This window comes from Schistocerca gregaria, chromosome 4, assembly GCF_023897955.1.
Source record: "Schistocerca gregaria isolate iqSchGreg1 chromosome 4, iqSchGreg1.2, whole genome shotgun sequence".
Classification (NCBI taxonomy): Eukaryota; Metazoa; Arthropoda; class Insecta; order Orthoptera; family Acrididae; genus Schistocerca; species Schistocerca gregaria.
The window spans coordinates 205,164,880-205,453,237 of NC_064923.1; the positions used below are offsets into that span (position 1 = coordinate 205,164,880).

At 39.9% G+C, this 288,358-nt stretch overlaps 1 protein-coding gene across 3 annotated transcripts; it reads left to right on the plus strand.

Moving 5' to 3' along the window:
• The first annotated feature begins 18,326 nt into the window (after nucleotides 1-18,326).
• Nucleotides 18,327-185,173, plus strand: LOC126365775 (RUN and FYVE domain-containing protein 2). Of its 3 annotated transcripts, XM_050008301.1 has the most exons (12): nucleotides 18,477-18,565; nucleotides 22,406-22,493; nucleotides 23,459-23,637; nucleotides 52,901-53,010; nucleotides 85,181-85,388; nucleotides 91,220-91,383; nucleotides 99,138-99,438; nucleotides 116,745-116,885; nucleotides 134,109-134,206; nucleotides 136,908-137,124; nucleotides 170,417-170,656; nucleotides 182,256-185,173. In XM_050008301.1, the coding sequence occupies exons 2-12, from the start codon at nucleotides 22,457-22,459 to the stop codon at nucleotides 182,394-182,396; spliced, it is 1,836 nt and encodes a 611-aa protein (XP_049864258.1). In that variant the 5' UTR covers nucleotides 18,477-18,565; nucleotides 22,406-22,456; the 3' UTR covers nucleotides 182,397-185,173. The 3 variants fall into 3 exon arrangements, with proteins under 3 accessions (XP_049864256.1, XP_049864258.1, XP_049864257.1); XM_050008299.1 differs by lacking the exon at nucleotides 22,406-22,493 and having other exon boundaries at nucleotides 18,327-18,565; XM_050008300.1 differs by lacking the exons at nucleotides 18,477-18,565; nucleotides 22,406-22,493 and adding an exon at nucleotides 22,511-23,088.
• The last annotated feature ends 103,185 nt before the right edge of the window (nucleotides 185,174-288,358 follow it).

Consider the following 288,358-nt stretch of genomic DNA (forward strand, 5'->3'; position numbering starts at 1 on the left):
ACTGTGGGAAAATGTATGTAGGCCAGACTATTCGGATGGTACAGGAGAGATGCACTGAACGTAGAAGCCACACAGACAACGAATAACCCTCAAAGTGCATTTTGTCAGAACACTACAGCTCTCGCGGACTTGCCTTTAATTACTCGTACAATGGCAACAAGTTGTTGCAACAGTCCAACACCTTCTGGGAATGTACTATGAAAGAGACTGTACCGTTGTAGAGATCCGACAAAACTAACTAATAAAGACAGTGACTTTCAGTTAAGCAAAGACTAGGACCGAGCCCTGAGCATGATGTGAGTACAAGGGCAGTCTATGTAGAAATCTGCTCTCGGCAACCAGGGATGTGGCGCAGTGGTTAGCGCACTGGACTCGCATTCGGGAGGACGACGGTTCAAACATCCGTCCGCCATCCTGATTTAGGTTTTCCGTGACTTCTCTATATCGCTTCAGACAAACGCCGGGATGGTTCCTTTGAAAGGGCACGACCGACTTCCTTCCCCCTCCTTCTCGTCCGAGCTTGTGCTCCGTCTCTAATGACTTCACTGTCGACGGGACGTTAAACACTAATCTCCTCCTCTTCCCCTTGCTCGCATCGTGGCAAATGAAGAAAGCGGAAAATACATTGCTGCCTGGTGCCTGCCGCGGCGTGACTGAAGACCGTAGATGGAGCCACGTCACGCCTCCCCTACCACCAGACCAGGCTCGTGTCCAGAGCCGGCTTGCTGGATACTGTAGGCAGGGGAAGGGCATATAAATGCAGTTCCCAGCAGGAAACAATTAGTAGCGGTGCTTCCCAGAAGATAATCGCTCTGTTATAGTCACGAATGAGCTGTGATTTGCATTGCATTCCTGCCGCTAGCGAGACGGAGAGCGGAGAAGTACGCTGTGGGGAAGCGAAGGGCACGGTGGATCTTCGAGCCTACTCTGTCGGCGGCTATATCTGGCCCCACACCTACAATGGAGCAGCACAGGCACCCGGCCACCGAAACGGACCTTGAAATGAGGCAGAGACGGCGTTATGCGGACGCAGTTTCTGCCGTGGAAGCGAATAACGTGACGGATCGCCGATCGGCAGAGCTTACTCTGTCGGCAGGCCCATCATACTCGTCATCATCTACAACTGACCGGCCTTCGACTGCGGACCAAGACAAGGATACTACTGGAGGACCGGAAAGTCTCGGCTGTGGGAAGCAGTGGTTCGGTGGATCGTAATGAGGCAGAGTGTGCTCTACCGGCAGCCTCATTCTGCCTGCCATCTACAACTGATCGACACTACAATGTACGGAGATCGCGGGCGCGAAAAGCGGACCCAGACTTAACTGCGCACGCACGCGACCCGCGAAATCGTATACTCTTAGTCGACGTGTACCACGCTTCTGTGCACGGCATGGCAATTGGCGTCCACCTCTACCACCAAGAGGGAGTCACAGAGACGCAGAAATCATCGTAGCCGCCTGGAAGACGCAGCCACCGGCCGCCGCTTAGATGCAGCTGCGCAGAAGACGCCTGCCTCGTGGGTTGCCGCGGAGCCAGGGGCAGCAACCCGAAAAGCAGTAGCGGGCGAGCCGCGTCTCAGGCAGCAGTTCCTGCTGTTTAAGGATGGTAACCGTAGAACAGCCACGAACTGTTGCTTACCCTGTGTGCCAGATCATTTATGTATACAGTATAGCAAATAACAGCGGTCCTACCACACTTCCCTGGTTCACTTTTAAAGCCACCCTTGTATCTGATGAACAAAACATACTGCCTTTTGTTACTCAGAAAGTCTTCGAGCCGCTCATCTAATCCGTACACCTGTGCCTCCTTTAGGAGTTATCAGTGTTGCAGCGTATCAAATCCTTTACAGGAATCTGTTGCTATGGAATCCGCTTCTGTGGAATTGTTTATAGTGCCAGTAACATAGAGGGCAAATACAATGCTTTTCTTAACAAATTTCTCCTGCTCTTTGAGAGTTGCTTTCAATTATATCGTTCTAAGCGTGGTATTGGCAGTAAAAGGCGGCCTGGGTGGCTGACTAATGGGATAAGAATATCATGTAGAACAAAGCGAAATTATATCAAAATGTTAGAAGTAGTCACAATAAAGGTACAGTAGCCCATCACAAACAGTATTGTAAGGTGATTAAAATGTTATTAGGAAGGCAAAGAATATATGCTGAAAAAATAGAATAGCTAATTCACTATACGGTCAGTTGTGAAGGAAGTGTCTGGTCTGCAGCACATGATCGACGATGTAAAGTCAGTTCGTAGTAAAAAAAAAATCTGTTACTGATGAGACAGATATATGTACAGCATTTAACAATCATTTTCTGACCATTTATTGTGAATTAAATAACAACTTATTTTCTACAGGAATCATATAACTGTCTTGGAAAATGCCTTTCCATGACTGATGTCTGAAATACTCCTCTGTGACACTGACAAGGGGAAGATTGAGTCAGTAATCAAATCACTGAAGACTGAGGACTCTCATGAGTATGATAGAATGCTTAGCAGAATTTTAAAATATTGTGCTGCACATTTTAGCCCTGTACTTAACCATATTTGTAATTTTTGCTTTAAGAATGATCTGTTTCCTGGACGATTAAAGTACTCAGTAGTAAAGCCGCTTTATAAAAAGGGCGAAAGGGATAATCTAGATAATTTTAGACCTATTTCTATTCCATCAGTGTTTGCTAAAGTTATTGAAAAGGCTGTGTATGTGAGGATAATTGATCATTTTGTATCACATAATTTGCTATCAAATGTACCATTCGGCTTTAGAAGTCATTGAACAATTGAAAATGCTATATTTTCTTTTCTTTGTGAGGCACTGGATGGATTAAATAAAAGTTTCGAATGCTAGGCATGTTTTTGATTTAACTAATGCATTTGATTGTACTGATGACAAAATATTGCTCCAGCAGTTCCACCATTAGGAATGCAGGGAGTAGCTCACAATTGGTTCACCTCTTACTTTAACTACAGACAGCAAAAGGTCGTTATTCACAGTGATGAGTATGACTGTGATGTGGGATCTGAGTGGGGTCCAGTCAAGTGGGAGATATCCCAGGGATCAGTGTTGGGGCCACTCCTGCTTCTTATTTATATGAATAATGTGCCCTTTGGTATTACATCTACATCTACATCCATACTCCGCAAGCCACCTGACGGTGTGTGGCGGAGGGTAATTCTATACGAAATTCTAAAATATTTCTGTTTGCTGATAACACTAGCTTGGTAGTAAAGCATGTTGTGTGCAACATTGGCACTGAGCAGTTCATGACATAAGTTTATGGCTTGTAGAAAATAAACTAACCCTAAATCACAATAAGACTCAATTTTTACAGTTTCTAACACACAATTCAACAAAACCCAACGTTTTAAAGTTCACCGAATCAGCAAATGATTAGTGAAACTGAACAGTTCAAATTTCTAGGTGTTGAGATAGATAGTAATCTGTTGCGGAAAGCCCACGTTCAGGATCTTAGTCAAAGACTTAATTATGTCATTTTCACTATTCGAACTGTATCTGAAGTAAGTGATCTCTCGACACGAAAATTAGTCTACTTTGCTTATTTTCATTCGCCTATTTCGTATAGCATTATATTTTGGGGTAACTCATCCCATTCTAAAAGGATATTTTTGGTTCAGAAACGGGCAGTTTGGGCAACAGATTGTGTAAGTTCACGAACCTCTTGTCGACCCCTGTTCACTATTCTGGGTATTTTGGCATTGGTCTCTCAATATATACATATTCTTTACTGTCGTTTCTTGTTGACAATATCAGATTATTCCCACGAATTAGCAGCTTTCACTCAGTTAATACTTGCAAAAATCCAATATGCTTTTGGATTGCACTTCCTTAACTCTTGTGCACAAAGATGTGTAGTATACTGCTGCATCCGTTTTCAATAAGTTACCACAAGAATTCAGAAATCTTAGCAGTAATCCATGCGCTTTCAGATTTAAACTGAAGAGTTTCCTCATGGGTCACTCCTTCTATTCTGTTGAGGAGGTCCTTGAAAACTGAAGTCGATGCTTCTGTTACATTGTTCGTTGCTTTTACTTAAACTTATAGCTTGACTTTTTGGGTTTATAAAGATTTTATTTTTATCTGTTATTACTTTTATATTGTAATTTCGTGTACTGACACATTCCATGACCTTGGATATTTTCTCCTCAATTTGGTCCTGTGGAACTAGACGTGTAAATAATAATTTAAAAAATACAGGACATTTATCTGCATCAAATATCCGAAACACCTCTTCTCCTGTGGTTTTTGTAGTTTAATTTCTAAATATGTCATTTGTTCCAGCAGACGACAAAACATACTCATTGTGCATTACATTCTAAGTCCAGATGAGAGGATGAGTTGGCCTATTTCAGCTACGGGAGCACCAAGCTTAATAAATGATGTTGCTTTTCCACCTACTGTTTCATTGATCTGAGCAGCAATCCCACGACCATGTCAGTCAGCAAATACAAAACACTTTCTGTTATTTTTTCGTGTTTTAGAGCATTTGGGTTGTATATTGCTATGAATTTAAGAAGAACTGGTAGGTAGCTATGAATCTTCGTTAAGAACTGGAGCATCGTATTTTTGATGTGACCCTTTTTGTTGCAAATTTGGAATTCATGGTATCACTGAACACATTCTGTTTCCTTTTTTCCCACCACTGATACTTGATGTTGCCTCTAATCAGAGCTATTTTAGAGTTTAGTACTGGTATAGTTCATTCTGCCTGCCGAATTTATATAACAGTTTCCAGGCTTTCCATACGAAGTGTGCAATTTGGACTGTTGCAGCTCTTCATATTTCTTTTTCCAACTTTTGCGTCTCATCAGCTAATATAGTAATAAATTCATCTTTGATATTTGCATTGAGTTGTAGGCTGAACGTTTCAGACACGGCCACATTTCTTTTATTAGGGTCTGCTTTTGCACTAGTAACGCGGTAAACTGCCTTATATTTCATACACATGATGTCATTGATACCTGTTCTTTTGCAGTAGCAATCGTTTGTGCCTCTCTCTACGCATTGAACATTTTCTGTAAACAATGATGAGGCAATTTTTCGCAAAAGCTTTTTTTTCTTGTCTGGATCTGTTTTACATTTTTCAGTCACTTCGTTAATGATAAAACACTAAAGGCATTTTCGATAGTCAGTCACAGTCGTGGTTTTGCAAAGGTGGCGCGTTTCGAAACTGTTACTAGAACTGTAACTAAGAATATCGCTGTCTACATTCAAACTAGGCTACATAGTGATTGTGTCTCAAAGATTAGTCAATTCTTTCTGTAGTAGATTCAATTTCTATTCATAAACACTGATTTTCATCAAGGAACTGCTCAAATAATAGCGATAGTTCACATTCGTAACATCAGATATTTTAATTTCGCTGTTTTCGTCACGTTTTCACTACAACATTCGATGCACTTCCTGTGTACGAGTGTACTTACTAATTTTCCTTCACCGAAGGATCCACTATTTCGCAACGAAAATGGTTAACACTGTGCATAGCACACAGAAAATACCATTGTTAACTATTTTGTCACACTTTTGACATTTTTCACAAGTTATAGACGATATTTTATGTGAGTCCACAAAACGTAAGCTGGATTTTCACCAATTTCCACAAGTTTCTGTCAAAATTCTTAGGAGCTGTTTTCAATATGATGTCAAATGAGATTATTGGGACAGCCATTGGTGTTTGGCGTTCGGGTTACTGGATTAGAAATGGGCCAAGAATTCAAGAAGGAGAAGAGAAAGCATAAATTTGGGATCTGGATGTCGGTTTTTCCGCAGAAATAACACAGGAGCATCAAACGCACTTATAAACAACGTGCCAAGTTTAAAGAAAAGTCCATTCGAGAACCACTTTCTAATAACAAACGCAAATTTCGAGTACTTGTTGAGCTGCACACTCACATTAGAACTGTAGTACTTGCCCGACTGAAACTGCAAGTGACAATTTGATGTTAGGCATCTGGCCGCTACCCGTCATCTCTACAACATATATTACATTCCTAAAAGTACAGTTTCGAAGTTCTTATACGTTGCTTTGTATGATCAACCTTGAAGGCTGATTTGAAAGCTAGTACATTCTCTGCTGCACCCAACATTAGTTACTTAAGACGAAATATTGAAGCCATTCCTCTATAAGTGCACTGAAAGACGCTGTAATGTAATTGGTAATAGGATATACACATTTTTTTTAAATTAAAAGCTATAGTCGAGTTGCAGTTATATTGCCACCGAAAACCTTGTTGAATCGTTTCCATAAGTGACCTTCGGCTGATTAAAACTTAAAATGTGAACTGGAACCTCATTAATCAGAATGGTGATAGGAGATCAGTTCAAACTGGTAACTGATATAGACATATCCTTTATTTAAAACGTTGTAAATGATTACGTGAAGTTAGTGCTGAAATTAAAAGGCTGTTAATATTCAGCATTTAAAGAATTAAGTGAAGTGCTTTGAAACTACAAATCATCTTTCTAATGCCGGCGGCTCGTGATCTTGCGGTAGCGTTCTCGCTTCCGCGCACGGGGTCCCGGGTTCGGTTCCCGGCTGGGTCAGATCTCTGCCTCGAGATGACTGGGTGTTGTGTGTCTTTCATCATCATTTCATCGTCATGCACTCGCAAGTCGCCGTAGTGCCGTTAAAGAACTTGTGGAGCGGCGGCCAAACCGCCCCGCGAGGGGTCTCCCGGCCACCAATGCCATACGCTCATTATTATTATCTTTCTACTTAAAAATGCTTCCATACTCACACACAGTTTTTTTCCTTGCATCAGATTATAGAAGTATCACACGTTTTCGCCACATAAATGAACCATTTTGTGTTCATAATTGCAATGGCAAAATCTTTAATTACCAGCAACCTTGATTGCAAAAAGGTGATTCCTGTTAAAAAATGCACTATGTTGTCGTGGATCTAGACACCTATCCTTTAGAATAAAAGAAGACACATCACGTTGCTGGTACTCACTACATAGAATGAAATTCTGTGGGACATCATTTTTCTGTTATTGTTGCTGTTTGTTCACTGTAAATCACCCAGGTAAAATGATCAATTTTTTTTCATTGATGAAGTGCAATAAAAATTTATTTTCATCCAACTTTCACAAACTATCTCACTTGTATTTTAAATAAAATGTGGGATTTTTAGATACTTAAAACAAAGTGGCATATATTTAATTACATTTTATTTTGTTTACAACACTATATGTGCAACTCAATTTTCAAAAATCCATCTTTCTGGGTGGCATAGAGACCTGCAGACGCACCGCTGTTATAATATTTGAAGACTTTGCAGTGATCACTTATGTACGCACTTGAATACTTATTTTAGCTTTTGCAGTAAATAAGTCATAACTATGGACGTGTTCCCACATACGATCCACAACTTCAAGCAGTGCCTAAGCTCAGATTTGCAGCACTTGTTTTTGTGTTTCAATTAAGAAAATCGCCCCTCGTACAGTTTGTGATGACATCGATAGATATTGCGTCATCACCGTTCCAAGTGTGAACGTTATTGCAGTCTCAAATGCTGTCTTTGTCTATGTTGTTGTCTAGGGCGAATGGACAAATGAAGATATTGTAATAATGAGTGTGTATACTTGAAGGTAATAAATGTATGCTTTGTATTACTCACCATATTCCATCTGGCAGGGTATTAATAAAAATACGCATGCCACTGCGTAACCTCAACGCTAAATGCAGAGACGATTTCTTTTGAATGTTAAAATCGGACAGTATTCACCTACCTTCGAGTTGCTTACCAGCAAAGATCAGTCATTTTAGTCTGTCGGAATATCTTCTTTGTCCCGGATCTTCGCCCTCACATTCTCGACGGTGTCTGAGACTTCTGCCTCCGGTGTAATGGTCTTCCCAGTGTCTTCACAAAAATTTTCATCCCTCCTCTAAGCTCGAGTACGAGGTGAAGAACTGTTTCCTTTTGAATACTATAGTCTGACAATGGACAACCGTCCTCCAATAATATTAGGGGAAAGTAACAACGGACCCCATAATGGTGATCCAAGTTGAACAGTTTTCACAATGCCACATTTTGTTTCCGAGTTCATTGTGTTATGAACAATGGAACGATCAACACACACACCTAGTGAAAACACAAAGATGAAACAAGAGGGGCTTTCACCCGCAGTGAGCTTTGCTTACAGCCGCCATCTTTTCCTTTGACGAACAATAATCAGCATTTAGAAAGTTACTCGACCAGGATCAGCAACGTAACACATCCTGTATTCCGTCTCACCAAACCAAAGCTGTGTTTCCCACAAGTGGAAGCTATCTGTCAATGACATGGTAATAGTGATGATTCAGACAAATCTACAATGACAGTGTCTTAATTGGTTTCATGTGTGATCGAGCAAATTGACCGTGCACTGCAAGGCAAGTCTTTATATATTTTTTGGTGGTTCAGTTCCTTGCGATTCAATTCCTCTCCTATGTATCTCATAGTACAGTTCCTCTTTCCTCAGGTATGCCAGATCCCTCACGATTTCCATGGTTGTTCTGAAACAGTATACTGTGGAACAATGCTGTATATTGGTATGTGTCATTCTGCACCACCCAAGTGTTTGGCTGTCACCTCGTGTTATACGTCTCCGCTTCCCACACAAGCCGCCTGGAAGTTATTTCTGGACTTTCTCCACTAGGTAACCAGCAGTAATGATGATGCCTTATGAGGCAACAAATCGTCATTTGACTATAAGTAACTCAAAGGAGTCGTGATCTTAAACGCAGGTGTGGCTTGATGATGCTCATGCCTGGCTGTGTTGAATGCCATCATTAACACGGCAGTGATCCCTCAGTGACTTGTCCCATAGACGTTAGTCTTTATTGTGATACGCAATTAGAGCAGAGCATGAACTGCAGTTAACTCTCTGTGCACAGAATGAGTTCCTGTAATGAGGCGTGGTATTAAATGTCTTATGACAAGGGCCTCCCATCAGGTAGACCGTTCGTCGGGAGCAAGTCTTTCGAAATGACGCCACTTCGGCGACTTGCGCGTCGATGGGGATGAAATAATGGTGATGAGGACAACACAACACCCAGTCCCTGAGTAGAGAAAATCTCCGATCCAGCAGGGAATCGAACCCGGGCCCTGAGGATTGACATTCTGTTGTGCTGACCACTTTGCTACTGGGGGCGGGCATGAGATGTGGTTGTATTGTGATTAATGCCTAACCTAACACAAAAGTTGCTAAATGCAAGAGAGGTAAAACAAGTAACCTCATCCACAGCTAGTGATTGGGGTGGACCACACATGGCAGGTAACACCTGCAAGGTTGTAATAACAGCTTGGGTGGCGGCCACCTTTGTGTGATACAACTAGGTATACCTTGAAAATGTGTCAGCATAGACCATGATGTATGCATTCTCATCTTTAGTTCTCAACAGGGGTCCCAAAAATTCAATTTAAATGCGATCTAGCACTCTTTCCGCCGGTTTAGATGCCAGGAATCTCACCATGGTACTCTGTGCCGGTTTACTTTCAGCACACCACATGCATACTGCTATCCTATTTTCGATGTCGGCGTCCGTATTTCTCCTTATGAAATCTAACCGCGTCTTATTCCAGGTCTTACACACGCTAAGTGTCCACCAACAGGTGACTCAAGATAGTAACCAAAATATATGATATCAGGTCTTGAGGGAAAACAATCTTAAGTTTCTTGTCGAACTGAGCTTTGCAAACAGAGGATACCTTGCTCACGAAATATGGTTTAACCATAACCCCTCTCTCTCCAGTTTCGTTATTGATAACTGATACTCCTTAAGTCCTTTAAATAACTGTGAAGTATCCGTCAATATTAAATTAATGGGGTTTGCTTCCTGCCTTCAGTGAATATCTCAGGTTTGAGCATTCTGCTGAGGATATCTGCTTTGACACTGTCCTGGCCTTGGATGTTCAAGACTTGAAAATTGAAAGCTAAAATATGAACAGCGCAGCGGGCTAAGCTGCCTGTCTTACGTGGGCGTCCCCAAATCTGGCTGAACGCTTGTTAACCTCACATACCAGATCATTTTCTCTAGATTATTAAGTGCCCTAGAAGCATAAATGATAGAGTGTCTGCCTTCATCACTTCACTGCACCAGTTCCACGCATTGAGGCATCAGTTTGCAGTGAAACTGCTTGTCCAAGTCGGGCAACATAAACATCAGCACGGTGCTTAGTTCTTGCTCCAATGATAGAAAAGTTACGTTTTGTGCTCCCCCCCTCCTCCCCCCACCCACCCAGCACACACACACACAGGAATTGCACCTTTTCTTTCTCAACTCCTTCATCAAAGCTGCCTTATGAACAAATCTCAGAATGAATTTTAGAACCATATTCGTCATGCCAATTAACCTGGTGATACCCTTACTACTTTAAGGATGTGTGAGGTCCAATATGGTTGCAGCCTGTCCGTATCTATAGTGATTACTTCGAGTGAGGCAACATGCCCTAAAAACTACATGGTGAGACAATCTGTCTTCATCTTATCCATCTTCATCGTCAATACAGCCTTTCGCAACTGTGAAAATACTGTATGCAAATCCCTTAGGTGCTCCTCTACGTTTTGACTGTACATAACTAAGTCGTCTAAATAATTGTATATGTAAGCGAACTTCATGTCATATATGTGGTCTATTAGTGTGGACAGCATAGCAGCTCCTGTAGGCAATCAGAATGGCACTCTATTAAATTAGTAAATATTCCCGTCTGTAACAAATGGCATCAGATGTATAGACCTGTCGTCCACGGGTACTTGATTGTATGCTTGGTTCATATCCAGAGTAGTGGATACCCTGTACCCTCTAAACCAACCAAAACTAATGTGCAGATCGGGTGAAGGTGCCGAACAGATCACGATTTTCCAATTTAAGTCTCTGTAACTCAACACCAGCCTACTTTTCCCATTAAGCTTTGGCGCCATGGAGATAGGCGCTGTATAAGGTGACGTGGAACGATAGATTACTTTCTTTCTTTCTTTGAATATCATCTATTAATTATTTTAGCGCCTTCATACTTGGGGGTGACAATCTACATGGTGGTTTGTGCACAGAAACATGAAATGTTTTACTAGATTCGTCACATCCAGTTGGTGGTATGCGCATTAGGGAATTCTTGACAAGTGAACATCATATTCTGTTTTACTTCCCCTTGCAAGAGTGCAAATGGATCACCTTGCGTTGTGGTTCACTATCGACATGAGCTATGTTTTATTTTCTACCATTAGTTTCTACATGTCTTTGGATGCCCTTGTGGCTGAAAATTCTATGGGATAGTCTGGCCTAAACGTGAAGTAAAACTTATTCTGGCCCAATCAGAATAAGTCCCACCTTCCCAAATCAGAACCTAACAAACACAGAACTACAAGTCCTGTTATTATTCTGGCCTTGAATTTTCACATGAATGGACGTATTCAGATCTTCATTAGTGCAAGTCCCACCACTTCCTTACTTGTACTATTCGCTGCCACATATCTTTCAGGATCTCTTAATAGTTGTGATCATTTGCAATGCATTTTATTCTCTGTAAACCATTTCTGATCTAAGGTCGTTATTGTGCTCCACGAATACAATAATGCTCACACTGGTTCCTCATTTACAGAGTAACGCATGAAGGTTAATTTATTTTTCTCCTTTGAGTAAAGGCTCAAACCAGGGGGGACTCTATTCTCTTTACTATACTCCATCCCTACACTGTCATTCGTATTTACTTGGTGCCAAACAATTAATTGAAGTGAACTTATCATCTTCCTCCTCTCCACACAATCCCAGTAACGTACTAACTGATCTGTTTTTCCTTTTACCCTCACTGACTGAACAATTAATTTATTACTGCAGTTAGTCACTGTGTGCCCTTCTTGTCCACATCGAAAACATCGCACTTGCCTTTTAAAGTTATTATACTACCATATTTTCCTTGTGTTTCATCTGTTTAAGCAATTGCTTGTGTCTGTCACACCACACTATAAAGTTTTGTGGCGCTGTAGCAAAGACTACACTGTGCCTGTCTTCTGGTTTTCTTCCACCTAAGCTGTTTCACCTCCTCCTCAGTATACAGCAAACATAGCGCTCTGGCCATTCTCTGCACCCTGTTTACGTAAGTATTTATTTTTTCCTTCGACCTTTGTTCATATCCATATCGTGGGTATACTAGCTCTCGGTCTGCTCTCGGTGGTACAATGTTATTGCAGATTACAGCCCTCATTTGAATGCGATCTTGTTTTTTTCTCGATTGCCTCTGTATCCACGCAGACAATGTTCCCCGTACTGCAATCGCTTAAATTCACAACACCTGTTCCCCTGGAATTCCCGTCACTCGTACCTGGTCTTGGATGTTCAGTAGGACATCTAAAAATTCAACAATATCCTCCACCGATTCACCTAACGTCGCTCCACACTACTATATACTCTTTCGAGGGATTTGACAGCTTTGTATACGTACTATTTTGCCCCCTCTGTCTAGAATCTAACGCCTCTGATGACATACCTTTCTTTCCTATCGGATTTGATCCTGTCGTTTTCCTCAACGAGTTTCGAATTTCCGCTATTTGCCATTGAAGTTCCTGAATGTCACCTCTAGCCACGTCTGCCATATCTGCTATTTTAGTAACATAAAGATCTAACCGAGTTTGCAATCTCCTAATTTGACTGGAAGTGAGACTGCATTCAAGAAACAGTTTCATACTAACCTGAATTACATTAAATGAGAAGTGAACAGCGGCGACAGCCAATATCATCTCTTCATCTTTTAGAGGGCGTCAGGTGACAGGTTTCATTGCCTTAATTGTTGTACTACTTCTTCTACAGATTCTCTTCTGCATATCTCTCAGGTAGGTGAGATCCATCACAATAGTCGTGGTTGGCTCAAACGGCTCTAAGCACTATGGGACTAAACATCTGAGATCATCAGCCCCTAGAACTTAGAACTACTTAAACATAACTAACCTAAGGACATCACACACATGCATGCCCGAGGCAGGATTCAAATCTGGGACCGTACCGGTCGTGCGGTTCCAGACTGAAGCCCCTAGAACCGCTCGGCCACACCGGCCGGCTAGCCGTGGTTGTTTTGAAACAGTACACAGCAGACCAGTACTATATTCTAGTATGTATCGCTGTGCAGCACCCTACCAGATGATTTCGATCTGCTTCCAGCTATGTACCACATAAATGTGTGGAGTGAGGGTTGGGTGGATAACGTGCAGATTAACACTTCGATACATTTATTAAAACCAAGGTATTTGAAATATACATTACATTATTGACCACAACTAACATAACATAGTCTCTTTGTTGATCAAAGCTCGCTGATTCACGAAAGGAACTCTTTAAAAATAATTAAAGCCTTTAATCAATAAATCTAAACCAAACAGCCCCACAACATAACTGATTTAAAATAGAGGAGCAGTGCAGCTGAAGGCTGTACTGAATGTTAAGAAAAGGTTAAAAAACACAAGTGTTTACAATAGGTTAATAATAATAAACCATGAATGATGAAGATTAATTCAAGATGTAGTCAATTAATTGTCACTGAATTTAATAGCGCCGTATTTCAACTGGTATTTTACTGAATAGCCAAAACAGATATTTAACACAAATTATAGACCAGAATTATTCAAAAGTATAAAAGGGAGTAAGCAGCCACACACACCAATTAAACTTACCTGTGGCAGTATAGAAATTGATTCCACAGCATAATGCCAATTCACAAATGTTCGAGGACAGAAGCTCCACTCAGGCAGTGATTTACTTCAACAATACAACAACTACCATTCATTGAAATTCAGCCTCACAGCAATCAAAATGACGTATGACGCGGTACGTAGAGAAAGAGAAATTAAGCAAGAAAAACGTGTCAATTCAGTCAGGGTTTCTGTTTTCAATAAGGAACTGGAAAGTGCTATGCAGAAGTTGCAACATCAGTGCCACAAAAATGTTCTGCATGAGCAACAAAGTAGGAATCTGAATATGAAAAGTCACTTCAGCAGCTGATGACAGCCTTTTCTAGGGCAGAAAGTGTTCCCTGCGCTCACTGACTTTGTTTTGGTGGGTAAAAGACGTTGTCACTCCACACAACATCATATTAGGACTACAGTGATACAACCTGTTCCTGTAGAATTCTGCTGGCTACCACAGGACAATTTTCTTGCCGCACAAGCAGACTTTGTCAAGGTGCTAATAGAAGGTACTATAACTAGATCCAGCAGCTCTTGGACTTTGCTGCTCCATATCATATGAAAGAAACTGATTTTGGTGTTTACGTGCAAATTAGATTTAAAAGCCTGCAGTACTTCCAATAGATTTCTTGTACCTAACATAGCAGTGATGCGGTGAGTGCCTGTTTTCTCAGTGTAACTGATGGCACAAAGGCATTTTCACAAATTCTGACGACCACTGTGAATATGCACAAGAAAGGTCTCGACGCCCTTTGGTTTGTTTGAGGTTCCATCTTTGTTTGCTATTTGGTCTCAGAAATGCAGCGCAAATGTGGCATCACTCTCGAAGTGTTCAGAGGGCTATCATTTATGTTACATTAGAGACATTTTAATGTTCTCTGAGAGAAAGCAGAAAGATATAGAAAACTTGTGAATGCTATTTGAACGTCTGGATGAGTAAGGCATTCTAATCAATAGAGACAAATATTCAAATGCACAGAAGACCAGTAGTCAGTTGCAGAAACTGTAATTTACTGCATATTGTATACTCTGACATGGCTATGCCTATGGTAATATACTGATGATGACTTCGTCATACTCAAAATCTAGATCTGCGATAAATTACAGATTCTGCGACTGACTGCTGCCCTTCTGCATATCTGAATATTCAATGATCGCTGTACACCATCGGTATCCAATGGATACCAATCTAGTTACGAGACAAATGTATCATTGCAAAGAAGGAAATGCACTTTTAGGGTCATGCAGTCTAAAATGCAGGCATTTATCCCCTCCATGAGAGGGTGGAAGCTACACAGCACATGCAATTACCTCCTACATTCAAAGGACTAAGCAGGTTAACAGGAATGCTAAACTACTATCAGTGGCATTTACTTCACTTGGCTATGGTACAAGACCTACTCAACAAATGGCTAAATGGGAAAAACAAACATGGCACTAAGAAATTACCGTGGACCCCAGAAGCTGAGGCAGCCCTTCATGTTTTAAAAATGGCACTGTATAAAGCTACGTTACTGGTTCAACCTACTGTGGTTGCTCTCTTAACACTGATAGTAGATGCTAGCCAGATGGCATTCAACAGCATCTTGCAGCAATACATGATAGGCAAATGGTAACTACTTTCACTCTTCTCTAAAAACTTATCCGAGCAACAACTGAAGTGGACTATGATCGACAGAATCACTCACCATCTATCTGGCACAAGCATTTCAGATCTTCCATTGAAAGTCAGCACTTCCGATATTTATGTACCAAAAACCATGGACGATGATGTTTCAGTAAGTGACAGACTTCAGCTCACCCCACTAATGCGGTCAGGTTGAGTTTATAGCGAAAAGACAATGTTGTATCACACTGCCATTCCTGCAGTAGTGCTAGCTTGAGTGCTATTAATTGGGCTGCCGTGTCCACAAAACAGAAGACGATGCTTTCCTCAAAAATCGTGGTTCTACAACTTTGCATCTTGCATGCATGCAACTTCATGGCAAACACGGAATGCAATATGACACAACTGAAGACGATCACAGCTGTTCAACCCTGAAATCTGACGGAGTTAATTTTTTTATGACTAGCACAACCTTGCTCGTTCTGGTACCAGATCCTCTGGTTGGTAGCTAGGAATGTGGTTTGGCCACACATCCAGAGAGATTGTCATGCCTGGGAACATGCATGCAGGGGTTTCCAATGCAGTAGCCAGACTAATGCAACATTCGCCAACACTCTTGTAGAGGTTGTAGTATTATTGCCTTACTGTAGTCAATACTGCCGCCTTTTAACAATAATTGACTTTTCATGAGGTATTCAGAAGCAGAACCCATTCCCGATTTTTCTACTGAACTGGTGGCCAGGGCTCCAGTGCACTTGTGGTTTGCAAAGCTTGGCGTAACACAGACGATTGCTACAGAGAGGGGGCGACAGCTTGAAGGGCACTTACTTGAAGAGTTGCTCCAGCTCTGTGTCAGCACATGCATCCACACTGCTAGCTACCATGCCACTAGCAACACGATGGCAAAGTGAATGCATTGCACTTTAAAGGCAGCTTGAAGATGTCATGAGTTATCATGGTTTGATACCTCGTTGCTAGCACTTCTGGCGCTACATAAGGCAATTACAGAAGATATACACTGTTTGTCCACAGAGGTGGTACATCAGGAGCAGCTATGGATGCCCAGGGCCTCATTACACCTACATTCCTATCGTCATCATCATCATCATCATCATCATCATCAGAGTTTTCTACAAATTTTGTACAACATGCGACATCTCAGGCTGTTCAGTCTGGTTATGCATGGCGAGCATGTAAGAACTTGCAAAGCTGTCAGTCAGTTCATGTGGCTGAAACATGATTCTATCCAGACACTGCCATCACCCCCATTCTACAGGCCCATCAGCGCAATTTCTACCAGAGGAAACATTCTTCACTGTCAAGAATGGCAAGTGGGACACCGTATCGATCAAATGGTTCATGTCTGCGCATATCTGTACAGACTCTGTTCTCATCCCCATACTGCAGGCCCACCAGCGCAATTTATACCAGAGGAAACAGATTCCTCATTGGCAAGAATGGCAAGTGGGACATTGTATTAATCAAATGTCTGAAGTCTGCACATACAGATGATGCAAAGGCCACATCCTTCTAATCCTTCACCAGTTTTAACAAGCTCTGGTTGGTAGGCTAGTGAGGTGCATGTTCCCACAGTGAAAGGGGCTCATTTTTTTGCGAAGAGGGTTCCTCATTAAGATGCTAACCTAGTTCAGCAGATTGAGCATTCTTGCCAATGGCTAGCTGCTTGCTCGGTCGACGTAAGAGTATATGTGGAGGTGATGGCAAACTGGCTTCATCACAACTGTCTCAATGCACTGTTGATACAAATCACCATGAAAGGGCTTAGCTGTGTACCACCCATGTGGCCAGTAACAACATAGCTGGTCACCTGCCCCAGAAAAAGTCCACAGGAAGGAAAGAATAAAGTGAGGTAGGAATCTCACAGCTTTGGAATGACATGACTTTCCACTCCTCAAAAAAGGATGGGGCTGCTGTGGTGGGAGCGACAGATATCGTGATGTCACTAGTGCCAGTGTGAATATTATCACAATTTTGTGTTGTTATCTATGGCGCAAGGGTGCATCATGATATTTTAATGGTGAGTGTGTGCATTTGACTGCAATATAATTGTCTTTTTATAATTCCCTGTGTTCTGCATTATAATTGGGGAAACTAATAACCACTCCCATAAATTCAATAATAATACAATTGTTACTAACAGTCACTATGTATACATTTTAAGCACTACGAAATACACGCACAGCTAAATTATTGACATGAAAACCAAAACATTGGGATGGTGGTTCGAAGTTTAGCCACGAGATGGCAGTCGAAAGACGTTTTTCGGTGGTGAGTGAAAGAAGTGGTATGACAAAGTTACGCAATTTTAACTTTTGTGGCATAGTTAAAAATATCATAGTTCTCAAGTGGCGCCACAGATATTTGGGTGTTTCTACATGCTATTTCGGTGTTGCCACAGGCGGCCAAGTGGCGCCACGTCTGTTGTATATGCAGCTGCTCAAGAATTATTAGTGATATGGTATTTGTCGTCCAAGGAACTGAGTACTAGTACTGCCATTCCCCTTCATCACTACTACCTACCGAAATGATATTTTGGAAAATTTTAACTCTTCCATTGCTAGTTTGAAATCAATCTGTGTGTTCTTTGTTACTAATTTGCATCTGATCTCGTTGTTGGACCCACAGTCGTTTAGTTTAGACAGATTGCCATGGTTCCCCTGTCACTTCGTCTGAAGACACAAAGCAATGGTGCTGTAGGAAATATCAAGACGGTTGCTTTCAGCCTTTAAACATTTCCCGAATCCCGTCGCTCATTTGGCTGTTTGACATTAATCTCTCCGATGAATGACGCGAATTTTCAAGAACTTTCTGTCTTAAAACGAAATGACATGAGGAAGGCCAGGGAGTGATAAGTCAAAGAAATGTAAAAAATTGCGTCTCATTGCAGCTGTATTAGTACTTAAATGTAATGAAAGCATTAACAAACTTAAACTGTAAAACATCTGTTTTTTTTTTCTTGTTTGCTGTGCCGGAATTTTTTTGACAGGCACTCTCCGGAGGATAATATACTTTGATGTCAAGCAACTTTAGGATCTCTGACGCTCCAGCTGGTTGACATGTAAACATTTTAGTTTAAATATGGCGAATACCTGTGGTGAAGGTTTTCCAACATCTCCAACAGAAAAATCAAGAAATGAATCCGTTAACTCGTCGGAAGGAAAAAGTTTGTCTCGTTCGTCCTCAATATCTTCTATAAGAGATGAAAAATGGCCCATACTTGTAGTAGCAAGAGGAAGGCCAAGCAGTGATAAGTCAAAGAAACGTAAGAGTTTAATTCCATTACACCTTGCCGCAATTTTAAATGAATGGTAGCATTTTGAATGAACGATCATATGATTTGCATTCAATATTCTCCTAAATATGCTGATATCAGCGAAACATTTTGAACACGGATTCCAAGTAGGCCTCGTCAAAATTTGAGGAATAACTTTATTTTCGTGGAACACTGGAAAACTGATTTGTGACTTACCTATAATGTTATAACAAAACCCGTTAGTGTCATAAAATCTCTCCAGTGCTTAATGAATATGAATGTTATTCTTGAAGTGTTAAGCGTTAGGCCTAGTAAAAGGACTACTTATGACCGACTGTCTTTGTCATATTTGATTGTGACAGTCTCTGTTCCTGAACCCCCCTTTTTCATGGTGAAAGAATGCTCAAGGTAGAGAGATGCCTTGTACATCAAGAGTTGAACTGAGTGACAAATTTTGAGCATCTCAACATGCCTTGATGTACAATAAAACAGTAACTTGAGGTTTTGTTTCACACCACGAATAATTTCGCAGTGATCATATTTTTTCTGCCACCTTGTCGAAAATAGATTAAACTAGAGTTTAGGTTTTGTTTCCAATGTTGTGACGTGAGATGGCCCCTGCCTATATCATCAGGAAAAGTGGTTGTAGGCCTACTTTTTTTAAATGTAGTGCAGAAATCTATTTTGTACTATATTGTTGATGGAGTGGTTCTTTATGTTTCATAGATTAAATTGATTGACTAGTTCAACAACAACTGAATACAATCGTGCTTCTACTCTTTGTGTCTCAGATAGTTGAAGATCAATATTATCTACATTCACACCCTGGAAACGTACGTGTGTGTGTGTGTGTGTGTGTGTGTGTGTGTTTTGTTTTACAGCATCAAAGTGTACTCTTTACTTCATTAGCCGCACTAGTCCATATGCCCTTTCTGTTTGATTAGTGGACAGCAGCTGTTGTCTCGTCCCTTCCTAGAAATCTAGATTGCAGTAATGTGCTAATGAGTAGTGTAGTGCAAGGTGTAGGTTATGGTGGAAGGTGACAATGTGGTTTCAAGTTGCCAACATCAATGAATATTAATGTGTAATAATGGTTGTGGTAACAGTTTTATCTATAGTAGCCCAGTGGCTATGTCCATGCCACATGAAGTGCACTTTCCACTGCAAAAACTAAAATGTCATGGCAAATTAATGAAAGCTGTATTACATAACATGTAAACCTCTGAGTATTTTGTTGAACATTTTGTACATACATCATACATAAACAGCAAAAAATTTAAGGTCGGCCACTACACAACTCTTACCATCTCGTCCATTGTTCATCCAGTAAACAAACAATTAGCATACTGCTAATTACCACCACCAATTCAATAGCTCAGCCCCAAAATAAACCATATATTTGTAATATATAAATGCAGACTTAGAGTTTCATGTGCCTTACTCATTTGTATTAAAGTAATGCAATTTACGCAGAGAGTTGAAATCAATTCTCAAGCGAAAATTTCACATATTGTTTTTTTTACTGGTCTGAAACACTCTCTCCAAACATGTTATTTAACCCTTGAACATTTATATGTATTACAATAAACATTTTGTTAGCTACAAGTTAAGTTCATGTGAAGAATTATGGTTAAAGCACTTTGAACAAAATGCTTAAATATCTGCAGCATCCTACCTGGAAAAATGGGTTGGAAATCGGAAAATATTTTCTCTTCAGTCTGCGTGTCATATTTGATGTGTAACTGAAGTAATCACATTACACTACTCACGCATTTGCTGGGTAGTTTCTGTGTAGCCTGTGCATATGCACAATGTACAAAATCCACAAACCAAATATAAAAAAGTAAAGTCTTCAAATATGAATAGAAATGCAGTACATAACTAAAATAATGGCGAAAATTAAGACTGATGGTGACAAGAAACATTAACCAGATATGTTGCTTTCTAAATGAGGGGCTCTGATTGTCTTCAGGATGTAAGAAGTGAGGAAGAAGGATGTTTACAATATTATGCAAGTTGAAATGAGACACAAACACACAGTTCTTATTTAAATAGGTACCAGGTAATGCTGTGCAAGACTTACGGTTGATGTTCCTGAAACCATAAAAATATTGAGCTAACAAGTGAGAAAACAGAAATGAAATACTGTCAAAAAAGAGGGTACTTATAATTTAAGAAATAAAATAGTGAAATGAAAATAAAACAAGTTGTATTATAAATAAGAGAATAAGTGGAAAAATAATGCAGATACTGACAGTAAAATTAAATGTTTTACATGGAAGGGTAGTAACATCATAACAAAGTGACAATGTGGAGTGAAATTGAGAACGTCACAATGGTGTGGCAAAAGAAAAATATTGCATGTTGAAATCTGTTAATGATGACAGTTGAAACATTTTAGGAAGCAGCTTTCACTTGTAGAAATATGAAATGCAGTTAGTGAGAGCAAAGTATTGTTGACTAGTATTACCGTTCTTGTTGAACTTGTGGAATCTCTCAGTACGCTTCATCAGTACCACTCTACTGAAAACTGTAAACTTGCAGAGTAATATATGGATATGCTTTCTGATAAAATATGTCAGTAACAATCAGATCAATCATGGAACTGTCTTGGATAATAAGGAATCGTGTGGTTCAATTTACCTATTATTGGTGGTCATGAAGTTAAAAACTGAGGAATAGTAAGTCTTACACACACACACACACACACACACACACACACACACACACACACACACACACACACACACACACTCACACTCACACTCACACACTCACTCACTCTGCAAGCCACCACCATATTGTGCATGGTACAGCATCCCTTGCACAACACTACTGGTCACTCCCATTCCTATTCCACTCACAAATGGAGCAAGGGAAAAACAGTTGTCGATATGCCTCCATATCGCCCCTAATTTCTCTTATTTTGTCTTCATGGTAATGAACACATTTGGCATTAGAATCATTCCACAATCAGCTGCAGATGCTGCTTCTCTAAATGTTCTCTGTAATGTTTGGTGAAAAGAATGTCATCTTCCTTCTAGGAATCCCTATTAAATTTAAATGGTGGATGTAATTGTTAGTTTACAAATAAAATACCAAGAACTTGTTTGGGGTTGATGCTTTGTTAATTGACAGTGCTGCTTGAAAGAGGATGAACTTGATGGAAATGCTTGTCCAGCTAGATGGATATACTGACTAATTTACTGCAGCAGAGTGGAAGATGTATCGTAGCAGCTTCTGAATGACAATCTTCTGTTATAAGGTGAGGAATGTAAGAAAAGTTTGCTTGTGCAGCATTCCTCACTGTCACAAAGCCAAAGAAACATCACGTGATATTTTAATGCATCATATTAATGATTTTCACTTGATGTGTATATCGCAGTTTCCATTTGCACATTTGACAATGGCTTTCTCAGCCTGTGTTAACCTGTTGACCAGTTTCTAATATTTAGAAAATCTGATAGGCATAGGCTGCTATGAAAACAATGGTAAGTACGTAGTGGGAGGTAATCCTTAAATGTAAAGTTAAGGAAAAATATAGAGAAATTCAGTTTTAGTAAAATACTATTTTCAGATATTAATGTTGTTGTAAAAATATGATTAGGGCCCTATAAGGTTGTGTGCATGCTTCATGTAAGATGATTTTAGTTGTTTGTTTTGTATGATAGCTCCAAATATGTGTGATAGTTTTGCCTTTCCCTTCCAGTTTGCCTGACTATAATTTGGTTTTAAACATTTGTATCTCTGTATTTCAGAAACTTGATTTTATATGAGGTGTAATTGTCTGCTTTGGCATGCAATAAAATATTTATTTACTTTTTGTTTGGCTTATTTTTTCCTTTTAAGGAAGAAGACCTGCAGATTAATCTGAAAGGAACAATCCAAATTAAAATTAAAATGATTAGCCTCTGGAATTCAGCACGAACATCTGCTTGTAAGCATTGTGTATTGATCCACTTCCTCAGTGCCATCTGGAGGGGGAAGCTAACTGTGCCAGAAAATCAATAGCTACACTGTGTGCATTCTGGGAGTTTGCCAGAGTGAGGAATTGTGACTCACGTAAAGCTGTGTGGTATTCCACATGTTCCTCTTGAATTTGTAAACTGACATGTGACATAACATTGTCTGTAATCCAATTTTTATTAACCACATCTGTGCCCTGATCAGATTACATATGTAGCCATTTTATGTCTGTCAGTTATGAAAACTGGAAATTTGTAGCTATTGCACAGTAGTGTAGTCTAGTGATTCATGTAGTGATGTGTGTAATGTGATGCACACTGTTATGGTAGGTAAGGGTGCTTCATACATAATTAGCATTCTCCAGTGAACGGGTGGGAGTGCTTACTGTGCAATCATGATAGACCAGGACATGGCTGGTGCCCAGGACACCATCTACCTTTGCAACTTTCGTGTTTCTGTGGATGGCGAGTGGCTGTGCCTCAAAGAGCTTCAGGATGTTGAATTCAGCGTTCCTGATTCTTCCCAACCATCTACTCCTTCTCCTGATGGTCCTTTACCTCTCCTAGGTATGTGTACCTCTGTGTAATATTTCCACTATCTTTGTGATGTGATTAACCCTTTAATAACTGTTTGTGTGTAACTGTTCATGGACATGTTTGTCATTCTCTGTGATTTTATTGTGTTAGTTCAGTCCTACTACTCCTTTATTACTAACAAAAGTTGCTTCCTCAGTTATCCTCAGTAGTTTGTTGCATTAAATTTGCAACTGTATTAGTTATATTGATATTAATTATGCTGTTGCCAAGAATAAATGTTCATGGACAGTGTCAACTATCTGTCAGTCATTTTCATAATACTCAGTTGTTTTGCTTAAGAATTCCTAATTTATCACTTCAGAGTCGAGGAATGGCTTTCCATTTTCTTGTCCTTTTACAGCACGAGATCCTGTTATGATTGAAAGAAGCAACTTGTTGAACATATCAAAACTAATTGTGAAAGAATTGATTGAAACATCACTTAAATATGGAAGAATGCTTGACTCTGATCATATGCCTCTTCAACACTTTTTCATTGTGTTAGAACATGTATTAAGGCATGGGCTGAAGCCAAAGAAGGTAAGGTACTATATTTCTGCAGGAAAAATCGCAATTGCAGTTACAAAATGAAAAAAAATAATATTTCAGTATTTCATGCACCACATGAATTAGTTCATTGCATCAGTTGCCATAATATTGCTTTGAAATTATTTGTTTTTATTTAACTAACACTGATGTTTATTACATGAATAGCAGTATGACGTGATACCTAATACAGCTGGTTGTTATGATGGTGGACGATGGGAGAGTTTTTTATTTTATTTTGAAATATCATTGATTTCCATTCCGTGAAGATATATGTATTCTGCTACACACAAATCATTGTAACAAATACTTGACATGGCCATTTTTCATAGCATTTATATAGATTTGCGGAACCAAAAGCCTAGAGCAGGGCACTGCCATTACTTCATTGTTTAGCAGAGTAATGTTCATTGCGAGGTGTGGTGTCATTACCTAATGAGGTAACAATGAGGAAGCATATATGCTTCAGCCTGACAAGAATAATAGTGCATAATGCCCAGTGTAGTTGGAAAACAGTGAGTGTAATCACAAATGTTGACAAGTTAATCGCTGTAACCGCAGCTATTGAAAGGCATGATGTTAGGAAGAACTCAGCTAGTAGTCTCTCTTTGCCATTTGTTTGGGTCACTTTTCCTTTGCCCTGCACCAGGCTACCCTGCCATCCCAATGATACAGTAAAATTTTAAAGAATTGAGTTTTTCTTCTTTACCTTACACTCACCGTAGTATTGACAATATTCTCTGAATAGTAAATTTTGACTAGGAGTGGTGGGTACGCCTATGATCTTTCAGTGTTGTTGCACTTGATGACACAGCTTTAGGCTGCAAAACCGGTTGCGTTTATTAAACAACAATTTTGCCAGCTGTTTACAGAGTTCTTCCTACCATCATGACATACTACTTGAACTGTTTTGTAACTGTAGCTGAGCTTCTTGTTGTATCATCACATTCGTAGGCTTCACTGACTCAAAATCCAACTGTCACTCTGTAATTGATCCTAGGCCACAGGCTATGCTACATATCTGTCCATCACCACTCTCTCCATTCCAGACAAGTTGTAAAAATAAAGGCAAAGCCGTGATAGGGAAAATTTAAAGGTATCACAAATAGAATCACAGAAGATAAAATAGTTACAGTTTATGCACTCAGCTACCATTATTAGCCTAAAACTATCTACCTCCTGAAAGTGAAACATTGCCAACTTGAGTGTATTCGAGGGAAAGTGCTCAGGCCCTGCAACTCCCAATGTTGGATTTAGATAAAACTAAGTAATTTATCTGAATTTCTGACCCAAAGAACACAGAGAACTTCCAGAGACATTTTCTATAAGGCAGGATCTGAAATCTGCTTTTAATTTCTTTCCATTCGTCAATAATTGATTATACCATATTTCTGTTAAGGGCTTTTCTAAGAAAGAACTGTGACCCAAGTGAACTGTGTAACATACCTAACTCTTTTGGCAGTGCTCATGATCTTGAGTAGTCATGTATAAAATGGGATCAATATGTTAGCCACTCTTTCCTTCCTGACCTTATCAACAGTGTCATTATAGATACAGAAATCACATCATCTTAGTGGCGATGCTTAGGAAAGCTTTGAGAGTACCGCTGGTAAAAGCAGATAAGCAACTGTTAGCAACCTACGTAGACAGTGAGTAGACACCATTTAGGTCAACTAAGATGGACACAGAGGAATTATGGGCAAATCTTAAAATGATTGTAAATCACAGTCCGGAGAAGTATTGTACTGAGTACATGGATCAAGGACAGAAAAGACATACTGTGGTTTAATAACAAACTTCAAAAATTGCTGCTGAAGCAGAGATTGTTGCACTCTTGGGTCAAAAAAGAACATGGGAATGTGAACAGGTGGAAGTTAGTAGAGATTCATGTGCCTGTTAAAAAATTGATGCACAAAGTATCGCTGTCCACTGCCGTACTATAGGGAAGGATCTTTCTGAAAATCTGAGAAAATTCTGATCCTGTGTAAAGCCACTGAGTGAGTCGAAAGTTTCTATCCAATCACTCATCGATCAGTCTGGTGTTTCAATAGAATCAGCAAAAGGAAAGCTGAAGGTCTAATTTTGTGTTTTAAAAAAATCATTCTTGCAGAAAGATCATACAGATGTGCTGTTGTTTGACTATCACACAGACTCATGTATGGAGGGCATATAGACAGGCATTTCTGGCACTATGAAGTAACTGAAAGAGATAAAAACAGATAAGTCACCAGGTCTAGATGGAATCCAGTTTGATTTTACTAAGAGTAGTCTACTGCATTGGCCCCTAACTTAGCTTGCATTTACAGCAAATCTCCCACCCACCACTGAATCCAAGTGACTGGAAGCAGCACAGGTGACTCTGTATAGAAGGATAAAAGAACACTCATGCAAAATTACAGATCCATATCCATAACAATCAGAATGCTGCAAGATTCTTGAACCTATTCTAAGTTCAAATGTAATAAATTTCCTTGTGACAGAAAAATGCCTATCCAAGAATCAACATAATTTAGAAAGCATTGTACATGTAAAAACTCCACTTGCCCTTTCTTCACATGACACCCTATGAACAACAACAGGCTGATTTCTAGAAAGCTTTTAGCACAGTACATCATTGTAGACTGTTAATTATGGTTCGAGGAGACAGAATTCATTCCAAGGCATGTGAGAAGCTCGAAGACTTCTTAAGCGATAGAACCCAGTATGTTATCCTTGACGACGAGTTTTTATTAAAGACAGGGGTAAGGGTATCATTAGGAGTGCCCCAAAAAATGTGATAGGACCACTCATATTCTTGATGTATGTAAATGATCTGATGGACAAGATATGAGCAGTGAAGGCTCATACAGATGCATAAACCATTTACCATTCAGTGGATTAAAGAGTATGTATCAAGATATTCATAATAATAGTGATTTTGATTTTGTTGTCACATGTGAAATATCTTTTAAGAACAACTTCTCGTTATATGTTTCTGGAACCATGTCAACATAATTATCATATACATTTATGTGACTCGTGCTGTGATCATTTATTTATCAAAAAAGCTTCCAATTAGAAACTAATTTTTGTAGTACAGATTAAATTAAATGAAGTACTGACAGTTGTTATGTTACAACATGTATGTTCATTACTTCATGTTACATTAATTTACCTGATTTCTCAAGAGAAAAAGTACCTCCACATCTTATTTGCATGCAGCTCTCTCTTAACATACTTTAAATGTCGACTCTTTTCTTTTTAATTTCCTGTTAACCAAAAACGTGCATAAATGCCCCTGTTTCCTTGCCCATCATTATTTGCCCAAAACTATCCTCCTCAGATAAAATGAAGCTCATCTTTCATTTGTATATTGTAGATACAGGCAGGGCAATTTTTCATAAATGACAATGCAAAATACAGATTTCAGCAACACAATACAACACTGACAGGTTTTATGAAATACCAAATGTCTGTTAATTAGTTTCTCAAAAATTAAAGCATGTTACTGTAAAGTCCAGATTCCCAGCTTTTTTATGGTAGGTGTCAGCACTTCCAAAACTACTGATATAGCTCACTCAAAATCTGCCATTACATGTTGTTTTGATAATTTCAAATATTCGTTATTTTTTGTTAATACGGTTTCCAGAAAAACTAAATACACCACTATAATCAGGCTATTGCAAATTATCACCTGAATTATAAATGTGTGTGGAATATGGTATGTATAACATTTTGACAGATTTGGGTATACACAACATACATGATATGGGTAACTAGACTCAAAATGAAAAATGAAGAAAAGAAAAAAAAATATTAATAGGCGTGCATTAATAGCGGGTGGGATAGTCTAGCTTGCTTTGTTTCAGGCTGTGTGTAAACTTAGAATAACAATTCATTTCTCGTGTAAATAACATGGTTCTAGAAGTGACATCATATGAAAATAGCCCCACATGAATTAAATCCATTCCTGTAATAGCTTTAGTCACTGATGTCACATTTCCCAACACTTTTGCACAGAAAATCCTACCAAAAATGATGCATTTTTGAGAGATCTTTAATGTGGTGCTTTAATTCAACTACATATATTCGTATTACACAGGAAATTGGAAAACACCACTGTGACCATCTAAATCTGTTAGTTTTGTGCTGCACACAAACTTCACAGGTATCACACATGACAAGCATCACACAGTCAATCATGCTACACAAGATGGTGTGCTAGTTTATGCAAAATTACTTTGTGTTCGCAAGCTAAGATTGAGATTACCAACTTTCGACTTAACCTAGGCCTGGGGATACATTGCTCTATAAAACTATTACCTAAGTTCAAAATGAAAGACTTTGAATATGGCTTCATTATTGTGGTAAAAGGCGTTTTTTTATGAAATCAGCAAGCCTTAGAGGAACATAGACAAATACTTCAGGCAGAGATGAAGGAAACATTGAAACATGCTGGGTTGAACCTTCAAACTAGACTAACAACTCTATGGCCACAGGTGATGCAAGTCTGCATTCACAGTTGTTTCAATCATAGATTGATAATGATGAAGTCATTATTATGAATCATTTCACTATTTAGTGTCAAAACAACTATCCATGTCAACAATAAATGTGGACATTGTCAAGTGTCTGATGTTTAGCTAAAGACAGTTTGTCATGCCTCAGATGAGTTTTATTAAAAAAATAAAAAAAAACTTGCAACAGTTCATGGTTGCAGAAATATTTTTAATTGATTTGATTTAAAGAATTTAACATAAATGATTGTTTTTTTTTTAAATAATGTAGAAAAAAGGTTATCTGTGGTGCCAGTAAATATATTGTAGTGGATATGTACATTACATAACACTGAAAAACAATGAAATAAGACAGACATAGGGTACTCAAAACTAAGCTTTCAGAAATTAATACTAAAATAGGGAAAAAACCACTGACATTGGCAAAAAATAATGTAGAGATTGGAACAAAATAGAAAAAGAAACAAAACATGGCCATAAAATAGAATGATTTTTTTCTTGTCCCTGCTTGTAGATCCTTGTTAATTGAGACAGGACCGAGGCTACATTGTCAACATCATGTATTTCACAGTGTGGACAATACCATCAAATCTTATCTTGAGATTGAGTCGTAAGGTAACTTGTAGCTGGTACTGTTCACCTAATAAAATTCATATTAAAGGGCAAGTTAACTTTTTTAAAAAATTCTAGCAAAACTTCAGACAGCAAATCTAAACATACATTTTCTTACCAATGACACTACAGTTACCTGTAATTTCTTCTGCATATTATTTACAGCAATTTTCTCATATTTGTTCATGGATGCACATTAGCATGGTCAGTACTTAACTGGACAAACAAAGATTCCAAGACTTACCAAGCGGGAAAGCGCCGGCAGACAGGCACATGAACAAACACACACACAGAATTACTAGCTTTCGCAACCGATGGTTGCTTCTTCAGGAAGGAGAGGGAAAGACGAAAGGATGTGGGTTTTAAGGGAGAGGGTAAGGAGTCATTCCAATCCCAGGAGCGGAAAGACTTCCCTTAGGGGAAAAAAAGGACAGGTGTACACTCGCTCAGACACACACACACACACACACACACACACACACACACACACACACACACACACACACTCATATATCCATCCGCACATGTCTGTGTATGTGCGGATGGATATATGTGTGTGTGTGTGTGTGTGTGTGTGTGTGTGTGTGTGTGTGTGTGTGTGTGTGTGGGAGCGTACACCTGTCCTTTTTTTCCCCTAAGGGAAGTCTTTCCGCTCCCGGGATTGGAATGACTCCTTACCCTCTCCCTTAAAACCCACATCCTTTCATTTTTCCCTCTCCCTCCCTCTTTCCTGACGAAGCAACTGCCAGTTGCGAAAGCTCGTAATTCTGTGTGTGTGTTTGTGTGTTTTGTTCATGTGCCTGTCTGCCGGCGCTTTCCCGCTTGGTAAGTCTTGGAATCTTTGTTTTTAATATATTTTTCCCATGTGGAAGTTTCTTTCTGTTTTATTTACATCGTCATTAATTTGAACCCAACAATTACGTTTGTTATTGTCTCTGTTGCATTTCGAAATCTTCTCTATCGTCTTACTTTCTCTTTTCGTTTGTACAAGAAGTTCCACTTTGTATTCATCTTCCATTTTTCCGTAATCTACCATACATTTTATCCTGCCTAATTATACTCAATAATACGTAATTTACTTCCAAACCATAACCTAAAATTTTCAACGCTTTCAACATAACCGCTGCCATAAAATCCATTGTTCCAAGTTTACAAACATTTCGTGTAAACTCGTGAATACTATTTCACAGCTTCAGTTCCTTTCACCCATTACACAACCATCTCAGTTTTTTTTTTTTTTTTTTTTTTCCAACAACTTTCATTTTATTTCCATTCCCGTTTTTCCCACAAAACCGATTATTTTTTAGCAGCTTCCCACAGGTTTACACGTTATTATTTCTTCATCAAACAATTGTTAGCCTCATTATCATAACCTGCCAGTACATAACCAGTCCTTTGAATACATTTACACACATATTCTTCGAGATTTTATTCGAAAATTTTTTTCGTATTTTTTTTTTTCGCAAATTATTTTTTCGAAACTTTTTTCGAAAAAATTTTTTTGTCCAAATTTTCTTGAATTTCTCGAAATTTTCTTGAATTTCCCCACCCTTTAACGTGATCTGGAGACAACATAACTACCCAACCTTTGCACCCATTGTTGTTCACCAACCTAAGTTCAGCACATGATCAACATAGCTCATCTCAAACCAACACTCTTTCGACTTTTTTCACACCTTTATCTCTCCCTATATAAATCTCTCTTTACTTTCACTTTAACCTCATATTACCCTTTCCACCTACCAATACCATGTCAACCTCACAACATCCCTACAACGACCCCATTAAATTTTATTTACATTCCCTCCGCAAACATGCCTTCACCCTAGCCAGATTACGCTCCCATATTTTATTTACTCAGGCTTGTCTGACATTTGGCATTACTAGGGATATGTGCGTGTGTGTGTGCGTGTGTGTGTGTGTGTGTGTGTGTGTGTGTGTGTGTGTGTGTGTGTGTGTGCGAGTGTACACCTGTCCTTTTTTTCCCCTAAGGGAAGTCTTTCCGCTCCCGGGATTGGAATGACTCCTTACCCTCTCCCTTAAAACCCACATCCTTTCATTTTTCCCTCTCCCTCCCTCTTTCCTGACGAAGCAACTGCCAGTTGCGAAAGCTCGTAATTCTGTGTGTGTGTGTTTGTGTGTTTTGTTCATGTGCCTGTCTGCCGGCGCTTTCCCGCTTGGTAAGTCTTGGAATCTTTGTTTTTAATATATTTTTCCCATGTGGAAGTTTCTTTCTGTTATATATATATATATATATATATATATATATATATATATATATATAGAGAGAGAGAGAGAGAGAGAGAGAGAGAGAGAGAGAGAGAGAGAGAGAGTGTTGTTTACAGTACTGTGACCTTCTGGGGTGGGGCTGGATTGTTTTTTGAAATTTAGACTTTATCAAACATTATTTTAAAGTTTTTCTGCGCATTTTTGAAATGCCAATACAATATTTATATTGGAAAAATATAAAGGTCTATCATAGCACGTCCCAAAATGCGTGGTTCTGATTTTTATCGTCAGAGGTACTGTACGGAGAGGATGGGTACTGTCACAAGTCAAGCACTGTGTATTTTTGCTCCCTGGCTGGTACCCTCAGTGTCAGAAGTACCTTGAAATTTGAAAAACATTTTTATAAGTTTTATGTGTGATTTGAAAGGCTTGACAAATAAGTTTTGAAACTCAAAATCATTTTGATTTCCTCAAAATGTGCTAGTACTGATGTGTATGATTGAGGTTTACACTACACAGATAGAGACTTGCTATTTTGTTTGGTTGTGAATGTTTTTTCTTTGTGTGTTATATACTTGGTCATTTAATGTAGAAATTCTGCCATTTATTTTGCAATTGCCCTTACCATTTCAGATATTTTCATTTGTTCTGCATTTTGCACTGTAAGTTGGGAGTCTGATATTCATACCTTTTTGAGTTTCAAATTTTTGTGCCATACATATTTATTCATCTTAAGGGCTGTCATGAGTCTATTTTATGGAAATGCATAAAGTAAACGAACACAGATTTGGATGTTTATTGTTTAAGGCTGTCTGTGGCTGTACTGAACGTGATTCATATTATGGAAGCATATTATCATCAAGAAGGATTTTTAAGTTTCACAGTTTTAATTATTTTTCGTTTGCTATCCATTTTGGTTCTGGCATTTTTTTCCTCAATATGACCTTATGTAAAACCATGAAGCATATCAAAGCCCCCTGTTGAATCACTTCTGGACATTTCTGACGTGGCAGTAGGATACAATAAAAGGAAAGCTCGCATTTAGAACATCATTCAAGCAGGAAGGTCATACAGACAGGACTATCACGGACTCCTGTATGGAGGACCTTAGCATTGACAAGCAAATGAAAGGGTTGAAAACAGATAAGTTGACATGTCTGAATGGAATCCCAATGCTATTTTACAGAAAGTACTTCTTAGCATTGGCTCCCTTACTTAGCTTGCATTCATTGCAAGTGTCTTACCTAGTGGAAAGCCACAAGTGACTGGGAAAAAGTGAAGTGACTCCAGAATTTAAGAAGGATGAAAGAATCGGCACAAAAAATTATGGACCAGTATGCTGAATGTTGGTTTTGCTGTAGAATTCTTAAGCTTATTCTAAGTTTGAGCATAATAAATTTCCTAGAGGCAGAAAAGCTTCTGTCTGAAAAACAATACGGATTTAGAAAGCATCACTCATGGGAAACTCAACTTGCCTTTTTGTGGCATGATATACTGCAAACCGTGAATGAAGGGCCATGGGGGGATGAGATATTCCTAGATTTCTGGATAGCAATTGGCTCAGAGGCCCAGTGCTGGCTGTTACCGAAGGTCCAAGCATATAGGCTAGGTTCTCAGATATGAGAATGTCTTGAAGACTTTTAAAGTGTTATAGCGTGTTATGTTGTCATCAGAGATAATGGTATTATTAGAAGTGCCACTGGTAAGTATGATAGAACCACTCTTGTTATCTGTATGCATAAAAAATCTGACAGGTATGGGAGCAACAAACTGTGACTGTTTGCCGATGAAGCTGTAGTGAATGGGAAAGTGTTAGTGTTGGGTGGCTGTAGCAGGATATAGAATGACTGAGGCAAAATTTCTCTTTGGCTGGTAAATGACAGCTTGCTGTATACTGCAAATGTGGAAAAATATGAGCTAATGCCGATTAGTAGGAAAAACTATCTTGTGATGTTCTAATACAGTATCAGTGGTGTGCTGCTTGAAACTATCATGTTGGCTAAATATCGAGGCAAAACATTGCAGAGTGGTAGGAAATGGTATGAGCACACAAGGTCGGTTGTGAGGAAGGCGACTGGTTGATTTTAGTTTATTGGGAGGAAAGTTTAGCTTCTCTATAAAGGGGACTGTTTATAGAGCATATGTGTGACCCATACTTGAACAATGTTCTAGTGTTTCGTGTCCCCTCCCGGTCGGATTAAAGGAAGATTTGTTACTGGTAGGTTTGATCAACACTAGAGTATTATGGAAATGCTGTGAGAATGTGCATGGGAATCCCGGAGAAAGAAAACATTCTTTTTTTGAAACATTATCAAGAAAGTTTAGAGTACTATCATTTGCAACTGACTGCTGCCTAGAGATCAGAAACAGAGTGATTAAAACTTTAATGTTCAGATTACGTAAGTCACAAATCAAGACGATGCTGTTAAATCAGTGCTAATGAGCTTTGGTTCTCACAGAAGCTCTGCAAATATGAGGAGTCTGAGAACTGTGCCGCTGTGATCGCTTCATGATCATTGACTAGTTGGCTCTTACTGAAGTGTGCAGGAGTGTACGGGTAGTCATTACTTACTACTTGTACAGAAGATAAACACACACTCTTCCTGCTGTAAAGTAGCACTGACAAGGCAGAATGACAGATTGTAATGATTAGATGACCTTCAACGAAGCTGTGGAGGGTGTAAGATGAAAATTAATTTATGCAAAGTACAAAATTGCAAATGTGTTCAGTAAGAGAAGGGGTGATACCTGAAATAAGTTCCATGCTTCAGATGAAAAATGTACACATTCTGTCCAGTGCAAACAAAGTGTTTGTATTCTTGTTCATTCCACCCACACTATGAGAAAACATATGTGTTGCACTATTTCTGTATTTATTTGGTCCTGAGAACAGGTGTTTATGAGGTAACAGCTAGTTGTTTAGGTTATCATTCATTTCTATAGTGTATTTTAATAATTAATCACAATTGAGGGACTGCACTTTGTTCTCATGTCAAATTTTCTGGTACTGTCATTGCAGACTCAGTATCCTCGAAAGGATGTATATGTCAACGTACTTCTTAGAAATTCTCTAAACAGATATTAAATATGAAAATAAATTTACAGCAGTCCCCCAAAAAAATTTTGTCTTTATAAACGCATTTACAAACAGAATGATATTCACTCTAACTAATCAATCAGGCACATAGAGACTGAGTGTTCAGAGGTGATGTCACATGATTCGCTGATGAGTTTAATAGTAGTATGTGGAGATCATTTCTGATCTCTACTGCAGAACAATTTTACTGCCACTAACATACATAATACATAACGACCACAGAGACAAAAATAGACAAATTAAGGCTTGAACAGGGGCATATAAATACAGTAGTCATTTATCTCGAGAGAGAGAGAGAGAGAGAGAGAGAGAGAGAGAGAGAGAGAGAGAGAGAGTGAGTGTGTACTGAATGCCTGGCCAATACATACCTTCAGCAGTCAAAAAACAAATAAGTATGTAAAGTACTGCTGACAGGCACACATGAAAATAGAAACAACTATACAACTATCATAACAACCATAATGACTATTTTTCCCTTGGGGAGGAAAAAGAGACAAAATTAAAAAGCAGGGGCACTTCAGTGAGGCCCCAAATTTAGGGTGATACCTGTTATGAGAACTAAGAAGAGAAAAACATAGAGAGACATCAGCCACAACAGATGGGTCCACCTCAGCCTAGGGTCTAATATATTAAAAACAAAGATTCCAAGACTTACCAAGGGGGAAAGCGCCGGCAGACAGGCACAATGAACAAAACACACACACAGAATTACTAGCTTTCGCAACCGATGGTTGCTACTTCAGGAAGGAGAGGAAAGACGAAAGGATGTGGGTTTTAAGGGAGAGGGTAAGGAGTCATTCCAATCGCGGGAGTGGAAAGACTTCCCTTAGGGGGAAAAAAAGGACAGGTGTACACTCGCTCGCACACACACACACATATCCATCCGCACATACACAGACACAAGCAGACATATTTAAAGGCAAAGAGTAAGGGCAGAGATGTCAGTCAAGGCGGAAGTATTGCTGGATAAAATTACTTCCAAACAATATGGTGACAGATAATTTTTTCACAACTAACAATTTCACCGGCCAGAAAAAAACAGGAATCGACAGGCTCACTCGTACCTTACCTACCAAAGGCATTCTCTGCCCATTAGCAACGACATTTCTGGGGGAAGATCTAAGAGAGGACAACTTTCGCAAATGTGGAAACTCGAGGTGCCAGTCATAATCAAATAAATAAAACTTCTGGAATTAGGCACACCGGAAACTTTCTTTACACACACACACACACACACACACACACACACACACACACACACACACCTATCCGCACATACACAGACACAAGCAGACATATTTAAAGGCAAAGAGTAAGGGCAGAGATGTCTGTTCAGGCGGAAGTACAGAGGCAAAGAAGTTGTTGAAAGACAGGTGAGGTATGAGCGGCGGCAACTTGAAATTAGCGGAGGTTGGGGCCTGGCGGATATCGAGAAGAGAGGATATACTGAAGGGCGAGTTCCCATCTCCGGAGTTCGGATAGGTTGGTGTTGGTGGGAAGTATCCAGATAACTCGGATGGCGTAACACTGTGCCAAGATGTGCTAACCGTGCACCAAGGCATGTTTAGCCACAGGGTGATCCTCATTACCAACAAACACTGTCTGCCTGTGTCCATTCATGCGAATGGACAGTTTGTTGCTGGTCATTCCCACATAGAGAGCGTCACAGTGCAGGCAAGTCAGTTGGTAAATTGTGGGTGCTTTCACACGTGGCTCTCCCTTTGATCGTGTACACCTTCCGGGTTACAGGACTGGAGTAGGTGGTGGTGGGAGGGTGCATAGGACAGGTTTTACACCGGGGGAAGTTGCAAGGGTAGGAGCCAGAGGGTAGGGAAGGTGGTTTGGGGATTTCATAGGGATGAACCAAGAGGTTACGAAGGTTAGGTGGACGGCGAAAAGACACTCTTGGTGGAGTGGGGAGGATTTCATGAAGGATGGATCTCATTTCGGGGTAGGATTTTAGGAAGTCGTATCCCTGCTGGAGAGCCACATTCAAGCTCTGATCCAGTCCCGGGAAGTATTCTGTCACAAGTGGGGCACTTCAGCACATCTTGGCACAGTGTTACACCGTCCGAGTTATCTGGATACTTCCCACCAACACCAACCTATCCGAACTCCGGAGATGGGAACTCACCCTTCAGTATATCCTCTCTTCTCGATATCCGCCAGGCCCCAACCTCCGCTAATTTCAAGTTGCTGCTGCTCATACCTCACCTGTCTTTCAACAACTTCTTTGCCTCTGTACTTCCGCCTTGACTGACATCTCTGCCCTTACTCTTTGCCTTTAAATATGTCTGCTTGTGTCTGTGTATGTGCGGATGGATATGTGTGTGTGTGTGCGCGCGAGTGTACACCTGTCCTTTTTTTTTCCCCTAAGGGAAGACTTTCTGCTCCCGGGATTGGAATGACTCCTTACCCTCTCCTTTAAAACCCACATCCTTTCGTCTTTCCCTCTCCTTCCTGAAGAAGCAACCATCGATTGCGAAAGCTAGTAATTCTGTGTGTGTGTTTGTGTGTTTTGTTCATTGTGCCTGTCTGCCGGTGCTTTCCCGCTTGGTAAGTCTTGGAATCTTTGTTTTTTATATTTTTTTCCCATGTGGAAGTTTCTTTCTATTTTATTTACATCAGCCTAGAGTCTGAGTGACTTACCTCTACATTGTAACCTTTTCTGACCTATCCCTCTGTCTTCCCTTAGGGAGGAACTAACGTTTCCAAAAGCAATACTTTCTGATAAAGTATGTTATAAACTATTTGTCAGCATTATTATTTTCTCCCAAGGTAAATGTTTGCAGGTAGCTGTTGTATTTTTCGCAAAACATCTTAAATTGTGAATTTTTGCTGTAGGATTAAAACAAGTTTTTAATATATTTTGTGACTGTGTGGCAGACATTACATCAAACAGCATGCCAGGATCAAAACTTAGAATTATCACTATTGCTTGCAGTAAGGAACACTCAGCAGTGAATAGTGGTATAGAAAAAGTTGATATGGGTACCAGGAGATAATTCCCCCATACTGCTGATATTTCATTTTGATAGCCTTGGACTGACATGTTATTTTAGAATAATGCTGTATAATAATTTCCCTCATGTTCAACTTTGCTTGCATTTGTAAGTGGGTGATTTAACAATGAGAGGAAAAGGTTAGATTACTACTCAGTTTAAGGATGACACTTAAACTTGCAGACAAGCACAGTAAGCCATTCTGAGTTGCTGGGGATAGCAGTCGTGTGCATTAAGGTGTGCTTGCTTGTGGGCCATTCCGTGCCAAGTGGTCTAATATCGAGAAATGTTTTCCCACATGACCATCATGGATTTTGATGAAATTTTGTATGAACATCCACACATGTTCTCAATGAACACTGGTATAGCTTCAGTTTCAGAAATTCAATACTTGCAGAGATATAGTCACTTGTTTGAAACCATAGCACAGCTTCCAATAGTGCATCCTTGAATTTTCAGCAACTTTGAGATGAGATATCTCTAAGTATTTGCATGAAAGAAACAGAACTTGGCCATCTTATACAACTTTTAGAGCTCTTTAAAGTAAAATATTAAGAAAAGGATTTCTGAGCAATTTTCATATAGATAATTTGAAGCAAAGTTGGGCATTAAAATAGCTGTTTAAAAAAAATGCTAACTTTAGTTTTTTATATTTCCAAAAGTAATTGTGGGATGTACATGAAACTTTGCACACCATAACTCGCCAGCACAAGGTCTTAGAATAAAAAATTTCATTCTCCTATTGCTTACCATTATTTCACAAATCTTGGGTGAAGTTGATGATTTTTCAAAAAGTGCTAAAAATGGGTGTTTTTAGTCAAATTTTTCAAAAAAAGTGTTTTCTCCGAACTCTTTTGAACTATGGTCATTAGAAAGAGCATATTCTAAACTATCTAGAGAAGTGGATTTGGTTTTGCAATGCAAGCATATAAGGCCCTAAAAAGTAACATCATCAAAGAGGCGCACTGGAAGTTTGAACACATTTTTCTGGCACTCAAATTATACGTGAACCTTTTATTATGCCTAATAAATGTTTATTAGTGCCATGAATAATTGAAATAAGATGATCTGGCAAATAGGCAATGAGACTGTCAGAAAAAAATGAAAACTACGACAAGTAGCCCTTCTGCTTTTATCGTAAGTGTTCATCTGCATATAACTCTTCTCATTTGTGTAAAAAAAAGAAGAGATCATAAAGAATACAATGAAGAATATCTTTATATTTTTTGTACTTCTCAAAATTGTAAATATTTACAAGTGGAAAATGAAGACCTATTTTTTTGGATTCAATTGTATAAAACATTTTTCCAAAAAAGAATTGGTTTGCTTGAATCATGCATCAAGTGATGTAAATTTTTCAACCAATATTACTGAGATTGTAATACCTAGGTGTTGTAACCTGTGAATTTTTGTCTTAAAGTTATTAGGGAAACGTGTGAAATTGGTTGGTTAAACATCTAAGAGTTTTAATTTTGTATTTAACCACACTTAAATGTAGCCTACTACCTTGGTAAGTATATAACCACTAGTTTCTCTGAGAAAATTCTCAATATCACTGTTTATAGAAAATATAATGCCAACAATTACTTTAACAGATTGTTTCATTATTGTGAGCCTTGTTTGAACAATCAGAATTTCAGTGGTGTGTTTACAGCATAGTGATTGGGTTCTCTTGACTGAGTGTGGCTTGTTAAGTGATTCGTAAGACCATCAAAGTTTGTAATTTAATTTACAAAAAATGTTTTGATTGTGTCTTTTATAGCATATATCTCTTATTAGATTTTTTCATTGGTACTATACATCGTGTATAATTTCATTCAGTTGCAATTTATCTGAAATTGAAGCATTTATCTGAAATTTAAGCAGATTATAATTTTCACTTAGAGGCCAAATACATTATTTAGTTACTGATTAGTGATGGATGCAGAAGGGACAGCATACCTTCCTGCTCAGTTGGGCAAGGAGATAGTGGAACAAAGTGTCATGTCACTTTCTTTGCGAAAACAGATGCTTTAAAATGGTTTTCGGATTTTAGTGATGAGAAAAAAAGAGTTGTTGGTCTGACGTTCTGAAGCAAACTGGGACAATACCTCTCAAGTTTGCCTACACCATGAAGCCCTGTTATTGACACAATATGAGAGGTTAAAAAAATATATATATGCTTCAATCCCTTTGGGAAGGTGAATTATAATGTTAAGGCAGGAGTTCGCACTCTTGATACTGAGACAGCTAATAAGGCTTCTGATATGTGGAAGAAGTAGCTTGTTAATAACATTAAGCCAGGTCAGAAAATTTGTCCAGCTTGCAGGACTACCTTAAATAAACACTAAGACGAAGCTTTATCAGCCTCATCATCACATTCTGATGAGGACTTTACACCAAAAGAATAATTAAATAGTAGCTTATTGTCTATCGGTATTTCACCCCAGAAGAGAACAGTAAGCTACAGAGATAAACCCCAATATGTGAAGAAGAAAATTCAAAAGGCTCAAAATGTGATAAAAACAGAATTGTAAATGCAATTGGAGTAAACCGACAAATTGAAGATGCTAGTGAAATTAAGGAATGTGGAAACTGTGCCGACTAAGCACATTTACTGACTGAACTGAAAACGAAGATGCAGAATGCAATTCATAAAGAACAGATGCAAATTTTAACCTTGGCACCTGGTTGGACAGTCAGACAAACAGCAGCTCAGTTCGGCGTGTCCGAAAGAATGGTGAAGAATGCTCAGAAGCTTAAGGCAGAGAAGGGCATTCTGGCACTTCCCGAAATTAGGCAAAGCAGGAAATTACCAGCAGAAGTTCCTAGTAGAGAGCAAAATTTTTTTGAAGATGATGAGAATAGTAGGGTGTGCCCTGGAAAAAAAGATAGTTTTGAGTTAGAATTTTGATAGAAAGACATACATGCAGAAAAGATTGTTACATTGCAATTTACGGGAAATGTACGTTATCTATAAGAATATAAATTGTCCAGAAATAAGGTTCTCAAAGTTTTGTGAACTTAGACCCAAATGGTGTGTAACTGTAGGATCAGCTGGAATGCTTGCAGTTTACATCTTTGTAATTCACCAAAATGTTAAGATTATGCTTAGTGGAGCTGGTATACGTGAAAATTATAAGGAGATTCTCAGCAAGGCAGTTTGCAGTTTGAACTCTAAACAGTGCATGCTACATCACTGTGAAAGGTGTCCTGGGCATGAAGCTATAGCATCTGCATTGCCAGCTATTCCCTAGATCATGAGCCACAGGAAGTTATTGTGTTTAAGCAATGGATACATACCTATCGGGCCATACTGGATATGAAGCAAATAGTAGTGGATGAATTTATTGAAGATGTAAAAAATAAAATATGGAGTCTGTCATGCCATCATTACATTGCCAAGCATCAAAACTTGCATCTTAAAGGCCTTAAATGTCATCTGAAAGACGAAGAGCTTGTTGTCCTAATGGATTTTGCAGAAAATTATTCTTTTATCATTCAGGATGCTGTGCAAGGCTTCCACTGGGACAATAGTCAAGCAACAATTCATCCATTTGTTATCTACTTTCGTCAAATGAGAAAGTAGAATCTTTAAGATTTTGCATTATCAGTGACTGATTGTGGCATGACACTATTACAGTTCACGTTTTTATCAAGGATCTCATCAAATATATAAAAGCACGGTTTGCACAGATATCCCACATTCATTATTTCAGTGATGGCTCCAGTGCTCAATATAAAAATTTCAAGAATTTCCTAAATTTGTGCTATCATAAGAGTGATTTTGGAATGACAGCCGAATGGAATTTTTTTGCTATTAGTCACGGGAATTCACCTTGTGATGGGATTGGAGGTACAACAAAGCGGTTAGCAGCAAGAGCAAGCTTGCAATGGCCACTTAATGGACAAATTCTTACTCCCCTAGATCTGTTTCACTTCTGCTCTGAAAACATCAATGGAATTAAATTTGTTTTCGTCTGTGAAGATAAAATTGAAAAAAAATATTGTGTCACAAGAAGATAGGTTTTAACTTGGACAAACTGTAGCAGGCACTAGAGAAAATTCAGGTCAGCAGAGTTTCAAATGAGTGTTCATCTGTTCTAGCTAAAATGGGTCACAGTAATGAAGGAGGCATATTAATGTCTGCTCTCCAACCAGGACAATATGTTGCATGCATCTATGAAAACGTGTGGTGGACTGGGAATATCTGTGAGACCTCCACAGAGCAAAGGGATGCATTAATAAACTTTATGCACCCACATGGCCCAGCAAATTCATTTTATTGGCCACCAAGAGGTGACAAGTGCTGGGTTACGGAACACCACATTATTGCAGTTATTCCAGCTCCATCATTAAATTCATCTGGCCGGCAGTACACCATTCCTGTTGCTATTCATCAGAAAATTAATGTAGCATATCAAAAATTGAAATAGGTTAGAGGAAGCAATCTAAGGAACCCAAGAGTGCCTTCTAATTTTACACAGGGCACTTAAGTAATTTTACTATCATGCTTGGGAACCTGGGTAAAGAAACCCTTATCAGGCTTGGGATCCTGTGGTAAAGAAACCCACCCGGGGCTGTTGCTAAGCTATTGGGCGTGGCCCCTATGGCATTGGGAATGCTGGTTTTCTCAGGTGAAATGAAACTAGTAATGGTTAAGCCACCATGGACCATAGCAAATCATTTACACACTTCTTTTCCATCAGTAAGCTGGTGTTGTTTATTAAACAGGCAACTAATAATTAGATGATTATGCAAATAAATTTTATGATTTACATTCATTCTTAACAATAATTGTCAGTGAGTGAGAGAGAGAGAGAGAGAGAGAGAGAGAGAGAGAGAGAGAGAGAGAGAGAGAGAGGAGGGGGGGGTGACAATTAAGAAATAACATTGTCTCTATTTTTATTCTTTTGCTATTCGGACTTAAGCTAGGTCCTATTCATCAAGACTTCTTATTTCACTTATCCCAGACATTAATAAACATGTATAAGGCAAAATAAAAGATTTCAGGTATAATTTGAGTGCCAGGAAAATGTGTTCAAACTTCCAATACGCCTCTTTGATGATGCTACTTATTAGGGCCTTATATGCTAGATATGAAGCCCACACCTACTACAGTAGTAAAAGTTTATATGCCAACTAGCTCTGCAGATGACGAAGAAGTTGAAGAAATGTATGATGAAATAAAAGAAACTATTCAGATAGTGAAGGGAGATGAAAATTTAATAGTCATAGGTGACTGGAATTCAGCAGTAGGAAAAGGGAGGGAAGGAAACGTAGTAGGTGAATATGGATTGGGAGTAAGAAATGAAAGATGAAGCTGCCTGGTAGAATTTTGCACAGAGCACAATTTAATCATAGCTAACACTTGGTTCAAGAATCATGAAAGAAGGTTGTATACATGGAAGAAGCCTGGAGATACCGACAGGTTTCAGATAGATTATATAATGGTAAGACAGAGATTTAGGAACCAGGTTTTAAATTGTAAGACATTTCCAGGGGCAGATGTGGATTCTGACCACAATCTATTGGTTATGACCAGTAGGTTAAAACTGAAGAAACTGCAAAAAGGTGGGAATTTGAGGACATGGGATCTGGATAAGCTGATAGAACCAGGGGTTGTACAGAGTTTCAGGGAGAGCATAAGGGAACAATTGACAGGAATGGGGGAAAGAAATATAGAACAAGAATGGGTATGGAGTGTAGCCATGTATGGTAGTGAAACATGGACGATAAATAGTTTGGACAAGAAGAGAATAGAAGCTTTCGAAATGTGGTGCTACAGAAGAATGCTGAAGATTAGATGGGTAGATCACGTAACTAATGAGGAAGTAATGCTAACTAAAGTTAGCATTTTTTTTTAAACAGCTATTTTTTCGCCCAACTTTGCTTCAAATTATCTATATGAAAATTGCTCAGAAATCATTTTATTGATATTTTACTTTAAAGAGCTCTAAAAGTTGTGTAAGATGGCCAACTTTTGTTTCTTTCATGCAAATACTTTGAGATTTCTCTTCTCAAAGTTGCTGAAAATTCAAGGACGCCCTATAGAAAGCTGTGCTATGGTCTTAAACAAGTGACTGTGTCTCCGAAAGTATTGAATTTCTGAAACTTAAGCTTTACCAGTGTTCATTGAGAACATGTGCTAATGTTCATACAAAACTTCATCAAAAACCATGAGGGTCATGTGGGAGCTCCTAGACCATTTGGCATGGAATGACCCTAGTGTGAGCGAATGTGTTTGTGTTTCCTTTTCTGAAGAAGACTTTGGCCAAATGCTAATGTGTAACAGTCTTTCTTGTGCCTTTCTGCATCTCAACATGTCATCTTTATGGTGTGTATTAATCTATTATTTTCCTTTCATTGTTGACATTCCAGTCTGGAGTTCCATTGTTTGATTTTAAGCAGGATTTTTTTTTATAACTGTCTTTATTCTATCTGAATGTAAAATGTAGAATAATTTGAAATACAGGATGTTATAGATTTAAAAATAATCAAGGATCCTTTGGGAGCTGTGACTTGGTGGCTTTGTTACTTATGTAATCTTACCAAAACACTATTGGAAAATGTGATAATTATTATGTGTAATACTGCAAGACTGACTCATGCATGAGATCCACTTAAATGTTACCATTGGTGGTGAAATGTTAAATGCTCAGAATAGAAACAAAAGCCTAGTATCACAATAGCAGCAGAATCAATTTAGCAAGAAAAGTATGATTTTAGAAGAATAAGGAATAATAATATAAAGATACATTTAAATTTAACACAACAGGGAATTAACTGTTAACGTTTCCCAGATTACGAAGGTTATTTCGGAACTTCACAGGCCTTCAATATTATCTGCAGTCTTGTTAGTGACAGCTTTCCAATGTTTTGGCAAATTCTGAATTCCGGATAGGGCACCTTCATTGTTGCGCTGTCTGCTTCCTCGGGTCACCTCTCTGGAAGTTTCACCAATCATATTTTCATTCATTACCTCCCAAAACATCATTAACAATAATCTAAGAGATGTACTCTGTTGCAGTTGATGCCTTCCACTGCTTGAGTTGCCCTCAGTGCACACCCGACCTTCACAAAAGCAAGCAGACCACCATGATGCTGGGCTATGATCCAATACACTATTTCCATACACCTCTCTCTAAGCCCGCTGTCTAAGCATTGTAAAATTCTGTTGGGTTCTTTACATTTAGGGATCCGATTTTGATGTAGAAATGTAATCTGACTTGATTCGGTTTCAGCTTCCAGTTTGAAACTGAATTATTCATGGCACAGCCACGTGAACCAGCAAATGCATATACGACATCATGCCTAAAGGCTCATTCACAACAGACATGAATTTCAACTTGATCATGACACCGTAATGGCCACGCATGTGCAGTGTACAGGACTTTTGAAACGACCCATGCATAAGAATTATTTAAAGGTGATAAAAAAAGATCCTTCTTATTAATAGTAAAAAGACAGGTAACTTAATGCTTAAGAATAGGTGAAGGGTTGGATGAAGTGTGTGACTTTCAAAACCAGGCCTCACTTTTTGTTTTAAAGTGTTTTCAGTATTAAAAGCTCTATATCTAAATGTACAGAATATCATTTATACCTCAAAAATTTGCACTGTATGCCTGCTTTCTGAATATACACTCCTGGAAATGGAAAAAAAGAACACATTGACACCGGTGTGTCAGACCCACCATACTAGCTCGACACTGCGAGAGGGCTGTACAAGCAAAGATCACACGCACGGCACTGCGGACACACCAGGAACCGCAGTGTTGGCCATCGAATGGCGCTAGCTGCGCAGCATTTGTGCACCGCCGCCGTCAATGTCAGCCAGTTTGCCGTGGCATATGGAGCTCCATCGCAGTCTTTAACACTGGTAGCATGCCGCGACAGTGTGGACGTGAGCCGTATGTGCAGTTGACGGACTTCGAGCGAGGGCGTATAGTGGGCATGCGGGAGGCCGGGTGGACGTACCGCCGAATTGCTCAACACGTGGGATGTGAGGTCTCCACAGTACATCCATGTTGTCGCCAGTGGTCGGCAGAAGGTGCACGTGCCCGTTGACCTGGGACCGGACCGCAGCGATGCACGGATGCACGCCAAGACCGTAGGATCCTACGCAGTGCCGTAGGGGACCGCACCGCCACTTCCCAGCAAATTAGGGACACTGTTGCTCCTGGGGTATCAGCGAGGACCATTCGCAACCGTCTCCATGAAGCTGGGCTACGCTCCCGAACACCGTTAGGCCGTCTTCCGCTCACGCCCCAACATCTTGCAGCCCGCCTCCAGTGGTGTCGCGACAGGCGTGAATGGAGGGACAAATGGAGACGTGTCGTCTTCAGCGATGAGAGTCACTTCTGCCTTGGTGCCAATGATGGTTGTATGCGTGTTTGGTGCCGTGCAGGTGAACGCCACAATCAGGACTGCATACGACCGAGGCACATAGGGCCAACACCCGGCATCATGGTGTGGGGAGCGATCTCCTACACTGGCCGTACACCTCTGGTGATCGTCGAGGGGACACTGAATAGTGCACAGTACATCCAAACCGTCATCGAACCCATCGTTCTACCATTCCTAGACCGGCAAGGGAACTTGCTGTTCCAACAGGACAATGCACGTCCGCATGTATCCCGTGCCACCCAACGTGCTCTAGAAGGTGTAAGTCAACTACCCTGGCCAGCAAGATCTCCGGATCTGTCCCCCATTGAGCATGTTTGGGACTGGATGAAGCGTCGTCTCACGCGGTCTGCACGTCCAGCACGAACGCTGGTCCAACTGAGGCGCCAGGTGGAAATGGCATGGCAAGCCATTCCACAATACTACATCCAGCATCTCTACGATCGTCTCCATGGGAGAATAGCAGCCTGCATTGCTGCGAAAGGTGGATATACACTGTACTAGTGCCGACATTGTGCATGCTCTGTTGCCTGTGTCTATGTGCCTGTGGTTCTGTCAGTGTGATCATGTGATGTATCTGACCCCAGGAATGTGTCAATTATGTTTCCCCTTCCTGGGACAATGAATTCACGGTGTTCTTATTTCAATTTCCAGGAGTGTAGAAATTAATGTTTCGAGTGTTCTTATAACTGCGCGGTAGAGAACTTATAAATTTTGTTTAATGAAATTATACAATAATAGCTGCAAAATATGGACTATGATGTAAATAACTTGACTTCACATCTCAAAATCAAGAAAGTATACTGGTAAACTGTTTTTGTCACACTACCAAGAGGTGTCAAGGTGAAGTTGACTCAAATAAGAAGCTGTAGTGTGGGTTAAATGGAACAAAGTAGTACCCAACTTCAATGAAAGTCAGCACCATCAAATTGTACTGTAAAAAAGTTCAATTTAAATTGTAAATTTTGGTCCACAAGTTAAAAAACACAGCAGCAACATTGCTCTAATTTATCATTAGATTCATCACAACTTGACTGCTTTTAGTCACAGAAGTGTAAGTTCCTTTTGAATTTTGCTTCTTAAGTGGAACATCTCTGAATGGTAGTTGACTGTGTGGCATCACACTATCTTCCTATGTTTATTTTTGGTTCAATACTTTGCAAGCCCCCCCATGAACCATGGACCTTGCCGTTGGTGGGGAGGCTTGCGTGCCTCAGCGATACAGATGGCCGTACCGTAGGTGCAACCACAACGGAGGGGTATCTGTTGAGAGGCCAGACAAACATGTGGTTCCTGAAGAGGGGCAGCAGCCTTTTCAGTAGTTGCAGGGGCAACAGTATGGATGATTGACTGATCTGGCCTTGCAACATTAACCAAAACGGCCTTGCTGTGCTGGTACTGCGAACGGCTGAAAGCAAGGGGAAACTACAGCCGTAATTTCTCCCGAGGACATGCAGCTTTACTGTATGATTAAATGATGATGGCGTCCTCTTGGGTAAAATATTCCGGAGGTCAAATAGTCCCCCATTCGGATCTCCGGGCGGGGACTACTCAAGAGGATGTCATTATCAGGAGAAAAAAAACTGGCATTCTACAGATCGGAGCGTGGAATGTCAGATCCCTTAATCTGGCAGGTAGGTTAGAAAATTTAAAAAGGGAAATGGATAGGTTAAAGTTAGATATACTGGGAATTAGTGAAGTTCGGTGGCAGGAGGAACAAGACTTCTGGTCAGGTGACTACAGGGTTATAAACACAAAATCAAATAGGGGTAATGCAGGAGTAGGTTTAATAATGAATAGGAAAATAGGAATGCGGGTAAGCTACTACAAACAGCATAGTGAACGCATTATTGTGGCCAAGATAGATACGAAGCCCACACCTACTACAGTAGTACAAGTTTATATGCCAACTAGCTCTGCAGATGACGAAGAAATTGAAGAAATGTACGATGAAATAAAAAAATTTATTCAGATAGTGAAGGGAGACGAAAATTTAATATTAATGGGTGACTGGAATTCGAGTGTAGGAAAAGGGAGAGAAGGAAACATAGTAGGTGAATATGGATTGGGGCTAAGAAATGAAAGAGGAAGACGCCTAGTAGAATTTTGCACAGAGCACAATTTAATCATAGCTAACACTTGGTTTAAGAATTATGAAAGAAGGTTGTATACATGGAAGAACCCGAGAGATACTAAAAGGTATCAGATAGATTATATAATGGTAAGACAGAGATTTAGGAACCAGGTTTTAAGTTGTAAGACATTTCCAGGGGCAGATGTGGACTCTGACCACAATCTATTGGTTATGACCTGTAGATTAAAACTGAAGAAACTGCAAAAATGTGGGAAATTAAGGAGATGGGACCTGGATAAACTGAAAGAACCAGAGGTTGTACAAAGTTTCAGGGAGCGCATAAGGGAACAATTGACAGGAATGGGGGAAAGAAATACAGTAGAAGAAGAATGGGTAGCTCTGAGGGATGTAGTAGTGAAGGCAGCAGAGGATAAAGTAGGTACAAAGACGAGGGCTGCTAGAAATCCTTGGGTAACAGAAGAAATATTGGATTTAATTGATGAAAGGAGAAAATATAAAAATGCAGTAAATGAAGCAGGCAAAAAGGAATACAAACGTCTCAAAAATGAGATCGACAGGAAGTGCAAAATGGCTAAACAGCGATGGATAGAGACAAATGTAAGGATGTAGAAGCTTATCTCACTAGGGGTAAGATAGATACTGCCTACAGGAAAATTAGAGAGACCTTTGGAGAGAAGAGAACCACGTGTATGAATATCAAGAGCTCAGATGGCAACCCAGTTCTAAGCAAAGAAGAGAAGGCAGAAAGGTGGAAGGAGTATATAGAAGGTTTATACAAGGGCGATGTACTTGAGGACAATATTATGGAAATGGAAGAGGATGTAGATGAAGACGAAATGGGAGATACGATACTGCGTGAAGAGTTTGACAGAGCACTGAAAGACCTGAGTCGAATCAAGGCCCCCGGCGTAGACAACATTGCATTAGAACTACTGACGGCCTTGGGAGAGCCAGTCATGACAAAACTCTACCAGCTGGTGAGCAAAATGTATGAGACAGGCGAAATACCCTCAGACTTCAAGAAGAATATAATAATTCCAATCCCAAAGAAAGCAGGTGCTGACAGATGTGAAAATTACTGAACTATCAGTTTAATAAGTCACAGCTGCAAAATACTAACGCGAATTCTTTACAGACGAATGGAAAAACTGGTAGATGCGGACCTTGGGGAGGATCAGTTTGGATTTCGTAGAAATGTTGGAACACGTGAGGCAATACTGACCTTAAGACTAATCTTAGAAGAAAGATTAAGAAAAGGCAAACCTACGTTTCTAGCATTTGTAGACTTAGAGAAAGCTTTTGACAATGTTGACTGGAATACTCTTTTTCAGATTCTAAAGGTGGCAGGGGTAAAATACAGGGAGAGAAAGACTATTTACAATTTGTACAGAAACCAGATGGCAGTCATAAGAATCGAGGGGCATAAAAGGGAAGCAGTGGTTGGGAAAGGAGTGAGACAGGGTTGTAGCCTCTCCCCGATGTTATTCAATCTGTATATTGAGCAAGCTGTAAAGGAAACAAAAGAAAAATTCGGAGTAGGTATTAAAATTCATGGAGAAGAAGTAAAAACCTTGAGGTTCGCCGATGACATTGTAATTCTGTCAGAGACGGCAAAGGACTTGGAAGAGCAGTTGAACGGAATGGACAGTGTCTTGAAAGGAGGATATAAGATGAACATCAACAAAAGCAAAACGAGGATAATGGAATGTAGTCAAATTAAATCAGGTGATGCTGAGGGAATTAGAGTAGGAAATGAGGCACTTAAAGTAGTAAAGGAGTTTTGCTATTTAGGAAGTAAAATAACTGATGATGGTCGAAGTAGAGAGGATATAAAATGTAGACTGGCAATGGCAAGGAAAGCGTTTCTGAAGAAGAGAAATTTGTTAACATCGAATATAGATTTATGTATCAGGAAGTCGTTTCTGAAAGTATTTGTTTGGAGTGTAGCCATGTATGGAAGTGAAACATGAACGATAACTAGTCTGGACAAGAAGAGAATAGAAGCTTTCGAAATGTGGTGCTACAGAAGAATACTGAAGATAAGGTGGATAGATCACGTAACTAATGAGGAGGTATTGAATAGGATTGGGGAGAAGAGAAGTTTGTGGCACTACTTGACTAGAAGAAGGGATCGGTTGGTAGGACATGTTGTGAGGCATCAAGGGATCACAAATTTAGCATTGGAGGGCAGCGTGGAGGGTAAAAATCGTAGAGGGAGACCGAGAGATGAGTACACTAAGCAGATTCAGAAGGATGTAGGTTGCAGTAGGTACTGGGAGATGAAGCAGCTTGCACAGGATAGAGTAGCATGGAGAGCTGCATCAAACCAGTCTCAGGACTGAAGACAACAACAACAACAACAACAACTTTGCAAGCAATATTATATTTCCAAGCTTAGCATATGAAAATCACAGCCAAATAAGTGTTACTCTAATATTCAATAGTGTTGTGCATGCTGCTTCATCACACTTCAGAGTTAGGATTTCATAATCATCAGATTATTGTTCACCTGTTAAAGGGGAACAGCTAGAGGTTAAATTTTATGTATATCAAATTAACTGCCAGTTATCCTGTAATTTAATACTTAGTATTCAGTGATAAAAGGATGCAATTGAACTATTTGATGCTCCAACTCTAGAATCGGCTTCCACTAATACAAAATGAACATATATTGATACATCACTAGATAATGATAACACAAAGATGCAGGAAAATCCACTTTAATCAGTCAAAATTTCATTTAAAAGTGCATTGTAATGCAGGACGAGGTAACTGATAATTAACACACTTTGCATACTAACCAGAAAATTTATGAGAACTGCATTGTTTGTTATCTGTGTTAGTGCCTCAAAATTTCATTAATACAATACATTTTTACAGTAAATTGCTGCTGAAGAACATTATTCAACTAGTGTATTTGGTAATAAATAGGTTTCTGGAACATTAAAAAAAATATATAAGAAAACATTGAGAGTTAATTTAATCAATATTGCATTTTTGGATTAATAATGACAGAAAATATGAGAAAACTGCTTGATTCACAACAATAAACTTTAGTTTATGTAATATTTACATTATTTCACATTGGTAAGTGTGCTGACGACATTTAATGTTCAAAAGTTAATTTGAGTTAAGTTTTCCCCCTTCAAAAATAAAATAAGAAGAAGAAAGTCACATGAAGTCAAATTATGAATAACACATCAGATCACATTTTGATTCTTCACAAACATTTTTCCAAGTCCCAGTCGATAACCTCCCCCCCATTCTATAATCTTCTTTATCCAGATCTAACCACTCCTTATGAATCCACTGTTTCTCAGTTTTAATATAGTTATTTTCCCCGACTTACAGTTGTTTTAGCCTGTTTTCTAGTTAAGCTGTGACTCCAGATCCTTTTTTAAGCATCCATTCTTTCAGTTTATGCACCGTTATATTTCTTGAAAGCTCTGCTCCCTTGACCATTACCTTCCCCCCCCCCCCCCCCCCCCCCTTTTTATACTCTCTCTGTCTCCAACTTTATTAAACTATTCACATCACCTGACCTCTCACTGGTTTTTCCAAAACTCTTTCATTATTGTCACAATTTTGCTCCATGTTGCAATATCATAGATAATCAAACATTACTATATTCTATGTTCAAAGCCAGGTTCATATCATGGACTAACAGCTCCAATCATCTAGTTCTATGGAACAGTCACCATGTATCAGAATATTTGGTATTTAATGAAAAAAGGATTCAGTTTGGACTATGTGAGCCTCCAACTCAAAACCAACTTCTGCAAATTCAAAATGAGTAATTGTTCATACAATCACTAGATAATGATAACTCAGAACTGTACAACATAGTCTCCATGAATTAGTGTAAATTGTGTTTAAAAGCTTCCCAAAATTTACCCATTATAATGCGTGCCAAGATAAATGATAACTGACAAACGTCACAAACTACCTAGAAAATTTATGAGGCACCACATTTTTGTTTGCTGTAGTATTGCTCCGAAATATAATCTCCGAAATATAATTGTATTGTTACTTTACAGTATATTGGCGGTCAAGAAATACAAAATTTTTGTGATTTACAAAATCCATTATATCAACACTGCTCAATATATATATTTGTTAATGAGTACAGTTGTGAAAAATGGAAAAAAAATGAGAAAACTTTCATGGTTTATTTAATCAACACTGGTTTTTTTTTGTGTTTATGAGTTGTCGCAGAAACTAAGGGAAAACTGCTGCTTGATTGTCATCCACAAAAATTTACTTTTGCACATTAAATGCTGTCAGGACATTTATCAGTGTGAAACAACATCAAAATTTGTAAATGAACATTTATTGTTGATGACAATAAGGCAGTTTTGTCTGTGATTATTTACTTACAGAAGGATTTTATTTTGGGCGCATAACATTAAATGGGCAACTATGTCAAAAAATACTACGACTTTCTTGAAAGTGTTATAAATCGTATTGTGCATGTGCTACCCAAACAGTGTATACACAGTGTATCTGCATCATGGTTTTGTTAGAGATGTACAATGTTTTATTATTGAGATTTGATTTTAAAAGTTCCATCCCTGCCACAAACAGTATGATTTGTGTCATTAGCAGAACATGTTTCAAAAGTGTGTCTTTTGGTCTGTGATTTTCTGAAGCAGTTGGATCGAAGAGTAGAAGTCTCTTTTTTCATAAAAAGAACTATATAGGCCTATGTCATTATTTTCCTAGAGAGACGTAAGAGTACCACCTATATGACCGTGTCAGGATGCCATTTTTCTTCTCTCCTGTGTGAAAGACTAAAACTTGAAGATAGTATTTGTATTTTGTCACTTACAGTTCAAGGGATTATATGATTTCCTTCATATCCTGCAAACTGTTAATGTTGAGATCAATTGCCCTTCAAGAAGTTGCCATGTCAGGTATGGAATTGAACTGAATAAAATCTCTCTTTAATTTGAAAGTTTTCTGCATGTTTAGAGTCATTTTCTTTGGTTGTAATTTTTTTTCCCAAAGTCTGCAGTATGAGTGTGATTATTGGATCATGATCTTTTTATGATTTGAGTGAAAGGCCTGAGCTCTGCTTACATAACGGTCTTGGTTATGAAGACATTTTGAGTGAAACTGAAACATATGAAGAAGAGTAGGTTAAATTGTTGAATGTTTCTCAGTATGTGTGTTGTGCCTGCAGGAGTCAGTTGGAAGAGTATGTGTGATTAGTGTTCTACTCTGACAGTTAGACACAGTTTATCACAAAGTATAGGAAGTTACTGATTTATTTTCTCTTAGAATAGAAAAATCTGCTTAAAACTTCATTTTGACACTCTGTTTCTATCAGTGATAAATTCCGCAGGGCCTCCTTGGACCAAAGAAAGAGCTCTGGGATGTTTTGCAGTGCGTTGAAAAATATACTGTGGAAGCACAGGATATTACATCAAGCGTACGAGATCTTCCTACTGTTAGGTAAGGCATGATGCTTGCATTGACATGAAAAGCCAGCAACAATTAGTATACTGGCAGATTAAATGACAAATTACTGCTGTTATGTTACTTAGTTTTCCTTAGAGATTCCAACAAAGATAGCACATGGAGTGAGTGAGTGAGTGAGTGAGTGAGTGAGTGTGTGTGTGTGTGTGTGTGTGTGTGTGTGTGTGTGTGAGAGAGAGAGAGAGAGAGAGGCAGGGGGGAGCACGCACATCGTTGTGGTACATCATTGTGAGTTTTGACCTGTAAATGATTAATTGTGTACTGTCCGGTAATTATTGTGCATCACTTTTTATTTTAAGGAAAAGACTTTCAATTAATACATTTTAAGCATCTGAAAGAGATGTTATGCCACAGAAAATTTTCATGGAATGTTGAAAGAGCTAGCTGGAAATTATATTTAAGCACTTTCAGTGTTAAATGCTGACAGATGGCAGTAAATATCGGTATTGACAACCTATTTTATTACATCTGCTGATTTTCTATTGCAAATGGTTGTCAGTCAGGTTGCAAATAGTGATCACTTGAACTGCATTCACATGTGAAGCATGTAGTGGATAGAAGATTAGAAGTGTTAACCTGTAAAACAATACCAACAAATTATTTTCTGTTTACTTATGTCCACTGAGCTGTGATATTTTGGAAATGGCAAAATTTTTCATGTGGAATATTACTAAGCCATTTTATTTGTAATCATCATTTTGATCTGTTACACCATTTTTAAGCGATAGTTCACTACAAAGTGTGTCGGTGCATAATTATTCCTTTTAAGAGGACACTATACTCATGTCAACTGTGCTTATGTAGTCCATATGCCTAATAAAATAGGAATTTTTGTCATTTATATGAAAGTATGTAGGTCTTCATGTAATAATTACTGTCGAATTTATGTCACCTGCATACTTAATTTTCACTGTCTGTCCACCAGAAGTATCGGACGACATGAATTTGGTAGTATTTATTAAAAGAAGTACTACATTCTTTCATATAAATGCCAGAGACTTGTGCCTTATTATGCATATGAAATACGTAAAGATTGTTCACATGAAGGCTGTGTTATCTTAAAGAGAATGATTGTGCATTGATGTACATAAAGCCAGTTCATACTTACATAAAATATTCAGATATCAATAGAAAATTAGTGTTAGAGAGTATTTGTTTGTTTGCATGCACACACACGTAGCTACAGATAGACCAGCATTGTAAAATCAATGCACTTTTGTACAGTCCATTTTCAGTCATATTTTGCTCTTGGAAGTGGATACGTACAGCAACAATGAATATGTAAATTGCATGGAAAAGTCTATGATCCTGTGTTGATAACAGAGCCGTCACACAGGTTGGCCGTGGAAGATCAAACTTCACAAGTACTTGTAAAAGGATTATAGTACTTCCATGTAGTCTGCAGCACCCAGAGAAAAAGTTATCTGCATCCTCTTCCTATTCTACAAGAGCAGAAAGGTGTCTTCACAATGTGCAGCCTGTAAAGATTCTTGTCTTTGTGTCTTGTTGGTTCCTCCCCCTATGTAGGACATCTTGGTATTTCATACTTGGGATTGCAGTCCAGGTGGTAAGCTCCTGGACAGTAGCTTCTTTGGCTAAGCAGTTAACAGCTTCACTGCCAGTGATTCCACAGTGCGAGTTCACCTAAGTAAAATTAACAAAATAAACAATTTCATAACTGATAATTTTGTAGACAACTGACTATTCAGTCTAGTTATCTTAAAGGGGATAAAGAGTCACTGATTAGGAAAGATAGAGGGGGCATCATCTGTGAGCAGAAACAAACTGATCACAGTTTCACAACAAGTTCTGTGGTCATGATGCTTGTCACTGCAGGTATTTTGAGTAGACAGTTGAGGAATTAACATCTTAAGATGTCTTAATTTATATATTGATATGATAGCTTCACAGTGGTGGCTTGTCTAGTGGACCATACTCACTTCTTTTTATTTAAATATATCTGCAACAGTGTGTGTGTGTGTGTGTGTGTGTGTGTGTGTGTGTGTGTGTGTGTGTGTGTGTGTTTGTGTGTGTCCAAAATTTTCTTATAAACCTTGGTATGAGTTATTTATGTGAAAACCCCTGAGTAAATAGCCATACCCAAACATGTTTTACTTGATCATATCAGGAACCCATAACACATTCTTAATGAAAAGAAATATGTATTCTACATTATAAATCAATATTTGTATATTTATGTGATAATGATTGTGGTAAAGGTTGTCTGCAAAAATGAAGTTAAATCTACATCTACCTCTACACCTACACACACACCCGTACTTTGCAAACAACTGTGAAGTGTGTGGAGGAGGATACTTCACATTATACCATATATTGTTTTTTCCGTTCGATTCACATGTGTAGCATGGGACGCATGCTAAGTGGCTTTTGCAGATTAGTTGGTGTCTGTCTTCAGGTTTTTGTCAGGCTATGTTTTTCAGAATTTCTGTGACAATCTGTCATAACAGAGAAACCTGTACCAATTCACATTGTCCTTTTTTTATCCTGTGCTAGTCTTATTTAGTATGGTTCCTACATACACCAGAAAAATTCTAAGATGCATTATACATGGGTATTGTGAGCAGTCTCCGTTGTAGACTGACTGCATGTTCCCAGTATCCTACTTATAATCCAAAGTCTGTCGCTTGGTTGATCTATGACTGATCCTCTGTGAGCATTATACACTCCTGGAAATTGAAGTAAGAACACCGTGAATTCATTGTCCCAGGAAGGGGAAACTTTATTGACACATTCCTGGGGTCAGATACATCACATGATCACACTGACAGAACCACAGGCACATAGACACAGGCAACAGAGCATGCACAATGTCGGCACTAGTACAGTGTATATCCACCTTTCGCAGCAATGCAGGCTGCTATTCTCCCATGGAGACGATCGTAGAGATGCTGGATGTAGTCCTGTGGAACGGCTTGCCATGCCATTTCCACCTGGCGCCTCAGTTGGACCAGCGATCGTGCTGGATGTGCAGACCGCGTGAGATGACGCTTCATCCAGTCCCAAACATGCTCAATGGGGGACAGATCCGGAGATCTTGCTGGCCAGGGTAGTTGACTTACACCTTCTAGAGCACGTTGGGTGGCACGGGATACATGCGGACGTGCATTGTCCTGTTGGAACAGCAAGTTCCCTTGCCGGTCTAGGAATGGTAGAACGATGGGTTCGATGACTGTTTGGATGTACCGTGCACTATTCAGTGTCCCCTCGACGATCACCAGAGGTGTACGGCCAGTGTAGGAGATCGCTCCCCACACCATGATGCCGGGTGTTAGCCCTGTGTGCCTCGGTCGCATGCAGTCCTGATTGTGGCGCTCACCTGCACGGCACCAAACACGCATACGACCATCATTGGCACCAAGGCAGAAGCGACTCTCATCGCTGAAGACGACACGTCTCCATTCGTCCCTCCATTCACGCCTGTCGCGACACCACTGGAGGCGGGCTGCACGATGTTGGGGCGTGAGCGGAAGACGGCCTAACGATGTGCGGGACCGTAGCCCAGCTTCATGGAGACGGTTGCGAATGGTCCTCGCCGATACCCCAGGAGCAACAGTGTCCCTAATTTGCTGGGAAGTGGCGGTGCGGTCCCCTACGGCACTGCGTAGGATCCTACGGTCTTGGCGTGCATCCGTGCGTCGCTGCGGTCCGGTCCCAGGTCGACGGGCACGTGCACCTTCCGCTGACCACTGGCGACAACATCGATGTACTGTGGAGACCTCATGCCCCATGTGTTGAGCAATTCGGCGGTACGTCCACCCGGCCTCCTGCATGCCCACTATACGCCCTCGCTCAAAGTCCGTCAACTGCACATACGGTTCACGTCCACGCTGTCGCGGCATGCTACCAGTGTTAAAGACTGCGATGGAGCTCCGTATGCCACGGCAAACTGGCTGACACTGACGGCGGCGGTGCACAAATGCTGCGCAGCTAGCGCCATTCGCCGGCCAACACCGCGGTTCCTGGTGTGTCCGCTGTGCCGTGCGTGTGATCATTGCTTGTACAGCCCTCTCGCAGTGTCCGGAGTAAGTATGGTGGGTCTGACACACCGGTGTCAATGTGTTCTTTTTTCCATTTCCAGGAGTGTATTTCATGTCCCCACAAACTGTGTTGTCCAAATATTTGTATGAACTGACTAATTTCAAATGAGACTCACTGATATTTTCAAAGGATTCTATGTTTTTGTGTTTTCTGAACTTCACAATTTTAGGTATCTGAATATTTAAGGCAGCGTTTGTGCAGCTTTTTTCAGGTAGTGCTTAATTATAATAACTGCAGCATCTGCAGCCATGTGTAGTTTCTATTGATATTGTCTGTTAAGTCATTAATTTACAGTGCTGGTCATTAAAATAAAAACCCCAGACAGGACAGAAAATATGAAATTACTGTGCCTGTCCAATATACAGTATATTTCTGATTGTTTGAGATGATGTGTGGGAGAAGATGCATGAAAACCAAAAAAACTGAATAATCGAGATATTTTCAAACGTGGATTCTTTGTATGAAAGTTTATCCATGTTCTGTTCATAGGAACTGTAAGCCCATTTATTTCTTAAAATAGTCTGTGATGTTGGTTTGCTTCTGAGAGAAGTTGACTGAATACCACACTGGCTCCTGTAATCTAGAATTGTATCAAAAATTACTGACAAGGTCACTGTCTTCTTTGCTGCTTTCACATTCACTGTCCCCTCTTGAGTTTTGTTGTGAAGTAGCAATCACAATATCGGTGTCATTCATGCACTTGAAGCCAGATTCACATGCATTGGATCATCAGCCACCCATTTAAGTTTTCTTCATTGACATTTTCAAAACCATTTAAACCTGTTGCCAAATTTATTGTTTGTGCTCTCATAATTTGTTCGTCACTAAAACCTTGAAAAGGTCTTTCTTTTATATCTGGAAGAATTTCTCTTGATGATCGAAGCACTGTATGTTTCTTGACCTACCAGGCATCAGAAATGCTCTGTATGGTGCCTGGAATTGTTAACTTCTCCGAAGACACCATCAAATCATTATCATGAACTAGCATTCTCCATAGACCAGCATGGTACTGCTGTTTTAGTGACGCACTTATATCTCGGTCCATTGGCTGTATAACAGCAGTTACATTGGGAGGTAAGAACTTAGTTACAATGAAACCACCATCAGATACAAGAATCCTCTCATCAGTTTGTGAAGGGTTGTTATAAAGCAATAGACCAAAGTTGTGTGGCAACCCTTTCTCTTCTAGAAATCACTGAACTTGTACAAAATATGTATGGAATCAGTTTTTGAAAATTTCACTATCAATCCATGCTTGTTTTTTGATGTAATATGCACATGGATATCCTTAGTTGTGCTGTCTTTGAATGCTCTTCTTCTTCTTCTTCTTTTTTTTTCCCTTCCCCCCCCCCTTTTTTTTTTTTTTTTTTTTTTTTTTTTTTTTTTTTTTTTTTTTTTTTTCCTTCCAGTCACTAGTAGTTTCACTTTGCAGTTTCCAGAAGTATTAGCGATGCTCAAAATTTCAATGCATTCTTTAACAACTTACATTGAGGAGCATGAGCATCACTGTTAAAAGCAAAGGTTCTGATTAGCAAACATTTACAATATGTACCACTTCTGTCTGCATTATCAATTTGGTTCTGGAGTGAAAGTCTCTTCTTCGACAAATTTCTCGGAACTCTCCCCAGAAGAAATTGCCAGCCAAAACATTTGAACTAAGCCACTCTCCTTGCACACTAAGTTTCCAAGCAGTTGTTTGAACCTGATTATCCATCCAGATGGGGCATTAAATTCTCCCTCTAATCCTAGAGCTTCTTGAAAAAATTTAGCTTTTTGGCACATATTGCACCAGAAACAGTGACACCTTCTGCTCGATTTTGGCTAACAACTGCAAAAGAGCAGCTTCTAATTCATCAAATGTAGATCTCTTCCTGCTTTTTCATGCAGATGATCCAGAACTACAATCACTTTTCCTTATAGAATCCAGTATTTTCTGCCTATTGTTTTTATTGCCCTGAACAGTCTGACTTCCAGTACTATAACCAGCACTTAGTTTTGCAGTTTCTGTCTATTCAAGTCTTTCATTTAATTCTAATTTTTATTGTTATGTCAACATGTTTCTTTTGTTTATCGATCATCTTTTTTAAAATTTCTTGTAACTTGCTCCAATGACACTTACTCATGAAATAACATCAGGAAACTCAGTTTGTTTTCGATTTACACAGAGCAGGTTGGCCAGTAATAATGGAAATGGTATTGTGTTGTCACACAACAGTTGTTTAAACAGTGGAAAAGGCACATATTGTCTGTTCTTTTTCTTCTTTTTTTTAGATGCAACAATAATCTACAAATCAGATAATCTCCACATGAGTACTCGAGGCAGTGGGAAGGATAGCATATATGAAATTTTACTTATTGTGCATTTATAGCATAGTAGAAAGAATACATGATTAGATTTGTAGGTAATTTGTGAGTATGCAGAGTGCCAAATTTAGCACATGTAGCAGCCACTTGGGTGGCAACAGTGAGTCTAACCCAGCTGAGCATCAAGTTGAACTGAGTGTGGATACCAGTTATGGGCACATCATTCCATACTGCTTCAGCTAAATGCCACCCGAGTTCATAAGTTGTGGTGGCTTGCAGACAGGAGTGTGACAGTCTGTTGGCAAGTCGTAACTAGTTTTTTTTTTCTTTGTCTTTTTTTCATTAGGTTACAGCTATGAAGAACGTGCAGGGCAGGGAAACAGTTGAACATCATCTGTGTCCAAGTATGTCAGTACAGCATTTGGAAACCTGCAATCTTATGTTACTGTGTTAAAAAAAAATGGTCATGGAGACCTCAAAGATAGGTCACAGCCACCTACCTTATCACATTGCTATTCAAATTGGCAGTCCTGGTTCCATTAGGACCGTGGCTAAGGAAAATGTGTCATGGATTATGTTCACAAAACCACTATATTTTTGCAATGTAGTCTCCCCTTGAACTGATACACATCAGAAATAATTTATTTAAAGGTGTTTTGAAACAGTCACTGTAGTTCCTATTTTGGAATTGCATTTAGTACTGCAGTAAAATTTTCTTGGATGCCCTTAATTGCATCATAATGATGTCCTTTCATTGCTAAATTCATTTGGGAACAAGCAGAAGTCGGCAGGGGTCAAATGCAATGAATACAGTGAATGTTTGAGACCTTTGTTCTGTTTGTTGGCCAAAATTTTGCACACAATCTTCATTTTCTGGGCTGTTGTGTTGTTATGGAGAGTGAGCAGGAACCTGCCTCTCAGTATTTGAGTTAAATTTAATGAATTTCCAATCACAAACATGAAACCTGATGTCGCCTCAGTGTTCCAGTGCCATTTTATGACGAGTGTCAAGATACAAACTATTACATTCGCGACCAGTATGCTTGGTGCAGTGATGTGCTTTGATCTTCCACATGAGTGTTATTGAAACTGCAAGGATCATGGCAACACAACCCACCAAGAGGTAGCATTGCAGCTTGGAATTTAACACAAGCAATCCTAATGGAACTGGGACACAGTATGTATGTGAAAAAGATGTGATTGTGTTGTGTATGTAATGGCACTCCATACCATCATTCTGTGTGTGTGGCTAGTATGGTGGTGATGAATGTAATATGTCAACTCAATACGTGGATATGTCCATTGTGACGCTGTATGCAGCAGTGAAACTACTGTGTCTGGTGGGTCATTGGATACGACTCTGTGGGAGTGTGTTTCTTTGCTGCCATGTCAAGAAAAGCAACAACACTGTTTGCTGTGTTGATGGTCCACACTCTTCCAGACATTGTTGCATGGTTTGTGTGGATACTTGCCTCACTGTAAACAAATCCACTTCTTGACTCAAGGTATGTGAAGTGGCTTTAGAATCCTGAATGACGTGGCAAACAACGTGTTTCTCATATGGCGTGCTAGTCGGTGGAATCACAGAGATTCTGCACGGCATTGAGTGTAGCCCTCTTCAACTCATGGATTCCATATTTCCTTGACATCTGTTCCTGACCCAAACAAGCAGTGATAAACTGCAGTCTAAATAGTCCTCGATCCTGCCACTATCAAATTTTGACAGTTGCTGGCAGATGTTTCCCTTTCTTATATGATGCTTCTTATATGATAAGTTTTCACAGACAACCAACATTCAAATGTAATTCCTGAATGAGAAACATATTGCATAATCTTTGCATACAGGGTTATTAAAAATGATTGAAGCGATTTCACAGCTCTACAATAACTTTATTATTTGAGATATTTTCATAATGCTTTGCACACACATACAAAAACTCAAAAAGTTTTTTTAGACATTCACAAATGTTCGATATGTGCCCCTTTAGTGATTCAGCAGACTTCGAGCCGATAATCAAGTTCCTCCCACAGTCAGCGTAGCATGTCCCCATCAATGAGTTCGAAAGCATCGTTGATGCGAGCTCGCAGTTGTGACACATTTCTTGGTAGAGGAGGTTTAAACACTGAATCTTTCACCTAACCCCACAGAAATAATTCGCACGGGGCTTAAGTCGGGAGAGTGTGGAGGCCGTGACATGAATTGCTGACCATGATCTCCACCACGACCGATCCATCGGTTTTCCAATCTCCTGTTTAAGAAATGCTGAACATCATGATGGAAGTGAAGTGGAGCACCATCCTGTTGAAAGATGAAGTCGGCGCTGTCGGTCTCCAGTTGTGACATGAGCCAATTTTCCAGCTTTTCCAGATATACCTGTCCGGTAATGTTTTTTTCGCTGAAGAAAAAGGGGCTGTAAACTTCAAACCGTGAGATTGCACAAAACACGTTAACTTTTGGTGAATTGCGAATTTGCTGCACGAATGCGTGAGGATTCTCTACCTCCCAGATTCGCACATTGTGTCTGCTTACTTTACCGTTAAGAAAAAATGTTGCTTCATCACTGAAAACAAGTTTCGCACTGAATGCATTCTCTTCCATGAGCTGTTGCAACCGCGCCGAAAATTCAAAGCATTTGACTTTGTCATCGGGTGTCAGGGCTTGTAGCAATTGTAAATGGTAAGGCTTCTGCTTTAGCCTTTTCCGTAAGATTTTCCGAACCATCGGCTGTGGTACGTTTAGCTCCCTGCTTGCTTTATTCGTCGACTTCTGTGGGCTACGCATGAAACTTGTCCGCACGCGTTCAACCGTTTCTTCGCTCACTGCAGGCCGACCCTATGATTTCCCCTTACAGAGGCATCCAGAAGCTTTAAACTGCGCATACCACGACCGAATGGAGTTAGCAGTTGGTGGATCTTTGTTGAACTTCGTCCTGAAGTGTCGTTGCACTGTTATGACTGACTAACGTGAGTGCATTTCAAGCACGACATACGCTTTCTCGGCTCCTGTCGCCATTTTGTCTCACTGCGCTTTCGAGCGCTCTGGTGGCAGAAACCTGAAGTGCGGCTTCAGCTGAACAAAACTTTGAGTTTTTGTATGTATCTGTAGTGTGTCGTGACCATATGTCAATGAAAGGAGCTACAGTGAATTTATGAAATCGCTTCAATCATTTGTAATAGCCCTGTACATACAGACTATAGGTGGCATCAGTAGTACTTTCTTTCTGTGGTTGTGCTGAGATGCTGACCACTTGCATTTCCAACCATTGTACTCTTCTTGCCAATTTGAAATTTGTTGCATGCTACCCTTGTGTGTTGCAGTGTTAATGATAAGTAATGTACAGCTTAAAAAGAAAGGGTTACAGCAGACTTCCCAGGGGTATCTATACAATGATTTACGAACTTTCAAAATGTTGGAGATCTCTTCAGTGCCTATCCTGTGTGGTCTATTTACTATTGTTGAGCTGACATTAGTGGCGGTTTGACTGTCATTGCAGGTGCAGTTTTTGTACACAAGCTTACGCCTGTATTGTCACATTTATGGTAAAAATGGTTTTAAAATTCAGATAAGTGTCTGAAACTAGTCACCATCAACAAATAAAGGAAGAATGCAACTTACATGAAACTACAAACACTTATTTCACTTATTTCACTTATAAAGCTGTTTATTAGTCTCTATCCAAAATAACAAGCTGCGTCCTCCATGTTCAGAAATGCCCAATCAAACCACAAATTTTGTTACATTCTCCATAAAATTTTATGTAATTTAAAAATATTAGTGTGTGCCAAGTCAAATGCTTGTTGTATGTTACAAAATACTTTAACTACCTTAAATGCCTTGATGCATATCCTTCAGGATATCATGTGAGAAAACTGCGGGTGGGCTTTTTCAAGGCTGATGTTTTCAGAATCCATACTGGCTGGCATGGAGAATTTCATTCTATGTCTTACTTTGTCTGAATTCTGAATGTGTTCTAAGAGTCTGCAACATATGTATGTCATTGATACTGGATGGTTGTTTAGGTGATCACATATGATGTCCTCCTAGTAAATGGGTGTTACTTGTTCTTTCTTCTAGTTAATAAGCACTGTTTTCTGTTTGAGGGAGTGAAAGTGTATAAAAGTTGAAGGGTAGGTGAACTCAGCTACAAATTCAGTGCAGTACCTGACCTGGCTTTGGGACCTCCCCCAATTTTAGCAGTTTGAGGTGTTTCTGAACTCCAGTGACACTGATGTGCCAGACTGTTGTAACTGATATTACTGTGACATACTCTGTTTTTTAGCTACTGTTTTGTCCATGGGTGTTTCCGTGGAAGACATATATTGAATCCACTAGATATTTTCAATGGATGTGTAACAGCTCATATGTTGCCATGTTTGTTGCACTCATACTAAATTCCAGGACAACTTGGATTGTTTTGTGTCTGTAGATAAATTCACCCCACAATGTTTTGTATTTTGATAAGATGTTGTCAGTCCAGATACAGATCTTGCCTGATATCCCACAAAAATTGGAGATGAAGAAAATGGAAACAGTGTGCCATAGCAGAATTCTAAAAATTAAGTGATCAGATAATATATGAATTGAACAGGCCCAAAATATATTTAAAAAGAAACAATTCTTAACGGAAGCTTTTGTTAAGGCACACAGAAATATTGTATACATTCAACAGCCTAAATTGCATAAATATTTCTTAATTCAAAACAACCAGTTTTGACAGAAAATACCATTATCTTCAGGTCTGTACCAAAGTGCATATTTTAACCTTGTGCCAAGTTGTCATGTGGATAAAAATCAGCATGCTATAAAAGGTTTTTTATAACTAAAATATTTAAAAACATAAAGCACATTGTGGAAACTGCCCTGTGTGTGTGTGTGTGTGTGTGTGTGTGTGTGTGTGTGTGTGTGTGTGTGTGTCACAAATGCTTGTACATCACAAAAAAGAGTGTACAGTGCCACATATCTTTACATAAGCTGGACGTATTCAAAGCAGTGAAAAATCCAGTTTAAACAGTGTGCAACATACAATTGACAGGTAGTATTGCAAAAATAACGTTTGTATACCATGTTACAGAACTAGATAGCTCGTACATTGTTACCATCTAAGAGACCATAAATTCACATTTAAAATTAAGTACTTCAGTGAGTGGCCTTGAAGAATAGTAACAATTAAAAAACTGCACTTAATTTACATCTGAAACACAATTTTAATTTTCAGAACCCTCTATACCATTCTTATTACTGCATACATGACAGGAAAATTAGGATATTTACTCTGCAATAGTTAACTTTGCTGTTGTTGGACATGCAAGCTGCAAATGCAACAGGTGCACAAGTGCTTAGGTCCATTGCGCTATGGGGAAAGGTGAGGGAGAGGGAGAGAGGAATTGGGAACACGTACCCTGGACATGACAAAGTAGAAATTATAATGTGCAGGTTCAGTAGACACAATCTGACATACAAAGTATGTACAAATCTTCCCATGTAGATTACTGAAGCCTTGAGGTATAATTATTCATGGACAATGGTGTATGTTGTTGTTGTTGTTGTTGTTGTTGTTGTTGTTGTTGTCTTCAGTCCTGAGACTGGTTTGATGCAGCTCTCCATGCTACTCTATCCTGTGCAAACTTCATCTCCCAGTACCTACTGCAACCTACATCCTTCTGAATCCGCTTAGTGTATTCATCTCTTGGTCTCCCTCTATGATTTTTACCCTCCACACTGCCCTCCAATACTAAATTGGTGATCCCTTGATGCCTCAGAACATGTCGTACCAACCGATCCCTTCTTCTGGTCAAGTTGTGCCGCAAACTTCTCTTCTCCCCAATCCTGTTCAATACTTCCTCATTAGTTATGTGATCTACCCATCTAATCTTCAGCATTCTTCTGTAGCACCACATTTCGAAAGCTTCTATTCTCTTCTTGTCCGAACTATTTATCATCCATGTTTCACTACCATACATGGCTACACTCCATACAAATGCTTTCAGAAATGACTTCCTGACACTTGAAGAGAAATTTGTTAACATCGAGTATAGATTTATTTATCAGGAAGTCGTTTCTGAAAGTATTTGTATGGAGTGTAGCCATGTATGGAAGTGAAACATGGACGATAACTAGTTTCAACAAGAAGAGAATAGAAGCTTTCGAAATGTAGTGCTACAGAAGAATGCTGAAGATACGGTGGATAGATCACATAACTAATGAGGAGGTATTGAATGGGATCGGGGAGAAGAGGAGTGTGTGGCACAACTTGACTGGAAGAAGGGATTGGTTGGTAGGACATGTTTTGAGGCATCAAGGGATCACAAATTTAGCATTGGAGGACAGCGTGGAGGATAAAAATTGTAGAGGGAGAGCAAGAGATGAATACACTATGCAGATTCAGAAGGATGTAGGTTGCAGTAGGTACTGGGAGATGAAGAAGCTTGCACAGGACAGAGTAGCATGGAGAGCTGCATCAAACCAATCTCAGGACTGAATACCACAACAACAGCAACACCATTATATAATCTGTCTGGTACCTTTTAGTATCTCTCGGGTTCTTCCATGTATACAACCTTCTTTCATAATTCTTAAACCAAGTGTTAGCTATGATTAAGTTATGCTCTGTGCAAAATTCTACCAGGCAGCTTTCTAGTTCATTTCTTACCCCCAATCCATATTCACCTACTATATTCCCTTCTCTTCCTTTTTCTACACTCGAATTCCAGTCACCGATGACTATTAAATTTTCGTCTTCCTTCACTATCTGAATAATTTCTTTTATTTCATCATACATTTCTTCAATTTCTTCATCATCTGCAGAGCTAGTTGGCATATAAACTTGTACTACTGTAGTAGGTGTGGGCTTCGTATGTATCTTGGCCACAAAAATGCGTTCACTATACTGTTTGTCGTAGCTTACCCGCATTCCTATTTTCCTATTCATTATTAAACCTACTCCTGATTTACACCTAATTGATTTTGTGTTTATAACCCTGTAGTCACCTGACCAGATGTCTTGTTCCTCCTGCCACTGAACTTCACTAATTCCCACTATATCTAACTTTAACCTATCCATTTCCCTTTTTAAATTTTCTAACCTACCTGCCTGATTAAGAATCAGACATTCCACACTCCGATCCGTAGAATGCCGGTTTTCTTTCTCCTGATAACGACATCCTCTTGAGTAGTCGCCGCCCAGAGATCCGAATGGGGGACTATTATACCTCTGGAATATTTTACCCAAGAGGACGCCATCATCATTTAATCATACAGTAAAGGTGCATGCCCTCGGGAAAAATTACGGCCGTAGTTTCCCCTTGCTTTCAGCCGTTCGCAGTACCAGCACAGCAAGGCTGTTTTGGTTATTGTTACAAGGCCAGATCAGTCAATCATCCAGACTGTTGCCCTTGCAACTACTGAAAAGGCTGCTGCCCCTCTTCAGGAACTATACGTTTGTATGGCCTCTCAACAGATACCCTTCCGTTGTGGTTGTACCTACGGTACGGCTATCTGTATCGCTGAGGCACGCAAGCCTCCCCACCAACGGCAAGGTCCATGGTTCATGGGGGGGATAGTGTTGAATACAGATATTACATAGTGAGCATGGTGAGATTAGAAAGAATCAGAGTTCAAGTGTGCCCTTTAGTTGGACAGAGTTTTACATCAGACAACTTGCTACAGATATGTGCAAGTCATACTCTGCTATGTAGCGGTGTGCATACATAGGTTTTGTTGTACAACAACTTAGGAAAGTGCATAGATTTATATCACAGAGTGTGTGACCAATCACAGCAAAGATGTGTAGTGCATATTATTTATGTTGTGAAGGCAGTAACCTGTCTGTCTCAAATAAACAAATATTTGTGCGATCTATGATGTTGAACATTTTCAGCAAGTAAAACAGATTACGCTGTTGATATTGTCTAAATGAGAAAATCCAAGGAATATTGAGGACTGGAAATAGTAGTAGTAGAGGGGAATGTCTGTAGGGAAAAGGAGGACTAGAATATGTAAAACACATTATCAAGGACATTGGGTATATCAAGTATCTAGTTATGAGAAGTATAAATTAGGATGATTGCATCTAATCATTCAAGAGACTTCCAGTTTAAAATATTAATGAAAGTTTTAGCAATTGTTAATGCATTGCTCACTGAAATGTTTTTTATAGTCAGGAAAGCATAAGCATTGGCCTAATTTGGTGTGTGTGTGTGGGGGGGGGGGGCGGAAGGGGGGGGGGGGGCACGTGCTGTCCACATCATGCTGAAGATTTGCTTTGTTGTGCTTGATGATTTTTACTGATTTTCCATTCATCTATCATCAGTTTTGACATGTGTACAGTTAAAAATTTTGCATTAAAAGTAGTCTACATTTATATTTTACATAAAAAATAAATTTTTATTTTAGGATACCCCATTATTATAGAATTATTCTCTTTCCTAAACACAGCTGCTGTTTAATACATTCTGTACATACTTGTCAGAGAAATTATATGGTAGGTCCCTCACTGCCAGAGGTAATTTATTATACAGCTTTATGCCCATATTTTTAACATTATTTTGGGACTTGACTTAGTCCGGTATTCTATACGTGTATATTATTTCTGTTCCTTGTTCCATAATTTTTAATTTTTGATACAACTTCTGTAAGTTAGTCTCTTCTCTGACTGCCTTAAAAAGAAAAAAAATATTTAATTTAATTTTATCCATATTTTGCAGCTTCAAATGTGATTGTACTCAATACACTCAAGGTATGAATTAAAAAAAAGCCTTCAGTCAAAATTTTTCGTCTTTTATTCAGTACATGATGTATTTCGGACCCTGTGGGTCCATCTTCAGGTGTAATTCATCTTAATACATGATTTAAATGATAAATGGAAAATCTCATATAAAGATGTGAAACAAATACTAACAAAGAGATAGAGGGGCTGGCCAGTACTTACCTCAGCTCAGTACAGCCGATAGATACACAAAACAGAACAGAAAATTTAACAGAAAATGTACGTATCCTAGCTTTCGGAACTTTGTTCCTTCGTCAGGGAGTAGAGAGGGGGAAAAAGAGGAAGAAGGGAAAGTGGACTCGGTTACTCACAACTCAGGTTATGAAGGAACAGGGGAAAGGTAAACAGGGAGGTAGCAAAAATGGAGGCATGGGTCTCAGAGGGAAGCCAAAGATATTCTACTGTAAGTACTGTGCCAGCTTCAAACCAAAGAGGATGCATACAGAAGTAAAGAGGTATATAATATAAAGATAAATACAACTATGTGGGATGAAAAGATGCGTGAATGGCTAAAGAGGAAAGGGAAAGAGGAGAAGACTGAAGAGTAAATGGGAGTGAGGGTTGTTGACATAGGTTCAGTCCAGGGGGATGGCCAGATGAAAGGATGTGTTGGAGTGCAAGTTCCCATCTCTGCAGTTCCGAGGGACAGGTGTTGGGTGGGAGGAGTCAAATGGCATGTACGGTGTAGCAGGTTCCTAGGTCCCTAGAATTATGCTGGAGGGCATGCTCTGCTACTGGGAATTGGACATTTCCTAGGCGGACAGTTCATCTGTGCCCGTTGATGCGTTCAGCCAGTTTAGTTGTCATTATACCAATTTAAAAGGCTGTGTAGTGCAGGCATGTCAGCTGATAAATGACATGTGTTGTTTCACATGTGGCCCTGCCTTGAATTGTGTGTGTGTCTTACCAGTAGGGGTGCTGGAGTAGGTGGTTGTGAGGGGATGCATGGGGCAGGTTTTGCAGCAGGGTCATTTACAGGGGTATGAACTGCTGGGTAGAAAAGGTGGTCTGGGAATATTGTAGGGTTTGACATGGATGTTGCGGATTTTAGGGAGGCGATGAAAGGCAACTCTGGGTGGTGTGGGGAGAATATTGTCAAGGGATGATCTCATTTCAGGGCTTGACTTGAGAAAGTCATATCCCTAACGGAGTAATTTGTTGAGTATTCGAGGCTAGGATAATATTGGGTGACAAGGGGGATGCTTCTGTGTGGCCTGGGGGTAGGAACATTGTTGTTGGACAGGGAGGAATGTATTGCTCGGGAGATCTGTTTGTGGACAAGGTCTGCAGGATAGTTGCGGGAGAGAAAAGCACTGGTCAGGTTATTGGTGTAATTGTTGAGGGATTCGTCACTGGAGCAGATACGTTTGGCATGAATACCTAGGCTTTAGGGAAGGGAGCATTTGATGTGGAATGGATGACAGATCTCAAAGTGAAGGTACTGTTGTTTGTTTGTGGGTTTGATGTGGACAGAGGTGTGGATGTGAGCTTCAACAAGATGGTCAACATCCAGGAAGGTGGCTTGGGTTTTGGAGAAGGACCAGGGGAAATTAAGATTCGAAAAGGAGTTGAGGCTATGGAGGAAATTAAGGAGTGTTTCTTCACCATGAGTCCAGACCACAAAGATGTCATCTATAAACCTATACCAGGCCAGGGGAAGCAGTAAGACGGAAAACTAGGATACATAAATTTTCTGTTCTGTTTTGTGTATCTATCAGCTGTACTGAGCTGAGGTATGTACGGGCCAGCCCCTCTATCTCTTTATTAATACAGGATTTATTTGTTCTCTTGAATGAGATGAAATGCATATTCCTGTCACAAAAAATTGTGACTGAAGGTGTTTTTTAATGAGACACTGTTCAGCCTGCCCGTAATTGTTCTCACTACAGTCCCCGCCCCCCCCCCCCCCCCCCCTCCTCCATTGCACCTCCCCGCTGCCACCACCGCCACCACACAAACACTTTTTGAATGAGAAGAATTGTACAGAAATTGATTGTAGTGTTTTCTTTGTGGACAAATAAAATCATTTGTCAGATAAATTCACTATGAAAACTTATGTCCTAAATCCTATGTAAAATTTAAGTGTGATTTTCTTGATAATTGTATCAGAACTGATGCATGTGCTGCGGTATACTGTGTGTTTTTGAACGTTGGCTGTTTCATGGTATAGTGTTGTAATCTACATTTGGGCTTTACAATTAGTATCTTCTTTTAGAAAATCTTACACTCTAATTGTATTACAGATCTGTGCAAATAAAATAAATTCAAGATTTTTCAGAAGTTAAGTGTGTCACGCATAACACATTTTATAGTATAAATAGGTGTTTTGTGAGTTACAGATGTCATTCTACGTATTTCAGCAGTGATAACTTGTTTGGAAACTGTTTCTCCTTACTCACAGTGTGGCTATTTCATGTAACTAGTGTGTTAGCCCTCCATTTTTCCACTAATTGACCATTAAGGAAGTGCGTGATTGTGATGTAAACATATCTCTTACAAAGATGACTTATGACACTTATGATGACTAACATATTGTGCTACATTTAATTTTCACTTTCAACATCAATATACAGGGTGTATCAAAAAGAAGATTTGGCATGGCTACATTTCTGAAACTAATAAACATGTACCATAAACGCTAAGCATGGAGAAAAATGTAGTCCTCCATCTTACCAAGAATAAAATTACAGAACTCCACACAATGTTGTTTGGCACGTTCACAAAGAGCTTGCAGTAGCTGAATTTTGTATGGTTTTATGTGTAAATGTAGATGCAACCCATGCCAGACGGACATTGGGGGCATGTTGAGCTGTCGAGCTACTCGGCAAACAGGTTTCTGCAGACTTCTTGTGAAACTGCAGCAGATGCAGTCAACTTCTGTGTCAGATACTCAGGGATGGTCCGGCGATTCATCTTTACACGAACAACCTGTTTCTTGACATTGTTCTTGACATCGTCTAATGCTCTGTGCTTAGGAGGATCCACACCATACTTATTATGAAAGTCATGCTGAACAGTTATTACTGACCCACACTGTGCAAAACGTAGAACACAAAATGCTTTCTGTGGTCCTGACACCATTTTTACCAGAACAGAAGTAGGTGCACACTGCTGCCACCTAGCGGGAATCGTGTAAAACTCGAGAGTTTGATCTTTCCAACAGTATGTTGTTCATACACACATTCAAATAACACAATGGTTCTGATTTTTTTTAAAAATTGGATTGTTCTTTTTGATACACCCTGTATATTGTTGGTAGATGTCATAAATTGCTGCTGCTGTGTTCAAGTTTGTTATGTGACTTCGTTAGTGACCACAACTTTGAATTTGAGTCTCAAATTTGCTTCAGGAAAATAGTAATTTTTTTCCACCTTGTTTTGCCCTTCTCCTAACAGAGAGCACTTTGTTGTGTCTGTCACTTCAGTTGTAAAGGTAACTTGTAATCACTGTACCATAACTCATTGAGAAATTAAAATATAATCAACAAGCCTTGTTTCAAGTTAGTTTTTCTGTAAAATATTGCATCAGCCACAATGCAGTCCCACTATAAATACTGTTCTCCAGCAGAGAATGAGTTAGTTGGTGCTCATAAGCAGCTGGATATCTCACAGATTGCTGTGAAGCAATTGGAATCTGCTGCAAGCAGGGGCCCTTGGGGGGCTACTGAGAGAAATGTATCAGAGATAGCAAAGGTACCTCAAATACTGTTGTGTACTGTGGATACTGTCTCCTCTACAAGAAGTACAGAACCTATCACCACTCATGCAGTTGACTGTGTGTGTCATGTAAGTGTTAGGGCTATATCCACTATACAGGGAAGCAGGTACAAAGAACAACCCAGGGTATTGCATCCATCACCCTAACCAAAAAGTTTGAGTTGTTATCTATCAGGGAATTGGAAACAGAACCACAGAGACACATACCACCTATTGGGAAGCCTGCGATCTCATGTTGGATGGAAGCAAATGCAAAAGGCTAGTTCATGTTTATTGTTGGCAGTTTGAATGTAAGGTGAATAATGATACCCCTTGGGGAAATGGCAGCAAGGATGGGAAGGATCACATTGTGCAGTCAGTGTGTATGTCTAGAAGTATCATACAAAATGTTAAAAGAGCGGTTCCGGCAGCCATTGAAGGAATAGGGTCAACCAACTGCAGGTTGTGGTGCATCTTAGAAAACACAATGTATGTTGTCAATGCTCTAAGGTCATACCTGAACAGAAGGCTGAGGAAACCAGGCTTGCTCAAAGAAATTCAGTGAGGTTCATAATTTTGTCCCAGAACTGATTGTGCATCCATGTTTTTGTGTGCTCGCATAGTTTTTTAAATTCATCATGCTTTTTTGTATTTGATGGGTGTAATCATACATTTTAGTAATATGTACATTTTTGCAGTATGTAGTATGTTTTGGATGGATGGTGACCATTGATCACAGCTCATTAGCCACCCAGCATCCCAGGCAGCTCACATTTTTTTGGTGAGTTCATACTTGGTCACCATGTGACCCCTTCCCTTGCAGCATTACTTCCCTTTCCGTGCAGCAAGTCTCTTCTTCTACTAGTCTTTTTCCCCTCTCTGCTTTTTCACTGAATGGCCTTGGTGCTGATTGTGCTTGGGTTTGGATTGTGTTTTTGGACATTTGTTTTCTTCCCTTTCGGCATTCTACAGCTTTTCGTTTTTGACTATATGGTCCCCATTTTACAGAAGTGCAGAACATGTGGGGAAGGTCACCGTACATGCTATATATTCTGCCTTGTGCACCTTTTTTCTGTGCACCCTTCTTTTCTTGCAAAGGTACTATGTCCGAAACCTGGCATGGTAGCTACTCTGTTGTTAGGGAGGGCATCAAGCATTTGCATGGTGGTAGCCCCTGGTCAAGCAGGGATGATCACACTGTTGGTACCTGAGTTGAAAACTCTTCACAAATGGCAAGGAGTATTATCTGTGGCATGGCTGGAACATTGAGACTCTTGACAGCAGTTTACTTGAAGGATAACCATTGCTGTGGCTGATTGGTACCCATGGAGAGAGCTCTCATTCGGAGTGTGTGGCACTGCGGTTCGAGACTCTCAGATGAAGAAAATTAAAACTTCTGCTGATGGCCGCATGGCCCCAGCAGTCTCTTCTCAATGTAGGATTTATTACAATGTGGAGAGATATGCTCCCCAAAATGTTTCCTACATTAGCTACACCATAGGAGGAATGTAGGGCTCAGAGACAAGGAAAGATGTACTCCTACCAGTACTTAGTTTGTTCTAGGATTGACAGGGCCTCCTTTTTGTCTGCAAAATCACTTTTCTTCATTGAACGACTCGAGAACAGGTTTGGAGAATTAGCAACAATTTCAAAAGTGAAAAGTGGCTCCATTCTGATTAAAATGGCCTCCCTTGCTCAGTTGTGGGTGCCGCTTGCCTGTGAAATCTGGGTGACGTTCCTGTCATTATAACTCCCCATAACTGTCTCAAGATGGTACAGGGGTATCATTTTTACCTCAGTTTCCTTTCAGAGACACAGCAAGTTCCATGTGTGTGCTAATTTGGAGCAGTGAGGTGTTCATTGTGTCTGCCATGTGCAGGATTGATCCTGGACCGTTCACCTTGGCCTTCGAAGTATAACATCCCAGCTCCTCGACACCAATTTATAACATTTCAGCTCCTCAACACCAAATTAAAACGTTGCATTAGGAGGTGTCTGCTTCGTGCAAAAGGTCTTGAGTTCATATTGACGACAACAAGCAATTCTTCATTACAGATGTTTATTTACAAAACAGCACTGACAGACTTCACAGACTCAACAACTGACTCTCAGAGCTAACCGCACTGCATATCCGAACTGGCAACTGACAACTCCTAGGTGTATTAATATCTTTCCAAACAATGAGAGTCTTTGACACTGTTTTGTTTACAATACGATAGCAATTCACGACTTAAAACTAAATTAGACATTACAGAATTTTAGTACAGATTAAAGTAAGTAAAAGGATCAGTACATATAAATTCTTACAAGCATGATTTCCAAATAGATTTTATAACATTTTTCTACCAGCTTCTGGATAACCTTCACCAGATTTGTACCGATGTTTCCAGAAATATCTTGATATTTGATTCTGGATATTTCTTGAGTGATTTAGAACAACTATTTATATGTAAAATGATTTAAATAGTGTTTCAAAACGTAAATAAATCTTTTTAGCAATATTTCTTGATACAAATCGTCTTTCGAAATTAGGTTATGAAACAGTTTTCACAAGTTTTCGTATTTTTGCGATCATAATATAGAATTTCTCCATAGAAAGTTCCAGAAGTGTGCATTAAACGTTCATTTACAGACTTTCTCTTTAGCTGGTGAGTTTTTAAAAGTATCTTGTCCATGTTATACGAAATAATTTAGCTCAAAACTGATAATTTATACAATTAATCAGAGCTACAGCAAACAGTGAGTCTTTCTTTTATAAAATGAAATATAATTACAAAATTGAATGAAAATAGGTTACTAACACTAATATATATTTACATTAATTCTATTTTTGTTCTTTCTGTGCAAAATGTCCTAATATTGACACAGTACAATATTTAAACATCACCAAAGTTTCCCTTTACATTTTGCATATCTGTATCGACATCCCCTAAAAATCTACAGTATCGAATACTTCAATATGTCCCAATATGTCCTGTAATCTTACAGAAGGAACCTTATTGCCTGAAAAGGTCAAGAAGATGGCATAGGTATGCAATGTGAAGCCGCAAGGTCTGTCTGTAGGAATTGCGGATGTCTGGTGCTCACACATGCCCATCAGCCTTTGCTGGTGAAGTGCCAGCTACTAGCAAGTCGCATGTTTAGCATTCTCTGTTTGGTTTCATAGTTCAGTTAGGTTAGTAAAAACAAGATGGATATGATGTGTGCATGCTGTGTGTGGAGGCAGGAGGAGCTGGCCGCATTTCACAAACAGTGGAGAAACTCGTGCATCATTTGGGATGTCTCAGGTGTCACTTATTTTGACCACAGGCTCTGCTGTTGAGGCATCTTCCAGTGTACTTGTGGAGGATCTGGGCTCACTGCAGGGTGAGTGGCAGGTTTTTCTGGGGTCATGTTGCTTGAGGTGGGGAGTCACTATGGAGACTGGGTAGTATGGCCTCACCAACTCGCTCTGAGTGTGCAGGTGGCCACTCCGTCAGCAGGATCTGGGCAGGCACATAATGGGAGGGGTTTACTTACTGGAAGCGCTAATGTTGCGCCCATTAAGGGAGCCACTTATTGAAATAATGCCCAGGTCTGGAAATAATTCCAGTGCGCACTCAGTGTGCCTGCATTGGAGAGGGCGGGGTGGGCAGGAGTGGCTCACTCGAGATGGGGAGGTGGCTCTGCCTGCTGCTGTCAAGGGTGCCGGATACAGTAGTCTGTAAGTTGTTGCTCATGTTCTGAGGCCATCTTCAGTTCCTATGGGAGCCTGGCAAAAATGGAGAAGACTTATGGCTTCGCTCGCAGGGTGCATCATCATACTCAGAGTCAATCTTAGTCAGAGGCTTCATCAATTCTGTGATGATCATGCCTGCACATTTCTGGGCTTTTGTTAAGGGAAAACTGTCAAATTATTTGTAATGAAGTTCTTGAACTCACTGCCCTCCAGGAAAGTTTCCGCACACAAATTATTCTCTGAACCAAGAGGCGACTGAAATGCAAAGTAGAAAGCTCCAAAATATTTAACGAGGTGTGGGACATACGCAAAAAAGACAGATTAGATGTCATAGAAGGAAGTGTGTTCACTGTTGTCACCAAAAAAGTTGTCTGTATCGAGGTAGAAATTGAGTCTGAATGTGAAGTTGCCTGGACTGATTTCCATCATAATAGCTGGAGGAGGCTCATTCAAAGGAAGTCTATGCTCCGTAGCATTGAAATACCCATGTCATTCAGTATTAGTTGGAGGTGACTTCGATCTAGCAAGTGTGCCTATGGATTCACTGCAGATGCTGCAGACAGACAATCATGTTTAGTACCTTTGAATACTTTTTCTGAAAACTGCCTTGAACAGCTAGTTAGACAACCCACACACAATGGAAATATTTTAGACCTCGTAGCTACGAACAGGCCTCACCTGATTGACAGTGTAATTAAAGAGAAAGGAATTAGTGAATGTATCATCATAGTGATTGTGGTTACTAAAGTTAATAAGCCTTCAGGAAGGCTAGGAGAGTATTTGTGCCAGAAAAATCAGATAAGCATTTAATCAGTTGTTAGCATCCCACCTACAATGAATGGACATCATTCAGCTCCAGTATGACAGGCACAGAGAAATTATAGGCAAAGTTTAAACTGATTGTAAATCACACTCTGGATATTTATGTGCCAAGTTCGTGGATTAAGCATGGAAAAGACCTTCTGTAGCTTAATAATCAAATTTGGAGAATTCTGAGGAAATAAAGTTGTTCTGCTATTGGTTCAAAAAAGAATTTACAAGCATTGACAGGCAAAAGTGAGTAGAAAGTCATGCATCCTTATAACAATGTGCAAAGCATACAATTACTTTCACCATCATACCTTAGCAGAAGAACTTGTCAAGAACTGTAGAAAATTCTGGTCCTATGTGAAATCACTAAGCATGTCAAAAGCTTCAATCAAGGCACTCATCGACCTGTCAAGAGTGGCAATAGAAGACAGCAAAAGGAAAGTTGGAGTTTTAAATTTCACATTTAGGAAATTCATACAAACCATCATTTGACTGTCGCACAGAGCTTGTATGAAGGACATAGTAATAGACATTCCTGGCATAGAGGTGTAACTTGCAACTGAAAGAGTTGAAAACAACTAAGTCACCAAGTCCAGATGTAAACCCAATTCAGTTTTACAAAGAGTACTTTGCAACATTGGCTCCTTACTTAGCTTGCATTTTATTGCGAATCTCTTGCCCAGTGCAAAGGCCCAAGTAAGTGGAAAAAAGTGCAGGTGTCTCATTTAAATAAGAATGGATCTGCATAATTAAAGACCAATAACCTTAAAATAGTTTTGCTGCAGAATACTTGAACAGAAGCTGAGTTTGAATATAATAAAGTTCCTTGAGACAGAAAAGCTTATTTAACAAATCAACACAGATTTAGAAAGAATTACTCTTGCAAAACTCGGCTTACCATTTCCTCACATGATATTCTACAAACCATCAGTGGAGAGCAACAGGCTAGATTCCATATTTCTAGATTTATGGATAGCATTTGTGCCCCACAGCAGACTGCCAACAAAGGTCTGAGCATACAGATTATATTCCCAGGTGGAAGTGTGTCTCAATGACCTTTTAAGTAATAGCCCCATTACACTGTTCTTTATGATGAGTGTTCATGAGAGACAAAGTTATTGTCAGGAGAGACTGCTCTCATTATCTGTACATAAATGATCTGATGGACAAAGTGAGCAGCAATTTATGGCCGTTCGATGATGAAGCTGTGGTGTATGGGAAGGTTTTGTCGAGTGACTGTAGGAGGATATGAGATGATTTAGAAACAGTTTCTAATTTGTATGATGATTGTCAGTTTGCTCCAGATACAGAAAAAAATGTGAATTAATACAGATTAGTAGAAAAACAGTCCTGTTATGTTTCAATACAGCGTTAGTTGTGTGGTGCTCGACACAGTCACATCAATTAAACATCTGGGCATAACATTGCAAAGAAATAGGAAATGGAATGAGTATATCAGATTGGTAGTATAGAAAGTACACAATCAGCTTCATTTTATGAGGCTTATAGATAGTAATTTTTCCCTCACTCTATTATTAGCAAGTGGAACAGGAAAGGAATTGACTAGTAGTAGTGCATGGTACTCTCAGCCATACACCATACAGTGTTTTGTGGAGTATGTATGTACATTTAGATGTACACTCACATTTCATTTAGCTCTTGGGAGGAGCATGTAGAGGAACTGTAGCTGAAATTTAGAATAATTGTTGACCAAGCATTAGCTTTACATGGTAGCCAGAAACAGTCTGAAAAGCATTTAATGGTGTTGCAGGGCAGGTTGTGCTGGGGAATAATTGTTAAGAAAAAAATTTGATATGTTTCACCATTTACAAGTTAATTGGTATGGAGTTAGCCAATCATGCTGTTACATATTGAAGCTGCCGGCCAGAGACGGTTACTGTCCATTGTTCTCATTGCATTGATGATGGCATGCTCAGCCTGTGGCTCATGTTTGATCCTTACACCAACTCATGTCCAATTTTTGTATCTCTCTTTTGCTCAGCTTTAGGAAACCAAACAAAGAACTTGTTTAGTGACACCATCTGTGACGGGGCACTTGAATTTGCATGTGCGATGGACCATTTGTCTAACTTCAATGCTAATGATCTTTGAAGTGGTGCAACATATTTTTTCTTAAGAGTTATTTCCCAACACAACATACCGTGCAACACCCTTACAAGCTTTTCAGATTATTTCTGACAACCTAATTGTACAATTTATGATCGGAGTAGCCTCTAAGGGTATACAGTCTCCATGAAGAAACAGGAACAACTGCATGACCGGTGTGAAACGAAGCGCAGGGGTATACAGACACAAATGCTAAATTCAGTGTATTTTGCTGTAAAGAGGGCATACATAGCGTGAAGCCTTCAGTGACTACTTTATCAAAAACCCATATAAATTCCGTTTGTGTGTAAAGGCTGGTAGTGGCACGGAAGTTAGTGTCCAGTGAGTCATGGGCAACATGGGAACTGAAACTGAGAGAAGCAAAATAAAAGCTGGAATGTTGAACTCTATTTTCAAATGTTCCTCTATAAAGGAAAATCCAGGAGTACTGCCCCAGTTTCTCACATCACTGTGAAAGGTGAGAAATACAGATATTAGTGTCATTAGAGTTAAGAAACAGTGATATTCACTAAAATTGAACGAAGCGCCTGGGCTAACTGGAATCACAACCAGATTCTATGCAGAATCTGCTGCCAAGTTAACCCCTTCTTTAACAATAATTTGCGATATGTCACTCAGACAAATAATTGTACTCATTAGATGGTGGAAAGCTGAGGTCATACCTATTTACAAGATGAACAGCACAAGTGATCCAGAAAACTACCATACAATCTGTTGCAGGATTTTAGTACATATTCTCAAACAGGATGAAGTATCTTGAACAGAATGATCACCTGCTTGCAGACTAGCATGGATTCTAAAAATGTCAGTCATGGGAAACCAAGCTTATTCTTTTCTCTCAAGAAATCCTAAAAGCCATGGCGCAGGGCTGTGAGATAGGTACAGTTTTTTTGAATTCCAAAAAGCATTTGACTTATTATTGATCATATTAATTGAAATTTGTGATGAGAAACATGATTCGTTTCGACAGAGAACACAGCATGTTGCCCTGGATAGTGAGTCACTTCATGCACACCCCAGGGAACTGTTTTGGGACCTTTGCTGTGTATTAATGACCTGCAAACAGTGTTAATAGTAAACGAATACTCACATCTTGATAAAACTTGATAGTGGTGCAGAGGTTGGGAGTTTGCTTGAAATGTTCAGAAATATAACATTGCACACTTCACAAAGCAGAAAGATGGGGTATCCTGTGACTAAAACATCAGTGAGTCACAATTGGACTGAGCTATCTTCCACAAATACTTGAGCACATCATAGGTAAAGCAGGACAGATGTTAGTTCATTTACACAGTGTGTCCAGCGAAGGGGTTCCTTGGAAACTAAGATCGATAGATGAGTGCAACAAACAGTATGGGTATATTGTGAAAGCTGTAAGAATTTAAACAGAAGTTCAAAAATAGTTAAAAAAGCTGCTAACAGATGGCACAATAATTTGTAGTACCTATAAACAGCGTTTCACATCTCAAAGTGAGCAGTTCCACTGTTGAAATGTGAAAGGAGGTTAGTGTAATAATGCATTCCATTGAACTACATGTTTTTTCTGGTACTGGAATACCACAGTCCTACTAAGGCAACAATGTACAATTTTCACATACGATTTAATGTACCAAAAAGACCCAATGAAAAACAAAAGGAAAAGAAAAAAAAAAACTTGCAAACACTTGCTAAATACCGAGGGACAGGTAGAACAGCTGATGATCTAGTGAGGGATGTTAGCTCCAGTCATAGTGTAGTTATTTTCAAATTATTCAGCAAAATCCAAGTAAATCCACCTGAAGAAGAGTTGCAGCAGAGACTGGCTTGAAGCATTCCAGCACACAGAAAACACTGGACAGATCCTACATATGTTATCATTTGAAATCCAAAATCACAAGGCCATATCTGTATGAGCTGCACTGATGTTGCGACTGGAGTTTCACAACAAATGATGATGAAGGATTTGATGTTGGCTGCATCTAATTCACAGATATTGTACACTTCTACTGATTGGAGTTGTGACTAAATGCAACTGGCAATTTTGGGTTTACAAAAATCCCCATTTGTGTAAAGCAAAGCCACTGTATTCTCGCAAAGTTACCGTTTGGACTGCAGTATGTATTGGAGGCATTATGACCCTTTTTTCATAGAGGGAACGATCACTAGTGAATGTTAAGTTGTAATTTTGGAACAATTTGTCACTGCACAGCTACTGTTGGAAGATTAATCAGGCACTGAGTGGTTCATGCAAGATGGGGCCAGACTACATTGCACCAGACAGGTGTTCCACTTTTCTGATGAATACTTCAAGAATGGGGTTATTGTGTTGGTTTATAGCAAATTTACTGGCACAGGGATGGAGTGGCCTCCACATTTTCCCTATCTGACCATCTTGTGACTACTTCTTTTGGGACACATTAAGAGACACTATCTACTAAAACTGTCCCATCATGCTGGACTAGTTTGAATTAGCAATCTTGGTGGTATTTGAATCCATTTCTGTTGAGATACTACAGAATATGATGGCAAATTTCATTGTTCATATGTGCTACCTAGGTACTGTGAGTGGTGGACATTTTGAAAAAATAGTGATGCAAGTGCAAAGACTGCTTGCAGAGGACGAATTTAAATATGCTTGCTTATTCTGTAAGAGCTGCATAGTATATTGCACCATCTGTTAGCAACTTTTCGAGCTATTTCAAAACCTCTGTTTAAATTATGTCTAAAATTGTTAAGGTTTTCACAATAAACATATCTTTTGTGCACTCATGTGGATCTAGGTTTTCAAGATATTTAATTTTTAAATCAGGTGCTCCTTTGCTGGACACCCTATAGAATTCTGGTAAAATGTTATCAGCTACAAAGGATCTTTAGAAACACTCATGCAACCCATTTTAGAATATTGCTTGAGTGTGTGGGACCTACAACAGACAGGGCTGTAAGGGATATTGAATGCCTATAAAGAAGGGCAGCATGTATGGTCACATGTTTGTTTGACCTATGGTAGGGCATCACAGAGATGCTAAAAATCTTGAGCTGATGGACTCTTGAAGACAGTCACCAAATATCCTGTCACACTAATGTAACTCACACACACATGACCACAGTCTCTGGTAGCTGAAGCCAGACTATGAGCAGTAGCAGCAGTGAATTACGGGAGAGGCTGAGGCTGGGAGGGGGAGGTATATCTGGGTGGGGGTGGGGGGGAGGGGGGGGGGGGGGAGTTAACAGCAGAAATATTGTGACAATAGGGCTGCAATCCCAAAACGTCATAGAATATTCAGTACGGGGGGGAAAACTTCAAGAATCACAAAAGTTCAATGAGTAATTTAATAACAAGGCTTCCATTCCAATAGCTGCAATTGATGTAGATGACAGATAATTATGTTGAATAATGTTTATTCAAGAAAGGACATCTCAAATAAATGGGAAGTGATTCTGAAGTTTTCAGTTAAAATACAGACAGAAAATATCAAATGCAGTAAAATTACATTGAGAGCATTACGGGAATAATAACAAAATCCCCAAACGAAACAGTCATCAAAGGTTTGTGAAAACTATGTTCCTTTTGTAATCACAGTACACAAATCATTCACTATCTAAAAATAATTCAAAGTTCAACATGATGACTCACAAATTGACACATGCGATACAAGGAACAGTAATTCTTACCCTGTCTATGCACAATTCTGTATTACAAGCGGAAAAAGTTAAGCGTTCTACTCTGGAGTACACTCAGACCTTTCAAATTATGAAGTCCATTCAGAAGTATGATAGTGGCCGTTCAGCGTCCAGATTCAATCACACCCATGATCAAATCACGTACATCACTGCAGGCAGATCTCCCTTCTTCAAGAACTCTACATACAGTCCTTGATCGCTCCCTTGTGTTCTTCCCTCGAAAAGTCCCAGTCCCCACTTGACTCCCTTAGTATTCCACTACTGTCTTTTTCCTTTGGCTGAAGGCCATCCCCACCAAAAATACATCCTTCTAACATGCTACAGACATGATTTGATTCATCTCAACCTCTTTCCTACACTAAACTAATATATCACAACATTTAAATAAAGAAGTGTTACAAACATTTGGTCATACTCAGAACATTCACAGTAAATAGAAATACAGATTTGTCCATAAATAAGTAAGCCAGTATTCTTGCGCAAGTGTGCTCATGTTAAATGACAACAAATTGTTGTTCATGCCTTCTTGACAGAAAAGTCGTTCAGTTCTCATTTCAGTTGTGATGTCTGCTAACACATGCAATGGCCTACTTTTAAATTAACAGTTTTTAATAGCATTCGCAGTGAACATTTAAATAAAGTTACGTGCAAAGTAGTAAGCTATTCATTAATAACTACAAAAGTCTGACAAAATATGAGGTATTCACGCTGTATTCATTTGTTGTGTAATAGAGATGGATACAATCTTCAAATGTTTGCATAATGAAACAAAAATAAAAGGCATCATAAATAAATAAATAAGAGAGATACAAATAGGTAGCTTTCAGGTATGACAGCTATAGTGCAGAGTTATTATCTGAGGTAAAATTTGTTAAAATCTCATCAAATGATTAAAAGTTGTTAATTCAGAGTGTCAGTGTGAAAATGTTTATTCGCTCTGTAGTTTTAAAGATAATGAAATACTGTTGTGTCAGTGGATGCACCACATTTTTCTGGGATTACAAAGTATTCAGTTTTGCATTAATATTTGATGTGAATTATTGTCAAATCAAAAGATCTCTAACTTAGCCATCTTTAAGATTGCCTTATGCTCCACCATTTCTTAGAGCATCTTGTGCACAAAGACCACATGAGTAATTGGCATCCAAATTCCTAGCTTAGGGATTTTACCAATTTCTGGCGATGCTCCAAGTCTTTGAACCTGAACTTGCTTATACTGGTCAACTAGCCATAAGCCAAACTGCCACAAAGCTTCCTGATACCTGGCCCTATTAGCGTTCAGTTGTACATCTAATTCAGCTTACCTCATACCGATACCGGGCAGCTGAGTACCTTGCCTAAATAAGCGTAATGTAACAACAACTACTACTAATTGAATTTTTTCTTGCTTTCTTCTTTTAATCTCTTCATTCTCTGACTGTGTTCCTGTTTCCTTTACTTTATCCATAATTTCCCTATTTTCTTCCTTTCTTTTATTTAAGAATTTGTGTTCATAATTTTGTTTCTCAATGTATCTCTTTCAGTTATCATTTTCTGACAGGTTCCTGTTTGTTGAAGATATTCTTCTATTTCTTGAAACCAATTGGTTGTTGTAACAGATCTGTTTGTACATCAAAGATCATCTTTGTGAGTGGTGTTCATTCTGTGTGTGTGTGTGTGTGTGTGTGTGTGTGACGTCTAATGCTCAGATTGAGGCCATTTCTGATGTGTAGGCTGCTTCTGTTAGAGCAACAGTATTGAAGTCAGTTTGTATGCTTTCTGAAGTTTTTCTGGACGTTCTATGTTCAATGCCGTGTTTGGTCATCCTATTTATGTATATTCCCTTAGATATTTGAATTTTTCCACTTTGTTAATCTTTATGTTGTATTCATGGCTTGTGTGTTATTGTTCTTTCTTTCCATGTATTGCATTATGATATGTTTTGGCAGACACTTCATGTAATTGTTCTTATGTCATTGCTGAGTATTGCCAGGTCATCTGCAAATGCCAGGCATTTTATTATTGCCTTGTTTGCATGTGTTTATGAGTATTTCCATTTACTTTTCTTTCCATTGTTTGATAATTTTGTCCAAGAATGTGTTGAATAAAAGCAGTGTGAGAGACAGTTCCCTGTCTGATCCCGGTATATATCTCGAATGTTTCTGCATTTTACCCCATACATTTTATTTTGGAAGTGATGTCTGTTAGTTTTGGTGCCAATTCTATATTCTTCTTGTGTATCAAAGATAGCCTTCCTGTCTACAGAGCCATAGGCCCTCTTAAAGTCCACAAATTCACAAATGTGACTACTGTGTTGTTCAACGCTTTGACCTTCAAAAATGTTCGCAGATTTCAAATCTGTTTAATAAAGTTATTTTCTTCATAAATACATAAATTACTGGACATAATACTATTTAAGTGTTAGCCATTGGTGTCCTCTGACCTTTGAACTGGTTTACCCACACACTTATTGGGGGAGCTACAGTTTAGTGTGGGTATTAAACCATGGTGAACCTTGACATATTTCACTTTAACAGTCATAGCCATAAGTGAAAAAAGTGATGTGTGACAGACTTAAATCCTAGGAGTGACCAACAGGGGTTGAACCTGTGACCTTTTAATTTGTAGCCTCATGATTTACCACTGAGCTGCAAAGACAAGAGATCACCACAATCAGGTACATTGGTAATGGCTGTGACCTGATGTTTCATACTTACTTTTATTATTAATGCTCTGTGACATTTAGCTGTTGTAAAAAACTATTTTGGTTTTAGCCAGGCTGCTGTGTTCCAGGTTTTTAATTTTTATAGATGTGACAACCTGCCATAGAGTTCAAGAGTAGTAACTGAGATAATCTAGTGTGATATCTTGATTAAAATAAATTTAAATGAAAATTTAATGTTTAACTTTTGCTAAGTGTGCATGTTTGTTTTTCCTTCAGCCTCTTCATGTACTTACAGCTATTACCAGTCACACATTTCATTCAACACAACATCTAACAAAAAAATAAATCCCCTCATTCATTTCAGGACGCATATGGGAAGAGCTCGTGCTTGGCTGCGATTAGCCTTAATGCAGAAGAAACTTGCAGATTATTTGAAAATTCTCATAGACCACAAAGATGATCTGCTGTCTGAGTATTTTGAGCCTGATGCTTTGATGATGAGTGAAGAAGCCATTGTTATTATTGGACTGCTTGTGGGGCTGAATGTTATAGACTGCAATTTATGCGTGAAGGTAAAAATGCTCTGATTTCTGTTTCCATTACTTATGGAATATTTTGTGTTATGATGATGAGACTGTGTGTGAAATGTATGCGGAAATAGATACTTCATTACCACAAAGAAAACCAAATAGAGATATTTAACAGTGTAAGCAAGTATGTGGAGAAAAGAATTTCATTATATTATAAGCAGTTGAAAATAATTTCATTATATTATAAGCAGTTGCTGGGGTAGATGAAGGTGGGTGGCATAGTACATTGAGATACCACACAAGAAACGTTTGTGATGGTAGGTACCAGGTGGAGAACCTGCCCCATCTGAATGGGGCCCGATAATGTGTGGTGTGCCTCAAGGCTCCGTTTTGGGCCCACTGCTTTTCCTCATCTTTATTAATGATCCTTCTCTTTGTTCTGAGACAAACAACAAATTTACCCTGTTTGCCGATGCTACCACAATTCTAATTGACGATTTGATTGATCATGATCTTGAACAAACTACAAATACTGTTTTTAATGACATCTTAAATTGGTTCTCCTCAAAAGGTCTCTCACTCAATGCAGATAAAACTCATTATATAAGGGTCCATACATCACAAAGAATCCCGATGAAATTAACATAAAATGTAGAGATCAACCAATACAGAAAGTTGAAGATACAAAATTCCTGGGTGCTTACATAGACAGTAAATGTAATTGGTCAGTTCACATTCTTCACCTATGTAAAAAACGTAGCCCGGCAACATTTGCGTTACGGGTAATTTCTTCAGTGGCTGAAGTTGACACTATTAAGGTTGCCTGCTTTGGCTACTTCCACTCATTGATGTCGTATGCTATCATATTCTAGGGGAACCAACCACTTGCAAAAAAAGTTTTCACCATCCAAAAAAAGCAGTCAGAATAATGTGTGGGGTCCATCAAAGACACTCTTGCAGGCACTTGTTTCGGAAGATAGGTATCCTAACAACTGCCTCACAGTATACTTTGTGTGCAAAAATTATTCCATCTACCAAGACAACAGTAAATTCCATGGTTATAACACCAGAAACAAAAACAATCTACATTTTGAAATGAAATGTCTCACTCTGGTACAAAAAGGAGTTTACTACTCCAGCATTAAGCTGTTCAATGCTCTACCACTACATATCAAATGTGTTCATACAGAACTGCCAAAATTTAAACAAGTTCTCAAAGATTACCTGACAGAGAAATCTTATTATACTGTGGACGAATATCTGAAAGAAAATTTATACCATCACTAAACTTATTGTGTCTAGACGTAGTTCAATTGATTTTATTGTGCATTTGGGCATTAGCACACATTTTGTAACAACAGATTGGCTGTACATGTATTTACTCTTGTAGGCCTAATATCTGATTTAACTTTGTGCTCTTATCTTTAATCTTTATTTGAAACTCCTTTTTCTGTTATATGGTTGTTATGTTATCTAGCTGACATTGTATCTGTTACTGTATTTATAGTATGTCTTTCTTAAACTTTGTACAATTTGCCATAGAATTGCCCTTGTATTTATTGTAAGTTTAAATCGAAACCTGTACAATTTGACACGTTTCATATCCTTGTGATTGACTCACTAACTGGATCTATGGAACAATAAATAAGTAAATAAATGGACATCTGTTGCAAACCAGTCATACAGGCCATGAGAATTATGTCCCCTGGAGTAGCAGTGCTACCCCTATGATAGATGTGCACATAAGTAAGTGTGCATGAGCAGAAGTTGTCGGCTGCAAATTGTATGTTGGTCCAAGTTTTTCTGGGGAGGTCTTGCAGAATGTTAGTTGTGTCCTCAAGTCTTTGAGTGATATAGAAACAGTGGCTGATAGAGAGACAGTGGTTAGTCTTTAGTAGAAACTGAGCAGTGAATAGAATTATCATATATGGACAGAGGCCACCTGCCTAAAGATTTAAACTGAATACTCTTAGGTTAGAACTGTTCTTCGACTAGTGCCTCAAGACAGAATAAAGTTTTCTTCCTACTTTAGTTCAGAGAACATTATCTAGTTTGTGTTCGTGGAACTGTAGTCAGCACATGACAGATAGACAAATCTGCTTTCTGCAATTGCTGTAATGAGTGTTAGCAAAGTTGAGTCATATATTTTACTATTCACTGGTCTGTGTTACTTTCATTGTGTGGGTGGTGCCCTAGAACTCACGTATCCATACTACTGGCAGTAAGATTTTCATAAAAGTGAGCACCCCCAGTTCACAACAGCGAAGGCATAGGAAAAGATGCACAAGGCCAGGAGGGGGTGGCAGGGAAGTGAGAGGCAGATCATCTCCAGATAATACAGCAGCTGCACAACAAAGTGTAAGAAGTTTGGAGGGTAGAGCATATAAGGTGTAAAGAGAGGGTGGAGGGAGGAGAGGGGAGGAAAGAAAGATGGATGAGAGTACAAGAGAGTGTGGAAAAAATGGAGGGAAGGAGGGGAGGGAGGGAGAGAGAGAGAGAGAGAGAGAGAGAGAGAGAGAGAGAGAGAGAGAGAGAGACTGAGACTGAGACTGCATGGGTTTTCTACTCTCTCCACTCTCACAATCTCAAACCTGTGTGAACCGGTTTCCTACTACCTCATCTTAGCTCTTCCCTTCAGTCATCTGCCCCATACCTCTTCTACTTCCAGACCATGTACTGTCTTCTCCCACCTCTCTCTCTCCCCGCAGGCTTTGTGGGTATTCTCTCCCTCGCCCACTCCCCCGCCCGCTATTTCCCTCACCCTTTCTCCACCCACCCTCTCCACCCACCCTCTCCAGCCCACTCTCCCCCGTATCCCCCTCCCCCGTATCCCCCTCCCCCATATCCCCCTCCCCCGTATCCCCCTCCCCCGTATCCCCCTCCCTTATATCCCGCTCCCCCGTCTCCCTCTCCCCTTTCTCCGTCTCCCCTTTCTCCCTCTCCCCATTTCTCCCTCCACCTCTCAACCTCCCATGCTCTCCTTCCCCACCGTCCCCTCTCCTTCCCCACGGCCCCCTCTCCTTCCCCACGGCCCCATCTCCTTCCCTCGCATTCGGGAGGACGACGGTTCAATCCCGCGTCCGGCCATCCTGATTTAGGTTTTCCGTGATTTCCCTAGATCACTTAAGGGAAATGCTGGGATGGTTCCTTAGAAAGGGCACGGCCGATTTCCTTCCCCATCCTTCCCTAATCCGAGCTTGTGCTCCGTCTCTAAAAGACCTTGTTGTCGACGGGACGTTAAACAGTAATCTCCTCCTCCCCATCTCCTTCCCCACGTCCCCCTCTCCTTCCCCACGTCCCCCCCTCTCCTTCCCCACGGCCCCCCCTCTCCTTCCCCACGGCCCCCCTCTCCTTCCCTACGGCCTTCCTCCCTCTCCCCATCTCTCACCCCAACCCTCTCACACCTCCCCTATTTCTCTCAACCCTATCTCTCACCCCTTCCCCGCTCTCTCTCACCTCTTCCTCGCTCTCCCACCCTATCCCCCCCTTTCCTTTCCCTCCCCCCTAACTCCCTCTTCATTAACAGGGGCATGCGGAGTTTCCCTGCAATTTGAGGCACCATGTCATGGATTGTGCAGCCCTCCCACTGGAGGTTCAAGTCCTCCTTCGAACATGGGTGTGTGTGTTGTTCTTAGCATAAGTTTGTTTAAGTAGTGTATGAGCCTAGGGACCAACAACCTCAGCATTTTGGGTCCATTAGGAACACACACACACACACACACACACACACACACACACACACACGCGCGCACACACACACACGCACACGCACACGCACACACACACACACACACACACACATTCTCATTATCGCCTTCCTTTCCTTTTGTCCCATCCCCTGCATTTCTTCCTCTCTCTCTCTCTCTCTCTCTCTCTCTCTCCCCCTCTCTCCCCCTATATTCTCTACCCTTTGAACTGTTTTTATCTTGTGCAGCCACTGAGTCATCTGGCTATAGATCTGCCTCACACTGCTGTGCTACCCCCCTTGTGTCGTGCATGCGTCCTTCCCTATCCAGTGTATTCTTACCAGGAAAAGAGTAAGAGCTTGAATTACTTGTTTATCAGTCCTCTACTGATTTCTTTTCCCTTTTTTAACTAATTTTTCCATCCTGGAATTTCCATAATTGTTATTCATTATATTACAAAGTGTTTTAAGTAATGTAGAATTCACAATGAACAGGGAAGAATGGAGATAGTTTTAAATGAAGCACAGACGACTATTGGTAGGGATATGTGAGTGCAAATATGGCTGGCTGACCAGGATATGCTCCAGTTTCACATATAAGACTACAGGTGCACTGTGTGCTGCTGGTAACTTGTCAGTGAAAAGGTTAAAGCTACAGTTTAAACTAACAAATTTGAGGCACACTGTTAACTGCAGACAGAAGATTGTGCCACTAAATTAGAGTGGATATCAGATTCTCTGTTTATTCTGTAGACCCATAGTGAAAAGTGAAGAAGTGGAATGTGGCGTACAAACAAAAATGTGTACTACATGTTTACAAATGAACTGATGTGCTATTGTTTCTTCCATAGGTATAAAAGACTGTAGAATATGTGAAATATTTAAACACGTCCATAGTAATGTGCCTAAGATGATCCTTAGGCAATTGTAGTACAGCATTGTCAGAAGAAAATGATTTACAGTACTAATTTACACAGATCTCATTTATCCACTGCAGCATACCAATCCCAAAAATAACCACATAACTGATGAAGTAGTAGGCATAGAAACACAATAATTTTCATTAATATTCACTTTCAAAACTTTTGAAAGGAAAAAAATATTGAGGTTTTCATAATGAACCTTTATAGTTCTTGTGCGATTCATTGGTGGAATCTTCCTGTAAATGCCACATTTTATTGATGTGTTTTTTTCAAGTGTTGTGTTCTGATTTCTGCACTTTTGTCCAATAATGAGAAATAATTATTGTTTTTCATTCTGCTCTCCATTATTGTGACATTTATTTCTTTTACTATGTCAAACAATGGAAAATCCAGGATGGAATGTGACAGTATTATGAAAAGGAAAGCTGCTACTCACCATATGGTGAAACTGCTGAGTTGCAGATAGGCACAACAAAAAGACTATCACAATTAAAGCTTTTGGCCATTAAGGCCTACATCAACAATAGATAAGTTGTTTGTGTGAGTTGTGTTTGCAGGAGTGTGTGTGTGTGTGTGTGTGTGTGTGTGTGTGTGTGTGTGTGTGTTGTTGACAAATGCCTTAATGGCCAAAAGCTTTAATTGAGAGAGTATTTTTGTTGTGCCTATCTGTGACTCAGCAACTCTGCTATATGGTGAGTAGGAACTTTCCTTTTCATAATATCTTTTTACTGTTTGCTACACTTGTCAGTTCAGTTTTGCAAACTTGGAACATTCAGTGTTTGGTTCATGTATAAATGCAGTGAAGTCATAAAGTAAGCAATTGTATGTCAGACTCTGCCTGATTATGTGGTTCTTATCTATTGATACAATTTTTTTTGCTAAAGCTAATTTTTCAAGTTTCAAGTCAGGGTTGTGTCAGTTGCATAATGATTATTGTGATTGTAGAATGTTAATGTCACTATGTTTCAGTTTAATAATGGTTTCTTCTGGTCTCATGGTGGACATGAGTTTTGAATTTTCGTCTGTAAACAGTTAAAGCATGATCTGAAACTCATGACTGATAAACTTCAAACATATTTAGAACACTTGTATTTCATGAACAAAATTCCTTTTACATTTCATACAGTTTTTTTCCCACAATGCACTGTCAGACTCTTGAATTATTGTGAGCATTATCATGCACTGCATCACAGATTTTATTTTGGAGAAAGAGATACATAGAAAATGATTGTTTTCAAATTTTACTTTTTTGTTTCATTTTACAGGAAGAGGATTTAGATTGTCAGCAAGGTGTGATAGATTTTTCATTGTATCTGCGTTCCTCAAATCACACACCTGAGGGTTCTCCAGAAGATGAGCTGGACCAAGACAACATGACTACAGTTCTCGATCAGAAAAATTACATAGAAGAGCTTAATAGGCATCTTAAGTAAGTATAATTGAGACAGCAGTGCCATGGTAACTGTAGAACTGTTCTCTCTCTCTCTCTCTCTCTCTCTCTCTCTCTCTCTCTCTCTCTCTCTCTCTCTCTCTGTGTGTGTGTGTGTGTGTGTGTGTGTGTGTGTGTGTGGGAGGGGGGGGGGGGGGGGGTTAGCTCCAGTTTTTCTGTCAGCCTGTTAAGAAGACTGAATGAGTGAGTGAAGATCACGAGACAAAGTAATTATCATACCATTTATAAATAATTTTTTAAAATCAGAAAGATTTATGAAAATATACATCCCTATTGCATGTCTTAATGTATATTTCACACTTCTCTGTTGAAGATAGGGTCCTGGGGTATGGTGAAGATGGCTGCGGGGAAGAGGGCATATGGGAATGAAGGGTGTGCTGCAAAGACAACTTTCATCTGTCTAATTGAGAGAAGCTGATGTTGAGAGGAAGGATCCAGATGGCACGAATTGTGAACCAGCCTTGTGCTTTTGTCTTCAGTTTAGTGGTGGCCATTCATTAGAGTTGACATCCCATTGGTGGTCATGCCCACGTAAAATGCTGTGCAGACTTTCCACAAAGCTGGTATATAACTGGACTGCTTTCACAAATAGCCCGGCCTCCAATCAAGTAGAATAAACCTGTGACTGCTGGAGTTAGATGTGCTAGATGGGTGTATCAGACAGGTCTTGCACCTGTATCTTCCACAGGGTTTGGAAGTAGGTGTGGCATCAAGTCTGATACATCCACTCAACACATCATATTCCAGTCCTGTCACAGCCTTATCTTACTCCAACAGAGGCACGGCCACCTGTGAGCTCAGTCATGTCATATACCAGCTCTGCTGCAATTTCTACCCATTGTTTTACGTGGTCATAATCATCAGTTAAATGTCCATTCAAATGACTGACCCCTGCTAAATTGTGGCCAAGAAGAGCTAATTACCCAGTGTCAGAATGCACTACTAAACACATTTACTTTAAGTGACTGTTTAAGTGGCTGCTTTGCAGCCCATGCTATGTGGACTGTTCCTTCCAACAGTGGACTGTTCCTTTCAACAGCATCATCTCTGAACTAGATAGTTATCTTTCCAACACATCCTTCATCCCCATAATACTCCTGGCCCCAATATCTGCTAGCCCCCTACTCCGCATCCACCTCCATCCTGCCCCAGGACCCTAAATTCACACATTTTGCACTCATACCTTCTTCCTTGCAGTCTCCCCATCCTCTGTTGTTGACCCTCTCAGTCTGCTCTTCCACATTGTCATGTTCATTGTCATTGTGTGCTGCATGAACGCATTGGTACCAGTGCCCATATCGCATTTCTGTACCATCCACCTGCTAACTTCCCCTCAAGTATTCCTATCTTGTGCAGTTGCTGCTGATCTCCTCCCAGCCCTCAACTACCCTTCCCCAACCTTCCCTCTTGTTTTGCACCTACTTTTTTCCCTCACCCCAAATGAGCTGCAAATCTCCTTTTCTGAAATACTATATTCAGCCAGTTTATTGTATCTTCAGAAGTCTGTGTGTATTTGACATTTACTACTAAATTATTTATATTCCACCACAACTTTCCAATACTGTACTTTGACAATCCTTTGACATCCATGATAACATTCTGTCATACTACAGCTAATAGCTACCTGATATTTGATGGGACATCTAGTGTAATTGAACCTGAAATCTACTTTCCCAAATTATGATAATGGCTCAAATGTATAAAAGTCCATTGCCAAATGTGTGCATACATTAATTTCATACCAGTTTTAAAAAAAGAGGATTTATACAAAGTTATTTTTTTGTTTCTTTTGCAATAATGAATTGATAGAAGGATGGACTTCATATATTGATAAAGTTTGAATATATTGTTGAAGGTAAGTATGAGACTTTCTTATAAAAGAAGTAAGTCACTGAATAATTTTGTAGAGTTATGCAAAATGGAGAAACAGGGTATGATAAATTTGATAAAAAGCTGAAAATGATAATGTTATGTGAGAGGAAGATATAGAAATCTACTAGCAACTGGTGAGAAGTTACCATTGTGTGGCATTCAAAATTAATATGCATTATCAACATTTGTGGATTTGATTATGCACTGTAAAATGAAACAGAGTTAAATGTTATCCTATTTCTACAATGTTGAGTGGTATTCCCCATGTTAGAGAAGTTTGGGAATCTATAGAAAACTGTAAATGAAACACTTGTCTGTGTTGTAGAAGAAGGGAAAGCATGTTAGACAGAGCCATGGGATGCCACGAATAGAAATGTGTGTGTTGGATTCAGTTTGTTAGCAAGAAGATAAGTAAGGCTTTTAATGGAGGGCTGGGTGAGAATTGAAGGACTGTAAGGGGATAGCTAAGAAAACCCAGAAGATGTAAAACTGCTTCTCTGTTTGAATTATTAAAACTTATATCAAAACCATTTTTAGCATCATTTTCTTCCATTAAAATTGGAGATACTACATTTATTTATGCAGAGAAAATTATTGGTTTCATTTCTTCATATCAGTTGAGAATGAAACCTCTGTTTAGGCAGAATCAAACAATGGAAAATCCAGGATGGAATAACAACAGTATTATGAAAATTACATGTAGAGAAGATACTGAGTTGCAGACAAGAAAAGTTTCCCAATCAATATCCAGAGCCCAGTCCCAGATACTGTTCCTGTGTTGTTGCCTAGCTCATGGAAGGTCCCCCCCCCCCCCCCCCCCCAAATGGTCTGACCATCAAATTAACCATCCCTGGCTGCAACTCCTCCCCTCACAATTACCTCTATTTGTTCAAATTCTGTCAGTCCATAGTCCTCACCAACTTAGTTCTGTAAAACCATGTAAATCAGGCTCAAACCTTCTTGTATTACTTCACCTCTGTCCTTAATATTCTTCTGCTCTGCTATCCGAAATTCCTGTATCCCTCTCCCATGTTGAAACTTTTGCCCTCCAGCAACTAGAGTAGTATGCATAATGCCACCCCAAAAAACTGTCCAACCTGTTCATAATCTACTCCCATCTTGGACTACCACTACTCATCACCTCTACAAGAACCTCCATCAAACCTCCCCTGTGTCCCTTTACCGCTGAAAAACCCTACCTTGCACTACATATAGCACACCCTCAGAAGCTCCCACCACCAAACAAAATACAGAACCTAAACAGACTCGAAACAGAGTCATGAACCTGTCCTTCAAAATCCTCAGTCCCACGGAAGTATCAGTCATTTCCAGAGGCCATGAGTTTTTTCCCACTCCCAAATCCAATGATGCTGGACTAGTTAAAGACCTTCTCTCCTTTTTCCCAGCCCCTACAGTGGGAACACTTTCTTGTTACTAACCCTACCAACGAGATTCAATCAAAAGCCAAAACTGAACCCTGTCTGACTCATTTCACTCCTCCATCCAACTGTGATCTAGCCCTTCTCCCTCATCCACCCTAGTGCCCTCCAAATCACCCGCTGTTAACATTCCAGAATTTCCTTACCTCGAACCTTGCCTCACATCATTCCCCAAAACCCTCAACAAGGAAACCAGCTTCCCATCTGCAAAAGAACAGCATGTCACCACTTAAAAACTGAACTTGACCTCATATTCTGACCTGGCAACAATAGCTCCACCACTGTGGATATGAACTGCAAGGATTACCTGGAGGAGAGACTTGGCCTGCTGTCACATTTGTCCATCTACAAATCCTGCCACATTGACCCCATCTCAGTAACTCACAATTACTTCTACTTTGAAGGCTTCACCTACAAACAGATCTGTGGTACAACTATGGACATTCCCATGTCGCCATCCGACACCCTATCCACATTGCTTTCTCTGATTTGCAGCATGTGGTCCTTCTCAATTGAACAAGCCATGTTTCTCAGTGTTGACTTCTGTCTCAAGGATGATTACATCAGCACCTCCATCCACATCAAACCTACCAACCACCAACAATACCTCCATTTCGACACCTGACACCTATTCCACCCCAAGAAGTTCCTACCTTACAGCTTAGCAACCATGATCGTTGCATCTGTAGTGATGAGCAGTTCCTCATCAAATATACCAAGGGTCTCACTGAGGCCTTCACACTCCAAAATGACCCCCCTACCCTCAACCTTTTTCAGAAACATATCTCCTCTGCCTTCTCTCTCCAGTCACCTACCACCTACCACCTTCCACATATTCACTGTCTACTGGAGTAACTGAATCACAGTCTCTGCCAAAGCTTCAACTACCTCTCAGTGTGCACTGAAATAAGGAATATGCTACCCATATTATCCTATCCACCCCTCTCATAGTGGTACAGTGGTATCCAGCCCCCCCTCCCCTACCCCCCCCCCCCCCCCACCCACCACACTGAATCTAAGTATTATCCTTGTCCTTACTTCTTGATCCCTTCTCCCAACCCCTTGTCTCATGGCTCATATCCCTGAAATACACCTTGATGCAAGACCTGCCTCACCCATCCTCCCGTGACCACCTACTCCAGTTGTCTCAGGCATCTCCTACCCCATCAAAGGCAGGGCTATATGTGATAGCAGCTATGTAATCTACAAACTAAGCTGCATCCTCTGTGCTGATTCGTACATGAGAATGACAACTAATAAGGTGTCCATTTTCATGAATGACTGCTGCCAAATTGTGGCCTAGAGACAGCTGGACCACACTGTTCTTACACAAACCAATATGCTTCACTTCAATGGCTGTGTCATCTGGATCCTTCCCACCAACACCAGATTGTATGTGTTACACAGGTGGGAAATCTTCCTACAACGTATCCTTTGCTCCTGAACCCCCATGGCTTAAGATCTGTGCTAGTCCCTGTCCTACAAACACATATCACATTTTCTGCTCCCCCTCCAGCAGTGCCGCGTGGGTTAGGCGCACGGTTTGAGGTGCCTTGAAATGGTCTGTGTGGCTCCCTGGGTCAGAGGTTCGAGTCCTCCCTCTGGTGTGTGTGTGTGTGTGTGTGTGTGTGTGTGTGTGTGTGTGTGTGTTGCCCTTAGAATAAGTTAGTTTAAGTTTGGTTAAGTAGTGTGTAGGTTTAGGGACTGATGACCTCAGCAGTTTGGCCCCATAAGACCTTACCACAAATTTCCAATTTTATTCCAGCTGTACAAATGCCTTGTATTCCACCAATGCACATATTAGTCTTTTTCACTTCCCTATGTCTCCCCTCTTCCTTTTCTGCTCTCCTTTGCCCTCCCTCCCTCCCTCCCAGCACAGTCATCTCACTTTGTACCTATCAGCCCCAACCCCCCATCGTTCTTGCCGCTGCCGCCGCCACCACAACCACAACCACAACCACCACCACCACCACCACAACCACCACCACCACCACCACCACCACCACCACCACCACCCAAGATTGCTGTTCATGTCAGATACAATTGCAGCCCTCACTTGGGCCACAGCATAGGGAGACTGTGTATGTGGGTTTTCTTTGTATGTTTATTATTTCTGGAGCAGGATTTTTTGTCTGAAAGCTTAAATATGTAGCAGTGTTTTCATTGTGCCCATCAGTGACTCTACACCGCTTGTTTAGGTGATAAATAACAAGATAATATGATTGTCACTATCCTTTGACAAATTTTTTGTGTGTTTTGTAAATTAATTAATTTATTGTTAGAGGTGAAGGCACATGTCTAGGTCTTCTTTGTCTTGTCACTCTGTCCCCCATCAGCACAGGGTCTGTATGGTTATGAAAGGATTTGCTATTGTGTTCTAAGGGGTGGCTGGATGCACTTCTTGTTGTTAATTTGTTACCCTCTGGAAGGGAATATGTATGCCGTAACTTACCTTAAGACTTATCTTAGAAGAAAGATTAAGGAAAAGCAAACCTATGTTTCTAGCATTTGTAGACTTAGAGATAGCTTTTGACAATGTACACTGGAATACTCTCTTTCAAATTCTAAAGGTGGTAGGGGTAAAATACAGGGAGTGAAGGCTATTTACAATTTGTACAGAAACCAGATGGCAGTTATAAGAGTCGAGGGGCATGAAAGGGAGGCAGTGGTTGGGAAGGAAGTGAGACAAGGGTTGTAGCCTCTCCCCAATGTTATTCAATCTGTGTATTGAGCAAGCAGTAAAGGAAACAAAAGGCAAATTTGGGGTAGATATTAAAATCCATGGAGAAGAAATAAAAACTTTGAGGTTCGCCGATGACATTGTAATTCTATCAGAGACAGCAAAGGACTTGGAAGAGCAGTTGAATGGAATGGACAGTGTCTTGAAAGGAGGATATAAGATGAACATCCACAAAAGCAAAATGAGGATAATGGAATGTGGTCGAATTAAGTTGGGTGATGCTGAGGGAATTAGATTAGGAAATGAGACACTTAAGGTAGTTAAGGAGTTTTGCTATTTGGGGAGCAAAATAACTGATGATGGTCGAAGTAGAGAGGATATAAAATGTAGACTGGAAATGGCAAGGAAAGCGTTTCTGAAGAAGAGAAATTTGTTAACATCGAGTATTGATTTAAGTGTCAGGAAGTCGTTTCTGAAAGTATTTGTATGGAGTGTAGCCATGTATGAAAGTGAAGCATGGACGATAATTAGTTTGGACAAGAAGAGAATAGAAGCTTTCGAAATGTGGTGCTACAGAAGAATGCTGAAGATTAGATGGGTAGATCACATAACTAATAATGAAGTACTGAATAGAATTGGGGAGAAGAGGAGTATGTGGCACAACTTGACAAAAAGATGGGACTGGTTAGTAGGACATGTTCTGATGCATCAAGGGATCACAAATTTAGCATTGGAGGACAGCGTGGCGGGTAGGAATCGTAGAGGGAGACCAAGAGATGAATACACTAAGCAGATTCAGAAGGATGTGGGTTGCAGTAAGTACTGGGAGATGAAGAAGCTTGCACAGGATAGGGTAGCATGGAGAGCTGCATCAAACCAGTCTCAGGACTGAAGACAACAACAACAACTACTACTACTACTACTACTACTACTACTACTACTACTACTTTGTGTGTGTAGGTTTATTCATATGAAAGTGAGGAAAAGTTTTTAAATGTTTGTGAATCATATAATTGAGGTGTGACTTAGTTATCAGCCCAATATTCACCTAGTGAGTTGTAAACAGCCTAAAAACTTCGTCCAGGCTGGCCAGCGTACTGACCTGGGCTATCCGGGCAGATAGTGTTGTTGCACATGTGTTTAATATTGCAGCCCGGTAAGAAAAGTAATAAAAGTTGAAAAATGGCATTTTTTGTTTGTCCCAGAAAAACACATGTGAACTGCCCCAGCATGCCCAAAAATTATAATGGAATTTACTGCCAAAAATTCTTACTTGAAATGTAAAGGAAGCTTATACTATTTCATTCAGTTTAAGTCGCATGGAATTAATTCAAGTATTGTCCGCTCCCGGTAGCTGAGTGGTCAGTGTGACAGAATGTCAATTCTAAGGGCACGGGTTTGATTCCCAGCTGGGTCGGAGATTTATTTTTATTTATAATTCAAGTATTGCATTTTTGAGTTGTCACCATCCCTGCTAGGATGTGATACAATTGCACGTATATCATGTAGTACAGTGCATTGAGGACCTCTATTATTTCAGTGACTGATATGATGATTGAATAAACTTAAGCTGTTTGTTCAGGGACTCTGTATTTTTCTAGACTTTCAGGGGGAATTTAGCTTCATGTACTCATAACAGATTTCGGTTGTTGAAATAGTATTTTGCTTGCAGTACATATAAATATATGATAGTTTCTCATAAAGCTGAAGCTGAACTACACTGATAGTCTTTCACATTACAGTGCCACAGTAACAAATCTTCAGGCAAAAGTTGAAGCATTAACAACAACAAATGCATTGATGAAGGAAGATCTTGCTATTGCAAAAAACAACCTCTTAACGCTTTATGAGGAAAATGAAAATCTCAAGAAAGAGCTTGGACTTGATTCCAACTCGGAGCGAATGGACGAAGGAGGAGGAGAACAAAATCTGCCAGCTCAAAATAAGAAGACCGAACAGTCAGCAGAAGTGGAAGATCTGAAACAGCAACTGGAAAATGAGAGAAAATTGAGGCAGGAGGCTGAAAAGGAACTGAATTTACAGGTAATCTTACTGTACCTTCTTATTCTATCCCATTTTGCTGGCTGTGAGTAATGAATTATTAAATGTTAAGTGCCTTCTCCTTCACCTATCCAGTTGGTGTACAAATTTGACTATGGCAAATTTCCTTATTCTTTTTCTTTTCATGTAAACAAATTCTTGTCATTGGCCTGTTGTCATACATCTACAATTCCTATAAAAGAGTTTATCAGTCTCAGACCACTGTTTCGTATATTGTATAAGAATATGCAGCTGTCAGTAATGTCAAACTTGTTTGAATAGTACTCATTTCTAATCATTAGTACTTGTAATTTGATCAGACTGCCATATGACAACACAGTGTTCATGTCCAAGCGTTAAGCACAATGGAGAAATAAACCATATTTCCTTAAAAGTGTGTGAAGTACTCACATCTCATTGCGTCATTAATGTGGACAGTGGGGAGCATTTTTACCATGAAGAAAGTCATATTCAACTACTGCAGAATGTAACTTGTTATGTTTATAAGTTCATGACTTAAATCTGTAACAAGATGGCTTTTATCATCTGCAAACAAAACAGCTTTAGACCTGTTTACTACTTCTAAATGCAAGTTATTGATGTGTAATAAGGAAAAAATATGTCATTGTGTGGGACTCAGTAAACAATGCATGTTACATTTGCCTATTTGTATTTGAATACTTCAGCAAGCAACAAACTGGGAGTGGTAAGCTACCAGACCACAAAAAAAAATGTAGCACTTCTCCCAGATAAGATAAATTTATTTAAAACGGTGTGAAATTTAATAATCTCAAATGAATATGCGGAAATGAGCAACAAATACTTAGTATTTTAAATTTGAGAAATTTTCGGTTCAGATGTGACAGCATGACCTAGCTTGGAGCTTCTGTCTCAAAATAATGTCAGTGAAGTGCAATGTGAATTCATGCATTGCTAAAATTGTTAAAATATGCAGAAAAGAATTTCAATTAACATGTGTTACAGTAAAAAAGGAAAACCAGATTAAGCACCGCTAAACATTTAGTTAACACGTCAGTTAACACCTTCAACCACAGCAGACCAGAACAGTCTATGAGCATCCACTTTGCCTTTGAATTCTGTAGACAGCAAATAGCTGAACAAAATCCCAGAATGTGTGTCACAGAATGTAAGCAGTGCACTTCCAGTTGTGTAAATTGTTCAAGAATCAGAAGAGGAGGGTGTTATCGGAAGTTTTCAGTTAGATTACATCATGGTCAGGCAGATATTCTGAAATCAGGTATTGGATTGTAAGGCATACCCAGTAGCAGGTATACACTCAGATCACAATGCAGTAGTTATGAAGAGTAGGCTGAAGTTTAATAGTAAGGAAGAATCAATATGTAAAGAAGTGTGATGCGCAAGTACTAAGGAAGGACGAGATACACTTGGAGTTCTCTAAGGCTATAGATGCAACAATAATAAATAGCTCAATAGGCAGTATAGTTGAAGAGGACTGGAAATCTCTAAAAAGGGAAATCACAGAAGTTGGAAAGAAAACCATAGGTACAAAGAAGGTAACTATGAAGAAATGATGGGTAACAGAAGAAATACTTCAGCTGATCAATGGGAAGAAGGAAGTACAAAAACGTTCAGGGAAATTCAGGATTACAGAAATACGATAGTCTGAGGAATGAAATAATGAGGAAGTGCTACGAATCTAAGATAAAATGGCTGCATGAAAAATGTGAAGAAATCAAAAAAGAAATTATAGTCAGAAGGACTGACTCAGCATATAGGAAAGTCAAAACAACCTTCAGTGTAGTTAAAAAGCAAGGGTGGTTACATAGTAATATAAGAGTGCAATGGAAATTTCACGTTAAATGCAGAGGAGAGAGCGGGTGGGTGCAAAGAGTACATTGGAGGCCTCTATGTGGGGGAAGACTGTCTGATGTGACAGAAGAAGAAACAGGATATGATTTAGAAGAGATGGGGTATCCACTATAAGTGTCAGAATTTAAGAGAGCTTTGGAGGACTTAAGATCAAATAAGGCAGAAGGGATAGATAATATTCCATTAGAATTTCTAACATCATTGAGGAAAGTGGCAACAAACTGACTATTCAAGTTGGTGTCTATAATGTAGTCTGGTGACATACCATCTGACTTTCAAAAAAATATCATTCACACAATTCTTAAGACTGCAAGTGTAGGTAACTGTGAAAATTATCACACAATCAGCTTACCACCTCAGGCATCCAAGTTGTTGACAAGAATAATACACAGAAGAATAGAAAAGAAAGTTGAGGATGTGTTGGATGACGATCAGTTTGGCTTTAGGAAAGGGAGAGGAACCAGAGAGGCAATTCTGATGTTGCAGTTGATAGAGGAAGCAAGACTAAAGAAAAATCAAGACATGTTCATAGGATTTTTCGACCTGGAAGAACGTTCGACAATGTAAAATGGTGCAAGATGTTCGAAATTCTGAGAAAAACAGGGGTAAACTCTAGGGAGAGATGGGTAACATACATACAACATGTACAAGAGCCAGGAGGAAATAATAAAAATGGATGACCAAGAACGAAATGCTGAGATTAAAAATGGTGTAAGATAGGGATGTAGTCTTTTGCCTCTACTTTTCAGTCTGTACATTGAAGAAGCAATAATGGAAATGAAAGAAAGATTCAGGAGTGAAATTAAAATTCGAGGTGAAAGGATATCAATGATACAATTTGCTGTTGACATCACTATCCTGAGTGAAAGTGAAGAAGAACTGCATGATCTGCTGAAGGGAATGAACAGTCTAATGAGTGCAGAGTATGGATTTGAGAGTAAATCGAAGAAAGACTAAACTAATGAGAAGTGGCAGAATGAGAACAGTGTGAAACTTGATATCGGGATTGATGGTCATGAAGTAGATGAAATAAAGGAACTCTACTACCTAGGCAGCAAAATAACCAATGCTGGATGGAGCAAGGATCACATAAAAAGCAGACTAGCACTAGCAAAAAGGACATTTGTGGCCAAGACAAGTCTACTAGTATCAAACATAGGCCTTAATTTGAGAAAGAAATTTCTGAGAATGTATGTTATGAGTACAGCAATGTATGGCAGTGAAATATGGACTTTGGGAAAACCGGAACAGAAGAGAATAGCAGCATTTGAGACGTGGTGCTACAGATGAATGTTGAAAATTAAGTGGACTGATAAGGTAAGGAATGAGCAGGTTCTGCACAGAATCGGAGAGGACAGGAATATGTGGAAAACACTGACAAGTAGAAGGGATAGGATGATAGGACATCTGCCAAGACATCAGGGAATATCTTCCATGGTACTAGAGGGAGCTGGAGAGGGCAAAAACTGCAGAGAAAGACAGAGATTGGAATACATCTAGCAAATATTTGGTGATGTAGGTTGCAAGTGCTTCTCTGAGTTGAAGAGGTTAGCACAGGGAGGAACTCATGGCAGACCGCATCAAACCAGTCGGAACACTGTTGACTTGAGAGAGAGAGAGAGAGAGAGAGAGAGAGAGAGAGAGAGAGGAACACATCATAAGATACAGTGAAGAACAGGTTGCATGTAGCACAGAGCACATTCACTGAAGACGGTAATACAGGTTACAGAATAGGCCGAGCACTCGTTCGCGATTGCTTAAACAATAGTGTTTCTTTAGTGGCTCACCAGGGTACACCACAGGGCCAACCCAGGTGGCCTCTATAAGCAGGCTTGGTAAAGGCACATCACTCCTCCTTTCTTGGGAGGACATGAAAACACTAACAAAACAAAAACGAAAAAACACTGTTTGACCAGACCTTGAAGGCCCAATGGTGCCAACAGGCTGCCCTGTTACCTTCAGCCCCTAGACATCACCGGAAGCAGATCAGGGAGAGACATGTGGTTAGCACACTGCTCTCCTGCCCCCCCCCCCTTTTTTTTTTTTTTTTTGCCGGTACTTCTCAGTCAAGTAGCTCCTCAGTTGGCCTCTCAAGGGCTGAGAGCACCCTACTTGCAACAGCACTTAGGAGACCCGGACGGTGACCCATCCGAGTGATAGGCATGCTCGACAGTGCATAATTTTGCTGGGAACTGGTGTTGACACTGTAGCAAGACCCTAGGTACAGAAAAAATGTAGGGTACAGAAAAATTCGTGGTACAGAAAAATTCGTGGTACAGAAAAATTCGTGGTACAGAAAAATTCGTGGTACAGAAAAAAGCATGATACAGAAAAAAACAGTGACACCAAAAAAGCACTGGTACCATGAAAAAAGGCACTGATTGCACAAGCCACTGAGATTATGAGTCACAGAAAACACCAATGATGACACTGATTTCCATTTCATCATCTGATGATGGCAGCTGCAGCACCATGTGGCAGTCAGTCAGTGGCGAGTAGGGATGGAAGTGATGAGGGGCGGCTGGATGGCCTATCCTCCTTAGTGTGAGAGGCTGTAGACAGGACCAGGGACAACATCTCCATTGTGACATTGTTGTCGAGGTCAGTGACTGGCACCGGTAGCATCAGTGGGGACATTGAAAATGACAGGTACGCAGGACCCAGTAACAGAGGTGGCAGTGGCTGTGGCATCTGGTGCAACAGCGGCTGCACAGGCGGTGACAGTTGAGGAATGAGGGTGGAGACAGGAACCCTAAGTGGCGATCTCCCGGAAGTGACCTCCGCAGTGGCGTGAACCAGACTGTCTCTGACTCAGGAACAGTGATCGACAGTGGTGGGAGCAGGTGAGGCAGTGGGACCTCCAGAACAGACCCCACTGTGCATGGCCCTAGCTGGTCAAAGTGACACGAAGTTCACTCAACAGGAATGCAGACAACACACAGTTGCTGGCCCCAGTGACCCCCGATGATGACAGGAACCCACTTCGACTGGCGGCTGAAACCATAAGCCCAGACAGGTACTCCTGGCCAGAACTGTTACACAGCTAGCGGCAGATATGGCTTCAGGTGCAGCAGGTGAAGGAGGGTCCATGGTTGGCGTCCATGTGGCAGCTCTGCCAGGCTCTTGTCCCTCATTGGATTGAAATGGTACGAACACAAAAAACAGTCTAAAGCAGATTTCAGAGGACCTGCTAGATACATAGTTCTGAATCTGAGTCTTAAACATCTGAACCATATGTATGGCCTCACTATTAGATTGACGATAAAACAGTGGAGCTATGAGATGTTGAACACCAATAACCTGACAAAGAGAGGCAAATTTTCAAGAAACAAACTGGGGGCCATTATCAGTAACCATAGTATCCCTCAATTGCAAAAATATTAGACAGGACTACGATAATGGCCACCGCAGTCTTGGATGGACAACGTGCCAGTAGGCAAATTTGGACTAGGTGTCCACTACATTGAGCCAATACTGGTTTAAGAAGGGACCAGCAAAATCAACATGTAGATGCTCCCACAGGTGCTGTGGCATTGCCAAGGGGAAAAGAAAAGGTGCCTGTGGGGGCCACCTATTGCTGAATACAGTGAGTGCAAGTGGCACTAAGCTATGTAATGTCCCCATCTGTGCTGACCAATACGCATGCCGGCGGGCCAAAGCTGTGGTGCGAGAAGTCTCCCAGTGCCCGACATGCAGAAGCCACAGTACATTACGATGTAAAGAAGTGAGATTCATAACCCATAGAACAGTGTCCTCCGAAGCCAACAAAATAACCCCCTCAAACAAAGAAAGGTGGTGCTGGAGGGAGAAGTAACTATGCAATGGATCCGTGGCATGGTGTGAGTTTTTCCAGCTAACTGTGCTACACGAAAGAGAGGACTCGATGAAATACAGGATTCATAGCAACGGCCAATGCTATCATGGCACTAATCATGGTAAGACTGTTGGCCACACTCCGATTCCCAATATTCAAAGAAACAAAGCAACTCGTCCTGATCGAACACTGGGTCTGTTATGATCAGAGGGCGACGGCTGCTAATGAATCTGATAATAACAATGTGAGGAGAAGGAGCCCATTGCTGCAAGTGATGCACTGCCTCGTTCAGCGCGGAAGCCAAAGGGTTAAAAAGAGCAAACAATGGCTTGTGATCCAGGATTAAATGGAAATTGGAACCATATATGAAGATGTGAAATTTCTTGAGGTCAAACGCAATTGCTAAAGCCTCCTTTTAACTCTGAGAATACTGCTGCTGAGTGGGAGTTAGTCTTAGAAGCAAAACACTGGGTCATTCAAATCTGTCCACATTTTTGTGCACCAACACTGCACCAAGGCTGTGCTGAGAGGCATCTGTAGCCAGCACAAGACGCTGACCCTGCTGTAGAGTGGCCAGACATGGGACAGACTGATGCTTAGATTTAGGCAAGCCAAACATTCAGTCACAAGCAGGGGACCAGAAAAAGGCACATTTTCATGCAGAAGCACATGCAGGTGCTGAGCAGTGGTGGATGCATGCGGTAGAAACTTATTGTAGTATGCAGTTTTACCTAGAAATAACTGCAGTTCCTTAACAGAGGTCGGCTTTGGCAAAGCTGCAATAGAGTCAATATGGTGATGCAACAGCTTGGACAGCTGACAAAATTGAAATTTGACAAGATTGCACTTGAGACCTGCAGACTGCAAAAGAGAAAATAATAATCAGAGATTTCTAAGGTGGTCTTTGGTAGAATAACCTGAAACAATGATATCATCAAGGTAACTGAGGCACTCAGACACAGAGGCTGTTCTAAAAATAGCAGCAAAATTGCAGGTGCACTAGTGGCACCAGAAGGCAAGCATTGGTATTGGTATAGGCTAAAAGGTGTATTGACAATGAGAAGGCACCTAGTGACCTCATCCAAGAGGCACTGGAGGTACTCTTCTGACATAATAATTTTGTGAGCAAGTTATCAGTCTAGGGCAAAGATTATGTATGTATCTATCACAGACAGTGCATTAATCATAACACTGAAGTCACCGCAGAGACAATGCTTATTCGTTTGCTTCTAAACCATGACGATTAATATTGAACAATGTCAGATGGTCTAATGTGGCCTTGACGGAGTCACACTACACGACAGCCACCTGTCACACCAGAAAAAACTGAGAGCCAGCGGACTCTCTTATGGCACTGTGGGCCTGAAAACCAGTAGCACAACCAAGCCCAGGCAAAACAGAGACAAAAGGTCAGAGCAGAGGGACACCAGTTGCTGATCCTGAACTTTATCTGACGCTAAATTTACCTCATCAGCAAAGGAGAAACTGAAAGTGTTAAACACATCTAACTCAGTTAGGTCTGTGTTAGGGGAATACACCTGGCCTCTGATAGGGAAGTCTGTGAACATGCTTTACAGATGTTTTGAACATTGTCCAGTCCTTTGAAGTATCTAGGGCAGCAGAAAATCAGATAGAAGCCTGATAAGAAGTAGCCACCATTATTCCTCCTCTTCCTCTTCCTCCTCCTCCTCCTCCTCCTCCTCCTCCTCCTCAGCCACCGTTGGTTAGTTCACATGGGAAGATGACATCGAGGCTATGCAACTGCAGTCTCCATGCCCCATGGTGCAGCACCATGCTAAGCAGCAGCAGCAGCAGCAGGAGCAGCAGCAGCAGCCACAGCTCCTCCCTGTCATGCCCGTATTGTCTTGTTCAACATGAGTGGGCTGTGTGCCCAAAGCTTTGGCTGACATGCAACAATTGGAAGAAAAGAGAAGGATGCATTGAATCAGTGTACAACTCTCAACCTCCTTCACTGGACATGAACATTGATGTGAATAGTGTTTGCCAAGTGATGGTAGCCCCAGCCAAACTCTACATTGAAGTATGAGTTACAGACAAGATGTAAAAAATGCAGTTGGAGACAGGGGCAGCCATTGACTTTGTTACATTCCCAAACCTTTGTAGATCTTGGATCACCAACATTGTCCCTGTCTGTTGTTGGCTGGTGGGTTGCAAAAAACATCAAAAACCCATCCTGTGACAGTTTTCTACTTTTGCGGTGTATAAAGCAGTTGTTTAACCTTTGACCTTTCCATTAGTGGATGATGCCAACACTGGAAAGACACAGCTTGAGGAAGACATATTGAAGACATATAATCTGTATCTCCAGGACATGGGCTCTGTAATTAAAAAAAGTGTCTTGATGATCTCTCCATTAGAAAAAATTCTGGATTACCGTATTTACTCAAATCTAAGCTGCACTCGAATCTAAGCCACATCTGAAAAATGAGACTCGAAATCGAGGAAAAAAAATTCACGAATCTAAGCCGCACCTGAAATTTGAGACTCGAAATTCAAGGGAAGAGAAAAGTTTTAGGCCGCATCTCCAAATCGAAACAAAGTTGGTCTATTGTAATATGAGACACAATTTAGGTCGAATGAATGACGATTCAGCTACAGTAGTTTGGTTCGAGTCGTAAGCTTAGCAGTTAAGCTTTACCAGGTAGCCGTTGCTGTGCGTCAGGCGCTCCGTCCGTATTTATACGGGTACCCTTCCTTTTTCACGTGCTTCGTCTGGTTTGAATTGATTGCTTATTTTTCTTTGATCTCATAAGCGCCGTTTTCTTTGTTATAGGTGTTAACATCACTCTAAGCTGAAAATGCATTACTGTACTGTGTCGTGCATTGTTTGTCACATTCTGTTAGCGAGTGTTTACGGCCTGTCGCCGCTTGCGGCATGGCTAGCTTTTTTGCATGCTACCATCGCACAAAAAAAAAGAAAAGTCGTCTTATTAGCCTAACAATGGCAAGAGACTGGTATTTGTTGTTAATTACACTGCTGCTTTCTTTGATAATGATCAACAAGAATCAAATAACAAATTGCATATGATAGAAGATGTTCTGAACGAGAGTTAGGCGAAAATGTTTCTCCGATTGAAAATCTTTGCAGCCGCTTGTTTAGTACATCAAATTCTGCACAGAAATTAGTCATCTTAGAATTAAAAATCTAAGTCAGTTGCCGTGCTTCATTTCTGACTGTATCACTATTAGGCATAAGAATAATACTAATATACACATGACACAATACGTATATTCTTCCGCGTTTGCTGTTGTCTAACTCTAGTTTCGTAGTTTATTAGGCAGACAGGATTTAAATGAGATAGCAGCAAACACGAAAGAATACATGGCAAAATGTTGATATTTGTATTATTCGTATGGTGAAGAGAATACTGCATGTGATTCACATTTCATCAGGTTCCTATTAGCAACCATCTCTTCTCACAGGTAGGAAAAAATTCAGAAAGTAGAGTTGGCCATATTGACAAACATCCCAAACAGTCTTGCGTGTCGGATTTTTGTAGTACATTGAAATTCTGCTACATTCGAAGATGAACAGTACGGAACTTGTATTTACTTCGTTGGATAATGTATGAAAATGCAGTGGTTGAAACTCGGTGCGGAGGAAAAAAGTTCGTCTTCCATCTTTTTTTAAAAAAATTTTTAAAGTTAGTAGCGGTGGCACCCACCAACGTTTTCCAGAACTTCCGCTTGCTTTGCACTCGATTCTAAGCCGCAGGCGGTTTTTTGGATTACAAAAACCGGAAAAAAAGTGCGGCTTAGATTCGAGTAAATACGGTAGTCCTTCATTCAGATCTTTGGGAACGCCCTGCCAAAGGAGAGGTGACCATAAGAAAAACCAGTGAGAGGGTAACATTCTATGAGTTGGTGTTTGGGATATCAGAAGTTTGAAAAAAATAAAAGAATGGAAGTTCAAATACCCAGGCTACATATGGTGGAGATGAGTGAAGTAAGATGGAGAGAAGATGCAGATTTCTGGTCAGACAAAATAGGGTAATAGCTACATCAGCAGAAAACTTTGTAACTAAAGTGGGGGGGGGGGGGGGGGGGGAATTACTTTAAATGACACAGTAGTAGGATTATTCCTATGAGAATTGGCAGGAAACCAACAACAATAACAATAATTCAAGTATACATGCTGACGTATGCAGAATTCGAAGACAGAGAAAATGTATATGAGGGTATTGAATATGTAATTCAGTATGCAAAGATGATGAAATCTGATGATCATGGAGAATTGGATTGCTGTAGTAGGGAAGCATTAGAAGACTGGTTTGTGGGAGAATTTGAGCTTGGCAGTAGGAATGACAGAGGAGAAAGACTAATTGAGATCTGCAGTAAACTTGAGTTGATAAAGGCAAATACACTGTTAAAAAATTAAAAGAGGAGAAGTTTTACTTGTAAAACGCCTGGAGACACTGGAAGATAACAGCTGGATTGAGTCATGGACAGAAAGAGATGCCAAAATCAGACATTGAATTGTAAGGCATACCAAGAAAAACAATTTAGTAGTGATTAAGAGCACACTAAAGCTTAAGAGAATCATCTGGAAGAATTGGTGTGGAAAGAAATGGGAAAGTTGTATAATGCTGTAGACACTGTTACAATTAATACCACAGTTGACAGTTCAGTTGAAAAGGAATTGTCATCTCTTAAAAGGGCAGTCATAGAAGCTGGTCAGACAAATTAGGCACAAGGGGGGCAGTGAAGGGAAATCTTGGGTAGCAGAAGAAATATTTGAATATTTCAATTGATCACAAATGAAAAAAGTACAGAAATATTGAGGAAAAGATAAGAATATAGGAATGTAAATCACATATGAATGAAATAAATCAGGCAGTGCAGTGTTAGGGGAAATTAAAAGCTAAGTTAAAAGTGTGAGAGAAATTCCAGTGTTAAACGCAAAGGAAACAGTAAATAGACAAATAGAGCACATTGAAGGTCCTTGCTTGGGAGAACAACAGTCTTGTGGTGTGATAAAAGAAGAATTGGGAGTTGACATGAAATAGTAGGTGATCTGCTAACACAATTGAACAGACTATAGAAGGCTTGCAGTCAAATAAAGCGGAAGACAAAGGCAGTCAAATAAAGTGGAAGACAAAGGTAACGTTCCTTCAGAATTTCTGAAATCATTGGTGAAAGAAGCAACAAAAAGTCTATTCAAGTTAGTGTGCACAATAAATGAAACTGGAAACATACCATTTGACTTTCAGAAAAATTTCATCCATCCAGTCCCAAAGATAGCAAGAGCAGATAAGTGCAAAAACTGCCGTACAATCAGCTCATGCATCAAAGTTGATGACAGGAATAACATACAGAAGAATGGAAAAGAAAATTGAGGATTTGTTAGATTGCATTAGCGTGGCTTTACGAATGGTAAATGCACCTGAGAGGTAGTTATGGCAAGGCACTTCATAATGAATAGGGAAAGATGGGTAATACACAGTATTTAGAAGAAGGAAGCAACAAGAATGGAGACCAACAACGAAGTACTCTGATCATAAATCATGTAAGACAGTGATGCAGCCTGTTTTCCCTACTATTTAGTCTGTAAATGGAAGAATCAATGATGAAAATAAAAGTTAGGTTCAGGAGTAACATTAAAGTTGTGGGTGAGATAATATTAACGATAAGACTGCTGATGACATACTTACCCTCAGTGAAGGTGAAGAAGAATTACAGGATTTGTTGAATGAAATGAACAGTCTACTCAGCATGGAGTACTGACTTATAGATAATTGAAAAAATATGAATTTAATGAGATGTAACTGAAATGAATCAGTGAGAAACTTAAGATAAAAAGTGGCAAACATGAAGGAAGTGAAGTAAAGGAATTCTACTATTTGGAATGAAACTAATGTTTGGTGCATGAAGCAAGGAAGTTCAAATGGTTCTGAGCACTATGGGACTTAACATCTGAGGTCATCAGTCCCCTAGAACTTAGAACTACTTAAAGCTAACTAACCTAAGGACAGCACACACATCCATGCCCTAGGCAGGATTCAAACCTGTGACTGTAGCAGTCCAGACAGAATCGCCTAGAACTGCTCGGCCACCAGCGGCCGGCTAGCAAGGAAGTCAAAAATCAAATTAGCACAGGCATAGAAACCATATCTGGCCAACAGAAGTCTACTAGTACCAAATGTAAGTTCTAATTTGAGGAAGAAATTTGTAAGAATGTGTGTCTGGGGCCCAGTATTGTATGGAAGTGAATCATGGATGGAGAGGGGAGGGGTATGAAGAGTACTTAAGTGTTTGAGATGTGGTGCGATAGAAGGATGCTGGAAATTAGGTTGACTGTTAAGATAATAAATGAGGAAGGTCTCAGAATTGGTGTTGGTAGAAATATGTGGAAAACTTTGACAAGAAGTAGTGATGGGATGTTAGAATGTGTGGTAAGACGTCAGGGAATACTTTCCATGGTATAGGAGGCGCTGTGGAAGATGAAAATTGTAGAGAAAGACCATGATGAGAATATATCTAACAAATAATTGAGGACATTTGATGTAAGTGCTACTCTGAGATGAAGATATTGGTATGGTAGAGGAAATCGTGACAAGCCACATTAAACCAGTCAGATGACTGATGGAGAAAAAGTGGCCTCAAGATACTTTTGTATACTGTTGCACTCCAGTATATTACCTCGTAGTATCATATGTGGGCAGTAGTTTGCATTTCTCAGATGGAATGCTGCAACTTCATTGGGTTTGGTTTCAGCATTCATGTTATGAAATACATACATACTGCTCCTGCATCATTATTTCTTCTGCCTCTGACAATCTGATCTGTTTATCCACAAGACGGATGTTATGGAAATTCTAAATTTGTAACATGAATTTTGTGGCAAGACGTGGGTATATACTTTGAATAGTGTAAGAGAGAGGACTGAATCTTGCTGAAGTTTGTGAAATTTACCCTGAATGTGGTTGAAACAACCTCTGAACTGTCGGCTAGTCATCATATTGCCCAATAAGGAGTGATCTTAATGCAGGGAACTTCCTCGATCAATTTTGAGAAGGTACCTGTCTTCAGTCACAATTGTATGCTGTGGACAGATAAAGTAAGACACCAGCATATCAATTTTTCCCCTTTTTTCTTAGTGCTAGTTTCCAAATAGGCAGTTAAGAAGAGGACTTCATCATTGCAGTCACAACTGGGCTAGACTCTAGCTTGTTCTGCTGGGATGATCACTTCTGTTTCCAGTGCTGTTGTGCTGTTCTTTTTAGGATTAGCATTTAGGTAAGTTACATGGGACAGCATGTCATTGGTCTATAGCTTCATAGAATATCTGAGTCTTTCCTTGATTTCGGCAGTACAATGAGTTGGGTCGTATTGAAAACTAATGAAACAGACAGTGCTGCTCAATTGCTACACATTTATGGGAATTGGACGTACAGGGTGTCCCATTTATCTTGACCACCTAAATAACTGTCTATTCAGATGGAAATTACAAAATGTTTCAAACAAATGTTCTTTAGCCATCTGGGGGACATCAATCAGCATGATTGCCTTTGTTGCAGCTTTTTTTTTTTTTTTTTACAAAGATATGAACAGCAATATGACTTTTTTAAATGGCACCCTGTATTTTTTATTTGGTACTTCATTTCCTCTCCCAAGATTTGCTCAAAAATGTATCACAGTGTACCATTCACTGAAACACAATGTTATTAAGTACATAACACAACATTTACGATGACACTCCCAGGGCTTGGTGCAGGTACTCAGAGTAATGGAACACATCCACATGCTGACATTGACAGAGGACAAATGTAAGCATAAGTAGAATGCACACCTGTCATTCCGTCAACCATCGTCAGTTGAAGAGTTGCGTGAGTAGATTGTACACCAGTGAAGAGAAGGTAGAAATGCTACTCATCTATGAGGAATGTAAGTTAGCAGAACAGTAATTACAATACTGTTCTCTTATGTACGGGTACATTTAGTACAGTAGTTTAGACCATTTAAATACTGTTGTGTACAGTAGGGATACAGTAAAGACTGTCCTTCCTACAAACTGCATTGACATAATGTTTCTTTTTTTGTTCTTGTTGTAGGTAGGCAAAATGCCACACAGGTAGCGGAACTGTATAGAGAGTGATATACTGTCAGAACCCACCTTCCCAACAGATGTTCTCTTGTCTTGTTGCGACGCTTCAGGAAACGGAAAGTTTCAACCCACGACAATGCAGTCGTCGTAGCACTCGCACAGACGAAGCTGCCGAAGTTACTGTTCTTGCTTCCATTGCCATAAATTCACATGTGAGCCACACGACAGCTTGAACATGAGATTGGCATTCCTAAACTCGGTGTACATTGCATTCTTCCACATCACTGGTTCCATCCTTACCATATACACCTACATCAAGAACTGCATGGGAATGATTTCCAGAATTGTGTAGAGTTCAGTCACTCGGCACAATGTTCTATTTACCAATGAATGTTCCTTCTCAAAGGACAGGTAAATATGGGGAACATCAATTATTGGTCCAGCAACTACCCACAATGGCTTAGACAGGAGGAACATCAGTGTCAGTGGAGAGTTAACGTCTGGTGTGGGGTGCTTCGTACTACAGTTATTGGTCCTTATTTCATAAATGGTAGTCTAAACAGCACAGCATAAGCCAACTTCCTCAGAGAAATTCTTCCTCCTCTTCCTGCCGCTAAGAACCAGAATGCTTATGTGGTATCAACACAATGGATGTCCAGCATATAATGCCTTGCGTGCACGTCGTGTTCTGAACCGAAGGTATCCTTCCAGATGGATTGGTCAAGGAGGAACAGTTATTTGGCCTCCTGATTTAAATCCTGTAGATTAATTCTTTGGGGATGCATTAAAGACATTGTCTATCATGATGTTCCAACAACTGCAGAGGACATGAAGAAAAGTATCATGCTTGCCCGCAATTCTCTTCGGTAGGCAACATTGGAAGCAGTAAATAATTCTTTCATTCAATGAGTGCATCTGTTTATCAGTGTTCAGGGTCACCACATTGAGCACCTTTGAATGTTATACTCCTGGGTAATGGTACAGGGGAGTCAGTCAATTTTGTGTTGTGTTTTTACTTGGTTTTCGTTTGTTTTCTAACAACTCCAGCAAGTGGATGAGTTTGTGATACCGGAATCAAAGTCAGTGTTGTGTTATGTAATTAATAACGTTGTGTTTCAGTGAATGGTACACTGTGATACATTTTTGAATAGGTCTTTAGAAGCAGAAATGAATTACCAGATAAAAAATACAGGATGCCATTTCGGAAAGTCATACTGGTCAAGATAAATGGGACATCCTGTATATTCTAATCTGCTTCCTTTCTTTGTCCATCTCCTCCTCCTCCTCCTCCTCCTCCTCCTCCTCCCCCTCCCCCTCCCCCCCTGATCCGTCACTTCCTCCCCCCTTTCTCCACTTCCTCCTCTCTCCCTCTCTCCCCTCTCTCCCTCTCTCCCCTCTCTCCCTCTCCTCTCTCCCCTCTCCCCTCTCCCCACCTCCTTCTCCCTGCTCTGCTAAGTCTGTATGTCTTCCCCCTTCTCCCTCTCATTGTTCATTTCCTCCACTCTCTCTGTCAGTGTCTTCCCTCTTCCCTCTCTCTGACCTCAAGCCTTTTTTTCTTTTTTCACTGCCAACATAATCTTAAAAAGAGTGGGTAAATTGGTTGGGATCATTCATATACACTACACAGGGTATGAGAGACCTCTCCTGCAGCTGGGTCTGTGAGGATAATAACATTTCGCATAGTTTTTGTCTGCAATGAGTAGGATTACAAAGTCTGAGACAATTCACATTCTGTAGTAGTATTTTAATCATAAGCCAATGAGCCAGAATTACAACTTTTCTGTTTTCTGTTAAAAGTAACTGTGAGGGAGAAAACAAAATAGCACATAGTTGTGTATACAATTTTTGTTTAACTTTATTTGAGGGTGGTTTGAAAAGTTCTTGGAATGGAATAAAAAAAAATATTTACATCACTGAAACTTTTTTATTTTTCAATGTAGTCTCATTGTAGAGTAATGCGCGTGATCCAAAGATGTTCCAGTGCCCTGATCCCATCATGAAACGAGTTTCCTCCATGCCTACAAAATAGTTTTCAACTCCGGCTACCACCAATTCTTCGTTTGAAATGAATCTTCATCGACCAAGAAAAATTTTCAGTTTTGAGAAGAGGTGGAAGTCTGACGGAGCCATATCAGGTGAATAAGGCGGGTGTGGCAACGTTTCATACCTTAGTTTGTATAATTTTGCCATGGCGACGGTACATTTGTGCAGGTGCATGTCTTGCAGATAATTTTTTCATTTCTGATTCTTCAGTTAAAATGTGGTATACCCTGCCAGATGATATCTGACAAGCATGAACAATTTCACACACTTTCATTCAGCGATCCTTTGTGACCATTTTGTGCATATTTGGAGTGATTTCTGGAGTAGTGTCACACGTTGGCTGACCACTGTGCGGATCTTCATCTAAGCTCTCCTGACCAAACTTAAATTCATTTGTCCACTTGACAACAGTTGAATATGAAGGAGCAGAGCTCCCCAGTGCATTCTGGAAATCGGCATGAATGTCCTTTGCCTTCATACTTTTCTTTACGAAGTACTTAATCACTTGCTTGTGTGAATCTGTGTGTTGCCTAATGTAGAAGAAGGCCTTTTGGCCAAAAGCTCACTTGTTCCGTAGTCTTTTTGTTGTGACTGACTATGACTCAGCATGTCCACTAATGGTGAATAGCAATCTATCCTTTTTCATAACATTGTGAATGTTTATTAAAATATTGTGTAAAAATTTAAAGTAAACTGGTTAAGAAAGTCACGAGATTTTTGCTAACATCATGTCCTTTTCATATAGCCTGCATTATAAGCAGTATAAATTTAAAAAATGTTGCCTATGACTATCCCAACATTTATTAGAGTATCATGTAAAAATTTGAAGTAAATTGGTCAAAAACTTTTATAGAGACTTTTGGAAACAATTTTAGATGATGACTCGTCTCTATATCATTGTATAGATGGGTGACAGCATATTTTATTACAACATGCATCAGAGAAATGAAGCAAATGAACAGGCCCATAGTGACAGGTCCACAGTATTTGAGTTTTTCCAAGAACATCCCTCTGAAGCTTGCAGCCTTTCAACTTCAGATGTTGTCTGAGATGTTTTCCACTTTAAGACATGTGAATGCCTGGGAATATAGGTCATACTGCTGAGTTCAGCTTGTGCAGTTCCTTTTCTATCTTTGTACTGAATTTGTTATCCGCCGTTGTTCTGGAAGTTGGAAATGTGGTTCCCTGTAGATAATATTGTCACTTGCTCATTCAGTGGTTTTGACAAAGATGGCAGTTCCTAAATGGGAGACCACACGGTCTTGCTGGAATGTGTAAAGCTCATACTCTTGGACGGTTTCTATTCATTTATCTTTGATGGTTGATTTCAGAAGTACTGAGGTGTTTCAAAGCTTTTTTTCCCAAATTCAGCAGCTCATCTACTTGTCTCATTCTAACTTGGTATGTAGTCTTACTGCTGCTCTAATTAGGTTGCAAAACATCTCTGGCATAATTCATTTCATATTAACAGCATCCTTGGATATTCAGAATTCCTTCCATATTTAGGTCAATGATTGCTCATGTTTATCTTTCCAGATAAGCTTGAAAGCTGAAATGGAAGTTGCAATGAAGCTTCTAGAAAAAGATATACATGAGAAGCAGGATACTATAGTTTCTCTACGCAGGCAGCTGGATGATATTAAACTTATTAACCTAGAAATGTATAAGAAGTTGCAGGTAAGATTTTATAAACTGAATTTACTGATCATTAATCATTTTAATGATATAAATGTCTACATAGCTACAAAATTTGAAATTTTTGTGATGCATTGGATAATTAACATGGAGTTACTGTATGTATTATACAGGGTGAGGCAGCTAAGTCATAACACCCCCGGTATCTCCCCAACCATTATAGATACAAAGATGCCATTTGGACAGTGAATTGCAGGCACAGGGGCCACTTGAATACATTACATTTCATGTTTGTGCTATTTTTTATTACAGATATATGAGGCCATCTTTGTTTTTTTTATATGGAAGCCTATGTTAAATTTTAGCGTAATGTGATAGGCTTAAAAAAGACAGTTTCAAATATGTGTATATCATAATATTTAGGCAAATAGTTTTGAGGCACTGATATGTTCTTGTATTGTGTTTGGCCTTCGAAGCGGCATTGTCTAATGTGACCTTAACTGTTGTGTAGAGTACATGGTAAATGTCACGAGACCATTCTTAGACAAACACGCCCATTTACCTGACAGTAGTAATACATACTGCGTTATTTTGTGCAAAAATTAACTGATGATGTCGCGCAAATATTATTCAGTTATTTAAAAACTGTGATACCAAAATAGTAGATAGCATACAGTATTAAAATACTACAAGAAGTTAATACATTTTAAGTAACAGAAATACAAATGTAAATGAGAAGGCCCTTATTGGTCCCATTTATTTCATACATAGTTGTTTTTTATTTGAAAATATTTACTATTGATGTAATGAGAGGTGAAACGGGTGAATCTATGCCAGTGCAATAAGCATAGAACACTCCTGACTTGTACCACATTCCACGAAACAGTGGGGTTGTTATGCGCCAATGTTAGAATGCCCTCTTCATGTACCTCGCCAGTTGCAGTTTTCTGCCGTGTCCTCTGTATGGCATTCCATGATCAAGGTTCAAGTAGTTTCATGCTAATACGTGCAAGAAGCTTGCGCATAGGATGCTCACAATCAGGAGATATCTCTCCATATCGCTTTATTGCTCTAACAGCATTTCTTCTGCTTTCACCATACACTAGAAGTATATCTAACTTTTCTTCGTTGGTGTACATGTTTGATCCAAGAACCTATGATGGAAGTACGATGTCTCATTACCCCAGCAGCACATTTATACCCTTCTCTCCAACTACCTCATGCGTCACCTTGTGGCGTTATTGAGAAGCAGGAAACTGCCTTCCCTGTTAAGTTCCTCAGTAATCAACAGGAAAGGTCGCATTGGACAAAGCCGCTTTGAAGGACGAACATGATATGATAACATATCTGTATCTCAAAAACTATTCGCCTAAATATTATGATATACATATATTCGAAACCATCTTTTTAAGCCCATCGTGTTACTCTAAAATTTAACATAGGGTCCCATTAAAAAAAACCAAAGATGGCCTCATATATCTATAATAAAAAATAACACAAACATGAAATGTGATGTATTCAGGTAGCCCCTGTCCCTGCAATTCACTGTCCAAACAGCATCTTTGTATATATTACGGTTGGGGAGATACAAGGGGTGTTATGACTTAGCTGCCTCACCCTGTATATAGATACAATAAATACAAATTTTTCAAGTGTTACAGCATATCTTCTTCCTTGAATTTCAAGTTTACTCGTATCAACTACACTGTGTGTTGTTAAAGTTGTCTGTGTTTTGATGCTCATTAATGCTATAAGAAATTCGGGAAATGTTTCTTTGAAAGAAGCACTTTCCTTTTTTTTCTGTGAGATTCATGACTTTAGTCATAGTTGTATATTATTATTATTATTGTTATTATTATTTTGTTCCAGCACTAACTTTTTATTTTGTGTTAACTAAACAAGACACTTTTTTGCTTTGTTCAATAAAGCTTGTTGTTTTTTTAATTGCATGCCCTATGTTTCGGGTTGTGAGCCTTTTTCCAATACGCATCTGATTCCAAAGATGGCAACCGAGCAGAGATAAGTGCATATAAATGTTGTATTCTTTCTTTCTTTGTCAACTGTACTTCATTCACTACTCCATTAATTGAGTCTCTTTGTAGTAAAGCCTTCATACTCAGTATCTCCTTCTCACTGTCATTGTTTATATATATATCTCTCTCTCCCACTGTCTCCTTTTTCTCCCATTGTCACTGTTTCCTATCTCTTTTCCCACCAACAAAGCTTTCAATCCTTTCTCTTGCTCTCCCTTACCACTGTCTCCTCTGCCACTTTCTCTCTCTCTCTCTCTCTCTCTCTCTCTCTCTCTCTCTCTCTCTCTCTCGCTCTCTCTCTCTCTCTCTCTCTCTCTCTCTATCATACTGCCATTGTGTTTCTCTCATTTTTCTTTCTCCCATTGCCATTCTCTCTTTCGCTTGTAGTATACTGTCTTTCTCATCAATCACATTGCCTGTTCTCCACACATCCTGTCGGCTAGTTTGCTCAGGGTTTTGACCCTTAGCCCAGGAAACTGTAACCTGTAGGTATGAGGGAGGGGGAGAAAGTGGGTAAAGATTTCATGTTAAAGTTTGCCATGAGGGTGGCATCTGATGCCTCAAGCCTGCGTATGCCCTCCACTCATTTCTCTTTTACATTTACACTGTCTCCTTTCCCTTTTGTTCCCACCACTGTTATCTCTCTCTCTCTCTCTCTCTCTCTCTCTCTCTCTCTCTCTCTCTCTGCCTCTGCTTTACTGCCACTCTCTGTCACTGATCATCAGCACTTCCTCTCTCTTTGGCTTCCAGTGCTATTGCATTCATTTGTCTTTCACTGCCACTTCCCATCTTCCACCATCAGTCTCCCCTCTCTTTCTCTCCCAGTGCTACTGTCTCATCTCTCTTGTGCCACCACTGTCTCTCTGCTACTCTTTCATCACAAAAATGCACAAATATGTTTGCATGCCAAAATTTTTGGTGAGCAATGTTGAATGAGGATTGAAGCAGCTGGTTCCCCACTTTTCTGTCAGGTTCTTTTAAAGAGGATTGTATTCTCCTAATTTGTCAACAGGAGTGTTTTTCAGGTACTTCCCTTATTTTCTCTGTTACATCAAGGTGTGCTGCTTATATAAAATTAATCCTGTAGGTCAGTAAAGTTTTGACATTTTACTTATATACTTTGACACATTTACCACTTTAACCATGTTAACAACAAATTAGTATGCATAATATAAGGTTAACACAAAGTAATCTCCAATCCAATGCAAGTCCACTTTACACTATTTTACAGCTATACCTCAGTATGCCATAAAATGTGGTGTTTGGTTTGAATGTACAAAGAATGACCTATGACAAAATAATTTTGTTAAGTGCTTACACCATCTAGTGGTGCCATCAAGTAATTTTCAAGACATGAGAACTACAGGTGTTGTGAAGTGCCCATTATACAGAAACAGTGTGACATAAAGATTTATTGTGAAAAAATAGTGATTAACAACATATTTTGTGACCTTTGAATCCTTGCAATGACCACAGATCCCTTGTCATATGTTCACTAACTCAGTTAAAACTAAATTTACATGTCAGATGAGATATTAAGTGCATATTTTAGATGCATGAATATGGTAACTCGGTGGTCTTGGCAATGGATGATGATATCAAGGTCTCATAGATCATCATCTTAAGAACATTTGGTGAAAAATTTGACAATCTAGCAAGAAAAGAAATTATATAAGTGGCCATCCTCACAATTTGTGGGCCATCCTCACGATTTGTTCTTTTTGTTACCAAAAATTGTGGTATATCATGGTTTCTTCAGGAACTGCCCTTGAACAAATGGACCTTCTGTAAGGCACCTTTCATATCCCCACCAGTGCACATCATAATAGGGCAGATGAGCCGGTGTGGTTAGCACAAGGGGGATGTGGAAACCTGCCATGAAGGGTGCACGCATGACATAGTATGTGCAGGGCTGGCAAAAGTTTTTACCTGCTGACTGGCCAAGTGCTTACGCAGAGTTTGATCACCGGGGCCTAATCTAGTGTATCATCCTGTTCAGCCTGTGTGTTGCACTGAGTGCGTAGCTGTTAGCTGTCAGCATCAGCTGTGTGCTTAGTTCTTCACATGCTAATCTTTGTGTGTGTTTAGACTCTCTTCTTCCCATAGATTGCCTCACACAGGGTATTAGTTTCCCTCTCACAGTGTTCTGTTTCCTGGCTTTCATTGAGCCTCCGTTGGCTCCTAAAGTGTCCATACCGACCATATAGTGAACTGGCAATGTCACACATGTGTAGACTCTAAACTACCTGAGGGTCATCTGAGAGCACACTTAATGCAAAAGAACCAACCAATTTTCTCAAGTTGCATGGGCTGGAGGAAGTGTGTAACATTTAAATTTTGACCCTGTACTGCAGAATAGCTACAGTATGCCCAATCTTCTGATAGGCATATAAGTGGACACTAAGCCAGGGGCTATCCAAAACATGTGACCCCTTATCTATGTGATCAATAAAAACCAAGATATGCCCCCTCCTGAAAAATTGCTTTTTAATACGTGGCTTTTCGAAACAATTGGTATTGTGCACTGTAATGCATGGACTGATGAATATCATGAAGTATACAGTACAGATGACAAAGTGCCAAAATAGTCAACAGAGATAATTTTTATAGTTTAACAGTTTGGAAGTAACAGACTAAGAAATTGACATGTGTTTATCTTTTCTTGGTAACCACCTTTGGAGTCAGCTGTGTATTGCAAGGAGGGCTTACAATCTGAAAACTAGGTCATACAAAAACAATAAAGTTTTGTGAAACAAAGCAAAAAATTGTTTGTTTAGTCAGTATACAAAAGAGAATATCTCACAAAGAACCCATAGTTGAATAAATTAAAATTATTTATTAGTTTTGTTATATGTTGCTTATTTAATGTCAGCTGGATAATTGAATTATTATTTTTGCTTAGCTGCGTTACAGCTGCATTTACTACTCAAAATTACTTTCTTCAAATTATTAGAAATGTGTAGTGGTTGCAATCATTTGGTATGTTGCTCTTAGATGCATGCCTTTAAGTTTCAACATTATGCATCTCCTTTGTGTTGATACTGTCAAATAATGTTTTACTTTGTATTTTAAATATTCAGTTTGCATGTGTTTTGAATCACAAGTTTGTTGAAAACTTACATCTCAAAGGAAGTGAAGTTTTTGAGTTCCAGAAATGTTATTTGAAAAAGTGATATTGTGATATAAGTAAATTAAGACTTGACAGAATCTTGCAACAGAATGTTCCTGAAAATAATTTAATTTGCAGAATTATAAACATATGTTACAACAAAAGAAATGTATGTTGTTTCCATAAACTGCCCAATAGTTCCTTTATTATTGTAAAATTACCTTTTCTGCATTTTACACATTTACTATTTGAGAAAGTGCAAATGCACAGTAATTCATCTCAAAAATCCAGACAACAAAAGAAACAAGAGAAACAGGAAGTGTTCATTAGATATGATTGATTTTTGCAACTGCAGAAAATGACAATCTCCAGACCAGAACTACAACATAACTGGCGAAGGTTTGTATTTTGTGAGCAAGAGCCCTATAGATTGTGATATCAAATGAAAGGGACGTAGGTTGTTTGTAGCAGTGCGTCTCAGGGTGCCACTGTCCTTGTTCATGGCCAGTTGCTAAATTAATCGTGTCAGAAGCATCGTACATAAAATCAGAATGATTAACACATACATATCAAGTATATAACAAATACAAAAAGAGTATAAAAGTATACAGATAAATAAGCAGGGTCAAGTAGTTTTTTATTTTATGAAGTCTTGGACCAGAACCTGGCCACGTCCAGCGCTTCCGGGGTGGCATTCATCAAATCCTTCATGGTGCAGGTGCTTGGGCACAGCAAACTCTGCGTGAGGTGGGTGGTGGTTTGAGTGTGTCCACAGTCACACAGTGCCGGTTCATTTGAGAGGCTCATTAGCGCATATTCTCTTTGGATCGTGTGACACCAGAGCACAGCTTATTAAGAGATTTCCATGTCGTCCAGCCTTCCATATGGCCGGGAGGGAGTTCTTCGTTTGGGACTAACCATTCCCCAAGGTGTGCGTTTTCTTCTCGCCACATTGCCAGCCTCATTTGCTGTGGTGTCCTGACAATGTTTTCTGATGTCTACAGGAAGATTTTCCTGGATTTTAGTCGACAGCAGGCAGGCTGGTGTTTGCACAGTGGGTGGGCAGGTGAAGTCAACGCCTTTATCTTTTCCTTCCTGGCTGCTACTTTCCTTCTAATATCTGGTGGGGCAACGCCTGCCAGGCAGTAAAATTTATCAGTCGGAGTTGGTCTCAGACAGCCTGTGATGATGCGGCAGGATTCATTAAGTGGTATGTCCACTTGCTTTGCGTGGGTAGAATTGTACCACACTGGGCATGCATACTCAGCTGTTTAATGCCACAAAGCAAGAGCTGTGGTTCTCACTATTCCAAGCTGTGCCCCCCATGTAGTGCCCTTTAGTTCGTGTACAATGTTGTTTCTCGCGACTACTTTGTGTTTAGTGTTCATGCAGTGCTTTTTATAGGTGAGTGCTCTATCCAAGGTGACACCTAAGTATTTTGGTGTTTCGCAATGTTCTGCGGGCACTACTCCTCATTTAAGTTGGTCTTCTTGCAGATTGTCTGTTCTTTAGGTGGAAGGCGCAGGTTTGGGTTTTCCCTGGGTTGGGTTTGAGATGGTTCCCCTTATAGTAGGTGGCAAGCTGTTCGAGGGCTTCTGACAGATTCTGTTCAACAGTTCCAAAGCTGTCTGCTGAAGCAGTAACGACGCAATCATCTGCATATATGAAGCTTTTGGTGCCTTGGGGGAGGGGCTGGTCATTAGTATATATAATAAAAAGTGTTGGGGCCAGTACGCTTCCTTGGGGGAGGACATTTTTCTGTATCCTCCACCAGCTTCTCTGTCCCTGAAAATCCACAAAGAATCTTCGATTCTGGAGTAGGTTTCCAGGCAGTAAGGTTAGTCTGTAGTCCCTACTCATTGCGTATATTTTCCCCAGGAGCAGCCAGTGGTAGACTGTGTCATAGGCTGCTGATAGGTCTAGGAAGACAGTCCCCAGTGATCTTCTTGTTCTCAAACCCATCCTGTATGTGTTGCGTTAATTTTAGCACCTGTGATGTGCAGCATTTGCCCTGTCTGAAGCCTGCTTGTTGTGGGATCAGGAGGGGCTCGATGGTGTCCATGATTCTGTGGTGTATCATCCTTTCCAAAACCTTGTACATATGGCATAGCAGAGGATTGGCCTGTAGTTTTTGGGATTGTCACGTTCTTTGCCTGGTTTTAGGATGGCAATGACTCGCGATTTTCTCCAGATTTTTGGAATTTTGCAGGATGTTATGCAGTTGTTCATTATATCGACTAGCCATTTCCTTATTACAGGTCCAAAATGCTTTATTTGCTCGACACATATATCATCAAGGCCGGCTGCTCTCCGCATTTTGCACTTAGTGATCACCTTCTCCAGCTCCAAGGTAAAGGGCTTGGATAGTTCTTCGGTCTCCTGAGGGGGGTTTCGTTCTGTGCCCCTCTTTTTTGTCTTTAGGTTGTCGTATCTTGTGGTTTCCCATTTGTGAGAAGCTGGTGTGCAATTTGGTCTGCTGTGACGTTTGCATGTAGATTTGGTTTGGTGGGGTCATTGGCTAGGTGTTTTAGGAGTTTCCGGACCTTTTGACTATCTCTGCCAAAATTAGTTTCCTCCATCAGTTTGGTCCATTACTCTCTTCTCATTTATGATTTCCGGGAGGTAATAACTCTTCCTTTGGTGAGGGTTTCTTCACTGAAGAGGTTTCTTCCGAAGAGCATTTGATACTCTTCCAGTAGGGCTACTGTTTCCTGGGTGAGTCTGGTGTGTAACTTGTTCTGAATCCCCTTGGAATAGATGCCCAGGAGCAGGATTTGACGGTGTCCACGAAACTGTCATAGTTCTCTGGATCTGGGCTGTATGTCTGGACTCTCTCTTCTAGTATTCTGGTGAATTTGGGCCAGTCTGCCTTCCTGAAATTATATCTCCTTCTGAACTTACTCTTCATGGTATAACTATTGGCAACATTTGGCACATTATTGGGCGATGTTGTGTCTTTGGGATGGGGGTGCAGATTGACTTAAAGCAGTGTTGTGCTATTTCTTCGCTGACGAATAGGAGATCTGGATTGTATCTGCGGTGTCATCTACCGCTGTTGAAAGATCTGGGAAGTTTGCTGTTGTTGATAAGTGCCAGGTGGTTTGACTTGGCCCACGCCAGAATGGCTTCACCGTTTTTGTCTTCTTGTGCATATCCCCATACGTGACTGTGGCTGTTGAAATCGCCGATAATGAAAACCGTTTCCTGTTTACCGATTTTTACTGGTGGTTCAAAGTGGAAGCCTGCATTTGGGGTCTTATACAGTGAGGTCACCGTGTATTCGCCAAATTATACCGTGATAATCTCGATATCTCTCTCCTCAGTGTGATCCGCCATCCTCACTTGGAGGTCCGGTTTGGTGAACACGGCACTCCCGTATTGCGTGTGCGGTCTTTCTGCTACAAGTTTCATTCCTGGGACCTTGAGGCGTCGGTGTTGGATGTCCTTATGTGTTTCTTGCAAGCAGAATACGTCACATTTGGTTTATTGACAAAGCTCACTCAGCAATTGTTTTTTGCAAGACGAAAGACCTTCTATGTTCACAGAGATGATCGTCAAAGCAGGTTTTAATAAGAGATGTTATGTCTCTCTACTATTATGCTTCTGGTGTGAGAGAATCTGCTGGCTTAGAGCTGTTGCCTAGGGGATGCCCGAATGTGTTATTAATGACACATCCTTCATGGAGGCTTCTCTCATGTCCCCCAGTTGCTAATGATTGATGATTATTCATTGAGTGAACAAAAGATGCACAAAAACTTTCTTTGGTTAAGAAAAGAAAGCCTTGTCCACTCAGCAAAATGTGCTTAGTCATGGTTTTATTGTCGCATAGTGTCAGGAATTTGCTAGAGGATGTATGTGTCTTTGTTCTTGATCATTTCTCTAAAGGGAACAGTTGCCATTGATAAGTACTACATCCAAGATTTTTGTGAGAGTACAGTTACCATTCAAGGTACCAAACCTGCAGCTGTACATTGCATTAATCCAGAATACTTTCTGAAATATGATATTTATCATTACATTGTCTAATAACAAGGGTGTTTCAGAAAAAAACTGTAAACATTTCATAAGGCAGTTGTATGTACAATTTTGTATTTAAAATTTTATATAAAAGTGAACACAAGTTTCACTGGATGTGGAGTATTGCTGCTTGAAGTTGGTGCACAGCTATTATGCAATTCTTGGTTCTTAGACATGTGTATAAGTTGGACACAATTACTAGTATCCAGTCAGATTTGGAGTCTGGATCAAAAGAGCTTACAATTTCAAGCTAGCTGACTATGCTATCACAAATACTTAAAACTATGGTGCACATTTTTACACATGCTCAATACACAAATTTGCTGTTTTGTTTAGCAATTTTGTAATGGAAATATTTATGTAAAATATTGTAGCTGCTGTTTTAATTGAAAAGTGCAAGGTTGAAATGTGCTTACTTGCTTCTGGAACAAAATTTGGATGAAAAATGCATTTAATTTTCTTCGCCAAAAAGTAATTCTACATCAAGCACGCAAGAAATATCCACATCTGACTTTCCACATAAAAAAGTCAGTCTGGCTGATAACTGTTAAAATCACCAACAAGCCCAACAGCTACTGGCAGGCACTCATTGCTTGAAGTTTTTTTATGGTTAATTACAAAAACTGATATTTTTTACTGATGAAGCAAATTTCAGTCTGGCAGCATCACCACAAACTCAGTCACATTCAGGAGATAAGACAGAAGTGAGGGTAACAATTTATTAAACAATAGAAGCATTGAATCATTAGTAGGATGTTTCTTGGAGCGCTGTCTTCAGCGTTCTCTTGACCGTCTTTATTCCTGGAGTGTCGCCAATGGCTTCCGTTTTTCTGCCGAGAAAACAGTCTGTATTAACTTCTGGCGCTACAAAGAGTTTCTCCCACCGTCCTTACGACTCGGCCCCGTTGCTCTCCCATTCATGGAGACACCAAAATTTTTAGGTCTTACATTTGACAGGAAACTTAGTTGGTCTCCACATGTATCATATTTGGCTGCCCGTTGTACCCGTTCTCTAAATGTCGTCCGTGTTCTCAGTGGCACGTCGTGGGGAGCGGATCGAACCGTCCTACTTCACCTATATTGGTCGATCGTCCGCTCCAAGCTGGATTATGGGTGCTTTGTATACTCCTCTGCACGGCTGTCCATCTTACGCCGCCTCAACTCCATACAACATCGGGGTTTACGTCTTGCGATCGGAGCGTTTTATACTAGTCCCTTCGAGAGTCTTCATGCTGAAGCCGGTGAATTGCCACTCACCTACCGGCGCGATATACTGCTTTGTCGTTACACCTGTCGACTACTGTCAATGCCCGATCACCCATCGTATCGTTCCTTTTTTGACGACTCTCTCGACCGTCAATACGGGTTGTATGTCTCTGCCCTGCTACCCCTTGGAGTTCGGTTTCGTCGCCTCCTTCAACACCTTGATTATTCACTCCCTGCAACCTTTAGAGTGGGCGAGAGCCACATGCCACCTTGGCTCCAGGCTCAGGTTCGCGTTCACCTTGACCTCCGCTCGCTTCCAAAGGAGGTTACCCCCGGTTCGGTATACCACTCCCGTTTTGTCGAACTTCGTTCGAAGTTCATTAATACGACCTTCATTTATACAGATGGCTCTAAGACCAATGACGGGGTCGGGTGTTCTTTTATTGTCAGGGCACAATGTTTCAAATACCGGCTACATGGCCATTGTTCGGTCTTCACAGCTGAGCTCTTTGCCCTCTACCAGGCAGTTCTTTACGTCTGCCGCCACCGACATTCTTCTTATGTCATCTGCTCCTATTCTCTGAGCGCCATCCAGAGCCTCAATGATCCGTATCCAGTTCACCCTTTCATGCACCGGATCCAACGCTCTCTTCAGCAGCTGGTGGACGACGGGTCTCCAGTTAGCTTTATGTGGGTTCCTGGCCATGTCGGTATCCCTGGGAACGAAGCTGCAGATGCCGCGACCAAGGCGGCGGTCCTCCAGCTTCGGACGGCTTCTTGTTGTGTCCCTTCATCAGATTGTAGCACGGTCATTTGTCGGCACATTTTATCGCTGTGGCATGCCGATTGGGCTGCACTTAGTGACAACAAGCTTCGGGTCTTGAAACCTCTTCCCGCAGCTTGGACGTCCTCCTCACGTCCTTCTCGGCGGGAGGAGGTCGTTTAGGCCCGGCTACGAATTGGACACTGCCAGTTCAGCCATCGCCATCTGCTGACGGCAGCGCCGGCGCCATTCTGTCCATGTGGGCAATTGCTGACGGTCCGCCACATTTTAATGTCCTGTCCGGATTTTACTACACTGCGTCTTGATCTTGGCCTGTCATGTACTCTGGATGCCATTTTAGCGGATGACCCAGGAGCTGCTGCTTGCGTTCTTCGTTTTATCAACTTGACACACCTGTGTAAGGACGTTTGATTATGCTGTAGTTTTTTAATCCTATGCCTGTTAATACGTCTTTTATAGTGTTGTCCCTTTTAGCTGCTGTTTTAACCTTGTGCCTCGCGGTACATTCATAAATTGGTCAGGGCGCTAATGACCATTGTAGTTATGCGCCCTAAAATGTCAAAAGAAAAAAAAGAGGAATGGACATGTCTGAGAAGGCCAATCACAGACATTGGAAAGAAATACATAGGTACAAAGAAGGTAACTGCAAAGAAACCATGGGTAACAAGAAATACTTCAGCTGATTGATGAAAGAAGGAAGTACAAATATGTTCAGAGAAATTCAGGAGTATAGAAACATGTGTCTCGTAGGAATGAAGTAAATAGGAAGTGCAAGGAAGCTAAGGTGAATTGGCTCCAGAGAAACTGTGAAGAAATAGAAATGTTTGTTGGGAGGACTGACTCAGTGTACAGAAAAGTCAAAACAAACTTCAGTGAAATTAAAAGCAAGGGTAGTAATAGTAAGAGTGCAATGGGAATTCCACTGTTACATGCAGATGAGAGAGCAGATAGGTGGAAAGAGTAAATTGCAGGCCTCTTTGTGGAGGAACATTTCTCTGATGTGATAGAAGAAGAAACAGGAATTGATGTAAAAAAGATGAGGGATTCAGTATTAGAATCAGAATTTAATAAAGCTTTGGTGGACTTGAGATCAAATAAGGCAGAAGGGATAGATAAAATTCCATCAGAATTTCTAACATCATTGGGGGAAGTGGCAACAATATGACTCTTCACAGTGGTGTGTAGAATGTATGAATCTGCTGATATACCAACTGACTTTCGGAAAAACAACATCCACACAATTCCAGAGTTTGCAAAAGCGAACAAGTGTGAGAATTATCACACAATCAACTTAACAGCTCATGCATCCAAGTTACTGACAAGAATAATGTACAGAAGAACAGGCTTTAGGAAAGGCAAAGGCATCAGAGAGGCAGTTTGATTTTGGAGTTGATAATGGAGATAAGACTCAAGAAAAATCAAGACACATTCATAGGATTCGTCAGCCTGGAAAAAGTGGTCGACAATGCAAAATGGAAATTTTAAATTTCACAATGTAAAATGGTGCAAGATGTTTGAAAGTTTGAGACAAATAGGGGTAAGCTAAAGGGGAAGACAGGTAATATACAGTATTTACAAGAACCAAAAGGGAACAATAAGATCGCGAGACGAAGCACGAGGTACTTGGATTTAAAAAATGTGTGAGACAGGCATGTAGTCTTTCACCATTAATGTTCAGTCTATACATTGAAAATTATGGAAATAAAAAGAAAGGTTCAAGACGAAAGGATATTTATGATAAGATTCATTGATGACTTTAATAACTCCAGTGAATGTGAAGAAGAATTACAGGATCTGCTGAATGGAATGAACATTCTAACGTGCACAGAATATTGAGAGCAAATCAAAAGAAAGGTGAAAGTAATGAGAAGTAGCAGATATAAGAACAGTGAGAAACTTGACATCAGGGTTGGTGATCACAAATTAGATCAAGTTAGGAATACTGCCACCTAGGCAGCAAGGTAACCCATGATAGTTGGAGCAAGGAGGACATAAAAAGCAGACTATTAGTGCCAAATGGTTATTCCTGGCTGAGGGGAGTCTACTAGTTTCAAATATTGGCCTTAATTTGAGGAAGAAATTTCTGAGAATGTCCAATTGGGACAAAGTGGATGTGGAAAAAATCAGAAAAGAAGAGAATCGAAGCATTCGAGATGTGGTGTTGCAGAACAGTGTTGCAAATTAGGTCGACTGATAAAATAAAGAATGAGGAGGCCCCCTGGAGAATCATCAAGGAAAGGGATGTGTGGAAAACACTGACAAGAATAAGTGACAGGATGTTAGGACATCACGGAATAACTTCCATGGTACTAGAGGGGGCTGTAGAGAGTAGAAGTTCTAGAGGAAGAATGAGATTCAAATACGTCCATCAAATAATTGAGGATGTAGGTTGCAAGTACTATTCTGAGGAAAAGATATTGACACAGGCGAGGAATCCGTGGCAAGCCTCATCAAACCAGTCAGAAGACTGGGGACTCAGAAGGATGGGAGAAAAAGTAGAGACCACAGTCATTATTGCTGATGTGACATTCAGAACTGCCACATAATTTTTGACAGACAAGGAACAACTAAAAAAAAGTGTTTTAGTCTGTAACTGTGTAGTACATTCTCATTAATTACCAAATACAGAGCAGTTGTCTTGGGAACCTGCACATACTGTATCTTGTTAGGTTGCTGACCAGGTTTGGGCTGCTGTTGTGACACACAGGAGAATACCATGAGTATTGTATCTTCATTATGCTGGTTCCCTCCTTGGGTCAGGGTTATGTGAACATTTTCTGTGGCTGGAAGTTTCAATTTAATAGCAATAAAATTTCCAAACGTTGGAGAAAGGTGATATATTGTAAGATTTAAGAAAATAGATATCTTATGTGTTTACTGTCACTTTTTCATATCTGATTTTTTATCACATATTCCACTCTGCCACACTGAGTGAGGTGATGGAATGGTTACCACACTGGACTTGAATTCGGGAGGATGACAGTTCAATCCCACACCCGGCCATCCTGCTTTAGGTTTTCTGTGATTTCCCTAAATCAATCCAGGTAAATACCGGGCCGGGATGGTTCCTTTGAAAGGGCACGGCTGACTTCCTTCGCCATCCTTCTCTAATCCGATGAGACCGATGACCTCGCTGTTTGGTCTCTTCGCCCAAACAATCCAATGTATTCTGCCACAGTCATTCATTTATCAGACACATGTGCCTCTGCTTCCTGTTAATATTCTCAGATTATAGACGGCGATAGTCATGTATCATAGCTTGATGTTGCGTTGCTTTATTCAGGTATCACTGACATTTGCTTTACATTGCATCTCCTAATTTACAACATTATCAGAAGTTAAATGGAGCAATTATTCTCAAGTGCAGATACTAAATGTACAATTGTTTAATTTGTTTTGTTATCAGGCTGGTTACAATAGTGGAAGGTAAGATGATGTGCCTTTTACTATTCTGTCAACTGTTAATGTTTATGCACTTACCCATTGCATGGTGGAAAAATGTTTGCATTCCCCTCTTGTTTTTCTGCCTGTTTTACCTGTACTATATTTTACAGTTTCTTTATCTGCCTGTATTACGTGTTATTTCATCTTACAATTTCTTATGTTATTTTCAAAATGTTGAGAATTACCTATCAATCCACAGCTTGTCATATTTTCCATTCCCTGTAAATAAATTGAAAAATAATTAACATTTTCAGGCTTTGGAAATTGTGGGCATGTACCCTCATTCTGATTACACAATAATTCATAAGAAAGCATGTGTACCCCTCCCCTCCTCCCTCCTACTCATACATATACACAGACACAGGCAAAACAAAAGAATGATTCTACACGCAAGCAGTGAGGTACCTTTCTATCTTTTTTGTGTTCTTTATGGAAATATTGCATTTAACAGTTTGTTTATGATTCCATGTACAGAATATAATCCACTATTCTTTGAGTACTACGAGTAATAATAATTCCTTTAAATTCCAGTTGTAGAAATAAATAATATCTTTTCTTCCATTAGCATGAAAATAAAATTTGACTCTTAGTGTACTGTTATAACCTTAAAGCATTTGTTCAGCAGATGTAGCCCATTCCAGCAGTTACAAATTAACTAACAAATCATGACTGTAGACTACATATGTTGAATAGAAAGGGTAAGAAATTTGTAGGGCAGAAGTGTGTTTGTATATACACAGCTAACGCCCCCCCCCCCCCCACCCCCCGCTCTCTCTCTCTCTCTCTCTCTCTCTCTCTCTCTCTCTCACACACACACACACACACACACACACACACACACTTAGTACAAAAGTTAGCAAAGTTTTCTTTTGTGTTTGTGTGCCTTTGCTGGCTCAATACTTAAAGGAATTTACGAACTGGTTAGAGGCAAAAGACACCGACCTCAATCAAGCAATAGACGAGAAGGTGCACATATATTAGGTGAGTTGATACCTTTACTCCCCACTAGGCTTTTCCACCATCATATTAACAATGTTTTTGAAATAGAATGTAGCTGCAATAAATTCTTGCTCAGTGATTTCACTGTTTCCTTATGGACAAAGGCCAGTGGATTCACGGTTCACTGCTCAGCAGTAATGACTTGTCAGGTGTGATTAGAATACAGTCACTCTTTGCATGGTTTGTAACTTGCGTAGTGAATGGAAGGATGTATGTTCCTGATTGCACCTCCCTGTCCACTATTTGCATGGACACACACACACACACACACACACACACACACACACACACACACACACACACACACTTAGTACAAAAGTTAGCAAAGTTTTCTTTTGTGTTTGTGTGCCTTTGCTGGCTCAATACTTAAAGGAATTTACGAACTGGTTAGAGGCAAAAGACACCGACCTCAATCAAGCAATAGACGAGAAGGTGCACATATATTAGGTGAGTTGATACCTTTACTCCCCACTAGGCTTTTCCACCATCATATTAACAATGTTTTTGAAATAGAATGTAGCTGCAATAAATTCTTGCTCAGTGATTTCACTGTTTCCTTATGGACAAAGGCCAGTGGATTCACGGTTCACTGCTCAGCAGTAATGACTTGTCAGGTGTGATTAGAATACAGTCACTCTTTGCATGGTTTGTAACTTGCGTAGTGAATGGAAGGATGTATGTTCCTGATTGCACCTCCCTGTCCACTATTTGCATGGACACACACACACACACACACACACACACACACACACACACACACACTACCCATTTTATAACTTTGTTTGCTGTATGCTTAAACAGGCAAGATTGTTGTTATGTCATCATGTAGTTGGAGGTAGATGTTAAAAAAGAAACTCTTGCTGATAAGATTTTTGGCAGATGAAGGCACTTTAAATTGCACACTGTGTGAATTAACTGCGTTGAGCGTTCCATCTCAGTTGTGATGAAATGGAAAAGGAAGTAGATTTCTGTACATCCTATATGAATGACAGCTTTCTGGAAAAGAAAAAAAAAAGAAGTTTGTAGAGGCACATTTTTTCGCTCCTTTTGGGTTGTAGCTTGTATGTTAAATATTTTTTTTTAACTTGTTTGCTATAACTGTCAAAATTATTTCAGAATTCAGTGTTGTTGGCATGATACACTTAAATTTGATTTTACTGTGTTTTCAAAATCAGTGTTATTAGCAAGTTAGATCACCTGTTTGCTGGCCTTTTTAATTGATTATATTGACTACTTACTAAATTGTAACAGTAACTATATTAATACAGGCCAATTCCTTCGAAATACTTGCAAAAAATCTTATTACTCAGGTCATTTTACATTGTTATCCATTCACGTTTTAGGAATGTGAGCAGGAGTTGACTGAGAAGGGTGAGATGGTGACACGTCTTCAGGCTAAGACAAGCCAGATTGGGCAAATCCTAAACAACTTGGAGAAATACAACCATTTATTGAAGGATGCTGAAAGGGGGGCACATTCATCAAGGGGAAACCAGCAAAAACAGACAACTCCTCCCAAAAAATAACTTTTATAGACTCTGTTTGCAGTAGCAAAATATTGTCTAAATTTAACATGAACACTGTAATTTCTTGTTTTATTTATACTTCAGTGCAATTTCACTGTGTTGTTAATATTGTTTATTGAGCTATCAATCTGTGTTGTTGCATTGCAGGAGTGTGAAAGCTCACTTAAACACAAAACTGAACTAAAGAACAAGTTGGAAGCAAAGAACGTAGCCATGTCTGAAACAATACAAACGATGGAGGAAAAGTAGGTACTATTTCAGTCTTAATCTGGCTGTGGGTTCTTAGTAAGTGGCAAGCTCTGATATGCTGTAATGGGTCTGGAGTCAGAGAAATTACATAGAGCAGTTTTTACAGAATTCAGAGAGTAAAACTGTTTGTGTTAGCTTACTGGTCAGATTCTCAAGCAGTCCACCAAATTTTCATTGAGCAGCATTGCAATGTCTTTATCTTCCAAGAAAAAAATTGTTTCTAAATGTTCCTATTTTTTTGTGGTGATAGATGATAGTAATTTTTGTATAACTGGTTTTTTTGTTGGTGTAAGCTCTGAAAGCATAAAGAATGTGGAATAACTTCTGTGACAGACAATACATACATCATATTTATAGTTTATATACATAACTCATTAGTTACAAGGCAATAATTGATACATCAAATGAGATTTTTAATGAGACTGGTGTATAGCAAATGTGAGCATTTTAAACAAACTTACCTCCCATAAGATGTATCAACTGATACTACATTAAGATGCTGTAGAAGCATATTGAAAGTTGTGTATTATTCATTGGATGAACTGTATTTGAAGTTAAATGCTGTACTCCAAGTTATTGTCTTTCACAGAAGTAGTTGAAACATACAAATGATAAGATAGTCATTACTTCTGAATTTTAAACATCCTATAAGGTTGCTGTTGACATTGCTGATGGCATGTATTTACTTAGATTCATTATTTTTAACCTGCATGTAAACATTATTAAAAGGAAATTGATTTGAACTGCGAGTTATCCAACAATGATAACTGTCAGTTTTGAAAATCCAAAATTTGGTTTGGTTAAATACTGAAAGTGAATTAGATTTATGTGAATAAAATACTAAAGTCACATCAAACCAACCATATGAAGTCAGTTTATAACCTGGTAATATTACCTGGATATTAATAACTGTTGGAAAACTATTAACAAACATGCACAAAGGAAATGTCTGGTGTTTGTTCTAGTAGGTCATAAAGACAATGTACTGCAACTGTTAGATGAGAATTCGTATTCAGTGTATGGATGATTGTTATGAAACAGAAGGAGAAGGCAATGGAAAGCTTGAACATACTTTGTACTTGTAATTTTGCTTGTGTATATAAAAGGAAAAATTTTAACACATGTCAACAACAGCCTCATATATTACTATGACTGCACATGCCTTAAAACTCTTCTCAGAGGCAGATTTAAGTGAGTCTGTTGAAAGTAATGACTTTCTTTTATATTACCATCCCAAGGTCATTTATTGTGTGCTTGATTCATTACTCTCGGATTATGTAACATGACCCATAAAAAACACTGCTTGCCCTCTCTTAATGGCTGTACACTGAGCAAAAGCATCCACAAATGCGTATGTGATTACAAATAAAATTATTTTCATAAATGTGTGCAAAAAATATATTTTTGAACTGTGTTGTTGTGACACAATTTTAAACAATTGACTGAACTCCACTGCTTGCAGAAATAACTTTTATATGCTTTTCTCAACAATTCTAAAGCTTCCCATCTTTCCTGTGTGGGAGCACTGTTCGCATTAATAGCATAATAACTCTATAATTGAACAACCTTAATTTATTAAAACTTACTTTTTGGTTTTGAGAGAAAAAAGTAAAATTCCACACTGTTGTTTTACAAAAATGATTTTGTCTTTTATAAATTGTTTCTGCTGTCATAAGTTCATTATGTACATCTTGTCATTGCACTGATTGACATTCATGCATTAATTAATCAAGGCGAGAAAAATTTTATCACCATTGTGTGACACACACACACACACACACACACACACACACACACACATTCATTCTATTTGAATACTCCATTTGCTCTGGCCAGTTTTAAAATAACTAATATCTGTTCTTACCAATATCGTGCTACTTTGGTATTTATAGTTTTAAGTTATTTTAGTTCTGCACATTATTTCTGTACACATGAATAAACAGTTACTTTGTGCTACTAATATATTTTGTAGTATTCAAAAGATCTATTTTAAAAGCTTTAAATAGTTAAGTCTGTTGTTTGTTTCTCTGTTGTAATATTTGTTAACTGAAAATGGACACAGGGAGGGACAAAGGCTGTGTTAAAAAGCATTAATTATCATAGCCAGAACTTTTTCTTGTCTGTAATTGTGCAGATGATCTGCATTGTAAAAGTGAGAAATTTAGAGATCAACTTGATTAAATTCTGTTGGATATGTTGGCAAACCTTCATCACAGGTGCCACAAAGTAAATTGACAGTTGTAACATTTTGTGTATACAGTGTCAAGTGACATTGACTGACTGATGTTTGCATGTTTGTTTTTGCACTATAATGTGTGAAATTAATAAATTTAAAAAAAATCATTATCTACAATAGAAAGAATATGCTTAAGCTTGTAAAATTAATGAGGAATAAAATATTTATTCACAACAAACTTTGACTTGAAGTTATTGAACAATATATTGCATGAAAATATTTTTCCTCTGCAGTTATATGCCTGTTTTTATTATTCCCCGTTTGATTTGTGGTTTATCTGTTTTGATGGTTTGCCATTATCACACTGCAAAGTATGCTTTTATTACCTGCACCACCTGTTTGTTTCTGAATTTCATTTTTTATTACTTGGGAGTAATTTTTTATTTTATTTTGAGAACCCTGTTCCTAATTTATCCTGTGTCATGCCCCTATTCCAAAATGGCTTTATTGGCTTATGACAGCATGAAGAGGACTGAACAAGAGAAAAACAGTGCTGAAGAATCCCTGCGTAAACTGGGACAGCAGCTAATGGAGAAGGATGTTAAGACAATGAGTGTTGAAGGAGATCTAAAAATTGAAAGGGAATGGCGAACATCTCTTCAAGAAACTATGGTTAAGGACAGAGATAAGATCTCACAATTGAATCAGGAACTTGCACAGCTGAGAGCTGTTGCTTCTGTAAGTATTAACTACATTTCTCACTTCACTCTTCTTCTTCTTCTTTTTTTTTTTTTTTTTTTTTTTTATACTTATTAGTATTTCAGCTGAGAGTTTCGGTTCTCATTTCTATGGTTTCGCGTATTATCTTGAGGTTTCCTTTTAAAGCAAAGAGACTGGTAATCTTATGGTTGAATACCACCAATTTACAAACAATAACAATCTCGTAGAATAATTTGTTTTTCATTTTTGTTGTAGATTTTATTTTTTCTTACCAAAAAGTTTCAAATAATGGTGTAAAATTTTAAATTCATTCAAAGTGCACAGATAGATGAATGTTTCTGAGTTGTTTTTATTAGATCAATCTTTCTATTTAGCATGATAGTAAATCCAGTTCTCATTTCTTTTCAAGTAATCTTGTGAAAACCCTAGTAATTACAACTGTAACTTAAAAACTTGTTGTATGATGACAAAATGAAAAGGGCAAGTTGTTGCTCATCACATAGAGGAAGTGTGACAGCTACACATTTAAGCTTTTGAACAAATAAAGCCTGTCACCCATATTTCTGAATAGAAAACACACACACACACACACACACACACACACACACACACACAAAGCACAGCTCTACACACATAGCCACTATCTCTGGTTTCTTGGGCGCAAGCCCCCAGAGACAGACCGAGCGAAGTGGCACGGGGGTTAGTACACTGGGCTCACATTCGGGAGGATGAAGGTACAAACCCGAATCTGGCCATCTTGATTTAGGTTTTCTGTGATTTTCCTAAATCTCTTCAGGCAAATTCGGGGCTGATTCCTTTGAAAGGGCCCAGGTGACTTCCCTCTAAATCCTTCCTCAACCCGATGGGATTGATGACCTTTCTGTTAGTTCCCATCCCCAAAATCAACCAACCAGCCAACCAACCCAGAGACATGGCCCTGTGCGTATGAACTGCACTTGTGTGAATCTGTCTGTGGTTGTGTTTTTAGAAGGGCTTTTTTGTCGAAAAGCTTAAAAGTACAGCAGGCTTTTTCATTGTGCCTGTCTGTGACTCAGTGTCCCCTCTATCCTTATCATATGGTTGTTATTCCATTGTGGAGCTTTTATTGTATGATCAGTGGTTTCACCAGTGCCTATGATAATTCGATAGTTGGCGAGCGGAGGATACGGGAGCTTACATTGGTTCTGTTGTTGATATTAGAATGAGGATAAGGGAAAAAAATAAAATTACCCATGAACATTCATTTAAACATGTTTCACAATATAGTGAGTATATAAAATAATATATTTCATAGACCCTTCAGTTCCCTCAGATACATAGAAATTCCAAACCATGTAGCATATGTTAGCAGCTTGTGCACTTAAAAGTTGGAAAAACATTTCTTATAAGTTAATGAATTTTTGTGACCAAAAAATCGAAGATAAGTATTTTAAATCACTATGTTCTTGAATGGTATAATAATGGCAGAGACAACAACTCAAAATTGAATCAGCACAGCTCACATAGTTTGAACAAAAGACACAAGATACAGTTGATGAATACATTACCAACAAGAAGCAAGCCAGGCTTATACTAGCAGAGGAGAGGAAGAAATAGATGAAAAAAAAAGCATACATACAGTGTAAGAAGACAAGAACATAAATTGGATAGCTGAGGAGGGAGAGGCCCATTGAAGAGAGAGATGACAACCAGGGAGAAGAAACAGGAAATAATTTGCCTTAGGTAAATGCATGGTGAGCAATAGACAGTACAAAATGAGGAAAGGTAGATAGCACATATAGATGAGGTGTCAGCAGAAATGGTGACAGCAGCTGGACTTGAAGAGAAGTGGGAACTATAGCGCATGATGAGGGTGGGTTACAGGGGGAAGTCAACTACAGAAGACTTGAGAAAAGCAATGATCATCATTGTCTTCTAGATACGAAATGAGAGAGAATTTAAGTATAGAGGAGTGTCCCTACCGTGCCACTGTTTGAGAAAATTTTAGGGAAGAGAAAAAGATATCAAACTGAGATGAAAATAAAGAAGCTACAAGGTGTACAACTTGGCTTCCACCATTTTTTCCCCAACATTTGAGGGTTTTATGAAACAAACTGGTTACACATGTATCATTCAGAGTATTTTCCATCACTGGCCACTACTTTCTCCCATCTTTCTGGCAGTGTACGAATCGTGCGCCGAAAAAATTGTTCATATTTTGAATTGACTTCTTCATGAGATCGGAAGTGTTGGTCAGCCAGGCCGTGCACCGTTGATCTAAACAGGTGATAGTCAGAGGGAGCAATGTCTGAAGAATACGGTGGGTAGGGTAGGACTTCCCATTTTAATGTTTCCAGGTGTGTTTTGACCTCTTTTTGCAACATGGGGTCGAGTGTTGTCATGCTGCAAAAGCACTTTATCGTGCTTCTCGCTGTATTTCAGCCATTTTGTCTTTTAATGCTCTGCTCAAACACATTAATTACATTCAATAATGAGCACCTGTGATTGTTTCACTTGGTTTCAACACCTCATAGAACATGACGCTGAGCTGGTCCCACCAAATGCAGAGCATGATCTTGACGCCATGAATATTAGGTTTGGCTGCCTATGTGGAAGTATGATCAAGATATCCACATGATTTTTTTGGTTATTGTAATGAACCAATTTTTCATCCCCGATCATAGTGCGATACAGAAATCCCTTCCATTTTTGCCTCTGAAGCAACTGTTCAAAAACACACAAACACAGTCCAACGTCTCTTGGTTTCAGCTCACACGGGACCCAAGTTCGTTCATTCTGAATCGTGCCCGTAGCCTTGAGACATTCTGAAATGGCTTGCTGTGTTATTCCCATTAATGGTGCCATTTCTTCTGAGTTTGACATGAGTCTTTGCTCAGCAATGTCTCCAATTCTCCATCTTCGAAAACATTCTCTCTTCCAATCTTCTTGAAGCGTTGAAACCACTCACGACATGTTCTTTTACTAGTAGCGTCCTTACCATATGTACTTGAGAGCATTTGATGAGACTCAGCCACTGTTTTCTTCATATTGAAACAAAACAGTAACACCTCCCACAAATGACGAGAATTATTCTCGTAAACTGACATTTTCAATCAAGAACAACTTTATGATGCAGACACAAATCACCTAATGTTTGAATGAGGTTATGTTTACCGAGGTCCAAGCTAACTGCCTGATATCTGTGATCTGTTTCTTTCGATCACTACTTACTGTTGTCGCCATCAATCGGCAAATGGTGGAAGCAAAGTTGTACACCTTGTGCTAAAGCTTGGCTTAGGCTGAGGTCAACAACAACAGACTTTGTTTGCTGTAAGGCATCTGCAAGAGGCACATTATCTGTGAAGGTAAAGGGGGTCTTCTGGAATCTAGGGAAAGCATACGACAGTGTGTGCCACAGTAAGGTACAGGAAGCAATAAAAAGAGACTCCAGGTCTACAAAAAGATACAGTTGACATGGTGATAGAAATGTAACATGGAAATAAAAGGTACACTAAAATTGGAGGTGAGGCAATTGATTGGATACAGCAGAGAAGGGGTTTAAAACAGTCATGAATGATGTAATGCGTAAGATGCTAGGAAAAGCTGAAGCTAATAATAAAGAAAAGCCTTTGCTGTGATGACGTAGTAATCTGAAGTAATAAGAAAGATAAAGTTCAGCTGCAATTAGATGCATTGGCAAAGGGGTTGGTATTGTAGGGTACACAATTAAATACGATGAATAGTGAATTCTTGATTATAACCAGGAAGAGGGAGAGGACTACTCAAAGAATCTTCCTGGCAGGAGTACAACCAGAAAATGGTGACAACCTGAAATCTTTTGGAAGTGTACTGAAAACAAATTGAAAAAAAGAGGGAGCCATTGAGAGAGAGATGGAGGGGGGGGGGGGGGGGGGGGGCGCAAGCAGTCAAATTTCTGAGAAGTTTCTGGAGCTTGGTGGGGGATAAAGGTAGAGAGAGTAATATTATATATTGATTTTACTATGGGCGTGTCCTAACCTTTGCTTTTGAAACCTGGACTGTGAAGAAAAGTTATTAAAGCCAGATACAGACATGTCAAATGAAATTTCACTGTAGCAGAGAGGAGGGTAACAAGGTTGGACAGATAAGAGCTGAGGGAAATGGGAAAGGACTTGCCTTGAAGGGTATGATGGACTCAATGGATTTAAGTGATATTGTCATTTTAAGAGAACATATGACAGAATGGATGAATTGAGGTATAAAAGCAAAAGATCATGTTTGGAGAAAAGGAAAGGACTGGAAAAGGTTGGTGGCAGAGTGTTGGCTGGAGCACAGAAGAAACCGATCCACCAATTTCTTGAAAACTGTTCATGATGATTATAATGATGATCTCAACTCTAAAAAGCATATGTGGCATAATATTGACGTGTGATAGTAAAATAACATTTGAAATTTTTGTAGGTGTTACGGATAGTTAAATCTTTTGTGAATAAGTAACCATAACATACCTGTATCTCAAAAGACAGTTTAAACACCACAGTGTATTACTGACATGAAGCTGCATTTCAAGACATTGCCAATAGATCAAAATATATTACACACCTGAAAAGAATCATATGGCTGACTTGATACAAAACACTTAGTCTTTGGACTCTCTATTAACCCACTAATCATCTCACGCCTAAACTTCCTCATCCCATATTATTAAGATACACAGAGTTCCCATGATTTCAAACTGCAACTGCATGACAACTAAAATAAAAAAAGTGGACATAAATTAATTAATAGAGAATATCTCCAAATATACCTTGCAGATGTTCACTGTGACTTCCATATGTGATACAAGAAACACCACTGTAGTACATTTCCACCAATTTTTGAGACCACAGCTGTATCATAATTTTCTCCTGGACAGTTATTTTGTTTGATTTTAGACATTTAGCTACGAAATAATTGAGTACTATGATGTTCCTACACTGGGGCAAAGAGGAACCCCATCCATATGGATCTTCTATATGCCATTGTTGTCTTGCTGGAAAAGCAGCCTGCTGATACAAACTCTTACTGGTAATGGGTTAAAGTAGATTCCTCTTGAGGAGGACCAAGGTCTTCCTCTGAATCCTCCCAGCCAGATTGTTATTTAATTGGTGGTATGCAGAATCATCAAATAATATGTCCCTACATTTGGTGTGTGAGGGAATGATAGTGCCTTTGTGTGTGTTGCGTATAAAATGATGATATCCTTACGAACTTGACATTTCTTCCTGGAGAATGAACCAGACTGTGGCAGGTAACCACCCTAATTTCTTAAACAGCATCACTGTAGTGCTTGGTCCCTTCTCTGACTCTAAGAGCACTTCATTGTTTAGAGTATTTTCCATGAGATTAAACATGATGTATCTTTTTACAGTGTTTGAGAGCTTCAGTTGGTCATACTTTTCAGTTTGATAAACCTTTGCTTGTTGCCTCTTTTAATCAGCTAATATTCAAGTACTGCAATCTAACCAGTCCCATGATACTACTGAGAGATACAATGATACTCTCAGGTGTTCTGTAGTCATAGAAAATAATTAGTAGCATGCCTCAACAATACACGTAACTGTAGCATAGCAGCAACCACATTTGAGAGGTTTCTGTGGGTGGCCCAGACTAACATATGATTCCTAATGAGGGGCATCAGCATTTTCAGTAATTGAAGGGGCAATAGTCTGGGTGATTGACCTGGTATTGTAACAACAGAGACCATGGCCATCCAGTGGTGGTATTGCAAACAAATGTGCAAGGAGAAACTTAATGTGATACATTTCCTGAGTACATGAACGTTCTTGGGTAAAATAGTCCCCCATTTGGACCTCTGAGTGAGAACTGCTGAGGAGGATTGGGATGTAGCTTGTGTGTCTGACATGAGGTTGGTGCTGTGGATAATTTAGGAGGAAATGAGACTACTCACCAAATAGCTGGGACATTATCACAAAGTTTCATGTGAAAGAGAATTAAAACTTTGCTAGCTTTCATCAGAAATCCTCGGGTGAGGCAGACCACATGGAATAACAACTGAGATAGCCAAAGGTTTTAGGTAGGGTGTATAATGGCAAGGCAGGCATTTCAAATCCAAATTTTAAACCATAAAACATGTCTAGGAGCAGATTCAGGCAGTAACTGTAATTGCTTTGTTGTTAACTGCAGATTACAATTGAATAAATACCAGAAATTTAGTAAACTAGGGAGTTGGAACGTCTATAAATTGAAATAACCATAAATTGAGTTCTGAAGGCAACCTTAAGAAACAATTGACAGAAACAATGGGAAGGTATGCAGTGGAAGACCAATGGGTAGCTGTCAGAGATTGAATAATGGAGGCAGCAGAGTGACAACTAGGCAAGAATGTAAGGCCAGTAGAAGCCCTTAAATAACACACAAGATATTGAATTTAATTGGCAAAAGGAGAAAAAACGGCAAGTAAAGCAAGAAAAAAGAATACAGACATCTAAAAAATTAGACTGAAAAAGTGTAAAATGGCAAAACAGCAGGGGTAGAGGAGAAATACAAAGGTTTAGAATCATCAATGATTATGAGAAAGATAGATGCTGCATTTACAAAAATTAAGAAACCTCCAGAGGAAACAAAAGCAGATGGCAAGGCCATACTAAAAAGACATGAAGGCTGAAGATGGTAGGAATATATGGAAGGGATGTATCAAGAAGGAACTTCTAAATAGCATTAAGCAAAGTGATGATGAAATAAGTGAAGATTAGAAAGGAGATTGAATTTGTGGTAGAGTAGACAGGGTACTGAAATATCTATTAATTGAAACAGGGCATATGAACTAGACAACATTCCACCAGAATTATTATGAACTTTGGGAGAATCATACATAACGAAACTGTTCCACGTGGTAAAATAAGTACTTTCAGTTTAATGACTCGTGATTACAAAAGACTAATGCAAACTATTTACAGAAGAGTGGAGATACTGGTAGAAGTCGAGTTGGGGAATATGAGTTTGGGTACCAGAGAAATGCAGAAATTCACTTGAGGCAATACTGAGTCCACAACTTACCTTTGAAAATACATCTACATCTACATTTATACTCCGCAAGCCACCCAACGCTGTGTGGCGGAGGGCACTTTACGTGCCACTGTTATTACCTGTCCTAGGTAAGTGCGAGTATGTTTCATGTGCTGTAAGGGTTCTGTGAAACTTAAATATGTGTATAGATAGCTCATCCACCCCAGCAATCAAGAATCTCAACAATTTTCCCCTTTTTATTGACATTGATATAGGCAAGATATTAGTCCTGGGAATTCCAATGTTATATCAAAATCTCTCAATAGTTTCTGAGACTAACCCAAACATAAAAAAAATAAGTGAGCAGTGGATTATGTATCTAGAGAGAGAAGATTTAATACAATATTTATTGTAAATATATATATAGAGACACACACACACACACACACACACACACACACACACACACACACACACACACACACAGCATGTGTTGAGCGGCATGCTCAGCATGGTCCAGCTATTTCTTGGCCACAATCCACAATTTGTTGGTGACCATTCATGCGGACAGGCAGCTTGTTGGTTGCCAGCCTCGTAGAATGCAGCACTGTGGCAGCAGCTTAGCTTGTAGATCACATGACTGGTTTCTCAGGTAGCTCTGCTTTTGATGGGGTAGGTGATGCTTGTGACCCGACTGGAGTAGGTTGTGGTGGGAGGATGTGTGGGACAGATCTTGCATCTAGATCCATTACAGGGATATGAGCCATAAGGCAGGAGTTTGGAGCAGGGACTGTGCAGGGATGGGTGAGGATATTGTGTAGGTTTATTGAGCAGTGGAATACCACTGTGGGAAGGATAGTGGGTAGGACATTCCTCATTTCAGAGCATGAGAAGAGGTACTCAAAACCCTGGTGGGGAACTTGCTTCAGTCCTGGGTGGTACTGAGTCATGAGGGGAATGCTCCTCTGTGGCAGGATGGTGGGATTTTGGGAGGTGGTGAGTGACTGGAGAGATAAGGCACAGTAGATCGGTTTTTGTACAATGTTTACTATCAGTAAAGGCCTCATTGAGAAACTCAGTATATTTTGGGATGGACCACTCATCTGCAGATGTGATGGCCACAGGTGGCTAGGATGTGTGGAAGAAACTTTTGATGTGGAGTGGGTGTAGCTGTCAAAGTGGAGGTATTGTTGGTGTTTAGAGGGAGGTACTGACATAGCTATTTTTGATGTGGAGGCCAACATCAAGGAATGTGGTTTGTTGGGTAGAGTAGGACCAGGTTAAGTGAATGGGAGACAAGGTGTTGAGGTTCTGGAGGAATGTGGCTAAGGTGTCCTTACCCTCAGTCCAGCTCACAGAGGGGTCATCAGTGACACTGGACCAGGTGAGGGGTTGGGATTCTGGGATTGTAGGAAGTGTTCCTATAGATTACTCATGAATAAGTTGGCTGGCATAGGATGGTGTCATGCAGGTGCCCATAGCCGTACCCTAGATTTGTTTGTATGTAATGCCTGTAGAGGAAAAGTAATTTTGATTGAGTATATAGTTGGTCATGGCGACTAAGAAGGAGGTTGTAAGTTTGGAATTCATTGGGCATTGGGAAAGGCAGTGTTCAATAGTGCTAAGGTCATGGTCATCAGGGATGTTAGTGTAAAGGGAGGTGGCATGCAGGGTACCATGTGGTAAAGGAACAGGAACTGTGGAGAGTTGGTGGTAGAAATGGTTGGTATCTTTTATATAGGAGGGTAGGGTTTTGGTAATGGGTGAAGGTGTTGATCTATGAGAGCAGAGATTGTCTCAGTGGGGCCACAGTAACCATCCACAATGTTAAATTCTGGCCTCATGGCTCATATTCCTGGAATAGGCCTAGTTTTAACACCTGTTTCATACATCCTTCCACCACCACCTACTCCAGTCCAGTTATAAGCATAATCTATACCATCAAAGGCAGGGGTACCTGTGAAACCAGTCATGTGATCTACAAGCTAAGCTACAACCACTGTGATGCACTCTATACGGGCATGACAACCAATAACCTGTCTGTCCACATGAATGGCCACTGACAAACTGTGGCCAAGAAACAATTGGACCACCCCATTGCTGAGCATGTTGCCCAACATGACGTTCAATGACTGCTTCACAGTCTGTGCCATCTAGATCTGTCCCACCACCATCAGCTTTCCCGAACTGCGCAAATGGGAACTCTACCTGCTATATATTCTATGTTCCTATAACCCTCCTGGCCTCAACCTTCGGTAGTCATCGTCTTTACCAATCTAGTCCCTTTCCTGTTCCCATTCCAGCACTACACAACCCTCTATTCCACCAACATACCTACAGTCGTTTTACTCCTTTTCCACTACTCTCCCCTCTCCCAGTCCTCTGTCTATCTCCACCTCGTCCCTGTGCACTCCCACAAGCACCACTTTACCACACCCCTCCCCTACCCTGCTATCCATCCCCCTCCGTGCCCCACCTTCCTTGTTATCTCCACCACGCGGCACGGAGGGGGATGGATAGCAGGGTAGGGGATGGATGTGGTAAAGTGGTGCTTGTGGGAGTGCACAGGGACGAGGTGGAGAGAGATGGAGGATTAGGAGAGGGCAGAGTAGTGGAAAAGAAGTTTTTTTATCGTGAATAAATCTGCTCCAACTGTCCATGACAAATATCTTATTTGGATGAAATTGCACACAGCCAGGGTTTGAGGATTAAATCCCATCTTCAGAGGTCACCAAAAACAAAGGAAACCAAGATGAATATTATATCAAATGAATCCAGAAGGAAGATACATGTTGCCCCAATTTACTTCTCACACCATTGCAAAGTTGAGTTACATAGACTAGTGTCAGTGGCACTGATAAACAGCTGTTTAAACTAACAATATAGCTGCTACTCACCATATAGTGGAGATGCTGAGATGCACATACCATATTTACTCGAATGTAAGTCGCACTTTTTTCCGGTTTTTGTAATCCAAAAAACCACCTGCGGCTTAGAATCAAGTGCAAAGCAAGTGGGAGTTCTGAAAAATGTTGGTAGTTGCTGCCACAACGAACTTCTGCCGTTGAATATATGTAATGCTACACAGGCATGCTTTGTAGGCACAAAGATAAATACTGGCGCCAAAACCTCCGCGTCAGTAAATAAATTTAAAAAAAAAAAGGTGGAAGAGGAGCTTTTTTTCTCCGCACTGAGTTTCGACCACTGCATTTTCATACATTATCCACCGAAGTAAATACAAGTTCCATATTGTTCATCTTTGAATGTAGCAGAATTTCCATGTACTACGAAAATCCGGCGTGCAAGACTGTTTGGGATGTTTGTCAATATGGCCAACTCTACTTTCTGAATTTTTTCCTACCTGTGAGAAGAAATGGTTGCTAATAGGAACCTAATGAAATGTGAATCAAATGCAGTATTCTCTTCACCATACGAATAATACAAATATCAACATTTTGCCATGTATTCTTTCGTGTTTGCTGCTATCTCATTTAAATCCTGTCTGCCTAATAAACTACGAAACTAGAGTGAGACAACAGCAAACGCGGAAGAATATACGTATCGTGTCATGTGTATATTAGTATTATTCTTATGCCTAATAGTGATACAGTCAGAAATGAAGCACGGCAACTGACTTAGATCCCCCTGCGGGTTCAGGGATTAGAATAGGCCCGAGGTATTCCTGCCTGTCGCAAGAGGCGACTAAAAGGAGTCTCAGACTTTTTGGCCTTATGTGATGGTTCCCTGTTGGGTTTGACCTCCATCTCTCAAAATTTTCCGAAGAGCGAGCCGATTGGGGAAGGGCGCCTTACTTGGTGCATTGTGTCCATCTTGCGATCAGACTTTTCGCCAGCTTATCCACCGTTGAATTGCAGTCCTGTCCGCTCTCCATCTCTTGGGCATGACTTTGTTTGTGCGTGCAGATTACACCTTGCACTGTGCAGTGCCTCTTTCTGCACCGACAGCGATCATGGACCACATGTTACCTAACATCCAGCATGGTAGCCAGTCCGTTGTGGTGGGGCCGCCATGTACCCTGTTAGTTGTAGCCCCCTGACAACACAGGGATCGCTCTACTGATGCATGCGCCGTTAACTCCCCACGTATGCCAATCCTCCTGGGGTATCGGAACTCCCGGCAACGGCCATCCTGCCAGGTGGCTCTTGCCGTGGCTGGGTGGCGCCCGTGGGGAGGGCCCTTGGTCGGAGTAGGTGGCATCAGAGCGGATGATCGCAATGAAGCGTTGTACATAGTCTTTCGCTGGTGGCCAGCCGCCACCAGTCTCTAAGCGTTCAAGGGCTCATTTTAAAGCTAATGTTTATGATCCCAAATCGTTCCCATCCCTGGCCACACGATGGGAGGAACGAAAGGCAATGAATGATAGTGACATGTATTCGCCCAGGTATCTTGTCTGTACCAGAGATGATGGGGAATCCTTTGTATCCATGAAGCCTCAGTTCTTTGTAGAGCATTTATAGGACAAGTTTGGGGAGGTGGAGGGCTTGTCTAAAATGCGCTCTGGGTCAGTTTTGATAAAAACAGCATCCTCCGCCCAGTTATGCAGGTTGCTTGCTTGTGACAAGTTGGGAGATGTTAACGTTACCATCACCCCACATAAGAGTTTAAATATGGCCCAGGGTGTTATTTTCCATAGGGACCTACTTCTGCAGTCTGATGACGAGCTGCGCGCCAACTTTGAGTGTAGAGGTGTTCATTTCATCCGGCGCGTTCATCGGGGTCTGAGGGACAATCAGGTTGCTACCGGCGCCTTCATCTTGGCCTTCGAGGGTGATACATTACCGGAGAAGGTCAAGGTGATGGTCTACCTGTGTGACATCAAGCCCTATATCCCTCCCCCGATGCGGTGCTTTAAATGCTGGAAGTTCGGCCATATGTCTTCCCGCTGTACTTCCAGCCTCACATGTCGAGATTGCGGACGCCCATCTCATCCCGATACTCGATGTGCTCCACCTCCCATCTGTGTCAACTGTGGAGAGCCTCAGTCACCTTGCTCGCCAGGCTGCAGGATCTTACAGAAAGAACGCAAAATTATGGAATATAAGATCCTTGACCGACTGACTTACACTGAGGCTAAGCAGAAATTTGAACGGCTACATCCCGTGCGCATGATGTCATGTTATGCCTCCACTGTCACTCCTGCTCCAGCTCCTTTAGCTGCACCACAGACAGTTAGCTCTCAGCGTTAGAGAACCTCACCGGCCCCGCTTGATGATGGGGGCCTCTTCTCTTGCTGTTGCTCCCACACCATCTACCTCGGGAGCAGCACCCGCTAAACCACCGGGGACACCAGTCCCCACTTCTAAGCCGGAGAAGCGTAAGTCTTCTTCGGCTTCTCTCGCTCAGAAGAGATCCCTTGGGTCACTCCCTTCCCAGGTTCCTACCAGCGGCATAGGAGATGCCAACCAGTGGCTGAAGAAGCCACAGGTCACTGGTCGTCGAGCTTCACGATCATCTTCGGTTCCGGAGACTGACAGCAATCAGCCCTCTCAACGACGGCAACCGAAGGAAAAGCGAGAGAAAACGACATTGAAGCCCCGTAAGACCAAGGCACCTGCAGTGGCTCCTACTCAACCGCTACCTACAAGATCTACATCTGAGGATGAGGTGGAGATTCTTGCGTCCGCTGAGGACCTCGATCTCGCCGGTCCCTCAGACGCAATGGATAGAATTTGCACGAGTGCTCCATCGGAGGCAGCAGGTGACCCAGCGGCGTAATTTGCCTTCTCAGTCCCGTCACGCCTTTCTCAGCCATGGCCAACACCATTCTCCAGTGGAACTGCAGCGGTTTCTTCCACCATCTAGCTGAGCTCCGCCAACTTATCAGCCTTCACCCTTCACCCTTTCCTCTGCATTGCTCTGCAGGAAACTTGGTTTCCGGCAATGCGAACCCCCGCCCTCCATGGCTATCGGGGTTATTATAAGAACCGGACAGCTTATGAAAGGGTGTCTGGTGGCGTCTGCATCTATGTCCTGAACTCTCTTCACAGCGAGTCTCTCCCTCTCCAAACACCTTTAGAGGCTGTCGCTGTTCGGGTGTGGACGCCACAGGCTGTTACCGTCTGCAGTCTTTACCTTCCACCGGATGGTGATGTCGCGCAGCATGTCCTGGCTGCTCTGATAGCCCAATTACCGCCACCTTTTTTTCTTACTGGGCGACTTTAACACCCATAACCATCTGTGGGGTGGGTCAGTGACAACAGGTCGTGGTGCCATCATTGAGCATTTATTGGCACAGGTCGATCTCTCGATATTAAATGATGGTGCCTTCACACACTTCAGTGTAGCGCATTGCACATGCTCCGCTATTGACCTTTCGATCTGTAGCCCTAGCCTCTTACCGTCTGTCCAATGGAGTGTGCATGACGACCTGTGTGGTAGTGACCACTTTCCGATCTTTCTGTCACTGCCACAGCGTCAGTCTTCTGGGCGCCCTAGCAGATGGGCTATGAATAAGGCTGGCTGGGACTTGTTCTCCTCCACTGCCACTATTGAGCCTCTCTCTAACAATGACATTGATGCAGTGGTTCAGTCGGTCACCACCGGCATCGTTACTGCTGCCGAATCTGCCATACCCCATTCTTCTGGGTCCCCTCGGTGGCGGACTGTGCCTTGGTGGTCGCCTGAGATCGCTGAAGCGATTAAAGCTTGCCGGCGGGCACTCCAGCGTCATAAGCGACATCCCTCAATTGAACACCTTATCGCCTTCAAACGGCTGCGTATGCGAGCCAGCCGCATTATCCGCCAATGCAAGCAGGAGTGCTGGGAGCGGTATGTGTCCACCATTGCCCTCCATGTCACTCCATCGAAGGTCTGGGCCAAGATTCGACGCCTCTATGGCTATCGGACCCCTGTCAGTGTCCCTGCGCTCTCACTGAATGGAGCGGTTTGTACTGACTCCGACGTCATTGCAAACTGCTTGGCAGAGCACTTTGCTCTGAATTCCACTTCTGCCAACTACCCCTTGGGCTTCCACTCCTTAAAGAGCGGATAGACCGTCAGAGTCTTTCTTTTCGCACCCACCATCCTGAATTGTACAATGTTCCATTCAGTGAGTGGGAATTTCGCAGTGCCCCTGCCGCTTGTCCTGATACCATGTGTCCTGATACCGCTCCTGGGCCAGATAGCATCCACTCTCAGATGCTGAAACACCTTTCAGTGGACTGCCAGCGACGCCTCCTCGACCTTTACAACCGAATTTGGGTCGAGGGTGAGTTTCTGTCGCAATGGTTGGAAAGTCTTGTTGTTCCCATTCTGAAACGAGGGAAGAACCCTTTGGAGGTGGACAGCTACCGTCCCATTAGCCTCGCCAACGTTCTTTGCAAGTTGCTTGAACGGATGGTGAGCCGGCGCTTGAATTGGGTACTGGAGTCACGGGGCCTTCTGGCTCTGTCTAAGGTTGGTTTCCGTAAAGGCCTCTGCCGCTGACAATCTGGTGAGCCTAGAGTCGGCCATCTGTACTGACTTTGCCCGCCGTCAGCATCTGGTCGCTGTCTTTTTCGACATGCGGAAGGCTTGTGATACGACGTGGCGTCAACACATCCTTTCTACGCTTCATGGATGGGGTCTTCGGGGCCCTCTGCCGATCTATATCCGCAATTTTCTGTCGTATCGTACCTTCCGGGTGCACGTCATGGCCTCATATAGTTCCTCCCAAGTCCAGGAGAACGGTGTGCCACAGGGTTCTGTTGTAAGTGTCTGCCTGTTTTTAATAGCCATTAACGGGCTCGCTGCGGCCGTGGGAAATTCTGTCTCTGCTTCACTGTATGCTGATGACTTCTGCCTTTACTACAGCTCTACTGGCATTGCAGCTGCTGAATGTCAGCTACAGGGCGCAATCCGCAAGGCGCAGTCTTGAGCTGTAGCGCATGGTTTTCAGTTTTCGGCAGCCAAGACCTGCATTATGCATTTCTGCCGGTGACGCATAGTTCACCCGGAGCCGCCGATTTATCTTGACAGCGAGCTTCTTCCAGTGGTTGAGTCACATAGGTTTTTGGGGGTGGTTTTTGATGCCCGGTTGACTTGGGTGCCTCATATTCGGCAGCTTAAACAGGCGTGTTGGCGGCATCTAAATGCTATGCGATGCCTGAGCCACACCAGGTGGGGCGCCGACCGATCTACTCTCCTATGGCTTTACCAGGCATTAATCCAGTCCCGTCTGGACTATGAGAGTTTGGCTTATGGCTCAGCATCCCCATCTGCGTTGCGGGTGCTGGACCCAATACTACACAGCAGGATACGACTTGCCACTGGTGCCTTCTGGACCAGCCCTATGGACAGCATACTAGTTGAGGCAGGTGTCCCTCCCCTGCGGTTACGACGCCAACGTTTGCTGGCCGCTTATGCTGCCCATGTTTTTAGCTTGCCTGGGCATCCCAACTATCGTCTCCTGTTCCCGCAATCAGTCGTCCATCTGCCAGAACGTCGGCCTCGGTCAGGTTGTACGATCGCAGTCCGAGTCAAAGAGCTTCTTTCTGGGCTTAGAGTTCTCACTGTTCCACCTCCTTTCCGGGCCACATTGCGTACACCCCCATGGTGTGTTCCTCTCCCTTGCCTTCGGCTCGACTTGGTACAGGGCTCGAAGAACCTAGTCCCTCCAGAGGCCTTCCGCCGCCGCTTTTATTCCATCCTGGCCACATATCACGGCTCTGGCGTTGTATACACTGACGGTTCGATGGTTGCTGCTCGTGTTGGTTATGCGCTAACTCTAGGGGACCGTTCCGAGCAACGCTCTTTGCCAGATGGCTGCAGTGTTTACACTGCTGAGCTGGTCGCCATCTTTCGAGCCCTAGAGTATATCCGCTCCTGCTCAGGTGAGTCCTTTGTTATCTGTAGCGATTCCCTGAGCAGTTTATGAGCTCTCGAGCAGTGTTTCCCTCGTTCTCGTCTGGTGATGGCTATCCAGGAGTCCCTGCATACTCTTGCGCGTTGCGGCCGCTCTGTGGTCTTCGTGTGGACCCCAAGCTATGTTGGGATATCCGGCAATGAGAATGTTGACTGCCTGGCGAAAGAGGCCACCAGTACACCATCTCTGGACATAGGCCTCCCGGAGACAGATTTGCGAGTGTTCCTACGCAGCAAAATTCTGGACATTTGGGACACTGAATGGTGCGCCCTGCCCTCACGAAACAAACTTCGGGCCCTCAAGGTGTGGCGCTCCTCCTTGCGGGCATCTCGCAAGGAGACTGTTGTCCTCTGCCGGCTGCGCATTGGGCACACGTGGCTGACGCACGGCCACCTATTGCGACGTGAGGACCCACCTTTATGTTGCTGCAGCTCCGTTTTGACAGTGATCCACATTTTATTGGACTGTCCACTTTTAGCTGTGCTCAGGCAGTCATTCACACTGCCTGACATGCTCCCTGCGCTTTTAACAAATGACTCTGCTATGGCTGACTTAGTTTTACGTTTTATTCGGTCAGGGGTTTTTTATCGTTTAATCTGAGTGTTTCTGTTTCATTTTATTGTATTGTGTTGATTCTGGCCTTTGGCCTACTATTTTAAACTGAGTTTTTAATGTGTTCTCGGTGGTTTGCTTTTCCTTTTTTTTTTTTTATCACTATGGTCGGCCAACCACTGCCACACTCTGTGTTGTTTTACTTTGTTTAGTCTGTTCTTTGTCTGAGTGTTTCTTGTTTTGTGTCGTCTGCCGTCTTTCCTGTTGTTCGTTTTTCTTCTCTTTAGGAGTTTTTTTTGAAAAAAGGGGACCGATGACCCATAGTAGTCTGGTCCCTTTAATCCCACAAACCAACCAACTGACTTAGGTTTTTAATTCTAAGATGACTCTAATTTCTGTGCAGAATTTGATGTACTAAAGAAGCGGCCACAAAGATTTTCAACCAGAGAAACATTTTCGCCTAACTCTCATTCAGAACATGTTCTATCATACGCAGTCTATTATTTGGTTCTTGTTGATCATTATCAAAGAAAGCAGCAGTGTAAGTAACAACAAATAGCAGTCTCTTTCCATTGTTTCGATAATGAGACGATTACTCTCTCTTTTTTTTTAATTGTAAGCAGCGGTAGCGCGCACAAAAGCAAGCCATGCCGCGAGCAGTGACAGGCCGTAAACACGCACTATCAGAATGCAACAAACAATGCGTGACACAGCACAGCAATGCATTTTCAGCTTGGAGTCACATAAACATCTATAACAAAGAAAACAGCACTTATCAGATCAAAGCAAAATAAGCAATTGATTCAAACCAGACGAAGCACGTGAAAAAGGAAGGGTACTTGTATAAATACGGACGGAGCACCTGATGCATAGCAATGGCTACCTGGTAAAGCTTAACTGCTAAGCTAATGACTTGAACCAAACTACTGTAGCTGTATCGTCATTCATTCAACCTAAATTGTGTTTCATATTACAATGAACCAACTTTGTTTCGATTTGGAGGTTTGGTCTAAAACTTTACTCTTCCCTTGAACTTCGAGTCTCAAATTTCAGGTGCGGTTTAGGTTTGGAAATTTTTTTTTCTTTGATTTCGAGTCTCATTTTTCAGGTGCGGCTTAGATTCGAGTAAATATGGTATGCACGACAAAAAAGACTGTCAGAAAGTGAGATTTTGGTCTATAAGGTTTTCGTCAAAAATAGGCAACACACGCACACACCCACAACCAAGCATGCACATACACACACGCGCAGGCACACAAACGCGCAAATTTATGAAGTGGAATATGAGATCCTGTGCAGGTGAGGCATGAAAAAGGTCTTTGAGTCAACCCCTACCACATAGGGTCGACAAGGCCTAACCAAAAAAATTGGGATGAATCAACAAACAGTCACTCATTGCCAGACTAATGTAATCTACGAACCAAATGCAAACAATTCAGTGTGTGGCATACTCCTAATAAAGTAAATGAAGACATAATTACTGAAGAGTGTCAATTTGTGAACCTCAGAGGTAGCCTACCATGTAAGTGCCAAGCCCACTGCATGCCATGGATACAGAAAGACTGGCCAACAGACTGCCATGTGACCCGCAATAAGACACCTTAGTATACGTATCTGTCATAGAGCTAGGCCTGGTACAGAGCAAACAATAAAAGAAAAATATCCAGTGTATAATGCAGTTGTTGAGAAATAAAATTAATAAAATTGCAGTATAAAATTAAGAGTGACCCAACCAACATACTCCAAATTAACCATTACAGTGCAAGATATGTCAAATATAGAGTGTACATAATATTAAGAATAAAAGACTGTGGATGCAGCTAGTGCAGCACAACATGTAAAGTAATCTTTGGTCACTCATTGTTGTAAGAAATTTAACAGATAGTAAAATTAACACAAAATGAACTCAAATTTGCTCAACACCTTCTAGCAGCATGACTGGCGAGCATTTCACCACTTCTTTCCCTGTGAATGTGTACGTGTACATTATAATGTTAAAACTGACTCTTACACATGAGAGTCACAATCATAATGCAAATCAAATTTTTACCATCACGTAATATGCCTCAGCCAATCAGAGATTGTGACATAGGCACTTGTGAATTCTAACAATACATACATGCCGGTAAACTTAATTGAAGTTTGTAATACATATGTTGACAATTCTTCAGACAGACTTGGTTATCATAAAATATAAGCTATGGTTATAGTACATATGGTGTTACTTATTTAGACAAATACTATTGTACATGATTACCATTCAAAAAATCTTCTACATAACAGTAGCATTTACTTTTCGGATATTTTTTTCCAGATCTCCAGGAGTATTTTTTAGATTTCTGTCATACTTCCCCTTCCACACTTCATTTATAAATTTCATGCCCATATAATATGGAGTTTATTCACTTAGTTTTAGTCTGTGGGTAGGCAACATTGTAACTTTCACTTGTACATTGTGATGGTTGTTTTGTGGTGAAATAAACACTTTCTTCTTTTGCAAAGTTTAATTTCAGGTTGTTATTTTTTATTCATGTGTCTACTTGCCCAAGTGTCTGCATAATGCAACAGATTAAGTATTCATTACTTTTACAAGAAGCTATTGCAGGTGTGTCGCCCCACATAGAGGATGGTATCAAACTGAACCTGGCATGGCACATCATTGACCCACTATAAAAATAGTGGCCCTAATATTGAATCTTGGGGAAGCCTTGTGTTTGCAGCCAGAGAGAAATTTATTGTGATTGTTGTTAACAAGTGCCCCATTTTTCTGTTTTCCAAGTATAGTGACGTCCGGTAACGTGTCAATTTTTGAAGAGGTAGGCCATGCTGTACTGTATCTAAAGCTTTGATAAGATCGCAAAAGGTGCCTTATAGACACATTCTATCTTCAAAACATCTGCTAACTTTTATGATCAATTCATTTATTGAGTGGTTTGTGCTGCAGTCATTCCTGAAACCATACTGATTGCGTAAAGTAATGCTGTGGGATGAATTGTTATTTTCTTTCTGATCACATGCAGCTTTTTAAAATACTTTTTAGAAAAGTTGTAACCGTGAGACAGGCCTATAATTGTGAATTTCATCTTGTTTGCCCTTTTTGTCAATTGGCTGAATTCAGTATATTTTATTCAATGTGGGAAGCATCTCTCAGCAAAAGACATTTTGAGAGTGGATGTGCAGTACTATGACAGACTGCTTTTGTAATTCTAGTAGAAACCTGGTCCTGACCACAGAGTTTAAAATTTTTAGGGACACTATTATTTACATAATGTTAGAGATTGAGACTTGGAAAAAATTGAAACCTGAGCAATTTCTCTCTGTCGTACTAGGCTTTGTACTTGGTAGTGAGCAGTTCATGATTTAATTACAATTTATGTAATTACGTATGGTACTGGGATCTGTAACAGCTGTACATTTATCATTTGTTCACATTTGAATTTTCTCTTTGTTTCATTGCCAGATTCCCTCCTTACAACAGAACAAACAGCGTTTGTTTTTTTTAAGCATTGAAAATGGATCTGGTTGTGTTTAACTTTTGCCTCCAACTGCAGTTTCCTCTTCCTAATGCTAGACTAAGGTTCCATTCATGTTATTTTTCCTGGTACTTTTTTTTATTTGGGGATGCCACATGGTTGAATTATTTTATGCTGCCAGATGTTTGATTTGCAATCTACTGTTAATTGTGCAAGTATATACACGAGGAGGTGCCACATGTAAAATTTTCTCTACAATCTTTAATATTTGCTGTTAAATGTTTTGCACTGTTGGTAGTATCAATTCATATTCAGTGTCTCATCATGCCAAAATGAAAGTGTAATTTTAACAGCAATATAAAAAGTGAGTTTACTTGTACCATTACTGAAAGAGAGTTTACTTTTATCATAGCCAGTGGAGAAAATTGTATGGCACATTGTGCAAATTAAACTTTGCTGTTGGGCACAGCAGAATGTCTGACACTGTGAATCACATTAAGACGAAGAAATATTGTATGGGTGTTAAATGAAAGTGCACTTCCTGGTAAAATACGTAAGAGTGAAAAGTATGGTGACAGTGCAGCAGAATAATTGTAAAAAGTCATCTGGGATCATCTGAGTGCTCAATGCAAAGATAAATTACTATGCTCATTTAATTTTCTCAGTACAATTTGTGACACTTTTTTCCCCCTCACTTGTCCCAAGCATTTTTATTAACTTTTTAAAATGCCCCTTTTTCAATAAAAATGAAATGGGCTCATGGTGCAAGACTCACTAATTCCTTTTGTTACCCATGCTCTTACATTTATGAGAACTGGTCTGTAGTGTTGGGAAAGGGAAGCTTTCATTGAATACACTCTTGAATTCAGTTGAAAAGTTATTCTAGTTGTCATCTGTTGAAGTGCAGAAATATAGACCTATATCTCTAACGTCGATCAGTTGTAGACTTTTGGAACCCGTATTATGTTCAAGTATAATGACTTTTCTGGAGACCAGAAATCTACTCTGTAGGAATCAGCATGGGTTTCGAAAAAGACAATTGTGTGAAACTTTGTCACGAGACTCAGAGGGCCATAGTCATGGGTTCCCAGGTAGGTGCCGTGTTTCTTGACTACCGCAAGGCATTTGATACAGTTCCCCACAGTCGTTTAATGAAAAAAGTAAGAGCATAAGGACTATCAGACCAATTGTGTGATTGGATTGAAGAGTTCCTAGATAACCGAACACAGCATGTCATTCTCAGTGGACAGAAGTCTTCCACAGTAAGAGTGATTTCAGGTGTGCTGCAGGGAAGTGTCATAGGACCATTGCTATTCACAATATATACACTCCTGGAAATTGAAATAAGAACACCGTGAATTCATTGTCCCAGGAAGGGGAAACTTTATTGACACATTCCTGGGGTCAGATACATCACATGATCACACTGACAGAACCACAGGCACATAGACACAGGCAACAGAGCATGCACAATCTCAGCACTAGTACAGTGTATATCCACCTTTCGCAGCAATGCAGGCTGCTATTCTCCCATGGAGACGATCGTAGAGATGCTGGATGTAGTCCTGTGGAACGGCTTGCCATGCCATTTCCACCTGGCGCCTCAGTTGGACCAGCGTTCGTGCTGGACGTGCAGACCGCGTGAGACGACCCTTCATCCAGTCGCAAACATGCTCAATGGGGGACAGATCCGGAGATCTTGCTGGCCAGGGTAGTTGACTTACACCTTCTAGAGCACGTTGGTTGGCACGGGATATATGCGGACGTGCATTGTCCTGTTGGAACAGCAAGTTCCCTTGCCAGTCTAGGAATGGTAGAACGATGGGTTCGATGACGGTTTGGATGTACCGTGCACTATTCAGTGTCCCCTCGACGATCACCAGAGGTGTAAGGCCGGTGTAGGAGATCGCTCCCCACACCATGATGCCGGGTGTTGGCCCTGTGTGCCTCGGTCGTATGCAGTCCTGAATGTGGCGCCCACCTGCACGGCGCCAGACACGCATACGACTATCATTGGCACCAAGGCAGAAGCGACTCTCATCGCTGAAGACGACACGTCTCCATTCGTCCATCCATTCACGCCTGTCGCGACACCACTGGAGGCGCGCTGCACGATGTTGGGGCGTAAGCGGAAGACGGCCTAACGGTGTGCGGAACCGTAGCCCAGCTTCATGGAAACGGTTGCGAATGGTCCTCGCCGATACCCCAGGAGCAACAGTGTCCCTAATTTGCTGGGAAGTGGCGGTGCGGTCCCCTACGGCACTGCGTAGGATCCTACGGTCTTGGCGTGCATCCGTGCGTCGCTGTGGTCCGGTCCCAGGTCGACGGGCACGTGCACCTTCCGCCGACCACTGGCGACAACATCGATGTACTGTGGAGACCTCACGCCCCACGTGTTGAGCAATTCGGCGGTACGTCCACCCGGCCTCCCGCATGCCCACTATACGCCCTCGCTCAAAGTCCGTCAACTGCACATACGGTTCACGTCCACGCTGTCGCGGCATGCTACCAGTGTTAAAGACTGCGATGGAGCTCCGTATGCCACGGCAAACTGGCTGACACTGACGGCGGCGGTGCACAAATGCTGCGCAGCTAGCGCCATTCGACGGCCAACACCGCGGTTCCTGGTGTGTCCGCTGTGCCGTGCGTGTGATCATTGCTTGTACAGCCCTCTCGCAGTGTCCGGAGCAAGTATGGTGGGTCTGACACACCGGTGTCAATGTGTTCTTTTTTCCATTTCCAGGAGTGTATAAATGACCTTGTGGGTAACATCGGAAGTTCACTGAGGCTTTTTGAGGATGATGCTGTTGTATTATCGAGAGGTTGTAATACTGGAAAATTGTACTGAACTGCAGGAGGATCTGCAGCGAATTGACGCATGGTGCAGGGAATGGCAATTGAATCTCAATGTAGACAAGTGTAATGTGCTGCAAATTCATAGAAAGAAAGATCCTTTATCATTTAGCTACAATATAGCAGGTCAGCAACTGGAAGCAGTTAATTCCATAAATTATCTAGGAGTAGGCATGAGGAGTGATTTAAAATGGAATGACCAATTAAAATTAATCGTCGGTAAAGCAGATGCCAGACTGAGATTCATTGGAAGAATCCTAAGGAAATTCAGTCCGAAAACAAAGGAAGTAGGTTACAGTACACTTGTTTGCCCACTGCTTGAATACTGCTCAGCAGTGTGGGATCCGTACCAGGTAGGGTTGATAGAAGAGATAGAGAAGATCCAACGGAGAGCAGCGTGCTTCGTTACAGGATCATTTAGTAATTGTGAAAGTGTTACGAAGATGATAGATAAACTCCAGTGGAAGACTCTGCAGCAGAGATGCTCAGTAGCTCGGTACGGACTTTTGTTGAAGTTTCAAGAACATAACTTCACCGAGGAGTCAAGCAGTATATTGCTTCCTCCTACGTGTATCTCACAAAGAGACCATGAGGATAAAATCAGAGAGATTAGAGCCCACACAGAGGCATACCGACAATCTTTCTTTCCACGAACAATACGAGACTGGAATAGAAGGGAGAACCAATAGAGATACTCAAGGTACCCTCTGCCATACACTGTCAGGTTGCTTGTGAAGTATGGATGTAGATGTAGAAGTGTGATTGCTGACTGACCATGTGATGAGGCTGTTTTTTAATAAATACCTTCATATTCTGCTTACATCTCTTTGTTGAACAGGCTGAATTTAATTTTGTTGTGATACAAATAGTGCTGCATGGTCTGAAACTCGTAAATCTTGTACCATTTTTTTTCTTTTTTACTGTAATTGTATCTTCCTGCAATATTATCAATAAATGTTGAAGCAGTTGCTGTAGTTCTTGTGAACTGATCAAAATTTAGATTTAACCCATTTGTAGCTATCAAGTTTTTTAAATGTGAAGAAAATTTTTTAACATTTCTTTCTCCCGTTTTTTGAAGTCAGCATATGTGATGGCTGTTAAGTGAAGAATGATGTTTTTTCCCCTTACTCATTCTCATAATTTTGATGGTCCTACTCAGAGTAGTCTCCCATGAATGCAAAGCACGTGTCCCAGCATCTCTGCGTCACCAAATAGATGCTGCAAACCATTTTTTCAGAGGTCCTTCAAAATTGCCTCTGGAGCCTTCACCACTGCTTTTGATGATTGATAATACCTCCCATGAAGGCATTTCTTCATGTTAGGGAATAGAAGAAAGTCACATGGGGCTAAATCCGGACTAAAGGGAGAGTGAGGGATGCATTTTTCGTTGATTTTCGTAAGATATTTAGCAACAACATTGGCAATATGCGGACGCCCATTATAGTGGTGCAGCATCCAGCCTGCTTCACGGAAATGTGGTCTTTTACGTCTGATATGGACTTCCAATGTTTTCAGGACATCCCTGTAGTAGTGTCAAATTACTGATATGTTCAGGTACAACATGCTGATAAAAAATTCCATGAATATCAAAGAATGAGATGACCATAACTTTCCCAGCAGAAGCAACCACTTTCCTTTTTTGGGGGTTGGTGATGAAGAAGATTTCCACACTGAACTTTGCTGTTTGCTCTCAGGATCAAAATGATGTAGCTAAGTTTCATCAGCAGTGATTACATTTGAAAGAAGCTCTGGATTTTCCTCTAACATCAACATAAACTGCGTGCAGACCTGTACGCACATATTCTTTCGTTCGAGCAGTAACTGAACCACCGGGTCCACCTTCCTTTGAAACTGAAACATTTTAATCACCTTCGAGCTGTGCTGTAGGGAAGAACAGACTCTCCATAGACCTCCTGTAACACTGTATAGGCCTCAGCTGAAGATTTGTTGAGTCAAAAGCAGAATTTCAAAGCCGTATATTGTTCCTCACGTTACCTCCATTGCAGCGGTAGGCGATACTGAAATTTTCTAACCTTGCCTGCCTCTAAGAGGCGGGAACCAGGAGTCTCAGCAATGAAACTACTGCAGTGTGATTGTTGCACATTAAGCTAACAAAATATCATCAGATTAAATTTTAGCATGAGAAATTATGACCATAAAAAATTTGATAATTCTTTATTTAACAGCACTTGTATAACTAGTTTCTTATGCACTTTGTTAGATTTTAATTTATGTAACTATGTTTCAAATTTATCTAAGAATACAGAGCTTATATAGTGCCTGCAAAAGCAATGTAAACTGATGATTAACATTTTTTACTTGTTAAGTTTAATACAAATACTTTCAAATGTCAATTCTTCATTTAGAATGATAATATATGTCTGATTTCATAGTCTACCAAGGAATGAACTGATATCAGGAGCCACCATACCCATTAGGTTTACAAAACCTGGCAGTCAGCCTTTAGCTGTAAGTTTTCCGGGGAGACGGATATTTTCATTTTTAAGCCAATGTTCATTTAGACATCCTAACTTCAATGATTGTTTCATATTTTCCAACAGAATAATTTGAATATTGTAAAGCTTACTAATCATTTCTTCAGACCACTCTCCAATGTGCAAATGCAAAATGAAATTACCCCTGCATACATTATCAGGTAAAGCATTTTTAAAATTAGTTTGAGTACAAGGTAATGGAACTTCCACCTGTGGTCTGTATACTTGTCCTGGGTTGTTAATGTTGGGCTGAATCTGGATGTAATTGGCCACTTTCACTAGTTTCCACGTGTGTGAGCATTTAGGGCAATAGCTTGTTTGTTTTCACAGCTTATATATCGTTTATATCTGATGCAATTGTCTTGTTACCAGATCAGTGTAGGTGTTTCCATGAATTGTGACTTTAGTGTTTTTGTAATTGTTGACGTCAAGCATGGAACATGCAAGAAACATAAACTAACTCAATTTAAAAAAGCCAAATAGATCAACTGTTAGTGGTTGCAGCCTGGGGTATGGTTTTAAAAGGAAACTAAAGTCAGACAATGTTACTCATGAGTATGGGGATGTTAATAGACCACTCAGGGATGGTGTCTCATGGTTTCTCAAAATATTGCCAGCAATCTCACCCATTATCAATAGAAAACACACATGGGATGTGCATTTCACAAAACAATAGCATGGTTGTAGAGCAGCAAACTCAAATCAAATTGATACAAGCATATTATCCGTAGTTGGATGCAAATTTCACTTCTTTCAATTTTTGAAAAGTTTTGAGAGTTCTGTTTACAGTACAATTCTGACTCATTTTTTCATAGTAGAACCTACTAACTGCCATTTAGTTTGGCTTTTGTAAATAAATCTCTACAGCTAAAGTTCTATATGTTTAACTGTCCTGTGATGACCTTAGAAAGGACTTTGATTGTGTGAACTTTAAAATTGTACTTAGGGAAGCTGAAATACTGAAGCATTACTGACATCACTCTTGCATGAATAGGATCTTACTTTATAACTGAAAGTAGAGGGTAAAATGAACAATTTTGCATACTTCATGTCACTGTTCTCTCTGAAGAACAATTCAAAAACAATTCAGATAAACTTAAGAGTGTCTTCTTCTAGCCAAAAAAGATATCAAGAACACATTGTAAAGCATGCAAGGCCTCCTCGAAGATCTTGGAATACACACACACCAGATTCTCGGTGCATTTACTTCTTAACGATGTTTCTTGTAAGTTGGTTGATGAGTGATTTGCATGTAAAGTTCTTCAATGGATCGTAATTGTACCTTCTCTCTGTTATGTAGAACAAGTTAGTCTTACAGTAATAGCACACTGTATTAGTGAAAAATATGGCACATGTGCATGCCATATTTTTCACTGAGATTTTAACTTCATTCTATTAAGTTCTTAATCCACTATTATGTAATCAGAAGTATCTGGGCACCCCCGAAAACATACATTTTTCATATTAGGTGCATTGTGCTGCCAACATATAACCAGGTACTCCATATCAGCGACCTCATTAGTTATTAAATACTGTGAGAAGGCAGAATGGGGCCTCCGCAGAATTCACGGATTTTGAATGTGGCGAGGTGATTGGGTGCCAATTGTGTCGCACGTCTGTATGCAAGATTTCCATGCTCCGAAACATCCTTAGATCCACTGTTTTCCATGTGATAATGAAGTGGAAATGTGAAGGAACGTGTACAGCACAAAAGTGTACAGGCCAACCTCTTCTGTTGACTGACAAAGACCACAGACAGTTGAAGAGGGTAGTAATGTGTAATAGGCAGACGTCTATCCAGACCATCGCAGAAGAATTCCAAACTGTGTCAGGATCCACTGCGAGTACTATGACAGTTAGGCGAGAGGTGTGAAAATTTGAATTTCATGGTCGAGCAGCGGCTCATAAGCCACATTTCATGCCCGTAAATGCCAAATGATGCCTCACTTGGTGTAAGGAGAGTAAACATTGGATGATTGAACAGCGGCGAAATGTTGTGTGGAGTGACGAATCACAGTACACAATGTACCGATCTGATGGCAGGATGTGGATATGGCAATTGCTTGGTAGACATCATCTCCATTGCGTGTAGTGCCAACAGTTAAATTCGGAGCTGGTGATGTTAGAGTGTGGTCATGTTTTTCATGGAGGGGGCTTGCACCCCTAATTGTTTGCATGGCACTATCACCATATGTGCCTACATTGATGTTTTAAGCACCTTCTTGCTCCCCACTGTTGAAGAGCAATTTGGGGATGGCAGTTGCATCTTTTAGCATGATCGAGCACCTGTTCATAATGCACGGCCTCTGGCAGAGTGGTTACACGACAATAACATCCCTGTAATGGACTGACCTGCACAGAGTCCTGACCTGAATCATATAGAACACTTTTGAGATGTTTTGGAATGCCAACTTCGTGCCAAGCCTCACTGGCCAACATCGATAACTCTCCTCAGTGCAGCACTCCGTGGAGAATGGGCTGCCACACTCTGTGGAGAATGGGCTTGCCACTCCTCAAGAAACCTTCCAACACCCTATTGAATTCCAGCATTACCGATGGAGCGTGCCATGAACTTGTAAGTAATTTTCAGCCAGGTGTCCAGATACTTTTGATCACATAGTGTATCTTTGGGTAGGTGGTCAAAGAGTTTTGTGGTTGAATACTTAATTTATTTCTGTGCCACGCCACACCACATGGTGTGCTGAATAAAGGAAAGTAATTTCTCCACCTTGTATTTTATTTATGAATTGTCCTATAAGCAAATCATGATGTATTGTGAGGCTGTTATCAGTATGCAGAACTATTTAAAGAACTACAAGAGGTTCTAGATTTGACAAGACATGTCATGTTTATTACCCATTTCTGTGCATTTTTCCCCTCAGAAATACAGAATACAGAAATACAGAATATGATGCCATAAACCTTAGTGACTGAAAATTGAAAAAAGTTAGCTAAGATCTGTTACATGTGACTTCCAGTTCAAGTTCTTATCAGTATAAACTTATAAAAATGTATAATATTATGTTTCACATATTGGTTCACTTTCATGCATTATTTCTAATGATGATGTGTTCAGATTTTTTGTACAAATTACAATTCTTCAGCAGAATCAACATATGTTTTGTCTGAAGCATTTTCTTTGTTTTATCACAGTTGGCACTCTAATAAAAGGTATAGAAATGTGTACATAATCATTTTTAGGGCTACTCTATGGCCCTTGAATATCCAATGGCACATAGGACCCCACATCCATATTGTGATGGTAGGACAGGCCAGTATTTCATAACTTGTAATTGGTAGCACCATTCGCAACATTGTATTCTTCCAACATAACGAACGGGGGACTTCTTGATGCATAACTGGGGCCATGACTGAAGGCAAACACTACTCTACTTTTCCAGTTTGAGTAAGTTTTCAAATGCAGTACCACCAACTTCAATACATTTAGTGATCCACTTTCCAAATGACTGTACACAGGACAGAAGCATATATGCGGAAATGTTAGCACAAGCATTTCTGATGCAGTCGGCCATGTCTTCAAGGCCTGTTTCCACTTGCTGATACAGCTTGCCTTTTGAATATACCCACAGAAAAAAATCAGGTGATGTCAAATTCAGTGACCTATGGATCAAATAATAGGGTTACCTCCGGCGATCCTCCGACCAGTATAAACACAATCTAAGACCAACCATGTTTCATTTGCATAATGCACTGGGCAACCGTTCTGTCCCAGGCAACATCCTGCTGTAGTACTGGTAGTTCCTGTTCCAAAAACATTCAATATTTGCGTCCATTCAACGTGCCATTGATAAAATATGGGCCAGTGAGTTTTTTCCCGTGATACCACACCGTATATCAACTGACTAAGGACATTGATGGTCAACTTGCTGTAACCAGTGCGGTTTGTCTACACTCCAGAAATGCATATTATGCCAGTTAACACCCGACCATGGTTTGTGAAGGTAGACATATTGGAAAACAGTACCTCGGCAAAGAATGTGGGGGGGGTTGTTTGCATTTGTTGATGTTGTTGTTGTTGTTGTTGTTGTTGTTGTTGTTGTGGTCTTCAGTCCTGAGACTGGTTTGATGCAGCTCTCCATGCTACTCTATCCTGTGCAAGCTTCATCTCTCAGTACCTACTGCAACCTACATCCTTTTGAATCTGCTTGGTGTATTCATATCTTGGTCTCCCTCTATGATTTTTACCCTCCACGCTGCCCTCCAATTCTAAATTGGTGATCCCTTGATGCCTCCTAACATGTCCTACCAACTGATCCCTTCTTCTGGTCAAGTTGTGCCACAAACTTCTCTTCTCCCCAATCCTATTCAATACTTCCTCATTAGTTATGCGATCTACCCATCTAATCTTCAGCATTCTTCTGTCTCACTCCCTTCCCAACCACTGCTTCTTTCATGTCCCTCGACTCTTATAACTGCCATCTGGTTTCTGTACAAATTATAAATAGCTTTTCGCTCCCTGTATTTTACCCCTGCCACCTTTAGAATTTGAAAGAGAGTATTCCAATCAACATTGTCAAAAGCTTTCTCTATGTCTACAAATGCTAGAAACATAGGTTTGCCTTTCCTTAATCTTTCTTCAAAGATAAGTCGTAAGGTCAGTATTGCTTCACGTGTTCCAGTATTTCTACGGAATCCAAACTGATCTTCTCCGAGGTCGGCTTCTACTAGTTTTTCCATTTGTCTGTAAAGAATTCGTGTTAGTATTTTGCAGCTGTGGCTTATTAAACTGATTGTTCAGTAATTTTCACATCTGTCAACACCTGCTTTCTTTGGGATTGGAATTATTATATTCTTCTTGAAGTCTGAGGGTATTTCGCCTGTTTCATACATCTTGCTCACCAGATGGTACAGTTTTGTCAGGACTGGCTCTTCCAAGGCCGTCAGTAGTTCCAATGGAATGTTGTCTACTCCCGGGGCCTTGTTTCAACTCAGGTCTTTCAGTGCTCTGTCAAACTCTTCACGCAGTATTGTATCTCCCATTTCATCTTCATCTACATCCTCTTCCATTTCCATAATATTGTCCTCAAGTACATCACCCTTGTATAGACCCTCTATATACTCCTTCCACCTTTCTGCTTTCCCTTCTTTGCTTAGAACTGGGTTTCCATCTGAGCTCTTGATGTTCATACAAGTGGTTCTCTTATCTCCAAAGGTCTCTTTAATTTTCCTGTAGGCAGTATCTATCTTACCCCTAGTGAGATAAGCCTCTACATCCTTACATTTGTCCTCTAGTCATCCCTGCTTAGCCATTTTGCTCTTCCTATCAATCTCATTTTTGAGATGTTTGTATTCCTTTTTGCCTGCTTCATTTAATCATACAGTAAAGCTGCATGCTCTCGGGAAAAATTACGGCTGTAGTTTCCGCTTGCTTTCAGCCGTTCACAGTACCAGCACAGCAAGGCCGTTTTGGTTATTGTTACAAGGCCAGATCAGTCAATCATCCAGACTGTTGCCCTCGCAATTACTGAAAAGGCTGCTGCCCCTCTTCAGGAACCACATGTTTGTCTGGCCTCTCAACAGACACGGAAGCCTCCCCACCAACAGCAAGGTCCATGGTTCATGGGGGGTTCCATTCACAAAACACTACCCGGTTATGGAAATTGGTGCCATAAAGTTCCTGATGCAGTGACACTTGGTATGAATGACACTTATGACAATGCTGTATTGTAACAATACCACCTACGAACTTGCCAGAATAGTGGTGTAATTGGTGGGTACTTATCTGTGGGTCATGGTGCACTGCTACTACTACAACTAGTTCATTAGCTTCTCCTGTAACATGTTTGCTTTGTGCTCTTTTGCTGGTCTGTACGCTGCTATCAGACATACTCATTCACACAGAACCTTGTAAAAGAATTAATGAGAGCGTGTTTTCTCTGCAAAATTCTCATCATAAAAGGCAACAACAGCCTCAACATTTCTCCTACGTTTTGTGTAAATCCAGATCATTTCAATTTTTTCTTCTGTAGTTGCAGCATTCACTGACCACTTGCACATCTGTTCTTCAAATTACAATTAGATTGCACAGGTATTGTAATATTTATAGCTGATAACTGTTCCATGTTGCACAATATGTGAGCTCCAGTCACAGTGCACTGCATGTTGTGATACGTCATAGTTCACTACGTGCCCACGGTGGCACACTGAGTAGTCCGTTTAATATGTTGGAGGTGTACGACGTTGTGAATGGGGTTTTATGAAATAATGACCTGTCCTACCCTTACAGCATGGGGGTACGGTCCCATGTGCCATTGAATATTCAAGGGCTGTGAAGTAGCATGTCATGAATTACAATTGTGTATCCATTAATATTCCTCCGGTTACAGAGCCATCTGTGGTGAAATGAAGAAAATGCTCCAGACAAAACGTTTGTAGATTATGCCATACAGTCGTAATCTGCAATTAAAAAAAAATGGGGGTTTTCATTGAAGATTTCAAAGTTGCACCCGGTGATTGAGTGTGATGTCATGGGATGTCCCCTTCTGAGACAAACAAACTGGAATTATAACCTTTTTTGATCTGATGTGTAGTGTCTTCAGTTAAAATGAACGCCCTGATGTCATTTCCAGTTGGGCAATCACAACACAATACATAAAAATAATTACATGTGCTCTTGTTTAAGGCTCAGTGTGGGGTTCTGTATTTGTGTTTGGTGAAAACACTGGGCTTGAAGTCAGAAAGATGGTGGTTCAGATCTCCATCCGATCATGCAGATTCCTTCGAAAGTCATGGCCAATTTTCTTCCCTGTCGTTCCTCAGTTCAAGCTTGTGTCCAATGTCCTTGACACTGACAGGACATTAAACTTCAGTATTCCTTGTTCCTTTATTATATGTCTAGAGCAAAGTTTTTTAGTAAGATCTTATCACTCACAAGGAAAGAAATTGTGGCTCCCTATTAATTATAATGGAAATTGGTAAATAGTATGTTTATCTAGATTTAAGGGTTGAAGATTCCTGTTAGCTGCATGAAATTTGTGATGTTTGATTTTAACAGATCTTTACTCACTGTATGTGGTAAGTTATAAGTGTATGCTGGGTTGAGATTCAAACCTGGGTCCATGCATACCGCAGATACGGCACTACCAATTACGCATAATTGATAACACATTGTCTGTGAAAGGCGAGGATCAAGGTTTGAGCCCTAGCCACATCTGATCAAAGCAGAGAGTGCTTTCACTCATGTTGCTGTATATAAGTATAGGTCTTAGCTAGAGAATGGTTTGCATGTGGTCCATTTTGGTGATCGGGAAGAGATGAGTGAATTTTCCATAGAGATTGTGAAAGTCTCTGTCTCTGAAAATGGTCTGTAACTGAAGAATTGATTATATTTATTGTATTATAAATAGAAACACTTGTATATGTATCAAGAGTCATTAATTCACTCTCTGTCTTCTCCCATAGCCAACAGAGATTGACAAGCAGTTGAAACTGACTTAAGTGCTATACCATTCTGTTTCTAACACACACGATGTTTGAAATGAAATGAAATAAAATAAAATAAGACTGTCAGCACTAAAATGTAATAAAGGCAACAGTAGTTGTATGCAGAAGTTTCTGTTTAATGAAACTGATGTGAATGTTTGATAGAAAACAGTTACATCTTGCCACTGAATATTGTGTATACTAAAATTTTGGTACCACTCCCCAACTTCTTCAAAAGTGTATTGAAATGTTGCCTTTGAAGTATGATTTAAAAATATGAATCACATTTAAACTGTCTAGTTAGTCTGGTCATCATGAAATAGAAATCAGCTTTCAGAGAAGTATAATTAATTTTAAAAAAATATTGAAGTCAGTTTCTGTTGCTTCCATTGTAAGATTTCATATATCAGTGGTCTGTTATTTCCTCCCCAAACATTTGATGTATGTGGTTACATTTTGATGCCTATTGAATATAATTATTGTATTAAGTGACTGACATAATAGGTATATTAGTTATCGGGTTATCGTCATGTAGTGCTTTGATTTCATCTATATGGAATATAATTAATTGCACTTAATTTCATTTTGATTTTATAGTAGCTGAAACCCTCAGAAGTTGGGAAAACAATGTTGAAATGACATATTTGGTACATTACTTGTTGCAGAAACATATGGCTCTGCAACAAGAGCATTACTCACTCCAGGAGCAGTGTCGTGAACATGAATTAGCTTTGGAAGAAATTGGAGGAGAACTACGGCGTGCTAAGCTCCAACTTGATGAACTGCGTGAAGAAGCAGCAGTAGGAGCAGGACTGGGGCGTGCACCTGATGCAACCTGGGCACCCGACAAAGAAGCGACTTCCTGTCGTGCCTGCTCTCGAGAATTTAGCATCAAACGTCGTAAGGTCTGTATGTAATAAGTTATTTCATGTTTGTGTTATTATATAAATTGTCCTTAAAACTCATAACCACATTCATTTTTAACTGTGTGTAGTAGTAATTGAATTTTGAAGTTATATATTATCATCCTGATGTATTTCCTTTAAGAACTGAAGATTTATTTTTGCAGGGCATTTTCATTTTCATACACAAATTTATGGGAAAGTAGCTCTCCAAATTATCTGTATGTACCTCATTTTTGTAAGATACCCCAGCTGTGTCACAGGGATCTGGTTTACTGTGGGGAAACATAAATTTTCACCCGGGTACCTAAACATCACTCATAGAGGAATGTAGGCTCTAAGAATTTTGAGTGTGATCAAACATGCTAAGGGATTGCAGGCTAATAAACAGTATTAAAAAAAAGAGTCAAATAAAGTTTGGTGAACTCCTTTATGAGTGAAAGAAACTGCCTTAGGTCTCTTCTGATACATCTATGCCAAACATTTGCTTTCCCTACACCTAGATTGTTTCTGTAGACGTTTTTAAATTGCTACAGACAGTTACTGCTAGATACTTGAATACTTGATTATTGTGGCTGAAGATGAATTTTTATCAGATTTGGCAGATAACTATGCATCATATGTTTTATGTGATGTCAGCTGCCACAACGCACCCTTTTTCAATGGCACATCGCACTTCTCCAAGTTGGGGTGCTGCAATAAGGAATAACTGCTAAGCTAGTAGATAAAGTTCACACAAGGTAGCCCGGAACCTGCACAGAAACACATTCTCATTGTGGTTGCTGGAAAGTCCATCCCTGTGTTCTGATAGGGTGGCTGGCTCAGTTGTATATTGCCTGCTGTGCTGTGCACTTCATCTGTTATCAGTAGTTGACTCATTTATCAACTGTATGTCACCTGCTGATCCATGTTCTTGAACTTGTTGCTATTTCTGTTCTATACTACATGGCATCACAGTCTTCATGCTCCATGGGAACAGGGAAAGTGCTGACTGTCATGCATGGGAGAAAGTGTGCAGTTTCTTAAAATTTATGTGGGTAGAGGCAAATGAAGAGTAAACATCCCATTAAAAAATGTGCTAGAGAGGAATGCAGTAGCTATTAGCACTTCCCATTGCACAATTAAGAGAATAAAGAACAAGGGGTAAACGTAGTTACAGGTACTTCCCAAGCCTTCTCTGCTCCAGAAAAGACATGGAAGAAAGATAAGAAAATTTTGCATTTGGATAATTTTGATAAGCAGATTGTCAGGAGACTAATACATAATTTCCCTATGACATACAAACAGTGCCCAATGCTAAAGTCACTAGCTCCAGTATTAAAAAAGTAAAGGAGGCATTTCATTATTATGATCCTTGCTAAACAAGTTAGGCTACATATTCTAGTTTCTATTTCTTTGTTCCTGTCTTACTAGTATGTTTAAATATAATTCACATCATATAAAATTTACCAGCTGGGAAAAGTCATGAGATAACAGGGAGGTACTAGTTGAACATTTAGATATACAAAGTAAATGCACTGACTTTTTGAATAATGTGAGAAATTACCATAAAGAGGACACATCCATCATATACTGTAATGATAGATATATCCATGGTTCTCGCATTAGATGCAACTAGTAGTCAGATTGGCTAAGGGAAGGCTTAAAAACACCTTGTTGTACCACACACAGATAAAAACTGAATGTTCAGAATATGAGACATTTAATAATGTCATGAAAATAACTAAATGATTCCCCCCGCAGGAAGAAAATCTGGTTTTGTTCCAAATGTGATTTAAATATTCATGTCAGACTAAACTGGCAGATTAGTATTAAGAGATAATTGCTGTAAAATTTTTATTATAATTACTTAAGCACTTCAAATACATGCATAAAGCAGTACTGCAGTTTGACTGGTTTCTCTCTTTCTTCGTATAAGGTGGTTGGAACAGAAATGGATACTCATATTTCTCAGTAGGTACATTATTGTGCTTGATAATGGTATTTTGAAATTTTGTGTTTGTCAAATTATTGGTTGTACTGACATAACCTTTAGTATGATCTGTTGTAGACTTGGGGTGTACAAGTTAACACAGGGATGCTTTGAGCAAAGGCTGCAGCTGTCACAACTGCACCTCCCCTATTACATGTGGCCTTTATTATTTTGCCCTCCCTTACCAAGCCAACTACATGTTGAGCTTGAAGATGTATGGCATCCATCCGTACCATTTACATGCACAAACACTGATGATGACCTCCAAACTAGTGGTTTTTTCCCTCCACTTCTTAAAAAATTACAAATAAACATGTTGATCAACATTCATTGGCTATATAGATGTTGGGTAACACAACATTTTTTCAGAATGATTAGTTACACCGCATACCTGCTCCCTTAGATGAAGATGTTGCCACTACTATAAAACATACATAGATAATGTTTGTAAGTACAAAATCCCATTATTGTTAAAACTGAAACAAAGGAAACTAGTTACTTTTACTTTTCAACTATTAAACTACATGAACTGGAACACATTCATGCATCACATTTCCTCAAAGTATTAGTTCATGTAATTCAACTTTTATTTCATTAAATATAGTACAGTCCTGATTTGGCTTACTCATAATTGTATCTATTCTTAATTCACTTGTGCATATCTGCTAACCGTAACTTGCAATAAGCATTCCTCATTTAGTTATTCTTATTTGACATCATGTGATCAACATTTACTATTGTGAATGCTTCTTAACTTCATCTGAAAGCTATCTATATATTTCTTTATCTGGGGCACTCTTGTGATGACAGGTTTAAGTGTATGGATAAGAGAAGTGTTACCACAACAGGAAATACTGAGTGTGGAAAAAGAGAAGATAACCATGACCATCCTGATAGAGGCAAAAGGAATAGATAGAAACGCTTCCCACCATCCACCCCAGTGATCCCTGCCTGGTGGGTGCTTCACTGGTGGGCTGTAAGATGATGGTCACCAATCCTACAGAATTGACACTCCTGGTTTCATTCTCACAGGCCCTGAAAATTGGTTGTAACCCCTACTATTGTAAGCCAATGGCAAGAGTAGCAACACAAGTAGTAACCTTCATTCAGTTAACATACTAAACTACCAAAGAAAAACTTCAACTTTGGTTGATACCTCTTACTTAGTCTCTACTTCCTTCAAGTAAGAGAGGGCAGGTAAATACCTGTACTATTTACATTAAGTTAACCTAACCTCTTATAAGAAATGTGTCCAGACCCAACTGTAAAAACTTAGTAAAAATCAAATAGTAGTAAATTTCAAATAGTACAGATTTCACTTTGTATAAAACTCATAGGAAATATTGTTACTACTACTCATTAGGAAAGCATATTAACTCTCAGCAGATATTGTCATCTCAAAATTAAATATACAAAACCCTTACAAAATACTGAGAGATATACTTGCAAAATAAGCATACCTAGTGAGTTGGTGGATATACCCAATCATTATTACTATTGATAAGATAATACACATTTTATATTTTACCACAGCAGGTGTTCATTCATTGTGTCACTGACATACAGCAAAAAGTAACATCTTGTAGCATTGCATACTATACTCGCTCTCTTGTTAATACCTGCATTAGAAACAACACTCAAAACTCAGACATTTATATCCTTGTTACTCATGTATTAACCCATTGTATTAACTGGACCACAACAACTTCAGATTAAGCCTTAGTCACACCAGTATTCCACTTTTGTAAATACTATAAATTACAATTCCTTGCTCAGAAAGCTACTTCATAAAAACCATGCAATTTTCACAGTGATAGTGTTCATATGAACCATGAACCTTGCCATTGATGGGGAAGCTTGCATGCCTCAGTGATACAGATAACTGTACCATAGGTGCAACCATAATGGAAGGGTATCTGTTGAGAGGTCAGTCACACATGTGCTTCCTGAAGAGGGGCAACAGCCTTTTCAGTAGTTGCAGGGGCTACAATTGGGATGATTGACTGATCTGGCCTCGTAACATCAACCACAAGACCGTGCTATGCTGGTACAGTGAATGGCTGAAAGTGATGGGAAACTACAGCTATAATTTTTCCTTAGAGCATGCAGCTCTACTATATCGTAGTATGATGATGGCATCCACTTGTGTAAAATGTTGTGGAGGTAAAGTAGTCCACCGATTTGACTCTCCCAAGTGGGAACTACTCAGGAGGATGTTGTTATCAGGAGAAACAAAACATGTTCTGTGGATTGGAGCATGGAATATCAGATACCTTAATCGGACAGGTAGATTTGGAAATTTACAAAGGGAAATGGACAGGTTAAAGTTAGATATAGTGGGAATTAGCGAAGTTCGGTGGCAGGAGGAACAGGACATCTGATCAGGTGAATACAGGTTTATAAATACAAAATCAAGTAGAGGTACTGCAGGAGTAGGTTTAATAATGAATTAAAGAATGCAGATAAGCTGCTACGAACAGCATAGTGAACATATCATTGTAGCTAAGATAGACACGAAGCCACACCCATCACTGTAGTCCAAGTTTACATGCCATCTAGCCCTGTAGATGAGAGAGAGAGAGACAAAAAAAAATATTCAGATAGTTAAAGGCGACACAGATTTAATAGTTACTGGGGACATTAATTTGATAGTAGAAAAAGTAAGAGAGGAAAAAGTAGTAGGTGAATATGGACTGGGGGAAAGGAATGAGAGAGGAAGCCACCTGGTAGAATTTCACACAGAGTGTAATTTAATCATAGCTAACAGTTGGTTTAAGAATCATAAAAGAAGGTTGTATTTGTGGAAGAGACCTGGAGACACCAAAAGGTTTCAGATTGATTACATGATGGTAAGAGAAAGGTTTTGGGATCAGGTTGTAAATTGTAAGACATTTCCAGGGGCAGTTGTGAAGTCTGACCACAATTTATTGGTTATGAACTGTAGACTAAAACTGAAGAAAGTGGAGAAAGGTAGGAATTTAAGTAGATGGGACCTGGGTAAACTGAAAGACCCAGAAGTTGTAGAGAGTTTCAGAGGGAGAATTAGGGAATGATTGAGAAGCATGGGGAAAGGAATACAGTAGAAGAAGAATGGGTGGCTTTGACAGATGTAATAATTAAGGCAGCAAAATATAAAGAAGGTAGAAATACTGGGGCTAGTAGAACTCCATGGGTAACACAAGGGATATTGAATTTAACTGATGAAAGGGGAAATTACAAAAATGCAGTAAAAGGATCAGGTGAAAGGAACACAAATGTCTAAAATATGAGATCAACAGGAAGTGCAGAATGACTTACAGGACTGACTGGACGACAAATCTAAGGATGTAAAAGCTTAAATCACTAAAGTAAGATAGTCCGCCTACAGGAAAATTAAAGATACCTTTGGAGAAAGGAGAACCACCTGTATGAATATCAAGAGCTCAGATGGAAAACCAGTTCTAGGCAAAGGATGGAAAACAGAAAGGTGGAAGGAGTATATACAGGTTCTACACAAGGGAGATGTACGTGAGGGCAATATTATGGAAATGAAAGAGGACATAGGTGAAGATGAAATGGGAGATATGCTATTGCACGAAGAATTTGACAGAGTACTAAAAGAAATAAGTCGAAACAAGGCCCCAGTAGCAGACAACTTTGCATTGGAATTACTGACAGTCTTGAGAGAGCCAGCCATGACAGAAGTCTTCCATCTAATGAGCAAGATGTATGAGACAGGTGAAACACCCTCAGACTTCAGGGATAATATAACAATTCCAATTCCAAAGAAACAAGTGCTGATAGGTGTGAAAACTACCAAACTATCAGTTTAATAAGTCTGTTAGCAAAATACTAACATGAATTCTTTGTAGAAGAATGGAAAATGGGAATGAGCGTATGGCATTGTGGACCAGGAGTCCCTCATTTGGGGAAGTTCGACCGACGAGGGCAAGTACTTATTTCATTCAATGCCACATTGGGCGACTTGCGTGCTGGAGATGGGGATGAAATGTTGATGAAGACAACACAACAGCCAGTGCCTGAGCGGAGAAAATCTCCTGCCCCAGCCGGGAATAGAACACGGGCCTCTTGGCATGGCATTCCGCCCGCACTCACAACTCAGGTAACGGGGGCAGACAGAAGAATGGAAAAACAGGTAGAAGCTAACCTTGGGGAAGATCAGTTTGGATTTCGGAGAAATGTAGGAATATGTGAGCCAGTACTAACAATATGACTTCTCATAGAAGACAGATTAAGGAAAGGCAAACCTACATTTGTAGCATTTGTAGACTTAGAGAAAGCTTTTGACAATATTGACTGGAATACTGTCTTTCAAATTCTAAAGGTGACGGGGTGAAACACAAATAACAAAAGGCTCTTTACAATTTGTACAGAAACCAGATGGTAGTTACCGAGTCGAGGGGCACGAAAGAGAAGCAGTGGTTGAGAAGGGCTGGCCTGTCTCCAATGTTATTCAGTATATATATTGAGCAAGAAGTAAAGGAAACAAAAGAAAAATTTGGAGTAGGAATTATAGTCCAGGGAGAAGAAATAAAAACTCTGAGGTTTGCTGATGGGATTGTAATTCTGTCAGAGACAGCAAAAGAACATGGTAGGCCAGTTAATCAGAATGGACAGTGTCTTGAAAGGAGGATGTAAGATGAACATCAACAAAAGCAGAATGAGGATAATGGAATGTTGTTGAACTAAGTCAGGTGACACTAGGGGAATTAGATTAGGAAATAAGACACTTAAATTAGTAGCAGAATTTTGCTTTTGGGCAGCAAAATAACTGGTTATGGTTGAAGAAGAGATTATGTTAAATATAGACTGGCAATGACAAGGAAAGTGTTTCTGAAGAAGAGAATTTTTTTTTACATTGAGTATAGATTTAAGTGTGAGGATGTCTTTTTCTGAAAGTATTTGTGTGGTGTGTCACCATGTATGGAAGTGAAAGAAGAATGATAAACAGTTTAGACAAGAAGAGAATAGAAGCTTTTGAAATGTTACGCTACACAAGAATGCTGAAGATTAGATGGGTAGATCATGTAACTATTGAGGAGGTATTGAATAGAAATGAGGAGAAGAGAGGTTTATGGTACAACCTGACTAGAAGAAGGGGTAGGTTGGTAGGACACATTCTGAGGCATCAAGGGATCACCAATTCAGCACTGAAGGGAAGCATGAGGGTGGGTGGTAAAAATCGTAGAGGGAGGCTGAGAGATCAGTACAGTAAGCAGATTCAGAAGGATGTAGGCTGCAGTAGTCATTATGAGATGAAGAGGCTTGCACAGGATAGAGTAGCATGGAAAGCACATCAAACCAGTCTTTGGACTGAAGACGACAATGACAACAATAGCAACATCATCATCATCTAAGTATAAATTACTCACGTGCTCATTTCTTTATTTTATCATTTTAGAGAGGACAGTGAAAGAAAATGTAGTTAAAAGAAGATATGATGCCAAAGATGAGTGAAGAAATACGGCACATAATTATAATTTCTTTGTGCCTGTGGCATTGGAAAGTGTACCCCAACCTTTGAGTACACCTGTCAACCCACACATTTCATTTCTCTCAGTATAGACATGAGGGTGTGTACCTTCCACTTAAAACCTCCTTTCTTGCCTCATTTTCGTATCTTACATAAACATTTAAAATCTTTTGACATAAGATATGAAGTTGAAATATAAATGTGTAACTGAATCTGACTCTGTCCTTCTTGTAAGTAATCACTTTTCTAAATGTTGTCACTTGTCATTTATAATTTTTGTCTGTATGGTGGTACCTAAAAACATTTTTCTGGGTGAAGCCAAGGCTCCCTACTGCATGTTTTGCCATAGGAAATTGTTTCTCTTCTTCTTCCTTTCTCCTTTTATTTACTGTAAACCATGCAATCCTTTGTTGAATTTTTCACTTTACTTTATAAGATGTATTTTCCCATTTAGTCTCTCCTTGTTGTCAGATGATGATGGTGTTCCTGTCTTCTCCGATTTGTATTTCTCACCTGTCCAACTAACTGTCCAATTAGATTTATTCTAGAGGAAAGATGAATCTGTACTTCTTCTCCACATTCATTTTTATCTATTGAGTGTGGAATATAACAGTTCGCTACAGCAACTTCAATCAGCCAGAAGAATAATTTTTTTCCATCACTTATGTGATCATCTTGGCAAACCATAGCAACTACAGTACTCACCAGTCCTATCCACTCCTTCCATATACTTAGTGTATTCCAAAAGAAGGGTTTCAGGAACTTCACAGGCTCTTTCTTCCTGTAATCACTGATCAGTTGGGGTTGAGAACAAAAAAGTATACCCATGCCACTAACCTTTCGTCATGGAAGGAAAGACACATAGTTCCCACTTCACTTTGATAGGCACATAACTCATATTCAGCAAGTTTTGTCTTCTTCCGATCACATGAAAAATCTTTCCTAGAGGGCATAACTCTGTTAGATGAAATTTCCTTTTGTGCAATTCCAGACCAAGTTCAGGTCTTGTGCAGAATCTGTTGAATGAACCACTATTCAAGTTGCAAAAGGTAAATCAGAAGGCATACTGTAGTTATCTTTACATAATACAAAATGTGAGAGAAAACATAACCATTTTCTGAATCACACTTCTGTACTTTCATCTATAGCCACATTTCTTTGTGGTACATTAAATTCCTTGCATGTACCATTAATATATCCACTAATGTTCTTCTCCTTGCACCGTCTCAGATGCTGATACCTCTGAGCTGTGGTGGTTAAAACTTAAAAAAAAAGGGGAGGGACAAGAGAAAACATAATTGAAAAATGGAGTTTGTTCTACTCAGTGTTTTGTAAAGTAGTAAAGTTATTCTGGCTTCAAATTCAAGGCCATATTCACTTTTATACCAAGGAAAGCCTTCAGTTGTTCAGATGAAACAACTCTCGACAAGTATCAAATAGTGTGTTGTGTGTGTGTAATGACTTTCTGTGTCTTTTCTCTAGCATATATATTTGTAGCAGAGTTGGGATTTTGGTTAGATACCCTGAGGAATGGTGAAATCTCGTTTTGCAGCAGAAAAAGGAAACCACATGAGAGATCACCATCACCATAAACCTTCCACATATTTGTTACAGGTTGTGTCTCTTCCTCACTTTTTCCACTAGATACTTACTCACAAACACTTATGACACTGTACATGGTCTTGATAACTTTCATCAATAAATTCTCCTTTTCCTCAGTGTCCTTGGGAAACCACCTGGCAACATCACCTTCACTTACACTTTTTTTTTCCGTTACCCTACTGGAAACATGTGAATGCAACATGCTTTGAGTTGTGAGGTCATTATACTAACTGCTGCCATACACCTAGTGGATTCCAACAATGCAGCAGATGGAAAACAGAATAATTGAAACATCTGACATCAGAGCCAACTCAAATCACAACCAAAAATAATAAATAAATTCAAGCTGGCTGTGACACAGCTCACTACGAATGGTTTTGTGTCTCGCTACTTCGCGATGATGGCAGGAAATTGGATCACTGTATCGGCCACACTGTATTGCTCTAAGTTGATAAGCAGTAGGTATGATTGTTGGCAGCTGGGGCATTGTTATGGACCCAGTGAAACAGTCATAATCATTTTGTAGTTCTGGCTGCCAATATTCCAAATCACAGTCTTGAAAAGTCTCTAAAACTTATACCTGGTGGTTCCCCACACCGTGCAGGCAGGAGTAACACAACTGTGGCTCCCCAAAACATTTGAAGAATGGGACCTCTCCCCAGGTTCCATCATCATAGCTGACGGTCACCTGGGGTACTGGATAAGCGCGGCACATCACTGAACACAGTGTGATCCCATTCATCAGCAGACCATGCTTCCTGGCCACAGCATCACTTTAAATGCAGCCATTTGTGTTGTGGTGTTAATATTAGCCTACTCATAGAACAGCAATAGCCTTGTCTGGATGCTGCTTCTCTCTGACCAATAGTGTGGGGTAACCCAATGTGTTACAGGGAGTCCATTACTTGCTATTGGTTTTGCAGGCACATATATGAAGGGGTTACAGTGTGCTTGGTGCACAGCAGGGCAACCCTCCCTTCTGGCACTAAGATGTAGTTGACTGGAACTTGACCACCATCATGGCTGCCCTTACATTTCCATGCAGTCAATCCTGAAGCTACTGTTACATCCGAATGCCCCACAAATCTGGATATTGCACAATTTGATCATCATCCAGCCAAGTGAAGACCCACAATGAGACCACTTTCAAATTCAGATGAGTACACTGTGTATCCATGTCCTTCACAGTGATCACTGAAGCTGTTCAAGCACCTTATATACCTTACCAGGGCTGTTAACAACATAAACATGAACGACACTAATACAATCTTGTGGCAGTTCTACTTTTCACAGGGAACTGCAATTTTTTTTGGTGTGTGTGTGTGTGTGTGTGTGTGTGTGTGTGTGTGTGTGTCAGAGAGAGAGAGAGAGAGAGAGAGAGAGAGAGAGAGAAGTTACATTGTCATGCAAACACATCTGTGTGCTTCACTGTTTTTGTCAGGCAGTGTAGTTTGTGTACTTGCAATACAAGTAGCTGTAGGTAAAATACTATGTGTAAAATATCACAATATTTTGGACATAGATTAACATTTTTTATTATAGAAATTTGGAAACAGGATAGAATATTAGGTGTTACTAAAAAAAAATCCCATCTTGGAAGAAAGGGAGTGATGGGAAAAGAAGACACAAGAAATACAAGTGCAGAAAAGAAAAACAGAGAAACTTTACCTTATCCTTAACACTTTTACACTTGATCTTTTCCTTAATGTTGTTTGGAATATTTCCTATCTTCTGTTGAAGGTGTTTCTCAGAAAGCTAGAGCCTTATTTTTTATTTATTTGTTTATTTCTTCATCTACAGAAAGGGGAGTAGCTGTGTTCTAGTTACTCCTGGTTTTGCAACTATTAGTTACATTCTCTTCATTTTTCATAAATATTTTTGATATTTGTTTCATGTTTTCCATAAACAATGGATGTAATATGTGTTGGTATTTAGCAACCATAAATATTCAAGTAACTGACAGATTATATTGTACAGACAACATTGTAGGCAGGTCAACCACAGCTATGAGTATTCATTTTGTGTATTAATAACCACTTCAGATCTATTTTGGTCCTTTATTTCTGTACCACTACTGGTTTCATGACATTAAAGCCACATCTTCAGATGAGGTATGATTAAAACATTAGAGCAGAAAAGCTAGGAATCTTTTTTCACAACATTCATCCACAGCCAAGCTGTTTATTTTCTTGCCATCAGTATGACAGAGCACGTGGCCATGTCCCCTGTACACCCATATAGATCAGAAAACAGATCACTATGATACAATTTGTCTTGGACCCATCCACAATATTGGAATTTGGCAGTTTTACTCCATGACATATCATATTTTAGCAGTGTTTTGCACTGAAGGACAACAAATGCTGGGAAAAAAGATTCTGAGCATTTCCATTCTAATGTTTTAATCATATGTCACCTAAACGTGTGGGTGTAACACCATGAAACTGGTACGTGTACAGTAATAAAGGACCAAAATATAGCTGAAGTGGTTATTAATACCCAAGAGAGAATATTGTGTTTTGTTCTTTGTAATTTTTTTTCTCTTTTTTTAACAGCACCACTGCCGTAACTGTGGAGAAATTTTTTGTAACAAGTGCTCAGATAATGCAATGATGCTACCCTCTTCAGCAAAGCCTGTGCGAGTATGTGATGAATGCCATGTTTACCTTGTTGGACGCTATTCGGTGTGCAACTGAGGACCAGATACGTAGCCATTGCTATGTACATAATATGTATTGCTTCTAAAGGAGCTTTATGTATATATATATGAATTACAGATTATTTGAAGAGTTACATTAAGGAGGTTATAGTGTCTGTTATAACTGTGATATATTTTGTGAAATTATTTATACAAATAAGCAGATTTATTTTTGCCACTCTTGTCAATGTTATAATAAAAACAGTGTGTTCTGTAATATAAATTGTCAAATGTGCATTTCATCAGTGAAACTGATACTGTTTGCTTAGCACAACGAAAATCTTATTTTGTATGAAATGTATATTTTAGAGTGAACCAAAGTAAGGACAACAACAAAAAATTATCACAAAAAATGTATGTATGCTGTAATATATTTAAACTTTTGAAGTTGTTTTTATGGCTTTTCACATAAGTTTTTACTTAACAACAGTTGTTTCAAGTGGCTGAAGCTTTAATTGTCATTCATTCATTCATTCATTCATTCATTCCATTCATTAATTCATTAGTTTTATAGGTTACATATTGTTTTCTGTAACACTGTGTCTAGTGGCCTTCATTGTACTTTAGTCTTATACACTAAAGATCTGAAAAGTCGCCACTTGAAAGTTTTTAATCTTGAATGTAATCTTTTTTTATGAATCCATTTATGTATATTATATACACAGACCAGATCTGTGAAGTATCAAAAGTATCTCTTGTTTCATAAGTGGCTATCTTTCATATTTAAAAAATTACCTTGGATCATAAAAAATGAAATTTCCAAGTAGAGAAGTAAGATAACATGTATAAACATGAACCTCTGTTTGTTTTCACATTCCAGAAAAGTTAATCTTTTGCAGGAGTAATTGAAGCAGGTCTGGCAGCAATAGAAATCCTCACTTGAGACATTTTTTTTCAGTCACTGCTATTCATTCCATGGAAATGTGCAGTACTTAATTTGTTGTCAAGTGTGTAGTGAAGAACTCATCCACATTCACAACCAACATTTTAAGTTGGTATACTTACACAGGGGAGTGGAGGAGGATGTATTTGTGTTCTCTGTTTGTCATAATGTTCTGGTATTTAACATATAAATTAATTTAGAATATTTTCTTTATTGTGTCATACAACATGTGTTCTTGCCTCAACTATGTTTTCAAGATCTGGTTTGATCAGAGTATTTTATGTTCTGTTCTTGTACTTACTTCTTTAAAGAAAAGACAACTTCTGTAAGCAGTTATGACTTTTGTCTCAAATCAAACATTTTCATGCTATAAAAGTGTTTCATATTATTTGAACAACTGCTAAACAGACAAGGTAATTGCAGTGAATGAAGTAATTGGAATGCAGCTATGAAAACACCCAGAAATGTATTTGCATTACACACTGGTCAAGATCATGATCTCAAATATTATACATTCACTTCCATTTCTAGTATCAGTGTGTTGCTGAATAGGTTTTAATTGTCAGTGTAGCTGACATGTGAAGGGTGCTGAAATAATTGTATTTTCACCATCATTTTGCTAACCTGTAGTGGAGATGAATGACTGAACGTCACTTTGTACATCTACATCTGCATGACTACTCTGCAATCCACACTTAAGAGCTCGGTAGAGGGTTCGTCGAACCACTTTCATGCTATTTCTCTGCAGTTTTACTCTCAAATATTACATGGGAAAAATGAACACCTAAATCTTTCTGTGCAAGCTCTAATTAATCTTATTTTATTACAGTGGTTATTTCCCTGTATGTAAGTGGAACTCAACAAAATATTTTTGCATTCGGTGGAGAAAATTAGTGATCAAAGTTTCATGAAGAGATCTCATCACAATGAAAAGTGCCTTTGTTTTATTGATCACTATCCCCAACTTGTGCATAATATCTGTACACCCTTTCCCCTGTTTCACAATAATACAAAATGAGCTGCACTTTGTTGAACTTTTCCGATGTCCCAATGTCCTCCATCAATCTTATCGGGTAAGGGTCACTTAGAGTCTAGCAGTACTCCAGAAGAGAATTGGCAGGCATAGTGCAGGCAGACTCTTTAGTGGATTTGCAGCATAACAAATATGTCATCTAAATTATTTAGGATTTGATTTTGATCTCCTGATTGACTTCTAGGTGGTACACGACAATGTCATATGCAAACAATCCAAGAGATCTGCTCAGATTGTGTGCTGAGTTGTTTATATAAATTAGTAACAGCAAAGAGCTGTTTAACCTGCTTGGAGAATGTGTTTCACTTGATGACTTTATTAGATACTATGAACTGTGACCTTTCCGATAGGAAATTGTGAATCCAGTCTTCCATCTGGAACAAAATTTGATAGGCACTCAATCTGATTAGAAGCAGCTTGTGAAAAATGGTATCAAAAGCCTTCTGGAAATTAAGATCCAGTTGAGATCCTCCATCAAGTACACTCATTACTTCAGATGAATAAAAAGCCTGTTGTATCACAGAGGAATGATATTTTCTGAATCTGTTTCTGTGTCAATAGACCATTTTCTTGGGGTATTTCATAATGTTGAAAAACAGTATATGATCCAAAATTGCACTGTAAATTGATGTCAATGTTGTTGATCTATAATTCAGCAGATTACTTTTGTTTCCTTTCTTGTGTATTGGTGCAATCTGTGCAGCTTACCAGTCTTTGAGTACGGATCTTTTGTTGAGCGTGCAGATGTATATGGTTGCTAAATGTGGCTCTGATTACATCAGGAGTAAAAAGAAAATATCACACTTCTAACACTTACAGTTTGTGCAAACTTTTGACTGAAATAAAATGATGTACAGTACTGAGATAGGACTTGATTAGAAAACCACAATGTCTTTAGAATAATTTTTATATGATCATAAGATAATGGAAAATCTTGAATAGAACTAGCAATGGAATGAATTAAGATAATGACTTAGTCACTTTAAAGTGGACTCATTTGGAGATTGATAGGCACATAAATTAAAAAATGCTAACATTGCAGCTCAAGCTGTAAATTGGTATTCTCCAGTAGAGCACACATACACAAATACATTCTCACAGTGTAATATCCTGACTGGGGTAAGAAGTTGTGTTGGAGGTGGTCAGATGAAGTGGCAGGAGAAAGAAGAAAAAAAGAAGTATATTGGTTTATCAGAGGGAGGCACACTAATGGAAGGCAATAGAAGTGTAATCAAGGAAAAAGGAGAGAAGGAGCTGGGCAGGATAAAATAGTAGCAGAGGGGTATTACCAGAAGAACAGCGTGAAAGAGGATCTGTAGACTTACAAATTTAAAAAAAGTAAGGATACGAAATTGAAGTATCAAGAAGTTTGAAGCATGAAATGAGCAGTAGTTCAATAAGTATTCATGCTTGTAGACATTTGTGGTGTTACGGAAGTTATTTGGTGTTACCATAATGTGCTGCTCACTCTTAGATTGTGCTAAAACAGAGAAGATACTGATTCCCTGGTTATTTCGGGTTTTGCACTACATTTTGTAAGTTTGTAGTGCTTGGTTTTCAGTGAGATGAAAAAGGTTCAGTATTGTCCATTGATTTACCTTTTGGTTTTGGAAGGAAAAATTTGTGCCTCGATGAAAGTGAAAATGGATGTTGTTACATCTTTCTGTTCATTATTGTCAACTGATGGGTAGCGTGTCAACAAATTTAAACGTGGTCAAGTAATTGTCTTTGATCAGGAGTGCACACAATGCCCAGTAGAAGTTGTTACCAAGCAAATGATCAAAGAAGTCTATGACATAATTGTTGCTGATCACCAAATGAAAATGTGCAATGTGCGGAGGTCATAAGTATGTAAAACAGAATGGCAAACAGTATTTTTTGTGATACTTTTCTGGGATTGCTGACAGTGGACACCAAGAGGATGTGGCTTTCAGCTTTGAAGCAGTGTTTGGAGCAGTTTAAACAAGATCTGAGGGGATTTTCTCTTTAAGTTGTCATTGTTGATGAAATGTAGATTCCTCATTGTTACCTAAAAACCAACCGACAATCTAAACAGTCCAATGCTGGTGGTGAATTTACCCAAAAGCAGAAAAAGAAGATCCCATCCACCAGAAAAGTTATGGCAATGAAGTTTTAAGAATTGAAGGTGTCATAAACTGTTTAGAAAAGCAATTTACGAATTGAGATACTTGACTAGTTTGAGAGGCAATTGAAGAAAACATGCCCAAGTGGTGAAGAAAGCACTTTTCACCATGACAACACACCAACACACTAGAGATGTTGTGACAAAATGTCATTAAGAAATGGTCCGCTAGTGGAAAAAACTGCATGAAGACAAGACAGTTGTTCATAGGAAAAATATTATGATTGCATGAGGTGGTTTCAGTCAACACAGGTATTATATTTGAGTGTTTGACAGTTCCTGTTTTTAGGAAGGACTACAAAGTAATATTGTTAAAAGTATGTTTCCTTAAAACAAGACTGTCAGAGATAATTTAAAGGCAACTCTCAAATATGAGAGTAAGTAGTTGGGATGGGAATAGGGATAGGGGTGCATATAGGACTGAAGCTTGCAGAGACTGAAGCCAGAGGAATTGCAAGGTTGACAATTGTATTTGATGATGGTTTCAACTTACGCTGTCTTGGACACTGTTGTTGCCAAAGACGATCTATAAGGAAATAGCTTGAAGAATCCATAAAATTCAACTATGCTGTGCTCAGCAGCATTATCTGCCACAGTGTGGGCAATTTTGCCCTTAACGGTTGTCATTTACATGGTTGAACAACTGGTTAGGAGTCATGCCCAACAAAATAGTCCCATGCAGTAGCCACTAGTGAGTTAGTGCATGAATAACACTTTGAGGGTGGTAAGATTAATAGATACAGGATATTCCTCATTCAAGGGCACCATTAATGATACAGAATTTTATAAAATGTGCAAAGGAGACAGAAGTGATTGGAGATAATCTGATCATTTATCGTCATCTTGTTATTAATTAAAAATAAAATCAAATATCAGTTGCTTTAAAAGCTATTGTTTCCAGCCTGAGATAAATTAAACTCAAATTGTCATCATTCTATGTTTGCAGTGATTATTCCTCAAACTACCTCATGTTTTTGGTATAGCTGACTGTGATGCCCCTCTTGTTTGTTCAGTATGAGAGGGACAGCGATGTTACTCATTCACTATGCCTTTGGAGGATTTGTGTGTTGTTGATGATGATAATGTATCTTTTGGGATTTGTTAAGGAATACAGTTTCCTTTCTAAAAGTGTGAGGCCTTAAACAATTCAGATTTGGCTGTACAAGCACATAGGTAGAAGCTTTATAGGTAAAATTTTGTATTGATGTAACCAGAAACTAGAGAGACATGAGTACCATACTTCAGTTGTATTGAAAATAATTGTGCTTCAGAAAAAAAACTTTCCATTGCTTTGTACATGGCTTCCTGTCAATTTCAAAAGAAGTTATATATTAATAAAATTTCGCCTTTAAAACTAACTTTGAATGACTACAATTCATGTCTGTAGAATGTGGAAATGAGAAGCTCTACTTACCAAGAAAACATTTGAAGTTACAACTTGCATGTGCTAAAACTCATGAAACTATTTTGCCATTAAAACAGCATACCCTGGACTCTGAATGTATTTGCAGTTGCGAATACGGACAGCTATCAGCACTGTAATTGAATAATGGAAATCAAAATATGTGCTGGATTGGCACTCAAACCCAGATTCCTTGCTTTATGCGAGGGGTCACCTTATCTGCTTTGGCTATCCATGCATGACTCACAGCCAGACCCAAACTTCCATATGGTGCTGTTCCTGTGTCACAACCTATACTCATACACACATGTAATTCCCATACAAGGGAAGACATTTTAATTGAGAGTTGCTGCCTGATATTGGCTGATATTGCAGTGTCGCAGTATTGTTGATAAGAACAATGCAATGTTCCTTTAGACATGCTTCCCAAGAACTGATCATGGCTGCCCCCCCCCCCCCCCCCCCCAGCCTCCCTCTCGTCCCCTCTTCATTCAGAGTTGAGTGGAAGGCTTGAACAAGAGACTGAAAGTTGTGTGACAAGCTAGACTGTGACTTCCTAGGCTTGCACCAAGGGTTGAGAAATGTAGGGTACCTATTAATGGGTCAAGTGTGGGGCAGACAAGGGCATGTTAGAGTAGATGAGTCTCCATCCAGTCCAGATAACAATAGCTGCATTAGCTATAAATGCGAACATTTTTTGGTTAGGCTTCACCGTGACTGTTACTGACATTAAAGCACTAAAATCATACATAGATAACACTGTTTGAAGATACCTCTTTTACTGCTGTAGCCAGTATGATCATTGTAATTCAAGTCTGTGAAATTTCACCTAATTGTTATTATCAAGTATGAAGTTTAAGCCATTTTAACATTTCACCTGATTGTATAAATTAGTACGAATTTTTGCTGTTTTAACTTTTCAAAACTGGATTTATATACCACCTGAAGTACACACACACACACACACACACACACACACACACACACACACACACACACACACACACACACGACACCTCAAAACAAACACCTCCAAATGCTTTAAAGAATTATTCTGTAATAATGTTGTTAGGATGTATTTTCTTCGCACTTTGCGATTATGTCTTCTCTTCTGCTATACGAACCTTGCATCCAGCTGATTCCAGATGCCATATTTGTTTACAAATGTGGCAGTATACATGTGATGTGTTACAACAGCAAAAGGAACGTGTGACCACTGGAGGTACTCTAGTTTACCTATTAAAGTTTACCATTAGATATTAGTTTAATTTTTGTCAAAAGTAATCCAAAACCATATTCTGTAATAGTGTCTTGTTTCTCCACTAGGCAGTGCCTCAAGTTCCTCCAAAATCGTAACACAACACACACACACACACACACACACACACACACACACACACACACACACGTAATACTAACTAATGTAATCCACCCAATGATGGAGGTTTAAACCTTCGAAACGCGTCATGGGAAAAAATAAAAATAAAACGGTGACTGGTAAGAGTAAACTTGTTGTTTCATTTAATAGCTGTATTAGACCCATAACTATCATTGAAGATAAAAAGAAATGCCTCCCTCCCCCCCCCTCCCCCCCCAAGTGAGAGCAATAAAGTCCTAATGGTTAAGTGCCGAAGTTTCACAGGAGAGTGCCAGAGATTTAAATGCTTATAAAACACAGTGAAGCTTACATCATACTAGGTACAGAAAGTTGGTTAAAACATGAAATTGACAGCAGTGGAATGTTTGGGGAAAATATAAGTGTACAGTATATCTAAAATAGGCTGATGAGAAATGGAGGCAGTGTATTCATCACGTTAGAGAAGGATCTCGCGTCCACCAAGATAGAAATTAAATGTGCTTGTGAAATTGTTTGGGCAAGATTTAGTATCAGGAAAGGATATAAACTTTATAACTGGTCCTTCTACTGACCAGCAGACTCACCCCTCAGAGAAAACCTCAGTTCGTTAGAACATAAGTTACCCAAAGGTGATGTAAAAATTGGAGGAGATTTGTACTCATCCTACAGCCAACTGGGATGATTACAGTGATAACACATCCTGCACGAGATTACTAAACGCATTTTTGGTCTCACCATAAAGATGGCACATTGAGTTGCAGACAGGCACAACAAAAAGTGTGTTACATGTTGAGCTTTCAGCCAAATCCTTATTCAGAAAAGAAAAAACGCACATTAACACAAGCAAGCATACTCCACACATGTGTGACTGGTGACTGCTATCCGGCTGCTCCAGCTGCACAGACTGTAATATCTGAGAGACATTGTATCAACATTCTCGTCCCCTCAGCAACATGCTGCTACGTGATCACGTGTATTGTTGGTGCAGCATCTCATGCCTCAAATTCTTCCTACTGACTATAATAATTACTCCTACTGGTCACATTTTCTCCCTCATCCTCGTCTGTTTTTGTGTGTTATTTTTCTCATCTACCTATCCCACACAAACGTTTGAATCTCTCCCTAACCAATCCCAATCCTTCTTTCCCCCCCTCTCTCTCTCTCTCTCTTCCCTTATCCTATCACATGCATGCTTCCATACGTCATCCATTCCATCCTTTTTCCTGTGTTTTTATTTGTATTCTTTAGGGTATTTGAGCATTTTTTTATGTATTTGTACATATTTTTGTGTATTTTATGTATTTGTCTGTCTGAACGTATTTTTGTGTGTCTTTCTCTACACAAATTTCAGTCAGGTCTTGATAAGATTTAAAAGTTATGCAACAAATGACAACTTGCTTTAAATATTCAAAAATTTAAAATCTTGCACTTCACAAAAAAAAGTTGTATTCCATGGCTAGACTCAACAGGTCACATTTGCAATCGGCCAGCCCACACAAATTCCTGGGTGTAAGAATTTTTTGGGATTTGAGAAGGTAAGACAACATAGTCCATAATCCCAGCAGTAGGTAAAGCATATCACAGCTTATGGTTCATAGGGAAATGCAATCAGTCAGCAAAGCAGAGTTGCATAAAAACTCTCATGGGACCAACCCTAGAATATTGCTCTCAGGTGTGTGGGATCAATTCTAAATTGGTCTGAAAGGGGTTGTTGAGTGGATATAAAGAGGGGCAGCGCCAAATGGTCATAAGTTTGATGACTCATGGCAGTGTGTCTCAGAGATGTCGAAAGAATTAAACTGTCACTCTTGAGAGCAGATAGTAACTATCCCAGGAAAGCCTACTTAAATTTGTAGAATCAACTTTAAGTGATGAATCTAGGAATATACTACAACATTGTCACTTTCATAGAAATGGTGAAGTCAAGATTAGACTAACTGCAGTACAGCCAAGGGTATTTAAGCAATGATCCTTCCCATGCCGCATATGTGAATGGCAGAGGCTGGCACAATGGTAAATACTCTGTCATATATTCACTGTGGTTTGCATAGTACAGATGTATAAGTAGATGCAGACATGTTGCCCGTAATTGCAAAAAGTCATGATGATCTCTCCATTGGCAAAAGATTCTGGGTTTGTCTGCCATTTGGATCTCCGAGAGGTGAAAGCCAAGGGGAGGTGACAATGCCAAAAAGATCAAGTAAGCAAGTACCCCAGAAGGTAACATGCTACGAGTTGGAACTTGGAAACTCAGAAGTTTGTGCAGAAGCTATAAAATCTGAAAAGGGGAACTCAAAGGCTGAGTCAAATTGTAGTGGGGATCTGTAAAATGAAAAGGAAGAAGATACAGATTTTTGGTCAAAGAAAGGGTAATATCAACAGCAGCAGAAAATAGTATAGTGTAGTATGAAGGTCAGAGTGAGAGTTGCTTTAAACAGTTCGGTGATAGGGTTGTTCTCATCAGAATCGACAGCAAACCAATGCCAACAACAAAAGGTCAGATTTACATGTCAATGATACAGTTAGAAAAGATAGAGATAGTGTATGAGAATGTTGAATGGGTCTTTTCAGTATTTAAGGGGAGATGATGATCTAATAATCATAAGGGAATGGATTGTGATAGGAGAGGAAAGAATATGAGACAAAGATGCAGGAGAATATGGACTTAGAATCATGAATGAGAGAACAGAAGGACTAATTGAGTTCTGCAGTAAGTTTCAGCTAGTAATAGTGAATATACTATTCGGAAAACATAAGAGGAGGAGGTGTACTTTCAAAAGGCCTGCAGATACTGAAAGTATTCAGCAGATGGCTCACATCATGGTTAGACTGAGTTTCAAAATCAGATTTTGGAGCAGATGTAAACTCAGATTAGAATTTAGTAATAATGAAGACTATGTCGAAGCTTAAGAGAACTGTATGTAGGAATCAAAGTGGAAAGAAGTGGGATGCTGAATTATTCAGCATTGATGAGATGCATTTTTAAGGTATCTAAGGTTGTAGACACTGTGACAATGAATAACATAACTTGCAGTTTAGTTGAAGAGGAAAGGACATCTCTCAAAAGGCCTATCACAGAAGTAAGGCACAAGGAGGTTAACTCTGAGAAACCTTGGGTAGCAGAAGAAATACTTCAGTTGACTGATGACAGAGGAAAATTCAAAAATGATCAGAAAAAACATACATACAGCATTATAAATAATTTAGGAATTAAATAAGCAAGAAATGTAGCGGAAATCAATGGGAATCAAAAGACACGATCATGAGAAGGACTGGATCAGAATATAGAAAAGGCAAAACAATCTTTTGTGAAATTGAAAGCAAGGACATCAATATTAATACTGCAATTGGAATTCCACTGTTAAACACAGAGGAGAGGGTAGACATGGTCCAATTTTAAAGTTGGACTTTAACAGAGCTCTGGGAGATAAAAGGCAGAAGGGATACACAGCATCACTTATGAATTTCTTAAAACCTTGGAGGAAAATAGAAACCAAATTTAAGTTAGTGTGAATTATCCATAAAACTGAAGATATACAATTAGACTTTCAGATAAACATCATCCACATAAACCCAGCAACAGCAAATGGAGATAAATGCAAAAAAACTACAGCACAGTCAATCTAATAAAGGTCCTAACAAGAATAATATCAAATTAACAGAAGCGAAAATTGAGGTGTGAGATGATGATCAACTAGGCTTTTGAAAAGGTAAAGGAACCAAAGGGATAATTCTGGCTTTCTGCATGATAATCAAAGCTAGACTTATGGCCTAAGAAAAATCAAGAGTTTTTCATAGGGTTTGTTGACAAAGAAAAAGTGTTCGAGACTGTAAAATGGTGCAAGATGTTGGAAGCTATGAAAAATTATCAGCAAGCTATAGGAAAAAGACTGGTAGAATTCAGTATGTACACTCAACAGCAAAATAATCTGACCACTTTGCACAGAATAGCAGAAAAATCTAATCACTTAGCTGTAACAGCAGAAAAACTGGACCACGGCATGATGTCAGACAAAGGAGTGGCTCGATGATAATAGTAGTAGTAGTAGTAGTAGTAGTAGTAGTAGTAGCAGTAGCAATTTGTTTATACAAAGACAGTTTACATTGCATTGATTGCATCTGATAATACATAGCATATAAAAATAAATACACAGACAGACCGAGGCTCACCATAGCAGGAAGTAATCAAACTGTGCTGCCATGGTAAGCATGAGGCTTACTGTACCAGAGAGACAAAGTACCTTCACAGACATAAGCACGAGGCTTGCCATATCAGAGTGATGTTGCACTGCACTGCCATTGTAAGTACAAGGTTTACAATACCAGAGATGTCTCGCAGTGTGCTGTCATCGTGAGGGTTCACTATGCCAGAGAGCAGCGCACTGCCCTGATTTCACAGGCGACTCAACGCAGACACTTCAATTGACTCTCCAAGTCCACGAGGTCAGTACAATGTCACAAGACGTTGATTCCAATAAAGTCATGGCTCCCAATGCCTATAGTATAGTAGAACCTAAGGCTAGGGACTAATCCCTAAAATTTATAGTTGGACAAATAATGGGCTTGGCCGAAGCAAAGTATTGGCTAGAGTCAGAAACTTGGTCTGATGAGAGGGTGGTACTAGTAGAAAATTATGAACATTACATATGTAAAATGTTCGATAGATGACATGGCAAGGACGGAAATGTGGTACAATGGTGTTCCCACGTAGACACTATGCAGTTTCATTTTAGGGAGAGTTTGAGAAGGGTCATGGAGCAGGAGGAAGCATTTGACAGTAACACTTGATGGAAAATTAGTCAGGGCTTTGTTCATGCAAGGATTATACAACGAACGCATTAAGACAGTGACAAGAGCTCAAGAGGAAAAGCTAATGCTATCAAAAGCAATTGATTTATCTACAATGGAAGAATCACATTCGATAAAGAGAAATACTGAGTAACAGCTGCGCCCAAGCAAGGACGATGGACAATATCCGCTTGCTTCAACTGTTGCAGGGAAGGACACGTAGCATGAGAGTACAAACAAAAAATTTTCATACGCAAAGTAGACAACTTAAGGGATGCTCCAGATCAACCCTTGCGAGTGTGACTTGCCATCAAGGAAATCGATATCAGAGAATTCAAAGGGAACAGCCCACGGCCCCAAGGTCCATCACCTGTACAGTGCACACTATGCAGTTTAACTGGACACTCATTCTCATGCAACAGGGCCAAGCCAGTGACTTGCTACATGTGTCACTGAACTGGCCATTATGCCTGAGTGTGTCAGGTGAGTAAGTGGGCCAACATACGGAAGAAAACCTCCGTGGGAAATGAGAGAAGAGCATAATGATATAGTCCCTTTACACTGTACCAGGTATTGTACAAACAGCTGACTGCACTGGAACGAATGATTATGTTCAGTTATGGAGAGCCAATTTGAAAGGTTAAAAGGTAACAGTGGAGCCCATGTAAATTTTTGTTAAAACCAATGTGTGGAATAATAGGGTACAGTGGGATACCAATGAAGCTGTAATAATAAAAAGTAATGTCAATGAGGAAATTCAGACAGAAGGCTCGGCACAAGTAAGACTGAAAAACAAGGACTTGTAACAAATGGGTCACAAAATTTCAAGTCATGGATGCTCTTACTGACTTGCCATTTGATAGTCTATTAGGGAGAGAATTTCTCGAAAGTAACAGGGTCATTTTAGATTACAATCACAGAGGAATATGGAACTACGAAGGCATGGGAAGGTGCGCCCATAGCTTCACTCGTCGTTAAAAATAATGGAAAACAGAGGGTCACATGAGATAGCTAAGTTCTCATAACAAAACGTGGTAAGACACTGAACACAGGGGGGTCCTTGTGTAGGTGTTGCACAATCCAAAGTCCAAATATGCTCCCAAGCGATAGTGGTCCAGCCGACCGAGCCTAACAGCCTACCTCGAATACCAAGCAAGCAGAAGTGTTACGAACAGGTAGCTGACCAGCCGCTTCCAACACTATTGCAGACCACCATAACGAGACTCAGAACAGATGAGCAAACAATGGAAAAAATGGGTGGAGGAACAAAATTAGTCAGGAAAACAAAAGGCACTTCCTACAACATCAAACATCAATGGTTGCTGTGCGTAGATAGTGGTCGGCCCGCAAGAAGAACAGATAAAAAAGATACGCAAGTTATGAACAGAGTTACTAGTCCCCAAGCTGGAAGTTAGATCGGCAATGTATATCCATGAAGCAGTCATGACTGTGCAAGATGGAACATGCATAACCAGAGTGTTGAATGCTAGGGACCAAGGCGTTAGGTTCCCTGCACCTGAAGTCTTTGCATAGCATGGTCTACCACGTCCCAACGGAGAAGAAGGGAGCGACATGTCACAGTAGAGAGAGAATATGTGCACCAATCATTTAAATAGTGAAATCAGCGTTAGAAGAGCTCTGTTTTGCATACCATGATGTATTCCATTTACCAGGAGACGTGCTTACTCACACCGAAAGCATCAAATCCCGCTCTACCAGAAGTGGAAGGTGAAATAATAAATCAGAGATGATATCGAATCCCTCAGGCCCAACAAGAGCTGTTACAGAGTGAAATAAAAAGAATGTTAGCAGATGGCGTTATCTCCATAAGTACCAGCGCCTGGAATTTCCTTGTCCCAGTGGTCCCAAGAAACGTAGATTCCAGTGGAAAGCAAAAATGATGAGTGATAGCTGACTACTAGAAACTACATAAATGACATATCACTAAACATGGCATACCTCCTGCTCCAGATCGATAAGATCCCAGACAGTTTGGGGAAGGCTAAATACTTCTCCACAGTGGAACTTGGAGAAGGGTACTGCCTGATACTCATAGACAAGAAGGATCAAGAAAGACAGCCTTCAGCGCTCCAATTTACCATTAGGAATATAACAAGACAGCAATGGGTCTGAAAACAGATCTGTCCACTGTTCAGCATTTAATAAGTACCATACTGACTGGAGTACAGGGAAATAAAGTATTTATATAGCTGGGCGATATTGTGGTGATCCGTTCCTAGCTAGAAGAGCACAATGCACGCTTGGAGGAAGTGTTCAATAGACTACGAAAGGAAAATCTAAAACTACAGGTAGACAAATGTGAGTTTTTGCAAAGGGAGGTGACATTGCTAGGGCACATATTTACAGCATCTGGAGTACAACTGCACCCTGCCAAAGTGGAGGCAATAGAAAAGCATCCACAGCCATGGACCACCTCACAATTAAAGTTGTCTTTGGGGATGAAAGGGTATTATCATCATTTTGTGAGTAATTTCAGCAAAGTGGTGAAGCTGCTACATGACATACTAAAGAAGGCTCTCTAACGAGTGGGGCACGCAACAGGAGGAAGCCTTCCAGCAGTTGAATGAGAAACTGGTCAGCCCTCACTAAAGAGTTTTTCATTATGACAAATGTGAGCAACTATGTGCTGGGTGCATACCTGAGTCAAGGGTAGGAAAAAACGTACAAATAGCATATATTTCCTAGACACTCAACAAACCTGAGTAAAATTATACCATGATGGAATGTATTGGTGGTCAAGTATTTCCAACCATACGTGTTCGGTAGACGATTTGAGATAATCATGGATCACAAGCCAGTGGTGTTGTTAAGTAGCATATCTGATCCTTAATCTAGGTTGATGACTTTCCGATTAAAACTGGAGGAGTATGACTATGAAAACTTAAAAGGAAGGCAAAGAAAATTTGTAATACATAGTACTGAACAAAAGTGTCTGGGTGTAGCTACAAACCAATGAGTGGTTGTTTGTTACCCCAAATGATGAAAGGTTAACAATACTGTGTGGCAATCTACTGGCCACTGACCTGTGAGGCATGGGGAAACTCAAATTCTTCAGTAAATGTTAAGGATGTGAGCCCAAATTCCCCTATGATCTGACCATACAGTATACACCAATGTTAGTAAAATAGACATAGTTCCTAATCTAATATAAATCTCAGAGTAGCACTTGCAACCTATGTCCTCATTTATTTGCTGGATGTATTCCAATCTCTGTCTTCCTCTACATTTTTTGCCCTCTACAGTTCCCTCTAGTACAATGAAAGTCACTCCCTCATGTCTTAACAGATGTCCTGTCATCCTGTCCCTTCTGCTTATCAGTGTTTTCCAAATATCCCTTTCCTCTCCGATTCTGCGTAGAACCTCCTCATTCTTTACCTTATCAGTGCACCTAATTTTCAACATTCGTCTGTAGCACCACCTCTCAAATGCTTCGATTCTCTTCTGTACTGGTTTTCCCACAGTCTATGTTTTACTATCATACAATTCTGTACTCCAGACATACATTCTCAGAAATTTCTTCCTCAAATTAAGGCCTATGTTTGATACTAGTAGACTTCTCTTGGCCAGGAATGCCTTTTTTTTGCCACTGCTAGTCTGCTTTTGATGCCCTCCTTGCTCCATCCGTCTTTGGTTATTTTACTGTCTAGCTACCAGAATTACTTAACTTCATTGACTTCGTTACCATCAATCCTGATGTTAAGTTTCTCGATGTTCAGAAGACTGGTGACTCAAAAGCTGGTGGTCAGCATGACATGCAACAGTGACCTCCATGACCCTAGACCAGGTAGCTCATGTGAGGCTGCCAAGAAAATTGCCATGATGCCAAACATGGGAGTTGTTACACACAAACCGTGTGATCGATACTTCCTGGACGTCATCATCAAACTCTTCAGAAGGTACAGAGTACAAAAGAGGTGGTATAAATAGGGCCACCTAACCATACTGTGGACAGGGCAGTACCAACAGTGAACGGCAGATGTCCTCTCCAAGTCACTCAGTCTGAAGAAAACGTGTGCTAGCCTCAGGTGATGTAGGACTTAGGAGTCATAGAGAAGAGCCATCAGTATGTTCTTAACTGGGAACTTACAGTTATTACAGGTAAGTTGGAAGTGCCAGGGGCATATTCTTGAATTGTAGTACTGAATGGTCTTGGACCATTCTCTCCTTAGCCCATATTATTTCTCAGTTCTGTACTCTGCACCACCTAAAGCCTTTTCAGCAGCTGTCAGAGAAGCAGCCGGCAGCCCACAGTCACTTCATCCTCTTCTAGTTATTCAATGAGATAAGACCTCTTGTCGCACTTTTAGCAGTCCTTCTACTTCCTCTCAGGACACGACAGGTAAGTGCAATTATTGGGTTTTTAGTTTGGTATAGTTCATTAAATTCAAACCAGACCTTGTGGTATAAGGATGAAAACAGTAAAAATCGTGATCACTGTATGTTCGTGACACTGATATGGTTAGGCAAAATGTTGTAACACAATGTACTATTATATACCTACAAATCTATTCGATCTGCATATTTTATTGTCAAATAGTTTCTGCTGTTTTGTCAACAGTGGCTCTTTCCCTTTTCCCTTTCCGCCAACAACAGGGCTAAGAAATCACAAATTAGCATCCACCGCAGTGACAGTTGACTTCTCTCACATATCAACGAGGCAACTAATTACGTTAATTGATGATGAGTAACAGTTGTGGATGTACCATCAAGAGAAACAACTTTTAATGTTCAGGTTTAATCTAAATTAATGGGACTATGGCTGATTTTTGAATTATTTTCCTAATTGGTTGAATACTGTTGTTGTGGCCTTCAGACTGAAGACCTGTTTGATGCAGCTCTCCATGTTACTCTATCCCATGCAAGCCTTTTTGCCTCTGAAATCACTACTGTAACCTACATCCTTTTGAATCTACACACATTTTCAAAAACAACAGAACACCTTGAAAGACTAGAGATGGGACATTGATATTCACAGGATAATCACATTAGTACGTTCTGCAAAAATCATCAGCATTTCAGTCGTCTCGGTGCAGCATGTGTCCCTGTAGGCACAAGGTTTGCCATGGGGCCTGAGAACTTGTTCCATGTGTGATGGCATCAATGCACATAAGGTGCGAATGGTGTCCTCTGGTATAGCCATCCATGGTGCGTCCACCTGGTTCCAAAGTTCATCTGTGATGGTTGGCATCGGGTCACAGCACTGTAACTATTGTTTCACCATATCACACACATTTTTGATTGGCGTCAAGTCTGGTGATCTGGCGGGCCAGGTAGAAAGGTGGACACACCAAGAAGGCTCCTGTTTATGCAGCAACATGTGCTTGCACATTGTGTTGCAGCAAAAAAAGCGCCCAAGGTGTTGTGCAGAAAGGATATGGCTCTGCGTCGCAGGGTGCAATTCATGTAGGTCACACTGATCACAATACCCTAGAAACGCACCAACTGTGATTTGTGGTGGTACCCAATAGCACCTCACACCATAATGGACTTGAGTTGACACTGCATAGTTTGTGCAAATGCAGTCACTGAAGTGCCGCTCCCCATGTCTGTGGTAAACCAAAATGTGGGCATCATTTTCAAACAAACAGAACCTGGATTCGTCCAAAAATACTATCTGATACCTCTCCTGTCCCCAGTGATGTCGTTCCGTACACCACTGCCATTTATCATGTTTCTGTACATTTGTCAAAGGTAGGTGGACATGTGGACAATGGGTACATAACTCCTGCCATAATGAATGGCGACGAACTGTCACCTTTGATAGTGTATGGTGTGTTATATTGTTCCACTGTTCTGCTAGAGCCATGGGGGACACAGATCTGTATCACAATGCCATTCAGATGAGGTGTCAATTTTTTGGGGGGGGGGGGGTTGGTCTGGGTCGTGCGACCATACCCACATCATCGTGATCTGTGGCCTTCCATGAACCATTCTGTGGGCACCCGTTGCACTCCTGAAACACTTCATTCCAGACAAGCAACAATAATTTACAGGATGGATGCATCACATTCTCTCATACCAATAATGCGCCCTCTTTCAAACTCACTGATTTGACAGTATGGTTTGCTCATACATCTTCGAGGCATCCTGCAGGTCTGCTCAAGTCACACTGACCCATTGCCTTCGGTTTATAGCGTCAATGAGATTCGCAGGCACATTTTACCAGTAGGTAGTGTTGTGCCACGATGGCGATTTTGACCTCGAACCCACGGGCATAAATGGTTCAAACGCTAATCATTTCTGCAGAACATACTGGTGTACATGTACTGTGAATATCAACGTCCTATCTCTAGTTGTTCTGTTTTTTATGATCATGAGTGTACTTACTGTATTCATCTGAGACTCGTTGGATATCCTGGACTTGATCGTGTGAGAATGAAGTTTCAGATGGTTGAATCAAAAAGGTGGCATCCGTATTCACCGTTGATGTTGTGGTCTTCAGTCCAAAGACAGGTTTGATGCAGCTCTCCATGCTACTCTACCCTGTGCAAGCCTCATCTCCGAGTAACTACTGCAACCTACAGCCCTCTGAATCTGCCTACTGTATTCATCTCTCAGTCTCCCTCTACGATTTGTACCCCCCACATTCCCTCCAATACTACATTGGTGATCCCTTGATGCCTAAGAATATGTCCTACCACCCGGTCCCTTCTTTTAGTCAGTTTGTACCATACATTTACCTTATCCCCAATTCTAGTTAGTGCCTCCTCATTAATTATGTGAGCTACCAAACTAATCTTCAGCATTCTTCTGTGGCACTATGTTCCAAAACTTTATTCTCTTCTTGTCTAAACTGTTTAACGTCCATTTTTCTCTTCCTTCATTGCTATACTCCATACAGATACATTCAGAAAAGGCTTCCTGACACTTAAATGTATACTCGATGTTAACAAATTTCTCTTGTTCAGAAATAATTTTCTTACCATTGCCATTCTATGTTTTATATCCTCTCCACTTCATGCTTCATCAGTTATTTTGCTTCCCAAATAGCAAAACTCATCTACTACTTAGTGTCTCATTTTCTAATTAATTCGACTAATTTAATTTGACTTCATTCCATTATCATCGTTTTGCTGTCATTGGTGTTTATCTTATATCCTCCTTTCAAGATATTGTCCATTCCATTCAACTGCTCTTCCAAATCCTCTGCTGTCCCTGACAGAATCACAATTCCATCGGCAAACCTCAAAGTTTTTATTTCTTCTCCATGGACTTTAATTCCTACTCAAAATTATTCTTTTGTTTCCTTTACTTCTTGCTCAATGTACAGATTGATTAATACTGGGGATAGGCTACAGCCCAGTCTTACTCCCTTCCCAACCACTGCTTCCTTTTTGTGCCCCTCGACTCTTTGCTGTGCCTTGGTTTCTCTACAAATTGTAAATAGCCTTTTGCTCCCTGTATTTTACCCATGCCACCTTTAGAATTTGAAAGAGAGAATTCCAAGTAACAATGTCAAAAGTTTTCCCTATGTCTACAAATGCTGTAAAGGTAGGTTTGTCTTTGTTTAACCTATCTAATTAATGAAAAATCTCATATAAAGATGTGAAACAATTACTAACAAAGAGATAGAGGGGCTGGCCAGTACTTACCTCAGCTCAGTACAGCCGATAGAAACAAAAAACAACCAAAAATTTAAGTTCCTAGCTTTCGGAATAAATGTTCCTTCATCAGGGAGAGAGGGGAAAGAAAGGGAAGAAGGGAAAGTGGGTTTAGTTACTCACAACCCAGGTTATGAAGCAACAGGGAAAGGAAAAGGAAAACAAGGAAAGAACCCCGCTGCAAAACCTGCCCCATGCATCCCCCCACAACCACCTACTCCAGCCCCGCTACTGGTAAAACATACACAATTCAAGGCAGGGCCACATGTGAAACTACACATGTCATTTATCAGCTGACATGCCTGCACTGCGCAGCCTTTTACATTGGTATGACAACAACTAAACTGGCTGAGCGCATGAACGGACACAGACAAACTGTCCGCCTAGGAGATGTCCAATACCTAGTAGTGGAGCATGCCCTCCAGCATAATTCTAGGGACCTAGGAACCTGCTACACTATATGTGCCATTTGGCTTCTCCCACCCAACACGAGTCCCTCTGAACTGCGGAGATGGGAACTTGCACTCCAGCACATCCTTTCATCCCGCCATCCCCCTGGACTGAACCTACGTTAAACAACCTCACTCCCATTTACTTTTCAGTCTTCTCCTCTTTCCCTTTCCTCTTTAGCCATTCATGCATCTTTTCATCCTAAATCTTTATACTATACACCTCTTTACTTCTGTATGCATCCTCTTTGATTTGAAGCTGGCACAGTACCTACAGTAGAATATCTTTGGCTTCCCTCTGACAACCATGCCTCCATCCTGGGACCTTCCCTGTTTTCCTTTCCCTGTTGCTTCATAACCTGGGTTGTGAGTAACTAAATCCACTTTCCCTTCTTCCCTTTCTTTCCCCTCTCTCCTCCCTGATGAAGGAACATTTATTCTGAAAGCTAGGAACTTAAATTTTCGGTTGTTTTTTGTGTTTCTATCGGCTGTACTGAGCTGAGGTAAGTACTGGCCAGCCCCTCTATCTTTTTGCTTAACCTATCTCCTATGAGAAGTCATATTGTCAATATTGTCTTGCTTGTTCCTACATTTCCCCAGAATTCAAAGTGATATTCCCTGCGGTCGGCTTCTACCAAGTTTTCCATTCTTCTGTAAAGGATTCGTGTTATTATTTTGCATCTGTGCTTACTAAACTGATAATTCAGTAATTTTCACACCTGTCAGCTCCTGCTTTCTTTGGAATTGGAATTATTATATTCTTCTTGAAATCTGGGGGTATTTCACCTGTCTCATATATCTTGCTCACCAGATGGAAGAGTTTTGTCATGGCTACCTCTACCAAGGCTATCAGTGGTTCTAACGGAATGTTGTCTACTCCGAGGGTCTTGTTTCAACTTTAAGTCTTTCAATGCTTTGTCAAATTCTTCACACAGTGTCATTTCTTGATTCTAAACTTTATCTATGTCCTCTTCCATTTCCATAATATTGCCTTCAAGCATGTCTCTTTTGTATTGACCCTCTATATGCTCCTTCCAACTTTCTGCTTTCCCTTCTTTGCTTAGGACTGGTTTTCCATCTGAGCTCTTGATATTCATACAGGTAGTTCTCTTTTCTCCAAAGATCTCTTTTCCTGTAGGCAATATCTATCTTATCCCTAGTGATATATGCCTTACATCCTTACATCCTTGCAGGAGTGGGTTTAATAATGAATATAAAATATGTGTATGGGTAAGCTGCTACAAACAGCATAGTGAACGCATTATTGTGGCCAAGATAGACACGAAGCCCACACCTACTACAGTAGTACAAGTTTATATGCCAACTAGCTCTGCAGATGACGAAGAAATTGACGAAATGTATGATGAGATAAAAGAAATTATTCAAGTAGTGAAGGGAGACAAAAATTTAATAGTCATGGGTGACTGGAATTCATCAGTAGGAAAAGGGAGAGAAGGAAACATAGTAGGTGAATATGGATTGGGGGTAAGAAATGAAAAAGGAAGCCGCCTGGTAGAATTTTGCGCAGAGCATAACTTAATTATAGCTAATACTTGGTTTAAGAATCATAAAAGAAGGTTGTATACATGGAAGAACCCTGGAGATACTAAAAGGTATCAGATAGATTAAATAGTGGTAAGACAGATATTTAGGAACCAGGTTTTAAATAGTAAGACATTTACAGGGGCAGATATGGACTCTGACCATAATCTATTGGTTATGAACTGTAGATTAAAACTGAAGAAACTGCAAAAAGGTGGGAATTTAAGGAGATGGGACCTGGATAAACTGAAAGAACCAGAGATTGTACAGAGTTGCAGGGAGAGCATAAGGGAACAACTGACAAGAATGGGGCAAAGAAAAACAGTAGAAGAAGAATGGGTAGCTTTGAGGGATGAAATAGTGAAGGCAGCAGAGGATCAAATAGGTAAAAAGACAAGGGCTGGTAGAAATCCTTGGGTAACAGAAGAAATATTGAATTTAATTAATGAAAGGAGAAAATATAAAAATGCAGTAAATGAAGCAGGCAAAAAGGAATACAAACGTCTCAAAAATGATATGGACAGGAAGTACAAAATGGCTAAGCAGGGATGGCTACGGGACAAATGTAAGGCTGTATAGGCTTATCTCACTAGAGATAAGATACATACTACCTACAGATTTAAGTGTCAGAAAGTCGTTTCTGAAAGTATTTGTATGGAGTGTTGCCATGTACGGAAGTGAATCATGGACAATAAATAGTTTAGACAAGAAGAGAATAGAAGCTTTTGAAATGTGGTGCTACAGAAGAATGCTGGAGATTAAATGGGTAGATCACATAACTAATGAGGAGGTACTGAATAGGATTGGGGAGAAGTGGAGTTCGTGGCACAACTTGACTAGAAGAAGGGATCGGTTGGTAGGACATGTTCTGAGACATCGAGAGATCACCAATTTAGTATCGGAGGGTAGCGTGGAGGGTAAAAATCGTAGAGGGAGACCAAGAAATGAATACACCAAGCAGATTCAGAAGGATGTAGGTTGCAATAGGTACTGGGAGATGAAGAAGCTTGCACAGGATAGAGTAGCATGGAGAGCTGCATCAAACCAGTCTCAGGGCTGAAGACAACAACAACAACAACATCCTTACATTTGTCCTTTAGCTATTCCTGCTTAGTCACTTTGCACTTCCTGTCACTCTCATTTTTTAGACATTTGTATTCTCCTTCGCCTGTTGAGTTTTTATGTTTTCTCCTTTCATTGATTATATTCAATATCTCTTTTGTTACTCAAGGGTGTTTACGATCAGTCGTCTTTTTACCTTCTTGATCCTCTGCTGCCTTCACTGTTTCATCTCTCAAAGCTACCTATTCTTCTTCCACTATATTCCTTTCCCCTCTTGTTCTCAGTCGTTCCCTAATGCTCCCTCTGAAGACCTATACAACCTTGGGTTCTTTCAGTTTATTCAGGTCTCAGCTTTTTAAATTACACCTTTTTTTGCACTTTCTAAAGTTTTAATCTGCAGTTCATAATCAATAAATCGTGCCAGGGTCCACATCTGCCGCTGGAAATGTCTTACAATTTAAAATCTGGTTCCCAAAATTCTGTATAACCATTACATAATCAATCCGAAACCATCTGGTGTCTCCAGGTATCTTCCATGTATACTCTCTTCTCTCACGATTCTTAAACCATGTGTTACCTATGATTAAATTAAGCTCTGCGCAAAATTCTACCAGGCGGCTTCCTCTTTCATTCCTTTCTCCAGTCCATATTCACCTACTACTTTTCCTTCTCTTCCGTTTCCTACTGTCGAATTCCAATCCCCCATTACTATTAAATTTTCGTCTCATTTAACTATCTGAATAATTTCTTTTATTTCATCATACATTTTCTCAATCTCCTCCTCATCTGCAGGGCTAGTTGGCATATAAGCTTGTACTACTATGATGAGTGTGGGCTTTGTGTCTGTCTTTGCTAGAATAATGCACTCACTATACTGCTCATAGTAGCTTATCAGCGTTCCTGTTTTTTTACTCATTATTAAATCTACTCCTGCATTACCATTATTTGATTTTGTGTTTATAACCCTGTTTTCACCTGACTAGAACTCCATTTCCTCCTGTCACTGAACTTCTCTAATTTACACTATATCTAACTTTAACCCATCAATTTCCTTTTAAAATTTTCTAACTTTCCTGCACGATTAAGGGATCTGACATTCCATGCTCTGATCCGTAGAATGCTAGTTTTGTTTCTCCTGGTAACAATGTCCTCCTAAGTAGTCGCCGCCCAGAGATCCGAATGGGGAACTATTTTACCTCCGGAATATTTTACTCAAGAGGATGCCATCATCATTTAAGCATACAGTAGAACTGCATGCCTTCAGTAAAAATTGTGGCTGTAGCTTCCCCTCGCTTTCAGCTGTTCACAGTACCAGCACGGTAAGAACGCTTTGGTTGCTGTTAAAAGGCCAGAACAGTCAATCATCCAGATTGTTGCCCCTGCAACTACTGAAAAGGCTGCTGTCCGTTTTCAGGAACCACACGTTCGTATGGCCTCTGAACAGATACCCCACCGCTATGGGTGCACCTAATGTACAGCTATCTGTGTCGCTGAGGCACGCATTCCTCGCCACCAACGGCAAAGTCGATGGTTTATAGGGGGGGGGGGGAGTCATATTCATACTAAGAACATAAAACGACGTAATTTGCGTACACTGTTTAAATATGCTTACTGTTTGGGTATCAAATAAATCTACATATCTAGCTTAAAAATACTAGGGGGTTGGCTACTATCAATCGTTTCATGCACAAGAAGGCTTACCCACTTCTTGCAAATTACCAGATCAATTTAATGAATGCAAGCAATTTTAGCATTTTTCCAAACTTGGAAAATTTTTTGCAGACTCTCACGTACACTGCACATAGAGGTTAGAGTAGTTTGACTAGGTAATCGTGAAAACAAAAATTTGTAAATAAAACGTTCCGCAATAGATTTAATCATGTGAAACGAAATTCAAAGCCTAGATATATTTGCCTAACGTCTCTAACTATCTGGAACAGGGCATTGTGTGGAAAAGGGTAACCACGAAATGTTACATAAAAGTAGTTGTTGTGTAAAATTACACATCAAGCTTTTTGGTCATTACGGCACATCTGGCAGCGCATTGGTCGTAATCTCCTCGGTTCTATTCCTAGAACCTCGTGGCAACCGGGGGCTTACAGCTGGAGAAAATGTGGTAAGTCACTTTTTTTACGTTTTCGACGTAAAATTTATATAGTTTTGATTGATTGTTAGGTGAACGTTAAAGCTCTTTAAAAATGAGGCAAATTCGGTGCTGGAACTGACGGCTATAAACTTTCAATATCCTCCTTGATCTCCATGACTTCAGTTGTGTGTGTTATCTGTAAAATGCCGAGAAGGAAAACAGCAGAATGGGATTAAAATAGCAAGTCTAATGGGTAGAAGTTCACACTGCGTCCTTTTACCCCATCAAGAAATTACTTACGAGCTTTTACCTCATAACTTTTACTTTAACTTATATACGCCCTTCCAGGGCATTCAAGCATTATTTATTGGTGTTTAATTACCGTGGATGTTCGATTACTAACCTTAGAGAACTTTAATTAGTTTTTATTTTCCGTAGTTTTTCTTTGGTTGGTAAGTGTTTTTTTTTCTTTCTCCCGTAGCATTTTTGTATCCGAAACGTCGACTCGACAGCTAAGAGAGAATCTCAACCTTCAAGATCTTGGCTATATCGAAAATGGGAATTCACTACGACAAGCATCGAAAGCTATTTGGTTTTCAGTGCCTGTTTGAAGAAAATGTCTTAAAACCGAGTAGTGAGCACGTCACTCAATTCCCATAAAAAGCTGTCATTAGAGGAAGAATAAGCAGTGGTGCAGCACATTTCCTCACAATAAGCGACTTTTCAGCACTACTCTCAGATAATTACGATATTTACTTTATGAATTCGTCGAAAGACAAAGAGTTCCCAATTAGTGTTTCTAAGTACTTACAGTATTTGTAATCCGTTCTATTTTCTTCAATACCCTCTGCCTATTCTTGGAACATCATTATTACTCCTTTTATAATAATTGGACGACAATGATACGTTTACACAATGTTACCAAGCTGTCAAAATACGTGGCATACGTAACTGATATAATATTCTTCCAAGTTAAAAAATATATATTTTTAATAAAACCACTGTTACCACCACCTCCACTGTATCCAACACACGCACGTGATCACCTGATCGAATACTTACGGACAAATGTGCTTCTCGGTACGTACCAATCAGATTTTCAGAAACACAATGACATCATAAGAGCCCTGAAGAAAGTGGTCTGAAACTGGCTTTCGGTCTTCAATAAATTGTTCTGATCACCATCTGACTTCAATTACTTTTGTGATGCTACCGGTTTCGATGCACAACTCGCGAAAGGAAAACAGCCTATGTCTATTCTTTTTTAATCGTATCTTGCGACTTGCAAGTATCCTACACTACATAAAGAATGGAATGCGAAAGACTCCATGGAAAGACACAACATGTATCTCAGGTGATCAGTTCTATGAGCATTGTTAATTCACTGCTACGTAAACGGGATATCCTAGATTGTTCCCTCTCACTGTAATTACCAGACCAGAAAATCCAGAGGGAGCCATAAACTTTGGTTAACGATCAACAAGCTGTTTACGACTGGACCAACAAAACAGGCCTTAAGCTGAGCTCAACTAAATCACAAGCAATCCTTGAAGCACGTCGTGGGCTAAACAGTTGGCACTTACACAGATTACTTCGACACAGTATTTTAACTAACATGGAAATCAGATCGTTTCTGGTCATCAGAGAGCTTGATGCAATACTGGATGAGCACGTAACCTGAACTGGTAAAACAGAAGAAAAACTAAAAGACTTCGCTATCCAAACAATGAACAGTGTAGAACAGTGGTTCAGTTATAACAAGCTAATTATAAACAAAGAAAAGACAGTAGCGCTGAACTTCTACAATGTAAAAGGAAGACACCAGCCAAACATAGAAATAGAACTTGGGGACAGAGTTCTTGAAAGTGTTGACAGCACTAAATTTCTGCGACTCTGGCTCCAGAACAACACAAAATGGGAGGTACACATTGAATATTTGCAAAGAAAACTAAGCAAAACCTGTTACATGATACGGATCTTAAAAACTTGTTGCAGCAAATCCAGCCTGTTAAATGTATACTATTCCGATGTGCATTCTGTAATTAAATGTGGCATAATCTTCTGGGGCAATACAACAACAAATATTAAACTTTTCAGGATGCAAAAGAGAATACTAAGAATTATTGAAGGGGTAAACAATACGAAATCATGCAGACCCATATTCAAAAAACTGTCAGTTCTTCCTCTTCCTTGCATTTTTATCTACGAAACATCACTTTTCATCAAACAATATATTGATAGACACCCAGATATCTCATTAAAAATGAAGATATACATGCACACAATACAAGGCAAAAATCTGACCTTCATATGAAACAGGTGAGAACATCATTGTGCCAAAAAGGCACTCTACATACTGGGATAAAGATTTTCAATAATCTACCTAACCATATTAAATCAATAGGTAAACTCTGTAGTTTTAAGGCTGAAGTAAAGGCATATTTAATTGACCATTGCTTTTACAGTCTGACAGAATATATAAAAGCCAAACAACAAAAATAAAGGTGCATTATTAATATTCTACTTTGTGTGTTGCCTGTAATGTTTGTTGTATGTATGAAGCTAAATTACTTCAATATCTAGGCCTTAGCATTGCAATACAAACTGTATTCTATCTTGTAAATAGATAACCATTTCCAATGTCCTTGTATATATTCTATACATATAGGATTTGAAGGACTAAATAAATAAATAAATAAACTGAAGATACTGTTTTTGTGTACGGGTACAAGGCTTTATTTGGAGACATGGTATTTCAATATTGCGACGTCCTACAACATTGTTCAAAATGCAGCAGTTGTCAGCGAAAATACTTCGTTCGTAAGGGACTGTTTGCCAAGGGCTGCGAGTGATTGATGATATTGCTGTCAGTGGTGTTTAAAATAAAACTGAATTTACTATATATGCGTGTGTTACCACTTTTTTTTTTACTTCATTCTCAATTCCTGTATGGTGATGTACACTGAGGCGACAAAAGTCATGGGATACCTACTAAGGTTATGTTGGGCCTCCTTTAGCCCGGCGTAGTGCAGTAGTTTGACATGGCATAAACTCAATAAGTCGTTGGAAGTCCTTTACAGAAATACTGAGCCATGCTTCCTCTACATCCGTCCATAACTGCGAATGGCTGCCGGTGCAGGATTTTGTACATGAAACGACCTTTCGATTGTGTCCTCTAAATATCTGATGAGATTCATGTCGGGTGATCTGTGTAGTCAAATCATTCGCTAAACTGTCTGGAATTTTTTTCAAAGCAATCGCGAACATTGTGGTCCCAATGACAAGGTGCATTGTCATCAACATGATGTCCATGAATGGCTGCAAACGATCTCCAAGTAGACGAACATAACCATTTCCAGTCAATGATCCTCGTGAACATAGACCACACCATTATGGAGCCAGCACCAGCATGCACAGTGCCTTGTTGATAACCTGAGTCCATGGCTTCATAGGGTCTTCACCACACTCGAATCTTACCATCAGCTCTTAGCAACAGAAATCAGGACTCATCTGTCTAGGCCACGATTTTCCAGTCGTTTAGGGTCCAACCGATATGGTCACGAACACAGGAGAGGCACTGCAGGCGATGTCGGTGATGTTAGCAAAGGCACTTGTATCGGTCGTGTGCTGCCTTAGCCCGGTAACGCTAAATTTGGCAGTACTGTCATAACGGGTATGTTCGTCATACGTTCCATATTCATTTCTGTGGCTATTTCACGTAGTGTTGCTTGTCGGTTAACATCGAGAACTCTATGAAAACCACTGCTCTCGATCGTTAAGTGAAGGCCGTCGGCCAGTGCGATGTCCGTGGTGAGAAGTAATGCCTGAAATTTGGTATTCTCGGCACGCTCTTGACATTGTGGATATCAGAATGCTGAATCCTCTAACGATTTCCGGTATGGGGTCTTCCCTGCATCTAGCTCCAACTATCATTCCGCATTCACAGTCTGTTAATTCACGTCAGAAACTTTTTCACATGAATCAGCTGAATACAAATAAAAGCTCCGAAAATGCTCTATCTTCTCTTTGGTAGTGGAGAACCTTCCTAAACTACCGATATTCCTCAGACATTTCTACAATTACCTGACTACTCTCCAATTCACAATTAAGTGCCTGGCAGAGGGTTAATCGAACCACTTCAAGTTATTTCTCTACAGTTCCACTCTTACTTCTCAATTCATTACCATAGAAGAGACACTCAAACCTTACATTATTGCTTTCAGGATCCATAGTCGGCAGTGTTTCATACCGAAATCATTTGCAATGTTACACCAGAGAAGCTACTCATTCCCTAACATTTAAAAACAAACAAATGCCATATCTCTTCAAACATTAATAGCTTAGCCGTTATTTCACGTTAAGCTCTTTTACATCATAATATTCTGTCATAAATTGCTACCAAAAACCAAAATTTCAAATTTAACATTCTTTCATTCTTCTTCTTCTTCTCCTTCTTCTTCTTCGCCTCGTCCTTCTCTTCCTCCTCTTCCATATCCTCATTTTTATTTTGTGTTCCTTTGGCAATATTTCCATGTCAAGATGTTACAGTGAAAAGCAATAATAGACTCTCAGTACGGTTGCCGGACGCTAAAGACTACACTGTTGAGCGCCCATAACACCATATCCATCCACAGTACGGTTGCTATAGCTTTGCATGGGTATTAAATCGGATTATGTATAAAAAAGAAATAAAGAAATTAGAAGATTTTGAAAACAGGTGTTATAATATACTATTGAAGGTAAGATGGATTGTTCGAATATGGAATGAATACGACCTGCAACGAGTGAAAACGAAAAACCTAATGAAGAACGTAATGAATCGAAGAGATATAATGATTGGGCACAAATTACATGAGACATTGCTGGAAACATTAGCTGATAAGGTTGTGGAGGAATGAACCGTAGCGGCAGGCCTACAAAAGAGTGTGTTAGGTAGAATGTTAATGGTATAGCATAGAGTAGCTATGCTCAAAATGAAGAGAACAACTGGCAAGCGACAAGATTAGAATACTATAAAAAACCAACGTTAGGATTCAGCACCAACCAAGATAAGAAGGAACGTACAGAGCACCAAGAGAGGTGGCGCAGTGGTTAGCAAAGTGGACTTGCATACGGGAAGACGACAGTTCAAACCTACATCTGGCCATCCTCATTTACGCTTTCCGTGATTTTAAATTGCTTCAGGCAAATGCCGGGATGGTTCCTTTAAAATGGCAAGGCCGATTACTTTCCCCATCCTTCTCTAATCCTATCGGACCAATGACCTCGCTGTTTGGTTCCCTCTTCCAAATCAACCAACCAACCAGCTAACCATACAAAGCAATAAGATACTTATGTTACCAAATTCAGTTCTTGTTGATAGCACTGAATGTTTTGATGAGGCACTTCACACGTGATGGGATAAGGACGAGTAGGTCTTATGGCCATTAGCATTCAACTTAGTTTTTTTGCGCGAGTAGCTGGACGAACATCACGACCGAATCACCAGCAGCTAAACCGTCACTCGCTTTTAGTGGGCACTCGAGGGAAGAAATTTTGATCTTGATACTACGAGTTCACTGACATAGTTGTCATTGTCGAGAATTCGGGGTTATCAGTGGTGCCTGCTGACTGGTTGTCGTCATTCAGGATAGAGGGTAACGAGGTCTGGAAGACGGCTTTCAACTTTCTTGCGAACCACATACACTTCGCCCTCACTGCATTCGAAAGTAAAGTGAGACGATTCATTGTGAACATGTGTTACGCAGTCGTTGTTGACGAATTATACTGAAAAACGGATGTTATAGCCCGCTTCACATAGGACTGTCCTTCCGCGCATAGTGGCAGAGCGATAGGGATGCGTGGAGGGGATGAGGTTTACGCATACGTGGTGGCAGAGAACGGGCAAATGAAGTCCGTGTTGTTGAACTTTGTTGCTAAGGAGAACAATAATGTTAATTTGCCTTCGGTACACCGTATCATACGTTCAAATCTATGAGGGAAAGTGCATTTTAAAACCGATTTCAATCATTCGTCTACATGAGAGAAATCTAACTTGTGAGTCTTAATGTGGCCACCGCTCAACAGCGATTGTCTGTGTGATGTCGGAAGGCAAGAAGAGCTGATACAGCTTTGTGAAGACGTCAGTAACAATTTTTCTCAAAACGACGATTGTCTAATGACAAGATAATCGAAAATAGTTGCAATAATTGCCATTTATTGCGTTGTGGACTGTATCATAAGTAAAAATGTAATACATAACAAAATAAACTTCAAACTCAAACCGAAATCGATATATTTGTTTGACAACTTCTTCTACTCTACATAATTTTTTAAATGTATATATATGCGCGTATGTGGGAGTTTTTCACTACAGATCTATGTGGAGGCCCGTTCGTCCTGTCAGTGGGTAGGTGGCCGCTCCTTCAGCAGGGCCCGAGCAGGCACACGGGGGCAAAGGCTTGCTGGTTATTGGGAGCTCCAACGCTAGGCGGGTGATGGAGCCCCTTAGGGAAATAGCGTACAGGGCTGGAAAGAATTCCAACGTGCACTCGGTTTGTCTATCGGGGGGCCTCATCCAAGATGCGGAGGCGGCCTTGCCTGCGGCGTACGGGTACAGTCGTCTGCAAGTAGTTGCTCACCAATGATGCCTGTGGCTTGGGTTCTGAGGCGATCCTCAGTTCGTACAGGCGGCTGGCGGATTGTTGAAGACCGCTGGCCTCGTATGCGGGGTGCAATCAGAGCTTGCAGCATCGGTCTCAGAGTGGATCGGGGTCCTTTGGTTTGGAGCCGAGTGGAGGGTCTCAACCAGAGGCTTCGTCGACTCTGTGACGGTCTTGGCTGCAGATTCCTATACTTGCGCTATTGGGTGCGGAATTGTAGGACGCCCCTAGATAGGTCAGGGAAGCGGCTACTCGGGTAGCAGAGTACTTGTGGCGTGCACATTTTTTTTCTTTTCTTTTCTTTTTTTTTTTTTTTTAGGCTAGGCAGTAGAGCGGTGTGTCCTGATGAACACTCACCAGTCGACGTGCAGGCAGGGAAATCAGGACGCGCTCAGTGTAAAGACACTTCAGCTATGAAGATATTAGCAGTAAATTTTCAGAGCGTTCGGAATGATGTTCCCGAATTTACTGCCCTCCAGCAAGTGGCGCGCAAATTATTCTCGGGACTGCGACCTGGCTGAACACTGAGATAGGAAGTTCTGAAACATTTAGTGAGTTTTGGAACATGTATCGGAAAGACAGACTAGACACCGTAGGAGGTGGTGTCTTCATTGCAGTTGATAAAAATTTTGTGTCTACTGAGGTCGAAGTAGAGTGTGATAGTGAGTTATCTGGATACATTTAACAGGGCTAGGAGAAATAAAATTAATTGTTGGGTGTTATTACCGGCCACCAGCTCCCACCGTGACAGTTCTAGAATCATTCAAAGGGAGTCTACATTCTGTATCGCAGAAGTACCCGGATCAGGGTATATTAGTCGGAGGCGACTTCAACCTACCTAGTATAAACTGGGATGTTTATGAATTCATTACAGGTGGTACAGACAAGCCGTCGTGTGAATTACTTTTGAACACATTATCCGAAAACTGTCTTGAGCGGACCTCATCGACGGTATCAGTGTTCAGACAGGGATTAGTGATCATGATTGTGTCATTACGACTATGGTTACGAAAGTCAAAAAGTCAGTCAAAAAGGCTAGGAGAGTATTCTTACTAGAAAGAACAGATAAGCAGTTGTTAGCATCCCACTTAGTAAATGAATCGAATTCATTTACTTTTGGTATGATGTACGTGGAAGAATTATGGGCAAATTTTAAACACATTGTTAATCACGTATTGGAGAAGTATGTGCCCAAAAAGTGGGTTACGGACGGAAAAGACCCACCGTGGTTTAACACCGCAATTCGGAGAATGCTCAGGAAGCAAAGACAGTTGTACTCCCGGTACAAGAAAGATCGGGAGAATGAGGACAGGTAAAAGTTAGTAGAGATTCGTGCTGCTGTAAAAAGAGCGATGCGCGAAGCATACAACCACTACCACCGTCATACCTTAGCAAAAGATCTTGCTGAGAACCCAAGGAAATTCTGGTCTTACGTAAAATCGGTAATCGGGTCGAAAGCTTCCATCCAGTCACTCACGGATCAGTGTGGCCTGGCAACGGAAGACACCAAAATGAAAGCTGAAATTTTAAATTTAGCATTTGAGAAATCTTTCAAGCAGGAGGATCGTACAAACATACCACAGTTTGAGTCTCGTACAGATTCCCGTATGGAGGACATAGTGATAACATCCCTGGGGTTGTGAAGCAGCTGAATGGGTTGAAAATAAATAAATCGCCAGGTCCTGATGGGATTCCAATTCTGTTTTACAGAGAGTACTCCATTGGCTCCTTACTTAGCTTGCATTTATCTCGGATCTCTTGCCCAACGTAAAGACCCGAGCGACTGGAAAAAAGCGCAGGTGACACCTGTATATAAGAAGGGTAGAAGGACGGATCCTCAAAATTACAGGCCAATATCCTTAACATCGGTTTGCTGCAGGATTCTCGAACATATTCTCAGTTCGAATATAATGAATTTCCTTGGGACAGAGAAGTTGCTGTCCATGCATCAGCACGGCTATAGAAAGCATCGCTCCTGCGAAACGCAAATCACCCTTTTTTCTCGTGATATCTTGCGAACCATGGATGAAGGGTATCAGACGGTTGCCATATTCCTTGACTTCCGGAAAGCGTTTGACTCGGTGCCTCACTGCAGACTACTAACTAAGGTACGAGCATATGGGATTGGTTCCCAAATATGTGATTGACTCGAAGACTTCTTAAGTAATAGAACCCAGTACGTTATCCTCGATGGTGAGTGTTCATCGGAGTTGAGGGTATCATCTGGAGTGCCCCAGGGAAGTGTGGTAGGTCCGCTGTTGTTTTCTGTCTACATAAATGATCTTTTGGATAGGGTGGATAGCAGTGTGCGGCTGTTTGCTGATGATGCTGTGGTGTACGGGAAGGTGTCGTCGTTGAGTGACTGTAGGAGAATACAAGATGACTTGGACAGGATTTGTGATTGGTGTAAAGAATGGCAGCTAACGCTAAATATAGATAAATGTAAATTAATGCAAATGAATAGGAAAAAGAATCCCGTAGTGTTTGAATACTCCATTAGTAGTGTAGCGCTTGACACAGTCACGTCGATTAAATATTTGGGCGTAACATTGCAGAGCGATATGAAGTGGGACAAGCATGTAATGGCAGATGTGGGGAAGGCGGACAGTCGTCTTCGGTTCGTTGGTAGAATTTTGGGAAGATGTGGTTCATCTGTAAAGGAGACCGCTTATAAAACACTAATACGACCTGTTCTTGAGTACTGCTCGAGCTCTTGGGATCCCTATCAGGTCGGATTGAGGGAGGACATAGAAGCAATTCAGAGGCGGGCTGCTAGATTTGTTACCGGTAGGTTTGATCATCACGCGAGTGTTACGGAAGTGCGTCAGGAACTCGGGAGGGAGTCTCTAGACGAAAGGAGGCGTTCTTTTCGTGAATCGCTACTGAGGAAATTTATAGAACCAGCATTTGAGGCTGACTGCACTACAATTTAACTGCCGCCAACTTATATTTCGCGGAAAGACCACAAAGATAAGATAAGAGAGATTAGGGCTCGTACGGAGGGATATAGGCAGTCATTTTTCCCTCGTTCTGTTTGGGAGTGGAACAGGGAGAGAAAATGCTAGTTGTGGTAGGAGGTACCCTCCGCCATGCACCGTGTGGTGGATTGCGGCGTGTGTAAGTAGATGTAGAAATTACTATGCGTAAAAAAGAATTGCTGGTGGCAATCACTAGTGCAAAAGGCTATCGTAAAAATTGTTAGTATGTTATCATATTTTTCGGTGTCAACAGGCATTATAAGTTAAAACTATCTCGTTCGACATTACAGTGGGAGAATACATTTATGATCCAATGAATAAGCTAACAATTAACCATCTTCTGTGACTAACTCGACGGAATGCCCCGATAACGTCGAAAGCCACCGATATATGGACAGGTAACCCTCCTTTTCATTTTAAGGCAGTTTCCAATTCGTACTATGAAAATGACAGGAGTTTACTTGTTGAAATACTGGTGTTTTTGGCGAATTTACCCAGTCGCATTCTCGCAATTTATACAACAGGCTGGGGGAAGATTAACTTCTCCTTGAGCAATGTGTTGAACATTATAGTCTGAATACTTCACAGGCTACATATTCCTAACCAATAAAAATAGGAAGTTCTCGCGTACAATGCATGTAACTGATGTGTTGAGAAGAACGTTTTTAAAATATTAGTCTTTAAAAACCAAGAAAGACCGTTACTTTGTTTCAAAATCTAAATCGTGATATCATCTGCTATCTGATTGCATGTCCGAACCACGTGACTGTAAATTTAGAATGATGTGTTCAAGGCTTTTATCCATCTTCACCTCCCTGCGAAAGTCCAGTGTGCCCACGCTGAAGAGGGATGCTGTCTATTGCTTCATGCACAAGGCTTTCAGTGTCTGTTATATTGAATGGTTTTTTCCCTAAATAGCTTGTAACCTGTGCGCAGATTAATTCTATCAGATCATACTGACAGAAATATGTGGGTAAACGCAAAACTGTGAGACCACATTCACATGCAAGACAGTCAAATTTGTACATCCTCTCGCTTGACTTGTATAAATTAACGAGCTGCAGTAGTTCAGCGCGAGTTATTATAATTCGTTCGCTGTATGACTGAAACTGCATTGTCACAAAATATGGCAGCAGCGCAGCATATGGGAGAGAAATTCTCTCAGTCCAGTTTTAACTCGCGGCTAGTAGATCTGAAAGAGAATGAATTTTATTGGCTACTACCATTAAATCGTGGGGGACGCGCATAATGGCTGAAAATAGGGCCTCCTTCCAACATGAAGCTAGCTATAGTGCTCCAATATTTTGCCAGCACGTAACTGGAATGTTGAAACTCTCACTGCCATGTCAATTAGTTGTCTCTACTGATACCTGTTTTCATTCAGTTCCAGGTTTTGCGAATCTTGGGTTTTCTTGGGCACATGTGGCCAACACACATCACTGTAGTAGTATTGTTATCCACAAAGGCTATAGATAAAAAAATACGGCAAATCATGTCAACAATGAGCTTCTGTTCATCCCACTCCAAGTTACTTAAGAGGGGAAGAATAAAATACTTGACCAGACAGTTAAATATTTTTTTATGGGAGAAAGTGCACTAATTTTTCGACATGGTTCAACATTTTTTCACTGGGCAGATCACAGACCTGAAGCGTGGATCTGGGAGAACTGCAAAATAACCATCTGCGACTCCCACTATATCTTAATTAGACTCAAATACTTTAACCACAATTTTCTTTAGACACAGGAGTAGGTGGAAAGGGACAAAAATGCTAAATAATCTAGGCGTTCCAACTTCTCCTTCTTAACATTCCTTTGTTTCCCAATGACCAAATTATGGAATAGTTGTTTAGCAACCAAAATCAAATCTATATATTCGTCCATCCATCCTTTTAGCATACCAGCCTTCATAGCAGAGGTCGTTAATGAATACTTGTGCAGTGGCGCTCGCCTGGGAGGTAAGCTGGTCCGAATCCTAATGCTGAATGAAATTTTCGCTACCAGTATTTGTCCACCGAGGTGAGGAGATGTGATAGCGTAAAGTTCCTCATCACCAGTCTTTGAGCCAATGTCGTGGATTAAATTCCAAGCCGATGTACAGTGTCTCATGAAGTGTTAACATGTGACACTGTTGATGGCGACCCGTCCATCCGGATGGGATGTTAAGCCCAGCTGCCCCTCTGGAGTCATTCTAGAGGAATAGGCTATATGCCAGCAACAGGTTTGACCATCTCCCTTCTCTCATCATCATCAATGAACAAAAATATAACACTACATTACATACGCATCCATTACACTCACCTACACTCCAAAAATACACATGCGACACAACTCTTACATATCGTCTAGAGTGGTGTGGAAGAGTGTGCGGAAGAACATCCTCTCTGCTAGGCAGCTGAACCCAACCATGGGATATCCCAGCCAACAACGCCCTATTACATTTACTTTTCATCCTATTGTCATTTACAGGCAAGTGTATTCCTTTTTTTCCATAAAGCCAGGCCTCTTCTCATCTTTCTCTCCCCTCTTTTTACCGGCCGCGGTGGTCTAGCGGTTCTAGGCGCTCAGTCCGGAACCGCGCGACTGCTACGGTCGCAGGTTCGAATCCTGCCTCGGGCATGGATGTGTGTGACGTCCTTAGGTTAGTTAGGTTTAAGTCGTTCTAAGTTCTAGGGGACTGATGACCACAGATGTTAAGTCCCATAATGCTCAGAGCCATTTGAACCATCCCCTTTTTTCTTTCATCGAATTGGTTTAGGAAATTTGTATAGAATTTACCAGTTATTATTTTATCCTTTCCAAGGTAATCAATAACAACTTCCCTTTTGCAGCCCAAAAAACACTGATTATAACCTCTCCAACAGGTATAATCGATTTTGTCATTTATGGTACCTGGCACGCAGTTTCCAGCCTCTGTTTAGATGAGTGTTTTCGTTTCCGCCGTGAGGTGTTGGGCACATTACTCATCCTCGGTAAGAACTCTATGCACACATCCTGTTTCGTTCTTTTCAAATCTGTTCAAAAATTGCTAAGAAAGATGGTTTCGCATTTGTTTTAGTTAGCATTAAACAAATGCAACACCAGTCTTGCACTAGACGTTTTCATGGTTAACTATGTACCGTAATATTGTCCCAGTGTTAGCGGATTTCGTGACTGTGTGCTTTAGCGCAGTAGCGCTGAGACGATTTTATCGCTGGCAATAGACACTGCGATTATATTGAAATTAATTGCATTATCTACGTAATTTAAGCGAACAAGGACTCGTAACATTTCTGTTCTTTCTCTTTCTTTTCAGCGGTTGTCTGGTACGGTCATAAAATATATTGCTTGGTCTATGTTATGTAGAGATTTTGTTAATTGTGCTTAATTTACATAATAATAACTATTTAATTTCATTGCGTTTGTTATTATGGCTAATCATACCAGATTTCCACAGCTTTTTTTCATGAATTTGGTAATTAAATGTGGTTTACTTTGTGTGGGAATGTCTGTTAGTGAATGATCGCGTATTAACGGCACCAATCAGTGTATTACGTTTGGCTTGCTTTCAGAATAGAATCTGCATCTAAAATTTCACTTTTCACAAAACGAAGTCCGATAACTTCTAGATGTGAATCCCCAAAATTATACTCGCCAACAAACAATCCCAGTAGAGGAGCCTAGCTAAAAAAGAATATCTGGCGAGTTGCTTCCAAATTTCAATATTTAAAAATATTTTTACATAATTTTTCAAATTACGTAAACTTCTTGCTTTAATTGACGACTCATTTAACTCATTTTGATTTGGACTTGCATTTGGCTTCAAACATCTTAAAAGCCAGAATAATATAAAATTAAATAATAATTTCAGTTCCAGTAATAATAATAATAATAATAATAATAATAATAATAATAATAATAATAATAATAATAATAAGCCACCATTAAAGTACGTAAAGCGTACAGCACTCTTTCTTCTCATATTCCCACATCATCTGCTATTTCATGTTCCAATACTTATTGCGCACTTACTCAGTGTTTTCGTTTGTGGTTGTTGTTATCGAACAAAGAAAAGCAAAACGACCCCCGATTGATCTGCTCGTTTTATAATTTTCGAAAATTTAAAAGCATATCCTTTCATCAATATTGGATGAATTTCTGTTAGCGATAAACCGCGAAAAAGAGAAAAAAAGATAATTGTATTTCGACACGGCAAGTCAATTTATCCATTTCAACGAAAACACGCAATACGATTACTTCAAATGGTCGTATAAACAAAACTGTTTTTACTGTCAATAGGAAATTTTACTATCACAGCCTTAACTGTAGCAGACTATGATATTCATACATAACGATTACTACGTATGAACACTGATACTTGACGTTAATGCTTTACTTACCGTTACATGACCATTAAGCATAAGCTGGTCAGATACTTAGGCGGTATCTCTCTGTAATCCTAATCATTGACATAATGGTGATTCGTGAAAAATTTTACCAGTGTGATACAATATTACACAAATAATCATATTGTGTGTTTCACTATTGCGACTTAATATAATTGCGATATTAGTTTTACCTAATACCCTAAAATAGAGCGTGTTGTTTATTTCGCACTGTAACAAACATGTTTGAAAAAGTCGGTCGCAGAACCAGGACCATTCGTACAGCCATTCCAACATATATCTTACTGCATCTATGTTACACCATATTAAGCAAGATTTAAACGACGAACCAGAGCTGGCAGCCAGACAAATTGCGCGTATCGATTAATTCCCTTTGAAAAATATGTTAATTAGACTGAAATTAATGCTCATCTAACGACACTACTTTTATGTGCATCGTTATGTGTTTCCGTGCAAATAAATGCAAACAATATGTTTATCGGGGAGGCTTTTGAAGTCGGCCACTTCTATACTTGTACAAATCAGTTCGAACTTTGCGCTAAGCTAGGTAAAAAAGTGAACTAAAAACGAAATAATATTTATCCGTTGTCGAGATTCGATGGTTTAAAGTCGAGCTAAATGTAGCACGTAAAATTCATCATACTTGAACTGAGCGCGGAAACGTTTTTAGAGAATTCAAGTAAATAAATGAATAAATAATGCCCTCTTACAATAAAATTGAAGACTGGCTTTCAAAAATCCATCTCTTTTCGGATTTTACGTGCAAAAAGCGTTTTTGTGACTTTTTTTTACGCGCACGACTTGTGTATTACAAACTTGTGGGATTTGTGGGAATCAGTTCAAATTTTGTAAGAAGCTAGAAAAATACATGTAATTAACGGACATCATGTTGTTTGTGAAAGCTTTATCTGTTGCGGCGATATGAACAACATGATTCGAAAGACAATAAAGAAACATATACCTCCTGAGCCAACAAAAATCTAAATCGGTTGCCAAGCTATGGAGACCTAACGTTGAAATTATGGCAGAGGGAAAGATGGCAACCAGAATGAAAAATGCTTCTATCATAGTACAAAGAAAGAAGAACATGTCCTGGGAAGAGTTAGGTATGTGAAAGAAAGCAACTAGCTTTTCGACTTATCTAGCAGCTTCAAAGACATTGAAATAAAAACATCTCGATGTATTTGCGCTTTTTTACGAGTGAGTCCTACTTTCCCAGCGCACTGAGCTCTCTTTGCTGTGATGTGTTGCAGCATGTGCATCTTGCAATTTAAAAGCTATGCTCAGCACCCAGAAGATTAGGCAGCCATAAGTGAACAATATAAAATATCATATAGATGAAGAGCATACATTTACTAGCTAAAGAAGTTTTTCTGGTTGTGGATTTGTTCCTGAGATGGGAGGGGGGGGGGGGGGAGATTCCATCATGTATCTTGTTACTTTACGTGACACGATGCATTATATTACATGACATGGGTACTTACATTAACAAGCAGAAAAGCGCGATAATGCAAGATGTTCTGCTTCAGATGTCGTTGAAGCTGCAAAATAAATCGGAAAGTTAGTTCCTTTCTTTTGCATCTCTAACCCTGCACAGGACAAATTCGCTCTTTTGTGCTGTGATAGGAGTGTTTTTCATTCTGGTGGATTAATATGTTCTAGATTTTTCACTCCCGTTTACCCCAAGGATCACTGTTCTCCAAAAACAAACACTGAAAGAAAAAAATGCACTGCGAACATTGCACCCAGAGATCCAACCCTTTTCATACATTTTTATGCTAATTTTTCTAGTCTACTCGTTCGTTTTATCACATCATATAAGTTTTTGACTTACGTGGGTACTAATCGTAACTATACTGAATATTCAAATTGAATTGTTAAAATATATTTAAAGTTTATAATTAATACTTTAACATTGACAGGAATATAACAAAACGAAAAAATATTAGCAGCAACAATCAAACCCAAGCCGACGAATTGCCAGTCACTGCGCTTGAACACTGCACAACATGTAATTTCACAATTTAACATGAAAAATTTTATTACTGTAGTGACTGTTTGACACTGTGCGATGTATGTAGGAATCAAAGACACTATAATCTTACAATGATTTATATATAATTTTTGTTGTTATCTGGAATGTCAATTTTCTGACTCTATAGATATACCGTATTGTATCAGAAGAAATAAAAGAGCTCCTTTCAACTGATTAATAGGTGAGACTCGAAATTAATTGTTCTTCTACAATTACATTGTCATAAATATCTAGAGAGTTCCAGAAGTCTACGTTGACATGAATTTGGAGAGACGCTGGAGACGTGGCGAACGAATCTGCAGTCACACGGTGATTCCTTATGCACTCAAGAACTCACAGTTACATAGTGTTAACAGCACTCTACCAAGATTTCGTCACTGAATATATCAAGCAAACGACGAGTTTAGTTAACAGTACATCACTTTAAAACCAATGGTATAGACCAAAATCTCGCCAAATAATATTACAACATAACATAAAACAATATAAAAAACCACAACTAATAAAATCATGTAACGACTGGCGACCATGACAGGACACAACTTGTCTTCACATAAACATGAAAATTATAACGTATTGTATCTTACAAATGTCGTATGTACTATTATTATATGAAACTAATATCGTTCTTTTTCATATATGACTGCTCGAGTACTATTGACGGAGAGGTGAACATAAAAGTGAACCATGAGAGCAAAGAAATGTAACAGCAGTCCACTACACAGCAGGCTACGAAAAGTAGGTGTACATTTTCATCTCTGCTGGCTTTTCTACAGGTGTTGTAGGGAAAAATTAATGGCAAATAGGTACTTTCCTTTTTGTAGATTAGATGCAGTTAGTGCCAAAGTTTGTTTGTGTCAACTATCTTGCGACGACATCAAAACGTTAGTGATATTAGATTGTTTCTGGCGTGCTGTTGTGTATCAGGCAAAAACGTTTTTTGCGGCACACTATTGTTGAGGACCCACTTGCAGTTAATTCAAGCAATATAAACTGTCAGACGAGCTGCATAAGATATTAATAATTTTATGATTAGGTCACAACTGCAAGCTAAAATGGCAGAACAGAGCGAACAAAATGTTCCGCAGGCGAATGTGCAAGGGCTGATGATCTGAATATGTCACTGTTAGCTCGTGTTGAACGAATGTCGACAGAGTTAGAAATGTAACTCAAAACCGAATTTCAAGATAGTCGAACAACGCTGAGGAATGAATTGAGGAACAGTCATACAGCGTTAAAAACCAAATTGCAGACAACGAAACTATATTTCAGACTCAACAAGTACAGTCGCAAACTGTACTCAACAGTACAATTCAACTGATTTCTAATGAAAAACGAGTTTAGCCACAGAATCTGTTCATTTTCTAGATGTACGTAAACATTGACGAGACGCATTTAATGCTTTAAAATCTGAATTTGAAAATATGAAATTAAGCCAAGATGATCTGTCGAGTACTGATGCCTATATCACAAGCGGCAGATGATGTGACTCCGCGTTAGTGTGACATTATAAATACTCAACTCATGCAACAAACGGAACAATTTATAGACTTTTTCCAGCCGTGGTTAGGTGAGCTCTACACAGCTGACTAATATTGTCGAACAAAAGGTTCAGTTTGTGGTAAAGGACGTCATTTTATACAGATATTTATCCAATCAGAAATTTGCTAGATGTCTGCAAGAAGTTTCAAGCAGGTCGAAAATGTGAGCAGGCAGTAAATGATTTACCTTGCGCTTGCCAGGATGAATATTAAGTTGTCGTGGACAATGAATGTGTGAACAAAAGATCTAGTCCACACATAATGCAGCAAGCTTTTAGAACTTATGAACAGATCCATACACAAACTTTGCCACGTGTTGTAATGACAAATCATGTTAGTGATTATGGGGCGTTACGTATGGAGGACAAATGGACAAATTAATTAAGTCACATAGTTTCATCTTATAATTCGGAAAAGAAGACTGTACATCCAGTAGTTCTTATTAGGTCATTTAAAGGAGTTTACCCAGAATGGGCGGAAAACCAGAAGATTAGTTATGTGGGTTGGCAAATTTTAGGACATGGAGCGCTACAGGCAGTTGAAGCAGCAGAAACCTGCAATACGTCCGCTGAGTCTGAAAATGCATTTGTTGCGAAATACTGGTCTTCTTCGATACGATGGAGGATGCATAAGCATATACACAATCCTGAACTTTACGTTTAGAGGTACTACGCAGATGCTTAGAGAGATAACATAATAAGATTAAGTTTTCGACATAACCAGTATCTGCCAAAGACCTCATTAGAATATTGATAGGGAAATTGCTATTGGACATACCAAATAAATTATTGCATGTCAGTTGAACCAATTTTGATGAGTTTTTGACTGCAGTAGATGTCGTAGATATGTTGATGGAAGACACTAGAGCCAGAGTAAACAGTGGCAACAGACATGACGAGTCAAACAGAAAAATTAAGGAAATGGACATACCAACAACTATCAGCAACATGCGAATGCTGATGAAAACCAACAAATAGGTTCGCTCAGCACAGGATTTAACGAGGCCAATAGTCATAGAAATGGAAAGAGCAATAACATTGGGTACAAATACAAGAACAGGAAACATGATAGGCGATTTTATCCCGGTTATCAACAGCACTGTAATCAGAATAGTTATATTCCACCACATCAAAATGAAACCAGTAATGATTGGTGGAGTCAGTCACAGATTGTTACTGACGTTACAGATGAACAAGCGTCACCGAACCACCGAACCATCGACGGCACGGCCAACTTTAACCCCGAAGGGCAGATCGGAGTTAGTGAATGGAAATGTGACAGTAATATTAAGATGATAAGGTACAACCATACTGCTGACATTAGAGACGAATTATTACACGGTGACGAGCCTTGTAACTTCAAATTGAAAAGCATGCCACAAGCATATGTGAACATTCTTGGATTCAGCGTTATAGCGATCTTAGTCACGGGTGTAAGAGCAAATTCTATCCCTAAGGCTCTTATGAAGAGATAACAGTGACGAGCAAATTTGCCGGCCTTACCCGTGACGAACTGCAACATACTTGGTGCTGTAGGAGGAAGCTCTCATTCAATTAGACTGCAACCGTGAATCAAAATGGACCTCGGCAAAGGAGCAATAGACTGCACATGCCTCGTGGTACGTAATCTTGTTGTGGGTGAATGCAGTAGTAGCCTCTGCTTCCAATAAGCTCATGTTAACTTTAGACAGAGTACCTCTGACTCTTAATCTGGTCAGAAGCAGGAACTGCATTGGCATTATTGTCGAAGGATTGCCATAAAACTAGTTACTTGGAGTAATAACAGGAAGATCACTAACCCAATGGGTAGTGATTCTAGCCTAAGCGTATTAGAGCAGGTTAAGACAAAAGAAACTGAATCTAAAGCCCTAATGCCTCAGCAAAAGCATGACTTAAAGCAGTTATTACAGGATTATGGTATGCTGTTGGAAGAGAAACCATGCATTATAAGAGGATATGTCATTGAAACGTGAGACCTCATAACATACTGTCACAGGTATTATTTAGTTCCTTGGGCACTAAGATCTGCCATCGACTGATAAAGCGAATGCTTGCTTGAGGTATTAGTGATGCTTTAGAAGAATCTCTGGAAGCCAAGATTAGTCCAGCATTGGTCACAGTGAAGAGAAAATCTCATCAGAGGCAAAACTATTATGAGCAACAATAGCAGAAAATACAGACATTTCCCATGGTCACGAAAGCACTAGTGGAGACCCATCCAAAAGTGTCATTGCTTAAAAGGAAAAATGAGAAATGATCACCGGTGTACTCTTAACCTGACAGGATCATTTATATACCTAATCCTGGAGGCTATGTATTAGGTCACCCGAATAATAACAAAGTGAAGAGAATGTACCCTCATTAAGATCTTAAATCTTAGCATACAGAGGTCACATGTAATCAGTGACTGATAATTTTAATAACATGTTTAAACGTTTTTTAATAGTGTTAAGTCACAATTACACTCACTAGGTGAAATTAATTTTTACATATAGATATTATGTTGTTTGAACTCTATGTTTACTCGTTTTAATTGTTTCTATGAGCACTGCAACAACGATATCACGTTATTTTGTGATTATTAATAGCTTCATACTGTGTATGATTTATTCCTAAATAGAATACACACAGCAAGTGCAAAATGGCTAAGCTGGGATGGCTAGAGGATAAATGTAAGGATGTAGAGGCTTATCTCACAAGGGGTAAGATAGATACTGCCTACAGGAAAATTAAAAAGACCTTTGGAAAAAAGAGAACCACTTGTATGAATATTAAGAGGTCAGATGGAAACCCAGTTCTAAGCAAAGAAGGGAAAGCAGAAAGGTGGAAGGAGTATATAGAGGGTCTATACAAGGGCGATGTACTTGAGGACAATATTATGGAAGTGGAAGAGGATGTAGATGAAGATGAAATTGGAGTTATGATACTGCTTGAAGAGTTTGACAGAGCACTGAAAGACCTGAGCTGAAACAAGGCCCCGGGAGTAGACAACATTCCATTAGAACTACTGACGGCCTTGGGAGAGCCAGTCCTGACAAAACTCTACCATCTGGTGAGCAAGATGTATGAGACAGGCGAAATACCCTCAGACTTCAAGAAGAATGTAATACTTCTAATCCCAAAGAAAGCAGGTTTTGACAGGTGTAAAAATTACCGAACTATCAGTTTAATAACTCACGGTTGCAAAATACTAACGCGAATTCTTTACAGACGAATGGAAAAACTAGTAGAAGCCGACCTAGGGGAAGATCAGTTTGGATTCCGTAGAAATATTGGAACACGTGAGGCAATACTGACCCTACGACTTATCTTAGAAGCTAGATTAAGAAAAGGCAAACCTCCGTTTCTAGCATTTGTAGACTTAAAGAAAGCTTTTGACAATGTTGACTGGAATACTCTCTTTCAAATTCTGAAGATGGCAGGGGTGAATTACAGGGAGCGAAAGGTTATTTACAAATTGTACAGAAACCAGATGGCAGTTATAAGAGTTGAGGGACATGAAATGAAAGTAGTGGTTGGGAAGGGAGTGAGACAGGGTTGTAGCCTCTCCCCGATGTTATTCAATCTGTATATTGAGCAAGCAGTGAAGGAAACAAAAGAAAAATTCATAGTAGGTATTAAAATCCACGGAGAAGAAATAAAAAATTTGAGGTTCGCCGATGACATTGTAATTCTGTCAGAGACAGCAAAGCACTTGCAAGAGCAGTTGAACGGAATGGATAGTGTCTTGAAAGGAGGACATAAGATGAGCATCAACAAAAGCAAAATGAGGATAATGGAATGTAGTCGAATTAAGTCAGGTGATGCTGAGGGAATTAGATTAGGAAATGAGATACTTAAAGTGGTAAATGAGTTTTGCTATTTGGGGAGCAAAATAACTGATGACGGTCCAAGTAGAGAGGATATCAAATGTAGACTGGCACTGGGAAGGAAAGTGTTTCTGAAGAAGAGAAATTTGTTAACATCGAGTATAGATTTAAGTGTCAGGAAGTCGTTTCTGAAAGTATTTGTATGGAGTGTAGCCATGTACGGAAGTGAAACATGGACAATAAATAGTTTAGACAAGAAGAGAATAGAAGCTTTCGAAATGTGGTGCTACAGAAGAATGCTGAAGATTAGATGAGTAGATCACATAACTAATGAGGAGGTGTTGAATAGGATTGGAGAGAAGAGAAGTTTGTGGCACAACTTTAGTAGAAGAAGGGATCGGTTGGTAGGACATGTTCCGAGGCATCAACGGATCACCAATTTAGTATTGGAGTGCAGCGTAGTGTGTAAATATCGTAGAGGGAGACCAAGAGATGAATACACTAAGCAGATTCAGAAGGATGTAGGTTGCAGTAGGTACTGGGAGATGAAGAAGGTTGCACAGTTATAGAGTAGCATGGAGAGCTGCATCAAACCAGTCTCAGGACTGAAGACCACAACAACAACAACAACAACAACAACAACAGAATACACACAGACACACACACTTACTTAAGGATGACAGACTTTAATATTAATAGTGTCTATCTATTGCTAATCTACACCGATTCGTGAGGTGTCTATTCGACTCTATTTTGCGTATTTTGTTTACTCTTTTGTCTCTTCCGAGATAGGACACCGATCCCCATGGTCTGAGTCAATAGAGATGGATGTGAAAGTGTATATACTAAGGTACAACTGTGTCTCATGCAAGTATCCATACCATTACTATTGTAGCTTACTTGTATTACAGAATGTTTGAACGCGCATGAACAGATATGACTGTGAGACTATCTGTTTTCTAAGAACATTCGGGCACAGTGTTTTCAGAGGTGAACTCAGTGAACTGTTTTCCTGTGCAATGATTTTCAGAGGCGTATAATTACGTGTACTGCTCTTGTGCAGTGGTTAACGTCAAATTTTATTGAAACTGGTGTTTCTATGTTACTTTTCAATCTGTAATTTTGTGAAGACTATGCCGCCACATAAGTATAACGTGATCCGTCATGAGCGCTCAGTTTGTGTCATGCATTGTGATTGAACCTATTTGCACAAACTCCTATGAGAAGTCGTGTTGCAATAGAACATTACATTTCTGTGAGTGGTGAGCATTAATCATTAATTAAAACTGTGCTAAAGACTTTCAATGTTATTAAAAACACTCGAAACAACTGTGTGATCTGAAGCTTTTGCTGATTTATGCGAACCAGATAATGTACAGTATCTGTGTTGTCAGTTATTAAATTTTCGGATATAAACTCTGAATCTGAATTTCTAAGGACCATAGATTTCTCGTGTGACAAATGACTCTCTATAAGAATTCATCAATTTCTTACAGGTGTAGAAATTGACTTTAAAAAATTCTAATACCCTATTACGATTGTTCCATTACCTATTCTCGAACTGATTATCATACCAAACCGAAGGACAGTTAAGATCCACTTCTAACACCCATCCTAAACCAGTCATTCTGCAATCCTAATTCCGGTCGACTTTCCCGTCAACTTCTTCGTCGGCTACCACCTACGACACAAGAAGACAATGATTGTATATATTTAGAACATTGTAAATTCTATGCTAAGCGAGACATGTATCTAACAAATAAGAGAGAGACATGGAAAAGTTCCGTGAAATCTAGTCGTCAAACACGGTTTACGTACAGAGACAGCTAGACTTATTCATGTATTGTTGATATACAGCGAGTCATTCATTGCAATTCTCAACACTGAAGGCCTCGATGCCGTTTTTCCTGTTTTTCCGGTCATTCATGCTAGAATGAGGAGGCAAATGATAATCCAGGGTATTCTTTTTCAGTGTTGAGAGCTGTAATGAAACGTAGTGAACATTACACAACACTTAACACACATCATCGTAAGTATATCTAGATGATGCTATAATTATTGTCATGTCAAACGTGAACAACGCTTAATTAGACAAAATACCAGTGATGTGTGATCGAATAAGTTGAAAGAATTTAACAGTATATTATTGAAATTGTGAATTGTAAAACGTTTGTGCGGGAGTTCATCATCGTCTTGTGTCTTATTGTGCTGTACTTCTGAGAAGGAAATTGTAATGTCACAATTTAATATGAACAATTTTATTAGTGAAATGACTGTTGGACACTGAACGATGTATGTAGGAATCAAAGCCGCTATAATCTTACAGAGAGACATGAGCAATACTATAATATCTGATTTCTATACAATTTTTGTTGTTATCTGGAATATTAATTATTGTGACTACTGTTCTTCGGACTATTGTTCACGTTAAGATTATCTTGAAACTACTGAAGCTCTATAAAAGTATTGTCAGATGAAATAAAAGGACTGATCTGAACTGATTAATAGGTCAGATTCGAAATTAGTTATTCTTCTAGAATTAAATTTTCTAAAATAACCGGAGAGTTCCAGATATCTACGTTGACGTGGATTTGGAAGGACGCTGGAGACGTGGAGAACGAACCTGCAATCACACGGCGATTATTTAACCATTCAAGAACTCGCAATTAAATGGTGTTAACAGAGCTCTCCCAAGACTTTGTCACTCAAAATAATATGCAAACGACGAGTTTAGTCAACAATACATCCTTGAGGGCCAATAGTACAAACCAAAATCGTAGCAAATAATATTCCAACGCAACATAAAACTCCACAACAAATATAATAATAAAATAAAAAGCACTGATACACCTACGTATTATTCCTCAAAAGTAACTCATATTCCACTCGTAAATCCTTAGGCAGCGTTATACCTTTTCTTATGGCGCACCTACGAGAAATATTCTGGGAAACTAAATGCGGCATGTACCTGAGTCTACTCACATGATAAGAGCCAAATCGATTAGCCCTCGCCCACGCTCTCCCCTTGTTAGATTTATAGTTAGTGTTGGTCAACGCAACTTTAAGTGTCCCGCAGTCGAAAACAAGCAGCTGCGTCCCTTCTCTGAGGTGATAGGAATACGGCCGACAATCATTTCAGCGCTCGACAATGGTTTCTAGTTATCGTCGACAGAGCACTACAGAACATGTTTTCGCCTATTTTGTTTGCGTACCAGCACCCGTCGAAGAGAAATGTCGTAACTTTTGTCCAATTTATGGCTTGCATTCGTAGAGAAATAGCACAATTTAGTGCTATATTTACAGTGTGCTGTAGCACATTAGCACATGGTCACTGACCGCTACTGCATTTATGTACCTTTCTTTGACTTTAATGTAGAGTTAGTATGTGTTGCAAGTCTTTTGAACGATGCTGCAAATCAGCCACATACCGTTTGTGGTATCGATAGCAACGATGCCACGGAATAGTTTCTCAAGTTGGCACTACGACAGACTCAGGCGACAGCGCCCTCTAGCCGCTACTGTCGAGATCTACGAGCTCCGCGACTGCTTCAGCCCATTTCATCAGGTGCAGCCAGCCAGGACACTTCGCTTCAGCATCGCACCTACGTACAAAGTTATGTAATCGTTTATCACCTTGTTTTTGCACCAGTAAACCATTTTCTTGCAGTACCGACGTAATTTTCCTGCTCCTACTCCTGCCCACGCGCCGCCTTCCAGGTGGGATGCAAAACCGTTGCCTGCAAGCGGAGAAAGTAAATGGTGAACTTCCCCATATCGATCGAATCAATATTTTAAGAGGTACGATTTTTCAATAAATTACTAAATGAACTTCATTTGGATAAACTGAGGAGTTTGTGCAAATGAAAGGTTTGCCTAAATCTTGGAAAGGTAAGAGTGTCAGATGCATCACAAAAACCACAGGTGATTCGTGGGATAATGGACATATATGCCTTTGGGATAAGGAACAAGAAGCAAAACTTCTTTGCAGTATTTTAGAAAAGAGAATGGCATCAGATAAGTTGAGATAAAGTAGGAGGTGACCATAGGTAATAGGCCATTAGGAAACACCAGTGTTTCAAGATCATTACTCACAATAAATGAAGTTCGTGGAGCTAAAATCTACCTGCGGTAAGGATTGATCCTCGGTGTACTGAAACAAGTGATTAAACGATACTTAGCCACGTGGTCTAGGGCGCCTTGCCACGGTTCGCGCGTTTCTCCCCGTCGGAGGTTCGAGTTCTTCCTCGGGCATGCGTGTGTGTGTTGTCTTAGTACGTTAGATTAAGTAGTGTTAAGCCTAGGAACCAATGACCTCAGCAGTTTGGTCCCATAGGAACTTACCACCAAAAATGATATTTTATCTCCGCTGTCCACTTCAGATTTACACTGCCTCGTTCAATGTATCCGGACACCCCTGCTCACTGCGGAATTCGTCATAAGATATCACAAAATGTGTGTGTGTGTGTGTGGGGGGGGGGGGGGTGTTAATTCATTGTCAGTAGAGAAGCAGTAGCGGCAGAATGGATCAGTCGAGCGCAGTGACTTCGAATGTGGACCAGTCATCTGATGTCACCTGAGAAAAAATCTATCAGGGACATTTCACCTATTCGAAAACTGTCGAAGTAGACTGTTGGTGTTGTGACTCTGAAGTGGAAAAGCGAAGGACCGACCCTAGCTGAACCAAGACCAGGCAGACCTCCTCTACTGAAGCACAGGGATCGTCGACCATTGCAGAGGATGGTTGTTAGGAACCACGTGAAACCAGCGGAAGTGAACACCCGTGAGTTCCAAAATGGCTATCAGCAGTCCAGCTAGCGCGATGACCGTGCACAGGGAAGTTAAAAAATGACGTGGTACAATGGCAGATCACCTCTTCATAAGGTAAACACTTCTGTAGTCAGTGCTAAGTGACGCTTGAGGTGATGTAAAGGGTGAAGCCACTGGACAATGGACGGCTGGAAACAAGTAACTGGAAGTGATGAATCCGGAACTCTCCCGTGGTAATCCGATGGAAGTATTTGGTTTTAGCGAATGCCTAGAGAATGTTACCTGCCATCAGGTGTAGTGCCAACAGTGAAGTATGGAGGAGGTAGTGTTGCAGTAATGGGGGCATTTCTCGTGGTTAGGGTGTGGTTGCCTTAACGCGCTTTAAAAAACACTAAATTCAGAAGGATATAAAAAAATTTTTCAGCATTGTATACGGCATACAATAGAGGAACAAGATGAACAGAAATGAGTATTATCAGCTGCTAGCTGATTTAAATTAATGCCCAGTAGCAATTGACATCAGTAATTTCCTTTTGCCTTGATTCATAATGGTTGCAGGATCAAAATGTGTCTGTTCGTTCGGACGTGTCGAAAAAACAGACACCACGTATAGGTAGAGGAACAGTTCGTAGACGATGAGTGTTTATTTCAGCATGACAACGCACCATGTCATAAAGCAGCACCTGTGGGGTATTGGCTTGTGGACAATAATATTCCTGAAGTCTACATAGAGTCCTGACCTGTACCCAATGTAGCACCTTTAGGATGAGTTAGGACGTCGATTTCGCTCCAGACTCCAAGGATCCAACAACACTACCTTCTCTTGTTCTGGCTCTTGAGGACTAATGGACTGTCAAAAGACAATCATATACCTCAGTGAAAGTGTCACCAGTAGAGTTAAAAACGCCATAAAGGCGAAACGTGGACACAGCCCATATTAATGCCCGCTAACGGGTGGTCGAATACCAGAGAAATGCTGACACGGAGATATGCGGACAGTATGGTTTGCCGGATTTCCACGCTGTTTAATCACGTGTGATAGTTTCTTGAGACTGAAGTGCATTTTACAGACTACCGCTTATTGTATAAATACAATGTACTGTTTGAGTGGAGGCAGTTTTCCGCAGGTGCAATGTGAAATACTGCGATGATTCAATTCGATAAGCGAAAACTATTTAAAACGTAAGCACTGTCCCAGAGAGTCATTGTAAACCGCTTTCCGAAGTAATGTATGTTCTTATAGTTGTATCGATTTAAGCTATCTAAAAATCTGTATTAAAATACTTTCAAAAAATTCAATCTGTGGAACTAGGGGCTTGTTTTGTTTTAAATATGTAGTACGAAGATATATGAGGATATTCAGGGTTTCTACTCGTTTCTAGAGTAGAGAACATCGACTATTATGTGAACAGTTTTCATTTTTCGTGTTAAAAACCATCATGTCATCTTTGGCAGAAATTTCGTGGTGGTAATTATCTGCTGGACTTCTTTTTGCATAGGCTTCATCATTTTTTTGCTGGAACTGCAGTACACTTCTTTATTACTACAACTCATAATTAATGCAGACAATGCTTCATTAATTTCAGGTAGGACATTTTGTTGCCAGCTCTTCATAATTTTTAGTTCTCTCTGTTGAGTCGTCCAGCTGCAACTGTTTGTTCTTCTTCCCTTCAAGATTATTCTCCAACTCCATCTACATGAATTGTGTGAACCCCGCTTTCCTCTTCAAACATTCCATCAAATAGCTAATTCTAGGGCGAGATTTTCAAATAACTTTATTTATTTCAGAATTTAACGTTCGGTGACTTTTTCCGTAGAATTTTCACATTGTGATGGAGATATACTCATTCTGTAGCCAGGTATCCACAAAGTAGTAAAAAAAAAATGAGTCTTTTGTTATCAGGAGCATGCGTATGAAGTCAACCTACCCATTTCTTATTTCCTCGGATTCTACAAATGCCGGCGCTGCACACGTGCTGACGTAGAGTCTTAAATCTCCATTCTGACAGTATTAGTCAGTTGGAGCGAGATCTTCAAATTTTATCCGCAAGCTCTATTGCATACGGAAATATCATCCAGAATTTTCATTTGAGGGAAAATTGGCGAATGGCCGATACTGAAGCTGTCTCAAAATCAACATGCACTTTTCTTGGACACCACTGAGAAACTGCTTGTTTAATCAGACATAATAGGTGAGCATTGGTGTCTTTCTATTTGTTAGGGAGCAGTGTAAGCTGTTTCGTCACTCGGGCCTCTTAAGTCTGACAGTATGATGTAGATTTGTTCAGACTGCTTGCTGCAGCTCTTGAGTGTGCTAATGAAACTATATGGTTCCAGAGACCTTATCAAGTCTCAGACAGCTATGCACACTGAAGCGACTAATGAAAAATTGGCTGGGATTCGAACCTAAGTCTCCTGCTCAGTAACAGATACACTAACCACTACACAGACTGCCGTTGCATGCCTCTCTCCTCAGTCCAAAGTCCCATTCGCGGCTCAGCCCATTTGGTTTCCACCTAAATTTGAACAGTTCCATCCATAAAAAAAAGGGAAGACTTTTTAAGCTTACTTTTTCTTTACTTCCACTAAAAATGGTTATCCTTTCCTTCTAGAAGAAAATTCCTGACGTCACCCATTTTAAGAGATCTTCATGAAGATCAATTTCAGAACAGTTCTTGGGTTCTTGCTTGTTCCCCCGATCTTCACCTCACTGATAACGCAAAACCCTCTTCATATTTTCTTAACTGCCTGCTTAACTGAGTGGTAAGGCGCTCGCCTCCCATGCAAACGGCCCCGGGTTCGATTCCAGGCTGGGTTCTAACATTCCTGTTAAACCTGACTGTTAAAACCACTCAAAATAACCGGGAATGGTTCAAATGGTTCTGAGTACTATGGGACTTAACATCTGAGGTCACCAGTCCCCTAGAACATAGAACTACTTTAAACCTAACTAACCTTTGGCCATCACACACAGCCATGCCCGAGGCAGGATTCGAACCTGCGACCGTAGCGGCCGCGGGGTCCAGACTGTAGCGCCTAGAACAGCTCGGCCACTTCGGCCCGGCTCAAAATAACCAGTTTCTGAAATAACCAATTTTCAGTCGTATATCGTTATTATTTCTAGTAATACACGTATACCTGAAACAAGGACTGATAAGTTCTAATGAAGATGGTGGAATAGGAGATATCGATCGATATGGAGTTGAAGCTGTGCCACAAATCAGTCACATTGTCTCCAGCAAAGATGGCGAAAGTGAAGCTGACACCTTACATATCACCACCCTTCGAACTTAATTTTTGCACTGAAGGTAGGCAATGATTGAATCATTGTCTAAGTCAGTCAAAAATTATTCTGTTATCTAAATTTTGTTGCCTACTGTTCTGCCACGTTATTCTGTTCTATGCTAGTTTGTATTACTAACTTATATTTTTATATTCTTCCACATTATTATCAAAAATATGTTTCTATTGACAAGGGAAGAATATTTTTATTCTATTATGATTATTTTTTCATTTTCTTTATTTATTGAATTGTGAAGTTTGTTTTTTAAGAAGTTTGTTATCGAAAGTGAGGAGTCTTTCACATCGATTTTCTTAGAAATATTGTTTTTATAAATTTAGTAATTAAGTAAAATCTATTCCTAACTCATTTTCTAAATATCATGTACAAGTAAAATGTTTTTGTTTCTAGACACTCATTTCAGCATTGTTACACTAACAAATACGAATTATTTCCAAGAATTGTTTTGACAAAGAAATATACATACGCAAGTATTGAGATATTATCCTAACAAATGGTACAAATGTTTAAGAAAAAGGGAAAACATCCAACAAGATCATTTTTTATTCTTCGATTTATAAGGAGAAAATAAGTAAAATATAGTTATTCTTTTTTTATGAGGAGAAAATAAGTGGCATATTGTTTTAGTGTTTGTTATGCCTTACTTTTGTTCTTTATATACTGTCCATTTCAGAACTAATGACTTATTTTTATCGATAGTCTATTTTTTTTACTTAAGTCCATAGTCAATGACTGTTATTTTGTAGTTTATTAGCTGTCTGGTGTGCTGAACTTATTTAGTTTTTCACACGTTTCTTTTGCACAGTTCCTACATCACATAATTTGATTTCACACATTCACACAATCCTATGAAGGTTTAAGCATGAGGTTGACGTATGTTGTTTTTTTGCACGAAGGTGATGGACTTGAGCCAGATGGATGTGGGCAAGTATTTGATGTACAGCTTCGTTCGTCATTCCTTGTTGGCTTTGCAAGTGTGTGTTGCTGTTGTGGAGGTCCCATAATGGTATGGAGCTGTGAGTGCAGAATTTCATGGTTTACTGGCTTTGTATGCATGAAAGTCATCATTATGTGTCGCTGAAAGCAGTCGTTTCTTGTTGTAATACTTCGCAGACGACTAGTTTACAATAGGATGGATATGTCGTCTATTCTTCACCCATCTTCTTTCTTGGTCTCATTGTTGCAAATCTTCAACTTCTGTTCTTCCTGCTTTTTCTCTGCTTCTTACTTGCTTCTTGGTTCTTCTCTGGGCAGGATATGGAAATATTTATTGATGACTAGTGGCTTTGAAGTTCTCCTCTTAGTAACAGTTTGATAAATTGTTTGGGGCGTGTCATTTTCACTTTCTGAAAGTTTTCTTCAGTTTCATGCATAAGCGTGCTGTTTAATAGCAGTAGTGTGACTTTTACACATTTATTTTTTTGCCAGTTGTTGCTTGCCCAAGCGGTCTTCTCGTCGGGCCGTTTTTTGCTCACTCCACTGAGTCGGGGCGTTCCGGGGTTTACGAGCGGTGAAAGTCCTGTGTTTGCCTGTCATTCCCTGAACTGGTCCCTTCTGGCATTCGGTGTCCTGTCGTCTCTCTGCAGGGTTCCGCCACTGTGTGGTTCTGTGTCCTGCCCCAGCAGGGTTCTGCTTAGCTGGCAGATTTATGGCCCACTTCTGATATAAGGGCCTTCTGTTGGTCTCGCTGTCCTTTCCTTTCTCTCGATGCTTCTGCCTTGTAGGAATCGTGTCTTGCTAATTGGGTCCTTTCTTTCTTGATACTTCTCTCATTGCAACTAGTAGGTCGTTGTATCTGGTCCTTGCTGGAGTTTTTACAATGGTTCTTACAAAAAGTTTTACTTATAATCATCTAACATATGTCTAGTATCTACATTGTTTTACGCCTTTTTAAAAAGCTTTACAAATTTCGGCGCCCTTTCCATGTTACAATTCTAAGATATTTTGAGTCTTAACTTATACAAGAAACCTCAAATTCGTTTTTTATATTTGTGTAGTGTTGTGGTGTATAGCATTTTAGTATTTCATGCTGTTAGACTATCTATGCTTTATCCCTTCACCTTAATCTATGGTACTATTGGTGTTATTTTTGTTTTTGTTTTTACTGAAACTACTTTCTTTTTCTCACCTTCCTCTCTCTTCATTCTTCTTTCTCCTGACGATCTTATGTGCAACAAAATCTTGAAATATTGTGCTGATTATTCACCACTAATAAAATTACTCTTCAAACTTTTTGATATGGCTCACATGGTGAAGTCCTAAGGTTTTGCCTGTTTTTGGTTTCATTAGTTCCACAGCATTATCATGAGCAATTCGGCTAATTATAATAGGTCCTTTGTATGCAGCATAAAACTTGTATATTTTGTGTTTCTGTTTGCTGGAGAGATGGTGTGTTTTTACAAATACTTTATGGACTACTGGGAATGTTATTTTAATTGCTGTTCTATCTCCTCTTTCTTTTCTTTTAATGACTGCCTTTCTGATGTTGGAGAGTGATGTTGCTATGACTTGTTTGTGCTGTCTACGTGGTACAATAGGAAATCTAACATTTTCTCTGGTTATGTCTGGGGGTTCATTATTTTTAAGTACAGTAACTGGAGGCAGTAGTATAGTGCTATGTGGCATTTGATTTATTACTTCTTGAAAATCTTTAAGGTATATATCCCAAGTGTTGTGTCTTTTGCCTGCATATAATTGGCATAAAATGCCTATGTCCTTCATAGATCGTTTCGCTGGATTTACACTAGGTTTGTACTTGGATATGTAAATGGGTTTTATTTTGTGTTGTTTTAACGTGTTCTGCCATTGCACTGATTTGTATTGTGGGCTATTATCCGAAATTATTCGTTCCGCTCGACCTACTTGTCTGAGAAAATCTTGTCTAAATGCTTTACTTATAGTAAGACCTGTTGCCCATTTTAATGGTGTCAAGGTAACATATTTAGAAGTAAGTTCCAAACCACAAATATGAAAATATATCCATTTCTTGTGCGTGGGAGGGGCCCCATCAAAACTGTTGCAGCTATATGTTTAAATTTTTAGGGACTATTGGAAACATAGGTGTTTTGGTTTGGGAAGTGACGTGTTTAGCCCTCATACATTTTTTGCATTTGACTAATACTGTTCTAATTCGTCTTTTCATATTAGGAAAATAACTTGTTTGTTTTATTTTTAAAAAGCATTTCTTTGGTCGAAAGTGGCCATTACTTAAATGTGTATACCATATGTACTTATTAATTAGTTCATCTGAGATATAAATTAACCATTCATTCGTTGTGACATTTCGTTTAAAAAATAAAACATTGTTTTTTACGAGATAGTGCTGTCGAGTGTCTGGAAAATCCTTACTTCTCCACTTGTGTTTCATTCCTAGTATTTCGGGATCCTTGTCCTGTTCTTTGCCTATGTTTTTCAATGCTGTCGTAATATAGTTTTCGAAAGGTACTTGTTTCATATAGTACATTGTAAACTGGTCTTCTGGTGTTTCCAAACCTATGTTATTGGATGCACCCTGTGGACATCATGATAAAGCATCTGCTAATACATTCGCTGGTCCTGGTATGTGTGTAATAGTGAAGTCAAATTCTTGTAGTATTAACAGCCATCTGGCTAACCTCCCATGAATTAGTTTGGTGGATAACAGAAATTGTAATGCTTTGTGGTCAGTGTATACTTCTGTTTTTCTTCCGAATAGGAGGTATCGAAAACGTTGGAAGGCCCATACAATGGCCAATGCTTCCAGCTCCGTGACTGAATAGTTTTTCTCGCTTTTTGTGAGTACCCAACTGGCAAATGCAATTGTTCTATATGATCTTAGCCCTGCCTGTTCGTATTCTTGGAATAAAACAACTCCTAAATCTGTTTTCGCGCTATCAGTGGCCATACAAAATTTTTGTGTTAGATCAAGATGTGCTAAAATCGGTGCTGTTGTTAGTGCGTTTTTCACTTTTAAAAATTCTTCATTGGCTTGTTGATCCCGTACCCATCGCGTTTTTTTTTCAGTCAATGCACACAGGTGTGGTGTTGCGAGAGATTCGATCCAAATAATTTTTTTATATAATCCGGTGAGACCTAGAAATCCTCTGAGAGTTTTCTTATCATATGGAGTACAGAATTCTTTGATTGCCGTCAGTTTTTCTGGTTTGGGCATTACACCTTTCTCGGAAATTATGTGTCCTAGAAATTTGATCTCTCGCCTTCCAAATTTGGATTTTGTTATATTTACTGTGACCCCATGCTCTTTCATGATCTGTAAAAACTGATTTAATGTGTCGTTTTGATGTTCCTAAGAGGGTTCTGCTATAATCACATCATCAACATAACAAGTAATTTTTTTGTAAAATTTCAGGACTGAGTATAGTATTAAATCCCCTAATAAACGCTGTTGATGATATGTTTAAAACAAATGGCAATAGTTTAAACTGGTAACATCTACCGAATACGATAAATGCTGTAAATTTTCTACATTCTGGGGCCAATTCTATTTGCCAGAAACTACTCCGTAAATCAATTCATGAAAATATCTTAGCACCGTGGAAGTTTTGTATCAATTCCTCTAATTAGTGATTATGATTGTCTCAGTGATTATGATTGTGTTGATCTGTCTGGAATCGAGCACTAACCTGATGCTCCCATCTTGTTTTTGTACAATGTGGAGCGGGCTGTTATATGTGGACGTAGCTGGTTCAATAATATCGTTAGCTAACATTTTAGATATCTCCTGGAATACTTTATACCTGTAGCTTAATGGGATTGTATAGGGTGGCACTCTAAATGGTTTGTGCTGTTTTACTTCAAACTTGTACTGAAAGTGTTTAATACTGCCAGTCTTAGGTAAAAATACCTCTACTTTATCTCGTAAAAGACCCTCTAATTCTCTTTTACTGTGTTCCGAAATATCTTGAACTTCTTGCAATTTTTCGTCGATTTCTTTTTTGAACTTCTAACATGAGTTGAGGCGATTCCCCCTTTTGTGCATACTATTCTAATTCTTCATCCTCTTTATTTCGCGTCATTCTTAATTGTTTGTTTATAACTGATATTTCTTCTAATTTTAGCTTTTGCTCAAAGAGAAGTGTGACATTCCCGAATGTTACGCTACCTTTCCACATATCTATTGTCGCTCGTCTCTCATTTAAAAAATCTGCACCTGTAATCAAATCTACAGTTAGTTTAGGTATAATCACGAAGTTGGCTTCGATCTTTTGACCTTGACACGAAAGAGTTAACCTTGTTTGTCTCGTAACTTCCGCAGCATTGTTTCTAATAGGACCTCTTATTTTACTCTTACGTGTTTTCAGAACTGGCATTACACTACGTGAATAAATTTTCTGAGATCGCAGTCAGTTCACTCCCGCTATCAATTACAATATTGATTGGGATGTGCTTTACCATGGCCTTCACAATTGGTTGAATTTGAAAGGGTTAGTTCTGTTCTTCTTCTTCTTGCAACAACGAATCCTCCACTGAACCATACATGAGGCTTTTTAGGAATTTCCCTTGTGCATTCGAACTTTCTGTAGAATAAGCTTTGACTGCTACTTCTCTCTCTTTTATTTACTCTTCTCCATTTCTTCCTTCATCTACGCTTTCTTCAACGTCCTCTACTTTTTGCTCATCCTCGTCTATCTTCTCCTTCTTCGTCGCTACTTCCACATAATCGCATCTAAATGCTCTAATTATCGCTTCATAACTTCCTTCATTATATATGTTGTGTTGTGTGCCCAGTCGTAACTTATTTTCAACTTCTGTCGACTAAGCATTATCCTCATTGAATTCGCATTCCCTGGTTTCCATCACAAATAGCTCTGCAATACTCATTACTTCGTCCTTTCCTCCTACATTCGTTGTGCATGCCTCTGGTAATTCATCTTCCTTGTCAGTATCTCCCAATTAATTTCGTTCCAACACGATATTGTTATTTTCTTGTCTTCGTTTTCATCTGGTCTCTCTCCCTTCTTCTCTTCTCGTGATAAGATTTTTACTTCTATGTTCAAGTGCGGCAATTGTCCTGGGTCGGTGCGTCATTCTCTTTGGCATGGGCGCTTAGCTGTCAATTCGAACTTTTATCGGGGTTTGGTGGTCTTACCTCCACCTCTTCTATCTGTATTCTCTTTTCTTGTTCAGCTTGTTGATAGTGGTTTCTTTGTTGATACTTTGTCGGTCTATTGGTTCTCCAATACCCGTTCCGGTTGTCGTTATTCCCTCTGTAATAGTTGTTGCCGTTCCTGGGTGAATTATAGTTATGGCCACATTCTCTACTAAAAATCTATTGTCGTTTCTTGGTGCAAAGTTATCACATGGTTCGTAATTATTGTTTCTTCGTACTGTGTCTTGTGGATTCCATTGCTTTTTGATTTCGTTTTTACGTGCGCTTCGTCTTTTTCTTGCGTCATCTTCCCAAAATATGAACTCCAGTTCCCTTAGAATACCTTTAAATGCTTCGACGTCATTGCCTCCGCTACCTACTAATGACTGCCAGTATTTCAATGGTAGCATCATCGCGCATAATTTAATCAACTATCCGTCACTCTATGGTACATCTAAGCATTGATTTTTCTTCGCCATTAATTTGAAAAATTTCACGGGACTCTTCTCTTCTGAATTTTCAAAACATTAATAATTCGTACTTCACTCTGTTCTGTGTTTCGGTGGACCAATATCGTGAGAGAAACTTCTCTCTGAAATCTTCGTACGATCGGGATGTCGCTGCAACATTCTGCATGGTTTCTGCGGCTGTTCCTGACGTGTGTGCACATATAAAGTCTAATTTGTGTGCTAGCGTCCAGTGTTCTTGTTATCCTACTCGGAACAGATCAATAAAAGTTCGTGAATGTGATGAGTTACCTTCTCGAAAGTGATGAAATTTTCTGACTGTGAGGAAATGATCGTTGTCGTACTTCATCATAGTTCCATATGAAATTCGCGATTCTTCGCCACTTTTGTTTCTGATCATTTCTCCCGTCGTTCTTTCCGGTTGTGGTAGATCCATTGGATGTTGTCCACTGTAACTTTCGCCTATCCTTGCGTAGTATCGTTGGAGTGGTACGCAATAATTTTCTTACATCGATTGTGAGAGTGTAGCTGAATGCATTGCACTGTACTCTTCGAGACCTGGCTCTCCATTGTCAGGTATTGATTGGGTATCTTGCCTGGCTAACCTTGCCGCTTCATTGCACGATCCAAACTGTCTTGACACATACATTTGTGGTTCCGCATGTGTTTGTGATGACGTTTGTTCATCAAGAATTTCGAAACGTGTTTGTTGCTGTGCAGGCTGTCTGATTTCACGTATGTTACATTCCACCTGTGATTGGAATCGCAAATGCGTAATATCTTCGTTAATTGCTTGTTTTTCCTTTGCTATTACAGATACGGATGTGGTTGCAGACTCTGTGCTTGTTCGATCCTGTTCACTACGCCCTTCAATGGTTTGCAACAACTCTGTTCACAATTTCTGAAACTGTCGCTTCGTTTGCGCTTCTATTTTGACTATTCGGTTATCATATCTTTTCAGCGATGCTTTTGTGATACGTTTGTGTAACACACTGTTTTCAACAATTTCATGCGCTGTACCTGCTGCTTGTCTAGTAATTAAGTTTATCTGTTTCTCTAGTTTCTCGACTTCTCGCTGGGTGTTGTTACGAAATGTTTTGAACTCGTCCTGAGTGTCATTGCGCAATGTTTGTACGTCCACTTGTACCTTGTCAATGTCTGTTCTCAACTGATGGTAACCTGTTATTATGTTTCCTATCACTTCTCGAGATTCTTTTGCCTCGTCTTCAATATGACTTAGGTGTAACTGAATTTTTTTGTTTTGTTCTTTAATCGCACGCATTTGTCTCGTGGTTTCTGCATTTTGTTTCGTCATTTCTGCATTCTGAATTTTAATTTGGTTCGCAATTTCTTTATTTTGTCTTGTCATGGTTTCCGTCATTAATTGTAATAATTCTGTCAGATTAGTGGGTCCTATTGCGTTTTCTTCCGACGTCTTACGCTCTGTGTTTTCACCCAATTGGTGGTTTGCAACCGATTGCATTGAACTGTGCTGTGACACGTTTCTGCTCGTATTCCTTGTACTCTGTGGTGCGGGAGCTCTGATTACTTATACTATGAGTTCTACGTATGCCAGACGCAAGTTAGAATCCTCATCGACTGTCTCACTACTTTCCTGCTCCTCTGTCGTATGCTGACCTAGGTTTTCTGTGCCTTGGCGTACATTATCCTCGTTGTGGTGCGTTTCTGTCCTATTTCTCGCGATACTGCATCGTCTGTTGTACTCTCCTCTATTCTCTGTCCGTCTTCAAGTTGGGTCTCTACCTCAATTCGGTCAAGGTCTCGATCTGCCATTGCTAATCTTTCCGAATCCCTTATTTTCTGTTTTAAAAGCAATTTACGCTCTCTACTTCGCGTCAACATGTGCTCATACGATTCCACGCGTTTCATAAACTTTTTGCACACACTACTTGACAATCAATTCACTTACCTGTTGGGTCAGAACCAACTTGTCAACGATGTATCCACCACCTGTGCGCTTGCATTGAGGAGAAAACTTAATTCTAACAACTTTTAAAATTCATAACTTAATTATGCTATTGTCTCTGCTAGAATATCTCACTATGTGTCTCTGCAGCTACTGCTTTCAACTATTTATGCCTTTAAAAAAAAAATTTTTTTTATTACGTAAATTTTTAGCAGGATATTTTTCTGGCCTAGTTAGGCATGTGGTCGACCTTCAGTTATGGTATTCTACCATCCTGGCAGGGTCACCATTCTCTAACATTCTGCGTGGTGTCTGTTTGTTCTATATCGTGTCTCCCTACCACTTTCGCACAACAATGCTCTGAGCGTGTTTTTTTAGGGAACTGACTAGTTTGAACCTGGGACCTTTTGCTGGTAAGGAGACGCCAGACCACACATGGCATGTAGAGTTCAGAAGAGTTCAGTGAGACTAGCGATGATATAACCAAATACTTAATGATTTCAGCGTCAGCTCCACTGCACTCCCTGTAAAAGAATCTTAATACTAACTAAATTTAGTGGAAGGGGTTCAAGTCTTTCCTATTTTTAGTTAGATGGTAAAATGACGTCGAAAAAGCAGTTAAGTTAACCATTGGAAATTTTATTCTATACACAAAACATTGTTTTGTTTTTAAAAGGAAATGTTTTAATACTGGATGGTAAAAACCAACTGCGTTCAACAAAAATGTGAACTAATATTCCAACATTCCCTGAATGGGTTTCCAAGTTCTACAATGGATCGAAGGATGACCTATGCCATAGCACATCTATAATCTAGGTTTAAATTAAGTTTCACAAAAGAGCAAACTATCAAAATGGTCTACAGTGACCCTCAGTTATCTTTAATTACTTATCTAACGTGTCGTAAATTACAGTGGCTGATGTGGCTTCTCAATAACTATATAATAGAAAAATCATCGCGTTTCAGATTTTTACTTCAAGTGGCAAATGTGAACACCATGAGCTTTAATTGACGATCGACACTAGTATTGCGCAAAAAGGGGGTGTAACAGATGAGACTTCTGCAGTTCTGAGTGAAGCTAAATGCTCTGTTATGTGGCATCGCGTGCATTCATTACCTTGTCGGTGTTCGTCAGGGGACGGTGGACAGCACAGCTCTGCTCACCTCACCGTCTCGGAAGCAACTCTCTCCTAACTTCTCCTTACTACAATTTACCGAAGTTGGTTTAAAAAAACTATCTGGCTGTGTTTTCTTTCATCTGAGCAATCAGGGTATCAATTTTAACCTTAAGCTCCGCCTACAAAAATTCTGTCTATCCAATGAGAAACGCTATACTTTTCGTGGTGGGGCAGTGTTTTTAAAGTTTGCAACGTAACAGAGACGCGAAAAAGTCTCACGCTAAAACTTGCGGATGGGGTAGGCCTTTTTGTGTTATCGTAAGATCTATACTGTTCTTCTGAAGGGCTCTAGCTTTTAACATGGGCTGGGGGGTGTTCCTAGCGGTTAGCTGGCTACGTGGGTGTCCTTCCCTTATCGTAGGGCCTTCCATCTTAACACGGTTCTGCTCTCGGCTTCTGTTCTCGTTTCTCCTCTTGGTACTGCGTCTGTCTCACGGTGGGAAGGTATGACATGCATTTAGGCATTCTTGTGTTAGTCTGTGGTATTCCATTTGCTCACTCGTTACTCGTATTACTTTGGTTAATTTAATGTCACGATTTATTAGGAGCTATGTGACATACTACTGGATTTGTTTATCATCTCAGGGTTTTCATGTAAGGTGTTGGATTTGCCTGACACCTTACTGGGTTGGAGATTTTATCCGCTCAGGGACTGGGTGTTGTGTTGTCCTCATCATCATCTGATTCTCATGACCAGCGAGCAAGCCGCCCAATGTGGCGTCGAATGAAATAAGACTTGCTCTTGGTGGCCGAACTTCCCCGAATAAGAGCTTTCCGGCCAGTGATGCCAAACGCTTATTTACAAAATCATAACTGTTATTATGAAGAGTTCCCATTTTAACAGCGTATATAAGTAAGAAAGAAAGAAGATTAGGTTTTTTAATGTCATATTGTCAACAAGATCAAATGGTTCAAATGGCTCTGAGCACCATGGGACTTAACTTCTGAGGTCATCAGTCCCCTAGAACTTAGAGCTACTTAAACCTAACTAACCTAAGGACATCACACACATCCATGCCCCAGGCAGGATTCGAACCTGCGACCGTAGCGGTCGCTCTGTTCCAGACTGTAGCGCCTAGAACCGCTCGGTCACTCCGGCCGGCTCAACGAGGTCATTTGAGGTGGAGCAAAAGCTCGGATCGTATCAAGAATGGTGAAGGAAATGGTTCGTGCCCCTTCAGAGAGACCATCCCGGCATCTGCCAGGAACGATTCACGGGAATCATCGCGCAGTTTCTTCTCGAGCTATCTTCTTGGTCTTCATCACTTCTAAAGCTGCCACAGCAGGTGGTTCACAGAGATGTTCGGACATATACTTCCCATTTCCATTCATTAAACGCCTCTTCCCTTTGCAAGATCGGACTTTCACGTAAGCGCACCTATGTAACAACACCTTCTTGAGATTCCCTAAGTTTACGACATTCGAACCACTACAATGAGTCTAAGGCCTGGCCTTGATCTTTGTAACAACTTCCATACAGTACTCATACTAGGAACTTCGGATGCAAAGTAAGCACAGGCGCTGTTCAAGGGTATGTGATATTTAAAAAGAAACGGCAGAGGCCATTGCATCAAATATTAGTTAATATGATAGAATATCGTCTAATTTTTGGTTTGTTTTAAATATCTGTTGAAGTTTGTGATGCAAGCAAGGGACGCATAAAAAGTTTATTATGGGAAACGTTCATGAAATAAACCGAAAATGAATTTTCAATTTATTTTTTATTTATTTATTAGTAGAACTCATGGACAGTAAGTTCGAATTAGTTTCAATGATGAAATATATCCGAAGAGCCTGAAAAATAATTAACTGTGTGGCGTGACCTTCCTGCCACACTCACTTTTTTGAAGCAACACTTCAGTACTAGGTCGGTGAAGAGAAATGCCATGGATTACATTCACAAGGACAGGATTGCAAATTGTATCCTAGATGTTATCAAGCCCACTTATAGGTTTGTGGCCGATGCTGAACTTCTAATCTCAGAATACAAATGAGTCTCTAAACTTACCCATATGGAAACGATGCCCTAAAACCACATTTTCTCTGCTACTGTTGTCAGAATTGCAACTTGTGATGCTCTTTTTGCATTTAATAATGGGAACGTAGGGAAGAAGAAAGTATTGGACACAATGGGATGTAAGGAAGGAAATTTCACTCAAGACGTTTTGAGAAAGCCTCTCAGTGGCTGAAAAGTCAGTTGAAGACCTAGTAAAGGGAAGAAAGCAGAAAAGAATGAACCAGAAGAGAATCCATGAAGGAAAAAGGGACCCTGAGTACAAATCTTGGGTCTTCTGAAGAGATGACAAAAAATAAACGTTAGGCTGAACTTGAAATTGCATTCCCTTAAAATTATGTTTTTGAAGTTAATGCACATTTTTATCAGATCTATGGAGATTAGAATTATGAAATTTTGTACAGTTATTTCTATAAACCCAATGAATGTTGTCTCAAGAGCAAAGTGTGGAATTGTGAGTTTAAGCTCAAATATGGGGCAAAGTGCTTCGATTTTTGCCTTCATTCTATTTTGTTGTTGTTGTTGTTGTTGTGGTCTTCAGTCCAGAGACTGGTTTGATGCAGCTCTTCATGCTACTCTATCCCGTGCAAGCTTCTTCATCTCCAAGCAACTACTCAACCTACATCCTTCTGAATCTGTTTAGTATATTCATCTCTTGGTCTCACTCCACGCTGCCCTCCAATACTAAATTGGTGATCCCTTCTTCTAGTCAAGTTGTGCTACAAATTTCTCTTATCTCCAATTCTGTTCAGTACCTCCTCATTAGTAATGTGATCTACCCATCAAATTTTCGGCATTCTTCTGTAGCACCATATTTCTGTAGCACCACATTTCTGTTCTCATTCTATATTTTACTTACAGAATTATGGTCAAAAGTTATTAAATTTTCTTATTCGATATAGTCAAAAAATCTTATGTGCAAAGCTCCCTATTTGCAAAGAAATTACACAGAATTTTTTTTGTAGAAACCTGTTGAATATTTTCTGAGAAAAAGGTACCTGTATCATTTCCAAAAATAAAACTTTTAATTTCTGTAAAAAGTTAAATATGTCTAATTGAAGGAATCTAACAGTTAATGTGTTTATTTCTTGTAAAAATGGTCCAAATGGCTCTGAGCACTATGGGACTCAACTGCTGTGGTTATCAGTCCCCTAGAACTTAGAACTACTTAAACCTAACTAACCTAAGGACATCACACACATCCATGCCCGAGGCAGGATTCGAACCTGCGGCCGTAGCAGTCACACGGTTCAGGACTGCGCGCCTAGAACCGCGAGACCACCGCGGCAGGCTATTTCTTGTAAAGCATGGAACAAAATTTCATTGTCGTCTCTTCAAAAATGTTAGATTTGGTGCATCTTTTAAATAGTGTGTGTTTTTCATGAACGTCCCCCTTAACCAATATGTCAGTCGATGTTACTGGTGCCGGCTGCTGTGGCCGAGCGATTCTAGGCACTTCTGTCCGGAACCGCGCTGCTGCTACGGTCGCAGGCTCGAATCCTGCCTCGGGCGTGGATGTGTGTGATGTCCTTAGGTTAGTTAGGTTTAAGTAATTCTAAGTCTAGGTGACTGATGACTCCAGATGTTAAGTCCCATAGTGCTTAGAGCCATTTGAACAATTTTAATGTCACTGGTATCCGACTGGTACTGGGGCCTGTCTACACATCTGACGACGAAGTTCGTTTCAGACCTGTAACATATTTCAAATAACTTCCTGGAATTCAGCCAGGTAACACCTTCACAACACACACATCTATGCCCGAAGCAGGATCCTAACCTGCGACCGTAGCGGTCGCGCGGCTCCAGACTGTAGCGTGTAGAACCGTTCGGTCATTCCGGCCGGCTGGGCGGGAGAACACCCCGCCATTTTCAAGGCAATAAATAGCCATGCCAGACTTTACCATCGCACTCGTACGTATCGGCATTAATCACGAGCGACCGAGCTCGTAAGTCACTGCTGTGAGTAGCTTAAACAACACTACTTGCTCCCGTTTCCGAGCAGCATATCGGCACGTAAAATTGTGTTGTCAAATATCCGGTGTTCGTGAGTTCGCGTATCCGCCTATCTCCGGACAACAGGTGTCCGAATACTGTTGAACAGACTGAGTGCGTGGCGGTGTGAACGAATTGGCTTTTGCCCCTCTTCAGGATTCGGCCCGCGTCGCTAAGGAAATAATATTTATCAATTTAGGCTGGACGAGAGAGCGGTATTGTTCCAAACGATTGAACGCTGTTGGCCGTAAGGAGGCTGCGGCGCGAAGGCATTCCGAGAGCTGCGCTTATGGAAATATTTTGCCTCTCCTGGCGAGAGAGTGCCGCTGAAGATGGTGCTTACGGAATGGGCAGGCGAGTTATAATTGGTGCGCTCCAACGCCGGAGTTAAATCAATAGAAGCCTCTCCGGCGCGCCGGAGGTAAACACTTGCCGAGGCGAAAACAGGCGGACGTCTGCACTCCGTCCCAGGTCTGACCGTGGCGACTACTGCCAACGCACTGTTTGCATCTGCTCGGCCTACAATGCTTCGGCAGGCACGGGAAACAGGGGTTCTCTCGTAAAGCAGAACGCGCGACTTTCAGCGCGGTCTGTTTAAGGCATTTTTAAAAATAATGTCATCCTTTTATAAATTAATCACTATAACTTTTCTCGTCGCTCGCCTATTTTACCACCGACAGTAGCTAAGGCATCATATTACTCAGGTGAACCTGACTTAAAATCTCGGACCGGCCATTATGATGTATATTTTCTGCGGTGTTGTTGTGTAGAATGTATGAGTGGCGATATATTTTTAGACTTTCGGAAAAAAACATCATCGCCGGCCGGTGTGGCCGAGCGGTTCTAGGCGCTTCAGTTTGGAATCGCGCGACCGCTGCGGTTGCAGGTTCGAATCCTGCCTTGGGCATGGATGTGTGTGATGTCCTTAGGTTAGTTACGTGTAAGTAGTTCTAAGTTCTAGGGAATTGATGACCTCAGATGTTAAGTCCCATAGTGCTCAGAGCCATTTGAACCATTTGAATTTTGACAACGGCTCACTGAGCTCTGTTTCTCACTAAACCATCCCAGGATCGATGGCCTAACAGCGACCACGGCTTTGTACCTAACAGGAATAATAGAATTAAAATGTTCTGTTCCAGAGAACTCGGTGCACTGAAAAAGTGACTGAAGGTAAATATGGAAAGAAGGACGGCAACTATCCTTTCGCCTCTAGTGATTCAACTTTTATTTCCGTCATCAGTCTCCTGACCGGTTTGGTGCGGCCAATGTCCTGAATTATATTCTGAATGTATTCCAGTCTCCATCTTCCTCAACAACTCCCTCCAGTACCGTGAAGGGTATTCCCTGATGTCTTAATGTATGTCCTGTCATACTGTCCCTTCTTCTTGAAAATGTTTTCCATATATTCCTTTCCCCGCCGATTCTACCGAGAACCTCTTCATTCCTTACTTTAATTGTCCGCCTAATTTTCAACATTCTTATGTAGACCAGATATGAAATGATTCGATTCTGTTTTGTTCTGTTTTCCCACACCCCGTGTGTCAACACCATTCAATGCTGTGCTCCAAATGTACATTCTCAGAAATTTTTTCCTCAAATTAGAAACTATCTTTGATACCAGTATATTTCTCCTGGTCAAGAATGGCCTTTTTGCCTGTGCAAGTCTGCTTTTGTGTCCTATTTGCTCCGTCCATCAGTGGTTATTTTTCTCCCTAGGTAGTACAATTCTTTAACTTCTTCTAATTCATGACCCCCAGTTCTGATGTTAAGTTCCTCACTGTTCCCATTGTCGTATACAGAGAACGTTGGCGAGCATCTGAGAACATCTACGTCTGAAAATGAGGGGGGAGGGGGGGGGGGATTTACGAGAGTTTGCTGCCCAGTACCTCTGCAACAGCAGCACGCCATCCAGGATGAGACACAAACTGTAGCAGGCTGGATGGCGATGGCGACGACTCCTTACAGTGCATGTGCGCCAAGAAGTTCACTGTTCCAGACAAAGACATGATGCAAAACTAATAACGTTTTCTTTATTTAAAGGCTGCATTACAGATTTCCAACGAATCTCATCAGTATTAGGGTTTTGGATTAGTAGTAAAAGCTACTACAATTACGTCGTATTGCGAGGACCCAGGTCCGACCAATCCATTGCATATCTCGAATAAAAATCAGCACCAATGGCTGCTGAAGACGTCTTGTACGAGGAGTCATCTTCATACCGTCAACGGCGTGGTCAGAGTGCGCTGAGGAACGAATAGAAGTTTTGCTAAAGAATCAATAATGATCAATGAGCTGAGGATGCAGAAGACAATGGAAACCACCAAATTAATGTGTATCTGCAAGAAAATGTGGCGTGTCATGATATCTCTCCACTGGAGAAATATTCTGGATTACTCTCCTTTTCTGATCTCCAGGAGGGGATTGCCAAGGAGGAAGTGACTATGAGAAGAAGATTAAAAGTCAAAGAAAGGGTAACATTCTATATGTTGCAACATGGAATGTCAAATGTCTTAATGTGATAGATAAGCTAGGAAATTTGAAAAGGAAAGTGCAGAGGCTAAATCTTGTTATAATAGGAGCCACAGAAGTGAAATGGGTAGAATGTAAAGAGTTCTAGTCAAATGCGTATAGAGGGTAATAGCAACAGTGGCAGAACATGGTGTAACAGTTGTTGGATTCGTCGTAAATAGAAAGGAAAAGTAGACAATGAGTTACTTTTAAAACCTGAGTGATGGTATTGTTGTTATTAGACTTCGCAGCAAGCCAACACAGACAACAATAGCTAAGGTATACATTCCTATGTTACAAGCATTTGATGAAGAGCATCTTCTAATCAGAGTGCATATAGAGTATCGCTTCATTTGTATGCTTTTCCTGTCAGAAGGGACACAGTTCGTAGTAACTGACGGAACGGAATCGAGTAAAACAGCAGTGATATCTGGCATTCCCGACATAAGTGCTATAGACTTACTGCTGTTCCTATTCTGTATAGATGATTTAGAAGACTATCTTAACAGCCCTCTTAGATTGTTTGTAAGTGCTGCTGTCATTTACCATTTAGTGAAATCATCAAAGATCAAAACAAAATGCAAAACTCATTTAGACAAGACATCTGAATGGTGCGAAAGGTAGCAATTGACTCTAAATAAAAGTGTAACGTCATCCATATCGGTTCTAAAAGGAATTCTTTAAATTTCGGTTACACGATAAATCACATAAATATAAAGACTGTTAATTCAACTAAACACCTAGGGATAACCATTACGAAAAAGTTAAATTGGAGCTACCCTGTAGACAATGTTGTGGAGAAGGCGAACCAAAGACTGCATTTTATTGGCAGAACTCTTAGAAGATGCATAGTATCCACTAAAGAGATAGTCAACACTAAACTTATCCGTCCTATGATAAAGTGTTGCCGACTGCGGTGGTCTAGCGGTTCTAGGCGCTCAGTCCGGAACTCCGCAACTGTTACGGTCGAAGGTTCGAATCCTGCCTCGGTCATGGATGTGTGTGATGTCCTTAGGTTAGTTAGGTTTAAGTAGTTCTAAGTTCTAGGGGACTGATGACCACAGATGTTAAGTCCCATAGTGCTCAGAGCCATTTTTTTGATAAAGTGTTACTCTATGGTATGGAATCCTTACCAGATAAGACTGAAGGACGACATCGAAAAAATTCAAACAAGTGGAGCTCATTTTGTACTATCGCGAAACAGGGGTGAGAGTCTCAGGATACGATAGGGAAGTTAGGGAAGCACTCGTGTAAACAAAGGCGTTTTTCTATGCAGGGAGATGTTTTCACAAAATTTCAACCTTCACCCCTGTCCTCCGAATGCGAAAATATTTTGTTGACGTCCATCTTCATAAGGAGAAGTGATCATCGTAGTAAAATAAGAGAAATAGAGCTCCCAGGGAGAGATTAAGTGTTTTTTCCCACGCTTTGTGTTCAAGAGTAGCACAATAGAGAAACAGTGTGAAAGTGGTTCGATGAGTCCACTGCAAGGCACTTAAGTGTTAAATGTAGTGTAGTCCTGTAGATGTATATGAAGAGATAGAGAACGCTTATGAGAACACTGAACGGGTAAGGAGATGAAATTCGAATAATCGTAAGGGGTGCGAATGTTATGGTACAGTAAGGAAAATTAGGCAGATTTACCAGAGAATAAGATCTTGATAATGGGAATAAAAGAGGAGAAACACACCTTGAGTTCTACGATTAACTTCAGCTAATATGAGCAAATACACTGTTTAGAAAGCACAATGGAGGGGCACACTCAGAAAATACCTGGAGCCAAAGGAAGATAATAACTCGATTACATGATGGTTATGTATAGATTCCGAAGTTAGATTTTGGATTGTGAGGCGTATTCAGCAACAGATACAGACAACTCAGTGATGATGAACAGTAAGTTGAAGCTAAAGAAAATCTTTAGGCCGGATCAACATACAAAGAAAGGGGACAGTGAAATACTCTGGAATAGAGATGCCCATTTTATGTTCAATAGAGAATATCATACAAGATAATTCAGAGACGGTCGTATCTAAATAAGCTAACCACAGAAGTTTTACAGAAAAATATAGGGATAACAAAAACAGCTATGAGGGAATAGTAAGTTACTGAAGAAACATTTCAATCGTTTCGCGAAAGAAGGAAGCACAAAAAGTACAGAAAAAGAGTGGGATACATTAATACAAAACACTTATAAATTGAATCAATTGAATCAGTAGGAAGTACAAGGAAGCTCTTGCAAAATGACTGCAGAAAAAAATTTGAAGTAATTGTGTGGACTCAATGATTCTTTTTCTTTACTGAATAAATTTTATGTTTAATGCTTCATATTAAATTCATAGTTGCGTATTTTAAGTGTTAATTAGCTTCTAATCTTATTTTATTTTCAAAAATACAATTATTAATACCTTTCGATATTTTCTGTTCTTTGTTACTGACCTTTAATTCATAAGTCTTCACCCTTAGACCACAAAATTGTTCCATTATCATTCCGTTGCACTGAATCTTCATCTTTCTATAGCCTTCTTGTTTGTAGTCAGAATACCATAAATGCTAGCTTTTGAGTAAACACTCATATCAGAGAGATCAATCACGATCTTCATGCCTTCATAAAAATCTTCAGTTTTTATGTGTAAATGCGTGCATCTGTATCTCAATTGCAAGGCTCTATATTTTCACTGTATTTTGATTTCATAATTCTATAGTGAAAATCATACATCAGTTCTTTAGATACATCAAGTATACTCATAGCAACGAAAACTGATTTATTGAACTCAATTTTGGTTTTGTTCTTGTGAATTGAAGCAAGATTTTCATTAGGTATTGTTCTTTCTTTGATGTTTGGCTTTGCCATAATTCTTTCCCACCTACCTGCATTTAAAACTAATTTTATACCTTCTCCATTTCTTACGTCTGCTACCGCTTTTCCCAATTCTGTATTAGTCATCATTTATGAAAATCCTGTTCAAAAGTGTTTGTCGCTCTGTATCTCATTTCTGCGTTCAAGTCTATATATTTCATAACCCATCAGATTGCTTACATTTCAAGATTCTGTGTGCTTTTGTTAGCTTTGTTCACAGAGATAGGTACTGTTTAGGATTTCAGTAGCGAACTACATAGTTGCGTTTGTCACTCAGAGTAGTCAACAGTTTGCTTTCTTTAATTCCTGGTACAATTTTATTTTCAGAAGTGAGTGGCAATATGGAGTCTTCATATAGGTTGTTTGAGTCTCGGTATGACAAATAATTTGATGTCTCACTTGAATCATAATCTTTTATGTATTTATTATTTGCCTTCATATATCTTCTACAATACTGGGATGTGCCACCTTTCTCAGTCATTAGAATCATGTCATAATCAATAACTCAAGCTATTGTTTAGTCATTTTCAAACCTCTCAGGAGGAACAAGATGCTGTAAAATACGAAGCTGCATAAGATCATATGCTTTTATACAAGTTCTCCTAAAATTTTCGAACACATGAGCCAACAACAAAATGTAAGTATTTAGGTATGGATCATGGTGTTCGCCAGGATTACTCTCATTTAAATTTTGGAAGACCTGTTTTGTATGTTTATAATCTTTGTCACTTATGGAGTAATTGTTCAGTTTATTGTAAAATTCGTTTTTTGGTGGAAGCTGTGTATCTTGAAATTTCTTGCAAGAATCCTTGTAATCATATAGACAGACACCTTTTCTGATCGCTAGATTGAATAAAACGTCTGGGAATAATTTTGTAATGTTTGTCATCTGATCCTTCTTCAAATTAGACGAAAATTTGTCAAGACCTGAAGCTATAAATCTAAATGTCTCAATAAACTCATCTTCAAATTTTCTATCTTCTTGCCAGAACTGATGTACCTCTCTTCATTGCTAGGAATCCTACCTATTTGCTTATCATTGTAATCAACCTCTTTCACAAAAATATGTGAATAACATCCTGATAAGTTGTGTATGATTACAGGAACAAATGAAGGCTGCTTCAATTGAAGATTACATAGATTATGTAGAGGGGTAACAGACTTTCCTGTCAGATCATCATAATGATAAACTTTTAGATTTTTCTTTGAATAATGGTGTCCACAGAATACACAAATTTTTGATTTTGCATGTCTTGATTGTTCTTCAGATGTTGGTGGTTTCATTTCCTCAATTTCAGAATAAATTCTTCTACTTTTCTTCAACCTCTTGTTTAATATATTTTGTACAATTTTATGAGAGTTTGGTCCTCTATACTAATAGGATTTTTACAATCTCTATTAATATATTTAATATAATAACAAATACCACTAGGTTTGTGCTTTTAATATTTTGTAGTACAATATTTGTTATTTAATTTTAATTATATTGACTCCTGTTGCTAAATTATATCTGTCTTTTAATATTTCCTTGGATAAACTGCTATGAAAATCATACTCTTTTAATACAGGATATATTTCAATTAATTTGACAGTTTTTATCATTTTTGTTTTTGGTTCGCAACTAAACAGTTTTAAATGCCAACTTTCAGAATCTGCATAAATAATGAAAAGAATGTTGTCTGATATCGATAGTTTTTAAAACAGACATATAATCCTTTGTTTGGTAATTCTACATTTAATAGTTTACTAAATAAATAAAGTGGTGTATAGACATTCAATTATTCCTTTTTGTTAAAATGTGGTTAATGCAGATGAATATTGATTCTTTTTGTTTTGTTATCTGAGTTGAAACAACTAGAGATAAATAAATAATAAAAGAGTAGTGTGAATTTTCACCATTTTTGAAATAAAGCAGATTTGTAAGTTTTTAATTCTTCCATTTCATAACTTTTGGTGGATACACTTTATAATTTTCATCAAATGAATAAACAGTAATGGACACATTAACTTAAATCTCAATTTTTGGAATGTTATTGATCACAACTAGAAACATAATCTTTTCACGTTTTTGATCAATATCAGGACCAAAATTTCTATATTTTATAACTATGCTACTTTTTATTTCCAGGAAACAAAGCAGCTTCTACAGGCCATAGAAAATAGTTTTGATCATTATTTTTCACACTAATACAAGTTTTCATATTTATTATTGTTTCTGGCAAGTCAATATGAAATGAGTCTCTTAATGGAAAACATCTAGTAATTCCTAATTGCAAGCCAATAATACTGTTTAATGCCCAACCTGACCACTTTTTCAATTTTTATAGTTTCTAATCAAATTGGATCCATTCATGACTGTATAATTTTTTGTCTGAAAATTAAATTCAGTGATTCTTTGATCTGTTTGCATCTGATACAAAGTAGAAGAAAATTAAATTACAGACCATAATGAATTTATAGAAAATTTTACGCTATTTTCATAATTTTTGGCTTTGAAGCAGTCAAAAAAAAATAAGGCCCATTTAATTTTAGATTGCTTTAGAAATTTAAAGTCTGTAGTCTGTCTTCAAATGCTTGATTTACTGGATAATCATTAACTGTTCTTCTATTTCTCAATTTCCAAAGTACATTAGTAGAAAAGGGAAAATTTTTTCAGTGGTTTAGTTTTATTGTTTTAAAAATTTCATTATTGTTTCCAGTTGAAGAATAAGGTAATTGGTTCAAAGTACTTTCCTGATGCGTATTAACAAATGTAATTAGATTAACTTTTTCAATGTTACTCTATGCAGTCAAATTATTTCTTTTACAATAATCACAAAATTCAAAAATTGTGGAGTGATCCATTTTAATCTTTAGTTACAACAGATATATTTTAACAGGATAAAATAAAAGATAAATTTAAGTGGGCTGAACCTGAATCCTTAATTTGTTGACAACCAATTCATTTTTTGAAGATATGTTTTCAGTCAGCTTGTTGTTCATATTTTTTCTTCAACAACAATATCTCTAAATGTTCTTCACTCGAAATTTATTGTAAATGACTTTTGTAATAATATACAGAAACATTTTCACCACATACACAAGGAGACCATTTACTGTTGTATGCTCTTATGAGATTTTCATTTAAACATGATCTATATACATTCATATAACCATCTTCTGTGCATTTCTATAAGGCAGATTTATAAATTGATTTCTCTACTTCACAAATTTTACACTTCTTAGATGTAATTGCATCTATTTGTATGATTAAACATTTAATAAGGAAAAATGAAATTTATATACTAGAACAATTTGCAGATTTTTCCAGTGTATTTTGTAACACATTTATGGGGTCCGGAACTAAAGCCAATGGTTTATTGCAGTGTATTCCTAGTAGCGATAAATCAGTTTCATGAGCTCTAACTACCTTTTTGTGACTTAATTATGTTCATGAAATATATCGTCCTTAAAAAAACCATTAATATACTTGAATACAGTTTTTATTCTAGCAGCTTATCTCAAAATTCTCTCCTAGTAACTTCATGTATTTTATATTTAAAATTACATTCACCTTATTCTGCATAGAAGAAACCACTACAAAAGAAAAATATTCTGCATGAATATTTGTTGACTGTACCCTTTAATGCTGCATGCTGTCATAATCCTGTACTATATAGTGTCTTTGGATACCACAGAATTTATTGCAGTGTTTGTAAATTCACCATTTATATCAAGTTACTAACAAATAAAACAACTTTACCATTAGGTATTTGATATACTCCATGTGTTTTTTGTAAGACTTGTGGTTAGAATGTTAACCAGTTAGTTATTATCTGTGATTTATTGTATATACATCACCAATTCTTGTAAAAAAATAGCGATTGCAAATAATAATTTGTAAATAATAGATTTCAGCTATCAGTTGTCCTTTTTAAATTTTATTGGCAGATCTAGATTTCAGCTAGAAACTAGCCATTGTCAGTGCACTATCATTTTTAACCAATGCATGTAATGCCTGTTGGTTGGGCTTCATCCACAGTTCATTGATCCAGTGGTATAATTTCATCACCATTTTCAATAAATTTCAATAATTTTTCATTATTTTAGATGCAGTCTAAAGATTGCTCTGGCTGTAGGTCATCTTCCACTTTTTTTAGACATATTTATAAATTGTTGGTATTTTGGTTGATGTAAACTTTTGGAGTAAGGTTACAAATAATTGATTTTATTCCAGTTAAACCATTCTTGAGCTAAAATATAGTTGTCAATTATTAATGTTGTTTTGGCACAAGCACTTGATCCCGTTACTTAACATTGAATAGAACTTGGTAAAAATTTAGCATATTTATTTTTTGATTTATTCTATGGGATTAATATTTTTGGTTCCTAATCAGTTTTAATTTAATTAATAATATTTTTATTAGTAGTAAATGAACCACTTATCCAGTTGGGATGTTAGTCATCTGTTCTCATAAAAATATTGGCAGCACCTATAGAAGTTTGCCATAGCAATGTTGCACTAGTTGGTTTTTATACAACATTTGCAACTCCCCATATTACATCAAAAAAGATAAATTGTATTGTGGTGGAGAAACAATAGAGATTCCTGTTAGTGAATATATCTTGAAAAGCCTGGAAAAATTAATTGGTTCAAAAAAGCCTAACATACACACAAAAAGAAATAAAATATTTAAATAGCTTTTTTGAGAGTTATAATAAATTATATATGGGTAAAATATGGTAGTGTACAGTATTGGGATTTAGTTAGCCAATGAAAAAACTGTTGCTGATGATGTTTCAAAACAATGTAATTTTAATTTGGCTGATGGATTGTTTGTAAAACATATAAACAGATTTCATTGAGAAACTAATATTGTGGCTTGATTCGAGCCTAAAGCTGAATTTGGTGCACCAATAATTCATGAACTACATAATCCCATATATATTCCAATTTTTGATTCTATTCAGGATTTAGTGATAACTGTAACTGACAAAAATAATAATTGAATTGATCTCAGCGGTGCTTGTGTGATAGGTGTTTTAGAAATGATTCAATAAAATTTTTATCCTTATTAAATGAACACTACTGAGAGCTATCAGTTTTACTCATTCCTTGTGACTGAGATTAGTAAATATAATTTAAATGCCCCTAACTAGGACACTAAAATTAAAATAAATGTAAGAGATGTATGGTTTTACCTTAATAATGCTCAATTCTGCATAAGCTCTAAGATTGTTACAGCTGATCAATCATATTACCCAACATATGATGGAATATCCAATGAAAAATTAATCGATAATTATGTGGCAAAGCTATTTGATTTTATAACCATGAAGAAAGGAAGCGATATTCTACCTGTAACAGTATTTCAATTTATTTCCTCATCAGTTTTGTTACTTTGACTTCATTTCTTGCCGATGTGTAAGTACGGAATAATGGTAAAATAAATAGCAAGGAAAGCTGAGTGCTTTATCCGCTCGAAATGTGGAGTTTCTAAAAATATTTATGTGGGAAGGTGATCTTACTGTTCTTAGATGGTCTATCGAAATGATCCTGGAATTCAAATAAAAGATGCTCTTCCAAATGTGGTAAAATTGGTGTGGAATCTATAGAAATTCGTTTATCTGTTTTTAAATTTGAACCAAACTACGAACCTGAGGATGAAACAATTTATTGGAAAGCCCTGAAGTAACTATATTTTTCTATGAACTAAAAACTATAGAAGTGGCAGGATTAAACTGGAAGAAGAATTTTGAACTTGCTGTTACAAAATATTGAAGCTCACCAGAATCTGATATGCCTTATTTTTTAGGTATGTTTCAAACTAATCGTAAAAAGAATCAACTGCTTGATTCATCACTGCACGATCATGTTAAACTACACAATATCTTCGAATGCACGATCTTGTGGCGACATCCATTAATAAAATACTCTATGATTTCATGCTGCTTCAAGTGGTCAGCTGCCCATGACATTTTCGTCACAGATTTCTGCCATGTGAAGTAGGCGACATGTGAATTCCACTGCCGTTCTTATAAATCCATGCCACCACCAGTGACATCAGTGGTAGTGGTGGCCAGTCAAGCACCATATATGGAAATGTTTTAGGGGCATGACCCTCGCACCTACTTCATCTTTCCAATCACAGCATCCCAGGCCATACTCAACAGCACTCCACTGTCGTTATTGAGGATGTTGTCTGATATTTCGACCTCTATTGCCTCATTTACAACTTTATATCAGAAACCGTTGGTCCTTTTAACAACAGAAGTATTGTTGAATGCAATTCGGTATCAATTTTCCAGTCATGCTCCGCTACAGCTGATTTTCCGCGATATTGTAGGTGGAAATGCCTTTCATGCTCTACGCGGCGCCGTTCAATAGTGCGGACAGTATGACCAACACAAAACTGCCAACACCCACATTGCATTTGGTATATTCCAGGTGTTCTTAGGCCTACATTATCTTTCATACGCTTCATTAGTTCTTTGCTGGGGGCCTGATGATAGTGTTGATCTTACGTTTCTTCAGGATCCGGCTAATCTTCCCTCTTACTGCGACACAAAACGGTAAAAACGCAATCTTCTACGTGTCTTCTTCAGAGGCCTTCTGTTTTTTTTTTTTTTGGCTTAGATGAAACTGCTTGCAAAATTTGTCTGTTCTTGTAACCGCTTTCCTTGAAAATGTTATTGAAATGGCACAGTTCTCTTGGCAGATTTTTGACGTCTGAGATGGTTTCAGCTCGATGGACCAAGGTCCTCAGAACAGACTGTCTCCGTGCTGAGTGCTGATAGCTGGTGGTGTGCAGGTACCGTTCCATGTGGGTGGGCTTGCGGTAAACTCTGTGACCGAGACAAAAAAAAAATGGTTCAAATGGCTTTGAACACTATGGGACTTAACTTCTCAGGTCATCAGACCCCTGGAACTTAGAACTACTTAAACCTAACTAACCTAAGGACAACACACACATCCATGCCCGAAGTACGATTAGAACCTGCGACCGTAGCGGTCGCGCGGTTCCCGACTGCAGCGCCTAGAACCGCTCGGCCACACCGGCCTGTGACCGAGACACCCATCGGGTTTACGGCACACAAAGAGGTCCTGAAACGACACGAAACTTTCCTTCTCTACGTCCATCGTGAAGTTTATAGAGCATTTTGAAAACATCGCCTTGGACATGGTCATTAAAAGCTGGAAGAGTGTCTGGAACGCAGCCACGACAACATAAAGTTCACAATGGAAATAGAGAAGGATGGTTCTTTGCCGTACCTGGATAATACGAGAAAGAAATTTTGAAGACTGTACTGGTGGCATGCAGCATTTTATGGAAGTGAGTTTGGCGCACTGGAAAAGAAGAGAATTGATTTGAGATGTTATCTTATGGAAGGATGCTGAAAACTAAAAATGAACAGAAAAGACACGTAATTGGGGACCAACCTGTCTGTAAGTGTTACTCTGATATGCCGAGTCTGACAAAGGAGAGGAAATCCTAGTGGGCCGAGTCAGTATAGTCGAAAAACAGATGACTACCCCATCCCTCAAGATAAAAGTTCTATAAACTTAATAAATATTCCTACTTCAGACATAAACAAAGGTACATTCTTATCTTGCGGAATGTAGTGGCAGCCGGTGGTATCCAGCCACTTCTACAGTTTTTAGTTCATAGAAAGATATAGGTGCTTCAGGGCTTTCCAGTAAATTGTCTCATTTTCAGGCTCGTAATTTGGTTCATATTTAAAAACAGATAAACGAATTTCTAGAGATTCTACAGCAGTTTTACCTTCTTTTGGAAGAGCATCTTTTATTTGAATTCCTGCATCATTTCGATTGATCATCTAAGAACAGTAAGATAACCTTCCCTCATAGTTTTTTTATGATTTTTAAAGACTCCACCAAACATTATGAGTGGATAAAGCACTCCGCTTTTCTTACCGTTATTCCATACTTATTCTTGTGCAAGAAGTGAAGTGAAAGTAACAAAAGTGACGAGGAAATAAATTGAAATACTGTTAGAGACAGAATATTACTTCCTTTCTTTGTGGTTATAAAATCAGATAGCTTTGCCACATAATTATCGATTAATTTTTTATTGTATATACCATCATATGTAACTCGGGTTTGATCGGTCCTTCTCGCAAGCAACAGGAACAACGCGACATTTTATTTAGAACTGCTGTGAGGCATTTTTCGATCGGCACAACTCTCCGAGTTCGGCAGAATCGTGGCGTCAGCACTGTTGACTCTTCGTTTCGTGGTAAGAAGGACGTACATCGGGTCCAGTGGCTGTTTGCGCAAAAAGATGCAGTCTAGCGATCTATTATTACAATCCTTTAAAATGAATGAGAATGACAGAAGAGAGGGATGACAATTCTCAACTCGCATAAGCGACCAGTACTACTTATTTGCTATGGAACGCCATTACAGAACCATCCAGAGACAATTTAAACATGTAGATGACAATGAAAGAGCAAAAATTTACAACGTTCGACAGATGGGATTTATTGTTCTGCACAACAAGAAGCACTTTTTGCTAAATTTTCAGGTATGGAGCACATGAAGAAATTGGTGGTGCGAATAGCAAAATTCCTGAAGGCGCATCCGTATACCATTGTAAGTTGCAACGGTTTTCGATGGAATGAACGAAGAGTATGGAGACTTCATACATTACTGCGAAGTACATAGGTTAAACCAAGGAACATTCGTAGAACGGTTTTTAGATTTAAAACTCGCTATTGTTGAATTTATGTAGGAAAAAGGAGTACAGGAACGAAAATCAGAACGTCCGGCATGGGCTGCAGACTTCACATTTTAAATGGACTTGACTGCACACTGCTCACTGTAAAAGACAGGAAGGTAACTTGCTTCAGGTTTGATGCCGATGCATTTAAAAAGAAAATCGCGTTTTAGAAGGAACCCATTCTGACATGCAGTCCAGATCCCTAAAGCCGCCCGCGGTGGTCTCGCGGTTCTAGGCGCGCAGTCCTGAACCGTGCGACTGCTACGGTCGCAGGTTCGAATCCTGCCTCGGGCATGGATGTGTGTGATGTCCTTAGGTTAGTTAGGTTTTGAGTAGTCCTAAGTTCTAGAGGATTGATGACCACAGCAGTTGAGTCCCATAGTGCTCAGAGCCATTTGAACCAGATCCCTAAGCTCACTGGCGTTAAGGAAAGCGCGAGGTCTGAAGAATTCATCGTTGCCTTTCGAGAATTGAAAGGATCGTTTTATAAACGTTTTTGGGGACACTGTCAGTCTTACGTCTCTTTTCTAACTGTTTCCGAGATCCTTTGCCGTTTTCAGTTGAAAGCTCCCCGCGCAGGTGCAGACGTACCTGATTGACCTGCAAATTAATTCCAGTTTCAGTGACAAATCTTTTTACCTTTAAACTGTCCAGGACGTCTACATTCCATTCCTCAGGTAGGTTCTCCAAGTCTCCACAATGGGGTTATAAAAGTGTTTCATCATTTCGATCGACATATTTGTGTGAAAGACTATAAAATCAAATAAGTCACGATTAAGTGGCAACTCGAGTGCGAAACTCTGTGACATTGTATGAGTCTGTGCATATGCCGATCGTTTGTACCAGATAAAAATTATATTATATATTCAAAATAGTTAATAAATACTGAAAACATGTTTTGTTTTTGATCTATGTTGCAGAGAAATGTGAAACATAAAACCTGGTCGCACGCACCGCGACTGCAGTGTCGTTTGACGGCGGCGCTTTCGCTGTTCCCACTCTTCGCTCTCCTCGCGCTCAGATAGCGCGGCGTGGCCGTGGGGGGAAAAGTTTTCCGAATTCCTCTCCTGCAATTGCACCCTACGTCCTCAGTTACTTGCTCTATGTACTCCAATTTCCAACCTCTCTCTCTATCTCTCTCTCTCTCTCTCTCTCTCTCTCTCTCTCTCTCTGTCTCTCCCCCCTTCCCCATGAACCGAGGACCTTGCCGTTGGTGCGGAGGCTTGCGAGCCTCAGCGACACAAATAGCCGTACCGTAGGTGCAACCACAACGGAGGGGTACCTGTTGAGAGGCCAGACAAACATATGGTTCATGAAGAGAGGCAGCAGCCTTTTCAGTAATTGAAGGGGCAACAGTCTAGGTGATTGGATGATTGATTGCACTGACCAACAAAAACGCCATTGCTGTACTGGTACTGCGATCGGCTGAAAGCACGGGTAAACTACAGCAGTAATATTTTTCGATGGCTTGCAGCTTCACTGTATGGTTAAATGAAGATGGAATTCTCTTGAGTAAAATATTCCGGAGGCAAAATAGTCCCCCATTCTGATCTCCGGGTGGGGAGTACCCAGGAGGATGTTGTTATCAGGAGAAACAAAACGCGTTCCATGAATTGGAGCGTGAAGTGTCAGATCCCTTAATCGGGCAGACAAGTTAGAAAATTTAAAAAGGGAAATGAATAGGCTAAAATTAGATATAGTGGGAATTAGCGAAGTTCGGTGTCACGAGGGACAGAACTTCTGGTCAGGTGAATAAAGGGTTACAAATTCGAAATCAAATAGGGGTATGCTGGAGTAGGTTTAATAACGAATAAAAAAATAGGAACCCGGATAAGCTACTATGAAGAGCATAGTGAATGCATTATTGTAGTGAAGATAGACACGAAGCCCACGCCTACCACACTAGAACAGGTTTATATGACAATTAGCTAATCAGATGATGACAAGATTGAAGAAATGTAGATGAGATAAAAGAGATTAATCAGATCGTTAAGGGAAACGAAAATTTAATATTCATTGGGGAGTGGTATTCGATAGTAGGAAAAGAAAGAGATGGAAAAGCAGTAGGTGAATATGGACTGGGGTTAAAGTATGAAAGAGGAAGCCGCCTGGTAGAATTTTGCTCAGAGCATAAGTTAATCATCGCTAACACTTGGTTTAAGAATCATAAAAGAAGGCTGTACGTGTCGAAAGGACACCGGAAGGATTCATATTGTCTATGTAACGGTAAGACAGAGATTTAGGAACCACATTTTAAATTGTAGAACGTTTCCAGGGGCGGATGTGGACTCAGACCACAGTTAATTGTTTATGTAACTGTAGATTAAAAGTGAAGAACCTGCCAAAAGGTAGGAATTTAATTAGAAGGGACCTGGGTAAACTGAAAGAACCAGAGGTTGTAGAAAGTTTCAGAGGGAGCATTAGGGAACGATTGACAAGAACAGGGAAGGGCATACAATAGAAGAAGAATGGATAGCTTTGAGACATGAAATAGTCAAAGCAGTAATGATCAAGTAAGTAAGAAGACGGGGGCTAGCAGAAATCCTTGAGTAACACAACAGACATAGAATTTAACTGACGAAAGGATAAAATATAAAAATGCAGTGAATGAAGCAGGCGAAAAGGAATCAAGGTCTCAAAAATGAGATCGACAGGAAGTGCAAAATGACTAAGCGTAAATGGCTGAAGGACAATTGTAAGGATGTAGAAGAATATATCACGGAGGATAAGATTGATTTCGCCTACAGAGAAATTAAAGAGACCTTTGCAGAAAAAGTATGAATATCAAAAACTCAGATAGAAAACCAGAACTAAGCAAAGAAGGGAAGGAATAGATAGCGGGTCTGTACGAGGGCGAGGTATTTGAGGGCAAGAGGACGTAGAAGAAAATGAGATGGGAGATGTGACACTGCGTGAATAATTTGACAGAGTTCTGAAAGATATAAGTCGAAACAAGGCCCCTGGGAGTACACAACATTTCGTTAGAACTACTGATAGCCATGGGAGAGTCAGGCATGACAAAACTCTTCCATCTGGTAAGAAAGATGTATGAAACAGGCGAAAAACCCTCAAACTTCAAGTAGAATATAATAGTTCAAATTCCAAAGAAAGAAAGTGCTCACAGGTGTGAAAATTACCGAACTGTTAGTTTAATAAGTCACGCTTGCAAAATACTAACACTAATTCTCTACAGACGAATGGAAAAACTGGTAGGTGCTGACCGCGGAGAAAATTTGTTTGGATTCCATAGAAATGTAGGAACACGTGAGGCAATACTGACAATATGACTTATCTTTGAAGATAGGTCAAGGAAAGGCAAACCTACGTTTGTAGCATTTGTAGACTTAGAGGAAGCTTTAGACAATGTTGATTGGATTAATCTCTTTCAAATTCTGAAAGTGGCAGGGGTAAAACACAGGCAGCGAAAGGCTATTTACAATTTGTACAGAAACCAGAAGGCAGTTATAAAAGTCGAGGGGCACTAAAGGGAAGCAGTGGTTGTAGCCTATCCCGGACGTTATTCTATTTGCATATTGAGCAAGCAGTAAAGGAAACAAAAGGAAAAATTCGGAATAGGAATAAAATCCAGGGAGAAGAAATAAAAACCTTGCTGTTTGCCGATGACATTTCAGTTTTCTCAGAGACAGTAAAGGACTTGGAAGAACAGCTGAACGGAAACGAGAGTGTCTTGAAAGGAGGATATAAGATGGACATTAACAAAAGCAGACCGAGACAATGGAATGTAGTTGTGTTAAATCAAGTGATGCTGAGGGGATTAGATTAGGAAATGAGACACTTAAAGTCGTAGATGAGTTTTGCTATTTGGAAAGCAAGGTAATTGATGATGATTGAAGCAGGGTGGATATAAAATGTAAAATGGGAATGGCCAGAAAAGCGTTTCTGAAGAAAAGAAATTTGTTAACATAGAGTATAGATTTAAGTGCCAGGAAGTAGTTTCTGAAAGTATTTGTATGGAGCGTAACCATGTATTGAAGTGAAACGCTTTAGACAAGAAGAGAATAGAAGATTTGGAAATGTGGCGCTACAGAAGAATGCTGAAGATTAGATGGGTGGACCATGCGGTTAATGAAGAGGTACTGAATAGAACTGAGGATAAGAGGAAATTGTGGCAGAACTTCACAAGAAGAAGGTATCGATCGGTAGCACACATTCTAAGGCATCAAGGGATCACCAATTTAGTATTGGAGGGAAGCGTGGAGGGTAAAAATCGTAGAGGGAGACCAAAAGATGAATGCACTCAGCAGATTCAAAAGGATATAGGTTGCGGTAGTTACTCAGAGATGAAGAGGCTTGCACAGGATACAGTAGTATGGAGAGCTACATCAAGCCAGTCTATGGACTGAAGGCCACAACAACACATTCTAATCTCTGTCTTCCTCTGCAGTTTTTACCCTTTATGGCTCCCTCTAGTACTATGGAAGTTATCTCCTGGTGCCGTAAGAAATGTCCTGTCACCCTGTCTCTTCTTCCTTTCAATGTCTTCCACATGTTCCTTTCCTCGCCGAGTCTGTAAGGAACCTCCTCATTCCTTACCCTACCAGTCCTTCTTCTGCAACACCACATGGCAAAGTCTTCGATTCCCTTGTGTTCTGCATTCCCCACAGTCCATCTTTCACTATCACAGAATGCTGTACTCTGAATGTACATTCTCAGAAATTTCTTCCTCGCCGTAGTTCAACAACAAAGTTAGGAAACTACTGCGAAAGCAAAGAGAGCTTCAATGCGAATTTAAACGCAGCCAAAACCTCTCAGACAAACAGAAGCTAAACGATGTCAAAGTTAGCGTAAGGAGGGCTATGCGTGAAGCACTCAGTGAATTCGGAAGTAAAATTCTATGTACAGACTTGACAGAAAATCCTAGGAATTTCTGGTCTTACGTTAACTCAGTAAGTGGTTCGAAACAGCCCTATCCAGGCACTTTGGGATGATTATGGCACTGAAACAGAGGATGACACGCGTAAAGCTGAAATACTAAACACCTTTTTGCAGAGCTGTTTCACAGAGGAAGACCGCACAGCAGTTCCTTCTCTAAATCCTCGCACGTACGAAAAAATGGCTGACATCGAAATAAGTGTCCAAGGAATAGAAAAGCAACTGAAATCACTCAACAGAGTTATTTCCACTGGACCTGACGGAATACCAATTCGATTCTACACAGGGAACGCGAAAACACTTGCCCCCCTTCTGACAGCCGTGTAACGCTAGTCTCTAGGGGAACGGAAGGTTCCAAATGATTGGAAAAGAGCACAGGTAGTTTCAGTTTTCAAGAAGGGTCGTCGAGCACATGCGCAAAACTATAGGCCTATATCTTTGACATCTATCTCTTGTAGAATTTTAGAACATGTTTTTTGCTCGCGTATCATGTCATTTCTGGAAACCCAGACTCTACTCTGTAGGAATCAACATGGATTCCGGAAACGGCAATCGTGTGAGAGCCAACTCGCTTTATTTGTTCATGGGACCCAGAAAATATTAGACACAGGCTCCCAGATAGATGCCATTTTCCTTGACTTCCGGAAGGCGTTCGATACAGTTCCGCACTGTCGCCTGATAAACACAGTAAGAGCCTACGGAATATAAGAGCAGCTGTGTGGCTGGACTGAAGAGTTTTTAGGAAACACAACACAGCATGTTCTCAATGAAGAGATGTCTACAGACGTTAAAGTAATCTCTGGCATGCGACAGGGGAGTGTTATGGGACCATTGCTTTTCACAATACATATAAATGACCTAGTAGATATTGTCGGAAATTCCACGCGGCTTTCGCGGGTAATGCTGTAGTATACAGAGAAGTTGCAACATTAGAAAATTGCAGCGAAATGCAGGAAGATCTACAGCGGATAGGCACTTGGTGCAGGGAGTGGCAACTGACCCTTAACATAGACAAATGTAATGTATTGCGAATATATAGAAAGAAGGATCCTTTATTGTATGATTATATGATAGCGGAACAAACACTGGTAGCAGTTACTTCTGTAAAATATCTGGTATTATGCGTGCGGAACGATTTGAAGTGGAATGATCATATAAAATTAATTGTTGTTAAGGCGGGTACTAGGTTGAGATTAATTGGGAGAGTCCTTAGAAAGTGTAGTCCATCAACAAGGAAGGTAACTTACAAAAAACTAGATCGACCTATACTTGAGTATTGATCATCAGTGTGGGATCCGTACCAGGTCGAGTTGACGGACGAGATAGAGAAGATCCAAAGAAGAGAGGCGCGTTTCGTCACAGGGTTATTTGGTAAGCGTGATAGCTTTACGGAAATGTTTAGCAAACTCAAGTGGCAGACTCTGCAAGAGCGGCGCTCTGCATCGTGTTGTAGCTTGCTGTCCAGGTTTAGAGAGGGTGGGTTTCTGGTTGAGGTATCGGATATATTGCTTCCCCCTAATATACCTCCCGAGGAGATCACGAATGTAAAATTAGAGAGATTCGAGCGCGCACGGAGGCTTTCCGCCAGTCGTTCTTCCCGCGAACCGTACGCGACTGGCACAGGAAAGTGATGTAATGACAGTGGCACGTAAAGTGCCCTCCGCCACACACCGTTGGATGGCTTGCGGAGTATAAATGTAGATGTAGGAGATCTATGTCTGACGCTACCAGACTTCTCTCGGCTAGGAATGCCTTTTTCGCCTTTGCTAGTCTGATTTTTAAGTCCTCCTTGTCCCGTCCATCACAGGTCTGCTTTATGATCCCCAAGTGTGATGTTAAGTTTCTCGGTGTTCTCATTTCTGCACTTCTCATTACCTTGGTCTTTCTTCGATTTACTCTCAATCCGTATTCTGCACTCATTAGACTGTTCATTCCATTCATCACCTACTGTAGCTCTTCGCTTTTACTGAGGACAGCAATATCATCAGCGAATCTTATAGTTGATATTCTTTCACACTGAATTTTAATCCCACTCTTGAACCTTTATTACCCTCATTGCTTCCTCGATGCACAATAGGGGCGAAAGACTGCATCCCTGTCTTACACCTTTCTTAATGTCAGCATGTCGTTCTTGGTCTTCCAGTTTCATTGTTCCCCTTTGGTTCTCGTATGTACTGTGTATTACTCACCTTTACCCATAGATTAGCCCTGTTTTTCTCGCAATTTCGAACATCATGCACCATTTTATCCCTTCTCTATAGAGTTCTAATCTCAATAATATAGCACAACAAAAAGCAATATATTCTTTACAATTTAAAACTGCGTCTCCTTTAAAAAGAGGCTTTTGCTTATTATAAAGCACTACACAAGGTGTTTCCGTAAGAACGTGCAAAAATTTAACAGGACATAGAGGATGCTCCACTGAGCAGTTTGAGGTGGGGAACCTGGGGTCTGAGAATCCAGCTTCCATTACTGTGTATTTATTTTTACATTAGCTAGAGTTCAATGCAAATACCATCATTGACACAATGCACGTACCATTTGTACCTCATGTTACAAAATGTGCTGAAACAGAGGTTATCAACCTCAAAGCAAGCGTGACGTCGGCGAACAAGATTCTGGCGCACCCTAACAAATATCCTTGGTGTGTTTGGAATCAGATCAAAGGCAGCTACAATTCTGGCAACTAATTCCACCTTCGTACCCTCTGGGGGTCTCATACATGACCTTGACCCCAAAGGAAACAATCAAGGGGATTCACATGCGGTGACCTCGCAGGCCCTGGAATAGGACCTTACCTTCCAATCCATCGCCAGGAAATACAGCATTGAGATGGTCGCGGCCATCCATACTGAAGTGAGGCGGCGTGCTGCCATGTTGCATCCACGTCCTATCACGAACAGCCAATTGTACGCCCTCCAACAACTCAGGTAGAACTGTTTGCACGAACCTCAGGTACACGTCGCCATTCAGACGGCCAGGTAGAAGATATGACCCAGTGGGACTGTTACCTACAATGTCGGCCCAGATACTCACAGCAAAACGTGCTTTATGGCGTGACTCTACTACAGCGTGCGGATTTTCCTCATCCCACTCATGGCTGTTCCTTCTGTTCGAAATACCATCACGACCAAATCGGTCTTCGTCAGTGAACAGCACAATTTGGAGGAAATCTGATCGATCAGTCAACTGTTGGATCAACCACTGAGACAGTGCGACCCTCGGTGCAAAGTCGGTCACAAGAATTGCATGGACTCGTTCTGGGTGATATGGGTGTAATTGTTGTTCGTGGAGTACTCGCCACACGCTAGTATATGCAAAACCCATTTCATGTGCAACACGACGAGTACTTGCATGGAGTTCGCTGTAACATATTCCAGAACGTTCTCTTCAAAATCGTGTGTACGAGTGGTCCTTATGTTGGTAGGTCCCTCGTTTCTTCTTTCCAATCAACCAGTTTCCGGCGTTCGTCGATAGCGAGAAATGAACACTCGTGTTAGGTAATTGTTCCCTGTACACCTCTCAGCAGCGAGAGCGTTGCAACGTACTTTCCCATACAAAGGTGCGTGTCAGTGAGTTCTGCGAAACTGTGCCGGTACTGCTCCATCGTAGTGTACTGCACGTCTTTGAATGGCACTGAGTAATGAACAGGTCTTTCGTTTGTTCGTAGCACATTCTGTCATGGGACAATGTAAATACAATACAACAGAGCTATCTTATGAACAAGAAAAGTAAACAAAACCCGCATCATGACTTTCAAGTAACCAAGTTCGTCTTCCTTGTTTCCTTACAGTAAATAAGGAATGGCTCAGAGCACTATGCGACTTAACATCTGTGGTCATCAGTCACCTAGAACTTAGAACTAATTAAACATCCAGCATTATTGAAAAACAATAATGCTGGACAAGGCAGCAGACAAGTTTACTTCAATATATCCTTAAGCTGGCTTCTGCGACCTCAGATTCCCTATCTCAAATTGTTCAGTGGAACATTCTTTATACCCTGTTACATTTTTGCATGCTCTTACTTAAACACTCTGTAGAATAATAAAGAACATTATGTCATTTACACTTTAAAACTGCATCTGCTTTAAAAACAGGCTTTGACTTGTTATAAAGCTCAGTTTTTGAACGCTCATTTCCTGTTAAGCTCGGTTCAAAACTGATTTTGTTCTGAATGAACTATTCAGTTAAGCTATGTCCTTTTCGCGAGTTGCTGCAGTGGAGGCCCCTTTTTGTCTGAACAGTATGATTCGGTGCATTATCAAGAACAACAATAACAGCTGGAATCTTAGGAATCAGTTTCTACTCTAAGCATCTGTGATAATCCTTCCCATCCACCTGAGAATCTTGAGATTTTGATTTCGAATCATAAACTGATTCTGTTCCCCGTATGAAACCCATTGCCCCTCCAGCGTCGACAACAATATCTCCTTGGTCAGCACAGTTATTAGTCATTACACTCGGGACTTCTTCATGATGCCAGCATTTTTTACATGGTATTAAGTGTTTGTAGCCACGTTCATCCCAGGACGCCACTGCTTATTTAGCCCTGTTTCATTATTTGTGGTTACCCTCAAGTATGCAGCACGGTTTTCAACAATGCCACAACGTTATGTGAAGATGGTTTTCGTATTTTTATACTTTTGTAACGAAATTCCACCTCTTTCAGACTTTTCCAATATGATTTCCTTCCCTCCTAAAAATTTATCTCGGTGTTTGAAAACAGGAGCAGCTTTCTCAACGCTGGAATTGCCATCCTCTGCTCAAAATACACCAAAAACTTCCTTCGAATCAGTGCTTCATCGAAATCATGTAGAGAAACTACGTTCCTCGAATGTCTTTGTTTTAGAGTAATTTTAACTTTTTACCTGAGTTCTTCCGTTTTCTTAAAGTCTTTCAAACTGAAGTCTTTTTGACTTCTCTACAGTTTTTGCCGCTCACAAGATTGCTTTCTGTAGAGCTATCATTACCTGATTCTGCTTTGCTTCTTCTTGGCAAATTCTAAGACATTTCTCGAATTTTTTGTGCGTCAGGTTTCAACGTCACCATTAACAAATACTGCATCACTGTAATTGTCATGTCAAGAGCTATCGAATGCAGTTATATAAAGTATACGGTTCCACTTAGAAAAACATACTTGTGTCACTATCTCCATGATACCAGCGCTAAACACATTAACCAAAAAAAGAAGAAGAAAAGAGAATAAGTGCCCCTCGACACTCTAACATTTGCCGAAAATCGCGTTTCGAAATGTATAACCGTTCACGGAATAAAAGGGATGTTACGTCTTATATGCCTGACCCTGTATATGTCCTCCTTTATTAAGCTTGCAATCAGTCTCATTTTACCTGACTCCCAAGGACGTATAGAGTCGCATTTGATTGTCACGACACTGAAATTTTTATCAGCTGCAAAAATCGCGGTTACCACTGAGATTAGTCGTCACTGTTTAGTCAATTTTTTTGCAGAAAGCAAAAGAGACTGTATGTTTCGAGATAGGCTTTGGTAGAATCTCACTATAACAGCTACATTCAAATTATGTGGCAACAAGTGTGGGTTTCTAAGAACTGGCTTTCTAAGAATCGCCGGCCGGAGTGGCCGTGCCGTTCTAGGCGCTACAGTCTGGAACTGCGAGACCGCTACGGTCCCAGGTTCAAATCCTGCCTCGGGCATGGATGTGTGTGATGTCGTTAGGTAAGTTAGGTTTAAGTAGTTCCAAGTTCTAGGGGACTGATGACCTCAGATGTTAAGTCCCATAGTGCTCAGAGCAATTTGTACCATTTCTAAGAATCATTTTGTTTTGGCCTGTCCATCAGCATATCGTAAGTATGCAAAGTGGACTTCACATAGGAGTCTGGTAGCAGATTATGGGACTGTACAAAGGTGAAATAACTACAGCACTGAATTTTTCTTTTGGCTACACGAGGCGTATTCCGAAAATAATGTCCGACTTGTCGCTAAATAGAAACATTGAAAATACGATAAAGCTTTGCATAGGCGAGTTGGACAGTGTCTGCCCGTTGATCGACTCACGCCTGTTCAAAATATGGTTCAAATGGCTCTGAGCACTATGGGACTTAGCATCTGAGGTCATCAGTTCCCTAGAACTTAGAACTACTTAAACATGACTAACCTAAGGACATCACACACATCCATGCCTGAGGCGGGATTCGAGCCAGCGAGCGTAGCGGTCGCGCGGTTAATCTTAATATATATTAATGACTTGCCATTCTATAGTCCAGAAGAGGCAAAGTTAGTTCTCTTTTCTGATGGTACAAGTATAGTAATCACACCTGACAAACAAGAATTAACTGATGAAATTGTCAACACTGTCTTTCAGAAAATTACTAAGTGGTTCCTTGTAAACGGACTCTCACTGATTTTGATAAGATACAGTACATACAGTTCCGTACAGTGAATGGTATGACGCCATTAATAAATATAGACCTTAATCAGAAGCATATAGCTAAGGCAGAATATTCCAAATTTTTAGGTCTGTCCATTGATGAGAGATTAAATTGGAAGAAACACATTAATTATCTGCTGAAACGTTTGAGTTCGGCTACTTAGGCAATAAGGGTCATTGCAAATTTTGGTGATAAACATCTTAGTAAATTAGCTTACTACGCCTATTTTCACTCATTGCTTTCATATGGCATCATATTTTGGGGTAATTCATCACTGAAGAATAAAGTATTTATTGCACAAAAGCGTGTAATCAGAATAATAGGTGCAGTCCACCCAAGATCACCCTACAGACATTTATTTAAGGATCTAGGGATATTCACAGTAGCTTCTCAGTATATATACTCTCTTATGAAATTTGTTATTAACAACCAAACCCAATTCAAAAGTAATACCAGTGTGCATAACTACAATACTAGGAGAAAGGATGATCTTCACTATTCAAGATTAAATCTAACTTTGGCACAGAAAGGAGTGAATTATACTGCCACTAAAATCTTTGGTCACTTACCAAATAGTATCAAAAGTCTGGCAGATAACCAACAAGTATTTAAGAAGAAATTAAAAGAATTTCTGAATGACAACTCCTTCTACTCCATAGAGGAACTTTTAGATATAAATTAAGAAAAAAATTAAAAAAAACAAAAAAAAATTATAAAAAATAAAAAAAGCACAAAAAATAAAAAAGTTGTTATATTAACTTAAATATGTTGTTAAATTAACTTAATTATGTCATGTATTGGAAAATTTGACTCATTCCACATCATTACGAAATATCGTATTCATGATCCATGAACTAGTATTAATCTAATCTGATCTAATCTACTGTAGCGCCTAGAACCACTCGGCCACACAGCCCGGCCTCACGCCTGTCTTTTCAGTTATAAGCGCACAGTGAACAGTTTAAGATGCCTAGCAAACAGTGTCTCCCGCCAAGAGTGCCCGTGAGAGATTTCGCCTGATTTGATGCAGCCCACAAAACGCAACTGTCACGCGCAGCCTTCTTCTTGACAGTTCTCGGCCTCAGGCTGCAGGGGCAATGAGGACGCACCTGCAGCATTTTCGATGGGAAGTGTTTCATCGCCCTCTATACAGCCCAGACTTCGTTCCCTCTGATTTTCATCTATACTGACATGAACCACTTACTGTGAAGTCAACGTTTTGGCCACAGACAACGAACCGCAGATCAGCGTAGAGAATCGGCGAAAAGTGCAGGCGACTGCTATCTATGACGAGGGTATTGGAAAGTTGGTACAAATGTCTCAGACGGAGCGGCGACTACGTAGAGACGTTGTTGGAAGGCGTAGCTGAACTACTGCAAATAAAACAGTTTTGATTTTCAATGTGGCTTATATTTCGCGATCGATGGTTCTTTACTTTCGGAATACGCCTCGTATAATACATTTTACTATTGAAAGCTACGACGCCAGGTGGTTTTTATTTTAATTGATGTCATACTATAAAAATATTGTCACACAGACATCTGAAGCTGATCAGTTGATTGAAACCGGCAGTTAGTAAAGATATATTTAGCAGCATGTTTTAGCGGTTATGAATTTTACCTATTTAAAAACACCCACGAAATGAGGAACGCCACAACCCGCACAAAACGCATCTTTGTGAGTTTCAGGCATAGGATGACTGACCATGGATCGGAATGGCTTTTTAGCGCTTGACGCGTCGAAAAGTGGATGACCAGCAGTGAATCACAAGAATGCATTTGACGCGGGCCGGTGATCCCATTTGTAGTCTAGATCCGAACAACTGATTCGACGAACTGATATCCTGTTATGACTTCGGCACTCCGTCGTCGAATGCTTAGTGCCTTGCCGCTGTTCAGTTACTCTGTGAAATTCTTCAGACGAATAAGGAGAGTAGCTACTAAGGCTGGGTTTGGCTTCAGAGATTTGGCAGGGAGAAGATACATGTAAAATTCAAAGTGGCTCGTGAACTAGATTCTTGTTCCCTCCCTTCATGTGTGGAAACGCTGTCTGCATTAGAATGGGCCTCCTTTGCAGTGCCGGACTGACAGCTGTCGTGGACAGCTCTGTTCGACAGTTGGCCGTCTGCTGGAAACTCGCCGCCATCAGATACGGGCGCTTTTGATTCTCTCGGTGCAGCTGCGCCCTATCGGTTTTCTGATTACGTATCGGCGGTGGCCATCCGACCGAGACCCGCATCCGTCGCGGGGACGGCGTCCATGTTATCGATGCCTTGTCAGAGGGCAGTAATAACGTCTGCGCCCCGATAACGCCGACCTGATGGATGGAGACTGACCCACATTCGTTTCTCTCTCTCTGTCCCGTTGATGGACGCAGAAACACAAAGGATCCAATCCACCTTTCATCCTCTAGCGCTCCTTCTGCTCATGTAAAATACTCCTCCCACCCTTCCACTCACGGGCTTCCACAGGAATTTATCCAGGCGGAGGGCAATATCCTAATAATGGATATACACTGGTGTCCAAAATTAAAGCAACAAATTGCTATTATCCCCGTCCTGTGCCTAATTCACGATATAATCACACAAATCGTCAACTGATGTCGTTATGATCATGTTCTGTACGGAAGATGGCATTCCGATCAACGGACAATCACGCCAGCACTGACGTCAGGGCACCTATCAAGCTGGGTACTGTTTGCAGGGTAGTCACACATCCACACTCGCTGTGTACACAGTCACAGACGGTGCAGTTTGGCACAGAGAAGACGCCTACAGACTCTGTTGTGGAGGGCCATAGGAAGAATGGAAACAGGAGAGTAGTAAACTGATGTGGCTCGAAGGCTTAATGTGAATATTTCTGTCATTTCTTGGATGAAGCGATAGTTTATAGAGACCGAAACTGTATCCCAGAGACCACGACAGAGCCGACCACGTGTAACATCAGAAAGAGTGGACCGTTATGTTCCTGTAAGGGCACGACGGTACCGTCTTAGTACTGCATTGCAACTGGCATCTGAGACCTCGCAGCATCCCATGGACGCTTTGTATCGAGGCAAACGGCATACAGAAGGCTTCAGAAGAGTGGCCTTTATTGTGGAAGACCTGCTGTCTATTTACCTGTGGCGTGTCTACACGGAAGGCAACGTCTAGAGTGAAGCCCTGAACATTCCACATGGGCGGACGAACGGTGGGCCAATGTTCTTTTTACAGATGAGTCCCAATTTAGTCTGCAGAGTGATATTCGACGGGTTCGCCTCTGGTGGGCACGTGCAATACAATTTCGGGACCCAGACATTATGTAAAGAGACTACTATCGAGGAGGATCCCGAATGGTGTGGGCAGGGATTATGATGACCGCTCGAACATTTCTTTACAAAAGTGTACGGGTGAATCAGCAAGACTCATCTGATGTCAGGCACTGTGAGGAGAGCTTCGGATCTCGTGCGCTGTTGTTACGAGATGCTGTGGACCCTGACTGCGGACTGAAGGACGATAATGCTCGACTCCATACTTTTTTTTTTTTTTGTGGAAACAGAAGATATTGCACGCACGACGTGGCCTGCTCGCTCTCCCAATTTAAATGCCATAGCGCATGTCTGGGCTCCATTAAGGAGACGGGCTGCATCACGTCAGCTGCCACCACCACTCTCCAAGACTAGCGAGCAGATCTGCAGGAAGAATGAGCGTTATTGCCTCAACATGAGATTGATGACGTTATTCACAGCATGTTCCGTCGTTGTCAGGCCTTTATTGCTGTCAGAATTGGTGACTCTCCATACTGCCAGAATAATGAGAGTGCAAAAACGTTAATCTGCAAAGAAAAGGGGGGGGGGGGGGCAAGAACATTTTCGTCTACCGTTATGCATGTTGCAGTTGCTTACGTTCTGTATTCTTTACAGTGTTTCTGCTTTACTATCACCTGTTTCTACTGTTTTGTGGCAAAATGAACGCTAACTTTCAAAATTTCGATCTGTTGCTTTAATTTTGGATACCAGTCTAAATCAATGTGTGTGTTTTAGGACGTGGTAGCATAAACAAAATTTTTATTTCATCTCTAAGGAATTATAGATACTAACATTACATTTTTTGAAAAATATATTACTTTGATACATAAAAGTTGAGAATATATCACGCAGAGAAGATATTTGTACAATATTAATATAAATATGGATGCTGTGTTTAAGATTTAACAACCTAAAATGACAATCTTCATGTGTTAAATCTAGAAAATGCAATGAACACGGAAATGAAACTAGGAAATATTCACTAAAGATGTTTCTATTTATACACCAAATATCTTACTTTGATCCTGAACATTAAAAATCCCAAATAGAATAAAATATCAGACTAATTGAGAAGATCCTGCTGGAAAAAACAACAAAAACAGGCATAAAAATTCCATTGATTTTTTTGGGTATAGCATTGTAATGATTATTCTGACACGGAGCGCCGCGAATTTCTCTTCATTTCAGTGTAGCGCTTGCGTCCTACATCATCTAACTATTTGTAGTATCGTTCCCAGAACCGATCGCGGTCCTCTGGTTTGGAGCCGAGTGGAAGGCTTAAACCAGAGGCTCAGACGATTCTGCAGAGAGCTGGGGTGCAAATTTCTCGACCTCCGCTATCGGGTGGAGAAATGTAGGGTCCCCCTGAATAGGTCAAGCGTGCACTACACGCCGGAAGCGGCTACGTGGGTAGCGGAGTACGTGTGGAGTGCACATGGGTTTTTTTTAGGTTAGAGAAGTCACTCCCTAGGCCCGACAAGACGCCTCCTGAGACGCGGCAAGGCAGGAGTAGGCAAAATGCAACAGGGAATAACAATATTAATGTGCTAATAGTTAACTGCAGGAGCGTCTATAGAAAGGTCCCAGAACTGCTCTCATTAATAAACGGTCACAACGCCCATATAGTACTAGGGACCGAAAGTTGGCTGAAACCACATGTAAACAGTAATGAAATCCTAAACTCAGATTGGAATGTATACCGCAGAGACAGGCTGGACAGTGAAGGGGAGGCGTGTTTATAGCGATACGAAGTGCAATAGTATCGAAGGAAATTGACGGAGATTCGAATTGTGAAATGATTTGGGTGAAGGTCACGGTTAAAGCAGGCTCAGACATGGTAATTGGATGTCTCTATAAGCCCCCGGGCTCAGCAGCTGTTGTGGCTTAGCACCTGAAGAATAATTTGGAAAATATTTCGAGTAGATTTCCCCACCATGTTATAGTTCTGGGTGGAGATTTTAATTTGCCGGATATAGACTGGGAGACTCAAACGTTCATAACGGGTGGCAGGGACAAAGAATCCAGTGAAATATTTTTAAGTGCTTTATCTGAAAACTACCTTGAGCAGTTAAACAGAGAACCGACTCGTGGCGATAACATATTAGACCTTCTGGTGACAAACAGACCCGAACTATTTGAATCAGTTAATGCAGAACAGGGAATCAGCGATCATAAAGCGGTTACTGCATCGATGATTTCAGCCTTAAATAGAAATATTAAAAAAGGTAGGAAGATTTTTCTGTTTAGCAAAAGTGACAAAAAGCAGATTACAGAGTACCTGACGGCTCAACACAAAAGTTTTGTCTCAAGTACAGATAGTGTTGAGGATCAGTGGACAAAGTTCAAAACCATCGTACAATATGCGTTAGATGAGTATGTGCCAAGCAAGATCGTAAGAGATGGGAAAGAGCCACCGTGGTACAACAACCGAGTTAGAAAACTGCTACGGAAGCAAAGGGAACTTCACAGCAAACATAAACATAGCCATAGCCTTGCAGACAAACAAAAATTACGCGAAGCGAAATGTAGTGTGAGGAGGGCTATGCGAGAGGCTTTCAATGAATTCGAAAGTAAAGTTCTATGTACTGACTTGGCAGAAAATCCTAAGAAATATTGGTCCTATGTCAAAGCGGTAGGTGGATCAAAACAAAATGTCCAGACACTCTGTGACCAAAATGGTACTGAAACAGAGGATGACAGACTAAAGGCCGAAATACTAAATGTCTTCTTCCAAAGCTGTTTCACAGAGGAAGACTGCACTGTGCTTCCTTCTCTAGATTGTCGCACAGTTGACAAAATGGTAGATATCGAAATAGACGACAGAGGGATAGAGAAACAATTAAAATCGCTCAAAAGAGGAAAGGCCGCTGGTCCTGATGGGATACCAGTTCGATTTTACACAGAGTACGCGAAGGAACTTGCCCCCCTTCTTGCAGCGGTGTACCGTAGGTCTCTAGAAGAGCGAAGCGTTCCAAAGGATTGGAAAAGGGCACAGGTCATCCCCGTTTTCAAGAAGGGACGTCGAACAGATGTGCAGAACTATAGACCTATATCTCTAACGTCGATCAGTTGTAGAATTTTGGAACACGTATTATGTTCGAGTATAATGTCTTTTCTGGATACTAGAAATCTACTCTGTAGGAATCAGCATGGGTTTCGAAAAAGACGGTCGTGTGAAACCCAGCTCGCGCTATTCGTCCACGAGACTCAGAGGGCCTTAGACACGGGTTCACAGGTAGATACCGTGTTTCTTGACTTCCGCAAGGCGTTTGACACAGTTCCCCACAGTCGTTTAATGAACAAAGTAAGAGCAAACGGACTATCAGATCAATTGTGTGATTGGATTGAGGAGTTCCTAGATAACAGAACGCAGCATGTCATTCTCAATGGAGAGAAGTCTTCCGAAGTAAGAGTGATTTCAGGTGTGCCGCAGGTGAGTGTCATAGGACCGTTGCTATTCACAATATACATAAATGACCTGGTGGATGACATCGGAAGTTCACTGAGGCTTTTTGCAGATGATGCTGTGGTGTATCGAGAGGTTGCAACAATGGAAAATTGTACTGAAATGCAGGAGGATCTGCAGCGAATTGACGCATGGTGCAGGGAATGGCAATTGAATCTCAATGTAGACAAGTGTAATGTGATGCGAATACATAGAAAGATAGGTCCCTTATCATTTAGCTACAAAATAGCACGTCAGCAACTGGAAGCAGTTAATTCCATAAATTATCTGGGAGTAAGCATTAGGAGTGATTTAAAATGTAATGATCATATACAGTTGATCGTCGGTAAAGCAGATGCTAGACTGAGATTCATTGGAAGAATCCTAAGGAAATGCAATCCGACAACAAAGGAAGTAGGTTACAGTACGCTTGTTCGCCCACTGCTTGAATACTGCTCAGCAGTGTGGGATCCGCACTAGATAGGGTTGATAGAAGAGATAGAGAAGATCCAACGGAGAGCAGCGAGGTTCGTTACAGGGTCATTTAGTAATCGCGAAAGCTTTACGGAGATGATAGATAAACTCCAGTGGAAGACTCTGCAGGAGAGACGCTCAGTAGCTCGGTACGGGCTTTTGTTAAGGTTTCGAGAACATACCTTCACCGAAGAGTCAAGCAGTCTATTGCTCCCTCCTACGTATATCTCGCGAAGAGACCATGAGGATAAAATCAGAGAGATTAGAGCCCACACAGAAGCATACCGACAATCCTTCTTTCCACGTACAATACGAGACTGGAATAGAAGGGAGAACCGATAGAGGTACTCAGGGTACCCTCTGCCACACACCGACAGGTGACTTGCGGAGTATGGATGTAGATGTAGATGTAGATGTAGATGTAAGGTGTCAGGCAAATCCAACACCTTCCATGAAAACCCTGACATGATAGCAAATCCGGCAGTATGTTACATAGCCCCGAATAAATCCTGACATTAAATTAACCAAAGTAATAAGATCAACGTGTGAGCAAATGGAATACCACAGACTAACACAAGAACGCCTAAATGCATGTCATACCTTCCCACCGTGAAACAGACGCAGTTCAGAGGGGAGAAACGAGAACAGAAGCCGAGAGCAGAACCGTGTTAAGCTAGAAGGCCCTACGATAAGGGACGGACACACACGTCGCCAGCCGACCGCCAAGACCACCCCCAGCCCATGTTAAAAGATAGAGCCCTTCAGAAGAACTGTATAGATCTTACGATAACACTAAAAGGGCCACACCAGCTGCAAGTTTTAGCGTGACACGTTTTCGCGTCGCTGTTACGTAGCCAACATTAAAAACATTGCCCCACCACGAAAAGTATAACGTTTCTCATTGGATAGACAGAATTTTTGTAGGCGGAGCTTAAGGTTAACATTGTGACCCTGGTTGGTCAGTTGAAAACACAGCCAGATACCTTTTTCTTAAACCAACTTCGGTAAATTGTAGTAAAGGGAAGTTAGAGAGAGTTGCTTCCGAGACAGCGAGGTGTGTGGAGCTGCGTCGTCCACTGCCCCATGACGCTGCCTAAACACCGACAAGGTAATGAACGCACATGATGCCGCCCGCATGAGAGCGCATAAGCCTTCACTTAGAACTGCAGAAGTCTCATCTGTTACATCCCCTTTTTGCGTAATACTAGTGTCGATCGTCAATTAAACTTCGTGGTATTCACATTTGCTACGAGAAGTTAAAATCTGAAATGCGATGATTTTTCTGTTATATAATTATTGAGAAGCCACATCAGCCACTGTAATTTACGCCAAGTTAAATAAGTAATTAAATATAATTGAGGATCACTGTAGACCATTTTTGATAGTTTTCTCCTTTATGAAACTTAATTTAAACCTAGATTATAGATGGGATATGGCATAGGTCATCCTTCGATCCATTGTAGAACTTGGAAACCCATTCAGGGAATATTCGTTCACATTTTTGTTGAACGCAGTTGGTTTTTATCATCCTGTATTAAAATATTTCCTTTTATCAATAGTGCAATTTATAAACAATGTTTTGTGAGTAGAATAAAATATCCAATGGTAAACTTAACTGCTTTTTCGACGTTATTTTACCAGCTATCTAAAAATAGGAAAGCCTTGAACACCTTCCACAAAATTTAGTTAGTATTAAGATTCTTTTACAGGGAGTGCAGTGGAGCTGACGCTGAAATCATTAAGTATTTGGTCATATCATCGCTAATCTCACTGAACTCTCCTGAACTCTACATGTCATGTGTGGTCTGGCGTCTCCTTGCCAGCAACAGGTCCCAGGTTTAAACAAGTCAATTCCCTAAAAAACACGCTCAGAGCGTCGTTGCGCGATAGTGGTAGGGAGACACGACTTAGAACAAACAGACACCTTGCAGAATTTTAGAATCATAAATAATTTTGCTGAATGTATTCCAATCTCTACTACCCTATACAGTTTTTACCCACTGCCGCTCTCTCCAGTACAACAGAAATCATTCTCTGCGTTTTATTACACGCCCTAGCATCCTATCCCTCCTTCTTCTCAACGTTTTGGTTACTTTCTTAGTTCTTATCTTATCACTCTATCTAATTTTCGACATTCTTCTATAGCACCACAACTTGAACGCTTCGATTTTCTTCTTTTTTCCGCTGTCCCACAGTCCATGTATCACTACCATTACAATACTGTGCTCCAAACGTATAGTCTCAGAAATTTCTTCCTCCGATTAACATGGACTTTTACTACTAACGCGCTTCTCTTGGTCAGGAATGCTCTGTTTTCCAGTGCTTTTTATATCGTCATTGCCTCGTCCGTCATGGGTGATTTCGTTTCCAAGGTAGCAGAATTCCTTAACTTGATCTGCTTCGTGACCCTCAATTTTGATGTTAACTTTTTCGATAATCTCATTTCTGTACTCCTCATTACCTTCATCTTCCTTCGGTTTACTGTCTGTCCATGTTGTGTACTCATTACACTGCTCATTCCATTCAGCAGATCCTGTAATTCTTCTTTACTGTCACTGTCATCAGGAAATCAAATCATTGATATCTTTTCACCCGGAATTTTAATCCCCCTCTTTGAAGTTTCCTTTACTTTCGTCATTTCTGACTGAACGGTAGAAGCGGAAGACTGCATCTCTGTCTTACGCCCTTTGTAATCTGAGCAGTTCGTTCTTGGTCGTCCATTCTTATTGTTCCCTCTTTGTTCTTCTACATACTATATATTTTCCGCGTTTCCCTGTAGCTTACTTCCATTTTTCCCAAAATTTCAAACATCTTGGGCAATTTTGCACAGTCGAACCTTTATCCTGATGTACATATCCTGTGAAGGTCTCTTAATTTTTTGTATCTCTTCCATTATCAATCGCAACTTCAGGACTTTCTTCCTACTGCCTTTACCTTTCCGAGAGCCAACTTGATCGTGGTTTAAGGGATGCTCAGTTTTCTTTTGCGTTCTTCTAGATTACTTTTGTCACTAACTTCGGTGCATGAGCCGTTAAGGTACCTGTCTCATAGCTTTCACATTGATCTGCCCTTGATGTCATCGAGGTTGTGCGTATGATATTTTTCGAAAGTCTGATGATATGTCTCCAGACTCATAGATTCTAAACACCAACCAGAATATTCGCTTGGTTGCCACTTCCACCAGTGATTTTGGAAATCCCGAAGGAATGTTATCTACCCCTTCTTGTCTACCAAACCTCTATCCCTAACAGTGAAACTCCTATCTCTTCCCTATCGACTCACATTTCTTTCTCAATCAAGTCATCAGGTACGTCTTCCCCTTCATTGTGGTGGAGGGCTCTTTCCACCCACCTGCTCGCCCCTCCTTGCTTAACAGTGGAATTCCCATTGCACTCTTAATGTTGACGACTTTCCTTTCAATTTAACGGATAATTGTTTTGACTTTGCTACATGTTTTGTCAGTCCCCCTTGATTATTAGATTAGCATCTGCTTTTACATACCGTTCAATACGATCATATAATTTCTCTACATCTTCGTCTTGTGCCTGTGACGTGGAGATGTATGCCTGAACTATCGTTGTTGGCTTTCGTTTACTTTCGATTCCGCTGCGAACCCTGTCACTGAATTGTTCGCAGTACCTAACTCTCTGCCATACTTCCCTATTCAAAACGAATCGTACTCCCGGTATACAATTTTCCCCCACTTTTGATATTACCCTCTATGCGCCTGTTCACAAATCCTTCCTTCCATTTCCCTCCCCTGACCCCCACTAAGTACACACGGCATTTCCCGCTTCAGATTTTCTAGTTTCCTTGTCACGTCCAGAATTCTGACATTCCACACCCCGACTCGTGAGTTATTACCTTTTCATTTGTTGCTCCATCTCTTTCTCACGATCACATCTCCCTCGGAAAATCTAAATTTGAAACGCCAGTGTTAATACTTTATTTGTACACTTCTAAGTGTGTATTGCGTTTTGTAGTGTTGCTGACATAACATTGCCACTAGTTTGTCTTTGAGTTACACATTTTTAGTTAATTATATGTGTCTTATTCTATTCAATTATGTTGCTGTGTATTTATTAGTACGTAAAAGTAATAAGGGAATTGTGATGCACTGGCTTTTTTTTTTTTTTTTTGAATTGGAGAGGAAGAAGAGGAAGAAGTAAAGATGAGTGGACATCAATACATACTAGTGTGATGGAGAGTGAGCGGAGGAAAAGGTGAGGAGAAGGAAGTGAAATGAATTTTGGGGGAGGGGGGGGGGGGGTTTGTTGGTGGGAGAGGGTGAAGGATGGAAAATGCTCTTTTCTTTTTCATGTGAATTTTTCAGTTATTTTATACAGTGTCTGGTTTCCAGTATTTCCTCGTATCTTCTTTTTGGGCAACTGTTTATTTTGTGTTAAAGCTTTGTGTGTTTGGAAATTTTCTTGGAAAGGGAGGAAATGTACATGTTTACTGTCTCTCATGATGTTCATATCTTTTTGAGTGTTATTCGATCTGTAATATTACTGTTTTGGATGATATGCAAATGTTGAGTGCTCTAATGAGTTCTTTTACTTTACGTTATGTCGAATGTCCTGCCAGTCATTCCAATATACTCGTATATTTTTCACAAACTATGCAAATGTGCTGATGCTGATTACTGGTATCTGTCCAGTTTTGATTTCAGTTTTGGGACGTGATTTTGCACTGAGTTGTTTGTTTTGTAAGTAATGCTTATGCCTTGTGTTTTTTTAAAAATATGTTACCTATTTTATGTGTGTATTTGTTGTGGTAGGTAAATGTGTGCCTCTTTTTGGCAGTGCAGGTTGTATGTGTTGGTATGGTTTGGTTAGTTTTTTCGCTATCTGTGCCTTTATTTTTCTGTTTAGTTTGTCTATCATTGTTTCTTTGTGTCCATTTTTAATGATATTTGTTTTATAATGGTGAGCTCTTTTTGGTAATCAGAAGTGTTTAGGAGGATCCTGTTCAGTCTGTTTAACATGTATTCTGTCAGCATCCTGTTTCTGATTCTGTGAGAGGTTTGAGGTTGCATGTCAGATAGTGTCACTTTTGTGGATTTTCTGTATATGTCAAAGGCATGCTTGTTATTGTGTTTTCTTATGGCTGTGTTTAGAAAGCTGAGTGAGTTTTCTTGTTGTTTTCCATTCGGCGACTTTAGTAATCACATGCTTTTGATGCGAGTTTGTCGAGCCATATTCGGAGCGCATTTTCATCTGGAAAGAAAGTTCCTTGAAGGTTGTTCAACAGAAAGCGGAGAAGGTGAAAACCTGAGGGCGCAAGATCAGGCGGATAAGCTGGATGCGGGAAGACTTCCCGATACAACTCCTGTACAGTATTTTTTTGTCAGTCTAGTAGACTGCGAGCGGGCGTTATCGTGAAGTAGCATCACTTCACACAGTCTTCCAAGTCGTTGTTCGTGGATTGCATCTGCAAGACGTCTTAGTTATTGACGATACATGTCAGTGAGGTGGTTACACATTGCGGAAGCAATTTGTAGAACACCACTGTTCCACCTGATGCATAACATTATTTGTTTTGGATGCATCCATGTCTTTGTACGTGGAGTTGCTGCTTTGTTTGGGCTCAACAATTCCTTCATTTTCCTTATGTTGGTTTAAAGACACCATTTCTCGTCACCAGTGTCAGAGGATAGGAATAGTCGGTGTTGTTCACGAACCACTTGATAACGACCAAGCAGTGATCCACATATGGCCAGCGCCGATTTTTGTAATTTTGGCTTAGAGCATGAGGTATTATAATCCGATTTTTGAACCTCCCACACTGCGTGCAAATGTCGCACGATGGTGGAATGATCACATTTCATTTATAATTTCTCGAATGCACTGATGTTCATTGTGGATTAACGCATTTAAAC

What these genes read in the sequence shown, in the direction of transcription:
- LOC126365775 (XM_050008299.1), top strand. Translation starts at nt 18,382, where the DNA reads ATGGCGAATACCTGTGGTGAAGGTTTTCCAACATCTCCAACAGAAAAA. An exon ending in ACTGCAATTTATGCGTGAAG is followed by an intron (nt 85,389 to 91,219) that starts GTAAAAATGCTC and finishes TTCATTTTACAG; the next exon opens with GAAGAGGATTTAGATTGTCA. An exon ending in AAAAGGAACTGAATTTACAG is followed by an intron (nt 99,439 to 116,744) that starts GTAATCTTACTG and finishes TTATCTTTCCAG; the next exon opens with ATAAGCTTGAAAGCTGAAAT.